The following is a 275,652-nucleotide window of genomic DNA, read 5'->3' as shown; positions in this document are numbered from 1 at the left end:
GTTTTGCCAAAAAGTTGGGACGGCCTGGGCCGGGTTTATAAAAGGGACCGGCCCGGGAGGTGGGCTGGGGGCCGCTGGCTCAGGGAATGGTCCTGAGGATGCCCTGGGAGATGTACGTTGCCATTCTTAGACACAGAAGAATCTGATTACGGGGGAAGCGTTTGATTGGTAGTTTTAGGGACAGATCACTAACCGTTGGTCATTGGAGACTCCACAGTCCTTTCCCTGAGTCCTGGCTATATTCCATGCTGAGAAAAGACATTCGGCCCCTTTAAAAATTCCCTTCTGTAGGTTATGTGAGTGGTCATGCTATTGGCTTCATTGACACTGCTCAGGAGTAAATCAATCAGGGTTTGGATAGTTAATTAATCCTCAAAACACCCGATAATGTAGGCAAGTATTATTATTATTCCATTTCAAAGATGAGGAACTTGACACTGACGTTCACTGACTTGGCCAAAGCCTATGCTGTCCATCACTGTGCTATCTGAATGTGAGTAAAACTAGGGTGTTTTAAGCTCCTGCCTCCCAGAATAAGATACTTGAATGTGAAGAAAAAATGTGCTGAAAGTGCACAAAAACTAAGAAGCATTTAAAAAGAAAGTCTCCCTAACTTTTAATTACAGCTTTGCCTGAACAACCCTGTAGGTTTTAAAAGTGATTTCCGGTTTAACAATTTCATACACTGTGTATCTGCAATGTTTCAGTCAGTTGGGACAACACATCTAGCCTGAATAGTTCCACGTTTATCTCTAGCCAGCGTCACTTTCTCCTTCCCATGCACAAGGGTCAGAAAGTGTTTTGGATTTTACGCTGCAAGGGATTGCTTTACATTAAAAAATAATGTTAAAAGTAATTGAATTTGATTTATTTTAAACCTAATAGTTGGCTCTGTAAAACTTTTTTTCTTAAACACAAAGCTTAATGGCAGAAGCATGTAGTTGTGGCTAAATGGCAGGAAGTAAGATCTGAGTTCTCCCAGCTCTGCCACTGAATTGCTGGGTGACCTTGGGCAAGTCACTTAACCTCTGTGCCGTGTTTTCTCCATCTGTACAATGGAGTGTTCTGGGGCTTAATTCATGAATATTTTAAAGCATTTTGACATCCTCAGCAGGTGCTATAAAAGTGCAAAGTAGTATTAGGCATTTTAGGACTAAAACTTTTTGACAATGTCCCTTTAAGAATTCAACTGTACATGAATAGGGACATGCATCCGACCAAGTGAGTATTCACCCATGAAAGCTCATGCTCCAATAAGTCCGTTAGTCTATAAGGTGCCACAGGACTCTTTGCTACTTTTACAGATCCAGACTAACACGGCTACGCCTCTGATACATGAATAGAGACAATCATACTATCTCAAACTCTCACTGCATTATGTTACTGTCAGGTCTCTCAAGCTACTAGAAAATGTATTAATCAGCAGATCATTGCAAACTTATTAGCACAGCCATCTAAGTCTAGCTTTTAGACCAAACTTTCTACAATTATAGTACTGCTAACTATCTCATTCCCGGGCAAAGGATGAAGGCCAAATTACCCTGCTACTGTTAGTGACCTTTTAGAGATATTTAATATCATAGATCATTCAGAACCCTTTACAAAATGGAAATGTTCAGGTATCTGCTAAACTTCATTTGCCTGGTCTATTTCTTGTAGGTTGAAAGATAACACATTTTCTTCTTACACTGATCTCTCCTTCAGGCACAGACCATCCTCAGCACAACAGAACTGTCAGACTTACACTGCACAGATGTGATAAGGAAGTGTGGAGAGCCCCTATAAGGAAAGTCTATACTCCTGCACATCACTTTGCAATGCTGCCTAGGACAAGTTAGGCCAATGGGACTACAACTGCCAAACTCTACTAATCAAAACCCACAAATAGCAGAGCAGGGAGCAGCTGTATTGATACTCCATGGTAGTGGAGGGAGAATGCCCTTTTCTCCTGCCACCCCCACCTGTAGAGTTTTCCTGCACCAAAGCCTGCTTATTTATCATCTAATTACTCAGCAGTGGATAAATATTATCTGCATTTTACATTTATCATCACTTATTTATTTAAGAACATTGTGCAAGGTGTAAATAAATGAGGAAGTTAAAACAAAAGGCAGTTAGTTTGAATCTATGGCTTAAGCGAGATGATCAGGTAGTTGCAGTTTCTGCCGCACAACGTAACCATCTGGGCTCCTGCTCAGGACTAGCTGCCGCCTGGTCCATGGGGTTGCAAATCAGGAGCAGGGCCGGCTTTAGGAAATGCGGGGCCCAATTCGAACAGTTTCGGCGGGGCCCTGGGAGGGGTGACTAAAAAAAAGTGTAAAAAAAATAGCCTCTAATTTCTTCCATGTACTATTTGCTTTCCATAGCTAGATAAAGAATACAATTCTATATTATGCACATTGCATCATATATGCTGTTGATTGATTATTAATGACGGCCGTTTCACATGTCTGGGTCTCCACCACTCCCTGGGGGTGTGCACATGTGTGGATCCCAGCTGCTCCCTGCCCCACTCATTGAAGCAGGTGTGCAGGGTTACTGCCCTGGGAACTGCAGGGCAGCAGTGGACATGGGGCTGGTTGGAGGCAGGGCAGGGGCTGACTGGAGGTAGGGTCTGGCTGCAGGCAGGGCAAGGGGTGCAGAGCTGGCTGGAGACAGGGGTGTGTGGGGTGGGCTGGCTGGCTTCAGGCAGGGCCGCAGGGGGGTGCTGCAGGGGTTGGCAGGGCTGGAGACAGAGGAGTGCGGGACTGGCTGGCTTCAGGCAGGGGGGTGCAGCAGGGGTTGGCTGGAGACAGGGCAGGGGGGTGCGGGGCTGGGTGCGGGCAGGGCGTGCAGTGCAGGCAGAGATGTGTGTGGGGCTGGCTGGCTTTGGGCAGGGCTGCAGCGGGGTGTGGCAGGGGTTGGCTGGAGACAGGGCAGGGGGTTTGGCAGGGGTTGGCTGTGGGCACAGGGTGCAGAGCTGGCTGCAGGCAGGGGGGGCAGCAGAGGCCCTTTAAATAGCCCCCAGAGCCCTGGGGTAGCAGGGCTGCAGGGTAGGGCTTGCCGTGCTCCGGTCGGAGCTCCAGCCGGGGCCGCGGGGCTTGCCGTGCTCCAGCTAGAGCTCCAGCCGGCGCTTTGGTCAGGGGAGCGGGGCCACGGAAGACCCCAGAGCAGACCGCAGCCGGGGTAAGTAAAAAAAGTTAAAAAGGCACCTAAGGTGTGGGGCCCTCTTAGGCATGGGGCCTGATTCCCGGGAATCAGGCAAATCGGCCTAAAGCCGGCCCTGGTTACAACTGCAAGATTCATCTCATGCAGTGTATTAGTAACACGTTATGGCCACTTAAAGAATTCCCAAAATGCGGAGAGTAGTTTACCTGCTACACACAGGCAGTAGCAAAACCACAGGCACACTCCAGTACAAGAGAATGCTATAGCCTAGTGGTCAGAGCCACAGACTGACAGCCAATACATCCTACCTTCTGGATTAGAACAACTCAGACACACTAAGGAGATTTCTCCCTTGGCACACCCCAAGTAGCAGTGGAGGTGTACTAGGGAAACCATCAAAACACACCCCCAGGCCAAATTCAGATGGACTCTGGAAATAAAACTTAAGCACAGGCAATTAGCCTTGGATGGAGGTTATCACAGACAAGGAAAGAAGGAGATAAAGGACAGCAGTGCTAAACTTCAATCTACTCCTAAAATAAACTTGAATCCTGTCCTCTGTACACAATCCTGCCACCACGTGGACAATGCATGAAAAAGTCCAGGCCAAAAAGAGGGACTGGAAGATAAAGTTGGTCAAAAAAAAAAAAGTTAAATTGTGAAAATTTTCAACAAAACAAGACAAATGTTTCACAAACTTTTTTTGCAAAAATTTCATCCCATTCCCCCAACTCTGCCCCAGCTCTACTAGCAGGTTATTGAAAACTAATATTTGTAGAATCCAGTGAGGCAATCCTGCTACAGCTACATCAGTTGGAATACACAATATGAATATGCTTAGCACAGTGACTGGGTCCTAATCAGTAGACTACACCCAGGGCTCAGTCTTCAGCCAACTCCAGTTGCAACATCTGTAACTGAGATGGTTTTTTGAATTCTCTTTTTCATAGACTGTTCCTGACTGTTGTCAGCACAGAATGCTCGAGGCAGCAACAGTGGTTCGTTGCCCGGTGTGCTTCGCTCCAATAAACACACCAAGGTGGAGAAGCAGACAAAGTTTATTTGAGATCTCAAAGCTTATGCAAGGAGACAGAGGTGTCTCAAATCAAGCACCCAGATACAAGCAGCCTTTCTCTCTTTATACATGATTTCAGCTAAGCATTCCCATTACCCCCTACTACTCCTCCCCCTCTACCCCCCCCTCATATTTCCCATATAGCGGATACATTAGGGGCCCTCTAGGCAAGCATAGAATAACTTTGGTTCATTCAGGCCTAATACAGATGCCTGATGACACCAACAAGCTCCGCGGCTATCGGCAGGCCGCCCCCCCGCTGGCCGCTCCGCTGGGAAGTGTTGGGGGTCTGTGAGGGGCACTGTGCAGTTGTGGTGGTGGGGGGCACTGGACAGTGAGGGGATCTGTAGGGGGGCTCTGGGTGGGAAGGTGCGGGGCACTGTGCAGTTGTGGGAGGACTGTGGGGGGTCTTCAGCTGGGGGGCACTGGTCAGTGAGAGGATCTGTGGGGGGGTTCTGAGTGGGTGGGGGAGTGATCTGGGAGGGCGCCGGGCAGGGGAGTTTGTGGGGGTCTCTGGATGGTGCGGCACTGGGCGAAGGGCGTCAGAGGGGTGCTGGGCAGGGGGTTTGTGGGGGTCTCTGGATGGTGCGGCACTGGGCGAAGGGAGTCAGAGGGGTGCTGGGCAGGGGGTTTGTGGGGGTCTCTGGATGGTGCAGCACTGGGCGAAGGGAGTCAGAGGGGTGCTGGGTAGGGGTTTGTGGGGGTCTCTGGGTGGTGCGGCACTGGGCGAAGGGAGTCAGAGGGGTGCTGGGCAGGGGGTTTGTGGGGGTCTCTGGGTGGTGAGGCACTGGGCGAAGGGAGTCAGAGGGGTGCTGGGCAGGGGGTTTGTGGGGGTCTCTGGGTGGTGCGGCACTGGGCGAAGGGAGTCAGAGGGGTGCTGGGCAGGGGGTTTGTGGGGGTCTCTGGGTGGTGCAGCACTGGGTGTAGGGAGTCGGAGGGGTGCTGGGCAGGGGGTAGCATGGTGCAGCATGGGCCCACCCACAAGGGGAAGAAGCACAATGGCAGTGCTGGGACGGGCTGGACAGCATGGGTCTGACAGCTCCCGGTTTGTAAACAGTGCCCTTGTACTGGGCTGGGTGGAGTGGGGCTGTCCCTGCCGTGCCATGACTCATCTCCCATTGCCCCAGGCCAGCCCCTCGCTCTGAGGACTCTGCCCCCATGTCCCCATTTCCCCCATGGGGAGCCACAAATATGTTTAGCACCGGGCCCACAAAAGGTTAATCCGGTCCTGTTTGGGGTGCAGGCTCTGGGATGGAGTTGGCGGTGCAGGAGGGTTGCAGGCTATGGGGAGTTTGAGTGACGGGTGCAGGCTCTGACCTGGGGCAGGGGATTCGGGTACAGGAGGGGGTGCAGACATGTGGGCTCTGGGAGGGAGTTACCAAATCAGCACGTTGTAGAAGAGAAAGGAGCTGCAGTGATTTCATATAGACATAGAAAATGATAGAAGACACTTTTCCACAGTCAAAATGTGAGAGGCAGAGTGGGAGGGAGGGCGGGGGCGTCTGTACAATATTTCCCCGCATTCAGTCTCCCGGCTGGAGCAGTAACCGCCCCGCAGCACTTGTATAGGCTAGAGAGGAGCTGCGGTGTCTGAGCTTTGACAGTCTGGGAATTGGGCAGCGGGTGCCTTTAAGACCGAGCCCCAGGAACCCGCCCCCTGCTCCGGGACTGACACGGAGCAGAACTGAAAACAGCCTGTGCCCCCCGCCCCCAGCCCCCAGCCCTGCGAGCCCAGCAGGTGGCTCATCCCGAGGGGTCACTGTTCCCCCCCACCCCCTCCCTAAACGGGGGTTTTGTCCCCGCACAGGGAGGGTCTCGCAGCGTCTCTCCCTCCCCCCCCCGATTTTTCCCCTTCAGCCTCTCTCCTGCCGCTACCTACAGCAGCTTGACCCCCCACCCCGCGTCAGTAAATTTCTGCCCCCCGCTCAGACCCTGGCAGCCCCCCCGCTGCGATTTGCCCCCTTGAGCCTTTTAACCCCCCCCCAAGAGGAGGCAGCAAATCGTAAGTAGAAGTCAGGGCAGCGGCGACAGCGGAGGTCACTGGGCAGGCTCCGTTCGGGTGCGCATGCTCAGTGCAGCCAAAGTAGCGACTCCGGAGCGGTAAATGTTTCTGTCGTTACAGGGCGGGTGTGTCATGTGACCTCCCTGCGGCGGCTGCCACCCGGCAGCAGCCTGGGGTCTTTACATGGCGCCTTTGTGCCACGCCCTGGGGCGGGCTCTGGCGGGGGCCAGACACCATTACGGCGTGACGTCACTAACACCCCACAGTGACAGTGGGTGGCTGCGAGACGGCCTGGCCTGGCCACCTCCTCTGTCGCCGCCGTCCCCCCGGCGGACCGCTTCGCCCTGGGCCGGGTCCAGCCCGCTCACAAGAGGCCACGGGGCGGACTCGCTAGACTAGTCCCGCCCCTCGCCTCACAGCAGCCAATCAGAAAGCTGCAGGGGCCCACCATTTTGTTTACATTTTGGCGGACGCGAAAGAAGCCTCTTAGTTACGTCCAGCGCGGTTGCTAGGGGAGTTCTCGCGATACTGCTAGTCCCACGCTCCCACTACCCGACTCAGGTGGGTCGGGTCCCAAGATGGCGGAGGAGGCGCTGGAGCTCCTAGCCCGCGTGTCCCGGCTGGAGGAGCCCTTGGAGGAGCTGCGGGCCCTGGGGGTGGCCGTGCAGGCCCTGCCGCTGAGCGCTCTGAGGGAGCGGGCGCCCGACATCCGCCTCGGAAGCCTCTTCGCTCTGCTCAACGTGAACGACAGGTTGGCCGGGGCGGGGGGAGGCCTGGGCGAGGCGGGCACCGCAGGAGGCGGCTGGGGTTCGGGGTGGGCGGTGCGGCATCACTGAGGTACGGGGGCACCTCAGGCTGCCTCCCTGGAGCCCCGGGCGCTATGCGGTGGGGGGGGGCTGCGCGGTGGGGGTCGGGGGCTGTTATGGGGGCGCCATGCGAGGTGGGACCAGGCTGCTGTGGGACGTGCTGTTGCAGTGGGGTGGTGCTCTGCTCCTCGCTTTCGTGCAGCCTGAGATGCTGGGTGTCACTGTGTGATAGTCCTGTATGCAGAGCCCAGCAGTGCAACAGCCCTGGGATCCTGGGGCTCCCTCTGATCACGGCTCGGTCACTGAATCATTGTTTGGCCTGTGGCGAATCTTTTCTCTCTGCCATGGTCTCCCCATCTGTAAAATGCGGATGATACTCCATTAGGTGGTTGGAAGGAGCTGTTTATTTACTTGCAATTATCACTGCCAGGAACTAGAATCAGAACAGTACAAAGTTGTTTTGCAAGTGCATAGGTCTGTAGTAGTAGTAAAATCTAGATTATTCTGCAATATTCAGAAAGCTTAGTTGGTGGGAAATAGCCACAGGGTTGTTTCTGTGGTACAGAGTTGTTTCTGTTTGCATTAAATTATTCTTTAGCTAAGGCTGAGGTCCCCAAACGGGGTGTGCCCCCCTAAGGGAGCATGGAGGAACATTTGGGGGGCACAGCTGAGGCCTGGGCCAGCCCCCATGTGGAGTGCCCTTTGGCTGCTGGCCCTGGCTCACAGCCCGGGGCCCTGGCTGCTGACCATGTGCCCAGGGCCCCGGCTAGGGCTCTGCTCCCAGACCTGTCCACAGCTGTAGCCACAGCCTTGGCCCCCTTACCCCCGTCCATGTCGTCCTCCCTCCCCCCTGGAGCCTCGGCCCCAATCCTGGGGGGTGTGTGTACACAGACAGGGGTAAGAGGAGATGTGACTCTAAAATGTTTGGGGAGCACTGATCTAAGGGCTGTTTTTCCTTCCTCTGCAAACAGAGAACAGGTTGCTTTATGTGTTTCTATCTTGGAGCGGTTTCTTCAGGCAGTGGATCCATTGTATGTAATCCAAAACTTCAGAGAAGAACTTCAAAAAGGACTCTTTCATCCTGATGATTCAGTTAAACTTCTTACTATAGCTCAGGTATGGACCGTAACTCCTATATTCAAATAGTAAATAGTAGGTTAGATCTTTGACCATTCTTGGCTAGTTTTAATCTATTGCCACTTTTTTTTATTACACTTTAATTCTTTACCTCCCAGTACCAAAGTAGGACAAAAGGATCGTATTGCTACTTGTGTATAGATTCTAATTAGAAATCCTACGTAAACTTGTTGAAATTCTTCATGTTGATGTTTTGCATCTGGTGGAAACAAACTAATACTATATGTTAAACTGAATTTTTAGGTTGGAAGAATAGTTGAAAATTCAGATGCTGTTAGAGAAATTCTCAATAATCCTGAATTACTAAGGCAAATCATTTATTGCATTGGTGGAGAGAAAATAGCTGTAGCTAAAGAGGTAAGTGTTGCAAACAATAAATGCTTTTTTCTTTTTCACACTAATTGAAAGATTCAAAGTATCTTATGTTGTATCTACAATGTCTGAGTTAGCAGTCTTGATTATTTTTGGATAATAGAGAAGTGGGGGCTTGGATAGCCCAGGAGACCGGGATCAGCCTTGGGGTAAAAATTCCAAAAGCATCTAAGTGTCTCAGGACTTGGCTACACTGGCGCTTTACAGCGCTGCAACTTTCTCGCTCAGGGGTGTGAAAAAACACACCCCTGAGCACAGCAAGTTACAGCGCTGTAAAGCGCCAGTGTAAACAGAGCCCCAGCGCTGTAAGCTAATCCCCTCGGGGAGGTGGAGTACCTGCAGCGCTGGGAGAGCGCTCTCCCAGCACTGGTGCAGCGACCACACTCGAAACTCCAAAGCGCTGCCGCGGGAGTGCTCCCGCAGCAGTGCTTTGGAGTTTCGAGTGTAGCCAAGCCCTTAGGCTCTGAAGTCACGCTAGATAAAATCTTCTAACACACCTGTGTCGTTGCTGTCTGGTAACTCTCCTCTGTGAAGTGAATTGATGTGATCTCTTGTCTGATTCCTCAAGGATTTGTTCACATCACAGAAACCAGCATAACAAGCACTTTTGCCAGTCTCAGCAGGGAGACCAATATTTTTCAGTCTTCTCCCATAGATAAAGCATAGCTCTAGATGTTCTTTTCCAATAGGCTAAATAATACATAAGACAATTCAACTGACTTTTCTTGTCTTGCTTTTTCATTCTACAGTTGGTTCCGCTTCTGTGTGTGTGTATGTGTCTGTATTATCACAAACCACTGCCTTTATTTGTAGGCTATCAAATCACTGTCGAGAATAGCACAGACTCAAGATGGGCTGGAGGCTTTATTTGCAAGCAGTTTTTTAGTTGACTTGAAAAATGTCATGGCAACAAGTGATCTTGTACGATACAGAGTATATGAGGTAAGAGCAATGTAGTTCTTGGTGTTTGTTACAGGGCACCAGGACTCTAGTGCTTTGTAATTCGGAATGGGGTGTTTGTGAGATGGAACATATGTAATTTTTAACTGACTTGCAAACTTTGTACATTTCCGGAGGGAAGAAAGATGGGGAGTGGGTGGGAAAGGAGCATACCATAATTCTTTATGAAATTATGAATCACAGTCCGTTGTCGTCCCTCGTCCCCCTCCCCCCCTGCCCAAACCTCAAAGCGTTTTGAAATGGGGTGGGCTGAAGGTCTGGAGGATATTTATGGGCTGTTCTCTATTATATTTTGTTTTTAAATTATGGTGGATGGGGGCCCAGAGCCTAGGATGGACACCTATAGCTATCACTATAAATCAAATTAAAAAATACAGGTGCATCTCTTTTAAAAAAAAAAAAAAAAAAAAAGAATGGGGAGTGGGGATGGTAAATCACTGCCATGGGTTAACATTTGAAGCCCTTTTGGAAATGAGTTCTTTGGGGCGGGGGGAGAGGGTTTAAAATGGTAAGAGCTAGACACTAGGGCTGTCAGGCAATAAAAAAAATTAATTGTGCAATTAAGCGCACTGTTAAACAATAATAGAATACCATTGTTTAAATATTTTTGCATGTGTTCTACATTTTCAAATGTGTTGCAACTGAAAACAAAATTCAAAGTGTGCAGTGCTCACTTGATATTTATTTTTTATTACAAATATTTGCACTGAAAAAAACCACAAGAATAGTATTTTTCAATTCATTTAATGCAAGTACCATTGTGCAATCTCTTTATCGTGAAAGATGAACGTACAAATGTAGAATTATGGTCAAAAAATAACTATATTCAAAAATAAAACAAATTAAAACTTTAGAACCTACAAGTCCACTCAGTCCTACTTCAGCCAATCACTCAGACAAACAAGTTTGGTTATAATTTGCAGGAGATAATGCTGTCCGCATCTTGTTTACGATGTCACCTGAAAGTGAGAACAGGCGTTCGCATGGCACTGCTATAGCTGGGTCGCAAGATATTTACGTGCCAGATGCACTAAAGATTCATATGTCCCTTCATGCTTCAACCAGCATTCCAGAAGACATGCGTCCATGCTGACGATGGATTCTGCTCAATAACAGTCCAAAGCAGAGTGGACCGACGCATGTTCATTTTCATCATCTGAGTCATGTGCCTCCAGCAGAAGGTTGGGTGGTTCGGGATCTTTAGTTTCCGCATTGGAGTGTTGCTCTTTTAAGACTTCTGAAAGCATTCTCTACACCTCGTCCCTCTCAGATTTTGGAAGGCACTCAGATTCTTAAACCATGGGTTGAGTGCTGTAGCTATCCTTAGAAATCTCACATAGGTACCTTTTGTGTTTTGTCAATCTGCTGTGAAAGTGTTCTTAAAACGAACGTGTGCTGGGTCATCATCTGAGATTGCTATAACATGAAACATACAGCAGAATGTGAGTAAAACAGAACAGGAGACATACAGTTCTCCCCCAAGGAGTTCAGTCACAAATGTAATGAACGCATTATTTTTTAATAAGCATCAGCATGTCCTCTGGAATGGTGGCCGAAGCATGAAGGGGCATATGAATCTTTAGCATATCTGGCATGTAAATACCTTGCAATGCTGGCTACAAAAGTTACAGCAAATGCCTGTTCTCACTTTCAGGTGACATTGTAAATTAGAAGCGGTCAGCAGTATCTCCTGTAAATGTTAACAAACTTGTTTGTCTTAGCAATTGGCTGAACAAGAAGTAGGACTGAGTGAACTTGTAGGCTCTAAATAGTTTTACATTTTGTTTTTGAGTGCAGTTATGTAACCAAAAAAACCCCTACATTTGTAAGTTACGCTTTCACGATAGAGATTGCACTACAGTACTTGTATGAGGTGAATTGAAAAAATACTATTTTTGTTTATCATTTTTACAATGCAAATATTTGTAATAAAAAAAATAAAAAGTGAGCACTGTACACTTAGTATTCGGTGTTGTATAGAAATCAATATTTGAATGTAGGAAAAAATGTTAAAATATTTAAATTTCAATTGGTAGTCTATTGTTTAACAGTGTGATTAATCACAATTTTTTTAATCAGTTAATTTTTTTTTTTTTAGTTAATTGCGTGAGTTAATGGCAATTAATTGACTGCCCTACTAGGTACATTAGAGTAGGTGTATAACTTCAGGTACGTGGGTGGCAAAGGAGCAGTCACAAAGCTTTAAACGTGTGAGGAAGAAACAAAGGGAGTGGAGAGGCTGGCATTTTTAGCAGAGCAAAGTGGGGGTGGGGGCGGAAAGCAGAATGTAAGAAGAAAGCAAAAGAACATACTGCAGTCTGAAGACTATCAGTGAAATAAGCTTTTAAAGCAGGATGGGGGTTAATAAATGTTTTCAGGCAAAAATTCTGTTTGGAATATGTAACACATAGGTCTGTATAACTTTATAAACAATGCGGTGTGCAAGTACTTAGTCTTACACAAATGCTTTTTATACACTTGTCCTTCCTGTGCTTACGTTTTAGTTAGTTGTTGAGATTTCTTCGGTGTCTGCAGATTCTTTGAATTACTGTGCAAACAGTGGATTAATATCTGAGCTAATTGAAGAACTGACTGGAGATGATGTGCTGGTCAGGTATGTTGACAGTGAGATTAAGTACAATCTGCTTTTGAAAACAAATTGTTTTCTAGACAAGGATCCATAAAAAATATGGATTACAACTGTATTCTAACTGGGGAGGGGGAAGAGGAAATCATAACTCTGTTCAAGTTTATTTGATTTTGTACTGCTAGTCTAAACAAGCACAAGAGGCTGTACTGGAGAGAATTAAACACTGACAAAATATTGATTTTAACTAAATTTGAAAGTAAAGTTGATTCTGATTCTGGATTGGGGGTCTCACTTTGATTATCTTAGTTTGATCATTTAATCAGAGACTCATGCAGGTCCTCACCCCCCGCACCCTCACAAGTCAGGTCAATTATTTTTAAAAATTTAGTAGGAAGAATTTTTTATTTTTTAAGTGCTAATACTTCTGTTTTAAACTCTTTGGGATATGGCCATGTCTTTCTGTGGTTGTACTGTGCCTAGTGTATTAGAACTCTGCTCCTGATTGCAGTCTTAGGGTACTATTGCAATATAAATATTAGGAGCATGTTACTTTTAAAATGACAACTGTGAAAGATTAAAACATATTTTCTTTATCAATCTCTTGAGATTATGTAGATATTTAGGTTACTTTAAAAAAGCTATGAACTAGGCCAGGTGAGCATTTATTCTTTATCTTCTGTAGAGCTACCAGTATAGAGATGGTGACCTCATTGGCATACACTAAGCATGGACGTCAATATCTTGCCCAGCAAGGAATCATTGATAAAATTTCCAATATAATCATTGGGGCAGATTCTGATCCTTTCTCGGGCTTCTATTTGCCAGGTGATGTTGTGCATTGATTGTTTCCAGCATTGTGTAATGTTGTCCACCTCTAAAGAACTGTTAGACTAAGGGCTTTGAGCCTTTTGTCCTGAGAGGAAATGTGTATTTTTGATAGTAAGAATATTATAAATGTATATGTACCTGAAATGTTTATGAATGGTCTAAAATGTGATTGCCTTCTTTACATAAGGGCACTGGGAAAAGATAAGTTACAGAGACGCTGTCAGGTATAGTAGGCACACAGTTGAGGAATTGCTCTTGTCTCACTAAACAAGATATTAAAAGGACTCCAACAACTTGAAACCTAGTCAGTTTAAAAAATGTAAATTCAAAGACGTTTGAGGTACTCCACTGCCCAGATATGACTGAAAAATCACAAAAACTAGTGATTATATTTTTACTATTTTTTAAAATGTAAGTTTTCACCTCTGTTGCTGTGTGAAACTCCTGCACAAGTGGGAGAAACTCTGCATCTTACAAAATTTTGGTGTACAGTAAAAAAACAAAACAAAAACCCCTCCTTCATTTTCTCCAATATTTCAGTTTATAGTAATCTGAAGTGTAACTTTCAGTAAACGAAGGTCTTTAAAAAAAATCTTCTGGTAGAAATAATTTTGTTTCCTCTTAAAGTTGGGATATCCCTTTTAATAGAAATGTTCTCCTGAACTTTTATTGAGAGTGAAACATTTTTTTGTGATTTTTTTTTTCGAGACTCAGAAAATGAGACTGACTAGTCCTGTTTTCATTGTCCATGGTGATTGAAATGAGAAGCAAACATCATAAATAATTTTAATATCTAAGGTGTTAGTGACCTAAGGAAATTATTTTTTGAAATATTACTTTTAACCTGACAGTGTCTCTTTTAAAGGAGGTACCAGTCTTTTTAAATGGGTAGTGGTCAGGAAAAGAGTGGGGAATATGAATGAACTACATCCTGTTTGAATATTGAGCAACTGCAATTTGATCTGAAATTCAGGATCCAACTACCTATAAGTGTGTAACTTTTATGTGGAACTCGGTGGTGCTTGGGTCAGCCCATTTATTAGTAGATTGACTTCCTTGTTTGTGTGAAATAGACATCTTTGTGCTGTTACAGCTTCAGCAGAGAGGTGATGGAAAATGAACTCTTGTAGAGCAAAGTTGAAGTATACTGTGGGGGCATGTCTAGGCTGGGATAAGAGGGTTAAAAAAACACCACCACTTAAAATCTCTTAGCCTTGTCTAGATATCTGTTGAGCATGTAGGAGTAGCTTGCATTGCCTCTGCTTGTGCTATACACATTTGTTTTAAAAATATTGGCTTTATCTAGTGGTGTCCTTTCACAGTCGTATCACTTTTTCACAGCTGAACAATTTTATCTTCAACACATTTCTTTAATTATGCCATTCATGTAAAAGTATTTTGGTATCTTTTCCTGGTTATTGACTTGAAATTATGCTACTGAAGTTATTTTTCTTTTCTGTTGAATGTTTCTTGCTTTGCTTTTGGTAGGATTTGTGAAATTTTTTGGAAATCTGGCTATTGTAGACAGCCCACAGCAGATCTGTGAACGATATCCCATCTTTATGGAAAAAGTATTTGGAATGGCCGAAGGCCATGACCCAACCATGATTGGAGTGGCTGTGGACACGCTTGCAATCCTGGGATCAAATGTGGAAGGAAAACAGGTTTTACAGAAAGCTGGTTTGCATCAAGTTTTTTCCCTTATATCCTAATAGACAAAGGAGAGCTTACTGAGGGATTTTCACACTCAGGAATGGGGAAAGGGACCTTAAAATACATGTGCTTACCAAAGATTTCTATTTGTTTTAATAGCTGCAAAGCACCAGGATAATAATTTTCTATTCACAGTCTCTCTCTTTAATTTTGGTAGGGTGTGGGAGAATAGGGGAAGAGGAAAGTACTGCTGGCTCTGAAGAGGAGCCTAATATGTATGGCATTACTGGCTGTGATCAAACCATGTTCATGAAACACATGGCAGTGTCAGAGCTGAAGCTTGGGCTGTCAGCTAGAATTCCTTGTATTGCAGTGAGCAGCATAATGCAAGTCCACAACAGCACTGTAATTGTAGGAGATGTTCATCTTTCTTCCGTGATTATATGCTTTCTTAAAAAGGATGAGGAAAATACAGCCATGTAATATATATAGATTAGGGCGCGGCGTATAGGCCGGATACTAATTTTAAGAGTTATATAGGTTTTAGGGCTATATATAGGTTTCCCTATAAGCCCCCCCCCCGAGTCCCCCCTTTTTAAATCCCAGCCCGGCGGGGAGGGGGGGAGGAGGGGCTGCTGGCCGCGCCAGCTGCGCCCCAGAGCCCAGCCCCCCAGCGGCGCAGGAGGGCAGAGGGGGCTGGGCTGCCCGGACGGGCGGGGAGCAGCGAGCCTTTAATGGCCCTGGGAGTGGCTGGGGCCTGGGGGCTCTGGGCTGCGCAGAGCCCCAGAGAGAGCCCAGCAGCCCAGCGGCGCGGCGGTCAGAGGGCCGGCTGCTGCGGGGGCCGCCAGAGCTTTTAAATCCCAGCCGCGGCTGCGGCAGAGAGGGCCTGGGCCTGCCCTGCCTGGCTGGCCAGGAGAGCCTTTTTTAAGCAGCTCAGCCGCTGTATATACGGTATAATAAGACGACGATTTTTTGGGGGTTGTTTTTTAATATAGAAAGTCGTCTTATACGCCGGAATATACGGTACATCTTTTGCCTACAGGCATAGATGAATATGCTTTTGTGTGTCTCCTGGTAACATCACTTTGTTTTTGAAGATTATAGGACTTCTTTTAGTATAAGATGAAATGGCTGACCAAAATGGCCCAGAGGATTTGAAATGAGATACAGAACTTTTTTCACTACTGGTTCAAATCTAACCCAGTTTGGTGAAAGTCCATACCAACAGATAGCAGCTATATGTATTGTCAATATAGTATATCTAGAACTGCTCTTGCTCAGGCTGTGCATCCAAGCACTTTTCTCTAGCATTTAATTCAGTTTCAAGTAATATTGATAACTTGACATGGTACAGAAGTTACTGGAGATTTTATTAGTATGGCAAATGAACATTTCTTAATGTTTTTATTTTCAAAGGGAGTAGATTTCAACATCTGTTAAACAGAATAGGGCACCAGGCAAAGAATCCCCCAGCAGAGCTAAGACTTCGATGTTTGGATGCCATATCATCTCTTCTTTACTTGTCAGTAAGTTGTTTGAAATGTAGAGAAATGACACTATTGTGTGTTTTGTAGAGGCTAAGTCAAGGTTTCTTAATAGTTTACTGTTTTTTGTAATGAACTCTTTAAACTTATTTTAAAAAAATACTGTATTTGCTGGAGGAGAAGAGTAAGATTGTAGTTTTTAATTCATGTAAGTGAAGTGTGTGTGCTTAGCAAATATATGATAACATTTCTGCTAAATAGTAGCTGTTTTCAGTGTTCAGAATACAAAGTTCTAAAGTTCCATGAAATTGTCACTTTGCTCAGAATAGGACAACTTTACAATGAAAAGGAAAGTGCATGTAGTCTAATACTTACGGCTTAAAAGGACAGTGTAAAACTACTTGAACACCAGAATGTAATATTTAGGTTGTGTAACCCACCCCACTTAACGTAAATAGAAATCGTTTCAAGATTTTTTTTCATTTGAGTGAAGCATCCTCATTTAAACTTCCCCTGCAGCCTTGTGAATTTCAGCAGCAGTAGTAGTGAAACTCCTAAGAATCCGTGAGAAAATTCTACCCTCCAAACTGAGTGAAATACAAAAAGCGAACTGCATAAGTGGGGAAAAGTAAATTTGATACTTAAAATTATTTGTTTAAACTGCTATTGGCTAGGTGACTTAGTTTTAAATTGATTTTTTTCCTTTATAATTTTCCTGACTCTTGAGAACGAATATTAAAAATGCAAAAACTATTCATTACAATGTTTCTAGCCTCTTTAATAATTTCTCTCCATGTGTAGCCAGACCAGCAAACAGAAGACCTGCTAGGAATGACTGAATCCTGGTTTGCTGCCTTGTCTAGCCAGCCATTGGAACTCTTCAGGAGTATTAGTACTCAGCCATTCCCTGATCTCCACTGTGGGGCTTTAAGAGTGTTTACTGTAAGTTTCCTTTTTTAAAAAAAATGAGACCAGAAGTTGTAAATTCCTTTCCTAGTGATAGCATCAAATTGTTATAATGTGTGTAAATATTATCTTTGTAGACTGACTTCTGTATACAAATCTATGGTGAGAGAGATTTCAGCTTGTCTTCAGTGTCCAACCCTCATACATCACACCGAAACCCAAATTGAATCCAAACTGGGCACCAAACGAGTCTGGTGTGCACTTTATATCCTCTTGTAAACTAAAAAATAAATTCAGTTTTAGCCTCTCCTCATTGTTTGGTGCCACAAAAGTGATGATCCATAATCCTTTTCCAATCTAAAGGGGAAAAATAACTCTAGAATCTGTGTTTAGTATTAAAATACTACTGCTTGATTGGAGAGCCACAGTCTCTTATTCTAGGCTCCATCCTCCGGTTGCCAGACTGCATATCCGATTTCAGTTGTATTCTCATCCCTGACTATTGCTTAACAATCAATGTATTAGCATATTTAAAAATCCAAACCTGATTATTTTTCTTCTTTCTTGATGTTTAGGCTATTGCAAACCAACCATGGGCACAGAAACTGATGCTTGACAGTCCAGGATTTGTGGAATATATTGTAGACAGATCTGTGGAACCTGACAAAGCTTCAAAGGATGCTAAATATGAACTGGTCAAGGCCCTTGTAAATTCCAAAACAATAGCTGAAATATTTGGAAACCAGTACTATTTAAGGCTGAGGGCTTATCTGCATGAAGGTCCTTATTATGTTAAGGCTGTTTCTACTACTGCTGTGGAAGGGGCAGAATAGTATCAGCGTAACCACATTTTTTTCCTTTTTAGCAATCCAATGTTAGTGGAGCAGTGATTGGTCCAAAATGGCTACAGTTTAGGGGCTGTAACCTCATGAAAGAAACTTTAGAAAGCATTTGACTCAGTTGTTTTAATCTGAAAATAACTAAGAGTCAGGAGAGTAATTCTCAAACAGAGGTAGGGCACTTTAAAGTATCATGCTGTATATAAATCTGCTCCCTGTACATTTATTATAATATTTTGATATAACATTGTCTAATTGACTGACCTAAGCAGTTTAGTTTATTAAAATTACGCTAGCTACTTTTGGGGGCTTTCATGCCTATGGGAGATGGTGCAAAAATAATTAGTGTTTTTTGTTTTGTTCCCCCGCCCGCTCCCAGTTTGCTGGATATAAGTCTTGTATAAACAAACAGTAGTTCTGAATGTTCTTTACATCTTATGGGGAAAGTGAACATGAAAAATCTTAAGTTTTTAAAAATACTATCTGATAAAGTGAGTGTTAAACCAAATTGGAAGCTGCCCCCCCCTTTTTTTTTTTACCTTTTTCTTTGTACTGCAATTAAGATTGTTTAAGGGGACATTGCATGAACCACAGTCTGTTAGTCAATCTGTTAGCTTAGAAACCAAATTTTAAATAGATTTTACTGTCATTTTGATCAAAAATTGATCTCTTAATTTTAAAAGTTACCACTTTTAAATTATATCTGAACTTTGGTGATGTTAGTTAGAATAAAAGTGATAAGAGCATAAAGCCTTCTGTTTAAGAACATAAATTTAGCCATGGAGGAAGTAACTCATGGCTATAGCCCAGGGATTGGCAACTTTTGGCGTGCGGCCTGCTAGGGAAATCTGCTGGTGGCCCAGGATGGTTTGTTTACCTGCAGCATCCGCAGGTTCAGCCGATCGCAGCTCCCACTGACTGCGGTTCGCTGCTCCAGGCCAGTGGGGGCCGCAGGAAGTGGTGGCCAGTAAGTCCCTTGGCCCGTGTTGCTTCCTGCAGCCCCCATTGGCCTGGCACGGCAAACTGCAGCCAGTAGGAGCTGTGATCGGCCGAACCTGTGGATGTTGCAGGAAAGCAAACCATCCCGGCCCGCCAGGGTGCTTACCCTGGCAAGCAGCATGCCAAAGGTTGCCAGTCCCTGCTATATCCTATTATAATTTGGTATACCATATAGGTTTTACACATTCTCTCTGAAGAATAGTTTGACTACTGTGGAGGACAGGATTTCAGACTAGATGGGCCATGTAATGTATTTTGGTCCACAAATCAAGACTATTATATTTTTTTGTCTTCTGTCTTATTTTAGACCATGAATTATGTATTATTTTAGTTCTAAGGTTAAAAAATAAAATATGTGGAATACTCAAAAAATGTATTAAATGAAAATGAAGGAAACCATAGGAAGCATTAATAAAAATGTCAAGTTGGATATCTGTACAGAAGTAGCTTGTTCATTTCCCTGCCCCCCAAATCAGGACTAATGAACAGGATGCCTTGGTTGCACTGCAACACGCCTCTGGCTGAGCCAGGGAGAAATGGCATTGGGCTGCAGAGGAAACAACATCCAGCTGTCTGCTACCAGATGAGTGCTGTGGTGCAGGACCTTTTAATGATGAGGCGAGGTGCAAGAGGACTTAGAAAATCTAGAGTGTTAGGGGGCGGGAGAGGAAGGGTAATGAGTATTATACTATTTAAATGCAGAATAACTTTTTATGCAACATGTCTGTCACTTTTGCTTATGAACTGGAATTTTAAAAAAGATTTTTTTCATTCAAGATTATACCAGTAGTGGCGTATAAATCCTATGGTTGTAGGTGCCCAATAAACAACTTAGATGTCATTACCTCTGCACAGACTGTATTGGCCAATATTAGTTATGTTTCACTTTTTATGTGGGAATGGCTAATGACTGTTTTCCATTGGCACAGTGCAGGCACTAAAAATATCAGAAATCCTGCATGCATGGAAAAACTTTAAAACAGTAAAAATTATGTTGAATAGAATGTAAAAACATCTTCCACTTGTGCTGGCTAGTTTAAGATGTTAAGTGGTTTTTGTATGCTGGTAGCTATCTGAGCAGTGTACTGACATTTCATTAAACTTTTCTACAATGTGCAAGTCTCTTCCTTTATGTGATAAGTGTGAACATGTGCAATCGTCACTTACGAAAACTACTATGTATAGCCAGTGTTTGGGAACATTGGCTGCCTATGCTACATTTGTCTAATGCAATATTTTACAATGCCAAAGAGGGTGTTTTCATGTTTCTTATATATATTTTTTTTTAGGTGAGCTTTACTGAAAGCTGTCACTTGCTTTAATTCTGAGAAAAGTGTGTGTGTGTGTGTGTGTGTGTGTGTGTGTGTGTATATATATATATATATATATATATATATATATATATATATATATATATATATATATATAATAATATAATATAATTTTTATCCCTTCTGACAAATGCAGAGACTGATCTTTCAGTGAGTTACTGCTAGCCACTTAAGCACTGTTCTGTGCTCCTTCCTCAAAGCCATGTGGCTTGCATGCTGTTGATAGCCAATAATGTGCACACATGAGAAATAAAATAACTATTTTTTCTCCTCAGTGGTTAAAGTAGTAGGTGGCAGATACATAAAGAGAAAAAAAGACCAATGATGTAATCAAAATTCAGAGGTTAAGATCTTGTCTGCATAGGGACACTCAAGAGAGTTAAACTGAATTAACTAAAGGTGTGATTAATTAAACTGCTTTAGGCCCCAGTGTAGAATTAAAATGGCCTTAATTCAGTTTAGTTAATTCACTTCTAAGTGAAATAAAATAAACTGAATTAAGGTCACTTTAATTTTGAAGTTTGTCCATAAAGGGGTTTAATTTTCTGGCATGTCCCCATGTAAATGAGCCCTAAGTAAAGCACAAACTCCCACAGCCCTCTTCTTTCAAATACTCTGAAGTAAACTTCTGGCACTCCTGCTAGCCAGAGCAACTGCATTGAATTAATAGCTGAGGACACAATGTGTTCTTTCACACACTCTATACCTTGTTTATTAGAACTGTTCAGAAAATGTGTGTGTCTGAAAGGAGAGGGGTCCCCCTTCACCATCGAAAATATCAATGAAAAAATAATCCATAGAAAATTTTGACTTCATTTAAAAAAAAAAAAGTTTTGGGCCCAAAGCAGATTTGTCTTGAAAATGTTTTGACAGCAACCCAATTTTCTGTGGAAAAAGCAGTCTCAGTGGAATTTTTTCACCAACTTATCATATAAGACCAATGTAACAAAACTGGCAATTTAAGTCCAAGATATGAGTGCAGCTCTTTCATTAGCTTCACAACTTATCCTGCTACTCTCTTTGGTCATCGCTAGGGTCCTACCAAATTCACGGTCCATTTTGGTCAATTTCATGGTCATAGGATTTTTAAAATAGCAAATTTCATGATTTAAGCTATTTAAATCTGAAATTCCATGGTGTTGTATTGTAGGGGTCCTGACCCAAAAAGGAGTACTTGGATGAGAGACTTCCAAAGACAACTTAAGGCTTTACAGGAAGTGGTGGCAGACAGGTGGCATTCTTACTGCTGATTCTGTGCTGACCCCCATATGCCAACATAATGTTGTTCAGGGCTGCTACAGGCCATGTCTTCTGAATGAAATATAAACTGAGGCCATGACTGCTTGTGATCATTAAATACAGGGCAGTTCTACAGGACAGTTAGGTTGGGTATTCTGTGTAAAATCTGCTTATCAAGCTGTTCCCCTGGTAGTTTCAACAGGGTGCTCTATTCTTCATTCTGTCCTACACTGTTAAAAGGATGCAGAGATAGCTACATTTCACTGGAGAGTGATATGATTTCCATATTTTGCAAGGTAGTTTGGGATTGAATGATGCACCACTCAGTCAAATTGGATCAAAACTAGTTGCTGCATAGAGGGGCAAAGAAGTAGATGACATGAAAAAACTGGATATACACAAATTCTTTAAAACAGTTTTTACTTAGAAAATAAGAATTGCATGCAGTTCTACATTCTTTATGTGAAAAAAGCACATCCAGTGCACTCATTATAAATTACTGAATTAAAACACACATCCTTTTTTAGCGTCAGGAATAATTCACTGTCAGAACAGGGTGGGGTGGGGGGAACTTTCACATTTAAAAACCAACATTGAGAGGAAATGTTCAAAGCAAAAGATGAAAGATAAGATGAACTTTCTAACAGGAAAAATGACAGTTAAAGGTGTAAGTACAGAGTTTCTTCATGTAGAGGAATTAAATCCTAGTTGGTAAAATGCAAAGCCTCATTTTTTATTGTTTCTATGTTAAAATGTTTAAACTTGTCAAAGTAGGTCAAGACTCTGCAGGATACCAGCCCATAATAAGTTTCCAGTAAAGCGCAGTCTTTTCCATCACTTATCTCCCTCCATTCTTTAAATAGCTCATCTTCTTTAATTTCAAAAGAGGTGAAAATGAATTTGTAGCAACATCGATTGTATCTAATGTGCTTTTTCCCAGAAAATCTAGAACTTTGAATGGGTATGATGCCAGCTTTCTTAGCACAGATTCCAACAAAGACATCAGGAGGAAGCAAAACTGGTGTTTCCTTGGCAACAATGTATATCTTCCGAGCAACATCCTGAGAAATGACAAAAGCTGTTCCACTACAGTAATCTGGGTAATACTCTTCTTGATATTGACTGAGAGAAACAAAGCTCTGGCTTTGAGGGTCTCTGTCAGGCATATCTTGATGAATGACCCTTCCAATGTAAATATCCTCGAGATGTGTTCTTAAGCTAAGCAAGTATTCAGCCAAACTTGGAATGTTGACAAACATTTCTTCATTGGTTTTGAGAATAAACCTTGCGGTGGAACAGAATGTTACAGTCCACTCCATGCTCATCACAGTCTTCAGTGTCTGATTCTCAAAAGAGTCAAGGAAGTTTCCTTCAATGATGTCTCCATGCTTTTGATATTCTTCACTGATGTCTAACTGGATGGCTTCTGAAGCTGGCTTTCCTAAAGCAAACAAAATAAGTACAGCATACCTCCTGATGCCTGTCACATTACCCCATGTTTGCCTGATCAGGTTACGCCTTGTCCGGTTTTCTGGGCTGCTGCACACAATAACAAGCAGAAATACCTCTTGATCTGAGCACACGTCTGAACTGCTGATGATGTAAGACTTGGACATATTGGTCTTTAGGGGATCCATGTCTAATTTCCTGGCCTTCTCCCTGATTTTGAGAATTTTCATGTCCGTGTATGTGACAGGTAGTGAATGTAGAAAGTATTCCTCCAGCAAATCTCCTCCAAACAGCAAAGCATGGAAAAGCATGATGTTGAATATAATAAAACACCACTGATGTGTCCGAAGCCTGCAGAACATCACCTGGAGAAGAGATGGACATTCACTTCTACCTCTAACTGATTATCAAGGTTGTCATTTGAGATCATACGGGGTAATGTTGAGCCAGGACAGCCTGGTTCTGTTTCTCTGCTCTGCTATTCTGGACAAATTACATTTCCTCTCTGGTCTTTACTTTCCCCATTTGTTAAACACAGAATGATGCCCACATTTTGTGAAGGGCTAAAAGATCCATGGATGAAAAGTGGGGTAAGTCCATTAGTCTATCAGGCCTACTCTGTTCAGCATATGGAAGTGGTAGCAACATACATTAATATGCTAATATTTTCTGAATTTGGTCTAATTTATTGGTGTCAGTTTTCCTAATGACCCAAGAGATTACACAATGTGCTCCAGCATAAGTTGGATAATTTTAAAAGCTTTATGCAGCAAAGTCTTTGATATTTAAATGCCCAACTTGTGATATTTTGTGATATTTAAATGCCCAACTTGAAGAATTATTGTGAATTAAAGAGGAAAGTCTCTGTGACTTGTTAATTATAGAGACTCGTTCTCATTCAGAATGCCAGAAATTAGAGTTGGAAGAAATTGATCATTTCATCTAGATGATCTCCCTACTAATTAGGACTGTGTCCTATTGTATATCTGTTAATGTTCTGCCTGGTCTCATTTTAAAAATCCCAAGGGATTGAGCTGCTATTTACCTTGGGGGAAAATATCACTTTAGATTTCCACCTCTTCGTTTAACACAATTGTACAAGCTGTATTTAGTAGATATGGACTTGCTTTTTCATGCTTTTTTGTAGTCATGGTTTCTAGCATAAATAACTCAAATTAACCAACTTTCCAGTTACTTTACTATTGGCATATTCATTAGTAAGTGGGATGGAGTCAGCGCAGTCCTATTGTAGCTGATGACCCAAGGTAACATTTGCAATTCTAAATTGTCTCCTCCCGCACCATATACCATAGCTAAATGATAGAAAGCACTTACCTGCATGGTACCAGTAAATTATATGTGCTGTCAAGATCACTGGAGCCTTTTTAGATGAAATTTCTTTTTTACATTTATAAGCAATATTTCCACGTCTGAAACTGAAGAGGCAGCGTTGTATGTAGGTCTGTCAGGCTCAGGTTACCTGCTAGTAACCAGATCCACTGCACATTTTACTTCCCCTGATTGTGAAAGGAAATACAATCCGGGACAATCAGCATGTTGCAGCTGCCTAAAACCCAAAGTAATTAGAATTCTAGCCATTCCCTTTATTAATTTCTGATACACAGAGGGAGGGGAGACCTGAATAGAAATATATTTGCCCTCTAAAAGGGACACCCTTCCTAAAAGAATAAAGCAACATTGACATTGATCTGCTTTGCAGTGTTAGGCTACACTAGTACTAATACAATAAAGTTGTGTTCTACATACCCAATGTGGGTGGGTTTTATGCTTTAGAGGGAGGCACTTGTACATTACTTTATTCTGCAGTTTCTGAGATCAATACTGGGTCTGTGGAGGATGAATTCATGAAAGGCCCATGCCTCTGTTCACACAGAGCTATTGTGGAGCTGCATTGTGAAAATCCTTTTATGTTGGTGCTAGATCCTGTAAACAAGTTGATGTGGTCAATAAGATTTGCCCACCTGCTTTCTACGCTTTACTCTGTGAAGTTGTTGCTGCAGAGCAAAATCTATGAAAGAAAGGGACCAACTTCTCATTTCCTAGTTTAAGTCAATGTGAGCGCAGCTTAATGTTGTAGTTTTCTTACTTGGTGAAGAAGTTCTTAATTTCTGTCATTCCTGGGCTCTGGAGCCTTTGACATAAATGTCCACGTGTAGCTGCAGCTTCTGTTCTTGTCCTACCACCTGGTGGTGTGATCCTGGCTTACTTCACAGGCTGGTGGTCTGGGTTGAGTCGGGTCGGTGCTTGGATGGCACCTCCAACACACAGTGGAGCTGGTGACGAATGGTGAATAATACTGAGCCGATGTCCCAGAGTGGTGTTCAGGGGGCTCTGCTGCAGCTGCTGCTCTTTGATAAGACATAGAAATGAAACCTTGGCACTTTGTGCTCGTTGTATGATGCTTTTCACAAGGGTAACGATCTTCCCATGACTATGAAGACGCAGAAAAAGAACTGTGGTGTGATTTGAGACATGGCCAGCAGAGGGCAGGGTTTCATAATGCAGAGCAGAAAGGCTGTCTCCATGGCAAGCAAAGGGAAGCCCCCAGAGATCTGTGAGGCTGGAGATAAGAGAAAGTGAAGTGGAGCTGAATTACCTGGGTCAGAGAATGTGAGAGCGCGTCAGGCTGTGGACTCAGGGTTTGGCTCATGGGAAGATGAGACTATAAGGATCCTAGTCGAGTCAGCATAGCTGGGATTGCTGCAGAGGGAGCTGGGAAGGTCTCCCCAGGTTAAGCGCCATTGGGATTGTATCCAAAGCCTTTAGCAAAGGTCAGGTTCTCCCCCCTCACTCTTTTGGGGGTATTTTTTAAATGGTTTGTCTGTTTTGCAACCATCTCTGAGACGGAGAGGAAAACTGATTATGGCAAAAGTGGAGACGGGCTCCAGTCTACAGTACTTCTTTTCTTGCTGGTGCCCTGTTTACGATGGCCTGGAGGGGCCATTAGCCGTAAGAGAGAATTGATACGCGGATGGGTTTTCCCCGCCCTCCCTTGTTGGCTTTGACTTGACTTGACTATAGAGTTCACTGGGGCCCAGTGACTGATACTCTGGTCACTTCAATGCATCCTTGCACAGGCTTCAAGTTTGGCCTATTAGCCAAATCCAACAGTAGCACCCTGGAAAGCCTGCAAGGAAGGATGGGCAAAACCTTTGCTTCCTTTATGCTAATGGGGGGGGGGGGAATCTCCAGTTGCACAGGGCACCAAATGCTTATTGTGCCCTTGATTCCCCCTGTTGCTAGCAGAGCCCCTCCGATGGCTCGACACCATCCCTCCATGGATGGAATGGCTCGGAGAGAACGTCTAGGCCTCTTGGCATGTGGAAGAGATCTTTTCCCTCAGGTGCTCTGGGTTTTTTTGGGTGTGCTCAGAAGCCTTGATGATTTGCACTTTCCAGCAGCTGCACGGGGTCCTGTGGCATTGACAGCAGCGCCCCTGGTGTTTAAGGTTACGACGGGCACAAGCTAATGGAGGTGGGGCTAGAACGACATGCCCGGTGTTCACAGTCTGAAAATACCTACGTCTTGTGAAATGTGTTTGTATGTTGTCACAAGCTGCGCTGATTGCTTGATTGATCTCCCCAAAAGTGCTCTAGTGAATGATTCCTTCATGGTTCCCCCATTGTTAATTGCTATTTAATTAGGCCTATTATGTATTCAATCTAGGAGTGGGGTGAGGCAAAGTTTGCAGGGGAGGAGAGGAGTGAAAAATGGAAAGTGTTTTAAATCAGGGGATGTCTTTCTAGTGCGTGTAAATGCAAGACAATGAACAGGGGAGGAAGGAACCAAGGAAAAGGCTAAATCAGTGGTTCTCAAACTTGTGTACTGGTGACCCCCTTTCACATTGCAAACCTCTGAGTGCAACCCCCCCTTATACATTAGAAACACTTTTTTATATATTTAACACCATTATAAATGCTGGAGGCAAAGCAGGGTTTGGGGTGGAGGTTGACAGCTCGCGACCCCCTGAGGGATCCCAACCCCCCAGTTTGAGAACCCCTGGGCTAAAGCTTCACAATTCTGAGTATTTCCCTAGCACGTTCAGTCTTCAAAGCACTGTCCAAATATTAACTAGTTAATCCCCAGAAAATCTGTCAGGTGACTGCGTCTGTATTGCTGTCCCTATTGATAGATTGGGAAACCAAGGCACAGAGGTCCAGTTATACTCAGTAAAGTGAGTGTAACCATGCCCCTCCCCTTACTCCTCTGCTCCGTTTCCTGGGAACATTCGGTCAGACCCGCTGACTTCAGCAATTAAAAATAAAAAATAAGGTGGGGAGGGAGTGATGCCTGTTGTCCCTACAGAGCCACAAAGCTTCAGGTGAGGGAGCTGGATTCTGTTCTGGCTCGTGCATCCTGGAGGGACTTGTCTGAGTCTGCAGCAGTCAGTGTCACAAGTGGGCTTAGAACCCCAGGGTTGCTGGCTCCTAGCCCAAAACTGATCATGCTCCCGTGTCTATTTCTCAAGATCTCTGGAGTCAACATGCAAAGCACAACCTGAGGGCTTAGTAGCCTTATTTAATATTAATAAGCATTATATATCCTGCCCAATTCTGGGTAGAGCTTTCAGGCAGCGAGGAGGGTACTGTGGGGCAGAGGAAAAATAGTCCTTGTTTTCCCACCTTCAGCTGCATAGGGCAGGCTCCTGACTTGCCCTCCTTGCCGATTATATGGGTGGATACTGCCATGCCCAGGCTCTGGGGAAGTCTCTTACCTGCTGCATGAATCTGGACTGAATTTGTCCAAGAGACTTCAGTGAAGCTGCAATGAACTTGCGCAAGCTAATGGAAGGGTTTCTCAAGGATCTGGGTAAGTCTGGGATCTCCTGCCCCTCCACATGGCTTACAATTCCCCCCCACCCCCCAATAGTGATGCTTTCTGGCATTCGGCCTCTGATCCTTTCAACATGTTTCGACTGTCACTGGTGGTGAGTTCAGTAACAGGAATAATACTCCCATACCATCAGGTCTTGCAAATGGGCTGTGGGAACATGTCAAACAACCCAAAATTTAGTGATGCCAATAGCTAAATACATGCTTGGCCAGGTCTTTAATGTATCTTTAACAGACTCCTTCATATCTGAGCAGAAGCACTTCAGGAGACAGGTTTCCCTCGTTAGATTTGAATACAGGCCATCAAGGATTATGGCCCATTCAGGTCACCTTCTGGCACGGAGAGTTATTGCATATTTGATTCCTATTGCTGTTCTTTTGGTCTTGGATAACCCTGTGTAAATGTTAGGCCACCTTACCGGTGCATGAGCTGGTGCTACATCAGGGAGGGTGCAGATGCATTTGCTGTAAATGGCTGATTAAACAATCTGACTCCTTTAATGAGCAAAGGGACAAATCTCCCCTTACTGCTTTATGCAAGTGAGCTCCATGAGTTCGGAGTGAATCTCTGTTGGCCTGATTATAGGGGTAACACCTAGGGCTCAGGTGCCTTCGTGGTTTACCACATTCACCATTGGTCTCTGCAGAGCTGCCTTTGGATCTGGTTAGGCTTACAAGGCCTAATGAATTTTGGGGCTCACTGTCAATTGGGGGTATGAACCCCTTACTAGACAGGAGCCCCCGTAGCACCCCCGATCACAGGGTTAAGTAACACTTATGGGCTAAAGGGGCCCCGTGCCCTTGCCGAGGAGAGATTTAAAAGCCAGCCAGGCTGCTCAGTTTGGGGCTGGCAAGCCAGGGTGCAGGATGTGCCCTGGGAACTCTCATGTAGGACTGGAGCGGAGCCAGTATCGAGCCGGTGAGTGAAGGAAGCCACAGCACCTGGACGAGACACGGACCAGAAGCCTGAAGCCAATGTTCCCCAGGGTCGGGCGGTGCTCGGATGGGAGGTGGACGGGAGCGGGAAGTGACCCAGGGAAGCTGAACACCACATGAAGACAGGTGAGCAGCCAAGGCAGCCTCACAGGGCCCTGGGTCTGAATCTGGTGTTGTAGGGAGGGCCCACTTTCACCTGCTTCCCCTGCGCCCACCCAGGCAGCAACCACTAGGCAGGACTGCCGCCACCTTGGACTACTGCCACTAGGTGGGACGGTCACTATAGTGAACCATGACCACTAGGCAAGACCCCCATGCAACACCCCCCGATCACAAGTGCCTAGTGGATGTGGGTCCACAGCACTAAACTGCCACAGAACTTGATGAGAGAGGCTTACCAGGCCTACCTGTGCTGCAAGAAGCATTTCCTATTGTCAGTCCTTCACTTCAATGCTGCCAGTCAGCCAGCCCACATGTTTTTCCTCTTGACTCTTAGTGGTTTAATTTAATTAATTACAATGTAAAATAATAGTTTAGAGAAGGTGATTTCTTACAGTGAGAAGGGCATTGGCTCCCAAACATGGCCCTGATCGGAGTAAATTTCCTTAAACTCTACCAGCAAAGTTCTCTCTCAGGGATAGCAGAGGCAGTGGGGCGGGAGGACGGATGGAATTAACACACAATACAAAGGAGGTGGAGGGAAGATGCCAAACCAGGTAGGCAATGCTCCCCACTGAGGAACTGCTGGTGACAAGAACTGCATGGGAATGTCACTAGCACAAGGAGTGGAAGTGGAGCCTGGATGAAATGAATATGTCTGGTTTAAGCCAGGTCTGAAAGATGGCACCCCCCAGTAACTCAGCGCCCCTTAATGGGCAGGTGCACTGGGGTCAGCGTGGGCTCAGAGCGGAGCAACCAACGCAATTTCCTGCCCGCAAAAGGTAAAACTCGTAAATGGCTCCTTCCCTGCTGCTTGGACCCAAGCGGTGATGAGGGCTTCAGAAATCCATGAGTGTAGCTCAGCTGAATCAGAATGTGACGTCCCTGTCGCGTTTAGCAGCCAGTAAGGGGTGAGTTCCCCTATCGGAATGCACTGGTGACCTCCAACCTCCTACTGACCTTTAATTATTCTCCCTATTTTGCAATGTATCATGTTATCTAGAGCTTGGGCTGATCTGTTCTGATGCTAATCATACAGTCCAGTGATAACTTGCTTTGCAAGGGTCTGCTTCTAAACAGCCTAATGTAGCTGGTCTGGAAATTCCCCAAGATTTTTATGGCTTTTAGCTTCTGGAATCTATTTGCTGGAATTCAGATCTATGACACTCATAAACAGAAGGTTGAAGCACTCATAAACAGAAGGTTCTGTAGCAGCTGAGTAGAGATAATTCCATGCCATTTAATTTTATGTTCGGTTTTGTCTGTTAAGAGGTTTTGGAGACATTCGCTGCAGTTTGACTCTTCTTGTGACACAAAGCCCATCATCTGCACTGACCTCTTAGTGCAATGAATCAAACTGTTGGTATCTAATAACGTTCACCATTGGGTAGTGAACCCCACTGTGACTTTCCTCTAGAATCTTATCTCAGCCCTACTTAGGGCAGCAGGAATGTTCTTTCTCTGTCTTTGATACGGAGATAATATTCTGTACTTGCATGAGGCATTTCATCAGAGGGCTTCAAAGCATACTACAAACTTTACTTAAGCCTTCCAGAAATGTTGGGCACCCCATTTTACAGGTGGTAGGAAACGGAGGCTTGGAGGGGATAAATGACTTCTCCAAATCCATAAAAGGAGGCAGTGGTAGTGCTTGGATTAGAACCCAGGAGTCTCCATTCCTAGCCCTGTGACCTAATCGCACTTACTCAGTTTCCATCAGAAAAACTATTTGGGATTAAGTGCAGCCAAATGGCAAAGTACAAACCCCAACAGGGTGAAAGTCTGTCACAAGTGAGTTTTAATAGGAAACTTACTCTGAACAACACTACACTCAATGGGCAGAGGGGATAGATCAAATGACGTGTCTCTTTTGCTGCATTGGTAAAGTCTTCATCCTGCTTCTGAGGGCTAGTCTACACTTACCTGCCGGGTCGACGCGGAGAGTTCGACTTCTCGGAGTTCGAACTATCGCGTCTAATCTAGACACGATAGTTCGAACTCCCCGCGCGCTCCGGTAGACTCCGGAACTCCACCACTGCAAACGGCGGTGGCGGAGTTGACCTTGGAGCCGCGGACTTCGATCCCGCGGCGTCTGGACGGGTGAGTAGTTCGAACTAGGGTACTTCGAATTCAGCTATGCTATTCACGTAGCTGAATTTGCGTACCCTAGTTCGCCCCCCCTTCTTAGTGTAGACCAGGCCTGAGAGGTTTTTCCATTGATGGGAAGACGGTCAGAGACTCTGTTGTGACATCCTGTGGAGATTCTGCTCAGTAATTCATAAACTACACGCCACCTACAGCAGCTATTGTGGGGAAGGGTTGGGGAAGAGAAGACCATGAGTGTCACAATATAGTGTCCTGTCTATAAAGATACTGACAGCATGTGAAGAAGTGGGTTCATGCTAGGCTTGGTCAGGAATTTTTTTAACGAAATTTTTTAAATAAAAAATGCCAGTTTGTTGAAACTGCAATTTTTCACAGGAAAGAGTCAGATTTGATTAATTTCTCAACTTGGAAATATGTACATTTTTCTCTTTAAATTGTCTAATCATCTTGGTTCAATATGGATCATTAGGGTTGTTTGTGCTTAAAGCTGTATCAGGATGGATGATGCAGCAGCTGTTTTTAAGGTCTCCTAATGCTATTTTAGCTCTCCTGTATTGTGTGCTTGCCCAGGATGTGATAGTGCCCTGTCCCCACTGCAGAGCTGTTCTGGGATAATGTTGGGACTGGGGAATTTGCATTGTCTCAGGGAGCAGCTTGAATTGCAAAGGAAACCGGTTACCCAGGACTCTCAGTCTGGAGCCCACAAAGCAAGCTGGCAAGTCGAGCTCATTTTTGCTGGTAAGTTTGTCCTGTCTCCGTTTCTGTTGAATTTGTCTGAGATGCGTTGAGTTGGCCACGGTGTTTGGGGAAGGCACTAAACATACAAAGACAGAAGAGGCCTGGAGCAGAGCCAGAGCTGAGCATGTAGCTGAGGTGTCAGTGTGAGGCTACAGAGTACAGCGTTTCTGAGAGTGGGAAAGGACCCTGAATTCTTAGAGCCTGATCCAGCTTCCACCAGAGTCAATGGTGCTGAACCGAGTCCTAAATATCCTACGTTCTAGAACTGGGGTGGCCAACCAGCCTGAGAAGGAGCCAGAATTTACCAATGTACGTTGCCAAAGAGCCACAGTAATACATCAGCAGCCCCCTCCCAGCACCTCCCACCCACTGGCAGCCCCACCAATCAGCGCCTCCCCCTCCCTCCCCACGCCTCCCGCCCGCTGCAATCAGCTGTTTTGCAGTGAGCAGGAGTCTCTGGTGGGGAGGGGGAAGGAGCGACTGGCATGGCAGGCTTGGGGGAAGGGAGGGAGTGGTGGCAGGACCTGGGGCAGAGCAGGGGGTTGAGCAGTGAGCACCCCACAGCACATGGGAAAGTTGGCATCTGTAGCTCCAGCCTCGGAGTCAGCGCCTATGCAAGGAGCCACATAGTAACCTCTGAAGAGCCGCATGCGGCTCCAGAGCCACAGGTTGGCCACCCCTGTTCTAGAAGAAAAGGGGGACTAGGGACACAGGGTGCTATAAGGAAAGGGGTTTCTATCTTAGTGTGTATAAATCCCTAACTCTGCAAATAGAGCACCAGGGACTAATGAGGCTCATAATCTGCACTGTATATAATCATACTTTGGACATGAAAAGCAGGAATAATATTTAGTACCAAGTTCTCCATAGCCACTTCCTGTCAGGGTAGTTAAGCAGGGTAGTTAAGCACTGGAACAAATTGCCTAGGGAAGTTGTGAAATCTCTGTCACTGGAGGTTTTTAAGAAGTTAGACAAACACCTATCAGGAATGGCCCAGTTATTTCGTAGTCCTGCCTGGAGTGCAGAGGACTGGACAAGGTGACCTCTCAAGGTCCCTTCCAGTCGACACGTCTATGATTCTCTGACCTGACTAGTGCTCCCCCTGCCCTTCTGGAGGAGTTGGGCATTTGTTTTCCTGGGGAAACTGAGGCACAGAGTGTTGATTTATCTAAGGCCACAGAATGGGTTTCTGGTGTCTGCAGGGCTGAATCCCAACATTGTCTCCATTTGGATTGTGAGCTCGTAAGGGAAGGGACCTGATGCAGCCATTTGCACTGTCAGGCACCCAGCATCGTTCTGGGCATGTCAAAATAAACATAATCTCAACTGTGGGTGCATTCAGAGCGGATCTGGCTTTGGAGCTTCCCAAATTCTGGGGTGATTTTGGATCCAGAGCTCAACTGTGGATCTAAATATCAGGTAGGTCAGTCCTGTGTCTAACTTCTGTAAGCAGTGTATGTGTTGCGTGTAAGTCTTCATGCTGCTTATCTAACTGCAAGGCAACACTTGTGTGCAATTAGTGTGCTGGTGGAGTTGGTTTGCAGGTGAGTTTGCTTATTTATGAACTTCAGGAGTGGGCTTGTGATCAGGGATTTGGAGCAATCAAATTTTTGAATTGCTTCGCTCTGGCACCGCTCCAGCACCAATAGTGACTGCTCCAGCTCCAGGCAAAAACCTGCAGCTCCACTGCTCCGCGCTCCAGCTCTGGGTTCCGCTCCAAAGCTCTGCTTGTGATGTTGCCTGAACTTGTTGTGTTTTTCTTGATTGATGTAACAAATCCCCCAATCGGTGGGTAATGCCCAGATCTCTGCACACAGAGGACCTGTAACCTCTCTTGGGAGATATTTTAATCCTAAATGAAGGACTGTAAAGAACAGGTTTCAGGAAGATACTCTCTCCCCATCTAGCTAATTCTTCTGCTCTAAGAGTTGTCTGTGTCCCAGGTTCTAGAATGGAGAGATGGCTCATAGCACAAAAGGGTGTGAAAAGTTTATTAATATAACATTTCCCCTTGGTTTTCTGAGAAGAGGCAAAGTGTATGCAGCAGCTATATTGTTTCAATGAAGGTCCACTTTAAAGTGGAGATTTCCTAGTTCTAAATACTATTTACATCTGAGTTGGAATGGCTGCACCTAACAGCTCAATCTTAAAAACATTCATAATGGTTAGAGAAGTTTCACTTTGTACCTTGGCAAGCTGGCAATCAGCATGAAAAGTGTCCGTTAAATTCTGTCGCTAAAAATAAGCAGCTAATAGGAAAATCTTTTCCCAATTAAAAAAAAAATCAGAATATATTTTGAAAACCTCTACTCCTCCTTGCAGAAGTTCCAATCCCCTGCTAAACTACTTATTGAGCAAATGAAGAGTAGCATTCGAAACCATTTCCATGAAAAAAATATTGACACTGCAACTTATGTATTTATAAAACAATAATCAAACTCACGACTGAATCTTCCCGGTTGCAATTGGTTCCAATTATGCTCAATGTGGTGTTTGCGGTACTCAGTGGTGAAATCATTTATTTGAAATTGCCTTGTGAGTGTAGTAATCATTCCAAACAGTCACTGCAATAGTAATTTAATAACCCAAGTGAAGATGCTGCTTTAGGCCTGTCAATAAACAGCTGCTGATGGCCCATCAGAAAATGCTGTAGATGTAAAAATTCAATACACTGACAATGCTTCCTACCTGTCTTTGAATTGTCCCTGGCTGTATAGATGGGAGCCAGAATAACAGTCAGCAAAACCCACCCCAAAGCCTCAGATCAAAGCAGTATTATTGCCTATATGCTTTTCCCCAGCTGAGGCATCAATAATTGGTTGACTTTTGGAAAGAGAATTTTTGCATTGTGGAGTTTTTTATGTGCTGGTTTATTTTCCTGGGTGATGATCTACCCATCCCCATGACGGCTATGAACAACAGCAACACCTCTGGGAGCCCATGAGGCCTCTTTGATGACAATACGTTTTAAAGCTGAGCATGGGGAGCCTAGAGACCATGGTGATGGGCATGTTCTAAATGCAGAAGACAGCTTGGTGACCAGGAAGTCAAGCTGTGCATTCAGAAACGGAGAAGAGTGGCACCTGCAGCTGTACCCATGGTGCGTATCATTGGCCCATCGTGATGGGGTGGTGGGACCAAAATTCAGCGAGTGGCATTGTGACCTGGTGCATGGGGGTTGCAGAGGCCCTCAGGTTGGGCCCCCGGCCCCTCTGTCATGATGGGGCCAAACTAGAGCCGCGCTGCAGCTCCCGTGCACCTGATCACAACCACACTCGCTCCATTTTGGCCCTGCTGCTCCCCATCATGATGGAGAGCATTGGGCCAAATCTGAGAGGGCAGTGGGGTGGCCGGCACTGCTGCTCCTCACCTCTGCCATGGGGCCAGCTCCTGCGCCAGGGCTCCTCTTGGGGGTCTGCCCAGCCTCCTTCCACTTCCAGCAGCCAGTGTCCTCTCTGCTCTGCCCTCAGGAGTCACTCAGAGACAGCCTCAGCCTACAGGTATGGGGAGAGGAGAAGAGTGTTTGCTCAGGGGAGCTGGCCAGGTGAGGAAGGCAGGGAGCCCTGTGGTGCATTGTGTGAAAAATGCCTGGGGGAGCCCCCGATGGAGAACTGGTGTGTGTGTGTGTGTGTTATGGATGTGCCCTGTTGATAGCTGCCAGTAACAGGCTATGACTGTGAAGCGCATTGCACGCTGTACGGTTCAGGGTGAACTCACTTGGAATGGGGAACGTGGATTGGCAGATCGGCACTGTAGTGGTTTGGATGAGATGTTCATAGCCCGTACCGTGAGTGGTCGGCATGATGGCGCGAGCTTTGAGGTGGGGAGCGGGAGGAAAGGGAAGTGAAACATAGGGTGGGAAATCCATTACAATGCAGGGCTTGATGGTTTCATGCAGGCCCTGCACCCACTGCGTAGATTGTTGTTTAATTCTCAGACTTTTTTAATCGCCATCAGTATTATTTCTCCAGCAGCTATTGTGCCATGTCTCTCCTTCCAGCTGGAGGCTGGATCCCCAGTGACAATATCAGTGGTGTGGAATGTTATAACCCCCTGGACCATGAATGGAAAGTGCTGGGACCTGTCTCTAGACATCGCTGTGGTGTCGGAGTGGCTCCTCTTGATGACTTCATCTATGCAGTCGGTGGCTATGATGGCACAACCTGCCTCAGTAGCGTGGAGAGAGAACCCTACATCCAGCAGAAGTGCTGTGCTATGAAACAGATGAGTAGAACAGAAGGACTAGGAAACTTCGGGTTCTGCAGGGTTAAGACGTTTTAAACTTGTCTGTGCAACAGAAAATCTGCCGTGTTAGGCACAAAAGAATGTATCAAAGGGCTGAAGCCTGGTGTTTGTTTTTGCAGGTACAAGTGGCCCCTGGCAGATTTTGCCCCTATAATTCTGCAAATGAATTTCTGGTGCAAACCAGGCTACGTACATCTTGGATTCCCTGCTGGCACCTGACCCTGTGGTCAGGTAGGCAGAGGAAGCACCCAGGCTGCCATCCACAGTGCACCTGCATGTGGAAAAAGGCAGGTGTCCATCATGCCAGAAAATGGAAGGCTGCCCCTTTTTAAAATGTGACCCAAGATGTTTGTACTTCAGGAAGGAGGCAACCTTGAGCCACAGAGTTCACATCCAAATTTGGCCCTGAGCTTTCCCAAAGTTTGAGAGATGCTTGATTCTTGGTTCAGCCCCTTTCACAAATGGGGCCCATCCACAGAGTTCTGATCCAGACAGACCCAAATGTGGTGGAACTTTCAGATCTGGGGGTTTGATCTGGGTCTGTCCCTACAGGTCATCAATTCAAATCCTGCTGCAAATTAAAAACAAAAACTGTGTCGCTCTCAGACATAACAGGCACTAAATGACATTCCAAGTCATCTATTGGTTTGAAGTCACCATCTTTTTTTTACTAAAATATAAAATAACAACACATCTGAGTTTCTTAACTCTTTCTTTTATTCTCTGTTTATTTTAACCCTATTTAGCAGTCCCAAAAATCTTAGTAGCAATTCACTTTGATGCATGGCATGTCAGGTAGAAATTTAAACATTCATTTGGTTCTTCCTGGCTGGCTTCTATATTTTCCACTCTTTGTAAAGAGGCATCATCACAACTGACTGAGTGAAAACCAGAAGTTAAAGTACAGTTCATTTCTCAGCTCTCAAATGTCTCTTTCTCAGAGCTGAAAGATGATGCTAGGAATCTACAGCTCCAATTGCTCACATGTTGAGCTCTTAGAATGTGGCGATTCTGTTTATCTAAATAGTCTGGCTGAGCTAGTCAGTTAGAAATCTGCGGAAGAGCAGAAATGAGTGCTGAAGGGTAAAATACCCGTGTTTGAAGTATGATACAAATAGTGTTGGCTTCTGAGGATTAGATAGTTTTGAAATCTCGCATGCAAATCCAGGGTTCTGACTAATGGAGTATGCAACTCGCATGCTTTTTATCACAATATCATCTTGCTTTTCAGCTTGCAAAAGTGAAAAGCCTTTAGCGTTAATGGAAAGACTTTGATCCCATTAAGATTAATGGAAATGAGAGGGAACTTTAATTTGTGAAATGAACAAAAGTCAGGCCAGTCTGGAGCCTGAACAATCTCGATTCCCACAAGTTAACTAAGTGCCTGAGGCACTTGTGGTGGTTCTCAGGGTTAGGGGAGGTGGAACCGGAATCTCTTAGAATGCTCCTCCTGCAAAGTGGAGTTTCGATGTAATAAGGTGCAGGGAGAGGAGACGAGGGGGGGGGGGGGGGGCCCTGGGCCCTGGCCCTGGGACCCGACCCGGGTGGGGGGTGGGCGCGTGGCACGCGCGGCGGCCGGCTGAGACGCTTTAATGGTCTCAATGGGCTCGCTGGACCACAGACATTTACACAGCACACATCACCGCCACCACCACCAACCAGGACAGAGCGAGTGAGACCTGTGACCCACCCGTGTGACCCCCGTGACCCCCCCAACCCCCCCCCCCCCCCCCCAAACCCACCCCCCACCACCCCACCCCCCCCCCCCACCACCCCCCCCCCCCTTATTTATTCGTGCTTGCGTGCATGTAACCTTGTTGTAGTTTGTGTGTGTTTGTGATGTACTGTTACTGTTACTGTACTGCTGACTGACCAACCCACCACCCGCATTTGGGACAGACAGACTATATATATATATGTGCTGCCTAACACCAAAACGTTAACATCCCCCCACAATCTGTATGTAACCCCCAATGACACAATAACTGACGCATCAAACACTTTGTATCGTTTATTTTAAATATTCTCTAATAAAATTTAAATCTGGAAGTTGTTTTGGCTCAGGCAGGAAGGTGTTAGCTGCTATATGTAATTGCCCTGGAACTCTAAAGCCTTTACTCTGTGACTGCATCCACTAACAACAGATCGGTAGGCTCATTAATATGCGGCAGTGCTGGAGCAATCCCTTTGCACCTCGGGTATGTCTACACGGCACCTTTTAATCTATTTGTATTACAATAACCCTTAGAGCACTCCGCTGAGATTGGGGGCCCACATGCACATAGTAATAGACAGTCCATGCTCAAAGAACTGACAATTGAACCAGACAAGACACAGAAGGGAGGGGAAAGAAGGGGCTATTGCCATTTACTCACGGGGAGCTGAACCACAGAGAAACTAAGTGACTTCCCAAAGTCCCTCAGGGTGTCTAGCTCATTAAAAATCAATGTATTTTCCCCGGCAGTGCTTGCAGCCCAAACTTGGCAGCATGTTGCTAGTGGATAAGATCCTGTAGGTGGAATGGACTTAGAAAGTGACATGTCTGAAGCTGTTTGCTACATTTAAAACAGTGGTGATAAGTAAACTAGACAGTGAAAAATGATTTCACTTGTAGTCAGCAAAGGTGTAAACTCCTTACTTAGAACTGTGACACCACCTCTCTAAACAATTCTGAACACACAGTTCTCCAGCTGGGTTGGGAGACAGTGGAAGGAGATGGCTTAATTAACTGAATTTGTACAAAATTTATCTTTCTCTTGCAATCTTTAGAATTATTTTTAATGGAAATTGAAGACTCTTTTTTTAATGTATCATTAATAAAAAGTGCTGGCATATGAAAGACAAGTGAGTTTGAGATTTGTAATATACAAAGGAGATATTTCTTCTGTTTAATGAGTAGCTAGGGCTGGGCTGACAACATTCTTTTATAACCGTATCCCTCGCATTTAACGCACTTTGCATACAGGGTTCTTGGGAACAGAGAATCTTCTCTATATCTTTGGTGGTTGTAGTTACTACTTGAGTTTAATGACAGCGTTGACAACCAGTTACCGCTTGGTAAAGACTACTTTAAGCCCTCTGCTTATTCCAGAAGTGCTACATTCAGCTTCTGAAACACATTGCTAAATATAGGTTGGATTGAGAGAGTGCTAGCATGTGAGAAATGTGTTCAGTTGTCTTTCTAAGGCTGCAAAACCCTTAAGGTGAGTTTATTCCTGATGGGCTGACTCCTTTCTGAGATATCAGTTTGCCAAAAAAACAGCCCACCTAGTGATATACAGTGAGAGTTTTCCACTTATGTTAATTTCCACAACATACCAAGCATCCCACGTTGCACCCTAATTTCCTCCTCATTGCTTTAAATTAGATCCATACCATATGCTATTAAATCTATATTCCATGTAAGTATCTTATTTTAAATGCAGGATCGTTTCTTATATTAAGAATTTTTAAATTAATCAAACTGGGATTTGTTGATAAAATAATACCACCTAGCTCTTGTAAAGGGCTTTTCATCAGCAGATCTAAAAGCACTTTGCAAAGGAAGCCAGTATCATATCCCCCATTTTACAGATGGGGAAACTGAGGCATATACAGGTTAAGTAATATGCCCTGGCCTGACCACTAGGGAACACTGCCTGCATTATAGGTGCACCGTTAGGGACAGCAATATACCCAGCACATGTTAAAACAAACATTACATTCCCCGTGGAAAACAGTGATGTATGCATAGCAAAGAGCTGGACACCTACTGACTGGCTGTTTCATGTACACATGACCATCTCCCAACCGGCACAGTACCCAAGCCCTTCGCAAGCTGTACTGAATTCATCATTCTCACCAACCCTGTTTTTCAGATCTAAAACTGAGGCACAGAGAGATGAAGGGACTTGCCCAAGGTCACACAGGGAGTCTGCGGCAGGGCTGGGAATTGAACTTGCAGCTCCTGACTCCCAGTCTAGGGCCTTAATCCCAAGACCATCCTTCCTCATGAATGCCCCTTCTGTGCAGGCACCTACACAATGCTCAGAATAGTCAGTGCAAGAGAGTCGCTCCCATCTGAAAACAGAATCCAAACTCTTTCTTCTTCGCCCTGCACAAGGTATGACCCCAGGACGCAGGAATGGAGACGTGACATGGCCTCCCGAGTGAAGGCAAATGAGACATGGGCGTAGCGGCGCTGGGAGGCTATCTGTACTGTGCAGGAGGCCGTGACGGGAGCGTGTGCCTCAGCACTGTGGAAAGGTATCGTAACCCGTGTGCGGATGGACATAACTTTCATGGACTGTGCTCTGTAGGACTGCCAATATTTCAGTTCAACGTTGCCTCGACAGTCCGTGGCGTTCTCCCGCACTCCTGACTGCCTCCGCCTGGCTTTAGGTATGATCCTTGTGGGAACAGGTGGTGCAGGATGGCACACATGACCTGCCACCATATGGGCTTAGGGGTGGCAGTGCTAGACGGCTACCTCTGTGCTATCGGTGGCTCAGATGGCCAGTCTCCACCGTATTCAGGTAACGGAAGAGTGAAGTTGGCACAATGATGAGCGTACGATTCCCACACCAGTATATTCGGCCTTGGGCTCTATGGCAGTTTAGACTCTCTCCACTGCTCTGCCTCCCTTTCCTTCCCTCCCAAAGTAGAGGGAGATCTCTGCCACCTGGAGAGAATGAGGAAGCTGTCCCAAGCGAGCAGAGCCCCCTGTGCCACCCCCACCTTCCCTCCAGTGACACCTCCAGCATGGAGCCAGAGAATGGTTCCATGTTGCTCACACTCAGACCCGGCCACCCTTTGCTGCTCCCCAATTATGAATCCTTTCCACTGTTCAATCCAATTAACTAAGGCCAAGCCAGGCAGCCTCCTAGCTGTCTGATCCGGGATTAGAACCCAGGATCTTGTGGCTCTTTCCTTGTGGTTTCTTTCCCAGTGGAACGTTACAATCCTGAGGAGGATTCATGATCCTCTTACCCTCCCTTGGGCACCTGCAGAGAGAATTTTGGCTGTGCTACACTCGAAGGGAAAATCTAGGCTCTCGATGGCTGGGGTGACCTCACAGAGCTCTGTAGCGCTGAGCGGTTCGAACCAGTCACCAATGAATGGTCACCGATGATGCCCATGAAATCAAAGAGGAGTAAGGTATTGCTTGTGAACAGTCTTTTACAAGCCTGAAGCTTCCATCCAAGGATCCTGTAGTGCTTTGCCATGGGGTCTAGTTCATTATTCCTGCCACATCACAGTGATGGGACAATATAGGAACCTAAGTTCAACAGATGGAGAAACCAAGGCATAGAGCAGGGAACTGACTTGCCCAAGACCACACAGAAAGTCAGAACCAGAACCTCTGTTTCCAGCCTATTCGATTGTAACACTAACACAAGAAGACAGACACAAAACTGGATCAATGTCACCCAACTCCGAGGCCCCTCCTCCTCCATCCGCCCTGCCAGACATACCCTCCTCCTCAGGACAAGGCTGGGGAAACAGACAGGGGGTGCAGCATGATCTGAAGGTCTCCAGATCTGGTCTGTGTACCAAGGGGGCTGAAGGAATGAATTCCAGAGTTGGTTGCTCCTCACCAAGGGCACCGTCTCATCTCCCATTGAATCTGGAGACATGGTAGCTCAGGTAACCTGGACCCAAATAATTCGGGGTACAGATAAACCCCCAAGTTCTCAGATTGAATTCAGAGAACAATGGTCAGCCAGTTTGGGACACGGGGCAGGTGGAATGTGTTCCCAATGGGAAATGCAACTCAAGAGTTGGGCATGGATTACAGTGCCCAGGAGGAAGCAGCAAGAAATATTGTGAGTTTAATTTTTTATACATTTCTTTTGTATTAGTTACCTCATCCAAATGAGGTTACTTCAAGGTTTTCTCCCTGCTGGGGAAAGGATATTTATTCCTGTGTATTTTCTCTTCTGCCCTTCCCCTGCTGATGGCAACATATGCAGTGATGAATTAAAACAAACTCTGATTAATGTATTGTAAGGAAGATGAGAGGCTTTGTCGTTCTGAAAATAGGCACCGCATCACCCTCCTGAGCGCGTTCTTAGTGTTCTCTGCTAGTTGCATGTTAATTGTGTTTGAAAGTGCCACCTTCAAAGAAGCATAACCTCTGTGCAATTACAGAGCTACACAATGGCTGGAATTTGATTATTTAAAAAAAAAATCTGAAAAGTGAGGGGTGGGAAGGGAAGAGGCATCTCTGCATGTGTGCTCAGAAGATGGGCTGGGCAGGCATTCAGTGGTACTGTCTGGTGGCTTCTCATCAGCTTCTGCAGAATTTAAGCTTCCCTTTTAAAAACCAAGAGGGTCTGCCCACCTGTCTGTGAAGAAGCAGGGCTGCTTTGCTGAGGCTGCAGCTAGATATAACAGTGCTAAGAGATGGATGAACTGCCCTATTCTGCTCAATGGAGTCGAATGCCAGTAGTTCTGATGTTAACTATTTCACTGCTGATCATCTCAATAGAGATGTCGGATTACACGGGCACTGTGGGCAGATCTCGAGTAGATTCTGCCCCTTTTCCTCCATCCCAGTCCCTGCCCTTGTCACTTCCGTGCCTTTTTCCATGAGCTGAGTGGTTTGGGATATTAAACTCCATTTACTCCTAGCAAATGCCAAGCCTGTTCTGTTTTCCTTTTCAAATTGCCAAGCTGCTTTTGGATGATTTCTTTTCTTTCTGGGCAGAGAGTCTCGAATATACCAACAAAGCCAGAGTGTGTTGCTGTGCTGATCCTGGGCACAGCACTGACAATCCTAATGTGGAAGATCAACAGCTGTAAGAGCCTCTAAGGATGGAAACAGCCCAGTTTTCAGGGTCTCATCCCTTCCCTTTCCATTTATTGTGGGCCACAGAGTGAAAATATTCTAGAGCTCTTCAGCCCCATGAGACCAGATTAGTTTTAAGCCCCCCCTGGCTTGTTCCTTTCATCCTCAGTTCTGAAACCCAGGGATTCTTGTGTTTAGGTGAAAGCTGCTGCAGCCAATGGAGAACTACTGGCCATCCGGGGTTCGATGATGTCACGCACGTTACTACCGTGGAAGCATTCGAGCTGGATGCCAACAAGTGGAGGTAAATCGATGCCGCATTGATTATTTAAATCAGCCTTTGCTGCTCAATTAACTGCCCTTGCATGCACTCAATTGCATTTACAGCCTGGGTTTGTTAATCTGAATCACTCCAGAAACCCTGTGGGTTAATGACCCTGCAACCCACAGATTAAAAAATTAATTACAGCCTGTAGATGGCCCAACACTAGCTCCAAATAAACTAACTACCTGGAGCTGATTGGATCCACACTGGATTTTAAAATAGTCCCGTGATGCACGTGGGTCATTATTTTTAGTGGTGATGAAAGACACGTAATACAAGACCCCTGGAGTCTTCTCCGTGCAGAACAGATAGAGCATGGGCAGTGGCACACACCATCTCGCTGGTGGGCCTCTGCCTTGTTCCAGGTGGACCCTGGCAGTTGTTGGAGGAAGCTTCACGCTCTGTGGGCCTTTCTGGGGTTCCACTCACTGGAACAGCCTGGTGCAGTGCAACAACTTTTGTATGCTATTTATAAGGGCCAAATATGAACTCTCATAAACATGAGCGCAGGGCCAGTGCAATCATTTAGGCAACCTAGGAGGTTGCCTAGGGCACTAGGATTTGGGGGGCAGCATTTTCTTCGGCAGCGACCGTAGCGGCCGGATCTTCGGCTGCCCCGGTCGCCGTTGGCATTTAAGCAGAGGGAGCTGGGGCAGGGGAGCGCAGGGAGGGCCGCCTGCAGCAAGTAAGGGGGGGGAGGGCGGCACGCAGGGGAACTCCCTGCCTCAGCTCACCCCTGCCCCGCCTCCGCCCCGAGCACGCCGTGGCTGTTTCACTTCTCCCGCCTCCCAGGCTTGTGGCGCCTAAGCTGATTGGTGCCGCAAGCCTGGGAGATGGGAGAAGTGAAGCAGCGACGGCGTGCTCGGGGAGGAGGTGGGGCAGGGGTGAGCTGGGGTGTGTGTGGGGGTGCCTCAGGGTGGAGGGTGGGGAGCTGGCAGAGGGAGGGAGCTGCTGCAGGTGGGGGCACCTCAGGATGGGGGCTCGGGGATGGGGGAGAGCGCAAGGTGGAAGTTTCGCCTAGGGCACGAAACATCCTTGCACCGGCCCTGCATGAGCGGCATGGGAACGTGGCCTTGCCACCAGTGGTCATTTAAAATGGGGTGAGCTAGAAGCACCATCCTGGCTCACTACATTACAATGATGCAATCTATTTTAGGACAGATGTACAATCACCTTGACACCACGTTGATTGTGACGACACAGCTGAAAAGTGTGTTTCAGGTGAGGGACTTTGTAACCAATTCGGGAAATAACATCAGACAGAAGCCACTTATTCCAATAGCTGCCCAGAACAAATCACGGCAAGCCGAGAGTGCCGTTATCTCAGAAGGCCCAGGTCCTCGGCTGCTATGACTAGTCATGGCTCCATTGACCTGAGCTGAGGTTTCTCGCTTTACACAGGTTGTTGAGGATCTGGCCCGTAGTTTCTTGAATAGTTTCTGTAATATCCGATGGCCTCTTCTTGTTGCAGACCCTTTGGAAATACCAAGACCAGTCATGCTGGTGGAGGTGTGGCTGTGCTGAAAATGACCATCTAGGAGCTGAGAACTTTCCAACCATCCTGTGCTGCACTGAACGCTAACGATGAAGTCTGGTTTTGTGGGATGGTGCTGTAAGCAAGAGAGAAGGAAAGGGAGCAGCAACAGAGTGGATAAGATGGGGAATGGGATGGTACCTTCAATGAGTTACTTAATCCTTTTGTGCGTATGGGAATTCCATAAGACATGGGGACTGGAGGGCACAGGGTCATCTTGTTATCTGAATGTGAGCCTACATTTAAAGAGTTCATGCTTTGCTCATCATGCCAGGATGTGGTGGTAGCAGTTGCCTTTGCACTGTATCTCCTCATGTACGGACTGCAGCTGTTTGGTAGGAAGAGGAGCCATGTGGTTAAAGCTCTGGACTTGGTCCTCAAGTTCTGGGCTTGGTTCCTAGCTCTGCCACAAATTTCTGGTGTGACCTTGGTCAAGTTATTTAATTTCTCTTCAGCATCTTATATGTTGGAACTCCTGATCTTGGCATGGGCCTCTTGGTGCTACTGGGATACAACTAATAATACCAACAGGAGCTATGCAAGAGCTGCCCCTGCTTGCATCTTCTGTTTAATTTTTACAAGGAAAAATGCCCCCTTGTGCTTTTTATACAAACAACTATTTAACGCGCTTGGCTTTATTATGGGTCAACGCTATTCTGATTCCACGGAGAGCCAGATTTTTTTAAAAGCAGGGAGATGTTTCAGGAACAAAAACCTAATGTATCACCACCAGTGTGTGCTAATATCTATCCATCTCTCTGTACGTGTCCCTGCCGGGTGGGGGCCACTGGCTAATGTGTAGCAGGGGGAGGCTAACCTTGCAGTAGTGGCACAGTGTGGAACTGGTGCTGGGACAGCGGCAGAGGTTATTCTTCCTACAGAAAATCTCTACCTGCCTCACTGTCGCTTTCGTGGACATGATTAACCTGACGGAATGCCCCAGGCTGCTGTCCAGGCATGGAGTATGACTTTGAGGAAACAAATCTTCCTCTCTCAGGAGAAATATGAGCTTCCCATCCCCCATTCTCCTTCAATGACATGCTGCAGGCAAATGGTGCTTTGGAAATTCATGTTGTAAAACATGTGCCTAGGGAGGCGGAAAAGATCTCCTTGGAATGCTGCTGCACTCATTAGTTAGCTGAAATCGGAGGCCCCAGCTAAGGAAAAGTTCCACTGGCCTTTCCTTCTAGCAAAGCCTCAGCATTAAGCTCAGTGTTAGTGGAAAGCTTTGTACTGCTATTAGAGCCAAGAGCTCATCTGGCTCCTCCCCTCCCCCGCCAATCCCTTTGCACGATGCTGACACATCTTTCTCCTGTCAAACACGATGGTCAGACACTGGCTCCTTCCTTGTGAGAGGAGAAAGGACAATATGGTGTCTGGGTAAGCTTCACCATAACCCCCCCCCAGGAATTAATTACACCATAATTAGTGAGGTTAATGAAACCATCCCTATATGAACAGTTATTCAGTTCCAAAGAACCGAGGCATGCTCGGAATCTGCATTTTCCAACCGCATTAATTAGCTCCCCAGAAAATTACTTTCACTCCTTCCCTGCTGCCTCTGACTCATCCTCATTGTTGCCTCCCACAGGTTTATCTATTTCTCTTCCCATACACAGAAATGAAAGAAACCTGTCCCTGCCACCCTGCATGAGGCATAACCTAGTTGCACAGCCAGGGTGAGGGAATGACCTACTTGTTTGAACTAGAGGGAGGCCGTTTCTTTATTATCAAAACTATGCTCTTCACCTTCAGAATATTTTACAAAACTAACTAATCTTTGACCCTTCTCAGAAAGCTGCATGCAAGTGCCACAGAACATGTTTCACCAACCTTCTGTGGACAAGCGACGTTTAATGGTAACCCTGTGACCTGGGCTTCCATTGTGCCTTATCCTGGTTATATTTCAAATTTAAACACAGCTGGGAAATTCATCTCTGTCTTCCTGAGAAGCCGGATGTGCAGGGCTGCATTTGGCTGCCCAGTTTCCCATTCAATTATCATATCAGTCCTTAAAGAAAGGGTCATGATCTGTCCTGAACCTTGGATTAATCCTGCTGGCTGCTATGCAGATTTGAGCTGAGCTGCAGTAGTTAATGAGTAAGGTTAGTTTCAGGAAAGCTGCTCACCTCCTGATGCCAATGTGAACCCCAGTTCTGGAAACGGACATTGAAACTCCAGTTAGGTGGCAGCAATATTGTGATCATGTCCCTGGTATACGTCTCCCCTTATCCGTCATCTCGCGTATCCGTTGCTCATCAATAGGGGAACGTGTTCCGAATCGCATATCTGTCGCTTCACTTTTTGCGTGGCTTTTCCTTGGGTGCTTCCCCCAGTGTGCAGGAGGTGCTGGGAGGGAGGGGGAGGAGCGGGGACAGGGTGTGCTCAGAGGAGGGGGTGGAACTGGGTGGGGAGAGGTGGGGTGGGAATGGAGCGGGGGAGTAGGGGGCAGGCCACTATTTCTTATGGGCAAAAATTGCCTGGTATCTGTTGTTTCAGTATCCATTGCCCTTGCCAGGAACGCAACTCCGACGTATACCGGGCACCCCCTGTAGTAACCAAACCACGGACACGTTTTAGAGAGCTCAACTAGAGGGCAGACCCAGAGAAGTAACCCCTATGTTGGTGCTAAGTCTAGTGCAGGGACGGAGGGGAGAAGACAATGCAACTCCCCCATCCTGGAGGCAGGGTGGGGAAAGCAGCTTCAGCGACTGCTGTCTTTGTGCCTCTGCTGCACTAGCCCCTGGGGGCTCGCTGGCAGCCAGGATGTAGGAATGCCCCAGCTGGGCATACAGTTAGCTACATTGGCTCTACTCCGGTTGGGGAGGCCCCCATGCACCCCACAACACACTACATCTCTGCTGTGTCAGAGTGAAGCCAGAGCAGCCAGTTTGCAGGGAGTGAACCTGGTGTAACCATAATCGAAATCTGGCTCTTGAGAGTTCAGATATTAGCCTCTCCATCTCTATGCTCTGCACTATCCCGGCAGAGAGCTGTGCCTTTTTCACCCCACCCTGGCTCAGCATCGGTGCAAGGAATGCTGCACCAACATGGCTCGGTGCATGGCTCAGGGTTGGTGCAAGGAAAAGGAATGGTGGCTAGTATTTCACACTTGGACTGCGATCACATGTTACGCTGCTGCGATCAGCTGTAAGTAAAGTCAGAGGGCCAGATCCACAAGCCCTTTCCAGAAGGGGTGGAGCAGGACTGTGTTGGTAGATATGGTTGCCCCGGCTCTACTCATAGCTGTCACGGGGCGGGGGCAGAGGGCAGAGGTCTCGCTCTTAGGAGAGTTCTAGTGCAAGGGTTCTCACAACAATGGTTTTGGTGGCCTCAGCGTGTGTCTATCCGCTCTTGCTGGTGGCCACTCTGACAATTTTTCTTAAAATACTTAATTAACTTTTGGAAAAACAAATGAATATGCACCTAGACATCTTCAAATCATTGTAATTTACTGATGTAGGATTTATTTTTGCAGACTCAATAATAAAAAGAATGTGCAGTTGTCTCTATTCTTTGCTGGACTTAAACAAAATAAAAACACACATAAGGTGCTTTGCACGTTTTTGTCTTTTTTTCTTATTGTTTCTTTTGCTTTGTTGGTTGCTTTTTTTTTTTTTTTTAAAGACTTGCTAGCTCCTACGGGTATGTCTATACTGGCCATGTTACAGGCTGCTGCTTCTCCAGCTTTTGTCTCTCCAGAGCAGGGCCCTGCTTTGCTGCAGTGATGCCAGGATTAGTTCGTCAAACAAAAAGGTGGGTGTGAGTCTGGAAGGGGTTGGGCGCCTTCAGCTCCTGCTGATCTCAGTGGCTGCTGAGGGTGTTGGCACCTTGCAGCCGGTGCTCAGCACCTCTCAGGATGGGGCCCAGTGTTTGCTGAGCTAGGTTCAGGAAGCAGTGCCTAGCGCGGGGGAGAGGGCTGATAGCACCCGGCTATTCATGTGTGTACCTGACATTTAGCACTGGGGGCATCTGTCAACAAGGAGCAGATTTCCTCAAGCCTGCTGCTGGGCTGAAGGGCAGCAAATCCTCCTCTCTAGCAGATTCCGAGGCGTGCTGAGAAGGGGTTAGTTACCTCTGAGGCGTTGCCCTCAGGAGGGGCGACTGCTCCTGCAGCCGAGAGGGCAGAGCAAGTTCTTCCAGCGGGCTGTAAAATGGCTCACGTTGCTCCCAGGCCCTGGGGACTCTGAATACCAGAGGGGGTTTCATCTGAAGTGCAATTGCGAGGCTTCCTTTCAGAGCAGGGAACGATGCCAGCAAGAACCCTGGTTTCATTGCAGCAGCAGACGGACTAGCTGCTCCTCCACTACCCCCTTTAGTGAGGGCTTTAATGCCTAATGGAGCCCACAGAAGTCAGAACAAGAGCAGCCAAGGCGCGTGCCATCGCTAAGGTGCGCAGCATGTGAATCCAGGAAATGGCTCTGAACGATTCACCCAGTTTACAGTGATCAGTTTCAACAACTATTGTCCTACAGTGACTAAACTCCGAGTATAATGAACGCTGGCTGTATGCAGTACAGCTCCCATCGCCAGTGGCTGGCTTCCCAGGCACATACACATGACTGTGGGTTTCCAAAACATAGGCCTCTACTTGGGCAGCTAAGCCACCGAACAGTCAAGGAAACTGATTAGCAGCTGAGCAGCGCTGGCATCTTCAGCCCACGAGAGGGCAACGGGGCCCTTACCCAGGTCAGTTCTAGGGGGCCCATTGGTACAGGGGGACCCAGAAGGACAAGCTGAAAGGGAATGGCCGATAGGGTCCCAAGAGCAGATATCTTCTCTGTGCAGCTACTCCACTTGTTTGGTGTGATTTTTCGAGATGGAAAACCAATCTGTTCAGGCGCGAGAGAATTTCCGCTAATTTTCATCCAAAAGAGCCATGAGTCTCAATGTTTGTAGCTCTTAAGAACCAAGCTGGGTTTGTTTTATGTGGACTGAAAATGTTTGTGGCTGTGTGTTGTACTCTGGCTGCACGCTGAACTACGCTGCATCACAAGGGGCTGTGTTAATATCTTGCATGTCAGAGTGCTTTACTTAATGATGGTCAGTGACTCTTTCTAAAGGTGACATAAGTATTATACATCTGAAAGTGAAGCTGAAATACTTTAAATTAGCAATATTATTCCCTTCACCTGCTCCAGCTGGGATTGCTGATTCACTCTACTCTTTCCAGAGATGAAGCTTCAAATCCCAGTGCAGGTCACAAGTCAGTATGAGTGAGCAAAGTGGTTCTATGCTAGTCCACGTTGCAAAACCACTGTTCAATTTGGCAGAATTGTCTGTCTTTAGGCATTAGACGCGTAGGATTAAAAATTGTAGGCACCTGTCAGAACAGCATAGGTAACATTCGACCTATCTCTGGCTCTAGCTACTCTCACTTTTTATGAGTACTAATTTTATACAGTAATTATGTTTTATGTATATTTATATAAAAAGATTCTAACTATACTTTAATTATGAGAATAAAAAGCTCCAAAGGCAGTAACATTTTTGATAGTGGTTTTACAAGCAAACATATGGATTTATTGCAAGACTGTCAATGTGGGTTAAACTGACATCCTTTTAGTTAAACCAACCCAGTAAAAAATTAAAAGTGCTGTTAATGTCACTACCCCCTCCAAACAGCCTGTGGCTTCCTGTTAAACAAGTACCAGTTCTATCCAAGGACATCTTATAGGATGAACAAAATGTAGTGGTTAGAGCAGGGAAGATGCTTGGATTCTACTTTGCCATTGGCTTGTCCAGTGCTGTTGGACAAGTCTCTATGCCTCAAGTCCCTAATCTGTATCACTACAGAGGTGTCTGAGATCCACTGAAAGGTACTCTACACATGCAGAGTATTGCTAAAACTAGCATTAGCTATAATGTCCGGGAAGGAAGCAGAACATGAGTTTAATTAGGTCTGGTCCTACCTAGCAAGAGATCAGAAAAAACAAGCTAATACACTAGAGGGAAAAACCATAATGAACCAACCTTGAAAATTTAAGTGCTCTAGGTCTGGAAACAGCTGATGTAGAGAACCTACAGCCAAAGCTTGCTCTTTGGCAATAGCCAAATATCTAATTGGGTCATTCTTTTTTAGCACCAACATGATCCTTACCTGAAGCTAAATATAAAACTATAGAGCCAGTTAGTTATTACATTAATAATGAGGAGCTGAAGGAGAAGGAAATGAGGTTAGCACAGCAAATATATCTGAAATCATTTTAGGAAACACTGATTCTATAAAGCTGCATCTACAGGAGACAGCTAACATTGCTGAAGCACAGCACAGCTTAGACATCTGTCTCAAATTCATTTAGCTGAAAGTTCCTAAGAAGAAAAACTACATGTTTCATTTGATATTTATACACCAGTTATACTGGTCTCGGCTTAAAATCTACAGCAACCAAAAGTAAATATGTCAATGTATCCAAAGCCTGCAACTTGCTAGCAGAAGCTGTTTGGTTTAGTTTCCTAAACAGATCAACCAACTGTTCAAAGTTTACCTACAAAGGGCCAGGTGCTGTTTGACTGAAGTCAAAAGCAGAATTAGAAAAGCAGTGTGCAATTTAATGGGAAATTGGTGCAAAGCTTTCAAGACTAAAGGAAACACATTGCACAACTGTGCACTTATTGGGGCCTGCGTGACAAAGCCCTGGGTTACAACATTGTTGCACCTGGGCCATGTTAGAACAATTCTTGGTCTTAACTGTGCAGATGAGACTGAACCATGATATCGCCATATTAACAGAACTGTGCTGCTCCTGTCCTTGCTACATTTACACGAAGGTTTTATACACCTGTCAGCTCCCAGTGGGTTCAGCACTGCCAGTGGTAACTGTAGTGTAGACGGACTGCAGGTATTGTTATCACTGTGTTGGCTAACCAGGCTCATGACAGGGCTGGGAGTGTCAGCGGTAAAAATACCCGAACCCACCTGTCCCGTGTCCACACTCCAGCTTCCACCAGTGGGGCTGCAAAGCTGCTGTGTCTTGGGTGAGACCCCACCCGAGGGAAGCGCTGAGATGGAGCTCTAGAACACGAGGGTCGGCAGGAGTCCGCTTTAAACAAAACAAGCATTTCTCAGTGACTGTGCGGGCCGAGCAGCACTCAGAGCCCTGTAATGTCGCCATTAGACCACCAGGCTGGCAAAGACTTTATTTCAGGGGCCGGCAACCTTTCAGCAGCGGTGTGCCGAGTCTTCATTTATTCACTCTGATTTAAGGTTTCGCGAGCCAGTCATACATTTTAATATTTTTAGAAGGTCTCTTTCTATAAGTCTATAATATATAATGAAACTATTGTTGTATGTAAAGTAAATAAGGTTTTTAAAATGTTTAAAAAGCTTCATTTAAAATTAAATTAAAATGCAGAGCCCCCCGGACCAGTGACCAGGACCCGGGCAGTGTGAGTGCCACTGAAAATCTGCTCGCGTGCCGCCTTTGGCACGCGTGCCATAGGTTGCCTACCCCTGCTTTATTTATTAAAGAGAACTGCATGTCACCTCTGCTGAGAGCTTGCTCTGTGTTTAACTCATGGACACTGCCTAGCAATCATTCTACATCCCTCATTTGCCCCCCATATTCCCAAGGTGATGAAGAAATCTTATTTTGAAAAGCAACTGGACAAACCTCTCTCTAAGGGGACTGCCGAGTTTTTGGAGGCCTCTGATACCAAGTCCTGGGCCTACATGGATAGTCTGCTATCCACAGAAGCTGCTGCGGTTTGACTTCTCCACTTCTTTTGCCTGCACAAAGATAGAAGTTGGCAACAGGTACTGTACTATTTTAGACCAATTTTACTGTGGCTTCCATGTGAGAATATTCAGTACGTTTTAAGGTGCAGGGAACTTGGGAATTCCCAAACTCAGGAATCACAATATCTCACTGAACTCTTCAATTTATTTTGCAAAATTAAATAGCTCCAAAATAGCTTGGAGCTATTTAATTTTGCAAAATAAATTGAAGTGTCCAAAATCGTTAGTGTCCAAACGATAGTGTCCAAAATCGTTATAACATTAGCTTGCTAAACGAAATGTGATTTACTGTGCCCTGTGGATTTTTACTGTACAATAAGAAATTCTTACTAGTCATTGTATAGAAAGGTTATACTCACCCATATGTGTTTGTTTTGGGTTCTCTTCCATCTCCTCCTGGAATGGGTTTGCCAATATTGTCAGTCATCAGTGTTCTCTGCAATTTATGACACATCGCCTCAGAGGGAGCTAAAATCTGTCATTTAAAAATACACAGATCATAAAAGTGAGACCAAGGTGCTAACAGAGCCTGTCTACGTTAGAGAAGCGCAATCCTTAGCACTCCCATTAGCACTGTGTCCTTGAAGCGCTGCAAAAAGGTTAATTGTACAAAGATGTCTAAATCTTAACATTTCCCTTGCTCTAACTAGAAGGTCGTTATTGCCCACTAGACAGTTTGTTGTCCATTGCTTTGCTGCTGCTGGGCATCTCCCCGTCCTGCCCCATAGCCTAGAGGGCCTTTGCGTGCATGTAGGCAGCCAGTTGTGTTATAGACTTGGGGTTCAGAGGCCTTTGCTGAGCATAGGGGGCTCTGAGTCCAAAGAGTGGAGACAGCATTATAACTGATTGCTTTTGTAAGGATTAAAAAAACCAAACCCCAACAAGACCAAGACACTGAGGCCTCATCTACTTTGGAAAAGTGGGACCTGGAACTGCCACATGGTGCTGCTCGCTGGGGAATGGCCAGCAGTGGAATGGCAACGGTGAAGCCGCAGGGGAGTGAACGTATGTGCGTGCGTGGGGTGGCGGGAGAGGAGAGGAATGGTGTGGTATTGTTACCTCCTAGGATTTTATTTGTTAGCACATGCCTGTGGGGTCCAGCAGAACCAGGAAAGCTCTTGTTTTCTCACTCACAGTTGAATGTTGCTCTGCTGGGAAGAGCTTGTGAACCAGCTGCAGGTATTTCATGGTCATCTCCAATATGAAGCCATGTCACCCTTTCATCCATCAACTATAGGAAGAATTTTGCCGAGGTGCTCGCAGCTGACAGCATTCATTTCCTAATGCAGCTCGTGTGCAGGATGTACCTATAATAATCTCCCCTGCCACTATCCATGTTTCACTTACCAGGGGCTTCAGGCCACGAAAGCGTTACTTGGACATGTACAGCCTGCGTCTCAATTCTCAAGAGAGAACATGTTTATCCGTAATATACAATATCTCATAACTGCTGCTAATCGCCATCTATGTCCAGCCGGGCTGCCTGTTTTTATAGCCTAGTGTAACAACCAGCCCTTCCTGAGGGTGTTTTTCAGAGTCAGCGAAATAGCAGGATAACCATGGTCAGCAAGACAACGGCTCCCTGCCCTCTGGGCCTCCAGTAGGGCCAATGTGCTGTTAATCACTTTGGTTTGTAATGAAAGGCTTTCAGAGATTTGTCAGAAGTTTATTATTTTCAAAGAGAAATACTCAGCTGGAGCTTCTCTTTCTGGGTGTTGCTGCTGTAGGGGCAGGGTCCTTTACCTCGATACAGCACTGGCCAGGCAGAGACGGGCTTTCGAACAGACCCCTCAGGGGTACAGATTCCCTCTCTCTTGTGCAGGGATGAGTGGCGGCAGAGTCTTGCCTCCTGTGTCTGTCCTTGACCTCGTTCTGCTTGTTGCTTTGGAGCTGGCTAGCATCCAGGGACGCCTCCCTCTGAAGCTGGTTCAGCAGAAGATCTCCTTTTTGGGACAGCCTCACTTTCAGACCAAGAGCTGGGCAAGCCACAGATAGGGGCAGAGAAAACAAGAGACCACCCTGCGGGTCACCAGCAGCCAAGCAGCATGTGTGGCCATAAATGAGACACACAAGGAAGAAACTGGGGTGTGTTTTTTCACCTCTCAAGTCAGTGCTGGGTGGAGGGCGGAGATGGCTGTCTTGGTTTTTTATTGCTGGTTCTCCATTCCACCGCCTGGCTACAAGTCTCCAGAGACACATAATTTGAAACACCAGTGCAGCCCAGTCCAGTGCCTGGTACTGTACCTTTGATTGCAGCCGGGATGGTAGGCAAAGTGGAGAATACTTCAGTCACATTCTGACATTACTCCCCCAATTCCACATACAAAATACTCCAACAACCAAAACCCTATCAGTTACATTAGGGTTTAGGCTATTCCTATTGTGGAGCAGGTAGTGATGCCTATAGTTACAGTTACCGAACACCTTCCATTATCCCACACTTTTTAGTTGCTTGTAATTTTGCCAAACTATAACTGCTTGGGCTGTAGTTTTCCATAGGAGGGGTCTGCCTCAGAATGAATTTTTTTTGGTAAAGTTTCAGCAAAAAAATAGTTCAGCCATTTCCAGAAACAAGATTAAGGGAAAATATAAGGTTTTGCCCATGTTAAAAAAAATTCTTACAACTATTTTGTTGAGAAGCTCTAGCTCCATGCCTTGGAGCAGGGACCTGAAATCTGGTAGAGTGGGGGTGGGGCATCACCCTGATGTCAGGGATGTGCCTTTTGCCAACCCTAATCCATCCCAAGTTAGCCAAGTTAAAAGCTTTGGAAAAATCTCAGCTCAGACATGCTCAGGAGAGCAAGATTCTGTTTGCACTGAGCATGCTCCAGCCATGCAGGCTTTTTTTCCAGGCAATTGCACCCCTTGGCTACCATCACGATGCTGAGCATAGCAATTGAGAGGGGAGAGACTGGCTCTCTCCTGAGCTCTTAATGGCCCTTGGCTGGTTCCAAGGAGACTGGAATGCGGAGGGGTGAGGTGGGGCAAGGACAGCCTGGAGAGGATGGGCAGAGACAAGCTGCAATGGGTCTGGGGGCAGGGGCTAAGACAAACTGGTGGTGGGGGGGAATCGGGGGAGCGCAGAGTCAGGCCGGGGAGGAAGGATGGGGCAGAGACAGGCTGCAAGAGTATGTTGTAAGAAAGGGCAGGAGGGGAAGACAGGGTGGTAGGGTCTAACGGTTCAAACTCTGCTAATGACCCACTTGGGGGGTCAGTATGGTTCTAAATGAGGCCTTTTGTTTTTTGAGATATTTTTTTTTTAAACTGGAAAACTCAATTAAAAAGCTACAGCTAAAGAACATAAAGGTTGCAAAGTCCAAGCACCCAAAAACTAGGAAATTTCAGAACTAAGGTTACATGTGTCCATAAGTCAGTACTTAGGCGTTACGAGAGAGTCTGATGTGATCACATACTATTTACCACCACCCCCACCCAGACCTCTGCCTCCTTCAGCGCACAGAATAGCTGGTGCTCAGGAAATGAATCTGAGTTATTTAGTGAAGGAGGCTATTGTATGTAAGACTCCTGCCTCATTGATCCCAGAAGTTTTATGTAGTGAACAAGGCGGGGAATTGTTGCAAGAGAAAGATGGTCTAGTTATTTAGGCAGTTGGAGAACTGAATTCTATTCCTGCCTCAGCCACAAACTTCCTGTGTGATGTTGGGCAAAGCATTAAAACCAAAGCTTTTCGCAGGTGGCCACTGCTTGTGTTCCTCATTTTCGGAGACCCACTTTGGGGTACCTGGGGTCAGATTTGCAGAAGTACTGAGCAGTCACAGCTGCAAGTGAAGTGATTGGGAACTGTGCTTTGAATGTATAGAGTGCGATGGAATGTGACGCACTCTGAAAAATCAGGCCCCAGGTGTCTCAAATTGGGCTCCAAAATTAGTGGTGACTTCTGACAGCTTTGGCCTGCATCGCTCCGTGCCTCATCTGTAAAATCAGGATAATACCACCTCCCTGGCTCACGGGGTGTGTGTGTGTGTGTGTGAAGATAAGTTCATTTATGTGGGTGAGGAAAAGGGAAGGAAGGGTGGGGTGAGGGGGACAGGGCAGGGAAGAGAGGGTAGGAGGGGGAGGTGTGGAGTTGAACTGAACAGTCGGGGGCAGGGGTGTGTGTGTGTGGGGGGTGAGGCTGGAGCAAATAGCACAGGGCAGAGAAAGCCAGAGAACATTCTCCAGTTTTGTGTCCAAAGGTCCCAACTTTGGCTGCTTCTGTTCCTACCAGCTGGAGCCATTTAATTCCAAATCCGATTTTGCTCTTCTCGGACGTACCCTGGGATAATCTGTCTGCGCTGTCTGATGGGTTTCCATGTTTCTTCTGACATGCTGGTTTGCCTGGACCTAGAACTGTTGTTGTCCTTTCCCTCGGCGTATTTGCTAAAATGCTTTTGATCTTTACAAAAAACTCGGGTCAGTTGTGAGTTTTGGCAAAGTATTAATTACTACCCGACGCCGAGGAGGCAAAATGTTACTGTGAAGCTGCAAAGCAGCCTTTCCTTCAACGCCATCTTTCCAGGCGGGAGGGAGCAGATTTTTAGATTTTTTTACTGATGGAAAAGAGATGCACAGATGTGGAAATGTCAACAAATTGAAAGGAGGCGGCTCAGCGTGGAGTGAGTAAAGTAAATACGACAAGTGACCTGTTTTTTATTTTATTAATGAGATGCCTATTGTTCAGAAACAAGAAGCTGCACCATCATTACTGTTTCAAAGAGCTTTTACAATGGCGCAGTTGAATGCATCCAATGTTATGCCTCAGCTTGAACAGTTTCTGTAAAGACTCTGAACTGTGCTTTCACCACATGCATTTTGCCTGCTCTCATCTGAGTCTCCTAATTTTAATGAAATGACTTTGAGAGTCGTACTTGGACTCTATAGGTCTAGGAATCATTACAGCCAGAGATGAAATACATCCAGAAGCCCAGAGGATCTTAAATTATTTAAGCAGGGTAATGATTGTAATGTGCACATACAGTAGTTCTTTCATCTTGGGCTTTCAGAGTGCTTTACAAACATTAATTAAGCCTACCTACATGTGGAGTAGGTAAACATTGTAATATGTAATGGGGAGTGTGAAGATGAAGTCCTTTCCAGTTCATTAGTAATTTAGGAGGGTGTTAAACAACATCTACCAGGGATAAACATGTTTACATTGGCAGGCCCAAATAACTGGTATCCAAGAGTCCTCAAAGAGTTGGCTCAGAAGATCTCTAGCCCACTGATGTTAATTTTGAACAAATCTTGGACTAGCAGGGAAATTCCAGAGTGATAATGTGCCAATATTCAGAAAAAGCAGTGGGGTGGCCTGGGTAACTGTCTGCCAATTAGCCTGACATCAGTCTGGGGCAAGATAAATGGAAAAACTGATACAGGAATCAGCCGACAAAGAATCAAAGGATAAGTATGTAACTAATGCCAGTCTACAAGGTTTTATGGCAAAGAGGTCTTGTCAAAGAAACCTGTTTTCGTTCTTTGAGATTACAAGTTTGGCTAATAAAGGTAACTGTGAATGTAATATACATAGGCTTTTGTAATGGGTTTGACTTAGTACCACACAACACTCTGATTAGAAAAAGAATATTACACAATATCAATAGAGCACATGTTAGCTGGATTAAGAACTGGCGAACTGATGGAACTCAAAACATATAGTGCGGTTCCACAGGGCCAGATGCTATTCAACCTTTTCACAATGATCTGGTTGTAATTATAAAGTCACTGCTGATAAATAAGCTTTGTTGATGACGCAAAGCTTGGAGGAATGGTAAATGATTGCGGGGACAGGGCTCTCAGACACAGAGGTCAGGGTTGCTTGGTAAGTTGGGTCCATTCAAACAAAATGTGTTTTAATGGAGCCAAATGAAAAGTTATACGTCTAGAAATATGAATTACAGACCAGGCCTGTAGGATGGAGGACTATCCTGGAAAGCAGAGACTCTGACAAGGATTTAGGGGGTCAGTATGTCACACAACTCCACCCGAGCTCTCAATGGGATGCTGTGGCAAAGAGGGCTAATGTGATCCTTGGGCGTCTGAATGGGGGAGTAGTCAGAAGGAGCTGGGAGATGATTTTACTTCGGTGTACAACACTGGTGAGACCGATACTGGAATACTGTGTCCAGTGCGGTGTCCACACTTTAAAAAGGATGTTAAACATTGAAGGGGTGCAGAAAAGAGCCACATAAATGATTCAAGGTCTGGAGAAAATGCCATGGAGTGAGAGATTAAAGAGCTCAATCAGTTTATCAAAAAGAAGACGGAGAAGTGACTTGATGTCAGTGTATAAATACCATCATACGGAGAAAACGCCACATCCTAAAGAGTTCTTTAATCGAGTGGAGAAAGGCATGGAATGGCTGGAAGCTGAAGCCAGACACATTCAAATTAGAAATGAGGCGCAAGCTGTAATTGAAGTTTGGATGCTTTTCTGGAAGTTATGCTTTAGCCAAACACGAGTTATTTAGTGGCCTGTGGTACACAAGAGGTCAGACAAGGTGATATAAATGGTCCTTCTGATCTTAATTCATAGATTCATAGAGTTCATCTCCATTTGCCATAGAGGCAAACCGAGGCACAGAGAGTTTGTGTCTTGCCCGAAATTGCTCGGTGAATCAGGGTAAAGCTGAGACGGGAACCCAGGAGTCCTGATTGGCAGCCCCTTTTCCAAATAACCACACTTCCCAACTAAGCAAAGCCCCAAATGATTGATTTTAGTCTATAATTTTATTTTAAGTTAAAATCAAACTCTTGCATATAAACAACTACAGAAATAACAAGTAGCTATAGGACTATTAACTGAAGATACAATGGTAATTGGCCAAACAATTAAACAAAAGTCAGGATATAAATATTTACCAATGAATCAGTCCTCTTCACACTTTGGAAGTGCAGTATCATGGAATCACTCAAGAATGTATGCCGCGGTTTTCAGTTACTGTCAGTTTTAGACCTATTTTGTCTAAGTTAGTTACCATAACAAAACCACCTTATTTTATGAGAGCCAAAATTTGTGTAGAAAAGTTTTGACAGTGGAGAAACAAACTGATTCTAGGGGCATGGGGGATGGGTGAGAAGGATATCAAGCAAACCACAAGGTACGTCTGAGCAAGACAGAGGCTGAACTGTCCAAAGGAGGAGTGGGTAGATGGGAAGCTGCTAATATGAAGTCCCATGGCTCTCGTTGTAAAGCAAGCGGCTTCTCCTGTTGAGATTCGATTCCTGGAGTAAATTGATTAGCTAGCTGAGTTTCTGTCACTTAGCAGGCTTCATCGAAGGCCAGGGACTGGTTCTGGGAAATCCCCTGGCTTTTAATTTTCAGAATCACAGTCAAGTATGGTTACGGGCAAGACCTGTCATGGGCAGGGGACTGACTTGCATACACCATGTGTGGTGTTCGGGGCACGACCCTCCTTCTGGCAAGTGGACTTTGTGGGCCAGTTCTGCCCTTTGATGATGTGCACATGTGGCTCCCGTTGACTTTGGCCCCAGCCCTGCTACAGGCTCCGGACAGGTAGCTCTGGCATCTGTATGGAGCCCCACTGGAGTCTGTGAGTTTGGGTGCAGGGATCTGCCCATGCAGAGCAGCTTGCAGGCCCCGGGCTGTCACTTTTAATGTTTACTGTGCATAGTGCTTATGGAACATATGAAAAGGTAGGTGATTGGCCAGACGAGTTCATAATCCTCTTTCTTAGGTGCTTGGTTGGTGCATCTTGCCCACATGCTCCAGGTCACACTGATCACCAGATTTGGAGTTGGGAAGGAATTTTTCCCAAGGTCAGATTGGCAGGGACCATGGGTTTTTTTTGTCTTCTTTGCAGCATGGGGCATGGATCACCTGCTGGGCTCATCTGGGCATATCTCACCTAATCTGTTCTCTGCCCTGCAGTGGCCTCAGGCGTTGGCGCGCCTCGGTGTCTCCTGATCTCTGCCTGGGACATGTAAGAGTTTGGTCTCCTAAGGACTGAACTGCTTTGGTCTCAAGTTATTTGGCGCAGTATAGGGGTATCTGGGAGGTGTTGGAGGCCTGTGTTAAACAGGAGGTCAGACTAGATCTGGTGGCCTCTCTGGCTTTAAATTTGATGAAACCTAAGTGCCCAATCCTGCAAATACTTTCTTAGGGGATTGATCACAGCAGTAAACACTGCTCCAGTTAGCAAGTGTTTGTAGGCTCAAGGCCTAATTTCACTGGAATTTCACAAGGAGGCCAATGTAACCATTTGAGAACAGAATTTGACCCTGTTCTTCCTGCCTATAACACAAGTATTTATTTATTGTATACATGGGAGTCTTATCCCTACTGTATGTCACTTGTTTCCAACCGAAGTAGGATACCGACAATCTAAACTTCACCTACTTTTTGGCAAAGCTTCCCAAGCTCCATTAAAATGCGCAAAGTGATTGACTGCTTCTAATTTAACATAATTGTTTGTCCTGAAATTAAACATTCAGATTGCCATTAACATGTTAATACAAAATCAGGACACAGTCCTCTTTAGATGGTTCTAAATGCTATAATTTAAAATAATAATCATTTCCATCACAAGGAGGCTTTCCTTTGTAGGTTGCATATTTTTGCAGAGTCCGTTCTCTGAAATGAATCATTTTCTATTGTCTGCTTGGTAAATTGGTTTGTTTGTTATGTTGGTCGTGCCCCAAGGTGCCAGTCAGGAGCAGAGCCCATTACCCTGTACAAAGTCTTATGGAGACATGCCCTGATCTGAGAGCCCTTCACGCCCCGACACCTTAATCCTGGACCAGGGAACCCCTGCCCAGGCAGCCCTGCTGGCCCCCTGACCCTAACCCTGGCCCAGGCAGCCATGTGGCTTCCACCCTTACCCTGCACCAGGGAGGGTTCCCTGCCCCGATCCTAACCTTATCCCCTGGGATGTGGCCTCTCTTTTCATGGTGGTGTCATGATCTCCTTTTCCTGTGGGATTTTGTCATTCATCTTTTCCTTGGCTTGTTTGGGGCGGTGGATTTGGATTGCTCAGCTGAGTCCCCTGGAAGGTTTATTTGTAGGAATAATTCAGTCCTCCAGCCCCCGGGGCGTGTCGTCTCTCCCTCTAATACAGGCCTAACTGGGCAAGGCACAGCTTCCCTTCCCATTGGTATGGAACAGGCAATCTCCACCCATTGTTCCCCTATATCTGTGTATGAGCACACTAACCATCTCCCTATGTGAGAGCCCTCCCCTCCCACTGTTCGGACTCTGACCCCCTGCAGCTGGCCTGGCAGAGCTGCTTGGGCATGTGGGGAATCCGGAGTACCAGGACTCACTGCACATCCAGGGTTGGGAAGGGGCCAGTCTGACTTGACATGGTGAGGGGAGCCAAGGCTCCTCTGAAGCAGCCCTCCCAAAATGCTGGGCTCATGCTGCAAAATGGGAATCCGGGATTCTGGATGGGTTTTGGCTTGGGACCCTTTCACGAGAATGTTCCCTCCCTGGATCTCTTTGGGTGGGGAAGGAGGGGTCTGAGGTGCATTTCCACACAACAGACGCTCAACTCCTTCACTGCACTGACAGAACTAAAGCCGCTTCTGGACTGGAGCCGTGCCTGCTAGCAGCCCGATAGGGCAGAGATGGTGACCGTTTTCACTGCACTTCCCCAGCCTAACACTTTAAATACCACCCTACACCCACTGCCTCCCTTCCTCAAACCACCTTGCAAGCCGGGCTGTATCTATCTCCCCCTCTTCCAATTGCACCACAGAAATGCACTGCTCTCCACACAGACTGTCTACAAGGGCACTGTTGCTCTTTACAGAGCATGGAGCATGGGTCAGTGAGTTCTTTGATGGCTGCTAAGTCTGATGCGTGAGTGACAGTCCCGGCCACAGGTAGGGGGCACACCCACACACTAACAATACTCTGCTACTCGGATTCAGAGCAGTGCTAGTGTGTGCACTACAATCCTATTAGCACTTCTCGTTGTGTAATCATCTCGTATAGGTCAGTGGGTGATTTCCCTTTGGATTCCTAACTAAATTATGTCTTTTGAGGTTTGGGTGGCAGCCAATTCTTACAGCAAGGTTAAAGATGTTAATGGAATGGGCTGTGCGTAGCAACAGTGCATTCTGAAAGCTGGGAGCGTAATGGAGTCTGGGTGTGACCTCTCAATATGAAACAAGAAGGTGCTAGAAAATGAAAAGCAGGAAGGAGGTTTGCTCTTTCACTGCAAAACAACACAGCTTACTCTGCTGGAGCCCTAATGCACTTTACAGCCAGCCTTAAAGAAGAGCAGAGTGGGAGAGAATACCCAAATGACAACGAGAGACTCTCAGCCTGAGGGAGAATAATGCTTAGCTTTTTTACAGGGCTTCTTGTCCAGACACCTCAAAGCACTTGATCAGGGAGGGCAGCATCATTATCCCCATTTAACAGATGGGGAAACTGCGGCTCAGAGCAAGGAAGTGACTTGTCCAGGGTATCTCAGCAACCCAGTGGCAGAACTGGGAAGAGAACCCAGGGCTCCTAAGCCAGTGTCCTGTGCACTGGACCAAGATGCCTGTCTGGCTAACATGGGATTTTTTGCAGTAAAAAATGATCATAGGGATAATTCATAGCAGGGAGAACCAGACCACGCCACCTGGGTCATCCAGTTTGTCTACTGCAGCACAAGCCTCTAACCTCCTACACAAATGGCCTGATCCAACTCCCCCTGAAGCCAGTGGGAGCCTATCCGTATCCGTTGACTTCAGTAGGAGTTGGATCAGGTTCTAAATGCTTTACTTAAATGGTATCTAAATCCAATTAGAGCTGCTGGCTCCAGGATCTGTGTAAGGTTTCTCTGCAGTACCTAAGCAACCTGCCATGGGAGATCATTCCACTGTGTAACTGACCTGATGACTTGAGAGTCAATATCTGAGTGCAAGAGTTTTCTGGGTTTTTCTTGTTTTTTTTCCCTAGTTTTCAGCCATTAGTTCTTGTTCACCTAGCCACCCCCACTGTAAATTCCGCCTCTGCTTCTGTGTTATCACCTTGCACGTTAATGAGCCGTTATGTTACCCACCTCCTCTCCTTACAGATCAGCACAGTAACATTTGTCACTTGATAATGTGAGGCAATTGGTGAATGAAGAATATTGTCGCTATTAGCAAAGCACTGGGAAGGATGTATAAAAGCATGGTGGGGTAGAAAGTGTCACATGGCTGGACTGGCCACGGAGCATTAATCACCTCTCTCTCTCTCTCTCTCTCTCTCTCATTATTCCTAGCATCAGAGAGCCTATCCAGAGGGACAGGAGGAAGAAGAGAAGTTGTGTTACCTTTTCCTTTCTGGCCCAAATTAGAGAGAGACAATATACAGTCCCAGCAAGACTCATATACGCAAGAGCATTTGCATGGGCGTTTTCCCCTGGAGCCAGCGGTTGATGCATGAGTACGGGATGTCTGCCTTACTAGAAAACTCAGGAACGAGGTTGATGACATGTGTCTCCTGATAGGAAGCTGATGCTCTGAAGCTGGACAAGATGGTCGTGAATGCATGGTCCCAGACTATCTTCATGAAGGCAATGCAGGTAGGTTTAGGGGGGTTGCTGTTGCTTCCCAGACATTCTGTTCCAAGAACGTTAGTTGGATGTCTCTTGAAGCCAGACATCTTTGGTACCTGGCAAAAATCTACAAGCAATGACAGGCCCTACATGCTTTGGGATTTTCCTGCAGCCTTCACCTTAGGACATTGCCGCAGGTGCCGTGGGTTGCAATGCTTTAGCTGGCAGTCCATGGAGGGGAATGGGAGAGGCATGCTTTGCAGTGGCAGACCCTGGCTTTGTGACTCCTGCCCCTTGGCAGCAATGATTCCCTGCAGCCATCTTCCTCTGTGCACAGCCATGTTATTCTGTCGTCTCCACATGTCATTCCAGACAGCTCCCTGCTTCACTCTTACACACCGTAAACAAGCACTGGAGCAAGCGCCTTTCGTGCCCGGCAGCATTGGGAAGGTTCTTTTGCTCGTAGCTGCTCGGGTGCAGCTGTGAGACTTTCCATGCTCTTAAACTAAGGGCTGTCTCAGACTCTAGGCTCTTTGGGGCAAGGACCCTCTTGTTGATTTGTGTAAGTGTTTGTACGTTGCCTAGCACCCAAGGGCTCTGATCTGGGATTGGAGCCCTTAGGTGCTACCTGAATACAAATAATATTTGTCCCGCAGCATCTACAGTAGTAGGGTCCCTTTTCACAAGGACTTAGAATCTGAGTGATATTACCCTGTAACCAGCTGCAATTCCTGTGCTCACATCCATGTTCTTCATACTGTTGGAACAACTGCTGCCCTCAACTGCACCTCTACAATGCCACTGGCTGCAGCTACCCGCTGATTTCAGCCGGGCCTCACAGGCATAGTGAGGGCAGGATTTGGCTGACTACATCTAAAAGCCCTTGGATTTGAAGCCAATTAGACTGAGCAACTTCTCAAAGGTGGCTTTGCTCACTGAGTGTCAGTATGTCAGACTGGGCATTGCAGCAATGTTCATGTTCGTCTGAACTTTGAGTGGAGGGAAGGTGCCCTTAAACTGGAGCCTTTAACTCTTTCTCGATCGAAGGTAGCTTCGTTTCCAGAGTTTCTTTTTTGTGTGTTCACACAAAGCACATCATTTGAAAAGGAATCCTCTGTCTACACCCCACAGCAAGGCAGAGAGACTCTTCAGGAGTCTAGCAGCTTTTTGGGGGGGATGGGGACGGAATGGTAACCAAAATGCTAGGCTAGGCTCTAAATAAAAATATACCTTTCTCAGGACAGTGTGGAGTGGCAAGGAGACACCATTACACCAGCCCCTTAAGCTCTGCTCAGCTCCCCAGGGAGACCCATAAGCAGCCCCAGTGACAGCAGTTCCACATTCTCCGGAAAGGAGGGGAAAATGGAGCTGATTTCTGCAGTCCTCTTCCTTCCCTGTCCCCTCAGCAACCTCCACCCCGGAGACAGGGGCCAGGGCTACAACAGGCCACTCTCCACCCCCACAGAGAAGGCGGCAAATAAAAACCACCATGGAAGGGGGGATGATTTATCAGAAACCTCTGTTGCTCTATTAAAAATGGTCTATCCTGAGCTGGGAAAGGCCCCTGCACTCGGCATGGCAGAGATGGCAAAGGGAGGCTGGCTTTGTTGCCTATGCGATTCTCACAGTGGCCCGCAGATGGTGCCATCGTGCAGGAGAGAAATGCATCTGAAAAAGCTGTGAAAACAGGAGGGGAGAAAAATCAATTTTGTTAAAAAAAACACACACAAATATTTCAGGGAAAAAGGAGCAAACTGGTATCTCCCGCCTCCTTTCCTGCTTTTTCTGGTGAGAGCAGCTGCTTGCAATGGACTTTCTCTCCTGGCAGAGCCTGCAGCTCTCCCAAACACCCCAGGGGAAAGAGGAGACAAGCTTGGGAGCAAAGATTTGGATCATCTCTTGCATTTAAGGCAGTGAAATCAACCTGATCCCTGCCTTGTTTTTTTGTCCATTTTTTTATTTAAATGAGGCTCAACTTTATGCTACTTGTTGCTTTGCGAGGAGACACCCAGGCAGGGAAGACACTGGGACTGTATGAGCTGCAGCCACAGGCACCATGAAATCTAAGGTGTGTGAGTGACCAGTGGCAATGGCTTGCCTCCAGCTGGACTCTCCTTGTAAACAGTAGCCTTGGGCAGCCTCCAGCCACACAGCACTTCCATGCGTGGCTCCGTGTCGCCTTGCTGGGCACCCTCGCCACTCTGCAGATGCCTTTCTCGGGAGAAGAGAGGAGCCTTCAGGGGGTCTACAAGTCGACGGCTCAGCAGCAGGATGGGCGAGCCCTGGCAGCCGGGGGGGTGCCCGTGTGCGCCGAGTGCTACACTAACCAGACCTTCGTCTTCGATGATGGCAGCTCCCACAGGTAGCCTCTTTAATCCATCCCGCACCTTGGCAGGGGGTCAGACTAGACGTCCCTCGCAGTCCCTCCTAACCCTACAGTTCTATGTGCTGATGCCCTCCCACCCCGTTTCCCTTCTGCTTTGGACACTCGGGAGATGGGCGATTGGTGACCCCGGGAAGCCACATCAGGACCCAGAGAGACCCTGCTAGCCCTAGAACCATGCCTGGTTCTCTAGCTCAGTGATTCTCAACCTCTTTGATACCAGGGACCGGCTTGCTGCCTTGCTAAACTGTGGCAGGGAGATCTGAGGGACCGGTGCCGGTCCACAGACTGGTCATGGAGAAACACTGTCCCGAGCTCTCCAGCAGCAGGGGTGATCTCCTTGGAGTGAGCCCCTCTTCTTTGGAAGGAGTGCTGCAAGCCCCTGCTGCGGGTGTGTTTAGTTTGTTTGGTTTGTTGTCTTTTAATTTGAGCGTTTGCTTAGCCAGACTCATGTGGCTTGCAAGAGGAGGCAGAAAAACTAACCCCCCCACCCCAAACAATAAGCACTTTCTCTGCAACAACCTGCCCTAAGACCTGCATGTCCCTCAGGGATCTCTAGCTGTCCCTTGGTTCCTAACCATTGCCTTGGGCTGCAAAAGTTGCCTCAATTGTAGAAAATGCCCCCATCCCTTTCTGCCTTTAGTGTTAATGTCGCGGAGGCATTAGTTGCTGCCCATAGCTAAGGCTGAGTTGTTTTCTATTTAAAGCAGAGATTTGCAGTCTTACATTTGTATATTAGAGACATGGGGATATTTTTCACTTTTAAATATATAAACAGCTGCTATGTTCCATAGCAGAGGTGGCTGCATTTCAATGGCTGGAGAAGTGATCCCTCATACAGAACACTCAGAAAAGCACTTCAAAGTGAAAGGAGCTAGAGAAATGGAAAGTTGCTGTTTGCCGTGGGCATTCATATACTTAACACTAAGAATCAGGGTGAAAGACTGAGACATCATGCTTAGTTTGTTCCTCTGTGCCTCGGAATTGCATCTGGTGGGATTAATAGTTGGGATTTGTATTCTGGTAGCACTTGGAATGGACTGAGCACTGTCCACACACATGAAAACAAAAGCTTGAACTCCAAGGGAGTTTAGATGTAGTGTGCCAAATCCTGCCCTCCATTATGCCTGTGAAACCCTATTGAAATCAGCAGGTAACTCCAGCCAGAGGCACTGTATGGGTTAAATTGAGGGCAGGATTTGTTCGAGTGGTCTGAAGAACACGGGTGATATTAGCCTAGAAATTGCATCTGGTTACATGGAAATATCACCCAGGTTCTAAGTCCTTGTGTAAAAGGACCCTACTGACTGTAGATGCGGTGGGACAAATATTATTTGTATGAGGGTAGTGCCTAAGGGCTCCAATCCCAGATCAGCTGTAGGTGCTGTGGAACAAATTCTAGCCTTCCTTACCCGTGTCACCTTCTTGCCTGCAGTTACACCACTGACCTCCAGGGGGTCGTGTAGGTGTAAGGGAGGGCAGAATTGGGCCCAGTGCTATTGGTTAGCAACAGAATTTCAATCTTAGCTGTCAGCTCCTTGGCTTTTGTTGGCTTAGGACATTTTTTTGCCTCTGAATTTGATTTTTTTTTTAAAAAGAAAGAGGAAGGAGGGGGCTGGAACGCTCTGTAACAAACAGATTGCAGACTGTTTCTGTAAACTCTCATTTAGGGATAGGGGGTTATTTTTCAGGCCGGAGCAGAGCTCACTGCAGTTAGTGAGGGGATGGTGTATACCTTGACTTTTTAAAACTCAGGGATTTTAACCATCCGGCTAATGCCCAGGTAGACAATTTGCATAACAAAGGGTATGAAGAACTTTCAGCTCCTTCTCATAAAATGCACAGAGCGATTTATTCTACTGGGGACTCTGAGATTATAAGAATCCACTGTCCTCTACTTCAGTGCTCAGACAAGCTATTCTGGCAGACTATTACATACAGATGAAGTAGGATAGAGTCTCTAGGGATCCTTCATATTAACTCTGTCCTTGGCGTCATTATGGAGAAAGTTGCTATTACCGTGTGTCACAGTCAATGCTGAACGGTGAATTAAAAGCTTTGGTTTGTATTGCGAGCTAATGGCCTGCAGTACTTTATTTGAAGGCACTGTTTGAGCTACAGTTTATCAGAAACACAGAACATCCCCAAAAGCCAAAGTAACTTCCTTTTTGGGGGCATCCCCGCAATTTAAGAGAACAGCAGCTGTTAAAAGCCACAGAGGGGAAAAAAATTGCAGCCTTTTTTGCCAAAGAGTTTCTGTGCCAGGTTTTTGCTTGGAACAATTTTTATGCCAAGGTATAAGGTGTTGTAACACTGAGGGGCTATGATGTAAATGTTGAAAATTACTCAACTATGAAGCCGTTAGAGGAGGCTACGCTGTGTGTGTGTGTGTGTGCAGTAGTATATATATTCCTTGGAACGGAAGCTTGTTCTTGATGCATTCTACCTTTTCCTGGTAGATCCATTCTGATAACATAGATGCAAATATTTACTGGCACTGCTATTCAAATTGCCTTATACTCATCAGATGACAGGTTAATTAGGCACATTAAGGTTGCATATAAATTCATTCTAATTGGACAAGGAAGTCTGGATGTGTTGTGCCTCCTGGTTTATCATTAGTGAGGGTAGATTTCTTCATATCCACATCTGCTAATAACAAGTCTGGGAGATTTTCTTTCACTCCTAAAAGGTTAAATGAGGGAAGAAGAAAAAGTATTAAATAAGAAGTCATTAATTTTCAAAGCACCACAACTGAGCGAGTAATTTGTAAATGGGCCTGAACGCTGGATCACGTGAACGACTCAGTAATTCTCTCTCCTCGTGTTTTTCTCCCACATAACAGCAGAGGTAGTGTCTGATGAGGGCAGGATACCCATCATGTATTCGAAAAGGAGAAATACTTCCCCTTCTTCTCCCCACCATGTGTGTCTCGGCAAATCCATGGTAGCTTGGCTTCCTCTTGCAGCTTCATCATTTAAAATGTTAACAAAGTCAGTAAAATGTGTGGGGGGTTTTCATTCTCTGGAAGGAAAAAAGTCTTTCTCAGCTTCTAACCCTCTGAAGGCCCAGTTCAGCTGGTTTGCTGTTTTGCAGGTGGGTCTTATTTTTCCCTGTGGCTCTCTGACCTGTCAGGATGGCTGCATTGGTCATGCTGCCTTTAGTAAAAACAGATTCCTAAATTTGCAACCGGATTCTATGTTTGCAGTACAGACCTGGATGGAATACTAGAGGAGCGTGTGCGTGAGAGAGAGATTGGGATGCCCCTCTAGTGGCTGCAATTTATGGAAGATTTGAATCCTAACATTACTTGCCGATGATAAGGCTTGTACCTCAAGAGATGGAATCACTTGCTGCTGTTTGTATTGCAGTAGCACATAAGAATGGCCAGACAAATGGTCTGTCTAGCCCAGTATCCTGTTTTCCAACAGTAGCCAGTGTCAAATGCTTCAGAGGGAATGATGAGAACAGGGCAATTTATTGAGTGCTCCATCCCCTGTCGTCCAGTCCCAGCTTCTGGCAGTCAGAGGTTTAGGGACATCTAGAGCATGGGGCTGCATCCCTGACCACCTGGGCTAATAGCCACTGATGGATCTATCCTTCATGAGCTTATCTATTTTTTTGAACCCAGTTATACTTTTGGCCTTCACAACATCCCCTGGCAATGAGTTCCACAGGTTGACTGTGCGTTGTGTGAAGGAGTATTTCCTTATGTTTGTTTTAAACGTGCTGCCTAAACATTTCATTGAGAGATCCCTGGTTCTTGTGTTATGGGAACAGGTAAATAGCACTTTCTGATTCACTGTCTCTTCCCCATTCATGATTTTATAGACCTCTATCATATCCCCCCTTAGTTGTCTCTTTTCTAAACTGAACAGTCCCAATTTTTTAATCTCTACTAATATGGAAACTGTTCCATATGCCTAATCATTTTTGTTGCCCTTCTCTGTATCTTTTCCAATTTTAATATATCTTTTGAGCTGGGGCGTGTCACGGAGAGTGGGGAAGTCAGAGCCCTGCACCCCTCTTCCTGAGATTCACCATGACTCTCAGCCAGCCAGTAAAACAGAAGGTTTATTAGATGACAGGAACACAGTGCCAAGCGGAGCATGTAGATACAACCAGAACCCCTCAATCAAGTCCTTCTCGGGGGTTCAGGGAGCTTAGACCCCAGCTTGGGGTTCCCTGCATTGCACCCCCCAGCCCCAGACTGAACACAAAAAATCCTCCAGCAGCTTTCTCCCCCCTCCCACCAGCTCCTCCTCTCCTTCGTTCACTCTCCCAGGCAGAAGGTGTCACTTCTCCCAACCCCCCTCCTAGCTCAGGTTACAGCTCAGGTAGCTTCCTTCAAGGGAAGTCCCCCATCCCCAGTGTAACTCTCCTGCAACATTCCCAAGTCAAATCCGCCCTGCTTCCTGCTCCGTCACAGAGTGATCAGAAGTTCATTCAGTATTCAAGGTGTGGGCGTACCAAAGATTTATATAGTGGCGTTATGATATCTTCTTATCTATCCCTTTCCTAATGGTTTCTAATACTGTTAGTTTTTTTGACTGCCACTGCACATTGAGCAGATGTTTTCAGAGAACTGTCCACAATGACTCCAAGATCTTTCTTGAGTAGTAACAGCTAATTTAGAACTCATCTTTTTGCATGCATAGTTGGAATGATTTTTGCAATGTGCCTTACTTGGCACTTATCAACGTTGAATTTCATCTGGCATTTTGTTGTCCAGCCACTCAGTTCTGTGAGATCCCTTTCCGCAGTCAGCTTTGGACTTAACTATCTTGCGTAATTAAGGGCAGGTCCATACTCACCGCCCGGGTCGATGCGGTGAGTTCGACGTCTCAGAGTTCGAACTATCGCGTCTGATCTAGACGCGATAGTTCGAACTCCGGAAGCGCCGCGGTCGACTCCGGTACTCCACCACTGCAAACGGCGGTGGTGGAGTCGACGGGGGAGCCACGGAGTTCGATCCCGCCGCATCTGGACGGGTGAGTAGTTCGAATTAGGGTACTTCGAATTCAGCTATGCTATTCCCGTAGCTGAATTTGCGTACCCTAATTCGAACCCCCTTTTTAGTGTGGACCAGGCCTTAGTATCAACTGCAAACTTTGCCACCTAACTGTTTACCCCCTTTTCCAGATCATTTATGACTAGGTTGAACAGCACAGGTTCCAGTACAGATCCTTGGGACACCCTGCTATTTACCACTTTCCATTGTGAAAATTAACCATTTATTTCTACCCTTTGTTTCTTATCCAGTTCCTTATCCAGGAGAGGACCTTCCCTCTTGTCCCATGATGGCTTTCTCTGCTTAAAAGCCTTTGATGTGGGACCTTGTCAAAGGCTTTCTGAAATTCAAACAGCAGTGTATCAACTGGGTCACCCTTGTCTGCAGGCTTGTGAGGCAGCCACGTTGACTCTTCCCCAACATATTGTGTTAATCTATATGTCTGATAATACTGTTCTTTCCTGTAGTTCCACCAATTTGCCTGATACTAAAGTTAGACTTACCGGCCTGTAATTGCCAGGATTGCCTCTGGAGCCTTTTAAAAAAAATGGGCATTACATTAGCTATCCTCCAGTCACCTGGTACAGAGGCTGATTTAAGTGATAGGTTACACACCACAGTTAGTAGTTCTGCAATTTCACATTTGAGTTCCTTCAGAACTCTTGAGTGAATCCATCTGGTCCTGGTGACTTATTACTATTTAATTTATCAATTTGTTCCAAAACCTCCCCAACTGACACCTCAGTCTGGGACAGTTCCTGAGATTTGTCACCTAAAAAGAATGGCTCAGGTGTGAGAATCTCCCTCACATCCTTGGCAATGAAGACCGATGCAATGAATTCATTTAGCTTCTCCACAATGGCCTTGTCTTCCTTGAGTGCTCCTTTAGCACCTCTGTCCAGTGCCCCACTGACTGTTTGGCAGGCTTCCTGCTTCTGATGGGCTTACAAAAACTAACTGCATTTTTGTTTGGCCTTTTGATAGTTGCTCTTTAAATTCCTTTTTGGCCTGCTTCATTATACTTCTACTTAACTTGCCAGAGTGTATGTTCCTTTCTATTTTCCTGACTAGGATTTGATTTCCAGTTTCTAAAGGATGCCTTTTTGCCTGTAACTGCCTCTTTTACTCTGCTGTTTAGCCGTGGTGGTGTGGTTTTTTGATTTTGAGTCCTCTAGGTTTTTTTCCCCTTTGGGGTATATACTGAGTGTTTTTCAATCGTTTCCATGCAGCTTGCAGCATGTAGGAGCTCCTGTCATGGGCAAGGGCTGCCTGGTGCTAGGTGCTGCACAAACACAGAACCAACAGACGGTCCTGCCTCAAAGAACTCGCCTGGCATTCTTTTACATTAGGAGCAAAGGGTCTTTGGTTTCATTCCCCCTGTCTCACGCTGTGGCGTATTTGTCTGCTGTGGTGGCTGTAGATTCGTTACCACTTGTGTGTGCGAGGGAATGAAAGATGTTTTAGGAGGAGAGGGCAGCCTCCTGGCCTAACTTGCCTGTCTTCCCCATCCTGAGTTTTAGATTTCTCTTCAATTCCCCGGGGGAAATGTTCCTGGGTACAGAGATCAAACACTGGCAGGGTGCCTCTCCCCCCCAACCCTCTCATTTATGTTTGGAACAGCAAGGAAATGATCCTTTGCACTCCCCCTGCTCTATAAATCAGTTCTCCTTTATTTGCATGGCGGAGTTAGACCAGGAATGCTTTGTCTTCTTGAGCCTTTATCTAAACCATGTAACCCTGTGTCAACACACTCCTGTCTAAATGGACTTTGCCTTTGCCATCCCCACTAGGTTCAACAGCAGGCACCTGCTCAAATTCCTCCCCATTGATTTGAAATGTAGGGGAAAATAAGAGCAAGTGAGGAAATCCATCATTCCTCTCTCTCACAACGTCTGTCTCAAATGCTCTCCTGCATGCCGCTCTGTGTGCCTGTGTGTCTTTACCAATTCTTTGTTCTTCTTTGTGCAACAGTAATCGGATTAGAACCCCATTCCACTGCAATACTTCCCAGGGGATTTGCCCTGCAAGAGTCCTCCAAAGAGAAAGCAAGGAGTTAATTGCAAGTGTGCTTTAAACTATAAAATATGTCCTGCCCATCCTGCTCAGCAATTCTTGGCACCCAGAGGGTATAAGAAACCTAAATTTTGCCTTCCTGTCTCACAGGAAATGTTGTGAATGTTTGTACAGCAAGGCAGCCAGCCAGCCAGGGGAGTGCACCATCTCCTCTGGATTGGAAACTCTTTTCTCTTTCTTGACCATGTAAGGGAACTCAGCTAACGAGTGACGAGGACTGAGCAGCCATAAGAAAGGGCTCACACAAAAATAACCTGCACAAGTATAGAACCAGAGAGAGAGGGTGACTCAGGCAGCTGGAGAGTTGGCTTTTCTATATACTACCTCCAGTGCATATGGTTTATTTCAGAAGAAAGAGGTGGAACAAGAAGATACTTGTGACAGGGGGTGAAGCCAAGGCTGTTTCTGCTGGAGAAGCTGTTTAGGAAAGTTGTGTCTTTGCATAAGACGTATGTGGCTTTTTTCATGTCAACTCACATATTTTTAGCCTCTCTTACCGAAGATATGTCAGTTTGTCCTGAAGATTTTGCTGATACGTCTCTGGGAATACTGGATGCTACTATTTCTATTTGGAGTACATGAGGTAGAAGTGTGTGATTTAGGCTGGTTTAGATACTAAACATTAGCTTGGAGAGCAGGGTGTTTTGGGGAGGCGTGCGGCTGTACTGATTGAGTCAACTGTTCCAAAGTACCAACTTGAGAATTAGGTCCCAGAGCAGCAATGAGAGAGGTCTGTAAGAATTACTGAAACTGCACCTCTGAGAATGGTGCTATTGACTACAATGGTCCTGGCTTCCCCAGAAGCACATATGAAGATTAGATTCGAACATGTGGTAGGTTTTTCCCCTCTTTGGTTTGGTTTTGTGAAGTGAGTTTAGCCGATCAAACAACCCTCCAAATCAGCAGAAGAGATGCAGTAGTGCCCTTCCACTGTGCTTAACCCTCATTCAGAGGTCTGCTTCTAGGAGTCAGAAGGAGTTTGCTTGTATGCTCTTCCATTCTTTGGTGTTTGTTGATGGTTGCGCGCCTATTAATGCGGGCTGTGGTTGGTTTTTTCCATTTGGCCACCATGAACAGGACAGGAACCCATTAAATTTATTTCACATAGATCATCAAGCAGCCAGTAGATGGTTATGCTCTTGTTCATTCGTGACCATGTTAGGATTCAAAGCAGTGTAAAATGCTCTGTATCTCATTAGGAATTTCCTGGGTCATCCGGGCAAGGCTAATTATGGACCCCGAGGAAGCTGTTTGCCTGCTCTCCTAGTTGTAGTTGAGATTCTACCATCACTTGAGTCTTTAAGTCAAGAATGAGTGTTGTTCTGAAAGATCTGATGTAGCTCAACCAGAAATTATGGACTTGATGCAGAAATTACTGGGTGAGGGTCTCTGAATAGGCTCTCTGGTGCCCAGTTCATTAGACCACGCAGCCTTCAGCACTTGGTATTTCAGTTGGATATTTATCTAACTTGGAGTCAGTGCTGTGCCAAGGGCCTGAGTGTTGGGTGGGACAAAGCAGCTGTTTTATAGGTTCTTGCATGCATGTTAGTGAAGGATAGTTTTAAAAGTGTCCCTTGTCCCTCTGCTGTGGTGTCTGGGCTGTTCAGTGAGGTACAGATATTCCCTAGGAAGCCATCCTGCTCCTACTGAGGCGTGTCTCACATCCTGGGACACAATGCAGCTGGTCTTGCATAGTTTGTGTAATAAACACCTCTGAATGGTATATATACTTGGGATGAAGACACGCTCAGGGGTCTTTACATTTTCCATTTCTGAGTGGGGCAAAGTCCATCTGGTAGAACTTGTTACTTGTTAGTAACTAACTATTGCAAACATAATTACCTGCTTGCACCTTTATTTAAAAAATAAAGGAAGATTTGTCAGCTTCTCTTCCTTTGGCTGTCAGCTGGGATCTCAGTTCTGGGAATGGAATCTTGGCCTTTTCTTGCTTCAGAAATAATTGCAACATAACGGATTAGCTGTCAAGACCGAGGCCAGTCATTGCTGAAGTGTGCTTGTAAAGCAGAGATACAGAGGAATTGTGGTCCTTTCTGCCTGAGTTGGTTTTCTCAGTCATACTTGAGACCACCTGAGCCATCTGATAGTCACATTGCATTGAGCTCACCAGTAGATGGAACTGTTGAGGCTGAAAACGGAATACATCCTAACACACATGTATGTCTCTGGGAAAGGACTTCTGGGGTTTCCCTCGTATTGAGTTACTTTCACCATATTGGTTCCATAATGTTAAACGTGCTGGGTTCCAGTTGTTGGGTTCCAGAATGGTCTTACAGCAGCTTCAGCAGAAGAACAGCAAAATAGGACGCTGCCCCTGCTCAGAGTGGTTGTGGCCCACAATAATATTTTACACTCTCCCAGTTCTCCATGACAGTGACGTCTTCCACTCCTGGCCTTCAAGGGCTGCCCGAGATTCTGGCATCAGTGCTGCCTTTAAATCAGCCCAAGAGGACGCTGGAGCGACTGACGCATTCATTCTTCTCCAGAAACTTCTGGGGCGTATGTGTAGGTTAGAAAGCCAGCCTCCCACCTCTTCCCAGCTTTGTTCCTTGTGGTGAAGCTTAACACACACACGCCTGGTCGGGGAAAGCACTACCCCCTCCCATTTCCCTCTATTATTCACTGACTTTCAGTGCACTTTGCTTACCAGAAAAGGTCTCACACTCTGGATCTGCAACTCTGACGCATTGGCATGGTGCTGCTTGCCCCTATCTATTTGTGGTTACAGAGAGAGCAGGATTTTCCCAGCAGAACAGTGACAGGAATTGGCACTTTATAGCTTCTCTGTGTGTGTCTGAAAAATACTGTGCATTGGCACAGGCAAGATGCTTTCTGTGCTGTGGGGAGTCAGACGTGCTCTTAGGTCCCATGGAATAAATGACCCAAGGGACCAGGAAACTCTGTTTTGAGATGTGTTTGTAAACACTGCTGACAGGTGGGACCAGTCAGAAAAATGGATGTAAATAGGAAGGGCAAGGAGAGACAGGCCTGGTGGGAAATTGCTGTATCGCTAATAGGATTTATATCCCCTTTATCCTCTTGTGCAGATAGCGGCAGCATTAAGGTTGATATTTGTGCCGAAGCGTCTGACGTGCGAATCACAGTCTTTTTACATTAATCATCTGTTTAGGGCTTAAATTCATTAGCAGTTGATTGGCATGGAACTTAATCCTATTATTAGAGCAGTGCATGCTAGCACCCCTCTAACGAAAGGCCTGGCAGGATTTCAGTTCTGGACCCTGGTGATTTTCAAAGGGTCTGGCAGCCATCAAAATCTTCTCTCGGGTTAAACTGGGTCTGGAGAAGAGCTTGTTGGGGAGGAACGTGGCAAATTGCAGCTTGTCTTTTGGTTGCAGCAATGTGAATCCTTTTTAGAATTTGCCTTTACAAGGTTCCTTGGGAATCTGCTCTTTATTTTTAAAATGAGCTTGGACAAACCTATTGGCTTCATTACCAACCAGACCCCATGCTGAGAACAAAGGCCCCTTGCCCTGTGCAAGGGGGCTACCTGCACTGCACGGGTCTCTAGCTGCTGGGAAAAGGTGTAGCGCTGGGCACAAGGCAGCCTGCATTTCAGCGGATAGGCTTTCCGCTCATAAAAAGCAGATTTATTTTAACACTTGTAGTGGCACTCGTGGCTTCCGGGGCGGGCATTTCCTGGTTGAGTTAACAGTCTGTAGCTTTGCTTCAAGTCGTGAGCGCCTCCAGGTAGCTACTAACTGCCAAAATGTACTCACCCTAGCTAGAAGGCCTTCTTGATTACGGCCCTGATCCTTCTGTGAGCTCTGCGTGTGCCGACTTACATTGGCTTCAGAGGGGCTGTGCATGGCCAGGGGGATCCTTGCAGGACTGGGGCTCAAACGGGGCTCTTTGGCTTCTAAAACATGTATCACTTCTGATGCTGTTTGTGCTTGGTTATAGACTAGCTACTGCATATTCATTGTGACAATCTTATCCATGGGTATGCCCAAGCCAAGGTGGACCGATGTGAGGGGAGGTTTGGGAACGATTGAGTTGTCTCCTGCCAACTCCCCACTCTTCTAAAATCTGATTTAGTGGTGACTCAGCCTTCTGCCCCCCCCCCCCCGCCCTGACTTCCCCTGGTTGTTACCATTGATGCAGCCTCCCCAGTGGTAGTTATAGAATCATAGACTCTCAGGGTTGGAAGGGACCTCAGGAGGTCATCTGGTCCAACCCCCTGCTCAAAGCAGGGCCAATCCCCAACTAAATCATCCCAGCCAGGGCTTTGTCAAGCCTGACCTTAAAAACCTCTAAGGATGGAGATGCCACCATCTCCCATTCCAGTGCTTTACCACCCTCCTAGTGAAAAAGTTTTTTCTAATATCCAATCTAAACCTCCCCCACTGCAACTTGAGACCGTTACTCCTTGTTCTGTCATCTGGTACCACTGAGAACAGTCTAGATCCATCCTCTTTGGAACCCCCTTTCACTTAGTTGAAAGCAGCTATCAAATCCCCCCTCATTCTTCTCTTCTGCAGACTAAACAATCCCAGTTCCCTCAGCCTCTCCTCATAAGTCATGTGCTCCAGCCCCCTAATCATTTTTGTTGCCCTCCGCTGGACTCTCTCCAATTTTTCCACATCCTTCTTGTAGTGTGGGGCCCAAAACTGGACACAGTACTCCACATGAGGCCTCACCAATGTCGAATAGAGGGGAATGATCACATCGATCTGCTGGCAATGCCCCTACTTATACAGCCCAAAATGCCGTTAGCCTTCTTGTCAACAAGGGCACACTGACAACTCATATTCAGCTTCTTGTCCACTGTAACCCCTACGTCCTTTTCTGCGGAACTGCTGCTTAGCCATTCGGTCCCTAGTCTGTAGCAGTGCATGGGATTCTTCCGTCCTAAGTGCAGGACTCTGCACTTGTCCTTGTTGAACCTCATCAGATTTCTTTTGGCCCAATCCTCTAATTTGTCTAGGTCCCTCTGTATCCTATCCCTACCCTCCAGCGTATCTGCCACTCCTACCAGTTTAGTGTCGTCTGCAAACTTGCTGAGGGTGCAGTCCATGCCATCCTCCAGATCATTAATGAATATATTGAACAAAACCAGCCCCAGGACCGACCCTTGGGGCACTCCGCTTGATACTGGCTGACATGGAGCCATTGATCACTACCCGTTGAACCTGATGATCTAGCCAGCTTTCTATCCACTTTATAGTCCATTCATCCAGCCCATACTTCTTTAACTTGTTGGCAAGAATACTGTGGGAGACCATATAAAAAACTTTGCTAAAGTCAAGGAATAACACATTCACAGCTTTCCCCTCATCCACAGAGCCAGTTATCTCATCATAGAAGGCAATTAGGTTAGTCAGTCTACCAGCCAGATTGTAACACGCCTCCAAAACCCATCCCCCAAACTCTCTCCCTCTTCCTGCTGCAAGGCCTAGAGAAATAGATGATCTTTGCAGCCTGTCCAGAAGGCTATTTTTGGGAATGAATCCCAAAGTCAAAGTCTTCTCCTGAGAAACATGTTGCAACTAATGCTTCCCTTTTAAACCAGGGGTTGATGGCTGGAGCTCTTACGCTGTTTGCTGGTGTGGGTCCCATAGGGGAATAGCTGCTCTCTGTTATACGGTAAAGAGGCTGGTTGTATGTGGCAGATTCCACCACGAGTGTTATACTGGAATGATCCTTGTGTGCAGATCTGTGGCACAATGAGCTTCCCGAGTTACGTACACAGAACCTGATCTCGACCTTTGAAGGACAGAGTGAATTCTGCCAGGAACATTTTAGTGCCATTTTAGTGCCAGGGCAGGTCAGTTAGGTTTTAATTGGCTCTAATTAGCATCCTTGCAAGCTGTCTCCACTTCAGATGAGTTCCACTCAGCTGCAAAAGTGAGAAGATCGGAGAAGTCCCTTCCAATCTGACCCAGGAGGGTGAAGGACAAACATATTAAGGAATGTGGCCATAGGAAAATAAGGATGCAGGAACTGATCAGTTAAACTGAATTGCACTGTATTTGCATATTTACACAATAGACTGTAATGATCGCGAACGAACCATTATGCTCTATTGTCTGCCTGTCATTCTGATCAACTGTATTAGGCACTTGCTTTACTCTGTCATTAACTTTCCTAGGAGATTGGGGGATGGAGATTTGGCTGATTATTTAACAGTACACTGAGGAAGCTGTGTAGTCCAGTGGATAGCGCACTGGGCTGGGAGTCAGGAGACCTGAGGTTGTTTCCAGCTGCTGCAGCACTATGTGTCCTTGGGCGTCGGTTTCATCGTTAGGTTGCAGGCTCTCAGGGAGAGGGCCATATTTTGTGCATATTTTGGGGAGGTTCCTGCTGGGGACATGGGAGCTGTGCAGAACCTTTTCAGAGAGGTGGGAACGGTGCATGCGGTGCCAGTATCAGACCTGTAAACACATGACCCTGGCAACCATTAGCTCAGTGGCAATTACACGTCTGAGTAAGGCGCTGCTGAGGCTATACACTCTTGCAGCTCTCCCATGGAGGGATTTCCTTAATGACGCCGCCTCCCAATGGCCTGTACAGTGAGGTCAGCCGCAGTAATGAGGGGAATTAGTCCTAATGCTGCAGGGCACAAGTGGGGTCAGGAAGGCACCTTGCACCGAATCACTGCCCTGCATAATTGGTGTGGGCCTAAACAGGTACACCTGGGTGCCTGTGTGTGGGTCCCACTGAACAGGCACTGACCCTGCCCATATGGATCAGTATTGGAGGGGGCAGGAGGCTTGCTGTTTGCTCCAATCTGCTGACCTCAGTGGTGTCTAGGCTTTAGTATCTTGGGGAACAGCAGAGGCATCTGCTTTGCCTCTCCTCTCCTCTCCTCTTCACACCCAGCTGCTTCTTTCACTGCTGCCCCCTAGCATCTGCCTGGGAGGCCTGGAGAGAACTCACCTCCCTGGCTTCCCCCCGACTCAGTATTCTCAAATACCACATGTGAGTGCTTGGGTCACTCCTGTCTTTTAAAATATTCTCTCTCTTTGGGAAACCCCAGGTCTAATTCCCCTGTCTCCTTGGCTTAGTCCGCTCTGATACCCTGGGTGAACCTCCGTTCATTCCAAACAGTGTAACAGATGACTGCTCTTTTCATCCATATATGGGGCACGCTGTCTATTTGCCTGTTTCCCTTGGCCTTTCATAGTGGGGAGCTGTTTATTCTTAAAGAGAAGAGTCCAGTCTGCTGCCACTACGCGTGGGCCGTCCCTGAGCCGCAGTGGGAGTTGTGGTGTGCATAGAACACAGATCAGGCACCTTTTTAGTATTGGGCTTTCTTGTGGAAAACTGGGCAAAAGATATTTTTTTTCCTTCTCTTTGAAACAGGGCAAGAGGGACTGTAGTGTGCAAGAGGCAGAGGCGGAAACTGGGATTCAGGACTCCTGGTTTCTATTCCGGGCTATGCAACGGACTCACTTTGTGACCTGGGGGGGATGGGCACCAGGAAAGACTCTTAATATCACTATGGTTTAATGCCTCTCTAGGAAAAATGGGGATAAGAATTCTGACGTGCTCCTTTCACCTGTTGGGAGATTTGATAACAGCTTTATGAAGGACGTGGACTGCTGTGGTGATGGCTCTGTAAATCCCTAGGTGACAGATGCAGTGGAAGTGCATTTTGTCATTAGGAGTGATTTAGCAGTGAGCAGGTGAGGAAGGATGCCATTGGGGTTAAAGCACTGGGCTGGGATCCAGGAGATCTAGGGTTCAATTTCTTGGTTCGCCAAAGCTTTCTTTGGCCAAGTCTCTGGTTGGTGCCTCACATCCCCATCTGTAAATGGCAGCGATGAGCCATTCCTCCCTCCCAGGGATGTTGGGAGGCCAAATCCCTAAGTGCCTTGGAGATGCTCGGATACGATGGTGACGAGGCTGTTTAAGTACCTAGGCAGACCCTAACTGCTGCAACAGTGCAGTAAATTACCGTATCACTCGGACAGTAGGTAGCCATGAAAAATGAGTGCATTACTTATCCTGAAGTGAGTAATGTGCTCAGCTCAGTAGCTTTTTATATTCAATCCTAATTATGGCTCTTTAAATATTTCAAGACCTCCTCTAATAGAGTGCTGGTGGTAGCATTAGTATCAAGGTGCTGGTGGACTTCTCTGCAGGAACATCATCAGGCACACCCCACTTTCAATCACTGCCTTTATGTTTCTCCCCCCTTTTTTTAATGAAAACGGGTTTTACTCGTTGGGCAGAAGGCAGGAAAGCCACAATTGTTTTAATTGCCCAATAGACAAAGAAATGTTGTCCGAGAGAGTGCTGGACTTCGTTTCCATTCCAGTACTTAATATATCAGTGTGGTTTTAAAATTCCTGTGCTTTTCAGCTCTAGGTAGTTTCTTAATACTGTAAACTGACTCAAGGGAGAGGACAGCACAGGGGAGGAGACTTCCCTTCCCTTTTATTTTGTCTTATTTTGGTGGCCACAGGTATTGGCCTCTGCTGCAGCTCCGTGGTTTGTGTATAAGTTCTGGCCAGCAGGGCTGGTGTAGCTGGCCACACTGCCTTCATCAGAGCGGCCCTTCTGAGCGCACACAGGCGAACAGGCATCTGTGTGGGAGGCTGACTGACCACTGCGTGACTCTTGGATCTGGGCCATGCTGACTCGAAGCAAATGAACTCCATATGGCTGCTGGCAGCCTGGGGCATTCCACGCAGCACTCCGTGCTCCGGCTCCAGCAGCACGCGAGAGCTAGCGGTGGGCTTGACTTCTGTGTGTGCTACAGACAAGAGAGCTGTCTGCGCCCAGGCTGTCTTTCTGCTGACGCACCTGATGCTGACACTTCTGATGCTCAGACGGCCCCTGTGTTTTCATGTTGTCCGCGCTGCGTTTTGTTGAGTGCTTGCTGGGTGATGGGAGAAGAGGCAAACTCTGGATCTTCAAAGAGAAACTGGCAGGGAAGAAGCAATTTCTTTCTCTCTCCCAAACAAACAGCTGCACCTGTCAGCACACAGGGTTGTGTAATACAGTCCTGCCTGGCGCTGGAGGCTGTGAGGGGAATCAGGCAGTGAGGATAAGAGCGTGGAATTAACTCCTGTGCTTCAGTGCTCCGGTGTGTTGTGGGACCGCTATAGAATTCCAATGCACCTAGCTGCTGGGAGACGGCTACAGGAGAAACTCCAGGCTCCAGCCTGCTGTGGGGCAGCTACAGGAGAAGCTCCGTGTGAGTGGAGACTGGAGTTTTCATTCTGAACAATTGAAAGGGAGGTGGAAGAACATGTCCCACCAAGACAGTGACAGAGGAAACCTCTTTGTGCCCAAAATGATTGTAAGGAATTATTCACTGAGCAGGGATCCCTGTGGAAATCTCAATCCCATAAAGCTGCCAAGGTCAGTGTCTGTCTAGGTGACATGCTGAGGCTAAGCTATGGCCGCCCAAGGGGCTAGTCCAGCTTTCACACTTGATTTTTCCATTCATGAATTGTGTGCCTGTGTGTGCGTGTGTGTGTGTGCGCATGTGCTGCTTTTCTCAAGCTTCTCTGCCCCCCCTGCACCCTTTCTTGTTTGGGCTGGTGCACCCTCACTGCCTTCTGGCATGCCTGCTCATTGCTCCATTCACTGCCAAGGAGCCTGCATTGATGGTTTTAGAAAATGTGTGTCACTTACACAGGAGGAGGGGGCTGTCTCGTATCCAGCCTAACAATTGGGAAGGAACGTGTTTCCCCTACGCACTTGGCCACTGAGAGACCCCCACAGGGATGTCACTCAAAAGGAAGGGGAAAAGCAACTGTAACCAGGTAACCATAAGAGCTGTGGGAGGAGAAGCCAGAAATGATGGTGATTTGTATGTATTGTTTAAAACATATAGAAAATTAAAGGCGGGGAGGCAGAGTTTCCTGAATAGCTTATTGTTCATCAGAGAGGCCAGGGCTGATGACAACTTTTTGAGTGAGCCCAGCACCTGGAGGATCTGTTCTTACCAAGAAGTGAGAACGAGGAGTATGTGGAAAGTGAGAGATGCCTCTGCTGTGACAATGGAGAAGAGAGACCAAGAAAGAAGCCACTCTGCTAAGTCCAAGACTTACCTGGCCTAGCGTACCAAGGTGCTGAACATCTGCAGCTCTGGTGGCTTCAAGAGGAGTTGGCATTGCTCAGCATCTTTGAAAACTGAGATCCAGGAAGAAGAAGTGATTCCCCCAAGCTCACACAGATGGACTGGCAGAGCTTGGGGCTGAACGTGAGTCACCTGAGCCCCAGGCCTGTGCACTGACCACAAGACCCACCCTTTCTGAATGGAAGTAGTTGGAAACAAAGACCGGAAGGGGGAATCTCCATCCTTAGAGGTTTTTAAGGCCTGGCTTGACAAAGCCCTGGCTGGGATGATTTAGTTGGGGTTGGTCCTGCTTTGAGCAGGGGGTTGGACTAGATGACCTCCTGAGGTCTCTTCCAACCCTAATCTTCTAAAATTCTATGATTCTGTGAAAGGTGATGGAGAAGCCCTGGTGCTATGCAGGATCAGAATGGCCTGAGTGATCTCTGGTGCCGCTGACATGGCTGCTCTCTGACTGAAGGGAAAAGCCAGAGGGGCAGTTTGTCTAGTGAACACGTTGGCTGAAATTGAGAGCAAACCAGTCACCAGGAGGTGTCAGAGTGTGGGGAGGGCTGCCATAGCAAGTGGGCCGTCTGAGAAGCCATCTTGAAAGGCCGTGGCTGTGAGGGGCGATGAGAGGCCAGCCAAAGGGGACCAGAGCCTTGAAAGGATGCCCTACCTCAGGGTTCAGCCTAGTATTTCCTTCTGAAAAGACTAAGGTGGAAGACGGCCTTCTGCCCCGCAAATGAACCCTTCCATGGCCACTTGATTAAAAGAGGGGTGGGTGTCTTGGGCTTCTGACAGAAGTTGGTGCAGCTGCTGTGTCCTAAAGCCAGGTCTGGCCATTTTGAGAGAGACCCCCGAGATCGTACCTCTCCTCGCCCTCCTAACGTGAAAGAGATGCTCTCGGGGAAAGGAGAGGGCCAAGTGCGGGTGAACAGCCGAGAGAGCGGTTCTGTGCTGTCAGTGGGCTGAGCCTGCAGGGACTGCTCGCAGCCGGTGAAAGGCAGTCAAAAGAGAATATTCTCCTGCCGTTTGAGGGGAATCTGGACACGTTGCCCTGAAGAGTCAGCGGCTGCTGGGACACGGGTCCTGGAAGGACACAAGAAGGGCAGTTTGTGAATGGGGGTGTGAACCCCTTACATCCCATCCCACTAGACAGATGTCTGATGAATGTACCTATTACACCTAGCAGGTAGCTCCTAGCATAGCCGCTTTGCCAGCCAAACCAACGAATTCAGCTGTAACAGCGCTTTGTGCTGCAGACACAGACATGCTTGTCATCAGCAGGGATGGAGGCCAAGCCGTCTGGATCCAAACTCGGCCACCTCTATTGCTCCACCATCAGTCATGAGTGACTAGCCTTGTCTCTCTGTAGGCTACAGGCAGCCATTAGAGGGTGACAACAGACACCCTGCAACGTGCCATGGCTTTACAGTGTGCACAATGGAATGAAGCCAAAGACAGCGGTTCTGCTTTTGCCAAGGAGAGCTGGGTTGGAGTAATGAGATCAGGTGTTGGGAGCTCACTTTCTGTCAGATGCACGCAGACTTCTTGGACTGAAGCTGGTGGAGGGGAGGGGGAGCAGGGCCTCTCTCCCTTGGCTAGAGGATGGCACATGCTGTCCCAGTGAGATAAGGCTGGTTAAGCCTCAGTGCTGGGCATTGGTTTCCCACACAACACTGATATTGTTCCTCTACATTCTCAAACTAAACAGGATCCTAGCAGAGGGTTATTTAGGCAGCTGCCTTACACTCAAGTCCAGAGTGTTATTAGAAGGAAGCAACATCCTTTGTTCTGTTTGTCCTCTGGTTCTTGTGGAAGGGGACAGTCCTGTGAGGTGCTCAGAGCTTTCTGCTCCCAATTGAAATCTTGTCAGGTGGACCCAAAGTGCATGTATTTAACAGCAGTGAGAAGAGGGCACTTGACACTGTGCAGGATCCCTAGGCCCTAAATTGCTGTTGAGGATTTAGGAGCATGAGAGGTGCTGAGCAACCTGCAATGTTGATAGACATCAGTGGAGTTGGAGATGGTCAGCCCCTTTTAGGAGGTGGGTCTGTTTATTGTGTCGATAAAATAGTAATTGCCAGAATGGATCAGACCAGTAGCCCATATAGTGTGGTGTTCTCTCTCTGATGATGGCTGGTACCTGATGCTTAAAGGTAAGTGCAAGAAGCCCTGTACTAAATAATTATGGTGTCTATCAAGAGAGAAAGTTCCTTCCTGACCTTAGGCAGCTTGTGATTGGTTTATGCCTTGGAGCATGAGTGCACATCACTCTGCATGTGGTTCACAGCATGCAAAAGATTGACTGAGATGGAGTCAAGGATTCCTTGTTCCTGTTTTGCTACCTTTGCCTTCATCCCTTGTTACCAGTCAGTGCAACATCTTGATAAAAAAACTTCCCTGTGCCCCCAAAAGAATCAATGGCTTTTAAAATGCATTTAAAACAACAGTCTGAGCCCTGAAAAGTTTTCCTACAAACAAAATTGGACTATTGGGTCCTGACAAGCTCAATGCTACTTTGACAGCACTTTAAGGGCTCCCATTGGCACCACAGATGCATTGGATGAACATGCTGTGTGTCAGAATCTCCTTGGCTCAGCTCCAAGGAAGTCATTGGAGTCCTGCAGGGGATGCATGTGGTCCTTTGCATGCATTTCCAGTCCCTGATAATGGTGCTGTCAGCAGCATAGCTGCTGCGTGCACCCTGTGTTCAAATACAGCAAGAGAAGAGCAGGATTTCTGCCAGCCCACATGTGAGAAATTTTATTAAAGAAAACCAAGGCTGATGCAGCAGTCAGCTTCCTCGTAAATCAGACTCCAAAAGATCATCCTTGTTTACAAATACAGGAAAATGACTGACTGTCTAGCTCCAGATCTACAATAAAACAGCTTAATTTCTCTCTGATCACATTAGCTTCAGTCCAGCCATCTCCCTGTGCCCAAGACCTCAAGCTGCACTCTCTCCCCAGTCTTTGTGTGAGGTTATCACTGCCGGGGAGTAAACAGACTCTGTGAGTCGGAGCAAAATTACAATGTCTCATTAATAGATGTTGTTATAACTCCTTACACTGCATGCAGCATAAATTTGAACTTGCACAGGGTTCTGGAAGCAAGGATTGAAATTAAACCACAATAAATCATGTCAAGTTCTTTTCCACGGCTGTTTGACTACTAGGCAATAACTGGGCTTGGCGATGGCACTTTGATTTTACACTTCACTAGAACTTGGAACACGATTTGACTATTTTGTGACATCCCAACATCGTGGAATTCCCAACTTTCTGGAGAGACCGGCATTATAAATTCCTTATACTTAGGAATGTTATGCAAGGGACCTTGACAGCTTGGGTCTAGAAAGCTCTTATATTGTGTTAGTAGCACTCTCTCCAACGGTGAGATGCACACAGCTTGCCGGGGGCGATCTGGGTGCAGTGGTAACAGGACTCTGCAGGGGGTCCAGGTGAAGGTGGTTGGGGCTCAGCGGGGGGGGGGGTCTGGGTGTGGGGGGATAGAACTTGGTAGGGGGGTCTGCATATGGGGGGGCTGAGTGGGGGGTCCAGAATCTGGGGGAGTGAGGCTCAGTGGGAGGAGGATCCAGGTGCAGGGGGCTTGTCGGAGTGGTCCAGGTGCAGGGGGAATGGGGCTCAGTGTGGGGGGCAGGTTCTGAGTGCTGGGGAGAGGCTTGACAGGAGGGTCTGGGTATGAGGGGGTCTGGATGTATGGGGGTTGGGTGGATGGGGGAGCATCTCCCTATACAGGGATCCCTCCCCCTGCAACTGAGGAGTGATGGGTGGGGAAGCAGGGTGTGTGTGTGTGTGGGGGGGAGTTTGCAGAACTTCCTGCAGCTGGAGGAGAAATCGGGGTGGGTCTGACCCGGCCCCAGATGCCGTGTAGTGGAAGAGGAAGTTCTGTCCTGCCCAGCCCAGCCCAGCCGGGACTGGCAGCTGAGCCTGGCGCAGGGTTGGAGCCACCAGCCGGGTCTTCCCCAGTCCTGCCCCCTGCCTCTCAGTGATTTACCTCTCTGCTGGTTGCCCTGAGCACCCAAAACATACTGCTGGGGAGGGCCACATGACCACTCTTGTGTCTTCCCTTTGCTTCCCTGTCAGAAAGTCAGTTTTCTGCAGGGGACAAATTCTGCACATGCGCAGTGGTGCAGAACTCCCCCAGGAGTAAATTCTGCACCATCTCAGAGCTGCAACCACTTGCACGCATAAATAACTTTACACATGTGAGTAATTCCCTGAGTTCACCTATTCCAGTTGAACTCAACGGGAATACATATGAGCATAAAGTATTTGCAGGACTGGGGCTTTTATTTGCCCATTGGAAATTAATTAGAGGAATGCTCCCTTTCTGCATGGCACTGTGTACGGTCTTGAGCCTTAACAGTTTACATGATCTCTAGGGAAGGGAATGGCATCTTCCTTTAAACAGGAACTTGTTCAACAGATTTCACCCTTTGAGAGAGGAAATGCCCTGCCGGTGGAATTGTAATCTCCCACGACTGAAGAGAGAGCTTTGACTCCTCTATTTTTATGTGTACGCTATCATATGTAGAGATGAAAAATTCAATAACCCTAGTATTTCCCTTAGCATCCATTCTATGGGTGAAATCCTGGCCCCACTGAAGTCAATGGGAGTTTTGCTATTGGTCTCACTGGTGCCAGGATTACACTCTATAATTATTAAATATAGATAGGATGTGGCCTAATAAAAGCAACTTGCAGAACACCAGAGATAAACTCTTCTTGCAGGAAAGCCTTAGCTTGGGGCTTTGCCATTAAAGTATAATTAGATCTCTCCTTACATTGTAAGATCAAAGAAGTTGGAACAACGTCTGCTCTGACACCAGGGTAAACCCAGAGGGACTCCTTGATTTCAGTGAAATTTGGCTCAACTTCTCACTTGAACCTATTTCAATATACAAGGCCAAATTCTGAATTGATTTATACCCCTATATTTCCCTACTGAGACCCAAGGGAGTGCAAATCAGTGCAGACTTTGGCTTTCATTGTGTGTGCGGCAGGTTAAAAAGTGTCAGACAGCCCTTGATTACAGAGGTATAGAGTGAAGGGATAGGACTGACTGTGGTAAATGTAGTGAGTAAGATGCCAATCGAAAGTGCTGAGGATTGAGTTCAATTGGCTTCTTGGGCTGCATTCAGCAGAAATGTTGTATGCCACTTGCTCTCTACACCCTTAAGAGCTGCAGCACATAGTAGTTCTATAACGTAGACAACTGGCAAGAGGATTCTGAGTTACGACTGGTGTAAAACAAAATTGTGAGAGGGCGTGAAGGACCTTTGGAATGTTTTTCTGCAGTCATCCTGGCTGTCTTGTTGTAGATGCCAGTCTGGAATCATGCTCTGAGGTTCTGTTGTGTTCCTATATGTTTTAGAGTGGTAGCCATGTTAGTCTGTGTCAGCAAAAAGAACGCAGAGTCCTTGTGTTAGTCTCTAAGGTGCCACAAGGACTCCTTGTTCTTTTTGTATTCCTGTATGTCATGCATGTTGTGGTCTAAGGACCTGATTCAAAGTCAGTGGGAGTTTCTCTATTAACTTCTGTGTGTGTTGGATCAGGCCCTTATAAACCTAAGTAACAATGCTGGTGTCGTTCAGCCTTTGTCATTTTTGAGCCCTAAACTTGCATGTTGGATGCGAGGGATAGGAATAAACTCCCTGCAAAGCCATTGCAGCTTCTCCCTCTCCTGTTCCTCCAGGCCTCCTTAAAGAGCCTATGAAACTTGAGTTACTCTGATGCTGGCATAGAGTGACTTCCTCAGGAGAGCTGATTCAAAGGGACAACCTCACATAGGCTTAGACACGCTTTATATAGAGAGAGACATGATAGAATAGACATGGTTTGTTAAAATCTGGGAACAATTTCCGCTTGGTTTAACCATTCTTGTAGTGTCTGCAACTCACACTCGTTAAGAGGCATGTGATGCAATCAGTAGCTCGCTGCTGAGTGGAGAGCAGTTTAATTTCCCTCATTTTATCCCCAAAGTTTGTTTAAAAAATAGCCTGGTTTATTTTTCTCTCTCACTTTTTTGGAGGTGGGGGGAAGAGCGCTGGTGTAGAAGACAGAGCTCAGGCACACACTATTTCTGTGCACACCCACCGAGATACACCCCCCCTCCCCGTGTAATCTGTCGCTAGCTGCAGCGCATTCCCTCCGAATACTATTTTACTGCGCATGAAACAGAACCAGAACTTTTGATCAGTTAACTGGCTTCCGAAGAACCGCAGGGCAACTCCCACCCCGCAGTGCTAGGCAGCGGGGGAACGCATCCTGCTAGCCCGGGCATGCAGCAGCTGGCCAGGGGACCGACTCGTGCGTGCCGGTTGGGTGCTGGTGTGCTCGAGTCAGCCTCGCCAGCGGGGAAAGTGCAGCCCCGCTCCCCACGCTGCAGCGATGGGCCCCCGCCCCCCACAGGAGCGCGCTGCCCGGGATTTGCCGCCGGTCTTTGCAAAGCTCCCCCCGCCCCCAGCCCTGCCCGGCTGCCCGTGCCGGGGGAGGAGATGGGGGCCGGGCATAGCCACACAGACCTGAGCAGCAGCCGCCAGTTCCGTGCGGAGCTGGGGGCTGGGGACCGCCTGCGCCCCCAGATCCCCCCCAGGTCCGAGCCCACATCGCTGCTGCCCCGGCTCCTCCCGGGGCTCCCGAGCCAGGCGGGCTGCAGGGGCCGGGCAGGCGAGTGTCCCTGCGGGACTGGGAGGGGTCCGGGCGGGCAGGGCAGAGGCTCCAGCCCGGCTCCATCCGTCCCCTTCTCTCGGGCAGGCTCTCGTCGCCGGGCGGCTGCGGGGGCTGCGGCGGCAGCAGAAGCGGGGTCATCCTGGACATCGCCTCCCTGAAGATGAACGAGCTGGAGTCCGAGGTGCTGCCCCTGCCGCCCCGCTACCGGTTCCGGGACCTGCTGCTGGGGGACCAGGCCTTCCAGAACGACGACAGGTAGGGGGGTGTCAGCCCCAGGGCGCGGGGGGCGGGAGTCAGCCCCAGGGGGCGGGAGGAGGTGTCAGCCCCAGGGCGCGGGGGTCGGGGTGTCAGCCCTCAGGGCGCGGGGGGCAGGAGGGGGGTGTCAGCCCCCAGGGCGCGGGGGGCGGGAGGAGGTGTCAGCCCTCAGGGCGCGCGGGGGGGGGTGTCAGCCCCAGGGCGCGGGGGTCACGGGGTGTCAGCCCTCAGGGCGCGGGGGCGGGAGGGGGTGTCAGCCCCCAGGGCGCGGGGGGCGGGAGGAGGTGTCAGCCCTCAGGGCGCGGGGGTGTCAGCCCCAGGGCGCGGGGGTCACGGGGTGTCAGCCCTCAGGGCGCGGGGGGCGGGAGGGGGTGTCAGCCCCAGGGCGCGGGGGTCAGGGGGTGTCAGCCCCAGGGCGCGGGGAGGGGTGTCAGCCCCAGGGCGCGGGGATCACGGGGTGTCAGCCTCAGGGCGCGGGGAGGTGTCAGCCCTCAGGGCGCGGAGGGGAGGGTGTCAGCCCTCAGGGCCCGGGGGGCGGGAGGGGGTGTCAGCCCGAGGGCCCGGGGGGCGGGAGGGGGTGTCAGCCCTCAGGGCGCGGGGGTCAGGAGATGTCAGCCCCAGGGCGCGGGGGGCGGGAGGGGGTGTCAGCCCCCAGGGCGCGGGGCGGGGAGGCAGGGGGCTGGCACAGAGGCTATGGGGTGGCCAGGGCACGTTAACCCCCAGGGGCTGGGGGGAGTAAGACTGGCGCGTTGCTGGCCCATAGGGTAGAGAGGGGCAGAGGGAGCATTGCCAAAGGTCATTGGGCTGGGGGTGCTGGAGGAGAGGGGCTGGCCCAGAGGGCATGGAGGGGTGGGGGGATGGAGGGAGGAGAGGTGCTGGCTGCCCGCTGGCGGCTCTCCTAGGTGCTGCCCCCGCGCTGGCTGCGCCCAGGGAACTCTCCAGGGTGCTGAAGGGAATCTTGACTGGCAGCGCGGCTGGAGAGGAAGGGGGATTAGCTGGGAAATAGTGTGGGGGGGCGAGATTGCTCTTTTCATTGACCCACTGAGAGTGGGATTCTGTGGGGGATCCAACTGGAGACGCGCGAAGGTTCCGGGAGCTCCCTGTGCTCACTGTGGGTGGAGATCCCCCGCTGTATGGATTTGGAGGCCATGGTTGGGTTGAAGAGTTTGTATTCATTTAAGATTACAGTGCTGGCTGCACTTAACTCCGAAGCTCTGTCTGCAGCGATGATGCTAATGTGAACTGAGCGATTGCAAAGGACTGCTGGAGATATTGCAAAATTGTTTGCTTCTTGGATTGGCTTGGGACATGGCCTTTTGGATTTTATTTGAAAGCTTCCTTTCCCTCCCCACTCGCAGTGATTGATTAACAGGTCTGCACTGCAAGGCTAAATCAAAACGAAGAAAAGACATAAGGTGTAAGGGATCTCCTTAAGGATATCAGTGAAAACAAATTAGTAAGGAATTGCCTTCCAGTGAAACGTATTTATGGAATAAGAATCAAGAAGCTATAATGCCAGGGGAGTAAACTGCAATATTGTAGGTTGTTTCCCACAAATTAGTTGAATGCCTAAACAGAGAGCCCTGTCCCGGTGAAGCAAATCTTACACTGCTGGGTTGTTAGCTCTTGAATAGTTCTGTATAACTCGCTGTACCTTTTTAAAGGCAGCCAGACACTCACGTCACAATGCCGCTAGAAATACCTGAAGTACTTAAGAAGTGAAACTGTCAGGCAGCAAAATTAACTTAATGTCTGAAGTTGGGAATTAAAATCTCTTTCTAACAGTGTTTAAGCTTTCTTTCAAACCTGTAGATTAAATATATAAAGCTATAATTTGGGGGGGGGGTCAAAAAGGGAAAGGGTGTGTGCCTGTGTGTAATAGATATAATTCCCAAATGATATTTTAAATAACCAATTAAAACAATATCCATCAAATAATAGCTACATAAGAAGAACTGGTAATTTTCAAGAGTGAATGCTTGATTTACAATGTTTTGAAACTCAAAGCCCCTTAGAAGTCACTACTTAAAACTGATGTAGATGTATCGTGTCCATTAAGATGACTTTATTCAGGGGAAATGGGAATTTGATTGGAAATAGGCTGTCACATAATAAAATAGGTGAATTTCAAAAATATGACAGTGATTTTTATAAGGATGAACACTACAGTTCTACTGTTTTCCAGCTTTAAATCATTGTAATGATGTGAAATACCTTAATTTTTGAGTCACTGCAGATGTTGTGTCTATTAAGGGAGAGGTAGCTCAGTGGTTTGAGTATTGGCCTGCTAAACCCAGGGTTGGGAGTTCAATCCTTGAGGGGGCCACTTAGGGATCTGGGGCAAAATCAGTACTTGGTCCTGCTAGTGAAGGCAGGGAGCTGAGCTCAATGACCTTTCAGGGTCCCTTCCAGTTTTATGAGATAGGTATATCTCCCTATATTATATTATTATTCTTTACTCTCATTTGGCACTGGTCATTAGTCTCTGCTTTAGTCTGGATACAGATGTCTCGGATTCAGAAGTTAACTTGAGTTTTAGTATGAAGCCGCTAGCTTGAGAGTGATGTTTCTGTATTAACTTGGCAAACCTATTAGCTTTGTTTCTCAAGATGTTTTTAATTCACTTCTTTTGGTGCTGTTCTATCCAGTTGTTTGGCTTTCTGCCTCAACCTGGAAGTACTGAAAACTATACACTGTATTTGGAAATGTTTAACTTCTTTGATGGTGCCCAGTCCTGCCATCCTTGCTCATGTCAATAATCCATGCTCACATACCAAGGGTCAAGTCAATGCTCTTATTGACTTCTGCAGCAGCAGTTAGACCATTGGAGAACACTTTTGAAAATTCAGTGATGGACTGATGACCATAGTATCTTGCAGATGAATCAAGCTCTCTAGAGTAATTTTGACTAGTAAATTAGCCTATGCCAAACCAGGTTAATGTTTAGCTGAGTTAGACTAGCAGAGCAAAGTGGGAAAACATTTTTGGCATTCCTATACTTACTCAGAAATACCAAGCAGTTCAAATATATGCCTTTAAATGCTTTGATATAATTTTGACAGGAATGTGGTGTTTTATATCAGATGAAAAGTCCCTATGAGAACAGCCCATGGCACTGTGAACAATTTAAATAATGATGTATGCAGGCCACATTCCTGGTCTTAGAGTTGGAGTGTGAATAGCAAACTCTCGATGGAATAAAATATCTGATTTATTTAAAAGAGCAAAGTAAAAGGATTAGCGTTGTAAGTATCTGCCTTTTTGGAAGCTCCCCCAGAGTGTTAATGTGTTCAAAAAATGATGCACACCTGTGGAGCAGCATCAACTTGAAAGGGCTATGAATACCCTGCCTTAGAAAGGAAGCCAGCAATTAGCTTTCTGTCTTATTAGAAAGCATTTCTGTTGGTTGGAGAATTATTAAACCATCTTCACCACAGAGGATGTTGGGGAGATACCTACACTGGATTTAGGTAAGAAAGATGAGGTTGAGGCACCAGAAGAGAAGGTGTCAGAGCAAATAACTAAGAACTTAAATTAAAGAGCAGTAGGAGCAGAGATTGCATCCAAAAATTCTGCAGGAACTTTAGAATGAAATGACTGAGCTGATGATAAATATATGCAAACTCTTATTGAAATCAATTACCGTATTGTAGGGTAGCAACTGTTGTACCTATTTTTAAAATGAGATGTGGGGGTGAAGCAGCAAACTCTACACAATAAGCCTTCAAACAGGTAAACTGGTTGAAACTGTAATTGCAAAATAGAATTTTAGTATGCCTTGATAGAGGATGGGAAGAAATCAAGCAGAAGATAAATAAGAAGAAACATTATGGAAGTAGAGAAAATAATGAATGATACAGAATTGAGTGCTCCTATGTATCCTTTCTCCTCCTGCACAAGGCAAGGGGATACTTAATGAAAAGCAACAAATTTAAAATGGAAAAAAGGAAGTGCTTTTTCACACGACTCATAATTAATCTGTGGAACTCATTGCCACAGGATATCATTGTGGCCTAAAGATTAGTGGGATTCAAAACCAGGACTAGACATTTATATATATAATTAGGACATCCACAATTACATAACATAGGATTAAATTTCATTTAGAAGGGACACAATCCCCTTGCTTCTGGGTACAAGCCAACTGCTAATGGGCATAGGTAAGACATTTCCTCTTTGGGTAGGTTGCTCTATGAAGGTCCTTCCACTGACCTTACTAGGTTTTGGGTCAGGCCCTAATTGCCCACTTGCACCTTATTCTGAGGGATTTGACATTGGCTACTGTCAGAGACAGGTTACGGGAGTAAACAGACCCCTGGTCTGATCTGGCATGGCAAGTCCTCTGGTTTATGACGCACTGATACTTTGTTGCCATGCAGGCATTCAAAGCAATCAGAATATAATAAAGCTGTGCAATAAAACAAATGTTATTGAGCTAATTTATATTTGAGCCAATGCCCAAAGGACAAAACCTGAAAGGAGTTGAAATGAAATCGGGAGGGGGATGCTCATTGCTTATGTTTTGCTGCCTTTTAACTAACTTGGCAACCTGGTAAAGTTCTGACTCCACTTTACTTGGAACCCTCTGTTAGATGATATTGCAAGCATGTGTATGTAGGAGCATGGCCAGCTGGGGGGCTGGAGGAGAGGAGCAGGGACTGAGCGTAACAATCCATTGTTGATGTAAGATAGGAATTTATAATGAAAGTTTCTGGTTCTAAAGTGAAATTGATATTTACTGATTAAAGTCAGCTGAGAAAGCACATCTGTGGAACTGATAAATATAGATACAGTATATGCCACAAGAGCTTCCCTCTGTATCTTTGTACTCTTGACTATACCAGTGTTTGGCCTCCAACACCCAACTCTGTCAGTTTTACACTGGGCAGAGCTGACAGCTGTGGGAGTGGGGAAAAGAAAAAAAAAAATCAGAACTGGGCCTGGAAAGCAGGTCCCTAAGGATCACGTTCTTTGCCCAAGTTAAATAGCCAGCAGATATTTCCAGAAAATCAATGCAGAGAGCCACAAGGCCCATTTTATAGTAGGAAGAAATAATGGATGTCACTTTGATTAAGTGTATTTTTCTGAATCTAATTATCAACCAAGATTCCTTTTGGTATATGCAAGGATTTTTATAACAGCTCATGTGTGGAAGGTATGCAGTGCCATCTATATAAAGATTTCAGCATCTTCTGTTTTGAATCTAAGATTCTCCTGCTGCATAACCAAGAAATAGCAGTGCTTAGAAGGATTAACAACAGGCAAACTCCTCTCATTTGTTCTTCTAGGTTAATGGGTCTGTGATGCATTTTCTTCCTCCTTTCTTGGGATTATCCACATTCCAGCTTTTAAATTTGTCACTAAGTGCTACATCTAAATCATGGGCCAGATTATGTTTATAGGTTCCTTTATCTGGCTACAGGGACACCCTCTCATTAAAAGATCTGCCTCTTGCATTCTGCAGTTTTGCAAGTTATCCCTAACAAGGAAATTATTTTCTTCTTGAATGCATCATTCAGTATAATGCTGTACAGTACTGCACAATTCCTTATCCTTCCACCAATTGCTCTGAATCCTCACTCATTTTCTGTGTAGCTAAAGCTATCCTGTATATACGTGATTGTCACTAGGCACACTGGCAAATTTCTATGACTTATTTAGAGAATATGAATGCTTCTTTGAAAATACTGAAATGTATCCTGAAGTTAATGACATTTATTTCTGTGATGACACGGTACTGAACGGTGCTTACAAAGCTACATTTTAACAATACTTCAGGCTATGCAGCCTCTTCCCCATTGGTTAATGTCCTTTTTGTATTAAAATAGGCAGGATGCTCTTAGGTTGAAGGCCCTGGACTGTGACTCAGGAGATCTAGGTCCAATTCCCAGATCTTCCTCCTCCTGCGGCACCTTTTGGGCAATTCACTTCACCTCTGTCTGCCTCAGTCCCCACCTTAAAGTGAGGCTCATACTCCTTCTCTCCCACCTCTTGTCTAGATGATGAATTCTTTAGGGGAGAGCCTGTCTCTTATAACATGTTGGTACAGTGCCTAAAACATTGGGCCCTCGGTCTCATTTGAGATCCCTAAATCCTGTTCTTATACCAATACAAAATAATACAAATTACAGAATTAACAGAAAGATCATACTTTCTTGAACTTCAGATATAGTTCAAATCACATTGTGCTGTCTACCTCTTATGGAAAAATACTGTCATAGAGTGGAGAGATCACACAGCATGAGATTAAAATTACCCTACTCCCACTAAGCCAAAAATTATCTGCTATCTAGTCACTGGTCAAATACTTTCAACAGCTGCCATATAATGAAACATAAATAAGTTGAGAGCATTGCTTGTATCTATCACTGCACTTCAGACTGAAGTTTGATTTCCAGCTGTTTCTGAACGATGCATTTTATACCAGGCAGCACATTTTAGAAGTTGGAACTGTAGGAGGTCACCTGGCAGACTAGCCTCCCCAAAGAGAGGAAAATGAAAGAGAAGAATGAAGGGCAACTGTGCATTGAGACACCATTGCTTTTAATAATGTCAAGGTTTGTATTTCACAGGGAAAACCAGTAGCTTGGAAAAAGCTAATAGAAGCAATTTAAATATCTGGAAAGGAAAATTTAGAACATTTATTAATAACTGAGATTATATTTTCCTAAATCCTTACATTGTTGAGAAGGTTCTTAGCTGACAGCAATCTAGCAAGGGACTAACACTGAAGTAAGAATTAAGCAAGTCTGATTAGTAATAATAAACTGCCTGGTATTTCCAGTTGAAGTGAAGTGGTATATGGCTTATATTTCTTAATGTTTCCAGAGTCTTGTGAACAAGCTTCTGATACATCCAGTAGCAAAATAGAATCATAGAATATTAGGGTTGGAAGAGACCTCAGGAGGTCATTTAGTCCAATCCCCTGCTCAAAGCAGGACCAACACCAACTAAATCATCCCAGCCAGGGCTTTGTCAAGATGGGCCGTAAAAACCTCTAACAATGGAGATTCCACCAGCTCCTTAGGTAACCCATTCCAGTGCTCTAGCACCCTCCTAGTGAAACAGTGTTTCCTAATATCCAACCTAGACCTCTCTCTCTGCAACTTGAGACCATTGCTCCTTGTTCTGTCATCTGCCACCACTGAGAACAGTCTAGCTCCATCCTCTTTAGAATCCTCTTTCAGGTAGTTGAAAGCTGCTATCAAATCCCCCCACCCCACTCTTCTCTTCTGCAGACTAAATAACCTCAGTTCCCTCAGCCTCTCCTCATAAGGCATGTGCCCCAGCCCCCTAATCATTTTTGTTGCCCTCCGCTGGACTCTCTCCAATTTGTCCACATTCCTTCTGTAGTCAGGGGACCAAAATTGGACACAATACTCCAGGTGTGGCCTCACCAGTGCCGAATAGAGGGGAATAATCACTTCCCTCGATCTGCTGGCAGTGCTCCTACTAATACAGCCCAATATGCCGTTGGCCTTCTTGGCAACAACAAGCCACAAAGCAGTTATAATTAGTCAAACTGTAACTTTAATTTTAGCATCCTTTTAAAGATGCAAAAGGAATTCCTGATGGTATTGTAAGAAGACTTTATTGGATGAGTTTTGATGGCTGCATTATGTTCTCTTCATGTGACTGGATATAGCATTCTTTGTACCACCAACACAAGCAAAATCAAACCGTGTTATGAGTGCATCTATGTTGCAACTGGATTCCTCAATGTGCCTGTAACTGTAATGCAAATGGCAGCCAAGCAATCAGGGAACTTCCAAAAATACACCCATTGCCTATCTTGCTGTAGGTAATACCAAGTGCGTACATTAATTTGCTGTACCCAACAAAGAGTACAAGGTACAATACTATCGTTTGTGGTTGGAGTGGGGAGAAGATGATCTCAGCAGCTGTATTGACCTGACACACTGTCTCAGAAATAAAAGTTAAGACACATTTTTAGAAAAATCTCATTGTGAGGCGTACTGTACGTTTTGTGGTCTGACTAGAATATTAGGGCAGGTTGGTGGATCAGATAGCACTCAGGCCAGGGATTTGGGAATCTTGGGCTCCAAGCTGTGACATTAACCTGCATCATGACAAATCACTTGCCCTGTCTGTGCCTACCCTTTGTCTGTCTATTTAGATTGGAGCTGGGACTCTTTCTGACTCTGTCCGGCACAATGGAGCCTCCTCTTACTTGAGGCCTGCAGGTGCTACTAAAATACAAGTAATTAATAATAATTGAGAGTTTAAGATGAGGTCAGGGAAGGCCAGTAATGTTGCCTTTCAATCAAATAGACGCCCCTCCATATTTCTATGTTGCACAGTGCTAGGTTCATATGGTGAACTTTTTACTATCGAGTTTTCTTTTACCCTTCCCTGTGTGTCCATATCTGTGTTCCCATTCAGTTCTGCCTCAATTTCAGTCTTCAAAGCTGCCTTTCCCTGGTAGGACTCAGTCTCCCAGAATTATCTGTCCTCTCTTCTACACCCTGTTCCCATGTGTGATGTTTTCTATTGCTCGTATTATTATCTGTGCTTTGATATCAGGGCTCCCACCCTTTGCCAGCTCCTTCCCAAACTCCGGCAATGTGGTTCTTAACTGTGCCTCATTGAACATGCTAATCTTGCACCCCTCACCTCTGAGAGAAGTGCATGGTGGTGACAAGGGATAATTGTGCTATTATCCTGAGTAAATTCAAAGCTATTAGTACATTTAATATGGGCTACAGGTTATTCTTTCCAATGGAGTCATGAGTCATTTCAAGATCTCATACTGGGCACAGAATATATGACTGCCACTGCAGTCTATGTGTTGTGTACACACACATACTAAATGAGGCTAAAATTGCTCAATAAGTCATTGTGATTCCCTCCTAAGCAGGTGTATAACAGTTTGGGACAGCGTCATAAAAAGGAGATTTTTGTTTTGTTTGTAGATTTTTAATGAATACATGGCATTTCTAATTGCTATTTACTTTATGAATTGCTGTGAAGGGTTCAGGTGGTAATTAGTGACTTGAAGTGTTAATTGAAAATGCCATTTCAAAAACACTTTAATTGATATTTTCTGCATACATACTGCATATGCCAGATTTCTTTTAGATTAGGAACCCAGTTGTTATCTGTAGGAATATTAGTAAAATTTATTAAGCTAATGGATGAAGAATAGAAGTGCCATTTGCTCATAATTATATATAAAATGTTTACAAACAAGATACCATTATTCTTTTCATGAATATTGTTCGCACTTTTGTTTCTAGCAAGGGCCAGATACTGAGAATAAGTGCAACATAGAGTCCAGTGGAGTGAGTGGATGTTGTCCTTTGAGAGATACCATATATACATCATATACCATGCAGAAAAAGAAGAATATTGGTTTTCAGTTGGTTAGTATGATCTAACCTAACTGGCTCAAATTTCCCTCTTTCCATGGTGTATTTTCTCTGTACGTCTAGCATTATTTTAGTTTTTATAATTTATGTTAAGTTTTTTTCCCCCCAGTGAAAATCTAATGTTACATATAACTGAGAGCATGTCTCAAATGGGCTAGATGTAGAAAACTGGAAGGCAGAAGGCTAGCTCCTCGGCTGGGGTAAATTGGCGTAGCTCTGTTGAACTGATATCAGATGAGGATCTGGTCTTGCCCATAGATCTGATAGGTTGAAGGGCTGAAGGAAAAGAAAACAGTCATAGAAGTAAAGTGATAAAGATCAGATATGGACAAAGGGCACTTATGTTGCTAGAAGTACTAAGGAGTCAGATGGCAACCTTGTGAAGTAACATTACTGTTATATGTAATTTCTAATGGTTATTGTATGTCTTATTTCAGTAAAAACTAATCTATGTAGCATGAACAAAATTGGGATTTTTATGTTTTTTATATAACATACAAAGAATGTTTTAATTGGAGAGTTTAGTGTTGCAAAGTGTCCTCCAGCTATCACCGTGCATATAGAAACTATTGGAATGAAAACTGACAGCAAAGAAATCTTGTAGACAGATGCTCTACTCCCCAAGGTCAAATGTAGCATAGTAGTTAAATAATGCCAGACTTCCTTGATTGATTTAGGCATGTGATTACAGTCCATTGAGAGTATAATCAATGGTTCCAGCTGTGCACACTCCTGTTAAAGATGTGACTTTCTTCCTGGGGCTTGTCAGAGCTGATGCAGTCTGAATGACAGCAGTTTAACTTGCTTACAAAGAATAGGGGATGGTGGCACATTTTGTCCTCGAGGCATGAAATGTAGCCACTCAAGCTACCCCATAAAACGAAGCTTAAATGGTTGCACATAAGGTCACTGTGCAGATCTATAATGGCCAGGTGTGAAAGAGTTCTCTTGTGCCATAAAAGAATCCCGGGCACAAGGTCATATCCACAAACAGTGTCAAGGACAAGCCTTGGCGTTTGCCCTTTCAGCCGCGTGTGAAATCCTGGCTCCACTGAAGTCAATGGGAGTTTTGCCATTACATCCCAGGATGCCAGTAGAGCTATGCTACTGGTGGTACACAAGGCAATTTGGTGGCAGTCGCTCTAACTTAGACTTTTCTCTTACTAACTGGGAATAGTCCAAGGTGTAACCCTGTTTCCTCCTCCCATTTCACTGTAACTCGTAGGTCTATCCTGCCCCCAACTTGTTCTCAGGAAAAGTAATTTGTTGCAGCTCTGAAAAGGGTGGCACCTACTGAGCTGTTCAGATCTGCTGGCTGGTGTGTTGGGAGTGAAAACCAAGGCCCTGGTCCCTCCCTACCCACCTGTTCAGAGGAGGTGAGTAGCCCTTATGCAGCACCTGAACTTCCACCCCACTCCCACCTAGACTGAAGATGTGGGGAGCCCTACTGCAGTCATGCAGGGTGTGTGCGCGGATGGGTCTGATTCTCCCTTACTTCTCTGGGCAGCCGTGTTGGGACGAGAGACAATCTGGCCCTAAAGGAAATAACCACACCCCCTCCCTCTGCAGAGGAGCATGCAGCCCTTGTACCTGGTTCTGGTTCATGCATGTGTAGAGGGGCAGGAGGACAAAGAATTTGAATCAAAGGCCCAGTGTTTCTAGGAAGCCCAGCTAATAATAATACTCAACGAATTAATATTCCACTTGCCTAAAACTGATTCCATCTCCACTTATCAGGAGAAAAGAGAACTTATTCCATGCGGACACCTTGCAGCTACTACAGATTTCCATTTCCATGCTGCGGTTGCCTCTGATTCCAGGGGCACCAAGCTGGATTCATATTAAAGACATTGCTATTACTTTGCATAGCAAATATGGTGCTATACTAAGAATCTCCTCTGCTGCAGTATATACAAGGAACTTCTTATTAATTTAATTTTGATTAGTAGCAGCTACGGTAAATTATCTGACAGCTTTAGAATGCTGGACTGGGTGTAACTTTCTGATTTGCTTGGCAGAGATCTAGTAAACAATTATCAAACACTTTCACAATAAATTAAAGCAACACACTTTGCATTTTATTACGTCTGTAGACATATTAGAGAATTAATCCTCACAGTATATGTGTGTGTTGGGTCATTATCCCCGCTTTAGAGACAGGGAAACTGAGGCACAGAGAGGGTAGTGACCTACCTAAGGTTGCAAAATGAGTCACTGGCAGGACTAGGATTAACCTCCAGCATTCCTGGGCTTTGGTCCTGTGCATGATTTCTCCAAGATCGTTTTGCCTCTCTTGTGCTATGCCTTTGTCTAGAATGCTGATTTGGAAGGGTTTTCCTCTGAAGGAGTTTCTCAGCTGGTTACAGTCCCTCAGCCACTGGCCTTGCACTATCCTAACACTATCCGAGGTACCCAGAAACATGCTACCTGTGTCAGATTATGGTGTACTTGTGTTTCAAGTGCACCTTACCTGTCAAAGGAGCCTTGAAATGTGTTGAAGGCTGTTGTCATTATCATCATTAGGGCCAGACCATGCCGTCAGTTTACATGGGAAACTCCTGCTGCCTGGAACGCTGTGGTAAAGTCTGTTATGAAAAGTAGCAGAGAGTTCACGCAACTTGTTGTAATAGAATGAAGAGAGCTTTCTTTGGTGTTTGCTGTTGTAGCAGAATAAAGAGGATTGCTCTGTTCAGGGACTGCAGATTATCAACAGAGTCTTTGAAACAGCAGCAAGTTATACTTTTGATCGATAGTTTACTTCATGGGTTCTTAAAGGCACAGTACCAATAGCCTAATGGCTACAGTCACAGGGTAGCTTGCCTCTTAAAGAGAGATGGACCTCAACCCATCCTGTGACTTAGCCAACTCGCCTCCCCAGGTGGGGTAAATGACTCAAACAGGTTGCCACAGCAGGGAAAGACTCCAGGCAGAAAGGCTTGGCAGAGGCTTGATGAAGAGCAGGGAAGGATGTTTTTCTTTTGATCACCTTTTCTGGAAGTGGTTACTGGTCAAGCTGCTCACTGACTGACAGACAGAATGGAAGTCTAGGAACTGGTGTCTTGAGAGCACCTCCTGCTTATAAGAATGGAGAGTCATTCCATTTACAGACCAGAGACTTATCAGGATTCTGGTATTTTCTAAAGCAATTGCGTCATGCTTGATTTTGCTTGTTACCCAAAGTGTTTGACTTCAGCTTATGTACCGAAATATTAGGAGCTATGTTTTCCTCCTGTGCAACAATATTTTACGGCCACCATCCTGGCCATCAGAGAGTGTTTGTTATACATAACATTGCACACACGTATGTACATGTGTGTTTCAGACAATAATTATCTCACTCTTGTAGGTTAATCACCTCTTGTGATTGGGAGGGAGGGATGGATACCTGGTCTCTCCCAGGCTCCCCGTGCCAAGTGTTTTTCTAGTGTTTGTCCATCTGTTTTTGCAGCACCCCCTAGTCTGCTAGGTGTGCCAAGCTTGGATTGTACAGTGTCAAGCCCATGGGGGCCACAATCCTGGTAGGTGCCTGTAACAGTGTGCAGGAAGGGAATAGGTGACCCTGCACTCTGATCACTCAGATGTTAATTAGTTCTTCTGAGAAAACTGGTGGGGTAATTAGACAATCAGGCTGGCTGGGATAAGGCATTAATTAACCCATCAGCCCAAGGCTGAGAAAGAGGCAAGAAGGAAGTGCCAAGGGGAGAGAGAGCGGACAGGGCTAGTTACATGGAGGCCTCAGGGAAGGGAGACCTCTGTCCCCACCAGTTCTGGGGACAGGGCTGTTTGTGCTGTCAATAGAGTGCTGTGGAAATGGTGGAGGGAGCTGACAAATTAAAGGGTTCGATGAAGACACAACCGCTGATGTCTGTGCAGTTTCGGTGCGGAAGAAGGTGGGAGAAGAGTCACGCCCCGTGACCAGGCTTCTGCAATACTGTGGTGCAAGTAAGGATGATCCCTGCATCAAAGAGGTTACAATCTACTCTCAGTCATGCCAAGGGAGGATAAGCACCAGCAGGCAGGACGGGTGGGGAAGAAGGAGGAGGGCTACAGTAATAGGCTGAGTTGGCCTCTTGGCAGTGATATGCGCATCTCCTGGTGGTTCAGTGGAGTAATGTAAATTGTGAGTATGCAGTGAGTTCAATGGATGACATCAATGATTCACTCCTAGGGTGAAATGAGAAGAGCAGTGGAGGGAGAGCAGTTTTCGAAGGCAAAGGAGCAAAGAGCTATTTGGAGAGGAGATGTTGAGTCAGTGAGGCAGAGAGGCCGTTTTCAGGGCTTAATTTGTAATGAAAGAGGTGCTGGGGCTCAAGCAATTAGGTGCTGACAGATGTGCACCTTCAGGGCTGTACTCCACCTTCCAGCATTCAGCCTTCTCATTAACCACTCTGGTTACAGTTTTGCCTCTTTGGTTTGATACATTGGTACCTAGATTACAAAACAATCCTCCATTTGACAAATTCTTTCACTTCCTTTCTATATAGTAAGGAGACCATTTAAAAAAAAATCTTGGCTGTTTCATGTAGTGTGCTGGGTGATAACATTAAAGGACTCCATGTTTCTAAAACTGAACTGGCACCTTATTAAGAGAACTATTTACACAGATGCTGGAACTGCAGCTAGCATTCCAACCATGTGGATACAGACTGACTTCCTGGTGCCTCTTCCAAATTCTTCCCTCCTTCAGCGTGTGCTCATCCTTCAAGTTCTATGCAGGTTGCTACATTGGTTGGGGGCATGGGGAAGGGGAAAAGCTGCTATTGTCAATGTTGGTGTTTGATTGGTCTTTGGTAAAGTGTGTTCTCCTTCCAGCTGCCCTACAAACTGCTATTTCCCTAAAGATTTTCTACCTTGAAATAATTTTTTAAAACCCAGCAAAGACAGTGTGGTCTAGTGAATAGGACACTGTGAGTTAGGGCATCTGGGTTCTATTCATGGCTGCCAGTCTGCGTGACCATGGGCAAATCACGTCCTTCTCCTTTGTCTGTCTTATTTACTTAGGCTGCAAGCTGTTTTGGGGGTCAGAGACTGTCTCATATGTGTCTGAGCAGTAGCTAGCATGATGGGCACTGATCTCAGCTGCAGTCTCTCTAGTCTACTGTTATGTAAATAATAAACTTCTGTTACTCCAAACTTTGCTGCTCATTCCTCTTCGGATTTTAAGGATAAGCACTTCTGAAATCCTGGGTTTACTTCCCTGTGACATTACTCCAGTCTGACACCATTAATGGTGTCAGACTGAAGCTCCACAAAGGCGAAACTGGAAACTCCTTTGATATAAATGGAGTTGCACCAATATAAAACTGGAATAAAGCAGTGGTGAATCAGCTCCCCTTTCTCTCTATTGAGCTGTGACAGGCAGCTGTAGGGGTCCTGTTGCCAGCAGCAAATATTCTCACGAATGCCATTTATTTAGTAACTGGGCTTGTGCATCGTTTCCCCCCCTCCCCCGCACCAGTCTGGTTCGACTGTTCTCCTAAATATGCCTCGGGTTCCTTCTATTTAAATGTCTCCTTTGTCCCCTTGACCAGCTCCCAGTTGTTTGCTGAGGCCAGAAGCAAATGCTTTTCTCTGTAGCGATGCCACCGCTGTTAGCTGACTCAGAGTGTGGGCAGCTTAAAAATCCCCCATGCTCACATTTGTTTTGTGCATCCTTCCTCCCTGTATAAACATTTGCTCGCTTGCCCTCACACCGAGTCCGATTATTTTTTTAATCTTCAAAATTTACCCCCGCGGTCACTGTTTTAGTAGCTAAGCTCCAGCTTGACATTTTAGGTCTCCCGATATTATGTCCGGCCTCACCCACGAGGCACCACTGCTCTGATCATATGACACCTGTCCCACATATAATTGCTCTGTCTCTGCACCTTAACAAGGTCAGTTTACTTAACCATATTTCACGTCTACTGCTGCAGTTGTAATTTTTGTTACAAATTATTTCTCTCTCTCTTCTTTCTTACGATGGCAGAGCCCTCTTGAGGTTGATGTGAACATGACACGTCAGTCCAATTAAGCTCCCTGAATTTGTAGGAAGATTGTGATTTTTATTATAGTGTGCCTGACTCACTGCCATCTTGAAACATCTTTCCGTTTTTGGTTGTAGCTTTACATAACTCCAATTGGATGTGCATGCAGTTAAATGTTAGGCAGTGAGTAGCCCCTGAAATGTTAGTGGCTCTTGGGAGATAAGCTAGTGATATTACATCAGCTTCTCTTCCGGTAGAGCAGTCAACTTTCTCCTCTGCACTCCTCCAGGAATAATAATACCTAGCACTTTCTCTGGGGCCAGATTCTGATACCCTCACTCAAGCTGAATAGTCCCTTACTCAGCAAGTAGTTCCATTTATTTCACTGGGAATAATCACAGCTTACTCAATGTGGGTTGGTGTGTCATGGTTTTGCCCATAATGCTTTTCATTTGTATATTTAAAAGCACTTCACCAAGTGAATATACATTATTGGTTATGGGTTGTTATCTTGGTCTCCTCTCCTTCCTTATTGGGAGAAGCTGCTTTTCAAACAGGTTGTGGCTGAGGTGGGCTTTGTTTTAACAACATTTTTGTGAGACAGTGGTCTTGCTCCAGTTGCAGTTTAGCTTCTATTGTGCATCGGACATGCCTTGTAGCCTCTCCAGTGAGCAATATGAATATGGCAGCGAGTGTCAAAGTGCTTTATGGACGTGTGTAGACTTCAAAAAACGATTATATTGAGATGGGCCAGACATCATAGGCACCAGGATTAGTCATAAACGTTTGTATCTATAAATGTTACCTGTATCTTTATGAGCTCGGGATCGTGCGCTACTCCGTGGGGGAGGGTTACCGAGCTTCTCCCAAGAAATAAAATCAAAGGCTGGGGATAACTTTGAGTCTCTTGCAGCCATGAGGTGACTTTAGCTTTTCAGCATTTCATTTGCACTGTTCAGTAACCAGGATCAAATTGAGGGTTGTGTTGAGAAATGGCATATAACAGCATCCTATACAATAATAGTGCATCTCATAAGACATGATACAAAGCCAGTCCAGCTCCGTGTGGCTGTTTTTAAATAGCAATTAAAAAAATGGCACAGGCCCTCACCTTCCAAATATTTGCAGGGAGCTGGGTTGTGTTTAGAGCTCTGCTGAGTTTTGATAAGAGAATCCCTTTTGGGTGATTAGTCCAGTCCATGTGGTGGAATCTGGGACACATCCAAACCAGTGAGCTTTGCATAGCTCTGGTGGTTACACACCTGATTGGGAGAGAATGAAAAGCCTGAGCATTTCATTCTTCCCTGTGCATATGGCAGCTGGGATCTGCCCTGGTGTGTGTGTGGCTTGCGAGTGCTTTTCATTGCTGCATTTCAACCTCTCTCACAAAGACAGGTAAATGTAATTCCTTTGTTTCTGGGAAACTGAGGCACAGAATGGTGAAATGACTTGCTCAAAGTGGCAGGGAAAGATGACAGGACAGATAATAGAACACAGGTCTTCTGCTTCCTTGTCCGGTGCCCTGGCCCATGCTACTTCATGCTGCCTCCCTATCATACTCTTCATAAAGTGAAATGCAATGTACATTGCCAGAACTCTTGGCACCCTCCAGTATGAGGCTACATATGAATTAGAAAATCTGCAGATATTAGAATAGGTCCTTCTCTAGTAGGGCAATGACCGTTGTATGACACTTTAAAAACTCCCACATCCCAATCTGAGTCTATGCTGGTTATGTACTATGTATGTAGCTTGTGAACCTTGTAACCGATACTTGTAATCTCTCATAACTCAAGCCTGACCTCAGAGGTACAGTACTTCCTTCTTAAACTTGTGTTAACTTGATTTTAAACATTAGCTTTAATAAGAACTGAGAGAGATTTCTGAATACTTAAGTATGTTTCCCAAACCTGCCATTTCATCTATCACTCTACTGAAGTCCACTGTTATGTACATAAATTACTTCATCTCTGTTATGGTCTAATTAGCAGCTGGGGGGTTATCCCTTGTTGGGAAACAATTTCCAGTCTCTGCCCAGGCCAGATTTAATTTGTTGTTGTTGCCATCTCAGAGTCTGTATGCAAATATTAACATGAGCTGAGAAGTTCCCTACGGGGAGAGAGATTATAACCCCCAATCATTGAAAGTGTTGTGTGATTAATATGCAGTGAAATGAGGGGCTATTAGACCTCATAATCCTCTTTCAGGGCTGATGTTCAGCATTTCTGCCTTTATGTCTTTTCCCAAAATGCTTTTAAAGCTCAGTCAAGTCATTTTGTTTGGGTTGTTTTCACTCCACATGTGCGTCTGTTGAGAGGTTGGCTGTCTGGGGCTAGTGTGCCAAAACTGAGAGACAAGCAAGTTTTGGTCTCAGACAGGAGATATTTCTCTTTGTGTGTAATTGTGTTTTGGTGAAGGGGGCAATGCTTTTGGACCGGGAGCATTGCAATGCTGCAGAAAGGATTCACATGCCCAAAGGTTTCCATTCGCAGATGTATCCAGAGCAGGGTCTGCTGGTCTTGAAGCCCTTTGCATGTTTCCCAATAACATGAGTTGAGCAAAGTTGGGAAAGAGAACAAAACTCAGTGATCAACGCAATTTTAAAAAAAAGCAAAAGCTTGCCCTTTAACACAGAGGGAGACTCCCCTTGACAGCTCTTGTGAAGGAGTTCCAGATGGTGGGGCTGTGATGCAAGGAAGGCTAGTCACCAACCGGTTTAAATTTGGCTTGTGGAATTAAAGTGAAAAACAGAGCGGTGAGCCAAATGGTGCCCCAACAGTAACGCACAGTGCTGGATCTCAATAAGATGCATTACGTATGTCTGGACTTTGATGCATATTTTAAAATGGATACATGGAAAGAAGGCATCTGGATGGAGAGTTCTCAGTCCCAGTATCCAGGGCCCATGTGTTTCTTCCCATTCCCCTGCTGCAAAACAGCTTTTAGCTGGCAGTCAGAAATGCTCCTGACCTTTTCCCCACTGTGGCTGGTGTCTCATGTCAATGACAGCAGGCGTGAAGGAGTGAGTGGAGGTAGCGCATGGGAAGGGCCTGCTGCAGAAGACATGACTGTGACGCATGTCATACAAGCTGCCCAAGTCAGAACTGTCTTTGTCCAAACGGCACGCAGCTTTGTGGAAAGGCAGAAAGCCATGCTAACAGATGGGCAAGGTGGGCCATCTGCCAGCTGACCAAACATGGGCAGCAGACATTTTTTTGCTGATAGCAGCACTACACCTTGGGAACATTCAAATGGCCTGAGGTGGTTGAACTGAGAACAAAGATTTTTGTGGCTCTGTGAGTTGGTGAATTGGCATTAGTGAATCAGGGAGAGAGCTTTGCTGAGAGTAAAGGCCCGGGGAGACTTCTTAATGGACTTCCCAGATGTGGCCAGGCCAGAATTGGTGGGGGAAGGAAAGAGTCCAGTAAAATGGCTAGATTGGTTAATGAAATGAGTTCCAAGGCAGCCTTCTCATGGACAGAGCGTTTCTGCTGCAGGAACCGCCCCGGTTGCATGTGCTCAGAAAATAGTTGTCAAATCTGTTTGTAATGTGAAGCTTCTCTCCTACGGCTCTATGGAAGATGAAATTCTTCCCAGTGCCTGCCAATGTGGGGGTGGGGAGGGCATCCAGGCTTTGAACTTGCTGGGCTACATTTTATTTACATTTTATAACTGCACTGAAACAAATGGCATTGCACCAGGGTCACTTCTGTAGAATGCTGTGGGGTTTTCTTTGCAAGGGTTTGCTGCTTTCTACATCTTATATACTGTAATTTTAATAAGAATTACTGTAGAAATGGGGAATGGATAGTAGAGGGCAACTAGAATGACACGGGGACTCTAGACTTAGTGATCTGGGGGTGCGTGAGGGGGCTTGAAAGCAAGCTGAAGATTCTGTGACCTAATGCACATGTCTAACTCCCATTACTAGAATTGCTTTAAATTTTTTAATATAAGGACATAAGAATGGCCCTACTGGATCAGACCAAAGGTCCATCCAGCCCAGAATCCCATCTTCTGACAGTGGCAGGTGCCCCAGAGGAAATGAACAGAATCGTCAAGTTATCCATCCCGTCTTTGAAAATTGGCCTGTTTTCAGAAAAACAACTTTTCAAGAAAAGTTATCAGGATACGTTTTCCATTTCTTGTGACTGCCCCCCCCATGAAACTGTTACAAGCTTTGTAATCAAAATCATAACTGAAAATCTGGTTCTTAGTTTACTTTAAAAGCCCCCCAAAAACCTATTTTTTATTTTAAAAAATCATGATAACATTTTTGGTGAAAATCACCGTAGAAGATTTAATTAAACAATGGAAAATGTGTCCTCTGCAAAATGGAAGCCACTTTGATATTTTGAAATTCTTCATGAAATTATTTTTTCCCACCAGCTCTGGCCTTTAGCTTAATGGGTTATTAGTAGTTTCAAACAAATCGACTGTGTCAATTGCATACTTGTTATAGCTGATATTAATCATCACCCCTGACGATCTGATTAGCCTTCATTCATATCCTCCTAAGCAGTCACTTAGCTGGCATCCTGGAAAATGCAAAGTGTCATAAGAGTTAATGAGAGAGGCTGTGTGAGAAGGCTTAATGCCGCAGCCCAATATGCTAGATATTTACAGCTCTTGCTGTTTGTTACATGAGCTGAGACAAGCTGGGATGTGTCCCTGGGGGATGGGAGAGAGCAAAAATCCTTCTCCCCAAGCCAATGCTAGCTCTCTAATGCATGAGTACCATCTGCTGGCTGCCCTAGGAGCAGAATAACAAGGCGGGTGAGGTAATATCTCTTATTGGTCCCACTTCTGTTGGTGGTGGAGACAAGCTTTTGAGCTTCACAGAGCTCTTCTTCAGGATCTCCTCCACCTTGTCTCTGTCATATCCTGGGACCAACACGGCCACAACAACCCAGCAAAACACTTAATTGACAGAGGTGCCAGCACATTATGGAAGGATGGGTTAGGCCACGTTTGTAGCACGTCCCACAAGATCCATTCGATGCGCTAGTAAGGTTAGTGCTTTTACGAGTTCACCAGTCTCAAAGGGTATTTGTCATTCAAAGCTGTTGTCACTGTTGATATATATGGGTGATGTGCGTAACACAGCTTTCCCCTGAGCCGCCACTAAGTGGCCTTGCTAGTCTGCTGAAAAGAAGTGGGAAGCACAGATGGCGCTTTGGGGGGATATAAATGCACACGGTCGCTGTGTTGTATCCATGGTACAGTATGTTATTACTGCAGCGCTGTAGGTCCCATACCCTGAAACCTCTGGTAGAGTCACTCTGCAAGGCTGAGGATTTTCCCCTTATATTACAGCAATCCCCTAGGAGCTGTGTTACTAGCTGTTGGGTGTACGTTTGGACAGTGTTGTAAAACCTCCTTTGTTTTCTGATTTATTTATTTTTGTATTTAAAGATTAGATTTAATTAGATCTGTAGACACTGAGGCCTAGTGGTTAGAAGAAGCCGGGAGGTCAACTCCTTTTTTCTCTTCATTTTTGAGCTATTGGGTCTCTGTGTATGCTTCATTCTTTATTCTATCTGTGTCTCAGGTCACTCCCTGTAAAACACTGGCGATAAGTCCAAGGTACCTGCCTGGAAGGGGAGATGTGGGGCTTAATTAGTATTTACAAAATCCTTGACGAGCCTTGGGTTGAAAGGCTTTACAGAACTGCAGAGTCAGTTCTAATGCTGTTTTATTACCTCCTAATGATTAGCAGGATGGGTGACTGTTTGACCTTTGGAATTCCAGGTAGATTTTCTAAGGATAACGAGGACTAACTTCACCAGTGTGGGACACAACAAGACTGCCTCGAGGCTTTTTGTGTGCTAGGAATTGTCCTGCCTCTTTATGGTCATTTGATGTTCTTTGGCACTTCCCAATAAAATAGGAATGTCTACCCTGTGGTCCTGGCCAAGTTCTAACTTGGATATTTCCATTCTGCCTCCCTACATTTCTTCTGCATTTCGTCCATTGGATATGGTATTCTCCACAGCTTATCATAAACTGTGCTCTAGCAGTGCTGCAAGCGGTGTGCTGTTAAACTGCATCTATGTTCCACCCCAGAGGTGACTGCAGTTAAGTGGTGGGTGAAGTAAAGCTTCTTCTTTAGATCCCTCACAGAGGTTTTGTAAATATTAATTAGTTAATGTTTTCTAAGTGCATTCAGACCCTTGGGTGAAAGCTGCTATAGAAATGCTTAGTACAAAGAAGTTTTATTGCATAGATGGCCGTGAATTGCTCCCTAATACAGTTAGGGCCAATAATCTGATTGGCTTCTGGTCAGTCCAGTTGCCTTTGGGAAGGAGTGCCATTGTGATCTGTTGGGAGGTAGAGTGTCATGGAAACAGGAGGGAGCGGGAGAACTTGCCACTCAGACTGCAGGTGATAATTGTGAAGAAGTTTTTGCTCTGCACCAATGTGGGCAAATCCTAGTATGTGCTTGTTCAGGCTCTTGAGAGATGCCTCAGCCTTGCAAATCCTAATAATACCTGGTACATTTGGGAATGTGTGTAGAGTGTCTTATAGAACCTGGGCACAAATGTTTTTAGCCAAAGATTTGAACATGATCACGCAGGAGAAACTGCAGGGGTTTGAATTCAGACGCAGCCCCAAACAGACACACCTAAATGTTCACTTGCTGGCAATCTCCAGGATGCCAGTGTTCAGAGGTAATGTGTGCTCCTGTGTCCCACCAGTGAGCTGTTTGCAGCACTGCACAGCTTGCGGAGTGTGCACAGAGGGCGGAGAGAGAAATGGACTGAGCATCATTTCAGGTTTAATGGCGTATCGGCTCCCCGGTGCATTCAGAGATTCATCGTTCTGCCCACAAATATGGTTGCTAAGAGTCTGTGTGTCCCATGAAGAGGGGATCTGTGCAGAGCTGAAACGTGCTTTTGTTTTTCATACTGCGAAGTCCCAAATATCCACGGTTGATTTTAGACTCAAATTAAGAAGGGTTCACAAAGCTCACAGGAGCTGCTGTGTTGTCCCCAGAAAGATCCCCTCCTACCGTGCGAAGGTGCACAGAAAAGCTAGGATTCTACTGTAGTGTGAAGTGGTCACAGCTGCTTGGCCCATAAAATTCACAACTGCTGGGCCCTGTGTGACCTGACAAAAGCATCGCCCCCAAACCCTGTTGTATTGGCTGACAAATATGACACATGACAAGTCTGCTCCAGACCTGTGGGGTAAATTGATGTAGCTCCATTGAAGCCAATGCAGCTTTGCCCAGTTTACAGCACCTGAGGATCTACCTGCAGGTTTTAAAGGTCACATTTATATTTTATTGGAATGATTTAAAAAGCACAAAGGGGTTAGAGGAATAATTCTGTAGTTTTTAAGGCCATCCCATTAAATGTCCATAATACCCTATAGGTTGCATCCCTATTCAGTTCTATAGAATGCCTCCAGAAGGGTGTTTTTCTCCAGGTCAGTGTTTAAAATCAAAAGAGATGAGAATAATCTGAAAGTGAACAAGGCGCAAAGGCCGACCTTCCCAAAACCACTCTGTCCCTTTGCTCTTGTCTGCACTCAGGCAAATACTGCTAATGTTTCCCACCATTGCTTGCAGTGCCAAAAAGGCACCCATGGCCGCAGAGCGCTCAGCAGGGTGAGGCAGCATGGGCTTGCCCCCAGGAGCGCTGGCCACACTTGTACTACCAGCATTTTTACCAGTGGTGGCTCACTGCCTGGGCTGTGCCATTAGAATCAGAGAATCTCAGGGTTGGAAGGGACCTCAGGCAGTCACCTAGTCCAACTCCCTGCTCAAAGCAGGACCAATACCTAACTAAATCATCCCAGCCACGGCTTTGTCAAGCCTGACCATAAAAACCTCTAAGGAAGGAGATTCCACCACCTCCCTAGGTGACCCATTCCAGTGCTTCATCACACTCCTAGTGAAAAAGATTTTCCTAATATCCAACCTAAACCTCCCTCAGGGTACTGGCCTGGCAGTTATGAGATCTTAGTTCAATCCCCAGCTCTGCTGCTGGGATACCTGGGGAAGTCCCTTCCCCTCCCTGTGACTTTTTCCCTTCCAAACCTGTCTCTGTCTTATTGGTTAGGAGTGCGAGCTCCTCCGGGCAGAGACTGCCTATTGTTTGTGTGTGTGTGTGCAGTGACTAGTACACCGCGGCCTCAAGGTGCTGCTGTAATACAGATAATAATAATTAATAATAATCATATTTGAAATCTCTTATTCCCTGGCTGACACAGATGCTCAGTCCAATACATTTATTTTTTTTAAATAATTTTTAAATGTAGCTTTTGAATCCACTGATGGTAATGGATGAGTGAAGCATAATGGTGTGCATTAAGGAGAATATAATGGGAATATGTTTTGGAAGATTTAATAACATCTTATGCTGCAATGGCCCTAACAGATATCCTCACTGAAATATTCATGCCATTGTTTGTATTTTCACCATAAGGTACAGAGCACAAAGGAGGAATTTTTCTTGCACAGCTAAATTTATTGCGCTTGGAACCATTCTGATTTACTCCATTTAAAGGTAATATTGAATTAATGGTAGCATCTGGATGCTTCTGCAGGTTGGGTGTCTTCATTTGCATCAGAGACTCTAACCTCAGAAAGGAGCTGATGTACTGTCTGCAATGAACTGGCAAACTGCTTCAAAGTGCATTGAGATATAACTTGCTTTGACTTGACATAAAAGTGCGTAAAGTGTCTGTATATGTACGTGGAAAGGGGAGGGCCACAAGGTGTTGCAGACCTGGCAAAACTTATCTAGACTTATTTAGACTAAAACTCAAAATGAAAAATTAAGCCAGGTCACTGCAGGAGTTGCTCTTTAAGCATTGTTTTGACAAAGCCGCTACTCCCAGATTAGAATAGACTCCTCCCCTTTGTACAGACCCCTGTAAGCACTGCAACTGCAGGATGTTTGGCCACAAAGATGACTGTTAGTTGATTCTCCATCCATAGCTATGGAGAGCAGTAAGTCATTCAGAAGCTCTGCAGGCTCATGCAGCATTATTCTTTGGGGTTTGTGACGTTGCACTCCATATGTTTATGGAAATATGCTTATGAGTGTAAATATAATGTAACTGGAATATGCTTTATGCAAAAAGTCTCTTGTAAGGTATCATTACAAAGCTTATGATCTACTGAGTGTGTTCATCCTGTTTATTTGCATGTATTATTTCTATGTCTGGAGGTAGGAGAATAAGATATAAACTTGTATTACTAATGTAAACATGTTAAGTGGAAGCCATTTAAGGGTGCCTCAGAATCAATGAACTGTGAATGGATTTGCTTACCTGCAAGCCTTCCTATGTATGGGTCTTCCAGCTACTAGGCTATGAAGAAGGAGGTCTTACAGTGATGTGATCATGTCACCTGAACTGGAATCCATCTTAAACCTGGTGCTTTTCTATTTAGAAGGTTGGGTGGGAACCCAGAGAGAGACAAAAGATTCCCGCCTTATGCCAAAGCTATAAAAGGGGGTGGAACAGAACAAAGAGGGCTGCCAGTCATGCGAAATCCCTGAGTTACCACCTGAGCTGGAACAAGGACTGTACCAGGGGAAAGGATTGGGCCCAGACTAGGAAGGAGTCTAGTCTGTGAAAGAAGCTTATTGGAACACCTCTGAGGGTGAGATTTCCCTGTATTCAGTTTCTTAAATGTATTAGGCTTAGACTTGCATGTTTTGTTTTATTTTACTTGGTGACTTACTTTGTTCTGTCTGTTATTACTTGAAACCACTTAAATCCTACTTTTTATACTTAATAAAATCATATTTGTTTATTAATTAACCCAGAGTAAGTGATTAATACCCGGGGGAGCAAACAGCTGTGCATATCTCTCTATCAGTGTTATAGAGGGCGGACAATTTATGAGCTTACCCTGTATAAGCTTTAGACAGAGTAGAACAGATTTATTTGGGGTTTGGATCCCATTGGGAGCTGGGTGTCTGGGTGCTGGAGACAGGAGTACCCGCTGAGTGGTTTTCAGTTAAAGCCTGCAGCTTTGGGGATGTGGTTCAGATCCTGGGTCTGTGTTGCAGCTGGCTAGCATGTCTGGCTCAACAAGGCAGGGTTCTGGAGTCCCAAGCTGACAGGGCAAACGGGCTCAGAGGTAGTTTCAGCACATCAGGTGACAGTCCCAAGAGGGTCTCTATGACCGAACCTGTCACAGGTGTGTATTCTCAACCAGCACAGAGGGTTTGCTCAAAGGAAGGACTCCACCTCCATGCAGACAGACAGCAGATGGCTGCCACCTAGGTCCCACTGCAGCCCTGTTTGGAGGGCTACATTGCCTCTTGGGTTTTGGCATTTTGTATTACTTTTCTCCCCCTCCCACATCAGCTGGTGGGACTTTTTGCACATTCTGCTATGAGGAGCCCCTGTGAATGGTACTGCATTCTGTTCCTGGCATTGCCACTGGCAGGAGAGCAAGTTGTTCAGGGATCTTCAGTGGCAGGAAATTTCATTGACTTCAATGTGAAGGCGAAACATTGACCTCCGTGGAGCTAGGGCGTTTTACACCACTTGTGGATCTGCCCCTCCACCTCTGTGTCTCAGGTTTCTCTTGCTCTCAATTAAAGATGATACTTGCCTCACTGGCAGGAGTGAGACGTGATGAGGAGAAGGCTGATCACGTATTTATTATTCATGTTTACAAAGTGCTTTGAAAATTTAAAACCGAGTGTTGTGCTAAGTCTCGTGACTATTGTCCTGTGCCCTAAGGCGCTGAAGAGGCTAAGGGAGGGAGATGAAAAAGCGTCTTTGTATTTATTTCGCTGGCTGAGTGCTATCCACCCTGTGGCTTACGCACTAGAGCCAGAGCTTAAACTGGTGGAAACTGGAGGAGCTCAGGGGAACTTAGGCAATTTACCTACCTTGAAGATCCAGCCCTAGATCTGTTTGGTTTGTTTTTATATTTACAATTCTATGAAACACGGTTAGTCCTTATAAATGTGCTTTGTTTTTTATTCTGCCCTTCACACCTGAGGTGGAGCTATCTCCCCTGTTAATCACAGTTCTGCACTTCAGTTTCATGGCGCCATTTAGACTAGAGGTACTGAAAACCTGTTTACATAGCTGCATGCACAGATTCACCTATCCATCTTGATGGAGTCCCCATCTCCACATAATTAAATCCGTCTCATTTGTTAATGAGACTTTTATTTGCGCTCCTGTAATTGCGCTGAACTGGTGATGTTTGACTGCTTTGCATTATTTGTGTGATAGCACAGAGAACATTTTTTTTTACTTCCCTTGCAGATGTATATTTAGGCTTTACCCAGAGGCTCTTTGTTTCCCCCTGTGCAGTCAGATGTCTGTTCTGACAGTCGCCTGGATATCGTTCCTTTTATTTATTTTTTCCCTCCAGCAACTTTAATCTGTCAGCAGTTTTTTTTAAGAAAAAGTTGGAAGATCTTTGCTGACTCACTGCAAAGCTCTGAGCTCCGAGTGCTTTCTGTGGAATTATGTCAAATGCATTAAAAAAGTAGGAAGCTATTGGCTGGCTCACCATGAGTTTGTAGTGGATATTTATCTAGCGCATAAGCTGGATCTTGTCTATTTTTTTCCCCCAAATGATTTTTTTAAACAATTCCAAGCCCTATATACTTATTTCACAGCTTTTAAGTTAATTGTTGTTGAGCCAGACTCCAGAAGGCACAAATGCGTTTGTAATGGGTGTGATGACGGTTCTGTATTCATAATTCATTCAATACCCAGGGCACTCGCGTCTCCGTTATATAACGACTTCTCTCTAACTTTCCTGCTAGATGGGGAGCTGCTTTAGAAAGTGGAGCAAGTACCACACCCTTGGTAGCTAAATTCAGTCATCTGTTAGCTTCTGCAGCACTGCTGCCTTTAATGAGGTCCAATCCTGCTCTCAGTTACGCATGGGAAGGGAGGCAAGGCCCTCTTCTAATGAATGCATTTTGGGAGCCTCTCAGAGCACCCTGCGAAAAGCATTGTCTTGGGTACATTCATAAAAACACATGAGCTGTGAGCTTGCAGAGCTCAACCTGGCCCCTCTGGTGACTGTTCAGGGAGCCATGGAAGATGGGTTTGTGGGTCTTGGCATGTTTCCTAACAGGACAGATGGTGACATCATGGAAAGCACTAACTGACTCTCTTTTACATAGGTGGCCTCAGCAAAAATGCCTGATTAGCTCTGGAGGCTGAACTGTCATTTTGCCTAAAGATTTGATCCCCCTGGGTGTATATTGAGGCACATGGGTCGCCCTGGTGGAAACCGAATGGTAGACAATGTCCTAGTATTTTTACCATCATGTTGTCTACCCCTTTGAGACTCTCAGATTGCCAGTGTAGATGCACTCTTCAGCCTACCCCTTGCTGTTCCCTCTGTTCTTCTAACTTCACCTCTTCTGTCCCATGACAGAGCCTCAGCACCGATAGAGTGAGAGTCTTCTCCTTTGCAACTCCTATGTCCAGAACAGCCTCCCTATATCACTTCCCCTCATAGACTCTCCTTTTTTTTTTTTTAAATCATGGCTCAGAACATCTTTGCTTCCTTGCAGAAACTGCCTACGCATGCGCTGTCTCTGCTATTTTATTACTTTAGCTCCGAGATGATATTTATTGGATGTTGTACAATGTGCTAGGATATTGTTTACATGAATGAAGCTGTAAAAAACCTAGTTGTATTACTGGATTGCTAGGAAAACCCTAGACATGCGTCTGACGAAGTGGGGATTCCCCCACAAAAGCTCATGCTCCAATATTTCTGTTGGTCTATAAGGTGCCACAGGACCCCTTGTTGCTTTTCACAGATCCAGACTAACGTGGCTCCCCCTCTGATACTAGGAAAACCCTGTTTTGTAAATGGGATGTTCTTTCCCCCGCCAAGAAAAAGTCCTGAAACAGCATAAGATACTGTGTGTGGAGAACTCTGAGTAAGTGGCAAGATGAACCTGAAATCAGAAGCTCTATTGCTGGCAGACACACCCTTCCCTCCTGCTTATCTGCACACTCTGTATATGTTTTCTCACTTTACGTAATTATTTTTCCCTACTCATCAACCCAATTCTTCAGAGGCCTCCTTTAATTTCCAGCTCCCTTTGCTATCACTAAATAAACCTTGCAACCTCATCCAGGCTTTTTAAAATGTCAGATCTTTCCCAAACCTTCCAGTGCTCCAGTTTTTAGAAGAAAGAGAGACAATCTGTGATAAGCTGACATTGACCCTTTCTCTGCTGGTACCTCCTTGCTGTGTTGCCCATTAACATTCCACTGATATCAGTTCCCACTGGCACTGCTGCTGCAGTCAATTATATAATAAAAAAGTAATATATGGAGATATACCTGTCTCATAGAGCAGGAAGAGACCTTAAAAGGTCATGGAATCTAGTCTGCTGCCTTCACTAGCAGGACCAAGTACTGTCCCTGACAGTTTCCCCCCAATCCCTAAGTGGCCCCCTCAAGGATTGAACTCACAACCCTAGGTTTAGCAGGCCAAGGCTCAAACCACTGAGCTATCCCTCCCCCATGGTGTTCAGCAGGCACCAGCTGAGAAAGAGTGAATGTCAGTTTCTCACAGGTTTTTTTCTGCTCTCCTCCCCATGGTTAGAAACTGGTACACTGGATGTTTCGGGGAAGATCTGACATTGTAGAACATTGAACGTGAATTTGTGGATGAGGAGCCAGGATATTCTCACAGTGAGTAAAATCGCACCATAGTCCTCACAAACTGCAGTCGCAGGAGAGCGGAAGAGAACTGATCTGGATCCAGAGGCAATCTTTGCACAGAACCCACGCTGCAATGGCTCATATATTTTTCATTAGCACTAACTTGAGATATGCATAATGTCAATACAAGATCAACTGGCTGTTGCAGTGAATGGGATTTTTTTCCCAAATGCTTTTGAATAAATGTAGCTTGAAAAGCATTAGGGAAAATGACTCAGTCCTCCTGACCTCTTTGGGTTTCTCTCCAAGTTTCTCTGATCCAGTATTTTGTTCTTGGTTGAAGTGTTTTGTTTCTGGCCAAATGCGTGTGACACTTGGGGGACCTTGCAAGTACTCCTGTCTATGCAGGTTGACAGTGGTGGGCTAATGAAGACTTGGGAGGTCTTTATACAGCACCTAACACAGTGAGGCCCTGGCCTATGACTGGGACTCCTCAGCATTAGCGCAATGCTAATCACAGTGACCTCAAGGTGTCACCCTTGGAGGTCGGTCTGTGCAACTCCCTGGCACCTGGGGGGGAAGACCGATGTTAGTGGGTATTTGACCAACACATTATATATTGTGATAAAATTTAGCCTCTTTTTATATAGCGTTCTGCTGTTTCCAAGTGCTGAAGTATTAACATCAATGGGTGTCTGCCCTTCTATAGCCGAGACTCTCAAAGCACTTCACGTACGTCATTGAATCACTGCTTCCAGCACCCCCGTGAGGTAGGTAAGAGTGGTGCCTGGGTTGGGGGAAACTGAGGCCTGGAGAGAAGTGACTTGCCGAAGGCCATCCACTGAGTTAGCAGCAGAGCTGGAAACAGAGTTGGGAGTTCCTGATTCCCGGACTCAAGCCCAGTTTGCTAGACCTGTCTGCCTGGAGGGAGATCCAGTGAGGCTCACGAGATAAGTCTTGTTTTAGCCCAATTCGGCCTTTTTTGCTCTGACTGTATAACTCTCACCCCCCTCTGTTGTTGGTACTGCTTTGATTCACTCCTCGTGACACGCAGCACCTTGTGGAAAAGCTCTTACCATATGTGATTCTGCGTATCTAATTGGGGGTGACCCTGACAACTCCTGCTGCCCTAACTCATAAGTGTAAGAGCCAGAATGGGCAGCAGATGCTATAAACTTTTTTTTAAAAGGGCCTAGTCACTAATTCTTCTGCCATTTCTTGTAATAACTTTCAATTGTGGTCAGCTCATTAGGTATTGATGCTGTCTTCTCAAATAACTGTTTTGTGGTATTCCTGCAGGAAACGTAAACCTTTATTCATTGGTACATCATTTAAAACGAACTGAAAATCCACTGATAAGATGTATTAAACCAAATGGAATGGAATACTATAGTGCTTGAAAGCAGGTTTCAGAATGTAGTGCCCCATTACAATTGGCAAGAGCCAGGTGCTTTCTCTTTAAAGTTGTTCTCCGAGGGCTTTGCAATTGTGCTGTCAGAATAAGCTGCAGAAAAGTACAGAGGGCAAGTGAACGAATGCCATTTAGCCAATTAAGTTGCTGCTTGCCTGTAGGTCTGTCCTGAATGCCTTAATACTTGTGTGGTGCTATTCATCCAAAGATCTCAAAGTGCCTCAGAACGGTGGGAGATTATTATTATAATCAAATTACAGATTTTGTTCTATTTAGTCTTAGACCACTCTCGTCGTCCTGTATCTGATTGCGTTTCAGAAGGGCGTTAAGTGACAGGACTAGCTTCTCCCCCACAAATGGTTTAAGGCTGTGTCCCCGTAGGAGGGGAATCACCATAGCGTGCAAATCACTAGAGGTGATTGTTCTTCCAAAGGGCACCTAGATAGAGGCCTTGGCATTTAACCGTGCTGTAAACAGAACCATTGTAGGCTGCTAAATGGAAACCTTAGTCTCTAATATGGTTCATATTTTTAGCAACAACCATTCAGGCTAATCACTGTCTCCTAAGGTTCTGTACTTTCCCCTGAAATGTTTTTAATGGCAGTTGAATAATAATACTTTGCACTTCATACAGAATTTTCCACCCATAGATCTTAAAGTGCTCCGCAGAGGTGGATAAAAACAATTATCCCCCATGATCACTGATGAGGAAACAGTGGGATATTATTTGAGAGCATAATTACAGCCGGTAAAATCAGTCAACCCTTCGTGTGGGTGGTGGTGATTTTTAGATGGCAAATGTGAGGGGAAAGGCCCATACGCAAGAGGGCAAATCACAATGGGCAGAGACCACTCTGGCTTACAGTGAATTTTTAGTGGCCTGTTGTGCAAAAGAAATTTACTGAGCCTCAGCAGCGTGGTGGGAGAATGGAACTGTAGGGACCAATGCAGCAGAGAGCATAATCTTCGCTCCCGTGAGCTCGGCATGATGATCAGCAGAGCACTGGGGGAAGCTGCACTTTCAGCCACTGAAGTGTGTATATATAGTCTTTAATGTAAAGAGAGAGCAGCCCTTTAAAAGTGCAACTGTTTGGAAACTCTTTGCTGGCTAACGATGTGACTTAAATGCCTTGGGCGCATTGTCTGTGTCTCCCTTTCTGCCTCTGCTCATTGCACAATGTGTTAAGAATCAGAACACACCTCTGGCGCAATTGCTCTTTCTATTTCCTTGAGCCACAGGCTAACAACCACCAGATGCCAGTCACCCTTGTACCCTTAGTTTACCCCTCCCGTGCCCAGTACAATTACCCTTGTCTTTCCTTTCCTTCGCTCTTGTGGTCTATTAGTATTATTTGCATTAGTGTCCCAGCACTTCGGATAAGGGATTGGCTCTTTATTCATCTTTGTACAGAGCGCAGCATGGAAGGGCCCCATTCCTGACGGGGGGTCTGGGTGCTACTGTAATACCAATCTGGTGTTCAGCTCAAGACTGCCTGCCAGGGACACAGGAAGGATCTGACTCAAAGGCCATTGAAGTCAATGAGAGTTTTTCTGTAGACTTCAGTGGTGTTAGGGTCTTAGCCCTAGCTGCACAGCACAGTGAAAGGCCATGGCGATGCCTAGTGAATACAAGCTATAAAGTGTAGCTTACATTTAAATGCAGTTCACATGCAGTGCTTTAAATAACACACCAAAACAATGCCCTTAACTTGTCTGGAACTGAGAGGAAACCGGGTCAAAGCCAGAGCCAATGATTTTAGTTTATTGTTCATTTATGATTAACTAACATGCTAATCATATATAATCACTGTGCAGTAAATACAGTTAAATTGTAGGATTATAGAAAAATAAGATTATCAGTAGTTCGAAGGCCTACTTCTAAGTAAGGATGGCTGAAATGCAAGGCCTACAGGCTGAGGCTTGTGAGATTTTCACTTAGCTGTACTAGGCCATAGGCTTAAGAAACGCTTGACATAAGTAAGTGACCAAAGAATGACCTTATGCCACAAGATTACGGGGTTTAGAATTGTGACCCTATGCTGCAAGATTAGCCTTTCTATATGCTTGGGTGATCATAACTTTAACTGTAACTTTAATAAAACTTGTAAAACAGAGTAGACCTTGTAAAATGTCTGTGTGGTCACTATCCTTGGGCTTTGTGTTCCTAGAGACTCTAAATCTGAAGCAAGTACCAGAGGTGACTTTCACTCTGTTGAGCTTGAAACTGTAGCCACCAGCGCCAAACCCACAGTGGTGTCATAAATTCACTTTAAATAAAATAAAAAGCTACAAAGTTTTGTCATTTGCCTTCCTTACCCTGGAGGATTTTTCTGACTCTCTCTGTGAAATCCACAGCAGTAGCAGGATTCTGTTTGTCAGTCCTGTTGAGAATCATTGCTTAGCTATTCTGAGCATTTCTGCTTCTTTTCTCTCTCCTACTCATTCCCCTGAACTTGTTGTGTGTCATACTCAAATACATGATGTTTGTTTGCTACCAGTTTGGGGAGATTTACATAACTCAGATGGCAGCTGAAAGGTCCTTGTGAAAACTCCCTGGCCTGTGGGTGTCAGATTGTGTGCTGAGTGACCTCCTGCAGCTGTTATGTGCACACTCATAACCTGGGGCATTGGAGCCGCTGCCTAGCTAGTCTGCTCTGGTAACACCTGTCAGTGGCACCCTAGAATGGGGTTGATGGCAAATCTATGTGACTCTGGTTTTGCCTTCTCCTCTTCTGCCTGGCATGTTCCCAGCTGCCCCAGTGCATTCATGGCTGCGAAATGTGGGTTATGACATCACCCCAAGGGTCATGTCAGTATGCTTTATAGCACTCCACACAGTGGTGTTGGAACAATTTGTATAGTGGGGGTGCTGAAGGGGAAAACCATGTATTTGGGTTGTTCCTGCTATTTCAAGCCAGGGAGTGCAGCAGCACCCCTAGTTCCAGCACTTCTGACTCCACGCCATGTCAATCCTGGGCATTCTCTCTTCTCCCTCCTCCCCCCATCATGCCTCCATACCTAGTCTAGGCAGGATTGTTCTTTACCAGGGGCGGCTCCAGGTCCCAGCACACCAAGCGTATGCTTGGGGCGGCAAGCCGCGGGGGGCGCTCTGCCGGCGCCGCGAGGGCGGCAGGCAGGCTGTCTTCGGCAGCTTGCCTGTGGAGGGTCCACTGGTCCCGCGGCTTCGGCGGACCTCTCGCAGGCACGTGCTTGGGGCGGCAAAATGCCTAGAGCCGCCCCTGTTCTTTACCACCTATATGAAGAAGATTCTCTCATTCCCCACCCTATTCCGCAGGTCACCCTGCTAGAGCCAGGGGACAGAAGCAATTGTTAAGCTACGCATGTGTACACTTGCTAAGGGATTCCTGCTGAGCAGCAGGCACTGTGATTCTCTCCGCTGCAAGGGTAGGATGGAATCCTTGCTAAGATGCTGATACAGAATGAGGTAAATATTTTTCCTCTTGCATACTCATTTCCCTTAGAATTGACTTTCATCTTAAATGATGTGTGGATACTAATTAAACTACTTGCTGCAGCTACTTGCTCCCATTAGCAAATGTCTTCAGAGCCATAAATATGGGCTACAATTTTTCCTCCAGCAGAATTCTGGAGAAATTGGCCACGTTCGAGATGACCAAGTGCTCCATCCTGCTGTGGGGAATAAGTAGCTGTGATCCTGATGTCTGGCACATGTCTTGTGTGAGTCAGGAATGAGGGGAAGAGAGTGTGGAGAAATGTAGGATTTACAAGAAATGAAGAGGATATGTCTCGTGCTCTGGGGGAGCTATCTCTTCAATAAAGGCTTCCAACCTTTTGTCCCAGCAATTGCTCTACACGCATCCAGTGCATGCATGGACATTTACAACCTGCAACGTTGAGACGTTGCTTTATTTTAAATTCCTTTTGCATTGATTTATATCAATCCTTTCTCACACTGCCGATTGGTTTATTGGAGGCTATATGTTCTGCAGAATCTCATGAGCGGTTCCTTCCCTATCAGATAGTCACAGCAGTAAGTTAAATTTCTCTGGCAATAAATATTACCAGCATCTAAGCAATAAAGTCTCTCTTGAAGTCACGTTCACCAGCTGGCTTCAGCTGAGTAGCCACACAACTTCCAGTAAAGGCCAGGGAAATTCTCTGTTTCCATGTCATGCCACACACACATCCTGGGTTGCAGTGCAAATCATATGAATTTGTGGCAGTTCCCTGATGCTGCAATAGGCGGTGGCATAATGCTGACTTATAGCATATTATGATACAGATTGAGTTGACTAGCTGATGTTCCTGAGACTGCAGAAGGAAGTAGTATGCTGCAGGAATGCAGAGTAGTATTGTTTATTATTTATTTGTGGTATCGTAGCGCCTTGTTTCAGCCACGTTGAGCTTGCACTAGCTATTAGATGTCCACAAAGAGATGTCAGAGAGATAGGTGGGGATTTTAGTTTGGCCAGAAGGCGACAGTTCTGGAGTAGCTAGGTAGATCTGTGATTAGGATGTAGTTAGGGGTAGTTTGCTGCAGTTTCTTGATGCTCCAGCAGGAGGTGGAAAATTGCACAAAGGCTGTGTCTAGGAGAACATGTTTTTATTTCAAGTAACAGAGAACTTCCTAGTGATCTTTCCTCCGACTAAACAAGAGAACACACTAAGGTTTGTACTTTAAAACACAAAACACACCCACCTCCCCCAAATCATCACACCGGAATGAAGGATCTCTACGTGCAAACGCTGACTCATTTCTGCCAGTGGCTGAGCTGCACATGAATAGATACTGACATTCATTTCTCTGTTGCTTTAGATTGTCTCTCCAAATGCAAACCACAATGTCCCTAAAGACCCGGATTGTCATAATTTTGTGTCTTGTGTATATTAAAAACATGCTACTAGTGACTCTGTAATATCCACTTCAGTCGCACACATCCCAGCGTGAAGAAAGAGAAGTCTCCTAGTGCAGCAAACAGGGATGAAGTATGCTTCCATACTGGATGTTGCAAGGGCTGCTGTTATTTTCCTAAAAACAATAATACATTCCAAGGAGAGAAAATATTTCCACAGTAATCTAAGAAGCACACTGATGTGTTTTCTTCCATTTATGCATGGCATCCATTGGAGGACAGAGCCCTATAGTTGTTTAAAAAAATAATTGCATGAATCCAGATTCTTATGCCAAATGGGTCAGATTCTGAGGAGACTTTGTGGGTCCTTAGCACATCTGAGGATACTGCCTATTGATAACACATTCCCCAGCGTGAGGTAAGTGCAAGGGCTCCAATTTATATGTTGCAGTAACAGAGCTCTGCAATAGTTAGGCATCTCTGCAAATTGTGCTTTTTAGCAGGTTCAGGTTTTCCAATGTGCTGCTGATGAATTGCATATTTCTGACTACGTTGTGCATACTTTTTTCCTGTCAGTTGCTTCTGTGCTTCATTTGTTGTAACCACGAGGACAAATGTTGTTACATGGAAGAATAATTCATTTGTAGTTATTTTATGATACGGATGATAACCAGCTTGAGTTCAGGGGTTAAAGTGATGCCAGAGCATGTGTGGTACTTTAAGCAGTCATTAAGCCTGACTGCTGAAAGCCAGAGAATGGTTGCATTGCTACTGTGATAAGCCTTGATTTATTTAGCAAGGATCTTGGAAAGTACAAGCATTCACTGAAGATTTCAATGGTCTGGATGTCATTTTTCCTAATAGCTCAGCCTAAAGTTTGGTTTCTTAATGTTCCCCGGCTTCTTACTGCCAGAAAACCTTCTTTCCACCCTATTAGAAACTTCCATTTGTGGTAGTGGTTTTTGTTAACCCCAGAGATTTGTTGGGATGACAACACCACTAGAGCTTTGTAAACTCATGAGCTAAGGCCGGCTATTTCTTTGTCTCTATTCCACCTCTCCTCCCAAGTTTCACTCTGACTTTTGGAGACAGATCTTCAGCTAGTGTATATTGGCATAATTGCATTCAACAGAACGATATTGGTTTATACCAGTTCAGAATCTGGTCACTTCATTTGGACTGCACCTAAAACTTCCAACTGAAATCCAGGGGAAGCAGCAGATTTTATGTGGCTCATGGGTAAGCCACGTGTGAAAGCAAGTTTCACTTGGCTTGGACACTACCCCTAAATGTTTGCATTGACCAGGCCCAGGCTTGCACCAAAGATTTATGGGCTTTAGCAAATGTTTTGACTACAGATGGGGCCCAAACCACATTCCCAGATCCATGTACTGTTCCCTCAAATTTTGGGGCAGCTTAGTTCTACATCCAAACTCTGTAGCTTAGATCTGCCTCCACTTTTGCTAACCCTGAGCTGAGTTCCGAGTTTGCAAAACTCACCAGCGTTTATTGCATAGCTTCATCTTTCATACTGAAAACTGTGAGAATCCTGCTGGGTGCCTGCCTATCGGCATCTTTCAGTGCCTAAAAAACAGTGTGCCAAAGTCACTTTTGAAAATGGGACTTACGCTCCTAATACCCCATTTCTCCCCTTCTTCCTCAATGGTATGGGCTCTGTGTGCCCCCCATTCCCACCTTCCCCCATGCCCATAATAGGATCCCCAGTCTCCCCCAGGGGCTCTGTGTGCCCACTATGCCCCTCTGCCCAATTCCAGGGTCCCCCATTCTACCCCTGTGCTAAAGGTTCTGTGTGCTCCCCATTCCCGCCTTCCCCCAGACCAGGGTCCTCCATTCTCTTCCCCCCAGACCACCCTCAGCTCCTTTTTCTTCTTTGTCTGGGAAGCAAGTAATTCAGTGTCCAACATGATAACCTCAATCAGGAGGCTAAACAGGGATGTTGTTATGCTGGAAGGTGTTAGTGGTGCCATCCACCAGTTGTGTTTGATATACAGACAATTGCAGAGGTGCTTGACGCAATGACTGTTCCATATGCCTCCCATTTTCCACTTTTTCAGTTTTCTGATCTCTCCTCCCCTCCCCCCCAAAAAACAAAAACAAGCTAACCCTCCCCCCCAATAAAACAAATGAAAGGAGTTCTGGCCATTTCGGCCTAGAACGTTTCCTGAAATTTTGGAATTGATCAGATGTGGTGTTCAAAAGTTCTTGCAATGCAGACACAGAAATGCTGTCATGCTGAGTGGGAAGCTTTCTGCAAGTTCAGCCATCAAGACTATTCTTCTCTGCACATACCGTGCGCTTTTACACAGTTCCTCATTTGCAAACTTACTTCCAGAACCCAGCCAGCAAGTAGCTGGAACACAAATGATAAGAGTCTGTAGTTATTTTTACAGGGCTGAGCACTGGCTTTCACAAACAGCTTGAAAAAGTCATTGCAAAATATATTCTGAAAGTTCAGGTTACTATACCTGGTCAATAAATGGCCAGTACAGTATGGTGTGTACTTGTTGCAAAAGTCTTGAGCAAATGGGTAGCACAGAAAGATTTAGGCCAGCTTTTGAAATATTTTTAGTAATTTTAAATGTGATTAAGTATTTGCACGTTACTGTTAAATTTGAGGCACTTTGCAAACATGAGTCGCATTTCCTGTGCTGAAGAGCTTGCTGTTAAGTGAAATAGGATGCAGTTTTGCAGTTGTGCAGCAAAGCGAGGCAAAACCTTCTCCATGAATACGATGCCAATGCAAAGAAGATTGACTGTGATGGTTGTGCATGCAGCATATTCCGAAGTGACAGTATGAACATGAGTTGACAGTGATGGATTCTTTTGTAGACCCTATGCTATGAAACCAGCTAGCTGTTCTGTGCTGACTCTTTGTAAATGTAGATTGCTGTGTGTGGGTGAAGACATAATAATACTCTTATAATGTGGGAGCAGGAATGATATGAGACTATTCAAATGACTGTCTGTCTGCCTTATTCCATATAAATGATCATATCAAGGGAGATCTGCAGACGTTGGGTTTAATCTGAAGCCCATTGTAATCAATGGGAATCTTTTCAGTGACTTCAGTGGGCACTGGATGAGGTCCTGAGTTAGCCAGCATGTTTCACTGCTGTGACTGTTGTAGGTAAAAATCCAGACTGGATTTTTCTGCACTGCTGCAGGGGATTCTTGCCACAAACCACATCACATTCCAAATGAATCTACCCTGGAGCTCTGCACTCCTCTTGGTAGGTGTCAGTCGCCTTCCCAGTGCCAAGACTAGCAGTCCTACGCGACAGATTAGGAGTTTAGTTTTTCTACGGTGATTTTTCGGACGTCAGCCTGAAGCTTAAGATTTGCTGATTATTTTTTCTCTCCAAATTAATTATTTTAAACTGCGTGTAAATATTTTAATTTTACTTTACGTCCTTCCTTCCAGGGCTAGGCTGCTGATCTGGTCAGAGCTGTGCATGTGTCGTGGGCGCATTCACTGACCCGAGGCTGCAAAAGAAAACTGGCTCCCATGGCTCCATTTTCTTGTTGATGCCTCCAAACCAGAGATGTCGCCCATACTGACCTTCATACAGAGCACATTTCTAGCTAGCCAGGCACATGCCTCTGAGCAGAGCCAAAGGAAGATTTTACTATAGCAATGGGCCTCGGGTGGGGGAAACAATCCAATTCTCCGGCTGTTCAATAGAGTTTACATTCAAATTGAGGCGTGAAGCCCATTTTCAGTTTCAGATTAGTTACTCTAATGAGTCATAATTAGAGTATCTCTTTAAGTGTTTGTAATATCGATTTCCTTCAGACAAAGAACCCAACCAGCCTCATGGAGCAGCACACGTAAGAGCAAAATAAATGTCCACAAGTTAAATACTAATGAATTCAGTTGCATAAAAGTTTTCTAGCAAAATGTAGTGTATAAAGAAAAGTTCTTTGTCATTGCTTAAAGTTTTGCTATGGGCTATATAGCTTACTTAGGGCTCCATATTGTTAAAAGATTTATTTTGAAGTTGCTGTACTTGCTGATTTTTAGAGAATTTCTCCACTCTCACAGCTTTCGCTAATATGTCAAAATACCAAATGCATTTATCATAGTAATTTTAAAGCCCTCTTGTTTCATTGAGTAGATCTAACATGCATGACCACATTTATTATTAATATGTTGAATGGCTGCACAAAAGGAGTTTTGACAGCCAATATTGGAAGCTACTTAAACAAAAGGAAAATATTAAATGATGCATTTGCCATGGATTCAGTTGAATCTAATGAGAAATCCCCCTTTTCAGTCACATTTTCAGCAACTGTTATACCCAGCATGACTTTTTCTGAACAATTCCATCTCCTTTCTCCAGCCTGCCACTGAGCAGTGATCTCAGGTTAATGTGAATGTTGAAATGAGAAATCAGCAGTTTGTAGTGGGCTTGCAAAGTATAATTAAGCATTAAATCCCTAGTTTGCAGTATAGCCAGACATGGCCCCCGGAATGGCTTGGCCTCCTCCAGGCAGCCGCAGCTCCTGCTCCATGGGGAGGAGGGGAAGCCCATGCCTCCCCCTTCCCCCACATCTGCCCTTTCAAGCAGTTTGAACAGCTTCCTTACCTTGCTCTTGAAGTACGGTTTGCACAGTTTCCTGTCAAAACCACAAAGAGCAGCGGAAGTCCCCGCTGATGTTAGGTGCTTGCTTAAAGCTGAATATCACCAATTGTATTCGTGCTTATGAATATGTAATCAATTAATGTGAGGAATGAGTGAGATAGTATGAGTGTAAGAAACTAATCACAAGGCTTGAACTGAAATATTACCGTGTAAGGATGATCAAGGTGTATATGGGGCTGTTTAAGAGCTGGCACGTTAGTAACTGGCGTTACTTTTGTATCTATTTTATGTTGGGGGAAAAAACTTTTATAGAATATCCTTAATAGTGATGTCCCATTAAGGAATGGGGATGTGGTCTCATGGTTAGAGCAGGGAACTGGGTTTCGGGCTCTAGTCCCAGCTATGCCATATACATCCCTTTGTATCTTAGCTAAAGAGCCTCTCTGCACCTCAAAATAATAGGAATAACAATAACCAGGGCTTAAGTTTAACATTTCACTGATGTAAGTGAAGGAGGGTTAGACTCAAGTCTACATTTTTCTCATGGTTTATTTGGACCTGTCGTAGGTTGGTGAAAATCCACAGTGGTGGGTGCTTTGGTCAGTCTCAAAAGTAATGTATAGATCAACACTCCTTTATTATTCTCAGATCAAATCCAATAACTGGATCTGGCTGGATTCAGTTTGTTGGGGTTTTAGATTTTTGATTCAACATCAAACTTTTCTGGGGAGGAAAGCAGACACTTTATTGTGAAAACTCTTGATTATTTGGGAGCCCAACTTTCTTTTGCAGTGTTTTGACCAGCCCTGCAAATTGCCTGCAACGACAAAAGAAATATAATCCCCACCAGAGCTCCACACTGCAGCTCTCCAGCCCTACCCATTTCTCCTGTCATTACAGGTGAGGGAGGAAAGATGCCCTCTGAAGTGTTGTCCCTTCTCAAGCGCTCTCCTTATCGTTTCAGATATGACTGGACTAAGCCTCTCAACACTCCTGTGAAGGAGGGATAATTTTGACTGCCAATGCAACCAATCCACCTTTTTGTGGTAAAATAGCACAGGGCGCCATGGTTTCAGGGCAGGGAGTATAGAATAACTTGCTATAACATTGAAATGGCAAGAGGAATTTTAGGTGGCCACAGTGGAATTACCAGAGTGGGAATTTGGCCAGGACAGTGGATGAATGAAAAATTAAGTGGAATCTGTAATGACCACAAGTTGGTTTTTAGTCTTCTCCAGGAAAGCACCTCCTGTAGCACAATGCGCCCTAGCATGGTGATGTTGCAGTGGCACAGCACCGACTCAGAAGGTAGACCACCATCTACTCTCTCAAGGCTATTTCATGCAGCACCTAAGTCTTCCTAGGAGGTCTTCCATCCAGGTACTTGACTGGCTTAACCTTGCGGAATCTTGATAGCAGCTCAGCAATGTGCAGAATATGGTACGGCCTCAGTCTTGTTCTCACATTTCAGCTTAAATATTTGTTTAAAGTAAACAGCATATAACTCTTCAATAGGTGCCCTCAGTACTGTCCTTGGTGCTGAAACTCCCACCGCACACTTGGCTGGCCTAAATCTATAAATTACGCACTAACCCGGCCAGAGTTCTTTACTAGAATCTGGAAGGCAGCTAGGCCCTCCTGCCCCTGTTGTTTGATGTGTTGCAAACTGATCTGAAGTGAGGAATATCAGTAGGAACCTCCTGGATGATAACTAAAATGCGAGTGACATTTTTTATTAATAATTAAGATTTATTTACTTTTCAGCATCCTTGGAGAACTTGCCTGACAAAGTTATATTTTAACCAAAGAAGCACAGGTTACATTGGTAGTGGGATAAAGAGCCAGTTACTTTTAAAGTCTCTTGTTTGAATCCAGCCTAAACCAGTAGTGTCTGAAAGCTGTTAGCAATGGATGGACAAGGAGCAGTGGGGTTGATGAGTGAAAGTCCAGTTTCATGGGGATAATGCCCACATCACCAAAACCACTACTATGATGGGTGCTAATGAATGGTAGCCATCTCAGTAGCCAGCCCAAGGACTTAATGGCCCATGTTGAATGGACTTCCCCTTCACCCACAGAGGTGCTCCTTCTAAGTCAGGTTTGAGGTGTGTAAACAGGGCAAAGTGGGGGAAGCCTGTACTGATTCTCCCAGTGCTGTGTGAGGACTCAGCCTCTTAGATTGTCATTTACCAGCATTAAAGTTCACTCAGACATTTACAAAAAGAAACGGGTGGGGGTGGGGGAATAGCATCCCCACATACAGGAATGGAGAATAATTACTATGATCCCTTGCCCCACATGCCACTGCTGTCTTGGGTGCAGTAATAAAACCAATCCAGTCATTTTAATAATCAGCCAGCCAAAGCAAAGGATATCCTGCACTACACAAATATGTTCTTCATTTATGAAGTGAAACCATTATACAGGCTTCTGCATTATGAATCTCTTGTCGTCTCTGCTGTTTTACTGCCTGGCACTTAATTCATAACAGCAGCGTGACCATGGACTTTTCCTTAATTTCCCTCGCTACCAAGATAAATCTACAGGGCAGGAGCGTTCCACTGAGCAGCTGCGAGTGGGGAGAGTGACTAGAGGAAGGAGGTGGTACATGCCGACAGCTCTGAACTGCAGGCAGTACAAGGATTGCTATGTATGAGAGAGTTCAGGGGGAAAAGAGGAGGAAGTAGGAGGCAGCCAAAGCTCTTAGAATGGCAAGAGCCAAGCTGAAGAATTCCCCATCCGAGATCAATTCACATGTAAAAACTGTCCCACCAGCAACGACAGAGGATGTCCATGGGGTCAGCCCCTTGTTACCAGCTCGGAGGATGGGATCCTTGGGGAGTGATGTCGGACAAAGGTATTGCAGGACTGCAGTGGTGCATGAGGTTTAGAGGGGTGGGGGCGGCGGCACATTTTGTTTAAATATAAGGAACAAATCAGTGCAATCAGTGGCTCTTAAGAGTGATGGGGTGCATTGCTTTTGGTAGACATGTTAAAACCATAATGTTCCATTGTGAATTAGGCAGCAGGATCAGGAGAAAGCCAGTTGCTTTTGAAAATTTTATAGGCACTCCTGTCTCTTTGAATAGCAAAAGGAGATCTGAAAGGCAGCTTGGAAACCTCCAGTGCTGCTACCCAAAACTGTTAACTTGCACTGCACAGTATCTGTGCAGTATAAAAACGAAGCTTATTGTATGGTGATAACACAAGACTGTGCAATGTGCCTATGCACCATATTTTGAACTACAATCATAGGTGCATGATCTCACATCTGAGGAATAATTTATGTATGATCACACATGAAAATTATCAAAGTACTTGCATACAAAAATGCTGCAGCCTCTTTCTGTAAGCACATAACTGCTGTGTGCATGGAGCTATGAGCCATTTCTTAGATGGGTCAGAATATTGTTCTATATTGCACTTGCATTTATTCAGTTCCTAGCTTCTTCCTCCATAGTGTTTCCTGAATATTGTAAAGATGCAGATGTTGTCCCTCACTTCCTGTTCTGTTTATTCTGTTTTATATTCCTTTTATTCCCCCTTTATTTTCAACCTTTCGCCCCATCAGCACTCTGTTCCTTCTCAGCACAAATGGGTTATTTCACCTTTGATCATGTACTGTATTTCCCAGTGTGTAATTTGGTGATTTTTCAAGTTCAGCCTTCCAAAGCAAATGAGTCACAGTAGGAAAGCTTCTGCCCATGTCAGGTTTTAGTTGTTTGGCATTTGCTTGGGAGGAATTAGCTGTTTCAGAAGCAGCCTCTCTACATATGTCATTAGGCAAGGGGGGGGGAATAGCAACACTTGTGGAATTAGCAGATGTGGTCCCAGTTGGAGCAGACGGAGAAAGGAACGTACCCTAGAAGCAAGGCATTGGAATCTGTGGGCTCCTCTTACATGGCATGAGCGGCTGGGGGAGACCATAGAGAACCGTGCTGTGTGCATGCTGCACTCCCAAGGGTCTGGAATGGAATGCTCAGCAGCTGGCTTTCTGGCTGAGTTCGAGCACTAGTCTTGGCTTCCTGTAAACGTTCCCTCTCGGGGGAACATGTGCCCTCCACCTGGTGATCTAGTGGGTCTTTGCCAGCTGACTTCATGAGGCATGGTCTCAAATATCTGGGAAGTTGCAAATAGGCAACATGCAGGTAGCTTAGAACCAAAGCAGGCACACGTCTGTGGTCTCGGCACGTTGTAGCCATCTGAGCCTCGCTTCATTTGGCACCATTCTTCCACGCCCTCAGTGGTTTCCCCTCTGCCAGTTTGCTTGCCTTATGCCCCCTTCATCAAAGGTGCTTACAAGCTCGGAATGATACATAGTCCTGCGGGAAGTGCACCTACATGCCTAGAAGGGTAGGGCTGATACTCTGTTGGCAGAGCTGCCAATGCAGGTAGCTTCACTCTCTGCGGCTGTTCACGCCCTGCCAGCTTATTCTTCCCAATGGTGGTGGGACTCTCAGGTTACAGTTGTGTTGTGGCCTTAAATGGCCTCGCGCTTACTGCTGGAACTCCTGTAGGAGTCCATCTGCTGTGAATCAGCCAGAAAGGTACTGACTGAGAAGTACAAGGGGCATCGTCCCTCTGCCAGGCTCCGCGACTCAATGATCTGCCTGCCCAACCCTTCCTTCCTTGTGTGATACTTACTCCACACCCCTCTTTGGGGCAAACCTGACACAAGGTTCTCATTGGGAGGTCAAAGAGCCATTGCAGAATGAATGAAACTGCAGGGGTTCTAGAGGAGACTGTCACATGTATCAGCATTCCAGAGGATATCTGTGGGGGCGCTGCCTCTGGGGAAGTGGGAGTGGGAACAGCAACAAAACGTGTTGTGCCCAATTCCCCTTGTCAGTGGGCTTTCAGCTGGTGCACTGCTGCGGTCCATTAGGGTAGGCATGGCGTCCCTGCACCATTGCCAACCACAGTGGCTCAGCTCCCAGTATGAACAAGGGCTTAGCTGCGATTCCACTGAAGTGAACTAAGATGTGATTCTGACATTCTGTAGGTTAGATGTGGAGCACGAAGTGTTAGCTGGAAACAGCTCATAGCCTGTGAGACAAATGGATTGATCTCTTGAACCCTGGTCTAGCCCTCAGAGCTTGTACTGAGCATGGCTTCCTGAATTCTGTCACTGATTTGCTTCCTTCCTGTGTGTGCCACTTCCTGATAACTGAGTTGGCAGTTTGAATCAAGAGTTTTATACATCACTGTTGCCGCTTACAGGTAACAAAAGAGGGAAGATTGCTTTGAAGTGGTGAATGGCTTATTTAGGATATTCCATCTCCTCCAAAGCCAGGTGCTGCACAGTCTCGGGCAGTTCCACTAAGCCGAGCTATGAGAATTGTTGCTGGGAGTTTGGGCTGAAATAATAAAGTGGTGGCAGAAGTAAAAAAAAAAAGTATTTAATTTTAATTTAAGTAATGCAGATTAGTTTGCTGTGAGACTGAAGCCCATGGCTTAGACTTGTAGGCTTTATTTTTCTCTTAATATTTCCCATTTCAGTGATTTCAGCTGTAAAAACGTGGTGGCTCAGGGTCCAGTGCAGAAAAACGGAGGTGGGCTTGTTTCAAAATAATACATTCTAAAGGTGTTTGATATTTGAACATCTAAAAGCGAAGAAGTGGGAGACCTGTATTTCCCCTGGTGTGCAGAACTCGGAGCACTTTTCATTGGGACATTGAAGGATTGGCTCAGTTCACGCCTTAGGCACATAGGAGAGCCACTGGAGTTACTTCTTTGTCTCAAAGGGCTGATCTGGGCTGATTGTATTCCAACCTGTGCAACCTCCCTGAGCCCAGCGGGGTGGAACAGAGTGCAGAGTCTGGCTCTGTCTAGGACACGCATCTTTAACTGTTCCTAGAAACAGGGTTTTGGGGAGCTTGGCTATTGAATATGGGAACCAAAATGGGGGCATTTAAACAGATTCAGCTGCAGCCATTCATTCCTGTATTGAGTGGAGTTAATGGTGCAGGGAGGACTTCACAGAAGGGAACATATGACAGGAAACAACACTGAGAAGCCACAGCAAGAATCCGACCTAGCTCATGCTTTAAATACCTTGCTGCATTGGGGCAGGCTTAAGGCGGCTATGTTTGGTAGGCAGTCGCTGGCTGCTGTAGGACATGAAAATACCTGCACTTGGATGTACCTTCACATTTCATGTGCTGCTGATTTCTCTGACACACCAGATACAAGGATTTTTTTTTAATACAAAAAAGCAATTTTGCAACAGAATCATACCCTGTGCCTGCAGCTGGGAAAGAGGGGGCTTTCTGGCCAGTTGCCCTGGGGCAATCTTAGGAGAGCAGAAATGTGCACGCAGAATAGCTTGTTTTTAAGGCCTTTTCTGAAACACCCTCTCTTCTCTCCCCATGGCACACTGCAGAGAGCTCAGTTGATTGGCTTGAAAAGCACAAAGGGCTGAGCAGAAGTAGCTATGAAATGAATCCGACGAGCCATTATTTAACCCCCTAAAAAAAAAAAAGCTAAATTCTAAGAGAAAATTTGCTTGTTTTCTTTTTTCAAACAAAAATAAGTAAATGGAGCTTTGCTTTGGCTGCTTGCCACCGTGAGCAAAACAGCTAGATCCCTGGCTGGCGTCTCCCCAGCACTCCGGTGAGGAAAATAGCAAGAGTCTAAACTCAACATCCCTTAAAGATCAAGCACTTCGGCGGGAGGGAGAACCATCGCAGAGTGTTTGGGAAGTGTCATTTCTAAACAGCCAGTGATGACTTCTCCCGCAGCGGGGCAGCCAGGCATTAACAAATGGCTTGTACTTCTCTGCAGGCTCCCAAACGCAATTAGAACAGCGGAGAGGTCCAATGTGATTGTAGAGTCCATTAAAGCGCTTTTATATTAACAACCAAGCTGCTGAGTGGAGTGTGTGTGTGCATATGTGTGTGTGCGTGCGCACGCGCGCGTGTTTTCCACCTGCTGTCAAACACATTTCCACGTCAGTGTTAAAATTCCCTTTTTTTTGGGCAATAACCCTCAGAGCTATTTTTTTAATCATTTCTTGAGCAGAAGGTTTTCTCCAGCAAATGTGGCCTTGTACGATTGAACTCTATTTGCAATATACTAAATGGACTCTGGCTTTTTTAATATCAGCCTAGGGCATTCGGTGCAGAAAAGAGAAACAGGATCATCAGCAGCTGGCAGGTGGAATCCTGCTCCCTCCCCTGCCCCTTACAGAGTCCCACAAAAGCTGGAGATAAGTAACAGGTGTGTCACACAGTTATGTCAGCTGCTGAACTCCCTAGAGACGGGCATTTAGAGCAGCAAGTATCTTGTTACTTTACAGGGTTCCCGTCCAACTCTATCAAGACACTTTGGGCAGGACACCTCGGGGACAGAGATCCATACAACAGCTACTCTTTGGAAGCCCCAGAGCAAGGCCACTGCCTCTGTTAGAGGGACTGAAACGCCTACACCTAAACAATATTTAGATTGCTGAGTCAGGAGGTATTGTGTATCCCGGCTCTGACCCTGTGTTTGGTAAGACTTCACCATACGCATTTGCTTTGGCTTTCCTGAGTCACGTTCACTGAGCTGCACCTGGCTGTCAGAATCATTTCTCTCTTCCCGTGTCTTTGGCATTTCAGCTCCCTCCCCCCATCTTTTGGGCTTTGAGGTAATGGAAGACCGATCTGAACCCCCCCGTGAGCTTGGGGAATAGGGATGTTGGAATTACAGCCCTGATTGGGATTTTGGAGCTGGGTCCAGCACTGTGATGGATCAAGGCTGTGACAAAGATGGCTTTTTAATTTGTTTTTTTTTTAAATATCTGTGTCAGACAAGAACCCTGAAGCCCTTCCTCTGGTGCAGGGGCGGTCACACCGGTCTGTTCCACCTCAAGATTAGATTTCTGCAATGCGCTGTTCATGTGGCAACACCATAAGGCTGCTCAGAAACTGAAGTGAGCACAGAATGGGGAAGTTTTGTCTGTGAGAGTTCTGTTTTGGAGCTCGCTTCCTCCCTCGGTTCTCCAGAGCTCAGATCTGTTAACCTGTGAGCACGCTACAGAACCCATCTTTTTCTCCAGGCTGTGGGGGAGGGCATGGGCTGAGCACTGAAAGAGTTGAAATTTATGCCTGGTGGATATTTCTGTGTGCAGGTCAGGTGAGCCACCCTTTGTTTTATTGTACGATGTGATTGTTGTGCTGAACATATCAGCCCTGTCTTACGGTTGCCCAGAACAAAGAACGGTATCTATGGAGCTTTATAGACCTATATAAGCAAACAATGTGTTGATCCCAAAGCCCAGATCCAAACAGCTCTGAATTTGGGAGGCATGAATGGTGTGTATGGGGACATGTTGGGGTCCAGCTCCTGACCCAGAACTGAATTTAGCAGCTCAACTCCATCTCACTTAAAAATATTTTTAATTTACCATTGTAAAATTAAGCTCTTGTATAGGAGTTAATTCCTAATGGTATCAGACTTTCATGCACCTGGTCTCTGCCAGGTTCTGTCACTGACTCTTCCCTTGTGAAAGTTTCTAATCCTTCCAGATACAATGCCAGGAGTGAGGGCATGGCTGTGTGGCTAAACCCCTGCAGTGGGAATCAGAAAATCTGGGTTCTTTTCCTGGCTCTGAAATGAACTCACTGAGTAAACTTGGACCAAGCCACTATTCCTCTCTGCAGCTCAGTTTCCACCTCTGAAAAGTATTTCTCCATCTTACAGGGATATTGGCAAAGGGAGCTTGGGGAGGAAGGACAGCCCAGTGGTTATGGTGGTAGTCTGGGATTTGGGATTCCCAAATTCAGTTTCCAGTTCTGCCACAGACTTCCTGCATGACCTTGGACAAGTTATTTAGTCTTTCTGTGCCTCAGTTTCCCATCTGTAAAATGCCTCACAATGTTGTGAAGATGAATATTCAGGCAATCAGACACCTCAGTATTGGGGGCCATAGAGTGCTGCGGATGTTTATAAGCATTTTGTGTCTGCTGCTGCGAAGGGTTAAGAGCTGTTCTAGTGTTCATATGCATTCTCCTGTTTTCAGGCTTGATGTTCATGCTGGTCTTACAGACCATTTTTTCCACAGTGGCTGGGACGGCTCTTATACAATTCTGCTTGATCCAGTTCCACTGGGAAAATTGAAGAGAGTGGAAACTTTTTTAGTGAATTTGCTGGTGCATGCTTGCCACCTAGAATCTAAACCATATGATGTCATACCTGTATAGTGGAGGCAGTTAAAAGATGGGTATGACATCAGCAGACAGTGATAATACTTGTAGCCAATCAGAATGCCCCTATGAACAGTTAGCGCAGGGATTCTCAAACTGGGGGTCAGGACCGCTCAGGGGGTCGTGAGGTTATTACGTGAGGGGTTGTGAGCTGTCAGCCTCCACCTCAAACCCTGCTTTGCCTCCAACATTTATAATGGTGTTAAATATATAAAAAAGTGTTTTTAATTTATATGGGGGGGGGTCACACTCAGAGGCTTGTTATGTGAAAGGGGTCACCAGGGCAAAAGTTTGAGAACCACTGAGTTAGAGCTACAATCCAGGCATATGTGAGAAAAGAGGTGGCCAAATTGCAGGCTTTGTCAAACTCTGAGGAGCTGACATTTCACAGATTCTCTGCGACTTGGTCATTCTGGGCAGAGTAACCCAGGTGTCCGGGTTATGATCAGTGTAAGTTTAGCTCAGATGCTTGTTTATTTCCTCCCCTCGTGTCTCACCCGAGTCGTTCTGGGCAGGAGCTCTAGTGGAGGCCATAGGAAGGCCAGACTTTGGGCCTAGAATAACAGTTTGCTGTGTTGAAGGTAGACCTGTCACACAAATGAAGAAGATGCTCGGCATCTAAAGTCCGGTTACAATATCAATGTATACACTGGTAGGTGGTAATGAACAGCAGATGGTCTAAGTTTCTGGCTGTAAGCGGAGAGAGATGACAGCCATAGTAATTCCTGCTAAGAGCAGTTTGTAAATAAGATGAAGGATTTCATCACCTGCCGTTGACGAGCATATACAATACAATGGTTTATGGTACCTATTAAATGAGTCTTGGTTATGAGTCTGGCTTTCACCTAACATCCATCTCATTGCTGTCTAGTCATGGGCACTTTTCCATATGGCATAGCCTGTGCATCCTCTCATTATGTACTTCATTGCATGAGAACAATATGGGATATTCAAATATGTGTGGCAAAACCCTGGTTTTGAACTTTCTTTCCTGAGGATTTGGATCTAGGCTCAGTGATTTATCTATAGTACTTATATGGCCCCTAATACTATAGGGTCTGTGTACCTCACAATCTTAAATCCATTTATCCTGCTTTAGTGTGAGGTAGGGAAATACTGCTATCCCCATTTTACAGAGGGGGAACTGAGGCAGAGGCTAAGGGACTTGCCCAAGGTCACACAAGACTACTGTGGCAGAGCAGGGACTTGACCTCAAGCCCTAAGATGGTGCCCTGACTACTGGACAGTGATTCCTTTCTGGGATGAGTTTCCCCCTCCTCTTGGTATAACTATGATAAAGGCAATGTGTCAATTAAAAACCCCACAAGGTAAGCACAATACTAGTGCCATTTTCTATACTGGGGCTTTTGTCTAGTAAACAGAATCTGGAGATGATCTGAAGCATTGTACTTATGAAGACAACACTGGCAAGTTTGAATAAACCTTGGAGAGCCAGACCGTTCTGCAAAGTAATTCAAAACCATTCCAAGAGCATTGGGCAGCATTATTTTTTGCTTAGCTATCTTGCACAATGCTGTTTGTACAAACGAATTAACATGAAATATTTTGAGTAGTAATTTACATTTATGACTGAATCCCAAGGAAAAGGGCATATTTCTGACCACTTCTTAAATATATAAACGTCAGCCTTTTGTGGCAGTAATATGGCCTTGTCTTGCCCCCAGTGCTTTGTATTGATGTGTTTTGGTGCTGGTGGTAAGATTGTTGTTCGACACTTCTCAGAATGATCCAAGAATTCTCATTTTGTTCCATTAATTCAGTGTACTTAACGGATGTATTGTAAACCTAGCTCGTTACACTTCCTGATGGTGTACAGTTCCGCTAGACCAGAGAGGCATGTGACTATCAGAAATGATAGATGTGCATCTGAGGCTATGAATTTCTGACTAGGCAGCAGTGCACCCAAGTGAGGTCTCTGGCACAGAGACGTGTGACTCAGAATGTCCTTTGAAGAGTACATATCTCAAACAAAGCCTCGTTTCATGGCAGCTGTGTAAACTTTCACTTGGAAAGCCCTTTCCATAGGGCCAAATCCTTTCGCCAGCACACACCCGCGGATCGGGGTGGGCTGGGCACTAAGGAAGTCTCTAATGAACATCTGAGATCCGATAGAATTATGCCTCCAACGGACTTTGTTTTACATCCCCTCCTTGTAGATGTTTCCCTCATCCTCCTCTTTCCTTTCTTTTATGCCGTCTTCTATCCCACACCAAGCTATTCTTCTGGACCAACGACTGGCTCAGAACGTAGTGAGGTCCATGGTCCATCTAATGCTTTAAGGAAATGGGTTTTTCAGCTGTAGGCATTCTGCAGTCTGATGAAAGCAACACCATTTCATGCGCTGTCCCTCCCCGCCACATTGGAGCAGAATTCCCACAACCTTTCTATGCCTAGAAAGACTGGGAGTTCTTACGACCTCCTGACTCGCATGGTTCTGAAACCAGCACTGGTGTTCTTATGTAATTGCTTTTATCTTTGAACGTACCAGGGGTACTAAGGTGTAAATTTCTTCTTTGAAATGAAGGCAGTAAATTGGAGAGTAGTTGTTCTACAGGAGAAGTGTTTTTTAATGCAACGAATTTACCGAAGTGCCTCTTGGAGCATCTCTAGGGGAGTGAAGAACCTCCAGAGTAGGAAGAAAATGTACTGGGGGAAGGATCAGTCTTCTTGAACAACAGCAAACATTGTCTGTTTGCAAATAGATACTACAGATGTTCCAATTCCCCCCTTCCTAAATGGAAAGAAAGCCAAACTCTCCAAAGTTAGCCCCCTAAACAAGTACCCAATGGGCAAGGTGTTGGAGCAGAAACCTTGAGGACACTGACTCATCCTATCAGAAGTGCTTCTTCTTTATAGGTTCATCCCTGAGATTGAATAATTGACTCTTAGGAGTGGGACTTTCAGATTACTGTCCTCTGAGCCTCCTCATTTATTGGGAATTAATTTGTTTGTTTTATGATTGCACTGTTGCATTTCTGTAGTATATGCTGCCTGAGGATCTCAAAGCCCTTGAAAAACACTGAGGAATTTAGCCTCCAAATGTCCCTACGAGGTAGGCAACTGAGGTACAGAGAGATTCATGTGACTTGCCTGAAGTCACATGTAATTTGTGGCCAGAACCAGGAATATAGTCCAGGTCTCCAGAGTCACCATTCGGTGGTCACCTGCCCTTTAATGAAGCAGTGTCTTCCTTTACCTTTTTAAACAGAAATGTGCCCATGTGGCTACTACTGATGTCGCACCAGAGGGAGCATAAGTACTCAAGGGGTAGCCGTGTTTTGACCATCATGTCAACTAGCCTTGTTCAAAGCAGACATGGAAGTTAGGACACTGCTGCTGCTCCCATCTTGACTATCACCGCCAACCTGGATGTGATGCATGGGATTTCTTTTCTCCCTGCTGCCTCGATTCCGCCCCAGTGCTGTGGAATCACATTTGTGCTGCTACAGGCAGGGCTCTCCCTCTCAGGGCCTGGGCTCCAGCTCAAGCCCGGACATCTACACTGCAAGTTTATAGCCCTGTAGCCCAAGCCCTGTGAGCCCGAGTCGGCTGAGCTGGGCCAGCCATGACCGTGCCAGGAGTCTCTTATCTCTGTGTAGACATGCCCGTCGCCACAGAATAGGGGGCAGAATTACTCCAGCGCACTAGTGATGGTACAAAGCTCCCAGACACTGAGACACTGCTGTGCGGTGTGGGCAGAGGTGCAATTACTTTTCTTCATCCATAAGTGAGATTTTATTGTTCCCTTTTGTTCTAATAATCACCCAGTGGTTGTCTTTCAACTTATAGTAAATCCCAGGCCTTGCAAATGGCTGCCATTCAGAATGCTGCGGGCAGCATTCTCTCTTTACGAACGGTTTCCTCTCTCTCAGGTCGCTGCCCTTGTGGCTTCATCTACTAAATAGTTCTCATGTCAGCCCGTGGTTCCAAATTAATCTTTTAATGTTTGTCAGCAATGGCTTCAGTAGCGATGATGCCTCCTGCTTACCCCAGGCGGCAGTTAGCTGTCAAGCCTTGGGGCCCTTTCAAGTTGCTTTTCCCTCTGTGTCCGGAAGGGCAGGTTTTGGTCTCATGCATTCCAGTCAGATGCAGAGACCTGGGCTTGGCTGACAGGGTGGTGTGGCACCAACGGATTGGCACATCTGTTTTTCTTTCCTCGTAGTGCTGTAAGGCTGCAGTTATGGAAGGGTGGAGGCGGGTTGCACAGAAACCCAGTAAATTAAAACCACATTAATATTCTCCCATGACATCTTGGCAACCCTGAGTTTGAGTGTTTAGGAGCTGCTGATTCTATCCAGCAATGCTAATTGATTTCGAAGCATATGGTAGAAGAATGCCCAGTGTTACCTCCCGCAGATCTCCAAAGGTGGGCGGTGGCTGATGTAGAATTAACAATTATTCTATATTCTAACAAGAAACAAGGTGGGTGAGGTAATATCTTTTATTGGACCAACTTTGGCTGGTGGGGGGAGACAAGCTTTTGAGTTTCACATTGCTCAGGTCCAATAAAAGATATTACCTCACCCACCTTCTCTCTCTAATAATCTGGGACCAACACAGCTACAACAACACTGCAGACGGCACTCTAATAATGATCATAATGCGGAACATAGCAACTGTGACAATAGCAAGTCGCTGGATACGGTTCCCTCGCCAATGCTACATAATGCTTGCCCTCAAAATCTTTGACAGAGCTGATGAATTCAAGCCAAAGGAAAAATCCCCTTTGTCTTCACAATGGTTTTCTCTCTGGTGATTCCAAGACGGAACTTAAAATTTGCTTCATGGCTGGATTTTATTTTTATTTTTGTAGCTTGTGAGACTTGCTATTTAGAATTCCACACTTGAATTCTACTCCTTAGGGCATTTATCTGGAGGGCTCATTTGGGCAAGGTCTGGATGTGGCTAATAGTAGTTGTAGGATCCTGTAAACCAGAGAGGGAAAAGACCTCCTGGATCATCTTGCTGAGGGGCTTGAGCAAGTCTCTTGTATCCTCAGTTTCCTCACCTGTAAAACAAGAATTATTCTGCTACACAGGGCCGGCTCCAGGCACCAGCATTCCAGGCAGGTGCTTGGGGCGGCAATCTGCAAGGGGCGGCAGTCCGTGTGTTTCTGCCCCCAAGCACCATGCCGAATTGCCGCCGCAGATGGCGGGGGCAGTCCATGTGCTGTTAGGGCGGCTCGTGCGTTCCCGCGGTGGCAATTTGGCAGCAGCTTCTATGTTCAGCTGTCCACGGTGGTGCAGCTTCTGTCTTCTGGCTGAAGACAGAAGCTGATGCCAAATTGCCGCCGCCGCAGAAACACGCGTGCCGCCCTAACGGCACACGGACTGCCCCCGTCTGCGGCAGCAATTTGGCGTGCTGCTTGGGGCGGCGAAAACAGTAGAGCCAGCCCTGCTGCTACACCTACCTTTGCAGAGCTGCTGTGAGAATCAGTTGTGATTCGTTTCTGGGACAGCTGCAAGGGAGGAAAAGAGCCTTCCCTGTAGCCCCAAACTGGAAAACTTCAGCTGAAAAATGAAAAAAATGTGAGGGAAGGAGACACTTTTACATCCACATTTTTATTTTGCTGAAAACTTAATTTTCAGATAGTGGAGGAAGTGTTGATGGAAAACTTTCAACCAACCCTAATATTTTCCAGTATTTTTTCCAGTTTAATGTTGACCTATTTTTTAGATGGTGAGAAGCGTCTTGCTTCCATATTTTTAAACCTACCTGTGGTCTCAGAATTTGCCCCGAGAAAAGTGGCTAAAGCAATCCCAGAGAGAGTTACTTTTCTATCCATTACACTCAAGTCTCTGTTCGAAGGTTCCATCTGGTAAACAAGATGTTCTTCAGTTTCATGGGCTGGTTCCCGTTGGCATTCTGTGAGGCTCACGGAAATGGGCACCTGGCCAAGGCCTTCACATACAAGAAGCTGGAAGTAAAATTAATGAACCGTAATAGATAATTTCTGCCGCTGCCTTCCCCCGCACACATCTTGGTGGCACGTGAGAGGACTTCACAATTCAGCATTCGCTCCCTCAGGTTATTTAAGTGTCAGTTTTTCCTTACAGTTTGTATAACGATTTCACCCCTGCTAGATTTTTTCTACTTGTTTAATTTTCATCCATCTCCATTTGTCTGGGATTTGGACAGTGCTGGTCAGTGGCTTGAGTTAGGCTTTAATAATGCTGAGAGGAGGGAAGTCATTAAATCAAGATTTGTATTGGAAATAAAGCTGCATAGCAGCTAGATGAATGTGCATATGTGTCAAATCTAGTAGAGAAATCTTGGCAATTGCCATGTCTTGTCCTGATATTCTGTTGGATCTGCCTCAGGGCTGGGCATATGGGTTCTCAATTTTTTTCAGTTGTGTTTGGTTTATTATGAGCATTTTTCTCCTTCCTCAGGAAGCTAGGGCTGATATAATCTTCTCATTGCATATTAATCACCCAGGAATATATTTGGAGAAAACCAGATCATCTGTTGTTTTGTCCTCATAAATGTGTCCCTGTGGCATTTAAAAAAATCAGTGGAAAACCAAACACAAATGGAGGGCCTGGAAGAGACCCTCACTGCTAATGTGTATAATAATCTAATTTGCAATGAGGGTGGCTGAGCTTGTTGGATCATTTCACACATGTGTATTGGTCTCCGTTTACAGCTGGGGAAATTCTATGTGCCTTCTCATTAACAAATTATGGTTCTCCTTCGAGTGCTCTAGTAGTTTACTGAAACCCTACACTTATTATCTCTGTGAGTAGTAGCTAAAAAGGCCAAATTTTGATATGAATTAAAGTACTTTTTCTTAGAGCATCACAACAGCAAGGCTAGTGTTTCAGCTGCGTAGGGCAGGAAAATGGGCATGTCAATGTGAATGTATTTGCCAAAGATGCTGAATTCACAGGCTCAAGGCCTGATGATACATGCGTAAAACCAGCTCAGGCTTTGTTCACGTGTCTCCATTGATGTGCCTCAACCCTGTTGCACAGGAATTACCTCTAGAAACAACAGGGGAATCCGGGTTCCTTCCCTGTCCTCTTGCTCGGAGACTGCCCACAAACGTGCCAATTGAGAGATAAACACCTAGTCCTTTGGAATCAGACAGGTCTTGTTATGTTGGCCAGCAGCCAGTCATCTCCATGAAGACTCCCAGCCATTATTTACTATCCTCCAACTCACTAAAGAAAATGAAAAATTCTTTAGTCAAGTATGGGGCAATTGGATGCTCTGTCTTTTTTTTTTCTTTTGTTTTTCTTGTACATTGAAATCCATCAGAGGAAAACTTATTAAAATCTCAGTAATGGATCAATACTTCTCTCCTTGGTGAAAAATGTTTCACCTCTGAATAGCTTAGTTTAGTTACTGGGGCTAATCGAGTGACCTTTCCACAGCTGTTTTAAAGCATCTACACTGACAAACTTCGGCGCTGCAGTTCTCCATCAACGCTAGCAATAGTGAAGACAGAGTTTAAGCTTTTACACAGTGGTAACAATACTTGAGCCCTGCCTATTCTACAACTTCCACCATTGTTACTTATCACCAATGCAGAATTATAGCTACAAAGTATCAGAGGGGTAGCCGTGTTAGTCTGGTTCTGTAGAAGCAGCAAAGAATCCTGTGGCACCTTATAGACTAACAGATGTTTTGCAGCATGAGCTTTCGTGGGTGAATACCCACTTCTTCGGATGCAAGCAGTGGAAATTTCCAGCTATAGTTGGAACTTATAGCTACAAAGTTTGGTAGTGCAGGTAAGGCTCTGGAGTTAGGAGAGCTGCACCACAGAAAGCCAGAAGATCTGGGACTGATAAAGGAAGCTTTATTTGTCCGGGAAAAAAATCATTGCAACTTCTGTGCAAAGAGGATCAGGATGTCTGGTGCTCTCTGTAACGTCACAAAGACTAATTGACCCAGTGTGTTTGCTTACTACAGGAAGGGAATTTGGGGAGATTAAACTTTCTACTGACTTCTGTTTCTGATTATACATCGTACAAAGACTAAACCGTCCCACAATAAACTAAGCTGTTCCGAGGAGAGGAGAAATTAGGGCCTGATCGCAAGAAGTCCCATTCCCCCTCAACTTCCATTGATTTCAGCATTCAGTACCTCTCTGGACCAGGCCCATAGTTTTGAGCTAGATGAGCTTGAGCTGATTGGTCTGCCTGGGAAATCCTGCTCCGTAAAAGCTGTTCAGTCTGACTGACTTCCTGATCGGCATGATTCCAGCTCTGTCCATAAATGCCCTTTACTCAAGGACCCTAGATTTTTTTTTCTTTGCCAGGTCTTGCGGTCTGGAGTTTCCTATTTACGAATTAATTTGTGTGTATTTTAGTTTGACAGCTCTTTGTCTACCTTGATATATCTTTGGAAATGTGTGTCGCAGGAGAAGTTTTGATTAGCATGGGCTGGTGTGTGCATGGAACTTAATGATGAATGACTTTGTCTCTGCAGTAAATACGAAATTGGTGGCAGGACCCAATATACAGCTTCAGGCACTGCAGAACTTCCCCATTCCAATGGTATGTTTAAGCCCTGCTGATTTTGGGTGGCTGCTGCAATGGGCTGGAAATGATGAATGGAATGAGACGTTCGAGCGCTGTACTGTTATCCCAGTGCAGTCAGTGCACCATGAAGGATTGGTAGGCCTGGGGGGATCACGGTTTAATTCTTGGCTAGCACTTACTGCTGCTGCTGCAGTTTTTCAGGAGGCGTTTGCTGGACAGCTACCTGTTGAGCTCCAACCTGGCAGTGGCCTGGAAACAGTGTGAGAAGAGCTGTGCCACGCTGCGGGGATTTTCCTACCCCGTCTCAGAAGGGACAGAAGAGCCTCTGGTAATACAGCCATCAGCAGTGCCCCTGTGGCTTCCCCTTGACGTTTTGGAATGTGCTTTATTGAAGTCGTAGGGTCATCTGGAAATGGGCTGAAGTGGTGTCGCTCCAGTGCAGGATAGTGCTCCCTTTTCTACCTCCTGCTCCACGTCGAGCATCATTACAATGAACTGTTTTCAATAGCTTTTGATTAAATGAAATCAACTACTTAAATGCTACAGGCATTGTCAGAGACCTATATACAGCAAGTGCCTGTGTTATGCATTTGTATAGCATTTAGCACAGTGGGATTCTGGTCCATGACTGGGGTTTTTAGGTGCTAGCACAACACAACTAATAAAAGGCCAGAATAATATTAACCACAGTGACACTAGACCAGGCAGAAAAGCACTAACACACCTGCTTGATGCCCCCAAATTTCCAAAAACCAAGAATCAAACTAGCTTCGGATAGAATTCCTCTCCACTCACTCCCTGCTAACAGCACAGGCGAGGCTGAGAACTTGCTACATGTAATATTAAAATACAAAAGAGTTGTAAAAAGTTTGCAGGTGGGGAGGGGAAGAGTGAGTGCTATGAAGAGAAGTGATATGGGGGTGTCAATATTTACCACTGAGTTACCTCTCAAATCCCCCGTTTCTCAGTTCTAGTCACCGTTTGAGCTGCTATCCTGCTGTGAAACACAGAGCTGGGCACTTGCTTAATGTGAAGAAATTGATGGCTGCTGCTGGCGATTCTGGGAATAGGGAAATAAGAGACTGACAAACCATTCCCCTTGATGGCAGAGGGGTTCAAATCCAGTTGCCAATCATAGGCCTGAGATTCCAGAGGCCACTGCCTGTTATTACACTCTGATAGGCCATTGCTGCTTTTTAGAGCCCATGTTCAGCAAAGCATTTAAGCGGGTGCTTAGCTTCAAGCGTGTAGCTGATTTCTGCTAAAAGTCAATGGGGCTTATGCATGTACTTAAAGTTAGGCACGTGCGTAAGTGCTTTGTTATTCCAAGCAAAGCACAGATGGCATTAATAGCGGTGCTCTGAACGGCACCATTGACACTGAAGACCACGTTTAACAAAAGCAGCTAAAATGTCAGCACAGCAAGTGTTTGCAGGTGTCTTCCTGTTTGTTTTCATTTCAGTGTCCGTTCGCATGCCAGCACCTGCCTTTCCGTGGTCCCAGCTTTCAGCAGTTCAAATGGCTTCCCTGTAGGTTCCCCGTGATGTGAGGGTTAGATCATTACTCTGGTAACATACCCAGGGAAGGGTGGAAGAGAGAAGACGATTTAATTCTACCCTGGCTGGACAGACCTTGCATCTGGGCACACAGGAATAGGTGGCATTATGCCACCCACTTCCTCCCTCCCCAGAGCAAAAGGATGGGGAGGGGTGGGGGATGGGCAGAGAATTGTCTCCACCCGGCTTGTCTGCCAGAGTAGCTGAGCCAACATGGAGAGAATGGTGATTACTGCTGCTATCAGCCTCTAGAGCAGGGAGGAGACAGGGCAGGAGTTGTGACTTACACGGGTGTCTGAGGCTCAGCGCATCCCAGGGCTACTCCTGTGGTGATGCAGCTCACCCACCGAGCCTTGTTCAGGGCGATGCCTAAACACACGCTCTAGCTCCAAGCCTCCCACATCAGGGTACAGCATTTCTGGCAACTTTTTTCCCCTGTGGAAATATTGAGGCCCCTGAGTGTCTTGAGGGAAACAGAAGCAGGCTGGTTTGTCTAACTGTCGGCAAGTGGAGTCTGGATCAGTACCCCAGAGCTCAGTGTTCGTTGGCTTCCTGCTTCCAGTCCCGGAAAGCACCAGCACCGGGCCTAGAGTGCCTGGAAAATCTCATGCCATTCAAAAAGTGCCTCAAGCATTGCCTGGTTCAATACGTTGGAATCAAGCTGGGGATATGGCAGCAGTCTGGTGGAAAGGTGAATCGCCTAGCTGCCCAGCAGCCAAAAAGCAAGACAGGAAGATCCATTCCTGCCAGAACACCCATTCATCAGCCCTGTGCTCTGCTACTCAAGGTCTTACACCATCTGTGACTCATGGGCTGTTAAAGCCTCTGCGTCCCTCATCACCCAACAGCCTGGTCATTGAGGATGTTAAGTCAAGGGTACCATCTTGTTGCATCAGGAATATCTGCCTTTAGAACAATTGATACAGCAGCATCTGTTGCCTTGACAGTGATTATTACCCACATGATCAACATCACCACTGTTCATACCAGCAATTGTGACTCTCCAGCCACCAGAATTAATAGCTGTCACCATGGCTGGCACACATGGAGAGTCATGAAGGCTAAATTAAACCACATGGGGGCACTTCTAGCATCCCTAGATTCCATTTAGCCTAAGAAGTTATTATCTTTCCCTTTGACTCACTCTTTTTTTTTTTAATACAACGTTCTATTTTTTGTTGTTGAACCTAAACTGTGCCGGGGGGAATGGCTTGTAAAGCACAACTCAGCTACATTAAACCTCCCCCAAGTGGCATTGTCATGTCTTCTCTTGTTATATTCCTTGATGGGTCTGTCAGGTGTTTGATACGGCTGTTCCGTAGGGGGAATGGAATAAAGAGCGTTTTCCAATATTGATTGTCACACTGAGAATGATGAAAGGGGAACCAGCAGAGAACTGTGCACAGTCCTTGCTTTTGCACAGGCAAGAGATGTCTAAAAAATATCAATGAAACCCCCTCCACAGTCTTATGGATTTTTTTCTTCCTTCAGGAAAAAAACAATTGTCTATTTCTTTTCCTCTCTGAACTGACGGGAGTGTAATTCTGCAAAGAGAATTAATTTTTCCCCTCTAGCCTGAGTCACTGTATTGCAGACACCCAGGCTGTGGTGTTGGGCTTGCAGGAGTTTAGAGCAGTAAAGGAGGGATGAAGTATCAGCGGGGTAGCTGTGTTAGTCTGTAGCCACAAAAACAAGGAGGAGTCTGGTGGCACCTTAAAGACTAACAGATTTATTTGGGCATAAGCTTTCGTGGGTGTCACCTCTCTGAGCCATGGAGGACCATATGGGGGAACCTTGTGCTGTCAGTTTCTCACTGATGTGAGCTCGATCCAAAGCCTCCTGGAGTGGCACCGTCCGTTGGATCAGTCACAAAGTGACTCTTCTGGAGATGGAAGCTGAGCACCTTCTTGAAAGCAGCAAATATATAGAAAAATGGACTTTTTGCTAAGCTCTGTATGTTCCAGGGACGCTCCAGTAGCATGGGATACTGGAGCTTCCCCTTCATCAGAAACTCCAAGCACTGTCTGAACAGCAAACCCTGATGTCTTTTGCATTTCCTCTTCCCAAAGCCACCTCAGTACCTTCTTCCATGATGCCCCTTATGCCCAGAACACCCTCCCCCATCCTACTCACCAGGACACCCACCTCTTCTCATTCAGATCCCATCTAAAAACTCACTCCTGCTGGTCTCCTATCAGAGTGAGTTAATTAACATACAGGTGTGCATGTTATACAGTAACTGAGCCATCTAGATGTACTCATAACTGAACCGAGTAACTGTCTAATGTTAGCACTTATAACCCTAGTTCTTTCCCCACAGCTCTTCCTGGTCTTTTGTTTGTCACTTTCACTTGTATCACATGTAATATTATAGTGTACGCTCTTCATAGCAGGGACCTGGCATGCTTCTGAGTGCTGCAATGATCACAACTTGCAGTGAAAGAATGCCAACAGGAGAGTGTACTTGCATTGTGGTGATCAGAAAGTAGAACGGTGCAAATTGACAGGATGTAAAATATAGACAGGAGAAGAAAATGACATTATCTGCTTTTAATCTCTCTTATTTTCTCCTAAGGGAGGAGGAATGAAAAAATTCATGACAGCATGGCTAACTGGCTGCTATTTCCCAGATATCTAAAGCATACAGAATCAGGTGATCTGTATAGAGCTCTCTTTAGTCCTAGTGAGATCACTTCATGGGAAAAAAAATCCTTTTTCCCTAGGAGCTGATGTACCCTCACAACATATGACAGAGCAGCTGGGAAACAGAATCAGAGTTAAAGCTGGATAAACTTCATCTCTTCTGGTACAAGTCGTATGACATGAATCCAAATCTCTGGGGGCTTTATTTTAAAACAGCATCTATAGGAAAGTTATAATGACAGTAAAACAATTCCTTAAGACAGATTCGTGGTTCATACAGAGATTTTATTGCACCTAGATCTAGAAACATCCCCTTGTGGCTTAATTTAACCTTAATAAGGTGGTTGCCATGTTAAAAAGGCCATGCGAGGAGTCTGACAGTGGCTGTCAGAGATGCTGGTATTACTGAGCCATATCCTGGACACAAGCAAACAAGGTATAGGTCTGGCTCTGAATGTATTACCCTGAGATTAAGGTGTGTATTCTAACTCCATCTCATTGCTGTGATTTGTGGGTGCTGTGCCGGAACGAAGTATCAGTACAATTAGATATGCATAAATAGGATGACTTGGCATGTCTCTCAAATTCCTTTTCATGCTGTGCTCGTATGGGACACTTGAATTATTTTGTATCCTCATATAGGGTTACTAATGAGTGTTGACACCAGCTCCGGGCTTTATTCGCTCTCTTGTAAGTGACTATTACTCCCAATAATTACGCGCAGCAGTTTAGCTCGGCTCGGAGCATTCTCATAGTTGAGTTTGAAGGGCCTGGGTTCAAGGGCTCTGCAAGGAACTAAGCTCATTCCCACTGCCAGCTGCTGGGATGCTGCACAGCCTTTGAATGAGGTATTAAAAAGGAGCCCCCTCTGGCTACCATCTAGAAGGAGTCAGCCTAGGATTCCTGCTGAGCCAATTCTCCCTGAATCATGAAGATTCTTATGTCCAAGAGTAAGGGAGAGCTACAGTGTGGAGACGCAGGCTTGGTTCCTAGTCCACAGAGGTCTGGGATGCCACTGTAGCCAGGGTCAGTCCTGCAGCCTACTGCTCTGCGTTCTGAACTGATGCCGTAGCCATTCCATGGTAGACAAAGCAGTGAGCTTTCACTAAGGTTTTATAGATCCTGTTAATCCGAACATCCCACTGCCTTAGGCACTGGTTAGTCCTCACTTGTGTGCTCCCAAGACTCTAGTGGGTTGCAGTCACATTGGGCTCAGTGGGACATTAGCTGTTTGTGCATAAGATAAAAGGACTCTGGTATTAGATGATGGTAAAGAGGGACCATATGTTGCTGGAGGGAAGTGATGTAGAAAGTTTTCAGAAGTGGAGCAGAGCCCATAAATGGTATATAATCTTGTTGGATGGAATTGTAATCAGGGTCCTGTATTTCTGGGGTGAAGTGGCAAGATTAAGTTGGCAAGAATGGAAGAATGCAAAGATCAGTGAATGGAATATGCAAGTATCTTTTATTAGGCATGATCCATGCATGTTCTTTGCATGTGTGACTCTTTCTCTTTTGCCTTTAGGAGCAGGGTCCTTGGCCTGCTGCACTAAGCCCAATAGGCTGTCTGTTCTTTTGCTGGCAAATAACACACACAATGCTACCTGTAAAATAGTTTTAGTCCTTGTAAAACCTTGTTTGAATCTGTCTAACAGAGAAGTGGCAACCTGGGTCCCGGGCAGGAGAAATGCTGGCCCTTCCTGGCTAATGCACTTAAGTTATAAATAGTTCACATAGGTGGAGTTTTGCAAGGTACTCATCTTACTAAGAGGCTGGATGCCAAAACACAAACAGCTAATTCAGCCATCAGTGACAGTCAAGGTGAGTGAGGTAATAGCTTTTTATTTGACCAACTTCTGTTGCTGAGAGAGACAAGCTTTTGAGCCATGCAGAGCTCTTCTTCAGGTCTGGAACAAGGCTAGAAACTGCTTATCCAGCACTTTGTGTATGTGGTCACATCAGAGACGATCTCCAGATAAAATCGTCCATTGTTTTGTGTAATTTTGCTTGCTTAAGCCTAGGGGAAAAACTTGGAACCAGGCATTGCCAGGAGAAAGAGGAGGTGGTGGGGCCGGGAGGTAATTTCTGTCCAAACCAGCTGTGAGCTAGCGCTGTGTATCGTAAGGAATGCATGAATCAACAGATGGATCATTCAACCAACAATGGCATCTACTGCCTAACGGAGAGCTTGTCTATGCGTACGGCACTGCAGCGCTTAGTGAAGACGCTACCTGCCCTGACGGGACAGCTTCTCCCATCGGCGTAGTTAATCCACCTCCCCAGGGGACAGTAACTATGTCAGCGAGAGGAGGCCTCCCGTCAACATAGCTCCATCTCCAATAGGGGTTAGGCTGGTATAACTGTAGTTCTCATGGGTCTGGATTTTCCACACCCTGGAGCAACATAGTTATTCTGACAGTTATTCTATCAGTGGCCTCTGGTAATACACAAACACTGACGTGCTTGCTCCTTTATCCACAAACAATCCTTGTGTATTTTGAGCATTGATCCATGTGTGGTTTGTGCATTTGGCATGAGGACTTGCAATCCTCTGAAGGGCGCTGGTCCATTTGAAATACAGGTTAGAGTCGAATAGAGCGGTGCTGGTGCTCAATGCGCTCTGTTCTACTTACCCAAACGCTACTGCACATACTACAAAAAGGGAACCCCAGTGTAGTGTCTGGCCCCTACTGGGAATTGCAGGATGTGTCTGGCCCCATCATGTGAGAGGAAGAGCTGGTTGAAATTGTTTTGAAATTTTTCCTTGTGAAATGTTCATCAAAACAAATTTTCATGTTCTTTACCAGCATACAGGGTGACTGAAATATTTTGAAATGTCAACAGGAATGTTGAGTTTTCCTTGGCATTTTCTAGCCAGCTCCAGTGACTCGGCTGGTAGCCCTTACCCAATCAGGGGTCTATATCCACCGACACTTATCCCAGGGGTCTCAGCTCTGCTTTGCTTACTCAAGACTTTCTTCACTCTCTCTCCCTGGGACTCATCTGGCCCCCATTACTGTGGTACCTGAGCACCTCACAATCTTTAACGGGCTTATGTTCTCAACATCCCTGTGGAGGATTGCTTATCCCCGTTTTACAGATGGGGAACTGAAGCACAGCGAGACGAAGGGCTTGTCTCTATGAACAGCGTGGGGCAAGTTGGGGTGAAAATCTACCTCACACTAGCCTGCCAAGCTGTGGCGGGACCCCTCACTGTCTGGGGGGACCCCACTGCCACACACACACAGCTCCCTAGTGCCCTTTGAAATGGGGACGATCCGAGTGCACTAGGGAACAGGGCGTGTGTGGCAGGCTGGTGTGAGGTAGGCTTACACCCCAGCTTGCCACACACTAACTGTACAGACAAGCCCAAAATGCCTTAGCTAGGTTAACGCAGGAAGTCTGAGGCAGAGCAGAGAATTGAACTGGGGTCCCCCAGGCTCAAGTTGGCATCCAGATCAAAGAGACCATCCCCCCTCCTCCCTCACTCGTACCACCCTGCCAGGGACTTCAGTAAGGACTGCAGATCCCGGCCCTTTCACTCACCTCGCTTGGGCTACAGCCATGTGAGATGTGTCTCTTTCAAAGGAAATTAAGCCAGTGGAATTTTACCCTGATCTCACAGTCCTTACTGGAATTAATGATCATTTAGTGGAGTGAATTCCATTCCCTCCCACACTCGCACCTAGGGAATGAAGAGGAAATGGAGAGCAGCTTATGGGGAGATTCATCCCAGCCCTGTTTAACAGCAGGTGAGGTGTTTAACATGGGAGAAGTGTTGTGTGGGGACTGGATTACTGGGGGAGTCCCCCAGTTATGCTAATGGAAGCCCATCACGGAGTCTTTCCCGGAGATCTCCTCTCTTTCCTTGGCACCGGTGTATGCGAAGTTCAGCTAGTGGACTATTTGCATTTGGGCTACTCTCCTTGAGGGAGTTTGTGTTCCCAGGAGCCAGTGATGGAGCAAAAGGCCATAGTGTGAGCTACGCAGGACCATGTCCAAAGGGATCTGGGGAGCTGAATCTTGCCTGAGTTCTGTGGCAAACAAAACTGGGCCCCAACGGCTGCAATCTTAATCTTTGCTACGTAGAGTAAGTCCTCAGCAGCGTAAGATTGTTTGTCAATTTTAATGGTCCTCAGCTTTTCCTGAGAAGTATTAATTAAACGAAACCAGACCAGTTTTTAGGTCCTTGTGGCAACTGATTAATTACGGTGTTTTGCTTCACAAATGCTTTAGGGGGCTGGTCCAGTTTCAGCATCCCTGATTGTACCAAGCAGCATCTTGATTGAACTAATGGCAATGGGATGGCAGCCCAGAAAGTGTGGAGACAGCACAATGGTCTGAATGCCCGCTGGAGCCAAATTCAGCTTGGCTTTGGGTTTTTTGAAGGCACTAGGCTGGTGCGGATATAAAGGCTCTGGGGACAACAGCGTCTCCAGGCAAAGAGCCCAGTGCAGGCTGCAGCGTTGTAGCTGTGGTGATCTAGAGAGCCGGCTGCTGGTTTTCTGGCTGAAGAAGCAGTTGTGTGGATCTGCCTAGATTAAAGATAATGGGGACTCATATTAATGTAGCAGAGCCTTCTGGTCGGTGACTTTATATAGTGCCCTGCAGTGCTGAGGAATAGGAGCTCTTGATGCTGATACACACTAACACAGCTACCACTCTGAAACCTTCCTCACCTGTGTGATCCAAGCCAGAATAATTACCTCATTCCTGCTAGTCCTACATGTCCTTATGGGATGATGTGCGCTGAGCCTGGAGATTGCTGTAATAGGTTGAACAAGGCCTTTTCTTGTTGTGACACCTTGGGCAAGTCACAACAAGCTGGATTCTGAACAGAACCAAGATGCTTAGCCATTAGAAAAAGAGAGATGGGTACCTGAAAACTGGCACAGGTAGTGCTTAGCACACTTTGGAAATGTACAGTACAGGAGCATTCAAATCCCATGAGGGCTGTTTGGAACTCAATGTTTCCTTTAACTCCTACTCTCTCTTGCGTGTTCCTTGTGTTCTTACCCCATCTCCTCTTTCTGTCATTAGTGCCATTAATATCCCCCTCATTGTTCTTCTTTGTTCTGCTACTTGTCTGTCTTCCTTTTGTCTAATGCACAGCGAATGTAAAATAAAAACACATGCATTCAGGATCAATCCGGTGTGTAACCCATGAGAAACACCAAAAAGGGCAAAGTTATTCCCAACAGATGTGACACTGTATTAAAATAGTGCAAATATAATTTGCAACAAATATAACATTTTATTTTTTCATGTGTAGGAATATAGTATAGCTGGGCCTTTTTTTAAAAAAAAAGTAAACACAGACCCCAAAAATCTTGTTACATAATATTGTTTGATGCCTAACATCCAATACACAGTAAATAGAATGTTGATCAGGATATTAACAGACACATGGCCAAATTCTAGCCCAGATAATTGCATGCAGCTCCATTGATAGCATATCTTTGAATTTGGCCCATTATAATGATTGGTTTTGTCTGTTTTATGTTAGTTTCCTTTAACAGGTCTGTACTCCTCAGTCCTGTCCATTCCCCCTGGTAACCGTTATGGTATAGTTGATGTTTGTCTCATTTGTTATGATGCTTTTACTCTGTGTCTGTAGGCCACATGCAGAAGATTTCAGTATGGATTCCTCACTTTCACAGTAAGTTTGCAGCTGCATGAATTGCATGAGTTTCTTGGCCATGCAGGAGCTGTGTTTAAGAAACCTGAGGTTTTAGTCTCCTTTTCATGTGTGCCTTACACTCCCCTTAATATTACTGGGAATTTGACGTGAACGTTGACTGGACACTAAGCCACCCAAAACAGGACTTCTCTTTGCCCTCAACTGCCAATGCTTTGCGTTCCCGCACAACGGAACCTGTGCTGTTTCACGTGATGAAAATATACAAATAGAAAAGAAATGGATGATGTGGTTTTCCTTGTGACTCGTGTCTGCACATTCTTTGCTCAGTGTTTATGGCAATAGCTGCTGCATGCAACAGTGGTCAGTTTTCATTTTAGCAGCTTGTAATGGATTATTCTGCTTTTAATAGAGTTGAAAGACTTAATTTATTCCTGATAATTGCCCAGCAACAAAGATATTCAAAACCTCTTGAAGTTAAAGTAGTTCACACAATAGTGGATGATGAGTCTTTGTGCTCCAAGGACATTTGAGTTTCTTCTTGGGGACAAAAAAGTAACAAACATCCTTGGAACAAATTGGTGATTATCTGTAAGGGAATAGAGCCACACTCCGACTTTAATTATAACAATCTGGATTCATCAGCAGTAGCAATTATAGGAGCAGGCTCCCAAGTGTCAATCTGTAATGTTTCAAAATAAATAATCAAAAATCCCACAACATATTATCCACTCATTTCTTTTCTTTCTGCTTTTAAAATCAAGAATAAATTATTCAGCTCCCAAGCAGTAAATAAAATAAAATCAATATTGTGAAACACACTCGCATATTGATATTGCTACTGCTTGCTGATGGGGTGTTGGAATTATTATTAATAATAATAATAAATAATGCAAGATACCACCATGACACCAGTTTAATCATAAATTCATTTTATTAAATCTAAAGGCTGAATGGCCCATAGGCAGCTGCTCCAACTCTGCCTTAAGCACCTAAACAATTATCACACCCATACAATACCATGCATGTATAGGTATTGAGCAGGTACGTTCAACAGAACTAGGCCCAAGGAGCTCATACTCATCTTGGTCTCTCCCAATGGACAGGCAGGCACTAGCAACAAGGGTCCTTTGAGTGTCCACCTTTTTATATCTTATTTATTGGAACCTACGTAGCAGTGGTCACTACTTCTTGAATCCCTTTCTTTGCTAAAATCAGAATCATCCTTGATAACTGGGGCCTCTTCTTCAAGGACTTTCCTCCTATTTTATCAGCCAGTATTTCCAATCAGGCAAACCACCTTTCAAGGCCTTTCCACAACGGAGTTATTTGCACTTTACACAGGCTGCAAAGCGTATCTACTTTTTAGTCAAGCTAATTTAACCCTTTAGGTATATTTATCTCATCCTACATGGGGACTGAATAGGATTTTTGGTAAAAAGTTGAAACTCTATTTTCAAGACTGATCCTGTGAAGTAACCATACTTGTCCTGATCTTGGGTTTTATTGCTGTTTTGTAGTGTATGGAAATATTATTTTTCTCCATCTATAGACTAGATTATTGTGCAGAATCACAGTGTTCCAACCAAATTCCTCTTGTGTTTTGCTCCCCGAAGAACCACCTGCAATAGCAATTGGATACTTCACTTCCTGTCCAGAACTTTTGCTACGTGTTGCATCCCTGCCTGGTGCAGAGAAGTGCTTTAGGACAAACAGCACAATATTGGTGACTGATGTAATTATAACCCCAAGGAAACAAATATTTTGGCATGTAAGGGACTTTATTATATATAGAGTGACTTTTTCTAATGGAAGCTGCCTTTGAAATGCTTTGAAAGATGCAGAAATGTGATTGCATTGTATACAGTTGGTAAAAAAAGGAATATAGCAGAGAGTAAAACAAGGCTGGTGGCAGTTATGACTGTCTAAATGCATTACATTTTGAAATGGGGGTTAATATTTTTTGAGACGAGCGTGAGCTGTTTGCGAACCAAGGGCCTCGCAGTAATAGAACTATTTTGCCATTCTCATCATAAAGGAAATTCATCTCCAGTAACTGAAAATGTCAAACACATTGAATGTCATTTACCTTCCTTAAAAGACATTTACTTTGTGAGCCTGCCTACAGCAGCTGCTGTGCTCTCATGACTAAATCCATGCAAGTATTTCATGTGACTGTACCAAGCTTAAAGAGACGCTGAATGCAACACTAGGGCCCAAATCCTGCCGAGTGCTGAAGACTAAGGATGAAACTTACCCGTGGGCAAAAAGTTAGCACAAGGCTCATGGATTGATTAAGTCCTTTGCTGAGTAGCCACAACTTGCAATGAAGTCAAAATCAGGTCACAAGAATTTGGTGTCACTTCTATGCCACTTTACTGGGCAAGGGTGGGACTGCTGATGTCTGTGGCTCTTTGGTTGAAATTCTTGTAATGAGATCCAGGAACACATCGGACATGCCTGTCTCCAAACTCATGGCTAGGCAGCATTATTAATTGACAGTCTCCCATTGTAAACTCCCTACTCCTTCCATTCCACATGGTACCGATTTCACAGTGTCATTCGTTTTTGGGGTGTGAATGGTTCCTTTATAACTAACTGTTGGTACTGCGGTAGCACATAGGAGCCAGCACCCTATGGTGCTAGGTGCTGTACAAACAGAACAAAAGGATGGTCCCTGCCCCAGGAGCTTGCAGTCTAAGCTTTTATCTTTATTATACAGAAGAAGCACTTTAAGAGTAACAAGTTATATCCTCAGCAAAGCCTAAATCCAAATCTAAAGCTTTTCCTTTACTCTAGGAAACCGGACACGAGTGTATGGTCACTTATCAATGTCTGCAGTGGGTATTTCCAAAGGCATCCTGCAATATTAATTACGTCCACAGTTTTCAATGGTATTTACAAAAGTTGAAGCATTTCCCATGTCTTGATCAAACTGACATTCTAACATAGAAGCTATTTGCTATTAACGAAGCTTGCACATGCTCAAAAATATTCCAGGAAACTGCGTAGGAGTTCTCTTTGTAAAACGTTCTGTATGGATTTAATTAAATCTCTCTCTCGTATGTTGTGCCTTGCTCAGAAGATGCTCAGATACCATGGGGGTGCTTATAAAAACTTAGATAGATGGGCCATCATGCTAGAGCCCAATGAGACCTTGAGGTCCCTTCTGCCTTTCCAGGTGGAAATAACTGGTCCCCTCCAAAGGGTTTTTTCCAAGAAGAGTAACCCTGATTTCTGGCAAACATTCTCTGCCTTTACTACGAAGTGTGCAATGGCCAAAGCTATGTGTGATGAATTCCTGAATGTATAACAACATCTTCATTGTTCTCAGCCAGTGCTCGGCCTATAACTGACTTATTACTTTGTAAATACTTTGGAATACTGAGCACATGCGAGTCAACGTAGAACATCAAAATCTTCTGCTCAGTACCACTGGTTTACATTGATTTGATCATCTAATAGCCTTTGATCTCTTGGTTCACAGAGATTTGCTCTTTCCTCTGAAGTACTGCAGAACTCCCGGGCGTTTGCCAAAACCTAATTATTCATTGTGCTAGATGGCTGGAGCCATCGTTGGATTTAGGAAAAAAAATCTAAAGGGAGTTAGCTGGGAAAATGAAAGGAACACTACTTTCAAACTCTTCAGGCAGAGCTGCACCAAAGCTGTCAGTTATGAGGCTCAGGAGCTTGGGAGTTTAAAGGAGCAATTTCTGCTCCCTGAGCACCCCCTCCAAAAGTCTCTTCCTCCCCTCCCCCCAAAATCCCCCCTGTAGAATAATCACTTAACAAAAGGCATTTTTATAGCCTTGTAGCTTCCTTTATAATAAGATTCTGCCCACAAGCAGCCTAGAGATGCAACAGTACAATGAAGGCTAGTTAATGAATCATGCCAATGTTGTTTCTTTAAACTAACTGGATTTGATATTGGCCAATATGCACCGATCGTTTTGCTTGTGCAGAAGAGGAGCAAATACCAATTGCAACCGATTAGTAGAGGGGGGCACTTCTGCAGACTATAGAATGGAATATATGTGCACGAATAAGATGACCACCCTCTTTCCAAATGCTTTTGTTGCTCTGCGCATACTTCTAACACTTCCCGTAACAGCTGCCAGTGCAGAACGCAGCTACTCCAAGCTGAAGTTAATAAAAACACGTCTACACTCCACAATGACACAGGAGAGGCTGGTCAGCCTTGCAACCATCTCAATAGAGCATGAGCTGGCCCAGACTGTGGACCTGCAGGAAGCAGTTCAAATCTTTGCAACCAAGAAGGCACGGAAAGCAGCACTTTGATTATTCAAACAGATTAAAATGCCAGTGTTTACTATGCAGACAAGAAAAGTTACATTTGCTGTTCAGGCATTTGCAAGTTAAGTGTGACTTAAAATTTTTGAACAAGGCATTTTAAGTTGTTAGTTCTCCTTTATTGGGGTAGGTACCAGAGCAGTACCATGAGAGGAGTAGAACAGGAAGAAGGCAGAATTGAGACCTTTCAAAGTTTTGGCCCAAGCCAGGGGACATGGGGGCATCATTTGAGCTCCTAGCCTCAGGTGCCAAAATGTTGTGGGCCGGCCCTGGGAGTTAGTGATAGTACTTGTACGGTTGCCATTATTGGAGTGTCTGAGCACCTCACAACCTTTATTGTGTTTCTCCTCACAAGGCCCTGTGGGATTGGGAAGTGCCGTTAGCCCTATTGTACAGATACAGTGACTTCAATGGGGCTGTTTGTGTGAGTCAGGACTGCTCATGTGAATTGGTTTACAGGGTCAGGTCCTTGTATTTCTCCTTGATGGCTCCTATGGTCTTCAAGGGGGGGCATAGTGAAGGCAGGTAAGGCAGCATTCTGCTGCCTCAAGATACCAAGGCTGATTGTGTTCCTGACACAGGGGAGGGCGCGTGGGCTGCTGAATGGAGTACAGGGCTGGGCTCAGGAGACCTGGGTTCTGTTCCCCACTTTGCCAGTGATGTGCTATGTGACGGTGAGCAAATCACTCCCTTCTCTGGGACTGTTTCCTCTCCCAGTCCTTGGGAATTCAGATTTTAAACTCATTGGAGCAGATGCTGTCTCTGGTTATAGAACTGTACAGCTCCAAGCACAGTGGGACTCTCATCTTGGTTGGGTCCTCTAGGTGCTACCATAATACACCGAATAAAAACATACCCTATGTCCCACTGCTCCTATCAGTTTGCCCATTAAATTTTTTTTTCAGTGACACTTTAGTTGAAGCTGTACCATAATGAGCTGATGTAATTTCATTGAAGCACATAGCCTCCTTTATTGCAATAATTGTTCAATTACTGCTTATTTAAAGTGTGGGCAGTCTGCAACAGTGTTTTAAGCTTTGGCAAGCTCCCAGGTTTGAAGACTTTTTTTTTTTTCTTTTACGTCTGAAAATGTGGATTTGGAAAGGCTTGTTTAACAAAAGACTCTGAAGGTGGGATTGCGTGGGCTTGTGCGTCTGTCTGTCTTCCCCCTTACACTCCGTTCCCTCTGGGTTAATGTCTCTTGTTCTCGATTTCACAGCTTGTCCTCCTCCCATCGTACATCTTGGCATAAGACTTGGCTTAGTTGGCTATGTTCCTGGCAATCCCCTTGTGGGTTCTGAATGTTTCAGCTTACGTCTTGTGCCTGTCCTCCTGCTTGTTCTCCTATCTCTGTATGGTCTTTCTCCCTTCTTGTTCTGCTACGGGATGGTGTAATGAAAGTGCCTACAATTGCACTTAGCCAATCTGTGACTGCTAGTAGCCAATATCTCCAAGTCAGTGTCTTGGCGTGATGCTTACATCCCACTACTGCTGCAGTTGATGCTCACTGGCATTTTCCATGGCTGCCTCCACTGAAGCGAACTAATAAATGGGCCTGGAGAAGATCAAGGCAAGCTTCTCTACAGAGTATTAGTAGTGGGACGGGACCTCAGGTGACAGGCTGCCAAGCCGGAGCCTTTCACAAGCATAAAAAGCATGATATTTCTCAGACTGTTTTGTGTTTTCCCTTTTGAATTAGGCTGCCAGTGCTAGGGGAACATACCTGCTTAGGTTGGAAGAATCCGATCCCAGACGGAGTCTCAGACGCCTGAGGTTTCTGTCTTTCTTTGGCCCCCTGTTGTTAAACTGGGATTACGAGGCCACTGCTTAGCAGTGAGAGGATCAGATATAACGTACCAGCTGCTCTGTTAGAGTTGGAGCATTCGGATGATGTTGAACTTCATGAAGGGTTATACTGACACTTGATACAGCCGCTGCTGTTGTAGATGGATGTGCCGGCCATGGCCAGTTCTCTAATGGAGCTCTGTGGGGTAGGTTGAGCTGCCTCTCTTGGGAAATGACACTAGTCTGACCCTCTTTCTGCTCCATCCTCGTTTCCACCTAAAATAATCTGGGTCTACCCATAAAATCACCTTTTAAAAGGCACAAATCCCTTCCTAACCTGGGAATCACTTGCCTGGAAGAGGAATTTCCCCTGGCATTTACAAACCATTATAAACCTTTGCTTGTGAAAGGAAGCCATAGCTGCCACCCATCACATAGCAGACAATAACAGATTAAGCTACACTTGCCAGGTTTTGCAGTATTTACATTTTAGAACTGGGTGATTGCTGCTTGGCTTTGACTAACAGTGACCCAAGCCACAGGGTTGCAAGCTGTTGCTTTGCAGCAGGGTGTAGGTAATATCAGGGAGCTGCCATGCAGCTTTATGCTTGGTGGCCCCATCTCATTTCAAACCAGCTCTCTGTTTTGGTCTGTAGTTGCCAGCTTGAGGCTAGGCTTACATTACGTGTGCATAGTGTGCAACAAGTGCATTGCTAAGCCTCAGCGTACACAGCGAGCAGCTCACCTACTGAATGCAAACAGCACAATTATTTTACAGGTAAAACAGAGAAACAAACCTGTTATATATCCAGGGAACAAATTTCAATCATGTGAAGAAACAATAATAAAGCCATTTAAATAATGGTTAAGCTGCAGTGTGCTGGAGCCGTCTTACACCAAGGGAATGGAGAACCTGTCATATGAAAGGAGACTGGAAGAGCTTGGCTTGTTTAGCCTAGCAAATCAAAGGATAAGCGTGGATATGATTACTCTCTAGTCTCTATACATACATGTGGGGGGGGGGGGCGAGGAAAGGCAGTGGGGGGGAGCTATTGAAGCTAAAGGGGAATGTTGGCAGAAGAACAAATGGGATAAACTGGCCATGAGTAAATTTAGACTGGAAATCAGAAGGTTTCTAACCATCAGAGGATTGAGGTTCTGGAATAGGCTCTCAGTAGAAGTGGGGGCAAGAAACCTCACTGGTTTAGGGTGGAGCTTGCTGAGTTTCAGAACTGGGTGATATGCCAGGGTTGCCTGTGATAGCAGAGGACTGGACTCAGTGCCCCAGGAGAGCCCTTCCAGTCCTGTGTCCCATGTTCCCACACACTCACAAAAGCTCATGCAGCTCTGCTCCCCCTTTCAGGTTGGTGAACTAACAACACAGTTGCCAGATTCACAGTGCTGCTAATACCAGAGGATGACAGTGGTGAGATAATGGGATGATTTGTTGCAGAAAGATGTTGTGTGAGCTGCTAGTTTGTGTTGTGATTAAACAGCCCTGGGTATATGAAGAAGTGTTTAAACTAGAGAGAGGACAATTTCAGTGTTTGCCAAATTGGGAGGGGGGAAAAGAGTCTTTTAAAGTACAATAATGATTCTTTGCATTTCCCTCTCAAGAACGGCAGAGAGCTTTACAAATATTAATTAAGCCTCACAATTCCCAGGGACATAACTTCTCTGTAAAAGGGGGATAAAGTGACTTGTCCAAGGTAACACAGGAAGTTGGTGGCAGAGCCAGATCTCCTGAGTTCCAGTCCGGTGTTTTACACTCAACACCCTCTTTCCTCCTCTGAGAGTATTATAAAAATTGAATTTAGAAAACATCATAAACTAGGGATTAAATGAATCCCATTGCAGCTTCACTGGTTTTCTAGGAATGAATTTCCCCCTGTCTTTTTAAAAAGCGTCTGGATGGCAGCAGTATCCAAGGCGAGCTGGCATTATATTAACCCCACTCTGTTGATTGGTCAGTAGTTTTTGGAGCCTTCTAGGTTTTCAAAACACCCCCAGCTGTCATTGCAGTAAGGGAATCTGAGGAGGGTTGTGCTGTACAGATCTGCCAGTCGGTCGTGGTGCAGGGCCTGAGGTGGGACGAGTTTGTAAGCAGATTTTCCAGTCTGAAATATCCATGTAAGTCTCATGGAAGTAAAAAATTCTGGATCTCATGTTTTTGCTGGAATCGTGCATCTTCTTCTGAACCCCTCTCTTTCCCATCTCACCTGGGGGAGCTCTGCTGTGTAGCTTTATGTGCTGTGTCCTGCTATTGTTTGTGTTGCATATTCATTTGTATTAACTTTTCAGCCCCATTTTTTTCTTAGCCAAGAGGGCTACATTTTGTTTGTTTCGCCTTCTCCTAGAGCATCTAGGGATGATACAGTTATAATGCAGCGATATGAAACTGCTTATTTTTCCTAGCTATCCAAACAGCTCCTTTTTAGTTCCTGAGATTGGAGCCGTGCTCATTTTTAGCTTGTGTTCTGTACTTGGTAGGATAAGTAAATGTCTTTGTTGGAAGCTCATCTTTACTAACCTGTGATCCTAGGTTAGTAAAGTACAAAAACAAAAAAAAGAAAAGAAACCAACCCTGTACTATGAAAATGAAATTGCTCAGGCATTATGAAGTGCATAATGGCAGTAATTACAGTACTTCCAAGCAATTGGCTTTTAACTAGGCTTGTTTTGATGATTATCAGAGTGGGTGAAAACAAGTCCAGCTAGGATGGATCCAGGCTGGAAAGCCTGGGGAAGATGCTACAAGATTTCTCCCTGAAATAAAATCTCCATGGGTTCAGTTTCAAACTCTGCTTGGTCAACAAGTGAAAGTGAGTATCCGGGTCTTGAGATGCATCTACATCGAAAAGCCATTGCAGGGGTGGGAAACCCTGTGGGTTTGCGATGGCAGGGGGACTGTAGGTCTAGTTTGAGGTTCATTAGTAGGTCTGTGTTGTGGGGTGCTTGTCCACATGATGCCCAGCTCAAGTTGATGATGTCAGACCTTGATTTACGTAGGAGTTATATGTGTCATTTAAAAAAAATCTGTCTACAAGCCTCTGATAAATAATCAGTAAAGACAGATAGAGTCCAAGGGCCAAATCCCACCCTGGTGTAAGTGAGCACAATGCCACTGTCCCAGTGGAGTCATGCCCCTGACCCCGGGACTGACTCGCTGCTCCGAGGGTCTGATGTTGTCATATAGGTACCCTAATGTCCCCTCGTTGCTTCCTGGTGCTTTTCTTTATCAGGAGACTCTTTCAAAGCAGTAGCCAGGAGTTTTTAAAATGACAATAGTGATTTTGGGTGTCTCAGGTGTTTTTTGGGGGAGGGGGGGTTGGTGCAAAGTCCTGTGGGTAGCTCAGTGCAAGGAGGCTTTTTTAATCTTCAGAACACAGCTGCCCTGTTGTCTTTAAATGACTGCGGGACGGTTCGGGGGCACTCGATGGGACTGGTTTGGTGGGGATATTTTACCGATGACTGTGTCTCCTCTCTGCTTAACGTTGTACGCGGGAGGCTCTAAGCAGCGTGCCGGATGCCGGCTGGGGTTCGTACAGGAGCTACGGCCCAGGTCGAAGCAGCTTCCTAAGACGTGCTTCAGCCTCAATTTGGGTGCCCAGAGAGGGAGGCACCTGCAATAGCTGGTCCCTTTCACTGGGCTCTGTCTCTTTAACTGAGCCCGAGGGTGTCTGCTGAAAGGAGGGGCAGAGAGAGCGTGCGGGGAAGGCAGCCTAGCAGCGCCTGCCAGTTATGGTGACTTAGACTGCGCTACCCACAGGACTTTGCACCTTTTCCCTTTTAAAGCTCTTACCTTGTGGCAGTCGCAGCCCATTCTGGCACTTACGTAGCTGCTAGACGGTCACCTGCCCACTGGCAGCTGCTGGAGGTGACATGCAGCTTCCCACCTGAATTGGTAGCACCAGGCGGCGCATGTATCCGTGTGGTAGCACCGGGTGATTTAACAGAGGGGCCTGGTTTTTTCGCCCTGAGGATAACGTGCTGCTTTATTTGCCATGCTTCCTCCCCTTCAGGAAGGCTGCCCCCAGTTCCCTCCGAATGCATCAATAATACACCCACTCCTGGGCAAGTCCTGTCCAGGGAAGGGGCATGGGGACTTGGAGCGAAACCTTCCTCCTTCCTGCATCTTGGGCTTTGCCTTCTTTCTTTCTGAAAAATGGCTCGATCGTTTTTCTCAGCCAGAGGTGGCAGTGATGGGGACCCCCCGCTCCCCCCGCATGTCATTCTGCCCTGAACTGTATTTGCAGCACAATGCTCCAGTAGTTCTAGATCCCTCCGGTGGGTCTGTAGCTCTGCCTTCCCACCCCCCAAAAGAAATCGTTCCTGAATAACCCCCTGACTCCTTGAACAAAGAAACTGCCGGAGAGCCTTGATCAGGCGCTCCGGCTAACTGCTGACGTGCTCAAAAATGCCTGCTGAATGTGCAGCGCAAGCTATGCTCGGTGGTATTTGTGTCTCAAAATTGTGTGAACCCCACAATTGTGTTGTTCCAAATCGGTGCATAACTGGGTCTGGGTCAGCCCGAGCTTGAGGCCTTTGCTGAGGCTGCTGCCCTTTGCATGCTTGAGTGTGTGTAGAGAACCCACGGGAGGCAGGGGCGGTTCGAGGCTCCAGCACGCCAAGCGCGTGCCTGCCGGGGCGCTCTGCCGGTCGCCGGGAGGGTGGCACGCAGGCAGCCTTCAGCGGTTTGCCTGCGGAGGGTCCGCTGGTCCCGCGGGACTGGCGACCGGCAGAGCGCCCCCCGTGGCATGCCGCCGTGCTTGGGGCGGCGAAATGTCTAGAGCTGCCCCTGACGGGAGGATCATTTGCCCAAGAGGTAGACCTTTGCCTTTGCAAGGGATTTAAGGGAAGTCCTGTGAAGTCAAGCGGAGGTGACGCCTCTCATTTATTTACCCACCTGAATGCTTACTAAACAGACTCGTCAACTTTGTGCTGAATGTCGCAAGAAGCAACGAGTGGCAGTTTGTGCACCTGTGGACCTCTGGGAGCCACGTTGGGAGTCTGTTTTCACTGTTTTCTCCTCTATGCTCCATCTCCCTCCAACTATCTCCAGGGAGTTGAGTTCCTGCTGCCCACGGTGCTCGAGCATTTATGTGGGAGCACCTGCTAATCCACCCATCCCTGGCTGCAGAGTCCAAGGGGGCGCAGATAGTTGGGATGGGCTTTAACTCCATCTCTGCCAGAGCCCATGTGGGGTCCCTTCACCTCATCATTTCCCTTCATATATCTGAACACACTTGGTGCTGCCTGATCCCGGAGCCCAGGTTGTGTGGGTTGCTGGGATGGCCGTCTCCTCCTCTTGCCTAGCAGGGCTGGCGTACTGAGCTTTCAGCTGCCGCCTCCTCCCCTCTCCCATAATTACATCAATAACTTTCTGATGATTACCCCACTTCTAATTCTCTGCTTCTGGTGCAGACATGAAAAGGGGAGGGAAGGGTCCTGTGAGAATTCTAAACAACTCAGCTGTTGATTGATATGGTTTAATTATGCTATTTATTTTAAAATGGAGAGGCACTCAAACTGCCAGTGCTGATTTCCAAGGGCACTTGGGGTTTTGGTTCAGGAACTTAGGAGCATTACAGAGCCAGCTGTGAAATTTGGTTCCAGACCCAAAAAATGAGAGTGTGTAGACCCTGAGATTTTGTTTCTGTCATTCTTTTGTTTTGTTATAAGAAAGAAAGAAAGACAGTCCCTGCTGCAGAGATCTTGCAGTTTTAGCTTGCCTTAAGAGCATTTCTTTGTATGGTTGCAGTTATAACTGATGAATACGTACAGTCGTTTGTCACAGAGAGAAATATCTTCTATAATCATTCAGTGCTTTCATCTATCAGTGTTTATATTCATAATTTTAAGTGACTAGTAATGCCATAGATCAGCTAGCCATCTGTCTGAAACCTAAGAGTGATATTGCCATTGGTTTCTTCATTACTAACACAAATGTATCTGTAAGACAGGCCATGTTTTTGGAAAGCGTCTCTTTTGTACAAATGTGTTTAATTCTCTGAAGCTCTGATGAATTAGCACATGTTGGGGGCCAGTCGCTTGCTGTGCTCTACGACAAGTTTCACAAAGACAGAGAGCAATGCGCTCATGTGTGCGGGGTAGCGAGTAGCCATCTAATTTATTTGTAAAAAATGTGCCCTGATACAGATCAATGATTTTGTGAGTCTGGCTTTGGAAATAATTCATTTTAACATGCCTGAGCTTTCTTACGAAGCTTCTCATTTATTTCTGCTTGGAACTGAAACATCATTTTGACTGTGCCGATGTAAATACTTTCAGAAATTCTGCTGATATTTTTTCCCGGCTGTTTTTCTGTGTGCACGTTGTTATCCAGCATATGGTTCTCAGAGTTCTGCTATATTCATCATCTCAAAAAAGCCATTACACTGGGAGCAATGTCACATTTTTCAGAATTGTATTGCACCATCTGAGCATTGCAGGCTGTTGGTCTGTTCCCTGTCTCCATTTCTAACTTGTGAGCAACTGACAAACAGGCAAAATGGGTTTTAGGACAAGGTTGCTTGCAGGTAGCTTCTATTATTCCAGCTGTGTCCAGTTCAGATCCTTCTTTCCATTATAAAACTGCAAACTGCCTGGAGTTTCTAGGAAAGCTGTTTGCCTTCTAAACTCCAGCCTCTCAGCTTTGATTGTGGAGGATGAGCTGTGCATGGTGCTTCTAGTCTCAGCTAACCCTGTACGTTTCTCCTCCTGCCTTCCTTCAGGGCATGAATATTTTGGGCCTGCTGTACCCCGGGAGAAGCTCCATGGGCTTACAGCACAGGTGAATTTAGCTCTTTGTGTGTCCTATAGATTTCCTTGCTTAATGCTGTAAATTTTCCAGCTGTTACTCCCGATGGGGTATAAATGTCTGTTCAAATCTCTTTCCACCAGTTGCACGGTTCACCCAAAGCTGAGATCTGCAAACTGTCTTAGTGAGCACATTCCCCCTTGCAGTATGAGCAGCGTGAACACCAGATCTCCTAACTGCTGTCTATTATTTATCATCACCTGTGCCATGGAGTCCATCTTTCAGTAATATGCTGCCAGTGAAACGGCATATTGCGCAGTCTCTCCGCCAGCATCACTGGAGTCACAAGTGTACGTACAGGCAAGCTAGCAGCGTGTTTCTTCTGTAATTAGCTCAGCCAGGAAAACAGCATCTGCTCTCTTGTAAAGAACCTGATTTCTTCCCCCCAGTTTCCACCTGCTTTGGCTTAGGGACACAGAGAGGTGAAGTGATTTGCCCAAAGTTGCACAGTGACTTGGTGTCTGAAGCTGAATGTGGCTTGGTGGCCCAGAAGCCTCTGGCTTTGCCTTAAATGCAGTCTCTTCAGCAGTAGCATTGGGGATGTGGCAGGATCAGCAGCGGTGTGCTTTGCTCTAACTTGAGGGCTGATGCCTTTAACTCCCTCTGGGTCTGATTTACCACTGTGTTATCTAGTTCCACGTGGCATAACCCCATCACTGCCAAAGGAACTGCTGTCCTAGACCAGACCAGCAGTCCATCCAGTCCTCCTGTCTGTGCTAGGAGCTGTGAAGTGATGATGCGTAACGTTCCTGAGAGGGAAGGAAGTTTCTTCCTCGCTCCAGGAACTTTGTTGGCTTATGGCCTGAAGTGTGTAAGATTTTCTGTCCCTTCCACGTTTTCATCCTGGCGGCTGTAACTGGGGATGATGACCTGACCATGCATACAGTTATATTTATATATGAATTGAACAGTCATAAATTAACCAACAATCCTTTTAACTTAGTAAGAGAGTTTACCAGAAAACAGCTCAGAGGAGCTGATCTCTCATTCACTCCAAAGGTGACCTTTGCTTCCTGTACATCTTGTGACTTCCCAGCAGAAGGGTCGGGGACTGTTTACAGCCAACTGTCAGCGCTCGCTGGTAGACCCCTCTGGCTGGACAGGGATTCTGAAACAATGACAGTGTTTTCTAAAAAACCCCTCTCGCTCTCCACTGCCTCGGCAGCTCAGCATTCTTGCCTAGTAAGTATTTATTTAGCTGTCCCTGCTGTTAGAGCTGATAGCCCGGCTTCCCTTTAAATCATCTTCCCGTCCAGGGTGTGCCAAGCCTTGAATTTTTGGCGAGAGCTAACCCCATATGTGCAGGCGGTTACATAGGTGCAAAGGAATGGGATAGCGGAGGATTGCATGACAACCACAGCTCTCAGCTTTCATGCCCGGGTCATTTTGTTCCTCTTCCCCAATCATATTTCAACTATCTCTGGTAATTAGTTGTGGTTTTTAAAAATAATAATAGTGGTTATTCTAAAGCCAGCGTGCAGTGAAGCATGGGCATCGCTAATTCACTGCACTTGGCTGCTTTGCTCGGTTTAATAGTAACTAATGGGCTCCTTCTTGCTGATAATATAAAACACAGAGCCATTGCTAATCTGCAGAACAATCTTTTATGCTCTGATTAGCGAGTCTAACTGTAATTTACAACCTGGGAGGCTGCAGTAATGCCAAAGAGAGGTGCTTGGAGAGTGTCTGTAAAGGCCTGTAGATACTTTTATTGCAGTTGAACTCTGCTTCACACACAGCCTTGGGCATCTACGTCTACACAACCTGCCGGATTGGCGGGTAGCGATCGATCTATCGGGGATCGATTTATAGCATGTAGTGTAGACACGATAAATCAATCCCCGATCGCTCTCCCGTCGACTGCTGAACTCCAGCTTGGCGAGAGGTGGAAGCGGAGTCGACGGGGGAGCCGCGGCAATCAACCCCGCGCCGTGAGGACGGGAGGTAAGTTGAAATAAGATACGTTGACTTCAGCTATGCTATTCTCGTAGCTGAAGTTGTGTATCTTAGGTTGATTCCCCTCCACCCCCACCCCCCAGTATAGGATTTCAATTCCCTCACTTTTGCAAATAAAAATGGAAATAGTTGCAGTTGTCATGCAGGTATTGCAGGGTGAAGAGCAGGGGAGGGGACTGGCTTTGGTTGCACATCCTGAATAACAGAGCAATGGATTCCCAGATCTGCACCCGCAGGTTGGTTCTTAGGCTTGTGACTCTGACTTCTGCCAGCCAGTCTCAGTTTTGGCACCAGTATCCAGGGGTGAGATTTGCACATTTTCATAGTAAAATCACCTCCCTTTTCCCCATTGTGCTATTTATTCGGGTGACTGTAAAGTCAGCCACAAACAATGACTAAAGTACAGGGAGTTCCCTGAGTTGCCTTCTTGATCTTTAGGCAGAGGAGCTGGGATAAAATTCAGACCTCGCTTGAGCCTTGGCTTTGGGCTGGACCTTGGCCTTATTAATTCTGAAATAACACATGTAACTGAAGGGAAACCTTCCTTCCCACGGCTTCTGGGTGCTTGGGTATTGACCTGCGTGACTTTGAGCTCTGCATCTGACGCACTTGTGCTTCCATCTCTCTTTGTCATGAGGCAGAACCATCCGCTGAGTTCTCCTCTCCGTAAGACTTAGAAGCAGAGGGTGTTGAGCCAGGCCCAGGTGAGGTGGGGTGGAACAGGACTGTCCAAGTGAGAAAGAAGCAAGTCTATAGGCGGGGGTGGGAGATAGGAAGTGTCTGTTAGGGGTGGTAGAGGAGAAGAAGGTGGCCTGAGAGGAAGAAAGCCCAAGGTTTTGTGGGTAGAATAGTAGCAGTTGTGGTGAATCTGGGCCTTATTTAATGTTAATCGCTACTCCTTTCCCTCAGGGCCTTTGAGCACCACCTGTAGCCTGATGAAGGTCCCCCAGGGACTCCCTGCCTGTCAAGAGTCATTCCCTTGATATAATAAACCATCAACATACCCAAATGCCAAGTAAAATTCAGAAGCAATTGGAGGATTGGCTGGAATGGTCAAATAAGGTATCTTAGCAACAGAGGTAATTTGTCTTCTTGTAGACTGAATTTGTTTTTTAACAGCTTCAGTCCTGCTGAACATAGCTGCTACAAGGGGCAAGCCCTGCCTTTCAACATACGAGGATGTTCTTTGGAATCTCTGATGCCCCATGACTGCTCTTGTTCTGTTGCAACAGTGACATGGTTAAAGACCCCCTAAATCTTTTCAGCTTTGAGCGTACAGGAGCTAACTCAGAATGCAGAGCAAGGCTGGGTGGTTAGGAGAGATGAGGTTGGGGAGGGTGTAATGGAATTGGAGCTATTTGGAGATGATTTGACTATTGTAAATCTTGCAATAAAGTGAAAAGGAAACAAACCAAGCCCCATCTAGTTTTGCCCGGTTGAAAGTCATGATGCAAAACCAGGCACCACCCTCTACCCGAAATAGAAAGACATTCATATTTTCTATGTAATACTTTGGAAGTTAGTGGTGTGTGAAGCATCAGTGCTCCAAATTTTTGGCTTGAGGTCTGGTATTTCTTGTGGACTGTTGAGTCCCTGGAAGCTCTTCAAATCTTGGATGGCTATTCGCACCACACTCCCTCAATTCCTAAAATCCTTTCCCAGCTTGTACTGGGCTCCGTGTAAAACCTGGGGAAAATTCTCAAGGGAAGCAGTGTTTCTTTGGTTGCTGCAAAGTTCTGGTCAGGAGTTTGGAAGGATTATCCCTGGGACATCACACAGAAAACAAGTTATTGGTGGCCTTTAACAAGATTAGATACGCTGTCAACATGCCGTGTAAAATACAGCATACAGTGAGTTGAAACAATATCCTCCTAATAGACTGAATAGTAGATAAAATAACTGGCTATATGATGAACAAGCAACAATATAACAACACTGAATCCAGCCAGTCTCATTGGAGATTTACGAACCGTTCTTGGGCACAGCAATCTCATCAGACAAAACATTAATTGTGTTTCCATAGTGAAGTTAACATGTAGCAAATAACGCTGAAAATGGCCAGCAAAGAAGGCAGCTTCTCTTAGTTTGGGTAACACTGCGATTTTCTGGTTAAACTATAAAATATTTTCACCTGGGAGCCCTAAAGGAACATGGGCAAGTACCTTTTTAAAACACTTTTAGCTCTCTGGTGGGTATCCTCTTAGGAACTTGAAAATGGCATGTGCTTTTCTTTTTCAAAAACAAGACATGGATGTATTGTTACCTGAGCCTGCAGTCCTCACACAGGCAAATCCTCCAGTGAAATCTGCAGGGTTGGGCCAGTAGATCCTCCCACACACTGATGCTGCAGCAGCTCCCTTTGTGGCTGGACTGCCTTCACAGGGAGATTTATTGTGCTGTGTTTCAGAGGGCTTCAGATATCGGGAAGGATTTGGTCAAGAGGAAGGCACTTGTAGTTTGCTCCAGAGAAGAGAGAGGCAATGGTAGGGTGTGGCAGGAATGGGAGTCACCTCCTCTGAGTGGGGTTGTCTATCCTTTGCCCAAGAAGTTAACAGGTATGGGGAACTTCTGGATTCCCAGGTGGCTTTTGTTGACAAATGCATCCATTTTTGTTTCATTTGCCAGCTGTCAGGCAACCACTGCCATTTCTCTGTGCTGCGACCCTTGCCATGTGTGACATGGTGGAGGGTCTCTAATGGGTTGCTAAGGAGTGAGGGGTTAGTGGTCACTCTCTTTGCCCAGGTGCTGTAGAAAAGGGTTGTGAGAACGAATGGCTGTTGGAGGGCGGAGAATGCCCTTAGGAAAGTCAGGCTCCATGCCGCAGCAGGGAGGTCTTTCTTTACTCTCTGGATATGTTAAAACTTTATCACTATAAACACTAAGGGCATATCGTCATGACTACTCTGATCTGTGCCCGCTGAGGAGGAGATCTCACCAATTAGGGATCCTTCCGCTGTATGGCCCACGGAGTGCTTCCACCGGGGCTAGCCATGTCTTTGTGACTGCCAGACTAGGTCACTGCAGTGTGGCCTGCGGGAGGCCCCCCTCGATCACGTGGCAGCTGCAAGTCAGTGCAGAACATGTCTGCCCACTTGCTGTGAAGTGATGGCCATAAGGAGCTGGTCCCACCAATTTTCTGAATGCAACAGCTTCTAGGTACCATGCTCGGTATTAACGTGGATCTTCCCGGTTTGATCCTGACCTGCTGAAGATCTTCCTTTCTTCCCATGTGCTGCCATCGCAGGTCAGCTGGGGCTCTCTCTCGCTGAGCCACTCTAGCTTGGGGGGCTGGAGTCAGGGCATTCTCGCTGGAGAACTTGGTCATTTGGGAATTTGCTTTGCCTCCTAGCTTAGAGGTGCTAGAATCTGTTGTCCTGCAGGGCATGATGGAGCAGCGTGATCGGGTTAGCCACACAACTTGTTTAAGAGGCAGTAGTCTGTCTGGGATGATACAGGTTAATGCGTTGCTATGGCTTTTTAAAGTATGTGCATGTGGGTAATTTTCATGGCTGCATTTTGTCACTGTGAGGTCTCATTCCCAGTAGCTGATTGGTGCAGGAGGGCCATCTGCGGCTTCCCAATCCTGGGGCCAGCATAGTTCAGAGTAGCCCCAGGCCAGACTTTGCAACACCCAGGCACATCGTCTATTTCTCGGCTGTCAGTGTGGGCGTAAGAGTTTTGGCTGCTTTCCAGCCCTTTTGTGCTTTAGGAACAGCACAAATTGGCCAGAATCCGGCTTGGGATCGGGCCCCAGAGTAACATCTGGTTACTGCTCTGTGCAGCATTCTAATGGTTTCTTATTTAAATCTCGTTCACAGGATGCAGTGTGGGAAAAGGTGGGTGAGAAATATAGAAACAGCACTTGGTGGGATGGGACATATTTAGAGGTGGGAAGATTTTGAGTTGAAACCTTTACTAACTACAGCCCCAGTTAATTCAGTTCTCTTTCTTTTCTGCTCACAGGGTACAGGTTGAGTTCTACGTAAATGAAAACACCTTTAAAGAACGTCTCAAGCTGTTCTTCATCAAAAACCAAAGATCAAGTAAGTGTTTGTACCAAGACACTCCATGACAGTTTTATTTTCCAGGTAATTACAATAATAACCAGGTTGTCTGTAATGAAAAGAATGAGGGGAAACAATGAAAAATCTAACTGGCTACAAAATAGACAGAATCAATCTCTCTCTCTCTCAGGTCTGTTAGCCACAGCAAATCTGTTTGAGCAATATTTGTATGGAGCTGAGGGATAACAATGTGCAGGATAATATTTTTTTTGCATACTTATTAACTTGAGCAATAAATTGCTCCTCTCATTGACAAGGCTCCATCAGTCCTAGGATGGGAAGCAAGTGCCATCTTGTGGTTGCAACAGTTCAGCACTGTGCCCTTGGCACTGCTGCCTTAAGGGTTCTGTCTCCTGATGTTGATTTTTCAAAGTGCCGTTTCCCAGCACCAAGGACTATCTTTTTGCATGTTAGCCTTAGACGGAGCTGGGTTAATGAGTTTCATCTGTGAAAGCAGACTGGTGTGGGAGTGGGTTTCCTTTCTTTAGGAAAACGTGATTCCACAGGGAGGATAGGAAAGCTGCATCTTATATTTCTATTGTCAGCATCACAGGCATTTATAGCCTGTTCACTATTACAACACCTGGCTGCAATTTACAAGGGTGGTGCTCAGTGCCTCTAGATTTACAAGTGAAATGACTACCCCTGTAGTATGCAGTATTGTTGTAGCCATGTCAGTCCCAGGATATTAGGGACAAGGTAATATCTTTTACTGGACCAATTTCTGTTGTTGAGAGAGAGATGTTTTTGAGTTACACAGCTTTCAAGCTCTTCCATTTACCTGATCAGAACAACCCCCCAGCCTCTCCAATCTTATCATCAGAAGTGAACTCCCCATAGAATCATAGAATATCAAGGTTGGAAGGGAACTCATGAGGTCATCTAATCTAACCCGCTGCTCAAAGCAGGACCAATCCCCAGGCAGATTTTTGCCCCGAACCCTCCTCTCCCTCCAGGATTGAACTCTCAACCCTGGGTTTAGCAAGCCAATGCTTAGAACACTCACCTATCCCTCCCCCCAGACCAGGGCACCAATTCAAAGCGGCACCTTACCCTGCCAGAACAACAGATGCAAAACCTGCAGATATATCTCCACTGCTACAATGAGCAACACCCCCCATAACAAACCTTTCAAGATCCATGGGTCCTACACATGCCTATCACAACATATGGCATACCTCATCCAATGCACTAAACGCCCCAATGACAACTCTGTGAGTGAAACCAGACAATCATTGCGCTCCCGAATGAACTCACACAGGAAAATGATAAAAGCACCCTATCAGCTGTGGGTGAGCACTTTTCACAAAGCAGTCGCTCCCTATCTGACCTATCAATCTTCATCCTCAAAGGAAACCTGCACAACACTTTCAAAAGACAAGCCTGGGAGCTTAAATTCATAAATCTGCTAGACAATAAAAATCATGGTCTTAAAGACACTGGATTTACAGCTTATTACAACAATCTGTAACCCACTAACCCCCTCCCCCCCCATTTGTCCTATGACTACAGGGGTGTTAATGGTGCACTTCACCGTGAATGGTCCCTTAGTTTAGCATAAGTAGTTAGCAGATATTCTGTCTGTTCGATCTCGTATTTAGCCATGACGCTCTAAATACCTTTCCCAGACCTGAGGAAGAGCTCTGTGTAGCTCGAAAGCTTGTCTACCCCAAAAGTAGGGAGCCGCTATTCTATGATGCCCACAGCTTAGCCAGAGAGCCAGGACTAAGGCATTCGTTACTGGGATATCAGATCTGGCAGCAGGGCAAGTTCCAGTGACAGTGAATATTGCAGGGGGTGGCAGTGGTGCAGGACAAGACGCAAAGCAGGTTTATTCTCTGCATTGCTGATCGTATACCCAATCGGCATGCAGGGCAGTGCAACAGCTGATGGTTGTGCCATCAAGGTGGCACAGTCATGTGTACCATGGGAGCAATCTTCTGATTGGGGTGAAACATACATGTATGTGTGAATCGAGGGACATGTGCACTCAGTGATGCTGGGTTGTATCCAAGTCAGATGCACTCATTTTTGTATTCACCCATGAAAGCTCATACTCCAATACGTCTGTTAGTCTATAAGGTGCCACAGGACTCTTTGCTGCTTTTACAGATCCAGACTAACACGGCTACCTCTCTGATACTTGTGTCTTAATGTCAGCAGGCACAATATTCATGGAAGCTGGTACGTAAGTTCCGTGGCACTATCTCGTAGATGGTTATACTCTCCTAGGGTCAGCCATGGGTCAGCCATCTGTCTGTTTACTATTTGTAATTAACTGGTTGCTCCAGTTGTTTAGGATAACCATGTCTGTCCCATTCTTATTAAAGCTGAGGATTTTATGTCGGTCAGAGGCAGCAGAATGGGAAACTAATTGATAATTAGTTACTGTGAGTAATAACCACTCATAGATATAATATAACAGAGATGAAGAGGGTGATGTGGGCAGCCAGGTGTGCAAGAACCTCATAATTATGTCACTTAATATTCACTCATGATGATAACCACAAATCAATATCCTGTATATATGACACTGCCAGGTTACAGTACTCTGAAATGCATTTGCCGAGGGGATCTTTGACAAACTCATTATGAACTTGTAATACATTTGCACCCTTTAAAGCTATTATGGGGCTCTCGTTTCTAATAGCTGTGTACATCTACAAGTTATTATCCAGTTCAGGGCTCCTGTGTCTTTCAGTGACTTTTCTGCAAGGATTCCCATGTTAATAGAAAGCGATTTTCCACGTATTCCCCCTCCCCTTAAGCTATAAATGCTTGTATATGTCAGAGAGTATGTGTTAGGACATCCCTGATTCCCGGTTTAACATTGTGGGTGTGTTGTCTTCAATGCCATGTTACAAAGAGAAGCTCTGCAAATGTTAGGTTGTCTCAATGAGGTTCTGTTCTGTGTGGGTGAAATTCACCCCTGTGCAGAGAGACCAGCACAAGGTATGTGCACTAATTAAATCCTATTTAAACCCTCAGAATAGTGTTTAAGTGGGCAGATCATGCCACCTACCTGAACTAGCTTTACTGTGGCTAGGGCAGGTACTGGAAGAGTGAAGCGGTAACAGCATGAGATGCAGCGCGGGCTAACCCTACAAGTCATTACCCAGAGTTTTGGGTAGGTACAGGCCGGACTGCTGCAGCTTCATTGCTCTTGTTAGCTAGATTAAAGCTAGCTCAGGTACGTCTGCTTGAGCTGCCATGACACCCAGTGATGGCTGTCTAGACATACCCTCACGAGAGTCATATGCCCTCTTTCACCCTTCATTAAACTTGGCACAAACATTAATGAATGTGCCCTGGACACTTCCATCAGAACAGAAGAACAATTATGTCTGCTGCTTACCAATCACCAGTGAGGCCTCAGAAAGTCTCCCAGATGGGATTGTGAGTGACAAAGATAAAATAATTGATTGCTCCTGGGAAGCTCTGGCAATGGGCGCCTTCTTGTGGGATGAGAATGAACTGACCTGCTGTAAATCATTATACAATATAGCATGAAGCTGGATTTATTTTTGTTAAAAACAGTGGCATGTTTATAGGGCTGGGGCACCCTGATTGAACTTCCAACAGTGGTGGAACTCTACATGACTCCACCTCCTGAATTTTCTTGTCTAGGGACAGGAACCTCCAGGCTGCTACTTCTCCCTCCCGTCTAAACATTTCAGCCCATGGATTCCTCTTGTCTGTCTCAAAAATATCCCCTATTTTCTTTGACTCCTCAGATTAATTCCACTGGAAGAATGGGGCTTTTATTTTCTGTCTGAGGGAAGGCATTAGCTGCCTGCAGGGAATCTAGGACCTAATTTATAATTTCACATTTTCTTTTGTTCTCTGTGGGTCGTATACTTGTTAAATAGCTGGTGTGTGGCATGAGAGGCGGTGCCCAGGAGAGGAGGGTTTTAATGGAAACATGCTGAATTTCTCACTTGTAATTTGAATAATAGCCTGATAAACTGGCTGTGAAGAGGAGGGAGTGGATAAAGTGGCGATCTGAATGTTCTGTTCCTCCTCCTATAAACCACTGAGCATGTGATGAGCAAAGACTGGACCCCAGCTTGGTTGTACGAGTCTTATTAAATGGATGCTCACTGATTCTGGGGTTAAAAACCTCAACAGCCCACATCCCTCTCTTCCATCCTGGGGAGAAGGGGGTTTGCAAAGAGCCGACTCTTTTTAGTTATGTTGGCCTTCTAGTTATTTGAAGCTGTGTAGGATGTGGAGTGCACCATACAAGCCTCAAGCAAAGTTCGTACAGCATTCCCGGTCTCCGGCAAGCTGTACGAATAGCCAGAAAAGCAGTCATTACCCATCCTACCACGCATGCTATAATAAGCAGCATAAATTACTGTGTTCGTTCATTCTCATGCTTAAAGGATAATAGGTGTTTAAATACTACTGAAACAGATGTTCCAAGAATGCAGTGACATTAACGGGACCCCTGCTGTATTTTTCTCCCTCTCCCCATTATGGGCAGCATGTTTTCTAAAGACTTTGGGACAAATGATATCCAATGGCCTCTAATTTTGTGTCCATCACCAATTCCTGGCACAATCAACTGTGGTTGCAAACGACAGAACGTAGAAGTCCATTCAGACATCTAGGGCCAGAATGTGGAACTATGCCACTGACGCAGGCAGAAGATCCAGCACATTACAGGAAGGAGGGTCTGGTGGTGAGAAGCTAGTTTGGGACTCAGTAGGCATGGGTTCGGCTCTGTGAGGTGGAGATCCTCAAAGGTATCAAGGTGCCCTACTCCCACTGAAATAAATTGGAGTTAGGTGTCTGAATATCGTTGTGAATCTGGACCCTAGTCTCTCTGTGCATGTTCCCCACTTGTACTATGGGGATAATAGCAATTCCCTGCCTCATAGAGATGTTGTGGGGATAAATACAGAAACCAGTTAAGATTCTGAGGTGGTAAAGAAACTGTGGTAATGGGGGCCATATAAGTTCCTTAGCTAGTTATGTTCCTATCATTTGCAGTTGATTGTGGTCGCAAAACCTCTTGCTTCAGGGGGAATATCAGCCTCTAACTAATGGGAGTCATGAGAGAATTTTCCCTGATGGCAGGTTATCCATATCTGCCTAGTGGGAGGGTTTCTTGTGTCTTTCTCTGAAGCATCAGGTACCACTGTGAGTGACAGGATATTGCATTAGGTGCTGTGCTGGTCTGATTCAGCAATTCCAACTTTCTTATGACCCTCCTCTTTTGCTCTGGATGAGTATGCATCTTTTTGTGTGTCTATCATATATCAGAAGCCCTGCAGTACTGTTCTTTCAGACAATCGGAGGAGGATGTTTTTTTCTTTTTAGCCTCTTACCCTGTTGTCTTTTCTATTGCAGGCCTAAGGATACGGCTATTCAACTTCTCCTTGAAGCTTCTCACCTGTCTTCTCTATATTGTACGTGTTCTGCTTGACAATCCAGCAGAGGGAATAGGATGGTGAGTCTCTATTAGATGCAGTAAGGTGGATTTTATCTGTCTGTCTAATCCATCATCGGGTATTTATTAGGCTCCCATCATGATTGTCTCTAAGCATCTTTCAGTGTTATTGGTCTCCAGACAGCGCTTCTTAATGTTTAGAGCTTACTAGCAATTAAGCATCTGTGGGTGTGACGATACCCTCAGAAGTTCCACCATAGTCCAGTCCCAGATAAAGGGATCTCATGTTCTTTCCTCCTCACTGTAGTGCTGAGTCTCAGTAGTTGCTGCAATGGGGAATAATACATAGAGAACCAACTTTCCCCTTTAAGGAGTGGTTTCTATCCAGAGGTGAGGAGATTTCTGCGAGCAGTAGCAGTGCATCTTCTCTTGCTTCTTTTCATTTTACCAAAGCAAAAAGAGTGCTGCTTCTCCAGCCCTGTTGTGTGTTCGCTTCTGAGTTTGCTATTCCTCTTATCCAATAACTTATTTCACCCCTTTCCATTTGGACACTTGAATGATAACTTAAATTTGAGGTACAGTGATATTGCTGGAAACAGGACACGATCACTAGCTAACTGCACCCCTGTGGCATGGGGAAACCTGAACTCATGCCCTGCTCCAGAATCACAGGCCTTCAAGCTTTGCTAGCTTGTTGATCAAAGGGAACCAGCTGGTCATACATATAAGCAGGTCAATTTTTGTCCACTAGAGGGCAGTAGTGGACATAAACGGGAACATTTCATGTTCCTCCACCTTGATTGGGTCCCACAACAATTCAATGAGAAGTGATATGTGAGGAGTGATATTATCACCTTTTGTCTTTTCCCTGCCTATTGTAAACATTATTTCAAAAAATTGCTAATTCTTCCTGCTGTTTTTTCTTCATTTTTAATCAGTTGGTTTAACAAATTTGTCTGATAGAACTGAGAATTCCTAAAACCAAAACTAATGACAATCCACCAGTCTATATCTGCCCCTCCTACCTCCCAGAGTTTGTTCCATCTTATTTATTCATCTACTTACAGCAGTGGCGGGCGCTGTAAATCTGGCTGAGTTCTTCTGCTCTAAATGCATGCGTTATTATTATTAGCATAAGCTGCGGAGGGAACAAAGCAGGGTATTTTGTTTAGGCCTCTTGTGGGATCGCTGAAACTCTTAGAAGTTGTGGCATATTTTTTAGTGTACATTTGTGATCCTTAAACTACCCTTGCCGGTGATGGGTCCCAGAGAATGCCATGGGGAAAGCAGAAGGGCTAGAAGGGGCCGGTGGAGGTTGTGTTGGAGGGTCAGGCTGGGCATTGGGACCCCAGTCCATAAGATGATCTGTTTCCACATGTTAGTCTAACTGAACCAACACAGAATGATTAGTCTAAATGTATTTCGCAATAGAGCTGCCATTGTGCATCCCAAGGGGGCTTTTTAGTAAGCCAACATTTCAAACCGAGTCTCAGAAACACTGTTGATTTCCCAGAGCCCCTAGAAGTTCTGTCTGAAATCCATTCAGACGCTTCTGATGTAGTTTGAAAAAATCATCTCTTCATCATCGTATCAGAACTGCCAAAATGTCGGTGATGCACTGAGATGAAAAATAAAGCTATGAGCTTTACAACCAGAGATAAAGAACTGTCTCAAACAGAGCTCTGTGCAGTGGGAAATAGCTCTTGTGTGTGTCTATGGATACCTGTGTACTGTGTCACTTTATCAATTAGCTGTCAAGTCACCATCCTTGCAGATGGTTAATAGAAGACGTACTAGTGAAAATTTTGTTAGTACTACAGCAAAGATGAAGGGTGCATGCCCCAAGTGGTCTTGTCGTGCCTCATTGTTTGAAACTCTATGATATAATAGTCTGTATATTCACTAGCCCAGTACAACGCACTGGAAAATAAAGCTGGTAGAGAAATGTAGAAACATTTTCACAGAAAGTTTTCCAAATGCTCTGGGGAAAAATTTTGTCTGAGTTTCAAAACTGGAAATTGCCCTACAAGCTGGCTGAAAAACAGCAACATTTTTTGGTAAATGTAATCAAAAAGTTGAAATGTGTCTCATTTGAGTTGTACATCTCCAGTACTGCGTGCTGATGGCACCACACTGCTCACTGACAAAGAAAAGATACTGCAAAGGTGGGCAGAACACTTTAACAACATCCCCAATCAACAATCATCTAATAATGAGGAGGCAATTGATCGACTGCAGCAGATTGATATCAAAATCTCTCTTGCTGATCCCCCAACGCTGACTGAAACTGCGAAAGCGATTGACCTGCTGTCAAATGGTAAAGCACCTGGAGCAGATGCAATACCAGCAGAAGTCGACAAGTCCAGAGGCTTGCATGTGGCTCTGAAACTTACTGAATTTTTTCAATCAATGTGGTCTCAAGGAACTATACCCCAGGAGTACAAGGATGCATCCATTGTCCACTTGTACAAGAGGAAAGGCAACAGATAATCCTGCAACAACTGTCGGGGTATCTCCTTGTTATCAGTAGCTGGCAAAATTCTCACCAGAATTCTGTTGAATTGCCTTGTGCAACATATTGACCGAGGGCTCTTACCTGAGAGTGTGTGGCTTCAGGAAAAGACACGGGACCATAGACATGGTGTTTGCAGCTCATCAACTTTAGGAGAAATGCCAGGAACAGAACTCTAACCTGTACCTGACTTTCATTGACCTGACAAAAGCTTTTGACTTTTTTAAAATTACATTTTTTAAAAGCTTTAAAAATTACTCTACCACCTTGCTGCAGACTCATAGTTCAAATTGCCTTCAGACATGGGACAGATGCTCAAGTCTTTAGTGTAGCCTGCAAACCTTTTCTATCTGTTGACATCCTTGAAGGCACCTACCCTAAATCCTGTTTACGTCTTTTGGGAGGAGACCAGTGTTGTCATTTCAAGAGCTGAACTGACGTATGATTAGATATGTCAGCTTTGCTCAGTATTTGAAAATGTGTCTTATTTGCGGGTGTCCTTTTTTTTGCCTCTTATCTATATATAATTTCTCCCAGCACAGAATGCAAGTCAATTAGCATTTTGATTCTTCCATTTGCCAAGGCTGCAGGCTACTTATCTAGGTGTGAAGGCAGGGAAAGGAGAAACATCTGACACTTAGCACTGATACAGAAATTTTCCATCTTCTGTCCTATCCCTCACAATCCCAGGGAAGGAGGTGAGTAGGCAGAAAGTGAAGGGACCAGAGTCCGTGTCGGAGTCAGAACTAGAACTCTGAAGTTCCTGGATTCACATCCTATGTTTGGACCATGCCTCTTATTTTTGACAGTATTTCACCATCTGGGTTGCTGGGGGATGTTGATATCAGGCCAGTTCTCTTAGGAAGCTGGCAAATCAATTGACTCTTGGAAGAAGGAGAATGTCTCCACATGTCTCTGAGTAAAATGAATTCCAGCTTCTCTTGCCTGTGAAAACCCAGCCAGATAGAGAACCTGGTCTTTTAAGATGCTCTCACTCTTTCTAGGTGGATACAGTTCCTTCTGTTTGTCCATGCCAAAATGTGATTTTAAAAGAGGCATTTTATTGTCAGATATATTTGCATTATCTGAGGGTATCTTCACACCTTTAGGCCTCCATTGGCATGGAGAGTGAAACAGCCAGTGTATATTAACTGGGGTGGGACTTAACATAGCAAAGCTCAATGAAAGAGGCTGAATTCTTGCATTCGATTTCCCTGACTGCTTTCAGCAAAACTCCTATTCAGTCCGGAGAGAGTCTTCAGCCTTGATGGGTGCGGTGCAGTACGTGTGCAATAAATGCTGGTCAGCATGGCTGCGTCCTTCCACGGTAATAGCGTGTGATGAAGTCTTAGCCTCAATACTCTGTGAGCGCCTTTCACTGCTGTCTGCTTGGCTAGTTGTTCTGGGGAGCAGCTGGTTTGCCCTAGAAATGCAAGTTCAATAGCTTGGGCTCTGTTGCAATCTCCTCTGTTTATTCATTCAGAGGCAGCTTTTTACAGTGATAACAGCCATCATGGGGAACAGTGATTGGTACTCCCATCTCCTCCTTGCTCTGCCAGCTTATTTTGGATCAGTGGCAGTGGAGAGCAGGTCTGTGATTTGTTTCCATGTCCGTGTTAATGATTTGCTCATCGCTCCCTTAGTCACCCTGGGTAAAATTTAAAAAAATACTTCTGTGACTTGGGCCCCAAAGTCCCATTAACTTTCAATGGGATTTAAGCATCAGTGAGAGTTAGGCACTTCTGAAAATTTTTATCTCATGACATTCCTCAGCATAATTATGATAACAGAGATAACATGAGCCCAGAGGGGAAATCAACCTGCCACTCACTCACTTCCCCTCCTCAGAGGTTTCTAAGGATGCCCTAAAACGTACAGGGGTGAATTTCAGTGAAGACCCAAAAGTCTCTTTCATTCTTGCCTAGTCAGTTTGGACCCATCTACTGTATTATTTATAAAATAAATTGTTATAAGAGTCGTTGACCCTTTAAAATTCTTCTGACCTTTTAGGATGCATTCCACTGGATAACAACACTGAATTCTTGCTGAAAGACACATCTGTCCTCTGCAACAGCAAGACGTTTAAAGAGCTTTGTATATAGAGGGGCAACACCTCAGCTTGTGTTACCTGTAGTAGCGTCACTGACATTGGTGGACCTATGACAATTTATGTCAGCTGAGGCTCTACCGCAGAGTAAATTTCAGAGGCCATCAGAATACATCATTGAAATGTAGCTTGGCTGAAAATATTGGTGTTAGACTTCTCTGGGCATGGGGAGGAATGTCCCAAAAAGCTGTGATGCAAGGCAGGTGGTGACTGGTTTTGGATGAGGTGTGACCAGCTGGATGTAGAGGGTGGTGTCACACAGATGCTGGCTTGATTAGATGTTTCTCTAGATGTTGTTGCTTTACAGATGAATCAATGTTTGTTTCCAGAACTCAGCCCATGGCATAGTTTGAGATGAAGGGCTTTTATATTCAGTGATGCGAACATGTCACAGGAGGATATTGATACTAGATTCATTACTATGGTGTTGCTAGACAATGGCATATGGGAGGTATTTTCTAGGGCTGGCTGGAGAACAATATTCCATTTTTCAAAAAAAAAGTGGTTTTGACATTTGTTTTCATTTCTCGTTGGAACAAACACGAGACCTTTTGAAATATTTCATAAGAAAACATAAAAAACCATGAAAAACTCTCGCCTGTGATTGGAGAACTCATCTGGGCTATTGAAAGACCCAGGTTCATATTCCTATGCTGAATCAGGTAGAGGAGAGTCTTCAAGCTCAGTCTGTCATATGCTAGGTGAGTTCTATTCTACTCTTGCTTGCCTTCCCAATGACAGCTGAGTCAAAATCAATACATTTCCAGGAGACATTTCAGTTTCCCTGAGAACTTTTAACTAAGTCAAATAGGCTTAGTTCAATGCACTTCAAATCCAAGAAATGCACCTTACACACACTTATCTCAGACTTCAGTTTTGAATGTTATTCCACCCAACCTTGTACTTTAAATTTTTAGCTGGTCTTTTAAGTCCCCGTTAGAATAATGGAAGGAACAACAGCCTCAGAAATAACCTACTTAATCAGGCAGGTTCATAGGTGTCTTGCACCTTATGGCATCTAGCTTGGCGTGTTTAACATTTTACAAATACAAGGTGATGGTCCAATAGTAATGAAAGGCCTAGCGGATTAATGAGCCTAGCTTCTGCTAGACTCGGGCTTCCAACAACAGAAAGTACATTTGTAATGTACTTTAGCCATTGACACTTTTATGCGGGAAAGCCCAAGGTTTAGATGGGACTTGCCCCAGGAGAAATTTGTTTCAAGTGCTTTCCAATGGTCTTTCTATGTTATGTACCCTCTCTCCTGTAGTATCTAAGCACCTCTCAGTCTTCAGTATATTTAGCCTCACACTATCCCTGTCATGTAGGGCGGTGCTATTGTCCCCATTGTAGAGATGGGGAACTGAGGCACAGTGAGTTGCCCAAGGTCACACAAGAAATCTGTGGCAGAGCAGTCTCCCATGGGCTAGTGACTGAACTACTGGACCGACGTTCCTCTTGGTAAGTCAGTAGCTCACTTTGAGCATCAAGACCAGAGTCCTTTCCCCATTTGGCAACTTTACCTTTCCAGACTTGTGCAAAGCAATTTGGTACCATCTGAAACATGCATTGTTGCTTTACAGTCTTCTGCTTTCCCCACCCAACCCATCTGTCCGGGATGCTTAATTGTGAAGAGCCATGCTACCTGGCTCCCACGCTTGTGTTTCCGGGTTGTGCAGTGTCGTCACTCTGCATTGTGCCAAGCAGAATGGTTAACCACTCGCATTCATTCCCGTTTCCACTCATTAGCATCGTGGCAGCCCTTGAACTTGGCTCTTGGTTAACTGCTCTGGAAAGCAGAGAGCAGAGGGTCAGTTTTAGTGCCACTGGTCAGAATTTGAATTAGTGGTTAAGCTTTTAACAACTGCAGGTAAAAAAAATCTCTCTAGGACAAGCGCGGTTAGTTGGCTTTTATTGATTGATTGATTGATTTTAGCCTGCCAGAGCGATGCAGCAAAACTGCCTGCGTTAGTCACACCTGGGGGCTGGTCTTTATAGGTGCAGAGTGTCTGCAACTCTCAGTGAAGTCAATGGGCTCTGGCCCCCTGGATTAAAACCACTCTAATTGCTGGGTATTATTATTATTACTAGACCGTGCTGCATATGTCCGCTGATAGCACAGCTAGCACCGACAACCCAGTTGGTTTCTGCAGCTTCCAGGCTCTTTCTCCTTTTCGCTTTCATGAAGTTAAGAGGCAGGCTCCAACCTGGATTATTTTTTCTCTCTCACTGGCCCCTTGGGCTGGTCTGTTGGATCTTACTGATTGTCTCCCTCTTGGTTTGTGTTTCTCTTGTCTTAGCTGGGAATGCGAAAAGCAGAATTACTCAACCTTCAACCAGTCGTCTACAGAAATAAACTGGTAAGTTGCTAATAGCACTTAAATCCTGCTCCTCTCTAACCAGTTTTTGGGGAGCCCAGTAATATGAATTTCTGATGCTTGTGGCTGCCTGTAGCCACTGGTTGTCCATAGTGATGCAGCTGTCAAAGGAAGAGAGAGAATATGAATCTCAGTAACAAAGGGATTGAGATGCACAGTTAGAAAAGCATCCACTGTTCCGCTTTTGGAAATGGGTAATTCTCCATGCAGAGGGTATTCTCAGTAATCTGTTTAACAAAACTCTCATACAATTCAGCACGATCGCACTTGCTTGCTGGGGTAGGCCTGGATGTGCATGGGAAATGAATTTCACCTCAAGCGGGTTTGCGTTGTCTAGGGTCAGAACTAGCACGTCGCCTGTGAGCGGTTTCATACGCAGGTTTGCGGTTCAAATTCTGTCTAGTTTCTGCTTAACAAGTCTAATGGAGAAAGTTGTCCTGGAGTGAGAACAGTTACTGGTTCCAGCTAATGGATCCTGTCAGTGTCTCCCACTGGAGCATGTAGGGTTTTAGGTGGCTGAGCCTAATTGTAGTTCACCAGAGATTCAGTTCTGGAGCTTTGTGAATGTCAAGACTTACAGTTGTTGAGGATTCTGCAACCTTCTCCAGTTTGAATCCCTTTGCACCCTGAGTCTCCGAGATTTGCTGGAATTATTCAACTCATTCAAAACCTGAATTCACTCCCAAACTGCTTAGTCCTAGATGGTTTTCACCTGAATCCATCCATTGGTTCAGGTTCACCAAAAACTCATCCCATGTTCATGTATCTGGCCTAAGTTTGGGATTTCTAGCAGTGAGTCTCACCAGGTTTACAGTTTTATTACTGAAGTTTTGCAAAAGGGAATGACACAGAATTAGCTGGGCCTGAACCAAGCTCTAGGCTTAAAGACCCATAACTTTGAGGAAATTCAGATCTGGATGCAGACTTTGCATTTTTGAATAATAATAATAATAATGAATTTGATAAAGACATAGATCAGTAAATGTTGACATCACACCTGTTGGGTGAAACATTGAACGGTTTGTTTAAAACAGATTCCAATTTAGGACCATTTTGAATTTTCTTTTTAGGGCTCCAATCTTATGGGTGGATAGAAAAATGCCATTATGGGCAATACAGGTAAGTGACTGAACCAGAGGCATTGTCACACAAAATCCATCACACAAAAGGCATACAGTATTTATTTTGTGCAAGGTTTGTTCTGTGTCATCAGTGTTTCTCTGTGCATCTTTCTTCCTGGAACAAATCCTTGAAGACTGATAAATAGAGGACACAGATTTCCCTGATGAGTGGAAATAGATTGTGTTTTTCTGCTGTGAACAGCAAGATGACCCTAGGTGAAACTTACAAATGCCGATGGAACAGATAACAGCCTGTTTAAGCAAATGTTTGTGAAGATAAAACTGAGTTTTGCACAGCTCTGCTCTCCTGGTTCAATAGAGCCTGGGATAATGTGGGTCTACAGTGGAGCCAAATAAGGTTCAGGGGATCAAGGACCTCCAAGAAGGTTCATCCCCCAGTACCGCCCCAGTCTTTTTATCTCTGATCTTTAGATGTTCTTGGGTGGGGGAAGGGAAGGTGTTATGGGTCCAACGTGTTTGGCCGTTTTTACTCTGAGTTATTTTATTGGTGAAAAATTTCCCTGTGATGAATTTTTTTAAAAAGGTAAAATCTCATCTCCATTAAACTCGATAGTAAAACTCCTCTTATCATCAGTGGGGCCAGGATTTTAGCCCAAGGATTTGTCTAACCCCGAAGTGGCACTGCTTTATCTATACCAGTACGGTTAAAACAGCACAGGCCCCCTAGTGTGGATGCAGTTCTATGGGTATAAAGAGAATAAGCTATAGCAGTATAAGGCACCTTAATAATTGCCCCACACTAGGGACTGTATCAGCCTATTTATTATTTGTTAAATCAAAATAATCCCCCCTCCCCCCAACCAGCATAGCTGCACTGATACAAGACCTGTATAGAGCAGACTGACATCTCTTTGAAGTTTGACAACAGACGTGTGATGTGGAAATGGAGGATTTCCCATTGTGATCCCCAATCTGTGCCACTCCCATGTTGTCCTGGGGTTCAGTAAAGGTCCTTCACACCCTCCGTGGTTGGCAACTTCCATATTTGTTTGTAAACCAGGTGGGAATGCTCAGTGAGCGAGATCATTGGAGTGGCTGGATAGCCTCAGACCTCTTTGATGATGCTTCAAATGAAACCCAAGGCAATTATATTCTTTTATATTTTTTTCAGGTTAGCGTAGCTTTAATCAGCTTCCTAGAGACCATGCTTCTCATCTATCTCAGCTACAAGGTAAGAGCCCTCCAAGTAATGGATTTAAAGTTTAAGGCCCAATCAAACACTCCTTGAAATCAATGGCAGTCTCCTTTCTCATTCCCTCTCACTCTGCAGCAGCTGCTCTGTTCAGATCACTCCCGACACAGCTTTACTGTGGGCATTGGAAATTCAAACCTGGACTGAATTTTGCAATGGCCTGTGTCTTTTTTTTATGGTCCAAACAAATCCCAGATCCAAGCACGCACTGAATATCAGAATATTAAAAACATGGATCTGAATTCTGCAGCTTGAATCTCATCTCTAATGCACATGAAAGTCTCCCAGCTCTCGCTCATCACTGAGCTCACTGAACTGAAACACACACTCTTCAGTAGGCACACAAGGGAAATATTCCTGCAAGTGAAGAAAAGTCAATTTGTTTCATACAGCAAATAAAAGATGCTTACCAGCATATGGCCCCTGGCACCTCCATGCAGCTCTGTTGCTGAGTCCTGTCACAGGGATTGATCCTGAATGGTGCTGAGTGTTGTGAACTTGATCCAGCAAAGCCTGGAAGCAAGTGACTGACTTTAAGCTCACAAGGAGTCTCACTGACTTCAGTCCCATGCTCTCTTCAGGCCAGAGTGTGCTGCCCCCCGTAGGACTGAGTGGCGGGAGTGCTCGGTGGAGTACATGAGAATATAAGAGCTGCCATGTGGGGACAGTCCATGGTCCATCGTGTCCAGGATCCTGTCTCCGACAGTGGCCCATCCCAGAGCTTCAGGGGGAGGGTACAGAACAAGGCACTCGTGGCGTGATCTTCCCCTGTCTTCCATGCTCAGCTTCTGGGGAGTCTAGCCACAGCCATCCCTAGACTGGGGGCGTGGTCTGAAATGAGTGGAAGATCTGGAAAGAAGTGGATGCCAATGGACGGACCTTTGTAAAAGGGACTTTAATTGGGATTGGTCCTGCTTTGAGCAGGGGGTTGGACTAGATGACCTCCTGAGGTCTCTTTCAACCCTGATATTCTATGATTCCATGACTGTGGCAGCATCAGCTCCCACAGCGCCCCCGGTGTCCGGTCTACCTTCCCTCAGGGAGGCTTTGTCCGGCAGCTGTCCTTCTCAGCCCCAGAAAGGGACTCAGCAAAGGAAATGAAAGGGCCTTCCACTCTCCTGAGTTACCTTTCACTCTGCTGTCTCACAGAGCTCTGTCCCTTTGGACCCAGCCCCTACCTGAGCCACTGACCTCAGGGCTCCCTCCCTGCTCCCCAGAGTCCTTCCCCCCCAGTCTGGATCCTTATTCCCAGTCTGCCTCCATGCCACCTTTTTCAGGAGCCTCCTTCTCTCCTGACACCCTCTCCCTTCAGGGCTTGATCCTGGAGGCAACCTCCCTCCTGCAGCTGTTCCGCCAGCTGAGCTCTCCCAGACCTGTATGGAAATCACCTGGCTCCTTCCCAGCTGGGTCTGATAACCAAACAGCCATCTCATCCCAGCTAGTCAGGATCAGCTGGGGGGGGGAGCTGAGCCATCAAAGGCGAGACTGAGCCCAGCTCCCCTTAAAGGGCCAGCCGGCCTGGGACGGGCCCAGCTGCGACGTTAATCTTCAACTTCATTGCCTTCAGAAGAGAGGCTGAACACGCCAATGCCTATAAATTCCGTTTTTTGCCACAGAGCTATTAGATTCATAACAGCCATTTTATCTCCCTTCTGTCAGATGCCTGAAACCCCCTTGGACCAGTTTTCTGCACATCGGCATAGCTGTTCGCCGCTATTCTCATTACAGCCCAAGCAGATGGATTATGTTCTGTATCATTTACTGAGCTTTCCCACAAAGGAGTCTCCAAAATAGCACAAATGGGGCACTTTTCAAACAACATGGATTTTCTTTTAGTTTTGTGGACAGAACTTCTTTCTCCCACAGTCACCTTGTGTGCTACCGTTCGTGTCTGTGCATTGGCGGAGTCATTTGGTTTCATACCGTCCCATAACCGCCACCTTTTGTGGCAGCCTCAGCTTAGAAGCCACTGAGATAGAAATAGCTTTTATCCATCGGGGTTCTCCTACCAGCTGAGAGTTGGGGGCAGCATGGAGGGGACCATTCCTTGCTTCATCTGTTCTGTGTAGGAGAAGAGGACTTCTACTTACAGGCCTGTCATTCTGGCTCCTTTTACCCTCAGAGAAAGAAGGCCTCAATAAATATCATCTCAGAGTCCTTTGGAGCATTTTTTTTTTCTTTCTAGCCTGTGATATTTTTCTGGACAGCTTAGTCATGCTGTGTGTAGCTGGGTGTATCAGCACTGGCCTTGTCAGACAGGTGTCCTTTAGAAGGACCCTCATCTGGGTTTTCAATAAGGTTCGAAGCACGTTGGATGCCCTCTCTCATGATCACGCTTGTAGGCAGATGAGCTGATCCCCAAAATCCTGTCGCTTTAATCAGATGATTCTACAGTCTTGTGTCTGATGGGAAGGCTCTGCAAGCTGGCTGCAGAGAGAGGCAGACAGGAGCAGCCTAATTCTCCGTTGCCAGCCCTTTGTGCATCACTTTCACCAGTACAAAACAGGTGCAGGACACTGATTTTTGGTGGCATTTTGCAACTACTTTGCACTAATGTAAATGAGGCAAAAGGGAATCAGGCCTAGAAATTCTCTTCTCATCTCTATTTTGGGAATTGTTCAGCCAATATAGAGGCTATTTGTCTTTTCTTCTTTATCTTTCACTGAGGCACCTTATGAACTGAATATATTGCAGTAGCTGGGCAGACAGGAAGTTCAAGTGAATATATTGCAGTAGCTGGGCAGACAGGGAGTTTTCCTTCACTCACATTTGATTTCATGTCCTACCTAAGCCCTCCATTGACTCTTGCCGCTGCGCCCACCTGGATGAAGGAATGACACAGAATATTTTGGAATAGGGGGAATCCAAAGAGATATCAGTATCAAATCTTCTATGGCCAGCCAGGAAGAACCCTAGAAGTGCGCTTATTTTACTCCTTCTCAAAGAGAATCTGGAGTGTCTCTAAAACAGAACACCGAGGAGTCCCGGGAAAGCTTGGCTGTCCACAGTCAGGGGCCTCCCAAGTTAGAATTCAGTGCCTGGTAGTGAGCAGGATACAATGGTCCATCAGAACAGGGCTCTGTTGTAAATAGACGTCTCCCATTCTTTTCCAATGCTTAGCCCACCCCAGAGGGCCACAGAGGGAGGACAGCCCTAGGGAGGCTTTTAAAAAGCTCTAGTTACCTTGAAAAAGTCAGAGAGCTGAGAGAATTGCTCCTGGAAGCAGAAAGGTTCCCTGGAAATCCAGAGGCCTCTAAACTGGGTTAGAACCTGCTCCATTCAAGGTGCAAGGCTAGTACACTGGCACTCTGTTCCCCTGCTCTTCTTTACAATCTCCGTTCCATTATTGTTGTTGTGTGAGTGCTGACAGTGTTCTGGAACAATAGGACTCGGTCCTGCTTCAAGGAGGTGATAGTCTAGGGGTCTTTGCTGCCTGTGTCATAAACTAAGGTTCACTCAGAAATAGTCCACTGACCTCCCACATCTCATCCCCTTCCTGCTGTTCATCCCGCTTGCTCCTCATGTCTTCTCTAAAATGTAGATCATAAGTTCTTTGGGAAAAAAACAAGGCTGCTTCTGCCTGCTATGAAATACCCAGCATTTTCCTGGCTGCTACAACATCATAATAGCTGGAAATGACCCAAATTGGAACTTTTCAAATTGTCCTTTTCAGTATTCTTCTGGGATTATTTAATTAAACTGTGCATTTTTTTTCATTCTGCAGGGAAACATCTGGGAGCAGATTTTTCGCATTTCATTCATCCTTGAAATGATCAACACGGTGCCCTTTATAATCACAGTAAGTGTTTGCTCTTGACATTTTTAAACCAATCACATTTCAATAAATGCTACGCTACAATGTTTTCATTATGAAACCATGATTAATGGGTGTCTGTCCTATAACAGGAAATGTTAAGAGCAGGTCAACTCCTCTCTCCCTCCCCACAAACCTTTTTTTTCAGTAACAAATGACTTTCTGTGGAAAATGTTCATTTTTGTTTAAATGTTTCGGTTTCTTGATGGGTTCCAAAAGGCTTTTCACAAAATTCAGCTGGTTTCATTTCCATGTCAGAACCCGGGACTGGCTGCATTTATCCTGGTTACATGGTTGGTTGTGAACATGCTGCATAACTCTAGGATTATATGGAAGACGATCTGCCTGCTGTCAGCCCCGAGATCGCATTGTTTGTGACCAGGGGCGGCTCTAGCTTTTTTGCTGCCCCAAGCACGGCAGTCAGGCAGCCTTTGGCAGCTTGCCTGCCGGAGGTCCCTGGGCCCGTGGATTCGGCGGGTTGCCTGCAGGAGGTCCACCGGTCCCGTGGCTTCAGCGTACCCACCGCCGAATTCCCACCGAAGCCGCGGGACCGGCGGACCTCCCGCAAGCAAGCCGCTGAAGGCTGCCTGACTGCCGCCCTCGCAGGGACCGTCAGGGCACCCCCTGCAGCTTGCCACCCCAGGCACGTGCTTGGAGCGCTGGTCCCTGGAGCTGCCACTGTTTGTGACCCACTCAGATACTGGCCAATGTACTCAAGACCCCTGCACCAGTGCAGAGCTCACTGCAGGATCATGGCCAAACTTTGTTGCCATAATTCAGCTCCACCGGTGTCAGTGACTTTGGAAGACGGAGCATAGACAGGTCTCAGGTGTTTGCATGTAACCTAGATTGCAATGCTGCTCAGTTAGAGCCATGCACTTGGCCAGTATAGTCAAGGCTACAGAGACTTGGGGCAGATCATGAAAACTCTATTCTAAGGTCTGGAACTTGAACTGATGTAAATCAAAGTAGTTCCATTGAAATCAGTAGTATTATGCCAACTTGCACCAACATAAGAACGGCATACCGGGTCAGATCAATGGTCCATCTAGCCCAGTATCCTGACTTCCAACAGTGGCCAATGCCAGGTGTCCCAGAGGGAGTGAACAGAACAGGTCATCACCAAGTGATCATCCCGTGTCACCCATTCCCAGCTTCTGGCCAGTTGAGGATCTGACCCTACCTTTGCAACAGGCAGTTTCTGTAATCTTTTGAGGCCAATTATCCTCATGTATTCCTCTGCCAAAACTTTGGAAATTAGATTCTTAGGGAGTAGGGCTAATAATTGACTATTTACTTATTTATTGTTTATGACCTATTTAATAAAGGAGCATTGATTTTTCTGAGTGTTTTTCAAATAAACCTACAAATAACTATTGTTTTCTAGATATTCTGGTCCCCTTTACGGAATTTGTTTATTCCAGTTTTTCTGAACTGCTGGCTGGCCAAGTACGCCCTGGAAAACATGATAGTGAGTAGCCAAAGATCACCCACTCCCTTCCAGCGTAACCAGAAGAGTAGCCTGGCAGTCTCCTTACTATTGTTTCGGGATGCTTGTTTTACACTAATATTGAGAGAGAAACTGTAAATTTCAGGCGTCCTTAACAATGCCCCATCTTTGGAGAGTATCTCAATGCTCTCCACTTGACACCTTAAATCAAGAGGTAGCAGGCTCTTATGTGCTCTAGGACCCTATTGTCCTGTGGATTATGCTGCCAAGACGGTGACTCAAATTTATACTTAGGGCCAGATTTTCAGGTGCACAGGACCCACAACTGGGGCCAAATGTTTAAAAAGACCCTGGCACCCAACAGCTCCCATTGTGACCCTTAGTACCAGATTTAGACGCTTTTCTGAAAATCTGGCCACTTACTGAGGTGTCTAAATGGGATTTGAGTTCTAGTGGAGATCGGAGTCCTTCTGAAAGCTCTGCCCATGGGGACTATAGATGAATTCTTAAGACCTGCGTTCACAGAATGCTTCTAAATTGCATGTTAATGGGTGCTTTGAAGCTGGCTCTTAGCAATTTGGCACAATTCTCTGTGTATTATGTATTTGTTTATTTATTTCATGTTTATTTCATGTTCATTATGGCTGTGCATAAGGCCAACCCAGAATGCAGCCCCACCGTGCCGGGTATTGTACAAACACAGACCAGTAGACGGTCCCTGCCCTGAAGAGTTTGCAATGTTACAACAGGACAGAAATGGCTTTTCCCATTTCCCTCCATCTGTCATCGCTACATCCTCCTCATTACCCAGGCTTGCTACCTCCAGGCCTTAACTGCCTCCTCCTCACCTCCCACGCACAGGATTGCTCCAGTCTCTGTCACTAGATCCTCTTCATCATTGGTCTCTTCCGCACCATCCCTGGCACTAATGCCCTGACCCGTGACTTGGCCCTCTCCCCCCGCTTGGCTGCATTCAGAAGTGATGACATGATGCCTCACGATGCCACTTTCAGAGCTGCACTCTGCAGTGTCTCAGGTCTGGGGACAGAATAGGCCAATACTTATTCCTTACAGAAATGCATGTGACACTTTTTAAAAGGGACAGATTCTGGCCTGAGTTGCTTCCAACGCAACCCTTTGGAAGTCAGCAAGGTTGCACAGGTATAACAGAGGGGTAGGTTTGCACCCAAGTATTTATCCTAGTCATCCGCCAAGTGAGACTTCTCCTTTTTCCAGAATGACCTGCACCGAGCGATACAGAGGACACAATCCGCCATGTTCAATCAGGTGCTGATTCTGATTTGTACCCTGCTGTGTCTTGTTTTCACAGGGTAAGCAGTTTTGTTTGGTTTTTCTAAACCCTTGACCTGGCTGCATGCCACATTCATTGGTGAAATAAGTAATGTGACATAAGGCAGTGATTAAATAGATCGAGGGAAAGGCTAAGGCCCTGATCCTCTCAAGGCTTACATACGGGCCTAGCATTCTACCCTGTGAGGAGTCATGCGCATGTCCATGACTTTGCAAGATCGGGCCCTAACAGAGCGTGCTGGAGTGTGGTGGTCTGAAATGTGACAGGCAGAACTTTCTTCTGTGGGTGTCACTTTTATCCTGTTGTTGTGGCAGGAAAAATCATGTCAGAGCCTCTTCCGGCTGCAGGTTGCCCAGCTTTCTGGAGCAGAAAGTTGTGTAGGGAGGCTGCATAGCTGGCTGGAAGTTTCCCACCCATCTGACGTGAAGCTCCAGCCCAAAGTGCAATGAGACAAACAAATTCAGCCATGTCATAGGCCAGAGGAGCTGCTCAGGATAGTGAGAGCACAGAGGTCCTATAAAGGCTTTTGACCCCCTGCTCCAATCCTCACCATTCTAGGGCCACACACTCAGATTACATCAGTAAACCAGCTTTTGTTTGCTGCATGCTGCTGTGGTTCGGGAAGGGGAGGGGACCAAGTCACAGGAGAGAGCAAAATTGCTAAGGAATTAGCTCAAATGAGCAGTTGGGAAAACCATAGGGTTAGTGTGGGCTTTGTAGAGCTGCCTCTTGCAGTGTTTTTGGCTTGAATTTCTTCAGTTCCTTTCATGTTCTTTCAAGATATCCAGCCCAGAAACCCATAGAAGCCTCCAGACTTTTGTTGCTCATCTGAACATAAACTGAGCTCCAGACCTTTTGAAGTTCACAAATAACTGTAGGAATTTTTTTCTGCTCCATTAACACTGTTAGCAGAACCACAGCACTATTACATTGAAGTCACTAGGCATGAGAGTACCATAAACAAATATGTTATTGGTTGGCAACATAGGTGGGGGCAAGATTTTCAAAATCATGTGAGAAAATATCTGCCTGCACGCACAGTTAACAGAATTGCATCTACACATTAGACACTTACCCCCCTATGTGTTTCAAGCACAATTACTTTTCTGTGGCTCCTGTTCTGGAGCATTTGACCTTGGCAAGGTGAGAGAAGGGCCCGTGCTCCAAGCCCGAACTGGCACACCTCCTCCATCTACATAGACAGAACATCAGCCCTTCACGCTCCTTTGCTTTCTCCTTCTCTGGAGCCTGGGGTAAATGTGACTTAAGAAAATAAACCCCTCTGTTGGATGCATGATGTGGTGTGGGGTGGTTTTGTTTTTGTTGTAACACAACCAAGTCAGCCCAGTAGAGAGTGTTTTTCAGTCGCTCTTTGAAACACGGCCCCTGGGATAATGGCATGTGGCAAGATACATGATAGACCAATTGCACTGCTGTTCCCTGCGGATATGATCTGAGGCCAAGTGCTCTTCTAGGTGGTTAGAATCATCATGCGGCCGCGCTGCTAGCAGTCAGACACAAAGGCAGAACGGTTCATCTATTGATTTTTGTTTTTCTTTTTTCTGACTCCTTTCCCTTCTCTTCATCTCCATGCAAAAATATTTGTTTCCTCTTTAAGCAGTGGGAGGAAATATTGTTCACCTCTGGAGGGCAAAGGTGTCAGTGTCCAGATAACCTGTCATGTATTTGCTAACTGGCTGTTGCTTTTGTTATTGGAGGGGGGGGTGTTGTAGGGGGAGGGACGGGGGGGACGGGACAGAAACTTCTTTACTAAAAGCAGCATTGATTCAATGGTTACAGTGCTGCCTACGTGGTGCTCTTGAGGGCAAAGAATCCTTTTAATGCACCCAGACACCAGGAGGGGGAGCAAGGCTGAAGGGGCCTCCATAGCAGAAACTGTCTTGCTTTCAAAGGTCTAATGGAAAAGTCAACAAAACCGACTTTACAAGCTACCTTGTGCACTTTGTCGGTGCTATTTCCTGTTGACCTGAACAATAGAAACTAGAGTGTTTGGTGTAGGGTTGAATTCTCATGCCCGTGAGTGGGTGCTGGGATTGATTATCTGCCTGGCTCCCATTGGCTTTCACTGGAGGAGTGCACCAAACCCCCCATACTGTGATTCTGCCCATGGCTGCAGCAGGAATTTTCCAATCTGATTCCAATTGGATTCTGTAGAGTCCTGGAGAGGACTATATAAATATATAAATTGAGCAAAGCATCATAGTTTAGGGCTGTTTACCCAAACCAAACTGAGCTCTCAAGCCTTTTAATCTCCATCCATCACAAATTATACAAGGCCAAATCCTGGTTCCATTGAGCTCAAGGGGGGCTTGACCATTGGTCTCAATGGGGTCAGTATTTAGTTTTATGGGATTAAGGCCCAGATCTGGTGAAAATCAGCATTTGACTTTGATGGAGCTATACCAGTTTACACCAGCTGGAAGTGATCCTAAATGTTCAGAACACTTTATTGTAGCATTTTGATTTGTTGTTTTCTTTACTTTTTTTGGAGCCTGATCTTCAGAAGTGGTGATGGCTGATAAAAGAATCAGACGCGCTCCACTGACTCAGAGCTTCTCCTTACTTTGCTTTGTCCTCCTGAACACTCAGCTTCAGGCAGACCAATTCCTATTTTAGGAGCCAGTGATTGTCTCTAATTACATGATTTTAACAAATCTTGTTAATTGGAGCATGCCAGGATCAAGGCTGGCTTATGTAAGTGCACATGGCTCAGGGCAGGGCAGTAAGTGCTGTGACGTCCAGGGCGATTCTTGTGATTTTCAAAGGGGAGATATTTGTTGGACACTAATTCGGCTGTGATGGCTTGTACATTAAGGCCATTGCATTTCCTAAATATGCTGTTCATCTGGAGGAGGTTGCCATGGTTGCTCTATTGCCATTTGTCTAATGGGTCATGGAGGCATCTGCTAATTAACAGAACCCTTTACCCAGTGCATTTAAAACAACATGGACGTCTTTCCATTGTTAGGTATTTCATGTCTAGTTAGACTTTTGATATTTTTTTACATCTCCACTGGTCTGGACTTTAAATGTAACATACCAGTTAAGCTGTGAGTGGACACAAAGTGAAGCTGATGAGTATGATAGGTCTAAACAGCCTGACAGGTCTTTTTAAATAAAAACAACCCACAGTACACTTTGCCTTTAGCAGCCCATGCCCTTTGTGACTCTATGTGTATTTCCTGGCCTGTCTGATAGCACTAGAATTAAATTCCAAGGCTACTTCTACATTATTTCTGTTCACCAAGATGACTTTTAACCTGCATGCCTCTCAAGAGATGCTGACTGACTACTGAGGAGATCAGCTGCTTGGTTCCAGAGGGTTTGTGTTTCCAAAGAGAAAAGTGGTGCAGTGTGGAGTGAAATGTATTAGCAGCATCGTGCTTGCTGAAGAATCTCACTTGAAATCAATCATGAGACTGAGAGCCCTTAATGTCATCTGAGTCACATCAAGGATGGAATGAGTGTCCTGTTTACCTTTCTGCAACACTTGGTTCTGTCAGAAACATAGGGCCCTGGACTCCATGATGCCTACATAAGTGGGGGTGTAATATTGGAGTGTGGTACCTGATGGCGAGAGTTTGGGGTAATGTTCTGATGAGGATGTTAATTGAGGGGGAGGATTATCTGAGCCAAACTGAACCTCTAAACTAGAAGTGCTGTCAAGCTGGCCAGATTTATCCCACTGACAATACTGGTGATACACCAGGGATGAATTCTGCCCATGAGTCTGGTAGGTTTAAGGCTTCTTCTAAGACATTCTCCAGCCCTCTTCCCCCACTGGCATCAGTAGGAGTGGAGGGCATTATACATTGCAGGATCAGGAACCTGATGTTCCTGGAGTGCCGTGTGAAAGCCTAATTGACACATGTTCCCTTTCCCCCTCTCCCTCCAGAACCTGTGGCATCCAGCATTTAGAAAGAGCAGGCGACAACCTCTCCCTCTTCAAGTCCTTCTACTTCTGTATCGTCACCTTCTCCACCGTGGGCTATGGAGATGTGACCCCAAAGATCTGGCCCTCGCAGCTCCTGGTGGTTATAATGATTTGCGTTGCCCTTGTCGTGCTGCCCCTGCAGGTAAGCGACACGGCCATGAAGAAAAAGATGCGCTCAGCCTATATTAGAAATGGCAGCGTTGCTGGTGTGTCATGGCCCGTGAGAAGGACCAGCAGGAGGGTGATTTCCACTTCACTAGCCAGTTGACTGGGAACATGATTTGAGATTTCCAGAGGAGACAGAGGAATTCTCAACCCATGGTATGGAGAGAACTTAGTTTCTGCTCTGAGGCACTGGCAGCCGGCGGCTGAGCCGTGGCATTCGATGCATCACGTCTGGGAGCAAACAAGCCAGTGCTCCTTCTCCGCCAGCCAGCCGCATGATGCGGCAGTGACAGCCTGTTGCCTGCAGTTGTCACTGTCTGTCACCGCTTAGTGTCAGGTGAGGGGAATAGGGAAATGCTCTTAGAAAAGATTTTCCTCTGGGATTGAATAGCCAACATGTATTTCCTTCCCATCTGTCCTTAAACAGAACAAGCAGAGAGGGGTGTGTGTGTGTGTGTGTGTGTGTGTGTGTGTGTGTGTGTGTGTGTGTCCACTAGCAGGATAGCTAGAAAACACATTGTCACAGTTTGCAGGTACCTCCCAGAAATGGCTAAGATGGCATGCGAGGGAGCTGTGGGGAGGAATTTTGTCACAAAGGGCCATAAGCAAAAAGAAACCTCATCCTTTGCCCCAGCACAAGAGATATTCACCAACATAATCGGAAGTGCTCTGTGTATGCAACGCTGTATGTTCACATACTGTGATGTGAGTTCATTTTAACGTGTATACATGTGTGTTGAGTATACGTATGTGGTACAATACAGGCATGCCTAGCACTGTACAGGGCATGTACACTACAGAAAATCTCAGGATGTTTGTCATTTAAGTTTCTTGAAATGAAGCGACCCGTTTCCAAGGGGGTGTACAGGTCAACACACGTGTGTCTAGTCTGTCTATCCTATCTGTGTCTTCTCCATTCTCTCGCTCTTACAGGCATTTGCATGATGCCCTTCACCATAGCATTAAACACAGATTACATTCCTGTATATTACACACAACACTGTACATGTATAAACTCAACTGTCCTTTATCCAGAGCTCTCTTAACACTGCACAGGGGTATGTGGCTAACGAGGGGACATTATAACTATGGCTGTGCAGTTTGCAGCCGTGAAAGTGTTCTGAATCCTTGAATGCATTTGGCCCACCCCACAGTCTGTCTCACCCCAGGAGTTGTCTGCCTTTGTTTGCAGTTCGAGGAGCTTGTGTACCTCTGGATGGAACGTCAGAAATCAGGAGGGAATTACAGCCGCCACCGAGCACAGACGGAGAAACACGTTGTCCTTTGTGTCAGTTCCCTCAAGATCGACCTCCTGATGGACTTTCTGAACGAGTTCTACGCCCATCCCCGGCTGCAGGTAAGGGCAGAGGTGTCTTATTTCAGGGCTACCGGTGTTAGCAGTTGAACAAGTGTCTTTACTGAGCTCTCCATACTGCTAGACATTGCTGTGGGTAATGAGTGCACCCCTTGGCACTGAGCACATGGAAGAGGGAAGCAAAGGACATATGACAGGAATACATACAAGGTAAAAAATATCAGTTCAACCAGATTAGTCTTCAATATAGTCTGGTAATTGGTTTCAGTTCACTGTATAGAATGCATGAATCAGTATATGGAAACAGCACAGAAGAAATACCTATTGTATTAGTCCTGGTAGATTCAACAGCCTGCAATACATACCTCCCTCTATGCCACAACAATGGACACACTCTATTGGGGCTAGTCTGGGTTTTTCTGCAGTGCTTGTTGCTGTAGTATCCAAGCACATTGAAAATGCCTATATCAATGTGTTATTTTTTTATGTTAGAAGGTGTTTACAAAATTGAATGCCTTATACTATATAAATAAAATGTTTGCTTGTTGAACCCCAGATGATTTACTCAGCTCCGAATGGAATAATCAAGTCTAATCAGCGCTGTTTATCAGTGGATGGGTGTAACTTTCACACCACTACTATTAAGAGTGGCTCACATGCACCTTGTATTTGCATTTAATTCAAGAACCAATCAAGATTTCACTGTCATCATTGTCAGCCTTGATTCAATGTAGATTTCATTTTTGAAGGCTTGTCAATTTCTCTAAATACACAGAGCCCCACTTTTCTGAGCCAAATCTTCAGGCCTTTAATCATTCAATTGTCAAATGTGCCTACATTAGAGCCATTGTGCAAACATGATTGGGGGAAAACACTGTGTGTGCTTCAAACTCTTGTGACATCCCAGTGCTGGTGCAAAGTGATATCACACCATTAATAGCGTAATGCCGAAACCTGCATAGAATTGCCCGCTCAATCAGCGAGTGAAATGATCTTACCACTTTTGCACTGTCAGGCTGCCAAGCAAACACTGGCTTTTTTCTTTCAGGATTACTACGTAGTGATACTTTGCCCAACAGAGATGGATATACAAGTTCGGCGGGTCCTTCAAATTCCTCTGTGGTCTCAGCGAGTGATATATCTTCAGGGGTCTGCACTGAAAGATCAGGATCTCATGAGAGCAAAGTGAGTATAGAGCCAATCTTAGCAAGACCCACAGAGGAAGGGGAGGGGAATAGCCCTCCAAGACTCCTGCTATGGCTACCAGCATATGTGTTCTCTGTTATTCAGAGCAAGAGCTGTGCATGTCTGTGCTGTAGCATTGGTTACACTGCTATACAGCTTACTAGAGAAGCATGGGAGAGTCAAAACACTCCAGCAGGGAAACTTCTCTCACTGGTGGGTGGCTTCAATCGCCAGATCATTTTTTAAAAGAGGAATGCATTACAGTGCAAATCTCCAAGCAGTGGCTGCAATCCATCCAGAAATGCTATTTTGTATGCTATTGCCTACAAATTTTGACAATTCCCATCAGCCAGACACAAAGGTGAAAAGGTGCCATGAAGAAAAGCAGCTTACTAAGGCCTGGTTTACACTAGAAAATTGAGTTGGTTTAACTACATTGCTCAGGTAGAAATATCTACCCCACTGAGTGGTGTAGTTAAGCAGACCTAACCCGCAGTGGTTACAGTGCTAGGTTGCCGGAAGAATTCTTCCTAGCTACCATCTCTCAGGGAGTGGATTAGCTATGCTGACCGGACAACCCCTCCACCCCGTTGGCGTAGGCATGACTACACGGAAGCATTCTGTGGCACAGCTGTGCCTCTGTAGCATGTCAAGTGTAGAGAAGCCCTTATTGAGGACATCCATTTCAGTGCTGACAGCTCAAGATAGAACAGTAACTGGTGCGAACAGTAAAGCCACATTTAAAACTCACTGTCATGGTGCTCTCATAGGCTGGCGCGTTAGTCTGACCCCAGTATAAACAGTCATGAAAGATTCATGCACCACAGATGTCAGTTTTCTCTGCCATCACTGTAAAATTCTTAAAAATAGACATCAGATCATTGAACTCTAGCTAGGGGTCCTTCATTTTGTGGATAACAAGCCTTGAGGGGTGGACTGGAAATGTAATAATGGGACTTTAAAATTCTTTAAAGGCTGCCAATTACTAGTTCCTTTTGAATCCAATCCTACCCCAGTAGAACTCTCTTAAGAAACTCTGCACTTAACTGGTTGTTAAGGTGCCTAGAATAATGGATTGAAATTTTTTCTTGTTTCTGGATTCAGCAGCCAGTAATAGAAATTGACGGCAGGAGGCACAGAAACCCAGGTTTATCATCTCCTGTGAAATGCAAGAGCCTGGATGCCCAATGCCTCCTTCTCCCCAAGAGCTGGAGAAATAAAAAAGAGAATAACCCCCCTGCCGCCCCAAAGAACCTGCTTTTATTAACAGTGTAACTCTAACTGTATCCAGTAAAGTAACTGGTAATAATAGTGGCCCTTCTAGATCTGAGGCTCTCAAAGCACTTTGCAAAGATGAATTGTGACGCGCAGCGCCCCTGAGAGGTAGCTTAAATCTGTGCTTATTTTTCGGGTGACCTGCCCCAGGGCACACCTGAGTTAGCAGTAAGGGCCGAAGTGGAGTTGAGGAGCCCCCTGGTCCAACTATTAGGAAACATTTGCTAGCTAGAGCGAGACGTGGCCCCTGCACAAGTAAGGGCTGCATGGGGCAGGGGCACTTGATGCCAGTGGAGTAATGTGGTAGAGCTTCGCTCTAGCTCCCCTGATCCTGCATGTCCCTCCATGCCCCACCCCGGTGGGTCCCCTCCTTCCCTTACTCAGGGGTGGGACCAGGGGCACAGTGAGTTGCCTCTGCCAGATTTCCTCCAGCAGAGCTCCCGTGCACAGCAGGATTTCTTCATTTGGCCATCTCCAGCTGCAGCCCAAAGTGGCCTCAGCAAATGGAGAGTCCAGCCCAGGGTTGACACTAGCGCAACACAATTCGCAGCTCAACCCAGTTTCAAATCATAGCAGCTACCCCAAGGTCTAAAATGCCAATGTAGACAAGGTGTTGGCTTCCTGTCCCGTCCAGCATTGCACATTCCACTGTCCCACTTTCCAAACCCCGCTTCTCTTCTTCCCTTCCACCCCAGAGCCCTTTTTCCTACTTTGCTTTTCTAGTCCTCCCCCTTTCCCCCGTCTCTTGAATTCTCAGCCTGTACTTACTGCTCCGAGGACAGTTTACACATCCCTTGGAACACTGAAACTGGTCTTTAATTTTCCTGGCTGTTTGTGTGTCTCTCTCCATTGCCTTATAAATGCCAGTGGCGTAAACTTGCTTTGTAGGGACATCGTTCACTGTGTCTGCTGGGGCCTCTTTGGGGAAATGACATTTTAATTAAAATCAGAGAGAGAGAAATCATGTTTAAATCAAGGTAACTGGAGAAAGAGAGAAGGCAACACAAGCGGTCACTCTATATCTCCTTATAAAGACATCGCTCTGCAAAGGCAGCGGAAAGCACCACTGAGGATCGTACTGGGAGAGGGGACAGTGGAAGGCAGCCAGAAGGGAAGGGGCTCTTCGCTATTTAATATTGTGCATTTCACGTGGATTGCTCATTTCCGGAGCGAGAGCACTTACAAGAAACCTATCACAGCCAGGACTCTTCCAGGATAGAATGTGTGCAGTGAGGCACCTGTGTGTCTTTTAAGTGTGGGTTCATCCCCCACCCCCACCCCCCAGTCCATGCAGTGCCACAAAGGGAGACTGGAGGTTTGTCCTCACTGAGGGGTTTTACTCCAGAGGTGCTGCACCAGGGCAAGCCGCTACTGCAGACACACCTGAAACCAGAGTCATCCACTTTTTACACCTGCACGACACGTCTGTTGGGGGTTTGCTTGGGTGCAGCACTTTAATAAAGTTACTCGGGTGCAAAAATCCTCAGTTGGGACAAGCCCTGGAGATGCATTTCCAGAGGCTCCTCCTAGCGCAGTTCGTGCAAGCAGGTTCTAGCATGCATAATTGGGCAGGTTTGTGTATATATTCGGCAGGCCTGTCCCTGTGCCCAGTGCTGCTCTGTGTGGCTCTCCCCGTACAATGGACTCTCTCATCTCTGGTGATTCAAGGAACCACCTGTGTCAGACAAGGCTGGGCAGGATCCTGGTGCAGAGTTGCTTTCCAAAGCAGACCCTTAAGAAGCAATGACCCATCCCCGCTGCCCTGCCAGCTGCACATTTATGATCAGTCGTGTTTATTACAACAGTGCTTAGGGGCTGGCCAAGGACCGGCACTGTTTGTGCCAGACGCGATACAGACCTAGGGCATGTGATCACTGCAGAGTTAACTCAGGTTTTAACTTGGCTGTTGCCCCTTATCTGTCTCCTGTCTCCAGACAAAACTCTCTCCCCTGAGCATGCTGGTGCTTTGCATTCAGGCTAGCTGGCCTGTTGTGGGGTATAGGCTAACCCCATTGCCCTCTTTGCAATCAAACGCAGGCTAAATCACTCGAGCGCTGATAGTCCTCCAGTGCCTTCTCGCATTCCCCCGCCCCCCCGATGTGTCCGACAAGTTCTCCCACAATTCACTGGGAAAGACTCGTAGAGCGGCTGAGTTTTCTGCAGAGCTAAGAGCTTTGGGATGTGCCCCAGCGTCCCAGCACCTCACACGAGGGAGTGCGGTGGCACTGTGGACGCAGTCAGTGGGCACACTCGAGTCTGGCTCTGCGGCGTGACTGCTAGCCCGGCCCGTGTGCTGATCCCCCAAGTTAACTCTGCCGTCGAACTAGACAAGACAGATGCAGAGCTGCGACCTATGGCAATTAGAGCCGCTTTCCACCGTTCACCAAGTGTTTCATGTCTGTCGCCTGCCAGAGCCAGAAGCTCCCTTGTTTAATTACCTGAGCCCTGCCAGGTCCTCCCACCGCTGAAATAAAACCGTGGAGAAATACCGGCTGGCTTTCTGTGGCATTCACACCCGCCTGTGCAGAGAGCAGCCATCTGCTCGCAGCCCTGTTGGCTTCCTCCGGGGGTGGTGGCGTGATGCTCCCCAGCAATACTCAGGGTCGTGAGGCACCTTGCCGCTACCTGCCCGCCACATAGGATCATAGATTATTAGAGACCTCAGGAGATCATCTAGTCCAACCCCCTGCTCAAAGCAGGACCAATCCCCAAATGGCCCCCTCAAGGATTGAACTCACACCCCTGGGTTTAGGAGGCCACTGCTCAAACCACTGAGCTATCCATGGAGCAGTCTCATTTGTGCCCCCTGTAGCTCAGCTCCCTGAAACCCAAAGCCTCTAGCTGTGCAAGCCGCCGGCCGTGGTGTCTCTGTGCTGGCTAGGGACAGACACACACCAACCCCAGCGCCCCCTGGAGGTGTTCCCCTGCCGTGTCCTGCCTGTAACCGCAGGATGCTCACAGAAATTATCAAGTCCCTGTCCCCAAGGGAACAGTATGCACACGGTTTGACTGGTACAACTGGGATCAGGCCCTTTATAACATCCCTGCTGTTCCCCGTCTGCTGCATTTAATTTGCTACATATTTATGAACAGCAGCATGAAATGGCCTTCTCGCAAGTTACCTCTGCTCCTCTTGTAACGTGACAGGGATGGGACGAAGGGCTGGTTACCTGATTCCCAGCAAACGTTAGCAGTGCCCAGGTGTGCCGTCTTTTATGACCGCCCAGAAACCAGGCCGGCGGACTCTCTAGCTGAGTGCATGTGAGATGAAGAAGCTCGCTGGCTGTGTGTGATTCACAGAACCCTTTGTGTTTTCAGGATGGATAACGGAGAGGCCTGTTTCATTCTCAGCAGTCGAAACGAGGCAGACCGCACGGCCGCGGTAAGACAGGGCTGGGTTTCCTGGTGCATCATAGCTGTTAAAGCCAGAAGGGACCATTAGAAACTAGTCTGACCTCCAGCATAATCCAGGCCAAAGACCCTCCCCCGAAAGGAGGTGGCAGTTAGCAGAGTCTGGTTTCGCTCTGTGGAACTCTGCTTATGGGTGCTAACAAACTTATAATGCTAATACTCATTTACATTGCCTGGGGCAAGTTATCCCATCCCTTCCTAGGGCAGGGATTCTTGTTCTTTCCTCTGAAGCATCTGCTCTTGAAGACAGAGATACTGGACTGGAGGAAGTCCTGAGCCAGTATGGTAATTCCAGTGTAAATGTACCCTCAGTAACACTACAGAGAACAGGCGAAGGGTGACCACTCCTCATGGTTCAGGGAATAGCGTGACTAAAACCCTTGCAATAACAAATCAGTAAGACAGATTGACGAGCTGGCTGCTAACAGAGATGGCAGTAGAAGCTTGTGTGTTAAGCTCAAGAGGGCTGGGGTTCAGTCACTTGAATTTAAGTGCATCCTCTAAAAAACTCTGGAGGGAAATGCCGATATGGTTTGAATACATCACTGGAAGCGGCTAAACGAGAGGCCTGGTCTGCCTGCTGCCCTCTGGTTGGCGAATGAGCAGGGGGCCTGGGGAAGGACACACCGGGTTGAGGTGGGAGGAAGTGACCTGCAGAGTGAAAGTCAGGGTCTCTTTAGGACCCCTTGTAGGTCTGTTTTCTTTAGCCAGGAGGGAACCTGCCCTTGACTAGTGGCCACAGAACAAGTTGAGCGTAGGGCGGCACTCCTCACGTAGTGGAGATAGTTCATATTGAATTATTATTTACCAAGATTTCAGGCATATCTTCTCATCAGATCCCTGGGGCAGGTGGGCAGGTATGTAACCCTCTGTGCTGGTATTGGGATGACCCAGATTCCAACATGTACCTGTGTGTATGGCCTTTATCCGATCCTGTGTATATAACAAATCAGTTACCGGTCTGGGATGCCAGGAGGTTAAGGCTGGGCTAGTCAAAGGACCCCGCAGGAAATCTGCAAATCCTAGACTGAACTCAGTTTCTTTTTTCTGTTTCGCTTCCAGACTCCACATTTGTTCTGGAGGGGCAGCCTGGGAGGGTTGGGTGTTTGCAGTGAACCTGCCTGTGCTTGTCTCTCTGTGATCACTATTGCTTGTGAGTTAAGCCTAAAACATGGAGGTGCTGGAACCTACTGAGCTGCCGGAGGGATGCTTATAGCATTGCTCTTGCCTTTCTCTTTCATCAGGACCATCAGACCATCCTGAGAGCCTGGGCTGTGAAGGATTTTGCTCCCAACTGCCCCCTCTACGTTCAGATTCTAAAGCCTGAAAACAAGTTTCATGTCAAGTTTGCTGGTGAGTTTGCTGTGAGCAGATGTGGGCTTCCCCCGGAAGGCCAGATCCACCTGCCTTACTCACACCAGGAGCCCTGAGGGGAGACTCATTGCTGAACACAGCCACCAATCTACAGATGTTCCTGAATATTCGCTGCTACTCGCCACCAATGGGTTCCCGTGTTTCTTCCAGCCACCAGTCTGAACCTCTCACTGCCCGAGTTGCCACTGCCCTCGTGGCGTGAGCTCTAGTTTCTTGGTCCTTCTAGCAGCTATTTTAGGATATTCATCCTCTGCCTGTTGCATCACAGAAATTAAATTGAATTAAAAAAAAGAGCTCCGGAGGTGATCTGACCAGCCTAACTTCGGGACTGGGCAAATTGGTAGAAACTATATTAGGGGACAGAACTATCAGACACATAGATAAACACAATTTGTTGGAAGAAGCGATGGCTTTTATAAAGAGAAATCACACCTCACCATTTTATTAGAATTCTTTTGACGGCACCAACAAGCATGAAGATAAGGGTGATCCAATCGATAGAATGTACTTGGATTTTTAGAAGGCCTTAGACAAGGTCCCTCACCAAAGGCTCTTAAGGAAACTAATTAGTCGTGGGAGAAGAGGGAAAGTCCTCTGATGGATCAGTAACTGGTAAAAAGATAGGAAACAAAGGGTTAGAATAAATGGTCATGTGAGGTGAACAAAGGGGTCCCCCAAGAATCTGTACTGGGACCAGTCCTATTCAACATATTCATTAATGAGCTGGAAAATGAGGTGAACAGCGAAGAGGCAAAGTTTGCAGATGTTACAAAATTATTCATGGCAATTAAGTCCAAAGCTGACTGTGAACAGAGGGATCTCACATAACTGGGTGTCTGGGCAGCAAAATGGCAGATGAAATTCAACGTTGATAAGGCAAACAGAAAGTTAGGAGCTATTAGGAAAGGGATAGAAAATAAGACGGAGAATATCATAATGCCACTATATAAATTCATGGTGTACCCTCACCTTGATTGCTGGGTCCCATTCTGGTTAAAAAGGAGATAGTGGAACTGGAAGAAGTTCAACAAATGGCAACAAAGATGCTCAAGGGAATGGAACGACTTCTGTGCAAAAAGCGACAGAAATGATTAAACGGTTCAGATTAGAAAGGAGACGCTTAAGGGGGCATATGCTAGAGGTCTATAAAATCATGACTAGGGTGGGAAAAGTGAATAAAGAAGTGTTATTTACCCATTCCCGCAAAGGAAAAAACAGATGAAATAAATAGGCAGCGAGTTTAATAAAAATAAGAGGAAGTACTTTTTCACACAAATGCACAATTAACCTGTGGAACTCATTGCCGTGGGATGGTGCGATGGCCAAAAATATAAGTGGGTTAAAAAAAATAACTAGAGATGGTCATAGAGGAAAGATCCCTCAATGGCTATTAGCCAAGATGGCCAGGGATGCAACCCCATGCTTGGGGTGACCTTAAACCTCTTGAATGCCAGAAGCTGGGAGAAGAAGATGGGTGGATCACTCCAACTGCCCTGTTCTGTACACACCTCCTGAAGCTCCAGTACTGGCCATTGTTGGAGACAGGATACCATGCTAGATGGACCTTTGGTCTGACCCACTATGACAGTTCTTATGTTCCTAACAGCTAGTAATGTTAATGTGAGTCACGGACTTAGGTCACTGGCAGAATAGTCCCCCTGGGCCATTATGAGGTAGGCCAGAGGCTTATCTACCAACTCAAAATACAACCAAACTTTTAAACCTTGCCAAAAGTTTCTGAAAACCTTTAAAAAATGTAGTGTTTGTATTTTTAGCTATGGTCCGTGTCTTTTAGGTGTTTCCCGGGGAGTCTCCCAAAATGGGATTGTGGGTTCGACAGTGTTGTAAAGTACAGAACAGTTTAGAATCTGTGATCAGGGAAATTACAATGAAGTGAGAGAGCTTTTCTTATCTTCTGAGCGTTTGTTTATCCTCATGTATCAGAGGGGTAGCTGTGTTAGTCTGGATCTGTAAAGCGACAAAGAATCCTGTGGCACCTTATAGACTAACAGACGTATTGGAACATAAGATTTCGTGGGAGAATACCCACTTCATCACATGCATCCGACCAAGTGGGGATTCACCCACGAAAGCTCATCCTCCAATATGTCTGTTAGTCTATAAGGTGCCACAGGTCTCTTTGTCTGTTTATCCCCAGTATAAATTTGCATAATTTGGATTGTGAATTCTGCCATGGCAGGATTGGGCCTAAATTCAAATATGTTACCAGATTATTATTATTATTATTATTATTATTATTGGACAATGATAAATTTTTTCTTGAAAGAGAACACCTGAGACTGAGTACAGGTTATTAGGCTGTCAGTGTGATACCTCGTCCTTCATAGAATGAATCTGGACCAGGCCCTGGGGTTTGAAATCCATCCCTCTCCCCTGACTCTGCCTTTGGGGGGTGGGGATTCTGGATTAGGTTCTGTTTACTTGGCAGGTTTCCATTCTGTGAATCTGTTTTTCCTCCCTGCATTTATCCTAGTTTTCATTGCTCCCCATGTGTCATCCAGGTACATCTATGGTACGTACTGGAAACAAGATGCTTTTTCCTGCGGCCCCTTCTGTGCTTAATCAATCTGCGCTGCCCTCACAGGGACTGGAACATAAAACGAACGATCTCCAGCATTCTCAAATAGCTATGCATGCAGTGCATCCCCTCCCCGCATCCTCCCATGCGTAGCAACTGGCTATGGGACGTTACCAGTTGTAGGAGGTGTGTAAATCAGAAAAATGAAAGTGATGCTCAGAGGGTAGTAATTGTCTTTTTCATTTCAGATCATGTGGTCTGCGAAGAAGAATGCAAATACGCCATGCTGGCTTTGAACTGCGTCTGCCCAGCAACCTCCACGCTCATCACCCTGCTGGTTCACACATCCAGGGGCCAGTGAGTGCTGGTGTTTTACTCATGAACTGTCTTCTGTTTGCTTGAATGGTTTTTGTACATTCTTCATTCTGGGTTGTCGTCTTAACATTTGCATTGGGTTAAAAACAGAGATTGGGCCTGAACTACAAAGTTTAGATCTGGATCCTATATTAAGTTAAATCTGCCTTGAGAGAAAGGATGATCTTGTGTTAAAGGGACAGAGACTCTGGGGTCTATTCAAGGCTCTGCCACAGCCAACCTGTGTGACCATGGGCCAGTCACTTAGCCTCTTTGTGCTTTAGTTCCCCATCTGTCAAATGGGGACAGTAATGCATCCTTTCTCCCACCCTTTTCTATTTAGATTGTATGTTCTTTGGGGCAGAGACTATCTCTCAAGATATGTTTGTAGAGCATCTACCTGACCTTGGTTGGGATCTCTAGATGCTATCAGATTTCCAATGATCAATCATAATTATAGCTCCAGCCGTGTATCTGATCACCTTCCCTCTGGCGCCTTGTGTCCTGGGCCTTGGTCCTGTCCCATCTGTAGTTAAATAGCATAAGTCTTACAAGAAATAATAATACTTTTGAATGTCCTCTGTGACCCATTGAACGGGGGCAGTGTCACTTGCCTTGTGAGTACAGAAGTCACATAGCTGGAGCTGAAATCTGCACACACTTTATTTGGATCTAGCTTGAGAGAGGAACATTAGGTAATGAACGGTGGAACAGAGAGACCCAGATGGCTGGCAGGAAGTCATAGGCATGGCAATCGTATCTTGGAGAATGGCCACCCACAGATTTTATGCCATGCAGGGGGGATGCACCCTCCCTGCAGATACATGACTTAAGGACTGGCACCGTTTGTCCAGGCCCCCACCACCACTCAGAACTCGCCCACTAAACCCAGCAACTGAAATGAGACCAAAGTAAATGAGACCCACAGGAGACTAGACTATTATGTGACATAGACAGAGAATAGGAGGGACTGAGATGCACCACTGCCCAAGGCCCCTGCAATGGCAGGGAAATGATTAAATGAGATATACCCAAATAATCCTCATGCTGCAGAGGAAGGCGATAAACCCCCAAGGTCCCTGCCAGTCTAACCCGGGGGGAAATTCCTGCCGGTGATCAGTTAGACCCTGAGCATGTGAGCAAGAACCAGCTGGCCAAGCCCCTGAGAGAGCGAGAATACTCGGAGCCACTTCAGAGCCTTGTTCCACTCTGCCACCCCGGTCCAGTGTCTCACTTCCAGGCATGATGTTTCAGAGGAAGGAGATAAAAAACCCTCCCAGAATACAGTAGGGAAGAAAATCCCTTCTTGACCCCGGCCAGTAGTCGGCTGAAACTCCTCAGCAGAATCATAGAATCATAGACTATCAGGGTTGGAAGGGACCTCAGGAGGTCATCTAGTCCAACCCCCTGCTCAAAGCAGGACCAATCCCCAACTAAATCATCCCAGCCAGGGCTTTGTCAAGCCTGACCTTAAAAACCTCTAAGGAAGGAGATTCCACCACCTCCCTAGGGAACCCATTGCAGTGCTTCACCACTCTCCTAGTGAAAAAGTTTTTCCTAATATCCAACCTAGACCTCCCACACTGCAGCTTGAGATCATTGCTCCTTGTTCTAGCATCAGGTACCACTGAGAACAGCCGAGCTCCATCCTCTTTGGAACCCCCTTTCAGGTAGTTGAAGGCTGCTATCAAATCCCCCCTCATTCTTCTCTTCTGCAGACTAAACAATCCCAGTTCCCTCAGCCTCTCCTCATGTGCTCCAGCCCCCTAATCATTTTTGTTGCCCTCCGCTGGACTCTCTCCAATTTTTCCACATCCTTCTTGTAGTGTGGGGCGAACGTCAGAACCTGGAAGGGAGCCCCAGGGCGGCTGAGCCCTGCTTGCACCGTTACAAGCAACCCCCTCGTACAAATGCACTAAAACATTTTAAAACTAATTACGTTGTTTGCCTCCCACAGCTCCTAGTGGGCGGCTGTTCCAGAATCTCCCCCCTCTGATGGTTAGAAACCTTCTGCTAATTTCCAGCCTAAATTTGTTCCTGGCCAGTTTATATCCATTTACTCTGGTGTCAACATTGTCCTTTAGCTTCACTAGCTCTTCACCCTGCCTGGTATTTATGCCCCTAATGTATTTATATAGAGCAATTGGCTCCCCTCTCAGCCTTCTTTTTTCCCATGAAATAGGAAGGCAGTTAAAGTCAGAAATTAAAATGAGCCTGGAATGCGCGGCAGGTTATTGAAACACACAGCCACGATCTTAGTGCTGGTGGCCTAAAATGCAGCCTCATCTTTAAGCGCTCCTGTCATTCGGTGTCCCTTGTAATAATGCTGTCTAGAGCAATGCAGGCCTGGACGTTGGTCTCTCCTCATCCTCAGCTGGCGTGAATTGTCCTTTGAGGAGGGTGTAGCTGTAGGGAGGTTGGAGTCCCTGCATTCTGTTGGGATCGGGAGGGGTGGGGTGATCTCCAATGCTGAACCATGGAGATTTGTTACAACGCAGAGAGGAGTCCTGCCACTGCTGCCTCCCCTCACCCTTTCCGACCCCATCGCTTAGCCCAGAGAGTGGGCCCTGGGGCCTGCCCGGCGTATTTCTGTACTCAAAGGCCCTTGTGAAACAGGATGACAGCAGAGCAAACTTGGGGTCTTCTTCAGTCATTCCAGGAGGCTGTTGTCAATAATCTGCATGACCCATGGAGCAGTTGGGTCAGGGGGCAGAGGTGTTCAAATGCCCTTCACTTGTGTCCAGGGTGGCAAATACAGCACCACCTCTCGCTGCGGAAGGCCTGCTGAGTGTGATGCTTTAGGCTCGGATTTTGAAGGCACAGGCTCATCAGTCCCCCCTTGCAATTCTCTTCCTGGACACCTGCTTCCCCAATGACACATCCTTGGAATGGCCCTCCTGGACTGGCCCCGTAATTCCCACAAGAATAGCTTTAACCTGAACAAGCTCCCCCACTTGCTATGGGCTTGGAAAGATGCTGGCCTTCCAGCAAGGTGCCCAGATACCACAGTGATGGGGGGAAACCCCTACTGAGATCGCCCTGTGGTGGTGGAGCTGAGCACAAGCCCTTAACAGGCAGGGTTCTGTTCCTCTGCTTACAGAGAAGGCCAGGAGTCCCCGGAGCAGTGGCAAAGGATGTACGGACGCTGCTCAGGCAACGAAGTATACCACATCCGCATGGGGGACAGCAAGTTCTTCATGGAATACGAAGGGAAAAGCTTCACCTACGCTGCCTTCCACGCACACAAAAAGTGAGAGCCAGCCCGGTTCGGTACCTCGAAGTCCTGGCATGGGGATCCCTTGGGGCTTTTGGTACCGGTCTCACATGTCACGATCGTTTAACTCTAAATAATGGGGCAGTGGGGACTGGATTAATCCAATTACCTCCAGTTTTGGATTAACGGATTCCCTCCAGTACCTTTCCGGTTTGGAAAGATGCAAAGTGAGAGGAGAATTTGCATTTGCTTCCGTTTCCCATGCGCTGGGTCAGTTACGCTGGTGTGACACGTTCGCTGAGGCCCATGCAGTAGCTTTGCAAAAGAAACCAAGAGTCTTTTCTAGGGAGTGGCCTTGAATGTCCACATTGTACTTCTGCCTTAGGTATGGCGTCTGCTTGATCGGCATCAGGCGGGAAGAGAACAAGAGCATCCTGCTGAACCCTGGGCCGCGGCACATCATGACGGCGTCTGACACCTGCTTCTACATTAACATCACCAAGGAGGAGAACTCTGCCTTCATATTCAAGCAAGAGGAGAAGCAAAAGAAGAAAGGGTTTGCAGGGAGAGGGATCTATGACGGCCCATCCAGGCTGCCTGTTCACAGCATAATTGCAAGTATGGGTGAGTCCTTCTAGCCCTCCCAATGGAAGAGAGGAAAGCGGCACAGCCTGTGTGAATGAGCAGAGTAATAATATCTCCCACACAGCTCACTCTATTCTTCATGGTGTTTGGTTTTTTTAAAACTCCTGTTGAGTCCACTGTGGGTAATTCCTTTGTGGTAGAAAACCAGGCCCTCTGCTCAAAGGAGTTTTGTGAGTGGTAGATGTCTGGTAATGAGCACATGGCCTCATGGTGCTACTGGGATGTGAAACACCTTCACAGCTAAGCATGAGTGCTTTGCCATCCTTTTTCTGCTGAACACAAATGACCCAGCACCTCTGGGTGGGATGGAACCAGAAACTTCACCCAAGACCCAAACCCAAACCTGAATTTGAACTGTTGTGAAAGCTGGAAAAATTCAGTCTACTTTCAGTGGTCTCAGGGAGTTCTGTTTAGTGGTTAGAGTACAGAATAGGGAGTCAGGATTCCTGACTTGTACTCCTGCCTGTGCCAGTGATGTGCTGTGTGACCTTGGCCAAGTCACTTAACCTCTCTGATGTAGTTGCGAAGACCGTTTTTCACCTCCAGTACTGCTCTTCCATTGAGAGCAACAGAGGAGGCTGCAGGGTCGACAGGGCTCCAGTTGTGCTTGTGCATTTGCATCACCCTGTTGTCTAATCCTGCTCAGAGCCATATGTACACTGTTGCTTCCGCTGTTGCTACACGGGTGGGAGCTGTATTGGTGGAGAATTGTGGCTATGGAGTTTGCAAGCATAGATGCATTTTCACCATCTATATAATGGGATAACACCACCTACCTCTTAGAGAGCTTGGGGCTTAGCTCATTTTGCAAAAAGCGTAAGTGCTAAGAGTGCAGGCTATTAAGCATTTCCTGGTTGTGCTAATTGCTAATAATTTCTAAGTAGTCATAACAATATGACAGATCCAGGATATTGTACTACTTCAAAAGATAGTAGGAATAAATGCTGCCCTGAGTTACACATTCACTGATTTCACTGGGAGCTCTGGGTGCAACTGGGCTTAGGAATGAGTTGATCCTCTTACAGATCCAGGCTGCCAAGGAAACAGCAAGCTCTGTACAGTTCTGTTCCCTACGGTGCTTAACAAACACTCTCCCTTTCTAAGTTACCAACGTCCCTTCGCTGCAGAAATAGCTGCTTTCCATGCTCTTCTGTATGACACTTCCCTTCCCCCCACTTGCTGTCTATTGTTCAGTAGCTGAAGAGTCACAGGGGAAATTAACTTTCTGCCATTTCCCCTCTGCAGGGAATCCAGCACCTCCCTTTTTGGTCTCTGGAGAAATGGAGCGAATTTCTCTTTGGCAAATTTGTTTGAATCTGCACTGAAGGATCTCTCGTACTCTGCAGCGGTGCAGATGGCAAATAAATAAGCTAGTAGCACTCGGCTCCTTGGCTTATTACAAGGAAAACAGAGGCAGGGATTAAAAAACAGTTAAAAATGTTGCCAGCGATGGAATCCCACATGGCCCTTCGCACAGCAGATGTCTGTGTATTCACCCTTTTGAAATAGCTCAGACCACATGCTGTCGAGCAAAAGGGAGCTCTTTTCTCTCATCCTTTTGCACATGCTATTCCTGGTCTTCAGCTTCTGTCTCCAGACAAAGTGAATCCCTGAAGTGACTTCATGAGCATTCATGTTCCTACCTTTGGCAAAAGCAAGCAGCATCGTGTCTTGGGGAGGGGAAGCGCCATAACTGCACCTGCGTCATCTCCCTGCCAGTGCAGGATTATACGTGCTCTTGCTGGGAAAAGCAGCTGGTACCCAACAAAGAGCGAAGTGAAATCATTAAGGGAAGCTGGTCTTGCCATGGAGAGTGTAGAGAGGCCGCTGGGCCAGAGCACTAGCATGCAGCTTTCCTGTTCTTTCCCCTAGTGAACGACCATTTGTTTTGAAATTGCTCTTAGCAGCGAAATGCCATAAGCAGGTTATTAAAGTGGTTTATATTTTTGTCATGCAGCTGGCCCCTGCTCTCGCCCTGGCTCACAGCTATTTCATAGCCCTACTGAGTGATGGGAAAAGCTGCACGGCTTGGGTAGAGGTTTTGATGAATGGGGCTCTCTGTCTTCCACACACTGGAGAAATGGAAATCTGGGAGGCTGCCCCGTGTTTACCCTTCCTAGCTCCGGAGAAGGGGCCGCAGGGGATACTTAGGGCCATGTTGTCCCCTCTGCAGCAGCTCCCCGTGCTCTACAAAGATCCCTCGGTGGGTGCACAATGGGCATTAGGAAGCGTGGATCCAGGGACCAGCTTCTCTAGAAGGCATTGTGGCCAGCTGCCCCAGGACACATCCACTGGGAGTTGATGCTGCGCCCAGCAGACTCTGCTACCTTACAGCCACAAGAGACTCCTCCAATGGCAGCTGGCTCCTGCTGGAGTCTCATTGCCAGGGGCGCGGGGGCCCATGCACTAGCTAAGAGAGGGAGCCATTCCAGGTGGGAGCTGTCCATTACTTCTACCTCTAACCCCTGTCTCATGAGTCCCCAGGATCTGCCGGGTTGGAAGGCCATGGCCCCTCCCCTGCAGGCCTCGTGTGTGGGAGCACTGGCTTCCCAGAGCTGTCCCTTTCAGGAGGGCTCGACCAAACCCAGGGTAATGCCTGTGCCTGGCCTGCCTAGCTTGTGAAGTGCTCGAACATGCCCGGGAGAGATTGGAGTCGCTGCAGCGCAGGATATTTATGAGGCGGGTGTTAGTTTGTCTCGGATGTATTTCTACTGGGGCTGGGTCATTGCTCTGCACAGTAAATAGGATTTGCAGCGGGACCAAGGGATTGCGCTGTGGTACTGTGTGAATCGGTCACGGAGATCTCAGCAGCAGCAGCAGCCTGCCGAAGGGAATGCCTGCTCTCGCCTCGCAGCATGGGCGTGTACCTGGCCTGCGATTTGGCTACTCCCTGCACTTGGCCTGCGAGGTGCTCTCCTGGTCTGCCATTATTGCAGAGGGGATAGACAGCAGCTTTTCAGCAGTTCCCTGTAGCCCTCTGGTTTTAGGCTGTCCCTCCATATTTCACTGCCTAATTCCAGGGCTTATAGTAACGAAGTTCCACTCGTTTGCTGAGGAAAGCAGTGAGGCTCTGTCACTGATGGCTTTTTAACCTCATGGCATGAGCGGGCTCAGCTGTATTTGCTATGATTCATCCTCCTCCCTGGTCTCTGTGAGCTATAACCTTGTCAGCAAAATTCATCACTAAGTATTATATTGAATTATTCCCAACGAAAAAAGCTTGGCAAGATCGACCTCTCCTAGATGTAACAAAATGACGGCAAGAGAAAGTATTTTTGTTCTGGGTTTGCACAGCCCTGAGCACAATGGGGTCCTGCCCCGTGACTGGGGCTCTCAGGTGATGCATAAAAAGAATAAAAAGGGTAGGGTGCCCATGGCTTTACCCACATAGCTCTCTGCACACAGCTGACCCCAACGTTCCCTCCTAGGATTCTATTCCTGACCCAGCCACTGTCTGCTGTGTCCATGGACAGCCCAGGTTTCCTCATCTGACTTGCTACCATACAACATTTTGGTTAATAAACTAGAGTGATACAGAATCTACATGGCACGGATTAAACGCTGGCTCACTGACAGGTCTCAAAATGTAATTGTTTTCAGTGGGGTCCCACAGGAATCGGTTCTAGGTCCTACTCTATTTAACTTTTTTTTTTCCCCACCGACCTGGAAGAAAACATAAACTCATCACTGTTAAAGTTTGCAGATGACACAAAGATTGGGGGAGTGTTAGATAATGGAGAGGACAGGCACCAGATACACGGTGATCTGATCTCTTGGTAAACTGGGCACAAAGGAACAATCTGTGGTTTAATACAGCCACATGTAAATATAGACACCTAGGAACAAAGAGTGTAGACGATGGGGGACTCTATCCTGGGATAAGGACTTGGGGGTGATGGTGGATAATCAGCTGAACATGAGCTCCCATGAGGCCAAAATAGCTGGAGTACTCCTTGAATGCATAAACAGGGGACGATTGAATAGGCGTAGAGAAGTTTTTGGCACTGATGCAACCACTCCTGGATTTCTGGTGTCCACAGTTCAAGAAGTTTGTTGATAAATTGGCGAGGGGTCAGCGAAGAGGTACAAGCGTCACTAAAGGATTGGAAAACGTGCCTTGTAGTGCTAAGACTCAGGAAGCTCAAGTATTTCGTTTAACAAAGAGAAGGTTCCGGCGTGACTTGCTCCCAGTCTATAAGTACCTACACAGGGAAGAAATAGTTGCTAATGGGCTCTTCAGTCTAACAGGCAAAGGTATAAAAGATCCAAGGGAAGCTGAAGCTAGACAGCAGGCAGTGGGAGTCGTTAACAGTGAGAGTAATTAACCATTTTTAACTACTTACCCAGGGTCATGGTGGATTCTCCACCGCTGGCAGTTTTAAAATCAAGACGGGATGTTTTTCTAAAAGATCTGCTCTAGGGGAAGTGCTCAGGCCGGTGCAATAGAGCTCAGACTAGATGTTCACTGTGGGCCTCTCGGGCCTTGGAACCGCTGACTGTAAAACAGGGATAATGCTCCTTCTCCCCCTCTAGCTTCTCGGATGGAAAATACTCCCTGCAAATGCTACTGCCCAGCATGTCCATTAGCATTAAAGTTACTTGCTCCCCAAAATACCCCATGCCTTGGACAGAAGAATAGGCTCTGTTGTCTGCATTTTAAATCATGTTTATCTTGCATAACTTGGCAAATGGCACAGGTCGCTCTGAAGTGCATGATGCACTTTCTCCAAAATACCATGAAACATAATTTCCAGCTTCTCTCTGGACAGCCTGAAATGGGGGGGTTGTCAGGAGAAGCCCAGGCACAACAGGAGACTGTATTTCAGACAAATCATTTATCCATTTACACTCAAGAGCATAAACTTGCAAAGATTCTCCCAGCAGCAAGACACAAAGCTCCTCGCTGAACAGCACTGGCTGATGTTCTTGTCACTTGGCTTGTTCTCAGCGGGAGCTTTTTCAAAAGTCAGATGAGAGATAGAAATTATATTTTGCAAGTAGGTCACTCAGCATTCAGCTAGCTGGCTAGCAACAAGGGGGAGCGAGCTGAACTCCTGCGCTTTGTTCACTGTGGCATTCACTGCTTTTGTAGCTATTTAAACATATTTGCGTTTGATGAAGATTCATGAAAAGCCGATGGTCACGATTTCCAAAAGTGACTGCTGAGTTTGAGTTCCCAACTCAATGCACCTTAAAAGCACCTGATTTTCAGAAAGGGCTGAGCACCCCCTTCCCATGAAAATCAGGACCCTGTAAGGGGTCTCAAGTTGGGCACCCAATTAATGGAGGAACCCAGAATCACTTCTGAACACCTTGGCCCAAGTCGGAAGGAGAAAAGAGGTGGGATTTTTTTCAAGGAAGTGAGGAAGAAAAGTGCCCAAGTCCCACTGAAAGTCAATGGGTGCCTAATTCTCTTAGGTGGGCTGAAAATCCCACCCGACTCTCCAATTTGAATATTTAATGAGATGGCAACATTCAAGAGCAACGTTCTGGCCTTGCTTTGTCCTGGCTTTGCATGTTTGGGCACCACACGTTGAGCTACATTTATTTTACAACATGGATGGAGCCGACAGGGGGTTTAATGGGCGGGGAAGAGGAGCAAGCACTGAGCTGGAGGTGCATTTTCTTTGAGAGACAGCAAGAGGCTATGACTCAGTGAGGTTAACAGCTCCCTGCTACTATGAATTACAGCTTGGGAAAGAGAAAGATTCATGGAGGTAAAGCTGAAAGAGTTAAGAAAAATGATACTTGAGTTCTCTGGACAAATGCTGCTCTTAAGAGCCGTCAGCAGTGTGGGTGGAGAGCGAGGGATGAGCCAGGGACGGTGTTGTTAATAATACCGCTCCGAAAATCTTTAGGCCCTTCCATCAGCAGATTGCACCGTGTTGTCTGAATGTGAACTAATCGTCTGAACTCACAACAACCCATGATCGTGGTAAGAGGGATGTGTTGATAGCAGTGCTTTAGCCACCATGTGGGCTGCAAGGTGATATAAACGGCCTCTCCTATAGAAGGTTTCCAGGATACCTAGATCAGTGTAGTTGTGCCACTGTACACATTGTAGAGTAGGCCTAAATCTCCTTTCCAGCTACTGACTACAGCCAACCCACCCAAGCTAGTATGTAGATACACAACTAGGATTTTACTGGCCATTTGGAAAGATACAAAGTGGTTCCACTTAAGCATAAAAGGATATGAGACATATTAGTCTGGCATGGGTATTTTGCCGGTGACTCTCATTGTATTTTTTAAATTCCCAGGTGTCTGACATTTTCATTTGACTATGACTAATCCATGGGTGTAAACCAAAAATCCCTTTTCCAGTCATTCTTGTAATATTCTCCTTGGATCCATGCTCTGGTTTCTATTGTGGCCAAAACTGTACCCACATTTTAACAAGAACTTGGACATAGTTTAGTGAACTCAGAATGTGGAACTTATTTATGAATGCAAGAAAATGAGCAGTTTTAAACATTTTTTTCTTTTAATCTCAAATGTTTGAGGATTCTTTGGTGAGGAATGTCGGTGGCAAGGGCGTAATTCATAAGCGTGTAAGGGATTTAAGAGACTGGAAGTTCAGTAGGACTTGTGCTTCTAAATCCCTCAGTGTTTCTGATAATCTCTCCCATGAAAAACAGTATGGGAACCAAAAGCCTTGTAGTTGTATGGCTAAGACTTTTCAGAAAAAGAAAAGCACAGTTTATTCGTTACAGTTAAGGCTACGTTTTAGTCACGGGTATTTTTAGTAAAAGTCACGGACAGGTCATGGACAGTAAACAAAAATTCACATCCCGTGACCTGTCCATGACTTTTACTATATACCGCTAACTAAAACTTGGGTGAGGGGCTGTGGGTGCTCTGGGGTGTGTGGAATCCGTGACTTCCATGACCTCCGTGACAGACTCGCAGGCTTAGTTATAGCCCATAATGCCAGTGGCTGCTTGCTCCATCGTGGGGTCTCTGCTTTCAGCATCCAAAAAGAGCATAAGATCTGCTGATGAGCTGCTTGGAAACCAGGCCAGGTGAGGAGGGGAGCAGCTGCCACGCGGGGATATTTTCACATTGTATGTTATGATGCAATTTTTCTGAACCAAGCTTTTAGGACTCCAGAATATTCATAAGCAGCAAAATACTTGCTATAGCAACTGTGCAAGCAAGCAGAATGTTCCCATTTTTAAACTATGGGAGCCAGTGGTTGCCCTCAGATGTTCCAGTCAAATATGGGTTATTTTGAGTTCAACTATAGTAAGAAAATGTATTGTGCTATCCGGGGAATTCAGTGAGTTGGAAAAATAGCAATTAGAATCAGAAATAAGAACGGGTCGAATTGAGGAAAGACGTTACCCCTCCTAAACCCTCCCAAAAATCTGTGATGTGCCAAAATGAGACTTCCCTCACACGGGAGCTCCATAGTCTGATCATCCCTTGCCTGTCATGTGAGCTCTGCTGAGCAATGAAGTTGTTCATTAGTGCGTTTACGTGTTTATTGTTTGGCTTCAGAGTCACTGTCCCCTGGGAATGGAATAGGGTGAGCCCAGGTATAAATGTTCTCCACATTTTCAGAATGGGTTAGTTCAAGTTTTGTCAGATATTTTTCCCCAAGATTTTTATAAATCAGACCAATTTTATAAATTCCCAATGAAGGATGGAAATCTTGCCTGTCGAGGGCTTTGGATGTCATTGTGAATATGTCAGACAGCCTGAGAGGTGCAAATATTTCCCAGCCGTACAGTGAAGGGGGCACCTGATATATCGATCATTATCCTGATGAACACAGATTCAGTTTTGCTCTATCGCAAACCTCTGTCACTACAAGGGTTCAATCCTGCAAGGTTCTGAGCACTCTGGCCCGGATCCAAAACACATAGGTACATGCTTAACTTTACGAGTGTAAGCAGGGCTATTGATTCAGCAGAGCAGTGAAAGTTCCCTGCCTTGTGTCTGGGATATAAGTATTTGGCTACCCTTTATATCAAGGTTCCATTTATAAGTTATTAATAGCTGTCTTAATAAAGAGAGAACCAATTTTTATAGAGTCTAATGGGTCAACAGGTTGCTTAGAACCATCTGCAACACCTTATGCTGATGTGCTTAGAACCTTCAGTAATATGTCCTACTGATGTCTGTAACATGCTTATACCATCTATTCATCATTTATTAGCTGATTTTGTAGATTGTTTATAAATAGACCCTTAATACAAAGTGTAACTGGATGTTCTTCCTGTCCTTTCTTCCCTGCAGTGCCATTGCATAAGACACTGGACAGAATCATTGTTCAACCATTTATTTATTGTCCTTCCTCTCTCTTCCTTTCCAGGTACAGTAGCCATGGACCTGCAGAACACGGAATGTCGCCCTGTTAACAGCAGCAAGCTGACCCTGCCATCAGAAAATGGATCAGGTAACAGACGGCCCAGCATTGCCCCGGTCCTAGAGCTGGCAGACAGCTCCTCCCTCCTGCCCTGTGATCTGCTCAGCGACCAGTCAGAAGATGAGATGACTCAGTCAGATGACGAAGGACTTACTGTTGTAGAGTGAGTTACCATTTGAGAGCATCATCTCGTAATGTTAGTGTCACTGCATCAGGATAAGCAATCAGCGCCGTGTGGCTTGGGATTTTCAAAAGACTTTAAGGGGCTTATATGTCCAATTACCATTGTCTTTCAACTAACTCCATTATTATTATTACTTCGTTATTTATATTGTGGTAGTGAATAAAGAGTACTGATCATGAACCAGGATAGTGGCGGTTGTAGAAACACATGCCAAAAATGGCACCTGCCTCAAATTGCTTACAATCTAAGTACCCTAGGTTCCTTTGACAACCCCAGCTGTGATGTTTAAAGTTGGTGAGCTTGCTACGGTTATTATTTACTTTTTTATATTGGGATAACCTCTATTATTATTATTATTATTATTTATTTGAATTATTGTACCTACCTAAGCAAGCTACACTTCTGAGCTGTGCTTTGAGTTGATACAATGAGACATCTCTCAACAATTTGCAATAAATACACATTCTTTGCGGTTTTTGTAAATCCATCTGGGTTTAACATAACCTTGTCTCTAAATCTAATAACAGTTACCATTTATCTTGTCTCTTCCATCTTCAAAGCACTGGGCACACATGTATTCATCTAAATCTCAATTTAATTGAATTAAAGATTCTCTCTAAAAAAAAAGTTTGAGAGATGCAGAAATTGCTGGAAATTGAACATAGTTGTAAGCCTATGTTAGAGCAACAGTAAATACTGCAGGTTGTTCAAAAGAAGAGAGAGGTTTAGAAAGATAGGAATGACCAGACTGGCTCAGATCAGTGGCCTGCTTCTGACAGTGGTCTGCACCAGTTGTTTCAGAGAAAGGTGCAAGAAACCTTGCAGAAGGCAGTTATTCAAAAAGAAATATCTGTGGTGCATAAACTATGTTTGAGCTATAAAAGCACCAAGCTGCAATTTTTGAGCATGTGTCTTTAAAAGCTAAGATCCTGTGCTGAAGGGTGCTACTCTGTATGATGCCATCGGGTAATTCGATCAACCCCAGGGTGGCAAGGAAAAGGAATGAGGAATCATGCCTAGACAGGCCCTAGCTACGGTACAGTCATACAGTCCTGCCTATCTGGGTTGGAGTTATGGAACAATAAAATCAGAGATAAGGGAATTTGAGATCTGAGCTGTGTTCTGGGGGGTTTTTCGTTTTCATCACGGGACACCTCAGTTAAACGTACAGCAATAAAATGATCTCATGTGGCAGCTGCTTGAATAATAGAAATTAGGGATGGAGGACACCCAAGAGTTAGGCTGTCTCCTCCAACTCGTAGCCAGTGCACAGTTGTTCCCCACAATGTATTGCTGAATGTTTTCTCTGGTTTAGTTCAGGTGACCCGGGCAGTGGTTTTTCTCTCATAGACTCATAGACTTTAAGGTCAGAAGGGACCATTATGATCATCTAGTCTGCCTCCTGCACAACGCAGGCCACAGAATCTCACCCACCCACTCCTGTAACAAACCTGTGTCTGAGCCATTGAAGTCCTCAGATCGTGGTTTAAAGACTTCAAGGTGCAGAGAACCTTCCATTCCAAAGTCTAATGTCTTGGCTACACTGAGGATTTGCCACCATCCCAGCCTGAGTTAAGCTCCACCCTTATAAAGTACAGCTTTCCTGGTTTACACTAGGAGTTTGTACTAGTGCAGTGACATCAGTGACTGAAGGCAGGAATCCAGGGTAAATCCCTTTGGAAGACAAAGCCCAATGGGTTTCAACATTAGGGAATTTTTCCTGCTATCCAGACTAAATTTTCCTTTGGTCAATTTTTCTCATGACTCCTACTTATATACTTCAGCTGTTAATTTACACCTGTGTGAAACACACAAAGAAAGCATAAGTCTGCCCTGAGATGGACAAAGGGAGAGAAGTGATCCTGCTCAGCTTGGAATCAGGGACTTTTTCAGGTTAGGCACACCTGGCTGTTGCCTGCAGATGCTGTAAAAAAGCATCTGTCTGTGGTTTATTACTGATAAGCTACAGGCACGAGAGTTCAACAGTTAATTGGTATTTTGTATGTACAGCCCCTGGTGCCATGAGGCTTTGTTCCTGATTGAGGCCACTGGGCACTACCATAATATGAACGTTAAATAATACTATTGATAGCACATTGCTAAGGCCTTGATCTTGGTCCTGTTAAAAGCAGTGGGACTTTTGACTTCCAAGAGAGCTAGGCCAGTATTGAAGTGCAATGCAGGAATCACCAGCGAGAATCGAAAAAAGTCCTCAGATCTGTGCTATCTATTAAGATAGCCAGCAGGCCTCATCTTGGTATTTCGCATTTTCCAGTGGAGTGGAAGAACAAACCCAATGAAATTATTTTACCCTTCACTAAAATCCCGTTTGCATAAATTAACCTCCCGTTAATAGTTTTTACTCTGCTTCTGCTATATTACTGTGGAAATTGTGATTGAATGTTATCAGCAATGACATGCTGAGCCGAGCAGAAATTATGTCAACGATTAATATGTTTATAAAATGGTGCTAGAGCAACACCATGTGGTCAGTTCAGTATGTTCAAAACATTAACTTGTCAGACACTGATGGTGAAGCAGTTTTGCCTTATTCACAGTTCCTTGCTTGCAGTTCTGGAGAATCATCCCTCGATCTCTGAGTAAGTCACGCTGAGCTAGAAGCACTTTGTGGACTAAGGAGAATTTCCCCATCAGCTCCCTTTCCTCTGCTACCTCAGGGGCAGTGAAGGGATTGTAGTCTGCATTCTCCATCATTAGAGAAATAAAAGGTTGATTCCAGCTGTAAAAATATTCATTTAAAGTAGCAGTTGGCATTGCATTCATTTGTGACGTGGCTTTAATAAATCATGTGTGTGTGTGTGTGTTGGTTCTTACAAGATAAACAATTTGTGCAGATGCATGTGTCCATGCTCACACAAATTTATTTGGCTTATAATTTAACGTATACTTTTAATTACTTTGTAAGCTAAAAGCTTTCTATTCCTTCAGTTATATCAGAAACACAAATTACAGCATGTCCAGTATGTTTAAAAAAAAAACCGCCTACAAATGTGCTGTGAGATTGTGAATCTGAATCGGGCTTGGAACGCTATGCCATTCTGTGATGTTTAGATTTAAGATGTAGGTTCAGGCCTATTGCTGTTAAAAGTTGCTAGATGCCTTTATCTTCCACAATCTGCTTAGTTCTCTGGCTTTCCATGAGAACAAAGTCTTTACAAGATATTCCCCAAGCCTGGGCATGGCAAAAGTATTTTCAAAGAAACTTATCTTGAAAAATTCCCAGGCTGTTTTGGAAGAATTTATAAAACATCCTTAGTGTGATCTGCATAAACCCATGAGGTTCCAGTGTTTCTAAACAGTCTGTGTGTGGACAAATGTGTTTGCCGGGGCAAATAAGTGTTCCTTGTGTGTGAAAAATATACGCGTGCCCTGATGCATGTTGTCTCCTCTGCAGATATGTGAAAGGCTACCCCCCGAATTCACCCTATATTGGGAGTTCTCCCACTTTGTGCCACCTTCTACCTGTAAAAGCCCCTTTCTGCTGCTTGAGGTTGGACAAGGTAAGAGGCTGCTGTGACAGCATTTAAAGGTTCCAGTGATGTTATTTGCACTTGCATTTGTGGCAGGGGCTTGAAGCATGTTGCTAAGATAAGGCAGCATTATTCCCTCCAGTGGTGAGAACACAAGCCTGGGATTTCAGAGACCAGGGGTCAATTCCCAGCTCTGCCACAGATTTTGTATGTGACCTTGGGCAAGTCACTAAATCTGTGTATCAACTCCCCATCTGTAAAATGGGGACATTGGTATTTTCCCTAGTCCCAGGGGTGGAATGAGGATAAATACATTAAAGATTGTGAGGAGATCGATACAGCTATGGGGGGCCATATATGCACCTTAGATAGACAGAAGTGCAGTTACACTGGGTCAGTGATAGGGATGAGAATAGACCCTACATCTGACCATAGCCCTGTGCTGGTTGGAGTTGTACGAAGCACACAGCATGTCTCTTTGGTGGCTGCAGGGGGAATAGATGTAATGCTTACTTGGGAAAACGAGAATGTGAAAACACCTGCTTTTTGTCAGCAGCTCAAACGTGCCAGGCCAGTCTTGTGCAGACCCCACCATGCAGCAGAATGAGTCATGCAGGAGATGTGATTTGGCACTTTGCCTGTCGGCTAGTGGTTACTTTGTGGCTTTGTAAAGCCTGTTTGCTTTCCTCGCACTGTTATCTATGATAACTCGCACTGTTATCTGTGAGAGGGCTGGAAACATTTTATTGAAAAGATGCAGGAGCATTTCTAGCTTTCTGGGGTAAACTTTTCCTTTTAAGCAATAATTACAGGGCTTTGTACAACCGGGTGGTTGTTTTCTGCATATTGCACCTTGAAGTTCCCGGGAGATTGGTGTCTTCAGTGGCAGCTGCCATTTTGCGAGGCAGGATGAGGCAGCATGTTACAGAGCAGACACTGTGCTCACTCCCAGTGAGACTTTGCTTTTGTTCTTCCTTTGCTTGTTTTTCCTTAATATAAGCGAACTCATTCTGAGGAGGGGCCAGACTAGGACAGTGCAGCTGCTTTACATTGCCCTGCCAGTGAAATTTAGTCTGAAAGACTGATTTGTGAGTTCAATCCTTGAGGGGGCCACTTAGGGATCTGGGGCAAAAATTGGTCTTGCTAGTGAAGGCAGGAGGCTGGACTCGATGACCTTTCAAGGTCCCTTCCAGTTCTAGGAGATTGGTATATCTCCAATTATTACCTATTACCTTTTAGCATGGAGCCAATTTACTCGCCAGGACACTGTCATGCATCAATTTACTGAACCCTCAGCTGGTGGGAACCAGCCCTGCATAGGGGAACCATATTAGTTCTAACTTAAACTCAGAATTCCTCTCAGTGACATGTTAGAGGCTTGTCGATCTTTGGGTGTTGAGCCACAAGGGAAACATCTGAACTTCAGGGCATGCCTGGCAGGGTTCCCCAAAACCAGCTTTGATTTCACTGTTGGGAACTGGTCATGTAAAAAGGCACCTTCATGTTTCTGATCTAAGTCACTGGTTCAGACACATCCCAGTTCATCAGTCACTGAAAGTTGTTATTCTCTGACAACCTGGGGTCTATGAAACAAGTCATTGGTCTTGTCCCTCAGGGGCAGGAGTCCTTAGCACTAAACCCACCATAATAACTGTCCTCCTTTATAGACGTCTCAACTGTGAGACCAAGGATTGACTAGACCTGGAGACTGAACTCCCTTTGGGAGGGTATCCCTGTGAGTCAGGTTCAAGGCACATGTGGGGCAGTTGGGGAGAGCTGGCGTTGGGCTAGGCCTGGTTAGTAGAGTGCTAACCTCTCCAGGGCTGGTTAGTCTGATCCCTTCCAGCAGCACAAAATTCACTTTCAAACCTGAAAAAAGAAAAAATAGTGAAAGCGAGCCAGGCCGTGGGGCCATCAAAGCCCTCAGGGCCAGACACGGAAGGTTGAAATGTGGGTACATTCCAAATCCTTTCTAGATCAACTGTCTGCAGGATCATTCTCTCACTCTGGGTGCTCACGAGCTTCTGCACAGTTCACAGCTCAGTGCTTTTGCCATGTCTGAATGTTAGACGATTCCCCTTTCCTGGGGGAAAACACACAGTGTCAGGACAGATGGGCAGCTCCGTAGACTGATCACTGAGCCATGGTGCTTTTCTGTCTCTGCACAGGGCTGCAAGCACAACAGTTATGAAGATGCCAAGGCCTATGGGTTTAAGAACAAATTGATTATAGTTTCAGCAGAGACTGCTGGGAATGGCCTGTATAATTTCATCGTCCCTCTCCGTGCATACTATAGGTCCCGGAAAGAGTTAAACCCAATTGTATTGCTACTGGACAACAAGCAAGTACTCTTCCAAAGTTGTTTTCCATTGCATCAGATCTTTCCTTGCATTCAATGGGTGTTTCATACTGTGTATATATGGGAGGAGTTAAATGGGTGATTTTAGCATTTTTAATATAATACCTAAAATCTAGTGTATCTGATGGCCTGATTCTCCTGTCACCTCTGTTCTTCACCATTGACTTATGTGCATTCACTCCTGATTAATATTAGTAAGCAAGAGGGAAAGAAAATGCCCCTATGAACCTTCTTGCTGTTTGCCTTTCTTCTTCCAGGCCTGAGAACCACTTCTTGGAAGCCATCTGTTGTTTCCCCATGGTTTACTACATGGAAGGCACGATCGATAAGTAGGTGTCTTGTTTACAGCTATCGGTATTTACAATGTGTTGCAACTCGCAAATCAAGGGAGAAAATAGCCCTGAGTCTGCAGAGGAAAATTAAATAAGCAAAGTGATGCTATGCTGCCAGTACCAGGCATTCAGTATCACTGGCAATAAGGACCAGTATTTGGCATATGGACTGAAAGAATAATCGGCTTCACATGCAGCCTCATAAAGCCTAATCAATGGTGCGTAGCTGCTCCCATCCCGCTTAGCTGATCCCCACTCTACAGGCATGGACAGCAGCAGTGAAGTTTGGATTCAGAGCTGAACTTCCGCAGGGCTTCAGGAGAATTTGGAGATGGTTTTCTCCATCTCTACTCCCAAGACTAGCCCCACTTTTCTATCTGTGTGTCCGAGTAGTTACATGGACTCCCATCGCTGCAATATTGGAGCACAACCATTTAGAATTAGGTTAGGCTCTTTCTTACCTAGCAGACATATCATACATCTGATTTCCTGGGTTCTCTAACTGGCACAACTACAGTTGGGAGAGGGTCGCATTTTAAGACCCTGCCACTATACAGTAGTTTGGGCTTCATCTCAAGTTTTTCCCCCTCCTAGGATTTGTAAGTCTGCACTGGACATGGTTATGGTTCTTTCAAAAGAATTTTGCATGCACGGGATTGCCTGGGCATTTGTTCTGTGCAAACACATGGGTATGTTTGCAAACTATCGTTCAGCATCTTATTTTCCAATGGATTAACCCCCCCACAACCTTTTGTCTTGGGGGATTGTTCCAGCCTAGACAGTTTGCTGCAGTGTGGGATCATTTATGCTGACAACTTGGTGGTTGTGGATAAGGAAAGCACAATGAGTGCGGAGGAGGATTACATGGCAGACGCAAAAACAATTGTCAACGTCCAGACCATGTTCCGGTAAGAAGCAGCTATGGGTTCTGCTCTGTCGTTTGCACCTGCCTCTCTTCTCAGAGGATTTTATTTGTCTTAATGGAAACAAAAGTCTCCGACTGGCCCCAGGCAGAGGGTGCGAGCTGTCCGATGGGAGGTGCCGATATTAGCTGGCCCTTTCTGCAAGGAGTTGAACTGTCCTTGGCGTGAGTGGGGACTCTGCCCACTGAGGGTTTGCAGGCTCAGGCACCTAGAGCAGATATTAGGTCTGGGCTCCCAGAGTGGGCTCCTGTGTTTGACACGGCCTGCAGCTGGCCCTAGTTAATGAGGAGAGTCCCTGCACTCTGTCCCCAACTTTGCCCATTGCCAGCCCTGCTGGCGGGGTGCACCTAGCATCACTCCAGTTAATATACAGAATTAAAAGGGGGGTCAGTGCGGTGGTATTGGGGATGGCCTTGCTTGTACAGCTTTTAGTGCTCTAACCCCAGCCTGTTTCAGATTTCGGATGGGGCACAAGGCCGTTTCCACTCTTTATTTGGCCACATTTCAAAGCTGAAAGTTTCCTCCTCTCCGCCTCCCCTGGACTGCGCGAGCATCAGACGTTGACAAGTCTGCCTTCCATTGCAGGCTGTTTCCAAGCCTTAGCATCATCACCGAGCTGACCCATCCGTCCAATATGAGGTTCATGCAGTTCAGAGCAAAGGACAGTTATTCCTTGGCCCTCTCCAAACTTGAAAAGGTAAGGAAGCCTTCGCCACGGGGAGGGTCTGTGTTTGCTAACAGGAAGCCTGGCGAGTTCCCTGCATGCCTGTGTTTGAAGGAAGGGTTCTGTAATGAGTAATTAATTTACAGTTCTTCATAGTCCTGCGCTCTCCTGCTGTGCACTGCAGGCACCACAGTTAATGAACATCCACCCAGGATAATCAGAGACACGCAAATATGCAGGCAATTGACCTTGTGGGTCTCTGCGTTTCCTTAGTTAGTACGACTAGCGTCGGCACTCTTCAAAGCTGGCCCTGCTGTCAGTTACTCGGTACAGTGCTCCCGCTGCGGTGGTGGGTTAAACAGTTCTGCGAGAATAGACTTGTGCATCAAATTACAGTCAGTGTTTATATTACATGTTGCTTAGGCATTTTTGTGGGGTAGAAATAACAGCTGATGGGAAGGGGAAACATTCAAGGAATAACTGTACCAGACCGTGTGAGTGTCTGAGATGCTGCATTGACAGTAACAAATGAAAGCACTAATAGTTGTCATGGTCTTCAGCTGAATGTGTGCCAGTCAGAACCAGGACAGTTTACATCTCTGATGCTATTGCCTGGTCTGAGTGCCCCTCTCTTGAGGGGAAGGTAAAAGATTTTCATTTCACACACACACATACACACACACACACTGTGCTGCATTCATGGTGTTGGGTATTAAGGGTGGTTGAACCAGTTCAGAGAGACTCAAAACCAGCATAAACTCAATGCTGAACTATATTCCCCTCTCCCCCCCTCTCTGTTTTTTCCTAACTTCCTCATTGTGACCGGTCTCTGAGGGCAATCTCTGAATTGAAAGGCTCTCGGGGCTGTGCAGAAAGATCTGTCATAGCTAAGCTGTCCTGCTGGACCTTGCAGTCACTGTGGCCGATAGTGCATCCATCCAGTTACTTTTTCCCACCACGGTTCTGACCCATTTATTGGACACAGGCAAGTGCAGGCCGGCACCATTAGTTCTTGTAGCCCCGGCTGATGCGGAGGCCCCAGGCCTGCTTGAACTTCCGCCCCTTGGAGCTCACGTAGGGCTTGGTGTGACTGTGGAGGTGCCGGGGGTCTTGCCGAAGTGCAGGTGCACCTCGCGTCCTTTCCTGGGCCCCGAGAGCAGCACGGTGCCCTGACCCTTGGGGGCTGCCATGGCCAGCTGGTCAAAGGTCATGATCTGACCCCCTGCCTTCAGGATGCGACTGCGGGCCAGCCAGTTACTGTTGGGCAGATTCTCCATCAGAGAAGAGACCTAACTCTCTGCAAGTGAACACTACTGTTCTAAATAAGGCGCAGGGATCAGAGAGGGTAGGACAAGTGGGCAGGGGCTCCATGTGCATCCTGAACTTCAAGAGAAACAGAAACACCCAAAGTTCTGCAATGGACCAAGATGCCAAAGGAAGCCAATGGATTCTCCATCGCAGGAGAACCAGCTGAATCAATCAGACTGCAGTGGTGGCGTAAGTGCGAGGCTGGCTTTACTGGGAGAGGTCACCATCTTGGTAGGATGCAGCTACGTCAGCAATGAATGCGCTGTCAGCAGGCTGCTGTGAAACCATGTTGAGAAGAAGGATTGTCATATAGCTAAGATGCTGGAGACCAGAGTTTGATTCCCAGCTCTGCTATGGCTTCCCCATGTGACCTTAGGCAAGTCCCTTAGCCTCTCTGTTCCTCAGTTTCCCATGGGGACAATAGCTCTGTCTTGTCTATTAGACTATAAGCTCTCTGGGGCAGACACTTACTCTGTGTCTGTGCAGCCTCTAGGCTGGTGGGGGTCTAGCAACATCACAGCAATACAAATCATAAGTATCAGGAACTTCCATTGACTTTTCTTCTTTTAAAATAACAAATGGCTACAATGACATTTCTATTAATTTCATGGCAGGTAGACCCTGGATGTGAGGGACTCTGCAGTCTCTCAGGAAAGCTGTTAAATGCAATAATGTTTTGATCCCCAGAGTTCCCTGTAACGAAATGAGAAGCTTTATACTCCCCTATCCACAGCCTTGCCTGACCATTATTACACTCTGCGTATAAGGCTCCCTCTTTGACCACTTGAGGACAGCTGAGATTCGATGGCAGCTTTTATTAATTCTGAGCTGCACTCAGAGCCTGTTGCCAGGGGATCCAGGAATAGTCTTAAGATCTGAGGTTCGGTGTTAATAATTATCTGAATGGCCCAAGTGTTAAGAGAGAAATTTGTCACCCAGTGCTAGAATTTGCCACCCAGGGAGTAAAAGGTAATTATTAAGTTAACACAGTTTCAAGATAGCCATGTCTGCAAATGCCAGAGCTAGGCCGTTGTCCATCTGTACTGTGGTATCCAACAGGGGGTGTATGATGGATGTGGTGTTAGACAGTTAGAAAATACGGCTGCTGTTGCCTTCGAAGGGAAATTTGATCTGAGATACTGAATGCATCAGGCTAGAAAGGCAGATCTGATGACTGCATTTGTACATACTGCAAACCTATATTGCTTAAGGGAAAAATCTTTCTCCCAGCCCTCCCCTGCACCCCCAAGTTTCACTGATCATGGGAGAGGAGAATGTGTAACTAGTACACAGAACTCACCCCGGTGTGTTTCACGCTGGGGGGATGATCAAGGCAGGAACTGACCTGTGAAGCTGTGCTCAGAGACCCGTTAGCTATTACATGCTGCATAATGGGAATGCATCCACGCTGGACATTACTGCAGGAGCCCCCAGGGTGCAGCCCCCATGGGTGGTTGTGGTGCTAAACTTCAGCAGCCTCTGGAGAGTGGGATTCAATGTCAGATCATGGAATCCAGACGTTGCTTGTTGCTAGCCGTGAGCTTGGGTTGGTGGATGGGCTCCAAGATGATAGCAGCCTTCAACTACCTGAAAGGGGGTTCCAAAGAAGATGGAGCTCTGCTGTTCTCAGTGGTGGCAGATCACAGAACAAGGAACAATGGTCTCAAGTTGCAGTGGGGGAGGTCTAGGTTGGATATTAGGAAAAACTATTTTGCTAGGAGGGTAGTGAAGCACTGGAATGGATTACCTAGGGAAGTGGTGGAATCTCCATCCTTAGAGGTTTTTAAGGCTTGGCTTGACAAAGCCCTGGCTGGGATGATTTAGTTGGGGTTGGTCCTGCTTTGAGCAGGGGGTTGGACTAGATACCTCCTGAGGTGTCTTCCAACCCTGATATTCTATGATTCTATGATTCTCACTTCACCACCTCCGCTGCTGCTTGTGCCTTGCTTATTCAGGGAATGCGAGAGCCAGTTGAAGGAGGCCAATTATTTTTTTAATTTGTGTTTTTTTCCCCAAAATTTCCTGCAAGGGGAAAAAAAATCAGTTTTTCAATGAAAAATACAAATGGACCCCTTCCCCCCTTTCCAGAACCTATGGTTTTAAAAACCAGTGTTGGGTTAAAAAAAGGCTTTTGAAAACTGCAAGTCTAAACTTTTTACCAAAAACTTTTACCAAAACTTTGCCAATTTTCAGATTTTGTTTTTTAGTGGGGAAAAATGGGGAAATCCTACCAAGAAGAAAATGTTTCTCACCATAAGTTTAGGGCAGTCTGTACTATCTGAAAAGCCTCCCAGCCAGGACTCTGCCCCCTGCCCCAAGTTCAGTTATTTAAGAGTTGTTGTCATGAGCACAGATGAAGGACGAGAGTGAGGTTAAGTGTTTTTCTTCCCTCTTTATAACCTTCTATGGGCCATCTTAATTATCACTTCAAAAAGTTTTTTTTCCTCCTGCTGATGATAGCTCATCTCAATTGATTAGACTTTTCCTGTTGTTATGCATACTTCCACCTTTTCATGTTCTCTGTATGTATAAATATCTCCTGTCTGTGTGTTCCATTCTATGCATCTGAAGAAGTGAGCTGTAGCTCACGAAAGCTCATGCTAAAATAAATTTGTTAGTCTTTAAGGTGCCACAAGTACTCCTGTTCTTTTTACGGATACAGACTAACACGGCTGCTACTCTGAAACCTGTCTTTATAATTCAGTTTCTTGTGCTAGAAACATCCTTGCAGAATCATGGTGACAAACAGTCTCTTGTGGATGTGAGGTTTGAACCATCCTTGTGATGAAATGCAAAATTCTTGTTCACACCTTCCCCAGAGAATGGCTGCTTAAGCAAGTGATAGTCCATTAGCACCTGCTTGGGGGAGCCAGTGTGTCTTTGTCTCTGAAAACTGGTTTGGGCTTCCTTTTCTAACTTGGAATATGTTATAGCAATGTTGTATAGTAAAATCTTGTAACTTTACATACAATGTTGATGCACACATTTTACCAGAACAACAATGTTCAGCAGATTATGAGTTTTTAAATGATACCTCACCAGACATACTTTGTACAAAACGTATCATAGTCTTGTAAAAGTGGTGAACATAATGGTAAAAACTGTCACACTGTGTTCTCCTCTGTCCACAGAAAGAGCGAGAGAATGGCTCCAACCTGGCGTTCATGTTCCGGCTCCCATTTGCTGCCGGCAGAGTGTTCAGCATTAGCATGTTGGATACGTTGCTCTATCAGGTGAGAACAAGCTAACAGGTTATGTGGTATTGCTGTGAATGCTGCCGAGGGCTAAGCTGCTTCTGTCTTGCAGCTGTTGGTGTATTAGGGTGAGGGTGCTGAACAGGCATTCCAGCACCATATCTGAGATGGGGGCCCCATCCAGAGAGAGGCCTTACCCTAGTGCAAGGGTCCCTTCCTTTCAGTCTTCTGTGTTAGAGGATTCAGGTAAAACCTCCCAGAGGTTCCCCAGGCATTCATTGCAATCTCACTCATCCTCAGGACCCTGTTTGATAGATGGCTAGAGCCCAAGTGGGGTGAATTAGGGCATGGCAGCTGTGCCCATCAGCTTCCCCAAGGGAATGTCTGCCAGCTTAAAGCCAAACAGAAATGGGGACATTTGGAGACTAGACAGGCCTATAGGTCCAGCCCTTCCGTCACCTGTCCCACTCACGCTAATGGGAGGGGCCCTTCCATTTCGGCCCTCAGCCTCCTCGCTCTACACACGCTTTCTCCGCTCCTTTAGTACCCTGTGTGGCATCACCCGGGTTCTACGTGCGGCCTGGTACGTGTCACGTGTCACGTGTCTAGTTTAGGGACCCTTGAGCCATTTGGATGCATACATTACTCTACACTGTCCCCACATTATATCCCTCTTCAGGGCACATTTTACTTTCTTCTTGTTAATGATGTTGGTTTCCTGTATTTTAGAGAATCATTTAAAAACCGAATGCAGCATGAGTTAAAAAAAATAAATCCACATGCCATTTTCCCCCTTAGGAGAGGGAGAGAGAGAGAGAGAGATGGAAGGAGCCACATGTGGCAGATGTTAGTCACATCACTGAATTCACCTTTGGAATGTGCCCAGATACCAGGGGTGTGGGCACAGTCTAAGAAACAAATAGAAGAGAATATAGAATATAATCTCAGATTGTCCTTACATTTGTACATTAAAGTGAACAGTTGAACAAGTGAAACCTTTTTGCTGGCCTGATCTCTCTCTGAATTTCTCCTGTCAGTCGTTTGTGAAGGACTACATGATCACCATTACGAGATTGCTGCTGGGCCTTGACACCACGCCGGGTTCTGGCTACCTCTGTGCAGTAAGTGCTAATGTTTGTCTCTTTCAAGCTGCCATGCAATGGGGTCACACATGCATGCGGGTCTGCATGTGAACATTCTGTGGGGACTGAATCGGGGACTGTCAGCCCCCAAGCACAGGCCTCTTGAGCCACAGTAAAGAAGAACTTCTGTCACTGAATAGCAGACTGTTGTAGTCATTGGGGCTGGCCTCTAGAGGGAGACAAAAATCACACCAACTTGGCCAGTGGATTGGTTCCTCCATGTCATGTGCAGTAAGAGTTAAGGGTAGAGCTGAACCTTACAACAACCTCTGTCCCAAGAGAGTTCGACAGGAATCTCACGCACCCTCCCTGTGGGATCAAACCAAAGCCCTGGGTCTCAACGTCCCTGAGCCTTGGAGAAGTTCAGAACAGGATCCAACCTCTTTAGCTTTGGACCTTATCAAGACAGGATTGCCCTGTTGCTGAGGGTCCCTTCAGTGGTAGCAAACAGACATTTTTCCCCCTGTTGGTCAGATGAAAATCACTGAGGATGACCTGTGGATCCGGACGTATGGCCGTCTCTTCCAGAAGCTTTGCTCTTCCAGCGCAGAAATTCCCATTGGGATCTACAGAACTGAATCGCACATGTTCTCAACCTCTGAGGTGAGAAATGTAGGGGTCAGAGAGTGCAGAAAACCTTACAGGCTGCAGCCCTGGTGTGAAAGGTCGCAGCAGGGTTAAGTCACTGGATAACATGTAGAAGTACTTCCAAAATGTGTGCAGTGGCGTCAGTCAGTCTGGTCCCTTGCACTTAGCGTGACCAGAGGTCCCGATTTTATAGGGACAGTCCCGATACTGGGGGCTTTTTCTTATATAGGCTTCTATTACCCCCCACCCCCATCCCAATTTTTCACACTTGCTGTCTGGTCACCCTACTTGCACTGTCTGCTCTGACCTTATAGCTGTTAGTGAACTGCATTATAGTAACACCCATGTCTAGCCAGGCAAGGAGAAATCCCATCTGAGCAGCTGATGGAGTAACATTTCCATCAAAGGACCAGCTGGGCCAGGCTGCCAGCAGCCAAAGGGGGCTCCCGATTGCCTGGAGTTGGTGCCCAAGCAGTGGGATTGAATGTAACAAATGTGCATGCACTAGCCCAGTATGGAGCAGGTAGGAATGCGTACTGGAAAGGAGGCTGGCTCGCAGAGTCCATGCTCTTCTCTCCTAATTTCTACATGGCACAAGGGTATGTGAGAATGTTCTTTTTGTTAAAAGACAAATATGCACTGGTGGCAGAGGGGTTTGTGCTTGTACAGCACCTAGCCCTAGGGGATCCTGTGCGGTGCTGGGGCTCCTCAGCACCACCACAATCCCCATTTGAAAAATCGTATTAGTATTTCGTATTGGCTCAGAAACAGGGCAGGTGGGGCTCATCAGCCATGGCAGGCAGCCACCTCGCAGAAGGAAAACTCCAAGTTTAAACCAGGAACACCAGGCCTGGCCAACCAGTTTGTAAAAGTTGTGCCAGTCGCACCTACTCTGTGGTCTGCATCTGCACTGCCGAGCCTGGGTAACTGGACAAGGCGAAGGTGAAGCAAGCACTGGCATAGAAAGTTAGGAATGCTGTTTGGAGTTGGGTAATCGTGGGATCCTCGTCTTGCCACTGGCTCATTGTGTGACCACGGACAGGTTAACGGCCTTCTTTGCGGTGCTCTGAACCGGGAAAGTGCCATAGAAGCCATGATTAATTATTATTATGTGTTAACGCTGGACATGTTTACAGATCTTAAACAGTGGCTCAGACTGGGGGACAAGAAAGAGAGAGTTAGGATGTGATGGGCACTCAGTGATACATATTCACCACTAACACATACTGCATTTTTATTTTGTTTTATTTCCAATGCAGCCTCATGACATCAGAACTCAGGTGAGAAACGTTTGTATTGAGCCTGTGAGAACGTTGTTACGATTTTAATTTTCTTTAAAATTTAGTGCATAACTTAATGTTCAGCAGGGCAATGATGATCTATATCCATCACACAGTGCTGTGAAAAATTCAGCAATACCCAGTATGGGCAGATTAGACTAGTTGGTTAGTGACTCAGTCTTAATTTTGAAGAGTGTTTAATCTTAAATATGAATTGAAAGCCATATAGAAAACTGCCGCAAGGAGCTGAAGGTTGACAATTAGTTAAATCCAATCTACCCCTTTGTCAGAGGTGCTGCAAATCATGGCACTATAAATGAATACATGCAATTCGGGTTTACATTTTATAATGGATATATGCTGTCATATCTGTCGTGAGGATGAAAGGAAAACATGGAAGTTCAGCTGTTTGGCCGTCATGAGATAACATTATTCCATACAAACTTCTGTGCCAGTGATGTTACATGCATTTATTATTATTATTATTTTTAAATTACAAGTTCACCATCTACATAGCTTCTAGTATTAGAGGGTTTTGGGGTGGAGGTGGGGTTCAGAGATAGGGAAACAGTCCCTTGGTGTGAATGTTAGAACACTACCAGATAGTAGGAAAATGAAATGTCACCATCGAGCTGTCAGGATCCACCCAGCATCATCAGGGATCCAGGAGGTAGCAGTCTTAACATGCATATTTCATAATGTTGGGGAATGCTGATTAGCTGGCCGTTGGTGTAAGGTGTAGACCAAGGTGGAGTCCCTTTTTAAGAATGGGTAGCTGATCACAATAATACATTGTCCAAGTAAGTACCTGGTCCTACAAGGAGCTGGGCACAGCCAACTCCAGTGGAGTCAGGTGTTCGGTGTGTTTTCAACGGAAAGGTATTTAGTGCATCCCCTTATGTACTGCTGGGACTTCCAGTCGCAGATCTCAATCAATGTCGAGGATTGCGAGGATACAAAAGATGTCAAGGAGCACTGGAACATCAAGACAAGCCATCACAGGAACTCCTGCTCGAGCGACCAGTCTGAACACCCCTTGCTACGGCGCAAAAGCATGCAGTGGGCACGCAGGCTGAGTCGGAAGGGAAACAAGCACACAAGCAAAACGGCGGAGTGGATCAGCCAGCAGAGGTTGAGTCTGTACAGGAGGTCGGAGCGGCAGGAGCTTTCGGAGCTTGTCAAAAACCGAATGAAACATCTGGGTTTACCTACAACTGGGTATGGTAAGTAGGTTTCGTTCTTGCTTACAGTTAATGGCTTTTCCAGCGATGCGCCCCATTCACAAGCTGATCATGTATTTTAGCATCTAGCCAAGCCAAACCAGACACATTCAGGGTATAAAACAATTCCAAGATGAAGCCTGATCCTCTAACTTGTTCATAGCTCTGGATAGTCCATTCAAACTCGGCACTCCCATCAACCTGCAGTCCTCTTGCCTTATAAATCCCACAGCACCGAGACAGCAAGGGGCTTGTTTTCAGATACTGGCCTTTATTTCAGCAGTCACAAATAGCTGTGCACACATCTGTCATTATTTTCAGGTGCAATAAATATCTCAGGACCAGGTATAACCAGGGAAATAAATGTCTAAATGACCTAAATTACAGGGGCAAAATTTCACTCATTACTTATTTGTGCCTGTAAAATTGATGACTGGCTAAGGAGAGGTTGAAAATATTGGCCCCACTCTATCATGAAGCTGACCAAAATATCCATTTGTAATAGATGCTAATGCTATTGTCTGAGAATTCCAGCCCATTGGCAAAGCATGGAAGAAAAGAGTGGGGCAATTTCCTAGCATTATAGTTTTTAATCCTTCAGCAAATTCTCTCCTAGAATTGTTTTTCAGTAGCTATAGAGCTGAGTGGTTCACTTCAATGTGCGTAGAACTTAATAACTCTTTAATTATCTCCTAGCTCTCAGTAAAGCAAGTACTGTACGGTATAATACTTGGGCATAATGTAAGAATCTCTCAGTGCAATGATTAGTTCTTCTAAAGTATTTTAATTGGCTCTTAGCCCAATAGTGTGTCTCACCATTTGTGGACAATAATCAATCCCTTAGTTGTGAGGAAGTCTTGAGCCCACGGTGCGCTTGCTTGCTTGTTTTTCTTTTAAGCCATCCTGTGCTGCTGCCTGTTTGCCTCAATGCTACAAAAGCTTCTACCCTTCATGTTGAGGAGATAGCTCCCTACCCACACTCCAAAGGGCATCCAGTCTGAGACAAAATAATGCAAACGAAGAGCTGTGTAACTGGAGCCTTCGGGCCAGGACCGTTGTGCATGGTGGGATTGTGGAGCTGCGGTGACCCTGGCAATACAGTTCAGGAGGGATTTTAGATTTCTGGTCTCTGAGTTGTTTGCATCGTTGCAACTTTTCAGACACATGGAAGAGAGGGAAAGAACTTAGAAATAAATACATTTTGTTTTGGGCGGAGGGGTGGGGGGGGGTTGAAAGGAAACAAAGATTTGCCCAATGCACCAGCCGGTTCCACAAGCCTAGTTAAGGAAGAAGGTGTCATTCCAAGGGCCCCTTTGGAGCTGGGACGTTCTACCGGTGGATGTGGAATTGTGGAGCATTTCTCCCGTCTCGCCTTCAGCTCCCTGCTTTTCCAATTGCACAACGAGTTCATGTCACTTCCATGATAGCTAATCAAATCAAGAAGAGGCGAGGGGATGGCTCCTTAGGCTCCAGTCCTGTAATTAACTGCACTTGGGCACATTCTGAGCATGCGTGCAGAGCCTCGCTGAAATCCTTGGTAGGGTCAGAGCCTTCCAGAGTAAAGGCTGAGTGAGCACCAAGCACAAACATTATTGCTGTCCTCTGGATCAGGGTGCACTAGAAACACGGAGACAAACCGCTGCGTCTGCGTGACTATGTAATGACACTGTGTTGAACAACCAAGTGGCTACAGAGACAGCAGTATTGTCATCCTCACGCCCTGTCACTCAGAGTGCTACCATACCCACATCTAGCGTCAACTGGAGCGGGCATCCCCATGCCAATTGGTTTACCGGCGTACAAGAGCTCACAGCAGGTCATCTGCTTGTGTGCCATTGTGTCTACAGGAAACAGAGGCATGTGAGTGGAGAGTTTGCCGTAAGAGCGGTTAATGATGGCCAAGTTAGTCTCTTGCTGGCAACATGCCAGCAATAGGTATCGTCACTGAGCCTTTACAGCCCAGAATTAGAACTAGGAGCAACGTCCCTTCGCCAGCAAGTTTGTTTCCTTAAAGAGCGGCAGAGAGATGTATAATGAAGGCTCTAACCCATATCCAATGACGTCAGTGCAAAGATTCCCATTTTAGCATGGTAGAGTGAGTTTGAAGGATTTCCTCACTGCATTCTTCTCAATCTGCTGTTCCCCCACTGTTAATATCCCAAGACTTTCTGCTGCTTGTTCTGTTGAACTAGCAGCCCTCCTTCAGCTGGAGCTCAAAGTCTGCAGCATAGATGTGGGCGTTTCCTCCTCTTCACATGCAAATGCTCAAAGAATTACTGTGGTAGATGATCACCAGTTGTTGGCCGTTGTACTAGAGCACTGGAGCCGTCAAGGCAGATCCAGAATAACGGACATGGATTTAGTATAATAATGCCCTGGGCTATTAGCTGGGGGACAGCAAGAGCACGTGTCAAGTCATGGAATAAGAGAACCAAGAGAACATGTTTTTTTTAATATTAGACAAGCAGGAAAATTATATGTCCTAATGCAGAGGTGGACAAACTACGGCCCGCGGGCCACACTCGGCCCGTGGGACCGTCCTGCCGGGCCCTTGAGCTCCCGGCCGGGGAGGCTCGACCTTGGCCCCTCCCCCACTGTCCTTCCTCCCCTGCGGCCACGCTGCCGCGCAGGCAGCACTCTGGGCAGTGGGGTTGTGTGCTCCTGCAGGGCAGTGCAGCAGCGTGTCTGGCTCCAGCCGGGCGACGTGGCTGCCAGACATGCTGCTCTGAATGGCATGGTAAGGGGGCCGGGGCTGGGGGTTGGATAGGGGTGGGTCCCAGGGGCAGTTAGGGGACAGGGAGCAGGGGGCAGTTGGATGGGGTGGAGGTTCTGTGGGGTGGTGAGGGGATGGGGGACAGGGGGGTTGGATAGGTGTGGGGTCCTGGGGGGGGGCTGTCAAGGGGTGGGGGTGTGGATGGGGGTCAGAGCAGTCAGGGGACTGGGAGCAGGGGGGGTTGGATAGGTGGTGGGGTCCCAGGGGCGGTTAGGGGCAGGGGATCCCAGGAGGGGGCAGTTAGGGGACAAGGAGCAGAGGGGATTGGGGATTCTGAGGGGGGCAGTCAGGGGGTGGGAAGTGGGAGGGGGCGGCTAGGAGGTGGTGGCCAGGCTGTTTGGGGAGGCACAGCCTGCCCTATCCAGCCGTCCATACTGTTTTGCAACCCCAATGTGGCCCTCAGGCCAAAAAGTTTGCCCACCCCGTCCTAATGGAAAGATTGTTCCAGTAAAGCTACCAAAGGCCAGAATGACTTTGAGATACAGACTATCCAAGAGCTGGTCACACAGGTCACAGTGCTTGAAGGTAGTTGCAACTTGTACATCTGCCTTTTCTTAGCAGATGTCTAGGGTTTCGCCTTTGTGAATTTCTACAGCTTGCTCCTATGGGCTTGCACGACCCTCTAGCATTCGCTGGACATTCGTTCTGAAGTGCAGCCAAATGTCCAGGTGGGTGAATACTTGTCAGCTGGAAGGGAAAACTAGATCCTCTCACACATTGGGAGCCATTAGACTCATAACAGCTACACCCCAGAGTGTGAATGAAATCCAAATAATGGGCTGTGATATTTTGATGGTGGGGACAAGGGTTAACCTCTGAAGTTAATGATACCCCAGCTTATCCTGTCCTATATAGCGACTGCAGCATACATGGTGTGTGGCCTGGGTCTATGTTCAGAGCTCTCTGCAGCACCTAGGCCCTACTGGACGCCAGGCCTTGTTCAGCTGGAACGCTACATTTCCAGGCGTGAGGAGAGTGGGGAGCTGGTCAGTTGGGCCTTTAGAGGGGGATAAAAGAGGAGGAGATGGAAATGTGCCGCTGATGCGCTGTGAAGTCGAAGGCTCCTTTGGACCCAGCGATGTGTCCGTGGCCCAGTCACGTTTGGCACAGTGCTCTGGATACAGTATCACAGCATCTCACCTGTTGGTGTCTGACTATCCGTGACCTCGCAGACAGAATGCATTGGGCTGCCTTCTTGTCCCTTTCCTTTCTTTTCTTTTGCCCATTTTATCATGAAAGCTCAGGAGCTCGTCTCTAATACTTGCCGAATCACTGCTTGCTGATCTCTCTCTCTCTTTCTCTTTGTTTATGTCTGTACCTTTTCTCTGTATGTTCTGTAGAGGATGTAGCAAATTTAACAGCCAGTGATGTGATGAATCGGGTAAACCTTGGATATTTGCAAGGTAATTCTTTTTCCCTGGGAGTCAAGCTTGACTCGCTGCACCCAGCATAACGAGATCATGCCAATTAAGTCTAACCCACACCCGCTTGCCAGTTTTCACCTTAGACTGATTTGAGCCTTTTAAGCACTTGCTTGTGGGAGAGGATTGGGAAAGGACCATCCTGTAGCTGAACCACAAATGGAAGATCCAGTAAACTCACAGAGAGAAAATTCAGGGACTATTTGCTAGTTGAAAATGTTCAAGGAAATTACAGCTGTTAATTGCCACTTTAAAAATCCCTCCACTGCAACTTGATTTATGTCTGTTGAAACCATTGGGAATTTGAGACCCAGATTTTTTTCCTTGGCAGAATAAAACACGTTGGGGATAAACTGCGACCTCTCTGGAAGCTATGGAATATGGGCCTGTGTTGGATTTAACTTGCCCCAGACTTGTATGCTTCTCCAGATGCCAGAAACACTGAGTCTGAGACAGTTTACAAAGCACTTTGGGGCCAGCCAGTGAATGGCACTATAGAAATGCAAATATTTCATTTTCTTATTTTAAAATATGTGTCCCAGGATCAAAATGTAAGAGCCTCGTATAATTTAAAGAACTGTTTTCCACTAGGTTTTGTTGCTCTTTTATTTCAAAACTCCCATGGGAGAATCTTAAAGTGTAACAAAACCATTTAGGTGTTCTTAATGGTCAGCCCCAAGTCATCTGTGGATGCTTGACTTGATTCAAAGGAGCAAGGACCAAATTCTCTTAGCACCCACGCTTTACCTAGTCTGAGCACCTTGTTTAGTCTCCAAGAGGACGGTCTCATTCCAGCCTGATAGGATTTATTTGCAATTACCCCCAGACTGAAATCTCGCAGTGGGAGCCGAATTTCAGACTGGGTTAAACAGTAACTCAGTCCCTGACTGAAGCATGCCCATGCTGTGTTGCTTTGTAGAAAACAGGCCAGGCTGAAAGAACTTGAAGCATTTAAGGAGCGGTACCTGTGGGAAGGGATTTTAACTACAGATTACAGTCATCAAAGTTCATATGATTTTGATGGCTACAGCAAAACAAAATATAAAGCAAATCTTTGTGGAGCAATCCTCTGCCAAGACCCTTTTAAATCAAACCCAAAGATGAGCAAAAAAAAATTTGTCACCGATTTGAATTTCAGGCCTTCATTAAGACAACACTTAAGGTGAAAAGTTGGCATTTCCCTATAGATCGTGGGCTTTGTCAGAGAAATGGCCCCAAATGTGGTTTCATGGAAGTCCCACTCAGTTACAGTATATTGCCAGCTAGTCAGTCCATATTTGTTAATCCATGGCTCAGTGACATTTTTTTGCCTGAAGCTCTTTTGATTTATTATGCTGTAAAGGTGTAAATACCTCAATAGTCAGAGCGTTATGAATTCGTACTTACAACCTGATAAGCCAGGAGAAGTTAAAAAAAAAAGTACAGAAAATTTGTTAATGTTAATATTATTTTGTGGCTCTTCAGCCAATCTAAATTCCATATTTATCTACGAGCTCAGAGGTTTTTAGTCAGAAGACCAAGTTTATATCTGGACACTCTCTAAATTGGTCTAGCGAGCATATAGCTGCAAGATGGGCACAACAGAGTCTCTGATCCAGAGAAGACGCTATGGCAATATACTTGGTGGGTTAGCAGTGCTTCAGTCTAATGCATGGTTTTGCTAGGAAAAGTGGCTTCCATGGAGCAGGAAATCCTGCCTCTACCAAAGGTATGCCCACTCCTTCCCCAGTCATATGGCAAACTGCGCATTTGTAATGCCCAAGCTGTAAGAAGTTTTAAATGTCTCTAGCCCTGCTCTCATGGCACTACTATGCTTCTGCTCCCTTTTCACTGTAAGGCTAAGCATTGGGATGTGATCAGCTAAAACCAAACTGTCTGAAGGCTATAACTATTGATTGGTTGCTCATGGCGGTGGTATGCTGGACATAGGTTAGAATGGTACCAAACAACAGCTTCCTGAAAAGAAGTGCACGAATCACAACACTCCATAGCAACTGACCCGTCTTCCTTCATCACCATGGAGATGGTCAGCAGACCCCAAGGCCAACAGTTAGTGAGAAGCCCGAAGAGGAAACGATGTGGGAGCGAATCCCAGAGGTGGGGACCTGCTCCTGAGAATGCGATTTGGGTTTCATTGACTCTGCCCTCAGGACAGATAGCTGAAGAGTTCCTTCTGAGCGGAGACATGCTGAGGCAGAGGTGAGCAGAGAGCTGGAGACTACACTAGGGTAGGTTTTTTAGGGCTTTATAGGATTTCATCCATTCAAAAGTGAATTGGCAGCCAATGTAGAAAGTGAAACTCAGGTGTAACCTGCTATTCAAAAGGTGCCCACTTATATTATGCATCGTGGCCATGTGTGATGCACTAGCTGAAGGTGTGGCCTTCCCGGTTAATCCTAGCCAAGGTGCTTTGCTCCAACCTTGAGCGAAGAGGCATAGATATATGTGATGCACCTAGAGGAATGGGTGCTGGCTCTTGGCCAGCTGAAGATGAAAGAAAGTTGCTCCGGGCTACTGGTGTCTGTGTGCCTAGGGCTAGAGAGGGGCCTAATGGGGGAAAGCTGATAAGGCCCTGTGTTAGACTCCCATTTTAAGCAATACCCTTTGTCCAGATCTCAGCTATCTTTGGCTCCTCGGAGACTCCTCTGTTCACAAGCTGTGGACATAAAAGCACAACTGTTTTCTGCCCCTGGGGCCAGTGTAACCATTTTCAAGGCCGGTTGTTTCTCTCAAATTGCCCAAAAAGACAACGCAGTCTCAGAGCCAGCAGCAACGTAGAGCTCCAATGTGCTCCTGGATTTTCATTGCAAGGAGCCCTTGACAGTCCTGATGGAGATGGGGTGGCAGGCAGGCTGTGTGGGTCTGGTTCTGAATGGGGGGGAAGGAATGAGAAGGAGGGATTTGATGTATCTCACTGCAGTGTGGGGCACCATTAAACCCTTCAACCACTGTCTCCATCTCTAATATAGAGGGAGTGAAAGGACCACTCTGTGCCTATCGCACAACATCATGTTTACATGGCTTAGGGTCTTTAAAACAAGCTATTAGTGATGCCACAGGAATAGCCAGCCTGTATAGTCATTACAACCAGTTTATAGATTAATCTCTGCTCTAGGTACACCTCTGCCCCGATATAACGCCACCCGATATAACACGAATTCAGATATAACGCAGTAAAGCAGCACTCTGGGGGGGGGGCGCGGCTGCGCACTCCGGCGGATCAAAGCAAGTTCGATATAACGCGGTTTCACCTATAACGCGGTAAGATTTTTTTGGCTCCCGAGGACAGCGTTCTATCGGGGTAGAGGTGTATTAGTTTTCACAAAGTTCTGTACAGGAGCAGATAATGCATGAATGTTATGGCTTAGCTGATTTTCCATTAGCCTCAAGCGCTATGGGCTACACACACACACACACACACACCCACCCACCCTCTGGAGGCCACTGATGCAATGTTTATTGGTAACTGGGAAGCCTATTGTTACGGCCATACACAGGGCCTCAGTGGTGCCAACGCTGCACCATCACTTTGCCTGGCATCCCAGGAGGGGACAATTACATACTATTTGTACACGCAATTCTGAGCAATGCTTCTGTGCTGACCAGATGTGCACAAGCTACTATGAGCGTATTTATGTGTGAGTAAATTCAGTTGGCACATCTGCCCTGGAAAGCAAACATTTGCTGTCAGTTGGCGTCATGCCTCTTTGCACCTGCATTTGGCCGTTTGCTCAGGCAAATCTATTTCATATTTTGCTTGACTTGCTTTTATAGACATCTTGGCCTGTTTCCTGAAAAAAGTATCTTCTAGAGTGCCACTGGAGAACACATTTTAAAGGAATAGTCAATTATATTGTAATAATCAAAACCAAGGAAGATGTAACAAGAATTGAAAAGACTGGGGGGTTGGGGGAAAGGTTCAGGCATAGAAGGAGAAACGGTAAGTGGAGAAAACACATGCATGAGATAACATCTGTTTAGGGGAGGTCTGCTATTGCAAGCTATAGCAGACTGTGGCACCATTGAACATTCGCTCTATGATAAAACCTTAACTACGATTTCAAAAATTGTGCAAAAATCTAAGCACAGTAGCTGGTTTTCTGTGATGCTGGAGTATTTCAGATTAATATTAGAGCTGAAGTCCCAGTGAAAAGCCTTATAGTGATTTCATGTAACTGTCTCAGTCATTACTCTGCCCTTGCCTTACCTCTCTATTAACCTGTCATCCCATTTTTCCATCCTGTACGTAATGCATCTTGTCAGTGAATGTGTGACAACTGCTAATTGTTTGACAGCTCCCAGTCCCATTGACACTTACCGAGCTACACGTTGATGAACATAATTTTCTTGACTGCTGAACAGATGTACTTGCATTCATTTCACTCATGATCTTGTTGCTCAGTTACTTTAAAAACAAGCCAGAGCTACCGTTTAGAACACTATTTACTCTGTGCGACATGAACATCCTGTAACTAGACCATGAAAATAAATATACCCATGCAATTATCTTGCTGGCAGCATTGATGAGGCTAGTTCTAAGGAGTATTATGTTTTACAAGGTAATTTATGATATGCATGTGTTGATGGCCATGAATATTTCCTGATGAACTTGCTACTAACTCAGAGTCTTGCCATTGAATTCTGCCATCGTTAAGTACCTAACTTTGCTACAGTCCCATGTGCTCTGAAACTACATTGAGTTTTCTTTGGGTAGAATAAAAAAATAATCATGTTAATAAATCTTGCTGCTGGGCTAAGAGTAAAATAATGAACAATCTGTGACTGTGGCAAAAATTATACAGCCGAAGGGTATTATAGTTGCATTGGACAGCGTTTTGGAGGGCGTGTGGTGTACATAGTGCAGTAAGAGTAATGTCACATTTCTCTTTGCATTAAAACAAGGTAAGACCAGTTCTTTACTTTCCTTAGCGATGCCATATGGGCTGAGCTAGACACTAAAAACTGTCCAGCACTGAAATACCTGAGCTGTGTGGCTGCCATTAAGTGCTTTCAGATGCTCGCATGTGCTCAAGCAACCTGGTGCTTTGAAAAAGTGATGGTTGAAAGTTCAGGAGCCAGCCCAACTGTCCAGGGGAACGAATGAGGCAAGTGTAGGGCCTTGCTCCGGTGAACGCCTATAGACCTGGAAGATGTTCAGTTCATTCCTGGGGACAGACCAGAGGTTTTGGCATAAGGCTCACTGACTGTAGGGCTTGTGTGGCGTGCGTGAGGGACAGCAGGCGCTGGAGTGTGACTATAGGCTCCTGGGGCAAAGGAGGCCCCAGACAGGCTGTGTGTACTGGTGTCAGGAAGCTCTATAAGAGAGCAAATGGGTGAGGTAATATCTTTTATTGAACAAACTTCTGTTGGTGAAAGAACCAAGCGTATGAGCAACACAGAGCTCTTCGCTGTCAGGTCTGCATGGCTGGCAGCTTGGCTAGCTGGCTGACTATGGGCCAGATGCGTACCTACTTGGGCAGCTATCACAACCGGCCCTTTGTGCTACTCTGCTATTTTTAGCCTGCTAGGAGAAGCAGAGCTAGCGCGGGTACGTCTAAGCTAGTGGAGAATGACCCCCGCCCCGGCTCAAATGCAGACATACCAGTGACTGCGCAGCAGTGGTCCATGACCCAGCCCATTCCAGGAGCAGGATCGGGGGGGGGGGGGGGAGCCCTTCAGCTATCAGATTAGGGTGCTCCCAAATTATGAGCTAAATCCTGGGGGGGGGGGCGGCTCTTATTCTCCACAGAGAGAACTGGTGCGCTGAGGAGTTAGTGGTCGCAGGGCTCACCACTTGTAAACCAGCCTTGCCATTCCACCTGGCCCACCTTACAGCCCCCTGCTAACTGCCTGTCTCCTGGTCTATGCAGAGGGGAAGGGAACCTTTAAAACATGCTACCACAAGCTGACGTTCAAATGCTTTTTCACACTAATGCGTTCTGGACTCCAAAGGCAAGATGCTCCTCACAAGCCCATTTGGCCCCAGCTGCTTTTGTGGTGCTGTTTGTCACGTTAGTGAGGCTTTGGTTTGTCTGGTGCAGGGCCGGCTCCAGACCCAAGCGCGCGCTTGGGGCGGCATTTTGCCGGCAGGGCGGCAGCCGGCTCCGGCGGACCTTCCGCAGTCATGCCTGTGGGAGGTCCACCGGAGCCGCGGGAACAGCGGAACCTCCGCAGGCACGTCTGCAAGAGGTCTCCCGGAGCCGCGGGGCCGGCGACCGCCAGAGCGCCCCCCCCCCGTGGCACACCGCCCTGCTTGGGGCGGCGGGATTCCTAGAGCCGCCCCTGGTCTGGTGGGAGGCACCCAGGTACGAAAGCAAGCTGGGTTGAGCCCATCTTGCCCGTATTGGTTAAAGTGCTGCTTTCATTGGGCTAGATGAACCAAGGGGGCCTGGTAGCGTGTAAAGTAAACCAAGCCAAAAAGAGACTTGAGCCACCACGCACTGTTGTAGCAGGATTTGTCATAGGGTAACCTGGCAGACACGCTGGATGTATGAGTGTAGAGCACCATTTCACACATATTCTTTAGCACATCTGCTTCTGTAATTGTAATGCATTGGGGCGAATCGGGAAATGTCCAATAGTCCCTATGATGCCCCATTTTCAAGTGCATGTGCGATTTAAAAAACGTTCACTGACTAATCCAGCCAAGAGTTACCAGTGATCACCGCAGCCACCTGCATAACTACTCCGGTTTTCACCCCTTGCAGATGAAATGAATGACCATCAGAACACATTATCCTATGTCCTGATTAATCCGCCGCCGGACACACGCCTGGAACTCAATGATATAGTGTATGTATGAACTTAACACAGAGTGTTTGCAGTGCAATGCAAAACGGTGGGAGACAATTACTAAATGTCAGCTGAGTAGCTATAGATTTATTTTTGAGATTTTTAGCTGACACGGGTCATTCTCGTGCTCTGGGGACCCTGCCGTGGAGAACGGATGGGGCGAGCGGTGGGAACCTCGGGGACGGGGGGAAGGGGAGTGGAGGAGGACTTACCAGGCAGGCAGCAGCAGCAGGCCCGGGGGGCCTCAGGGAGGGGAAGAAGCTAAGCCTCCACCACAGCCCAGGTGTCCAGTGGTGCGGCAGCGCCCGCTGCACCAGGGAAGACTAAGCCTATTATAATGCCCCCCCGATGAGAGTCTTATATTTGTGTAGCCAGTGATACACAGGCTGCTCTGAACAGCGGCGGCTCCAGGCACCAGCGCTCCAAGCGCGTGCCTCAGGCGGCAAGCCGCGGGGAGTGCCCTGCTGGTCCCCGTGAGGGCAGCAGGCAGGCTGCCTCCCTCCGGCGGGTTGCCTGCGGGAGGGCCGCCAGTCCCGCAGATTCGGCGGTGGGTACACCGAAGCTGTGGGACTGGCAGACCTCCCACAGGCAACCCGCCGAATCCGAGAGCCTGCCGAAGGCAGCCTGCCTGGCGTGCTCGGGGTGGCAAAAAAGCGAGCGCCGCCCCCTGCGTCACATCTTCACATTTAAACTGGTGTAAATCTGGAGTAACTCCACTGATGGCAACAGAGTTAACTTGGGAGGAACTGAGGGCAGAGAGCGTCCCCCAAGAAAGCCCGTGTGCTTGGAAATGAGCTAGGTGCCTACCATGTACATGTAACACTAATGGGCTTGTTCCATGTTTCTCCTAGGTATTTAATACGCTCTGACCCTCTAGCTCATGTAGCCAATGACTCCCACAGTCGAAAAAGCAGCTGCAGTAACAAGCTGGACCCGTGCAATCCTGAAACAAGAGATGAAACGCAGCTGTAAACAACCGTGCCACTGACCACGTCTTCTTCTCGTATTGCTAATGCATGGAATTGTAAGAGAATTTACTATGACCTTTACCCAAGGGGATGAATTCTTTGGGGACAAAAATGGATTCCAGGTGGAATACGTAAAAGAAAAAATCCAGTGAACGCTACTTGTCAGTGGGTTCCAATGCCCTGGCAGATTCCTCCGCATTGCACTAAGAAAATGTAATTCCCAACCTGGATTCAAGCTGCTTAGAAATGCCTTGAAAGAAAGTTCCTCAAACCTCGGAGTTAAAGGACAGCTGGCCAAATAAAAGGCTCGAGGATTCATACAGTTATTTGTTTTTAACTTTTTTTTTTAATATATACCGCAACTAGTGAAACAGTCTTCATCGGTACTGGCGGCCGCGGCCGAAGTGAACAGAGACTACAACTGAAACCTGATTGATGAGAAGAATTGGGCTGAAAAACACCGCCGGTCACATTGTACCCAGTGGAATGTGGCAGTGTCAGGGCAAGAGAGAAAATTATCATGTAGCCTTTTTATTTATGTTTTCAATGGTATCCTTCCCCCTGCAGGCTACCCATCCGTCCTAATGCTCTTCCGCGTTTGTTGCCTTGTTTTCCATTATGGGGTAAGAGAGAGATGGAGGAGGGAGAGAGGTGACAGACATCACTCGCTTTTAATTAGCCATCTCAGTTCTGGTACAATTGCATATCATATCTTTGGAAGCTCCAGCAAGCTGCTGAGGTGGGACAAGAAACCCCTTACGGTAGAGGGCTGCTGGAAGTGTGTGATTTGTCCTTAGGTGCTGGGGCTACGAGCCACAGCCTTTGTCGAATTACAGCAGTGTACGGTTATCATTCTGTCACATGCCTGTGCCAAATCCACCTTCCTTTTAAAGTCTCATAAACAGGCAAACTGAGGACCAAAAGTTGTGACAACATCCACGTGCTGTTTATCTGTGTTCATATCTACATGGAACCCCTGGTTCAGCTGGGCCCCCAGGCTCGCACCCACCCCGGGACTTTGCCATATCACCACATACCAACTACCAGCTCTGGCTGGCAGTATTATAGAAACCGGCAACCGGCCTAGTCTAGCCACATGGAGCTGAGGGTTAACGTACCCAGGGGACAAGTTGCAGTTTCACAAACAAGGCTGCTGTATTCACACACAGATTAGGATAACTGAAGAGTCTCATAGCTAGAGAGAGGATAAGTGCAGCTTTATTGCCGCTGGATCAAATGGGGCCAGCACCGCGCTTCTAAAGAGTTCGTTAAAGCCCCAATGAGGGGATCACACTCACCTGTTTCCCCCTGCAGCCCCCGGAATGGTTGCTAGGGCTGCGCTCCAATGCTTTGCCTAAGTGCTTGGTTAGGCCACTAACTGCCACGTTAGGAGCTAAGTCCACTCTTAGCTGCCCTGGGCCTCCCCAAATCGCCTGCTCAGCTGCTGCCCTAACCCACTCAGTGCCTCAACCCACGCGGTGCCTAAATTGTCACTGTAACAGACCCTACATGCCCAAGATTCTGCCTCTGGGCCATGGGTGCTGGTGCCTTACTCTGGGTGGGGGCTGGATGCCTGTGCCCCAGGGGAAGCGAGGCATCGCCTCACTCATCTCAGCGGCCAGGCCCGATCTCGTAGGTGCTCGGAGGGCGCCCAGGACAGTGGCTCCCTGGCCAGAGGCCGTAGTGGTGCTGGCCCCTACTTTATAACTCAGTGCTTAGCACCCTCACCTAAGATGGGTGCCCCCACTTCAGGTGGAAGGGGAGAAAGGCTTGGAGCGGGGGGCGCCGTCTGACACGAGCTATGGGATGGCGGGAGGGGCTTTGGCTCGCTCCTCTATGCTGGATAACTATTTAGAGTCGATGGCAGAGGGGAACTGGCTCTTGGCTCTCCCCCACCACTCAGAGTTGGCAGGGTCGGGGGGGAAGTGCCCCAGGCAGCCATCTCAAGCACTCGTGCTCAGTAGGCCAATGCTTTTTTAAGCCCAAGTGGACCAGGCTTTAACACGCTAGAGTGTGGGAAACCCACCTGCGAGTGTCCCATAGCTGAGGGGTAGAACGCGCCCTAGAGCGGTGGAAAACCCACGTTCAACTCCTTTCCCCGTACCACGCAGAGGGAGGAATTAACCCTGAGGAATGTGGGTCTCCCACAGCCTGGGTGAGGGCACTAATCACTGGGCTGCAGGCGGGCGGGGGGGCAGCAGCAGCTTCGCTACCTGTAGGAGAGGGTTTGCACCTGTGACTTCCACACAGCACTAGACACCTCATTGCCACCCAGATTTAGGCACTGACCTCCTTGAGGGGAGTGGGGGGGGGTCTTTGGCACCCTTCTCCTTGCCCCCTCCCATTGACTAACCTCAGCAGCTTCCCTGCGCTGTGCGCTGGCTTTTGTGGAATCCACTCCTAGGTGTCTCTCTCTTCCCAGTCATTGTAATAGGGAGCTAAGGCTTCAAACCAGCCCTTGTGATGCTCACTGATTTTTTTCTAGGTGCTTAAAAGTTACCCTTGCACTGTTCAACAGGCAACGCCCAAGTCTCTTTGCAACGCGGGTCCAAAATGTAGTCAATAGGCCTCATTTCATAACAGAGTCCATTCTACAAACACGAACACATATAGGTAGGTTATGCCAGCGACCTCATGTTACCGGACTAGGCCCGAAGAGACATCTGGGGGCTCCAGGAGGGCGTGTGGGTGCCGCAGGGGGTTTGGGCTCTGGGAGGGCTTTGGGGTGCAGGAGGGGGCCCAGAGCTGTGGCAGGGGATTGTGGGGGTTCAGGGTGCAGTGCTTATGTCAGGAGGCTCCCAGAAGCGGCGACATGACCCTCTGGCTCCTAGGTGAAGAGAGGGCCAGGGGGGCCTCTGCATACTGCCCCTGCAGCTCCCATTGGCCACAGTTCCCTGCCCCTGAGAGCTGTGGCGCTGATGCTCGGGGCAGGGGCAGCGCATGGAGCCCCCCGGCTGCCCTTGCACTTAGGAGCCGGATGGACATGCCAGCCGCTTCCAGAAGCCATGCAGAGTTGGTGTCTGTGGCAGCCCAGAGATCCCTTTTCAACAGGGCCTTCCGGTCCAGCACCAGACATCTGGCAACCCTACACACTGTAATAGGTCCCAGACAATTTGGTAGATTCATTTTAATTCCTTTTACTGTATCACCAAATCTTGCCCTTCACTAAGTATCCAGCTGCTGTAGTCAGAGGCTCACTTGAAAAATGCAATGTCTTCCCTACACCCGTCTTTTATTGCCCCCTTGGTACCCCAGCCTCATGGCTGTGCAGTGTGACACCCCCTCCCACCTCCCCCATTCTGGCCAGGGCCAAGCTGGGACTCCCGCTGTGGCTGATACTCCTCATTTCTCACTCCGGTGAAGTCTGGTGGGGTACCTGCCATCTGCCTTGTTTCTGCTAAACATTTCCCATAGCAACAGCTCCTGGCCACTACAGGTGTTTTAAGCAGCACATTGTCTAACCCCTCTCACTGCAGGGGCTGCAGGACCTGGTGCATAAAACCACCAGCAGCCGCCCCTTGTCTATGGCAACACCACCTCTGTGACTAGCACTGGGAGAACTGGACAGATGGCAGCAACAGGGAGAAAACCGGCATGCAAAGACCAGACCATGCTGCTTCTTGAGCATGCTCAGCTCTGCTGGCCCCGGGAGCACAGAAGGTAATGGACTCAGGAACAAACCACAGGGCTTTCTCCCAGCATTGAAATGTAAGCGCTGGAGCAAACACCCAGCCCAGCTCGGGCCCTGTAGTCCTTTTAAAAAGGAAGATTTAAAAAAAATAAAGAGTTTGTAGAAACTAGCCCCCAAGGTTGAAGACCGGGACCTAGAGTCAGACTCCCAAGTCTAGTCAGACCCTAAGTCCGGGGTTCCCAAACTGGGGGTTGGGACCCCTCAGGGGGTCGCAAGGTTATTAACGGGGGGGGGGTCAGAAGCTGTCAGCCTCCACCCCAAACCCGGCTGAGCCTCCAGCATTTATAATGGTGTTAAATATATAAAAAAGTGTTTTTAATTTATTGCTGGGGTCGCACTCTGAGGCTGGCTGTGTGAATGGGGTCACCCGTACAAAAGCTGTGAACATGGCCTGATTTTTAATGGTGCTTGGCACTTGCAGCTACCATTGAAGTCCAGGCAAGCTGCACTGCTGAGTCTTGAGCAACGCCGCCCTTCCCCCTACTGGTCCTTCGTTTTCCCTCTCACATTGCTCTAACTGACCCAGAAACTGGCCTGGATTCTGGGAGACGCAAAGACGGTTAAAGCCATCACAGTACATGTCTACACATACCTCTCTCCTACCCACTTTCATTTCCCCATAAATTGCATTAAATGCTCCTTCGCTGCAGCTCCAGAGCACTTGTGAATTACACTGAAGCTAAATTTCATGAAAGCCAAAACGCAACAATTAGTATGAATTTAGTGTTGCTGTTGCTACACCGGCACCTATTTTCTATGCTATTTCTGTACTCGTGTTCTTTGCTCTTCTTAAGGGACAAGTCTCTCATCGAAAAAGCTCTCCCCTATCTTAAATAGCAATTTCTTAACAGCAAAATCACTTTAAGTTTGAGAAGGGTCTTTCCAGTCATTCCCCTTAACTCATGGACTGATTAACCGCAAGCTCAACCTTTGACTTTGTTCAGGCTACCTCAACATTTGAGGTACCAAAAATGTTAATATCTTTGTTTGAGCCTCAGAGACAAAGTTCTTTTATATAGTTTTACAATTGGGTAAAACCCCTCCCTCTAGCATAATTGGGTAAAACTATATGTACAAGTAGCTTTTGCCTACAGTAAAGATGTGAATGTACAGAATAACCTTACAATACTAGTCAGCACAGTACAATCTGGCCAACTCTTATTAACAGTTGCATTGACAAAATCATAGAGAACTTTCTATAGCAGAAAAACAATGTATTTTTCACCTATTTTTGCACACTTTAAAGTGTTGATGTGTAAATGGTGTATTTGAATGCCACATGACTAACAAAGTTGTTGACTTTATATACTTTTAAATTCATATATTAAAACATAAGAGATTTTTGTGAAAATCCTGTAAAGCACAATGACAATGTCATGAAGTTCCACTGGACATCACTGATTGGTTGACCAGGGATTGAAAGATGAATGGACACAGGAGCTTTGTTTATTTTCACAAACATCTGCCATTCATTCCCACACAATAAAAGTTGTTTGCTAAACATGTTGTTTAAAATTGCAGTTTTAAACAGCCAATAAAAATACAAGTTAATGTTTAGAGAATTGTGCAAAACCAGCAATATCTCTGGTGTCCAAAGTCATCAATAAGGTGTTAACCTATGATTCATTTCCTGAAAAATCCTAATATCAGGCATTTGCAATCATGGGGTAACCAGTAGAGCTGGAGGAATTGGCTCAGCTGTTGCCTTCCACTCCTGCCTGATAATTTTGTATCATTGTCAATAAACCATTTCGTACAGGTATCCCAATGGCACCTGAGCTTCCATTGTAGAGCCATGTGGCTTATAAGACTATTCTCAAGTGGCTATTGCCACATTCAATAATACATTATGAAAGGAAGAAAAGCTTTGGCTGGAGCTCCCTGCTTAAATGCCTTCCTGACCCAGAAATTTAATATCGTGGGGACGAGCACTGTAGTTCAAACTCTCTCGCTCATTGGTGTGGCCTAGAAACATGTCAATGAAGAAAAAGGCTTTTTCAGGCCACCCTGCCACAGAGCTGTTTTGCAGACTACTGCCACAGGGCAGAGTGCTCCACAGCCTGTAGACGTGAGGAGAGATCAAGGAAAGAGCCTGGCACGCTGTACATAGAGTGCCAATTTTACATCATCCTCAATTCCAGGTTGCATACTGCACCCCTCCCTATAGCATGCTGCTGGGAAGGAACGTTTGCTGGGTTACACATTCTCTGTGTCCTGGTGGTTAAAGTTGCTTGTAGTAGGCAGCACCACTGCTTGCTTTCTCTCCAGCCACACACCTCAGTCCTGGGGTGTATTCCATGCACTTAAGTGTGTTTTTAAGCCCTTCCTTCTTAAAATGTAATCTTCCCACCTTCACAAAGATTGTTGAGACTTAAAATATAAGAGAAAAGAAAGAGGCAGATCAACAGGCATCATGTAGGAAGATTTTAAAACCTGGACTAGGTTCTGTGTAGTTGGTGCTGCCAATCAAAAAAGCTTTTAATACAGTTTCCTAATTCAATTAAATTGTCATATCATAATTGGAATGAGACAGACTTGTGTACGGAAATCACACAGCAATGTTTAATATGTTGCAAGCCTTGTGTTTCCCAGACACAGCGAGGAAAGAAATGAACTTCATCTCCTGGTTGGAGTTCCCTCAATACAATGTTGTGCATCTTTGGAGAAAAACAAGCCCACAAATAACACACAATGTGGATAATGTTGGGCAATTAAGGGGTTTACATTCATTGGAGTATCTAGATATGCACCCATAGGTACACCAGTTTTCAGCAGATTTCAATGAGTTAATTTTCAGAGTTAGTAGGAAAAATCTGTAGGATTTACAGCAGGTAAAGGAAGCAGCATTAAGCTTTCCCCTGAACGTTCAGCCATTTCTAGACCCAGACTCAAACAGAACCATTTTTGAAGTTTTGAAATGTTTGGGTAACAAAGGTTTTTCTTCTTCCCATTTATTTCTCGCTGGGACGAGAAGTGTCAAAGTATCATGAGAAAAGATTATTCTTGCAGGATATCTGAGAGGAAGTAACAGAAGTCTCAGAAGCACACCTGTTCTCTTGAGATTTACGTGTCATTTTGCAGACTCAAGAGATTCAGATAGTTTTGATAATCCTCAAACTGTGAATATGTTAAACCAAGTCTAAATTACAGACTTCTGGAGGGTTCCCAATCCCTATTTTTCACTCAGGTTATAGTAAAACAAAGCCATAATTAGACACAGAAATATCCATTTGTAAAAGAAGTTACAGGTCAGCTCTATATACTCTTGACTTGGTATGCCTTGCTGTGTGTTTTTAGGCTTGGCAGAATTTGATTTTTTTAAATACAATTTTGATGGAAAATATCAGTTTGTTTTTAAGAACTGTTTAAAATTTTCACTGATTTAAATGTTCACAGTTGCAGGAAACTAAGGGAGCAGACAATCATTTAATGACAGTAGACATTCAGATTAAAAAAGTTAAAACTTTGCTGCTGTTAAAATTCAAGTTATTAATATCACATCATGTTATATAAAGTAACTATACTTAAATCAAACTCTAGTAAGTTCTCAAGCAGCACTTTTCTTATTTTGCCTATCTGTAAATTTCCGTTACCACCGATGGAAATATTTGTTTGTGAAATTGATGTTTACTGACATTTACCGATAAAAATCAAATCCTTCCAAGCCTAGGCATACTACTTGCGTATTTTCTGCTTATGGTACTGCAAGATGAACGCTCCTTTTCATTTGACTGGCTCCCTGGTCTGATGAGGTGTGTAAATAGGAAGTGATTCTATAAGTAAAGAGAAGTAATATATAGTGTGTGTGTGGACAGTGCAACAAAGTGCACTTCCTGCAGCCATGCATGTTTTTAATGTGAAAATCTAGTTGGAAGTGCCAAACAGCCATCACAGATCAGGCGCTTAGTACTAGGGGTTATTTTCTGCTGCATGTAAGTTTGTGGGTGTGCTGTCATAAAGGGTTTATTATACTGCACGTTTTCAGAATGAATGATCAATTAATTGCACAGGAATTCACGACGCACACTGAAAAAAGATGTACTGTATTTGTTTGAGTGATCGCCTCCAAATCAAAGATCACATTTTAAGGGTGCTAAAAGGTAAAGTGTTAAGGCTAACTCAGCTGAGTAGCAGAACAGGACGTTAGGTTGGCAAAAATTATAAATATAGTATACTGAATAATAATGGTTAACATAAGAAAAAACCCAAACCAACCCATATAGAATATGCATGATTTATTATAATACCAAAAACCTTAACAGTGTTCTGTGGTACTTTGACATGCTTCAATTTGTTTAATATATACATGTATTTTAAAAAAGAATGATGCTTTTACAAATTAAAATCTTACAAATTTCTGTGGTATAAATTTATGGTAAATCTAATGAGATGTAAAAAAATCACTTGTAGATATTTAGCTACAGCTGATGAAATTCTAAGATCAAATCTTTAATTTTCTATTTCTTTAGAATTGGTTACAAGACTAATGTAAAAATGAAATATTTTATTTTTGTAATGCTCCTGAAAACATGAAGGCATCAGAGGGAAAACTGTGTGTCCACTTATAAAAAAAGGCTGTTTTGGAAGGGGATCCTGGGCAAAGTCCCACCTTCGTATGTAGTTCTAATGCTCCAAATGCTTTTCAGTTGTTCAGAAAGCAAGAAACAGCAGTATGGTCTATGGGATACAGTAAATATAAAACTGACATACCTATGACAGTAGTCTGGGCCACAAACCAACGTCTGAGGCATGAAACAACACAGTTACATACAATTGCTTTAGATGTTTATTTTCATTTTTGTTCTTATTTAGAAGACACAAAACTAAGTATTCAGGAAAGAAAAGATAGCTTATCCAACAGCCAGTAAGTACAGTACTGACCTCTGTTGTTGGCAGCCATAGGCACAATTTTATATAAAGACCATCTCTTTAAAAATACTATACAACAGGGCAAGGTGCCTGCATGATTAATGAGGAATTAAGTAACCTATGTATATATAGGAAGCAGTTATGAATTTTCTTACCCTATAATGAAGGCTGTAATATTGTCAGTCTTTAGGAAAGTACAAATATCTTCAGAAGAATAGTTTATTAAATTTTCTTTTCCTCAGTTGCTCCGGTCTAAGAAATGTGCCAGGAGTGATAAGGAATAATTGCCTGAGTAGGACAAGTCTAGTTACTTGATATTTCAGAAAAAATAATAGAAAAGAGTCAGATGGTACAGACGGGAACTCTCAACACTACATGCCATGAGCTCCAGAAGGCAGGCACTTCTGGGGATAGCAGCACTGCTGTGGTAACCATGGGTATCTAAAATATTGCCAGACATGCTGCAGGATATGAGTTTTGTGCACTTTTGGTTATCCATCAGTTGTCCAAAAGTTACTGAGTGAGACAGAAAGTCTCTGAAGTTGATTGAACTAGCTTGGCTAGTACCACCATCTGGTAAATCACCACCACACATACTTTCTGAAGGGTATGTTTGTGCTTAACAAACAAACCAGTGAGCCTGGGGAAAATGCAGAAATAAGCAAAATAAGAGATGGCAATGATATTTACAGATTTACTGACAAATTAATTCCTTGCATGGTCTATGTCCATTTACTGTTTTATACTGCAAATATGGACTAAATTTGTAGATCAACATTGAAAGGGAAATCTGAATAGCCAAAAAAATGTACAGAGCATATGTACTTCCTATTAAAAACTGCTTTTGACTCTAAGTGTGAAAAATATGTATGAAAAAATGGTCACATCTACATTTCCCAGAAGGGAATTCACACGCCTCCAGGTCAGCAAGTGCATGCATTTTTATTAGCAATTACATATTACAGTTCCAGGTCTTTCCACGTATGGGACCCTCTTTTGGGAAATGTTTTGAAATACACTGTGGACAGCCAACTGGAGATTTTTTTTTGTACAAATATATGTGAAGATGCTTCACACTGGTATGTAAAAAATAAAGTTAAAATAAAACAGCTGCATGCAGCAACAGCATACACTTTTGTAAATGTTTTTGAAGGGGTTAGAAAGGGGAAGTGAGCTGTAATTTTGAAGTCAGTTGGAAATCTCCTTCCAAAAATCCCAAAGCTCAGATAGGCTACCAAACCCATTTTGCAGCACTCTAAAATTGAGATATGTTTTGTGATTCTTTTAAAAATTCAAATATTTTCAAAACTCCCTCCCTTAACTTAACAATGTTTTGTATGAATGTTGTGTTCCAGTCAAATGTCAGCCCAAATCATAGACTATCAGGGTTGGAAGGGACCTCAGGAGATCATCTAATCCAACCCCCCTGCTTAAAACAGGAGAAATCCCCAGACAGTTTTTTTTTTTAAACCCCAGTTCCCTAAATGGCCCCCTCAAGGACTGAACTCACAACCAGGGGTTTAGCAAGTCAATGCTCAAATCACTGAGCTATACCAACAATATTAACATCCTTAAAGTAAGGATATAAAGGGCAATATCTTATCCTTACTTGCAGAAAAAAGATTTTAGCCTCGTCATTTGATAAAGAGATGCTTCATTGCACCATCAATGTTAGATGGTCCAACCCAATTTGCCCTATATTTTCCCCTACATACAGTAGGTAAAGTCTCTGTCACCCAAAGAAACCATGCATTGTTTGTTCAAAAGCCAAGATAAAAATCCATCTCCCAGAACATTCAAAGCATTGTCTACCCACAATGGAAGAGAGGAAAGAAACTAGGTGGAAACATTTACAAGAAAAACACCCCATCATCTTTAAGCATTACTCTTTCCTTCTTTAAAGCAGGTAAGCTTTGTTAATTCCAGAACATCTATGAACAGGTTGCACCTGGCTGAGGTACATTATTACACTGAGCACATCAAATGTAAGGCCTAAACTTGCATGCCACTAAATATTTTTCATGGGATGTTTAACACTTCTGATTAGTTCAAGATCAAAAATTACATACATGGGTATCTTGAAATTACATTTCTGAATGAAATACAACAGACTGAAAACACAGGGCCAGAGTGATGTACAAGATCATTGTGTAATAGAAAAGCATTACGTGTATCTCTACAGCACAATACGGTAGTGGTATTTTTGAGTCATCTTTGACTGTCCTCATTTACATACACAAACCCATTATTTTACAAGTTGATTACATTTTAGCTGTGCAAAGCTCTACCAAAGTCTAGTGCCTCAAATCAGGTCGTATACTTACATCAGTTGCTATCTGCGGTGACTACTTTTTTAGCTGGAGATTTATACTGATGGTCACTTGTTAATTGGTCTGGGTCATTTTCTTTTTTTGTGTGTGACACTGTCCTCCCTCCCTCCTCCTCCACACCAAAAGATACTTTTGCTGAAATTTTACAATAGCGGAGATTAGAAAGTACACTTAGTTCATTTGCTTGTTTCCTTGGTGTCTTTGGATTATAAAGGCAACTTAAATATGTCGCTTTATCCATCAGTTGAGGGTTGAATGCCGAAGACTCTCCATTTGCATGTATTTCAGTTTCTTGTCCCGATAAACATAGGTTTGGTGTCAGTGGGGTAGTGGGGGATGTTCCCTTGCTCAGATGAGGAGGCTCAATGGTGCAGTCTACATTCTGGCAAAGCCTCCCAAAAGATGAGCCTTCGGTAGCTAGTCTGAAAACAGAACAATATGTTTTCTTAAGTTGTTTTGCTGATAGACTTTCACTCCAGTTTTGCTCTAATTCCTTCTTCCGTGGGTCAGAAAGCGCAGAATCTTGTGGCAGAAGACACCTGTCAGACTGCTCTGGCAGACAAATGGTCCTCGAATGTAGTCCAATCTCCAGGGGTTGTCCGCTTTCTAAATATGGACTGGCAGAGGGGTTGTCTCCAGCCACACAAAGATTGGCATCTGTGTTGCCAGCCACTAATATGTGGTATTTAGGGTTAGAATATTTCATATCTGGTTCGTTCTCCATTTTTGGATTTACCGGTATATTTTGGAGCTGAAACTTGTCCTTTTTATTACAAGCAAATTGCTGAATTCCTGTATTCCTGGAGGCATGGCCTGAATGAGAAACAGTACCATCATAGCCTGCAACACTGATTTCTCCTGCTTGACTTTCATAAACAATAAGAGAAGGATTTGTAGAGGCTCTGCACCCTTTTGATGCAGCAGGTTGGTAGAGATATTCATGGCCAGTTTCCTTTTTGCATCCAACATCGTCACATTCATTACGATCAGCTGCTATAGAACTGCAGGCATTTTCCAAGCAGCTTCTATAAGGATTGTTGTCTGTATTATGCCAGGTATTATTTTCAATCCTCAAAATGTCACTAGGGGCTAACAGCTCCCTAATATTCTTTTGGTGGTCTGTGTCATTTGAGCTAACAATGTTCACTAACTCATATGAATTGTGCTCAGTACAGTCAGATTGAAATTCCTTTGTTTTCTCCTCGTCAATATCAAACTGAGCTGCCTCATTCTCATTAAGCATGAATTCAGCATCAGCACTTTCATCTCTCAATCTGCCTACACTTTTCTCTTCACTTGGAGAAATTTGCATTTTCTGCACCGAAATAACCTCATTTGACAAATAATGGTTGGACTTCCTGTCTGCTACACTTTTACGTTCAACTTCATGAATGTCCAATAAAGAAACTTTACTAATATTCGGACTGGAAGTTAGAGAGTCAGGATCCAGGGTGCTTTCATCTGCACTGAGAGGGAGGCAAGAATAGACAGATTCCATAGCACTGAGTTGTAGAGACTTAACATGGCAGAGTTCTCTGCGTAAAATACTTGGAGATGCAGGAACACAACCTTCTTCACCTCCTGCAAAATGCTCATTGATGTTATTATGTGAGTGTGTCAGTGCATCCGAATGGGTTTCGGCATCCAAAGACTTCCAGTCCTGGGCAACATGTTCATTACGTGCATTCTCGCATCTTCTGGACGGGAGACGATTGGCACTAACAGAGGCATTTCCTAACGGCAGTTGCTCCAAACTATCCACCATCCTGCTCTGATCTTTTACAATGCATTTCTCAGTGCTCTCTTGAAATTCATTGATGAGTTCAACAATTGCCTTACTTAGAGATGGGCATTCAGCACCAGCTTCTTGGTGAGATATACTGGTTCGTTGGCCCAGCTGCAGAGGAAGTCCACAAGAAATTTTACTGTCATCTCCAGGCAACTCTTGATGGCAAATTCCATCAGGAGCAGAGGAAGCGTGTACGTCTGGCAAAGTGCTAGAGTTTCCCTTTTCCCATTTGTTTGTTAGTGGCTCCTCACTGTTTATACACTGGGCAAGGAAAGTTGTGGTCACTTCTTGTTCTGTAAGATTTAGGTTAAATACAAAACACCATGACACACAAATACTGCTAAAAATTCCTTATCACAGTTTCTACAGGTTGGTACCAAGCGTGTGAATACACGTCCCCAATTCATAGCAACAAACCAGTGGTCTGCACACAAATATTCTGGCGGTAGATAGAGTGAGATGCTTCAGAAGGAGACATGAAACCCTTTCAAATTGTGTGTTAAAATACAATCTTTCTGAGTTTAGCTGCTAGTTATTGTAGCTGAAATATAGTGATGATTAGCCCCTGTTGTCTTACAACAGATCACAACTGAAGCTATCCTTACCTGTATACTTCATAGTTGAGTGTCACAAAGTTGTTTCTGGCCATTATCATTTGGCAGTTATTTCCAAAAATTAATTATATACTGAAGAATTGAAAATATATTGCCTTTTATTCAAAACACTTCCAGGTGAAATACTTCTAAATTCCCTACGTGGTGGTGCTTTACATGTTCAAGGTGCTAAAACAAAGGTTAACTCGTTTTTATAGCTGATGAACAGATCGAAGGAGGATGGAAAGGGGAAAACCTCTATTGAATGGCATGAACATTTTAAAACCTTGTATTTTAAAATTGATTTCTGCTGCTCTTGACATTCTACATGGCAAGTAGCATCCAAGCACTTGCTGGACTGCAGCGCACACTGCTGCCAGTGGTGAGTTTAGGCATAATGCTAAGCAGAGAAAGCCTGCGTGGTCTTGTTTTCACTGCTGCCCAGGACTTTTATCATGCAATATGCTTCACTTGTCAGCAGCCACAAGCATCAGCACAGGGCATAGACTGTTTCTTAGCATTAGCTCCCACATATCCCCCTTGCCACAAGAGCAGTCCCACAGACTGATGTTCATTAGCTGCAGAAGGCAAAACCTCTTCATAAAATTAGGTGTAAATTTAATCCAAATCAGCAGTGCATAGAATATATGGCATTGCAGCATTGCTACACTTTATGGTAGTGACTAATCTCCAGTCATTTCCAGGGCTGCTTCTTTGCCCTCTGCTTTTCCCTTCTCTGGGAAAGTTTAACTAGAAGGTTAATGGTGAGTCTATCATTACCTTTCAGAAGATCCATGTCAGAGGGGGGAGCTTGTGCGGACAGATCTAATTGCTCTCTCGAAGTCAGAAGCGCAGTCTTCAGCTCCTTCAATACTTTCTGAGCAATTGGGCAGGGCTGGTGTTCATTGCAGCAATTTGTATGGTAGTTCCAAAATCTCTCTTTTGTTAATTTATTGTTCTTTAAGGAAGATTCTTTGTCGGGTTTCTCACTCCTGGGTGTTCTACAGCTGGGCCTCTCTTCTCCCAATCTATCATTATTACAGAAAGACTGGGGATGGATATCTTCTTTTCCAAGACAGGGGCTAACTAATTTTCCCTCCGCTGCAGGCTTGATGTCTTTATTATCTGGGTTGCTGGCACCAGCATGTTCTCTAGGGCTGGCTAAATCTGAAAGTGGAGAGTTGGCTGGTGCTTCAGGTTCTGGAGTGAGGTTGACATCCCCTGTGTTCGTAGTCGCTCTCTGATTGTTGCTTTCACTTTGTGCAATGCAGCAGTTCTTAAGATAGATGTCTTTCTGCAAGTCTGGTTCTTTCATTCCTTGATCTTTGAATCTGCCCTCAGTAGTATCAGTGGACTCACTCTCTATAAAATGTTCTTGACATAAAGTCTCACAGTCTTTGTGTCTTCTTGAATGCACCAAGCTGGCCTCAAATCCCTTCTCAGCATTTGTTCTAGATGCACTATCTCCATGAGCTTCTGTTAAATGACTGGAGACGTTGAAGTGAAAGGGGCTCCAGGATTTACTTCTCTTGTTAGAGGTGGCGTGAATTCTGTCTCTGCTTGTTTGTAAATGTGTAGCACTTCCTGCTGGAGAAACTACATTTACCAAAGTCCGGGAACATTGAGAACCAGAAAACCAGGTAATGGGACTCAAAGCCTGCTCTTCCCACTGGGTTTCAAAATATTTCACCAAGGCTGTAAAACAGAGGGAACAAAGTTGACATTCTGCAGTTACCTACATTGTAAATACATATTTTAATCATATGCACAAATCTCACTTCTCTCCACTGAGCGATAACACAGAAATACAAAAACACCTCGACATACTGATGAAAAGGCTGAAAGCACTTTACCCTGATACTGTATAGGGAAATATACAAATCCTGAAGGATGAAGACGCTCAGTGAATCAGTATCCCCAGTGTACAGTAGCCATCACTGAGAATTCTTGCTGGCTCTGCAGTTGTAGCAGATTCCTTGCAGCCTCCATTACAATGGGCCGCCTGATTAGCAGCAGGCCCCTTGAGACTCTGCAGAGCACGGGGCCTCTCGGCAACGGCTACTATCGCAAAATACACACATGAAAGCTATTGCTACCCACCCTCTTCCCGTTCCAAAGTGACCAACACCCAACCTCCCCACCCTACAAACCCCACCACCATTTCTGAGTAATCACTGTTGCTCTTTATTTGAACTTACCAGGTTCCCCATTCTCCATCCACTCCCTCGTCGGGATTGTTTTTTCATGGCTCAACAATGAGCAATGCAAACCAGGGTCCCTTTTTGGGGAAGGTTGTTTCTCCACATTAGGAAGTAAGCCGGGTGCACTGACACATCTGGGGATTTCAGCTGTTCTCTCCACATTTTTGTTGCCCACTTGCTGGAGTGCTGGGCTTGTGGCTTTGTCTGAACGTTCAGTTAATCTTCCAATTTCCATTCCATCTTTACAGATTGTCATGATCTTTTTACCTGTGGGACTGTGAGCCGGCAGCAGGGCCACTCCAGGCATCTTCACTGGGGAGCTTGTTTCTGAATGTTCTCTGCTGGATTGGGACGTGTTCTTCAAATGGTCACACAGGGCTTTTTCTATTGTGTCTGCTTCACTTTCCTCCTGAAAGCCCCTTGTCCTATTTGCTTTTATTACACAGTTATGGGGAAGAGGGGATACTGAAGGGGCATCAGTCACGCCCCTTGGGAACTCTTCCACAGAGTCCTTCTGTAAGACGTGTCCATCCTCTGCCTGATTAGTAACTCTGCTATATTTCCAGTGTTTTGTGATGAAACAGACAATCAGGCACATGATGAAACTGAAGAAAAGTCCTCCTGCAGGAGACGGGATGAGAGTCAGACCACGTTCATGGCTTTATTTTTTAAGTTTATATGTGAACTTGGTGCTTAATCGTAATATTAGTATCCACAAGTGCCAAGCATGGTACAGGCAGATTTCATGCAAGTTTTTCACCACACAGCTCTGTCAAAGACCTGCTCTGCAGCACCACTTGATAATCCATCCACACCCCCTGAACTTTCACTAAGGAGCTGAATCATCCCCTTCCAAGCCATTAGCTCCCCTTCCCTGCTGTTCTACAATGCATCCCATTCCTGGCTTGGGGCTCTCCTGCCCAAGGACTGCCAACTGGGTGCTTATGAGAAAGCAGGCTAAACAAATAAAAATGGAAGATTTTTTATAATATTTTACACCTTTGGAGTAATGTGAAATATGAACAATGCAGACAAACAGCTTCCAACCTATGTTGCATTGCTAGAGTTTACCTGTGAAGCCATACAGCGAGTTCAAATTTGAAGTGCTTTCCTGTGGTAGATTTCCTGCGTGAGTTGGATAAGGACAGACTTCAGGCCCGACACTCAACATATGGCGTCCCCTCAGGCTCGGCGGACTATTGCAAACCAGGCCACTGGGTGCCTGAACTTTGTCCTTCAGTAACTGTATTGAGCTCACCAGATGACAGTCGCAGATCCAAGGATTTTCATTAAGAGACAAGGAGGTAAGAGAGTCTGGAATGCTGGCCAGTGCAGTCAGCTTATTCTTAAACAACCACAGATGCGTCAGGGCCTGCAAAGGCTGGAAAACATCATTATTAATAAACAGGATTTCATTGCTTGATAAGTCCAGCTTGGTCAATGATGCTAGCCCATAAAATGTGTCCATGGAAAGATACTGAATGAAATTGGAAGACACAATGAGTTCGTTAAGCTTAGCCAAACTCTCAAAAGTCCTTGGAGGAAGATATGTAATTTTGTTGTCAGAAAGGAGGAGTTTGGTGAGCAGAGTCAACTCTAAGAACCAAGAACTTTTCAGCATATCCAAGGCATTGTTTGTAAGAATCAACTCCTCGAGGATTCCCAGGCCAGAGAAAGCCAAAGGCTCAATCCCACAGCTCAGCAGGCAGTTACTGCTGAGATCCAAACTCCTCAGGTTGCTGACGTCCTTTGCAACAAAGGTCAGGTTTGGAAGTGAAGAGAACAGAAATCCATTTATGGAGAGCAAATGAAGCCTGGGGAAGTTCTGAAAAGCCAGTGGCGGTATCTTGCTGAGGTTTCCGTGACGTAATAGTATTTTCTCTGTGGAGTTTGGCAAACCTGGTAAGACTGAGGTACAAATAAAGGTATTAGGAATTAAAGTACGGGAAGACAAGAGGCTGCTCTAATTTAAGTTGGGTACCAGCCCTGGGATGTGACTGCACTGGGCAAGTACAAAGGGCTACAGCTGAGGATCAGACCATAATGACTGAAACTGATCTACTCAGAGACAGACCTTGCTGTGCTGTTCTCCTAAATATCCATCCTTTTGTACTTGGCATATGGCCTACTACTGTATTCACAGGTCCCATCACAACCTGGACTGCATAATGTCTCTTTTATATGGCAATTGCTTTTTCCTTTTTATAGTTTTTCAAGTGAATATATTTACACTTCTAGACTTATTTCTTATAAATATAAAACAATACTGTTCAAAGCAACATGTAATTTCAAAATTCCACTAACTACTGTTCTTGTCCATGAATTGACAGCAATGGGAAAGCAGGAGAGGGATAAAGGCTTACCTTCCTGAAGCGACGAGACATGCTCACATTCTGCTAGCCCTGTGGAGCAGTATTTACAGATTGGAGGACAAGACTGGGTTACTTCCAGGAAAGTCAGCAGAAGAAAACTAGCAAGAGCCAAAATACCTATTTACACACACAAAATCCAGTTACAAACACACACATTCTAAAAAAAAGTTCTTTTTAAGGATCTTCTTAAACCTTAAGTATTCTGACTTACTTCCTATAGTTTCTCTATATCTATTGGGATAGTATAGATAAATAGGCTATGTACCAAGAGTAGCATGTGTCATCTTTTCATTTCACTGTAACAATGCTTTCGTCTACCTCAATATCAATTACTGCTTAAAAAGGTAACTTAATTAAAAAAGGCCTTTGGCTATTGAAAATTTAAAAACAAAGGTTCTTTTTAACATTGCTCTGAAATTAGTACAACTTACTGCAACATTAAGTGCCATACACTCTACGGACAGACACATTGTGACGATATGAGTTAGATGGTGATTGTTTCTAGGAAACTTTCTGCATTCATTTTGTAGAATACCATATGGTATTTATTAATTCAGTAAATATCACCACTCTTCATAGGCAGGTTATTAACTGATGCGCCCACAGAGCAGGGGTTTTCAAATTATTTTATAGTGTGCACCATATCTTAGTAGAGCAGTTGCCTTGCAGACCACCACCTCACCCCATTCGTCATTCCATTCACCATCTCATAACTTCCCCACGGCAACTGCAATAATTGCTTATATGGAAAAATCAATATTAAGGAAATGTTTCAGGTATTTTTAGCTCTCGAGGCAATGTAACAGCTAGTAAAATGGAAAAGAGCACTATATAACTGGCCAATCTCTGTGTGGACCGCTGCAGCCATGTATCATAAATGGGGATTGTATATATTGTAATATTACATCATGTTTCTTGAAAAATCTGTTATTTTCTCATTTGATGTAGAAAACATTCAGATACATCATCTAAATATTTTCATGTTTAGTGATATGGTATCTAAATGTGTTATTTTGTTAACTTATTTCCTGAATTGTTTTCTATATCACCAACCACTCCCTGTTCCAGCAGATATTTTGGGCTATATAAATTCTGCCAATTAACGTTCTTCCCAAAGCATACTGCTGGCATTTTCTCAGCGTCTGAGCACATAAACAATTGCATTTGTGTTGTATAACCTGATTACATATTGGATTAAGTCCAGGCATGGGATTTATTTGCACTGGTTATAAACTCATCTTTTAACTTATTCAAAAATATTACAAGGAAAAATATGACCCTATTATTAGCAAATGCAAAAAAATGCTCGAGTCAGGTTTAATACTTGCACTCCCCGCCCCAAACAGCTAGTTAGATGCATACACCTTTGAAAATATTTCTAATCTTCAGTGTATTTTTCTGAGGAAGGTTGATTCTGTAGTAATTTACTTTACTGTAGTAATTTTGGGTGACTATAAAGGAAGAGGCAAAAGTGTCTTGTGGAAAGTAGATTTCAGTTTCAGGCAGCTGAAAATGTATGCATCCTTTCATTAAAAACTGATTACACCCTCAACCTAACTTGTAAAAAGTTGGGCTGGCAATTGAAAGCCAAATTTGAATAGATAGTTACTCCTCCTCCTCAAATAAAAGGATACATTATGTTTTATGTGCACAATTACCCAGATTACAAGCATTAGCACATTAATTGTGCATTGAATTGTACGTCCTATTTTTTTTTTTTAAAGATACCCCTTCTATGACTAATAGGAATGCCTTTCCGGAATGGGTGAAGAGGTTTTTCCTACCTAAAATACTTGGGAAACTCAAAAATGAATTCACTACAATTACAATATTTCCATAAATAGGACATGCAACCTTTGGGATTACTTCTGAGTTCACATTTTACAGTAATATTTCAATGTTTTTTCTTCCTGATAATTTCAGTTCACGTGACACACCATTTATACACAACAGCATTACTTTCTCATTTAATATTTTATTACTTTACAGAAATTGTGCCTGAATACATTTTGACCACTGCCTGAAAATATTTATGCAATATTTGATTTCTGACAAGTCTAGTTTCCCACTGAATACCTAGAACAATTTAAATCCAAATGTTTGTTGCTAGAATTAATAAAAGTTGGAACTTACAATTCATCCTCAGAAATGCATTGGACTTTTCTGTTAAAAACCATCAGCTTGGAGTACAATAAGCTGTCACTTGTCAGAGTATTTATGCTTCATGAAAACATGGTTCACTAATTGGACCAGTCATCCATGTTAAGATTCATTACAGATTAACAAAACATGAGGCAGGTTCAAACAGGTCATCTCCTGAATTAATAAGATTGTTACAAAACTAACATTAAAAAAGCTTAGTGGTAACATATTAAAGAATTAGAAAAAAAACAATACAAACATGCAGAGATGATACTCCACACTTCATCCATAACCAACAGCACAGGAAAACTCCTGCCGTGAGAAAGATGTTCACAGCTAGAGATTACCCATATTTAATGAGTGCTGGTGGAAGTAAATGCTTTTACATTATGAATAAACTGTTCGTACAAGGATGTATTTTACATTTGGGGTCATGTAAGCAGCATGCAAAAGGTGGTTCCTATGTTTTTTGTATTAAATTCACATTCTAGAAGATTACAAAAAACTGAATTTACATTAAAATTTAAAGTATGACAGAAATAATGTTTATTAAATAATGAAAAGAGACTGATGAATTTAAGTGAGTGCATGGTATTTACGAGCCTAACACCAAAACATCTTTATCTTAAATCAGTGGTTCTCAAACTTTTGTCCTGGTGACCCCTTTCACACAGCAAGCCTCCGAGTGCGACCCCCCCTTATAAATTGAAAACATTTAGTATATATTTAACACCATTATAAATGCTGGAGGCAAAGCGGGGTTTGGAGTGGAGGCTGACAGCTTGTGACCCCCCATGTAATAACCTTGTGAACCCCTGAGGGTTCCCAACCCCCAGTTTGAGAACCCCTGCTTTAAATCTATCCTCAGCAAAATCCTTACTCCACAAAAAAAAAGGGGGGGGGGCAGGTGCCAGTTGTATAACAAGAAGGAATTACAATATTTCTAAACAAATCCAAACAGGCAGAATAAATTCTTTGTGATTTGCCATCAGCCCTAAATCAGAGCAAATATAAGCATAAAAAAGGAGCAGGTGTCTGTTGGATGTAATTGCAAACAGACTAACAACAAGCAGCGTAGACAAACATTTCCAGTTACATGGTTTATTAGCCATATTATAAATTATTAATTGAAAATACAGTGTGTAAAACCTACCAAAAAGACTTATTAGTAATAAGAATATGAAGATCTAGAGAGAGAGAGAGCGTGCGCAGCACAATTAGCAATCCATTTAAGGGGGTATAACCCATTATCATGACATGATACACGTTAACATTTCATATTTTGTGCAAGTAAATTGAAAATTTTACATTAATTTTAGGTGCTCATGAATATGCCAGATTGACAACCCTGGATACTGATGGTCTCTGCCAATGAGTAGAGGAAGTCAATAACCAGAGCTGAAAGGCTCCGTACCCCATGAACTATCCATTTCTAGGCAGCT

At 45.6% G+C, this 275,652-nt stretch overlaps 4 protein-coding genes and 1 long non-coding RNA gene across 11 annotated transcripts; 2 read left to right on the top strand and 3 right to left on the bottom strand.

The window, feature by feature from the left end:
- Nucleotides 1-6,518: 6,518 nt before the first annotated feature.
- On the top strand, nucleotides 6,519-17,910 carry PSMD5 (proteasome 26S subunit, non-ATPase 5). Of its 2 annotated transcripts, XM_039507057.1 has the most exons (10): nucleotides 6,522-6,975; nucleotides 8,002-8,146; nucleotides 8,411-8,524; nucleotides 9,353-9,481; nucleotides 12,004-12,113; nucleotides 12,772-12,914; nucleotides 14,406-14,597; nucleotides 15,987-16,096; nucleotides 16,856-16,996; nucleotides 17,536-17,910. In XM_039507057.1, the coding sequence occupies exons 1-10, from the start codon at nucleotides 6,803-6,805 to the stop codon at nucleotides 17,791-17,793; spliced, it is 1,515 nt and encodes a 504-aa protein (XP_039362991.1). In that variant the 5' UTR covers nucleotides 6,522-6,802; the 3' UTR covers nucleotides 17,794-17,910. The 2 variants fall into 2 exon arrangements, with proteins under 2 accessions (XP_039362992.1, XP_039362991.1); XM_039507058.1 differs by lacking the exon at nucleotides 8,411-8,524 and having other exon boundaries at nucleotides 6,519-6,975.
- Nucleotides 17,911-22,072: 4,162 nt separating this feature from the next.
- On the bottom strand, nucleotides 22,073-23,182 carry B3GALT9 (beta-1,3-galactosyltransferase 9). The gene has a single exon (XM_039506022.1). The coding sequence runs from the start codon at nucleotides 23,177-23,179 to the stop codon at nucleotides 22,073-22,075; it is 1,107 nt and encodes a 368-aa protein (XP_039361956.1). The 5' UTR covers nucleotides 23,180-23,182.
- Nucleotides 23,183-89,558: 66,376 nt separating this feature from the next.
- KCNT1 (potassium sodium-activated channel subfamily T member 1) lies at nucleotides 89,559-254,679 on the top strand. 3 transcript variants are annotated; one of them, XM_039506903.1, is made up of 32 exons: nucleotides 89,559-89,851; nucleotides 90,013-90,183; nucleotides 176,379-176,458; nucleotides 181,835-181,934; nucleotides 188,794-188,853; nucleotides 189,942-189,990; nucleotides 191,125-191,184; nucleotides 194,930-195,004; nucleotides 196,407-196,490; nucleotides 197,706-197,800; nucleotides 201,698-201,878; nucleotides 203,094-203,258; nucleotides 204,265-204,401; nucleotides 208,995-209,058; nucleotides 210,332-210,440; nucleotides 213,249-213,357; nucleotides 216,455-216,604; nucleotides 216,954-217,192; nucleotides 225,531-225,747; nucleotides 229,184-229,289; nucleotides 231,428-231,600; nucleotides 231,876-231,947; nucleotides 232,724-232,858; nucleotides 233,459-233,570; nucleotides 237,977-238,078; nucleotides 239,077-239,160; nucleotides 239,656-239,784; nucleotides 241,029-241,049; nucleotides 241,969-242,272; nucleotides 246,383-246,445; nucleotides 253,171-253,255; nucleotides 254,107-254,679. In XM_039506903.1, the coding sequence occupies exons 1-32, from the start codon at nucleotides 89,754-89,756 to the stop codon at nucleotides 254,225-254,227; spliced, it is 3,750 nt and encodes a 1,249-aa protein (XP_039362837.1). In that variant the 5' UTR covers nucleotides 89,559-89,753; the 3' UTR covers nucleotides 254,228-254,679. The 3 variants fall into 3 exon arrangements, with proteins under 3 accessions (XP_039362837.1, XP_039362838.1, XP_039362839.1); XM_039506904.1 differs by lacking the exon at nucleotides 246,383-246,445 and having other exon boundaries at nucleotides 89,560-89,851; XM_039506905.1 differs by lacking the exons at nucleotides 89,559-89,851; nucleotides 90,013-90,183 and adding an exon at nucleotides 165,695-165,769.
- Nucleotides 143,413-150,185, bottom strand: LOC120386901. Of its 4 annotated transcripts, XR_005589971.1 has the most exons (6): nucleotides 149,550-150,185; nucleotides 148,652-148,766; nucleotides 146,202-146,383; nucleotides 144,936-145,137; nucleotides 144,631-144,730; nucleotides 143,413-144,228 (listed from the first exon to the last, which is right to left on the bottom strand). It is a non-coding gene; the product is annotated as an uncharacterized LOC120386901 (long non-coding RNA). The 4 variants fall into 4 exon arrangements; XR_005589973.1 differs by lacking the exon at nucleotides 144,936-145,137 and having other exon boundaries at nucleotides 149,550-150,184; XR_005589972.1 differs by lacking the exons at nucleotides 144,936-145,137; nucleotides 146,202-146,383 and having other exon boundaries at nucleotides 148,641-148,766; nucleotides 149,550-150,183.
- Nucleotides 254,680-263,365: 8,686 nt separating the features above from the next.
- On the bottom strand, nucleotides 263,366-270,999 carry LOC120387003. Its single transcript, XM_039507160.1, has 5 exons — nucleotides 270,768-270,999; nucleotides 269,694-270,317; nucleotides 268,276-269,190; nucleotides 265,108-267,195; nucleotides 263,366-263,423 (listed from the first exon to the last, which is right to left on the bottom strand). Exons 1-4 carry the CDS (start codon nucleotides 270,865-270,867, stop codon nucleotides 265,109-265,111), a joined length of 3,726 nt encoding a protein of 1,241 aa, XP_039363094.1. The 5' UTR covers nucleotides 270,868-270,999; the 3' UTR covers nucleotides 263,366-263,423; nucleotide 265,108.
- Between the last annotated feature and the right edge of the window lie 4,653 nt (nucleotides 271,000-275,652).

This window comes from Mauremys reevesii, linkage group 19, assembly GCF_016161935.1.
Source record: "Mauremys reevesii isolate NIE-2019 linkage group 19, ASM1616193v1, whole genome shotgun sequence".
NCBI lineage: Eukaryota > Metazoa > Chordata > Testudines > Geoemydidae > Mauremys > Mauremys reevesii.
Note: the sequence above shows the minus strand (reverse complement) of the source record. Positions and strands in the feature narration are given on the sequence as shown.

Bases quoted from the DNA above. Each gene is read 5' to 3' on its own strand.
- PSMD5 (XM_039507057.1), top strand. From the start codon at position 6,803: ATGGCGGAGGAGGCGCTGGAGCTCCTAGCCCGCGTGTCCCGGCTGGAG. The intron at 9,482-12,003 runs GTAAGAGCAATG...CTTACGTTTTAG, and splicing joins TACGATACAGAGTATATGAG to TTAGTTGTTGAGATTTCTTC. The intron at 12,114-12,771 runs GTATGTTGACAG...TATCTTCTGTAG, and splicing joins GGAGATGATGTGCTGGTCAG to AGCTACCAGTATAGAGATGG.
- B3GALT9 (XM_039506022.1), bottom strand. From the start codon at position 23,179: ATGTTCTGCAGGCTTCGGACACATCAGTGGTGTTTTATTATATTCAAC.
- KCNT1 (XM_039506903.1), top strand. From the start codon at position 89,754: ATGGGGGCCGGGCATAGCCACACAGACCTGAGCAGCAGCCGCCAGTTC. The intron at 225,748-229,183 runs GTGAGTTACCAT...TCTCCTCTGCAG, and splicing joins GAAGGACTTACTGTTGTAGA to ATATGTGAAAGGCTACCCCC. The intron at 253,256-254,106 runs GTATGTATGAAC...TGTTTCTCCTAG, and splicing joins CTGGAACTCAATGATATAGT to GTATTTAATACGCTCTGACC.
- LOC120387003 (XM_039507160.1), bottom strand. From the start codon at position 270,867: ATGTTGAGTGTCGGGCCTGAAGTCTGTCCTTATCCAACTCACGCAGGA. The intron at 269,191-269,693 runs GTAAGTTCAAAT...TCTGTTTTACAG, and splicing joins GATGGAGAATGGGGAACCTG to CCTTGGTGAAATATTTTGAA. The intron at 267,196-268,275 runs GTAATGATAGAC...TAAATCTTACAG, and splicing joins TGACATGGATCTTCTGAAAG to AACAAGAAGTGACCACAACT.